We start from the raw sequence: 288,358 nt of genomic DNA on the forward strand, positions 1-288,358 counted from the left end.
TGCTTTTGTAGTAAAGATTGCGGATGGGAAACAGTCTGAGCAGTTTCCATTTCTCGACCTTCTAGTTTGGCTTAACCAATAGACTGCATGGCTTTTAATTATTTACCACAACTACAAACCTCCCAACGTAAGAAAGATGGATGACTTCCAATTTGTATGATCGTTCAATCTATCATTCAGTTTTGGTTGGTAGAATCTTCTCAGATATCTCCTAATTTTCTGTCCAATATTTTCCACTTTATATGGCAGCCTGGAATGATAAAAAGGAAGAAGGCAAACTGATGTAATTAGGAAAGCAATGAAGTCTCCTAGGAGGAACCAAGGTTGGGGGGCCCCCCCGCTTAGGACACGTAACTATTCCTTTGATGCACACCAAGTTTCCACCCTTCCTTATTCCTGTTGTTTTTGTATTTCAGAGAACGTTAGGTCAATATTTGTCATATTCTTCAGGGGAATGGTGTAATATGCCACCTCTTGCATTAGGCAAGAATTACATTAGGACATCCAACTGAAGCAGCTCCAAGTCACTGTGATGTGCTTAGGTTGTCCTTAGCTGTACTGGCATTAAAGTAGGATTTCCCCTCTATTCCAACATAGCCCAAGAACACCCTTAAGGTATGTCAAATCTGTTAGGTTTTGTTATCGTGTCTCCTGAGGGAAAGGATTGGCAGTGCCTCTCAGTGGCAGTGCCTTTCTGCAAACTCAGGGGTAGATAAGACAGCACTACAGCTCAACGAAGCCTTGAATGCAGCTTTAAAGCAATCATATGAACTCATGCACAATCTAGCTCAGGGGGGCGGAATGATGGCCCTTTTATGTCTTGTGGACTTCTGCTCCCAGAGCTGGCTCAGAAATTATGGGACTTGAAGTCCAAAGTCATAAAAGGGCCATTGCCCCACTCTGATATAACTAAATATTAAAATGGTTGCCTTTGCAACAAACATTTGCTTTGTTTGCTCTCATCCTAACCATGACTTCCTTTAATAAAAAAATATGAATGTTGAATTGGCACAACTGGGTTTATGTAACCTTGGGCTACCACAATTTTTCCATGAAACTGGGAATCAAATTTTATAACCAATCCGTTAAAACCTGCAACGTTGAGGTGTGATGGGTGACAAATCAATCAATCCAACAACTAAACAAACAAATAATACTTGCATCCCCAAATGGTACTAAGAAAGAAGTATCAAGCAGATTTTTCCAGGTCAAACTAGACGTGATGGGTTCTTATCTTTGTCATACAGGAAAAGCCCCTGTTTCCAAAGGCTTAAGCATACCTATTAGAGACAAAGAGCCACATTTTGCTGCTTTTTTGAATTTATTCACAAAGTCAAACATAACTAGGGCACTTTGCCCCACAAGTCCCATTAAGGATTAAACTAATAATAATGCCTTTTCTTCTTGCCATCTGTCATTCCAAGCACTTCTCCTACAGAACTTCCTCCTCATATCTGAACTGAATGGACAAATGGAATAGGAAAGTCCTAAAGCTTAGGCATTTTCTTTCATTTGTGCAATAGCAATAGCAATAGCACTTAGACTTATATACCACTTTATAGTGCTTTACAGCCCTCTCAAAGCGGTTTACAGAGTCAGCCTATTGCCCCCAACAATCTGGGTCCTCATTTTACCAAACTCGGAAGGATGGAAGGCTGAGTCAACCCGGAGCCTGGTGGGATTCGATCTGCCAAACTGCAGTGGGAGTAGAGTAGCTTGCAGTACTGCACTCTAACCACTGCACTACCGAGGCTCCATACTGCAATACTGTACATTAGCCATTTCCATACAATATACTTAGGGCTAATTATAGTTTACAGAATCAAACCACATTTTGGGTCCCAATACAGTGGTTTCTTGATACTCCACTGCTTTGACACTCATCGACTTTGGTACTCAATGCATTTTGATACAAAGATTTTGTCCGGGTACTCGTCATTTGTTTGGTATGCGACACACAAGCTAAAACTTGTCGGTGTCAGCTGCCTTGTGACTACTACATTATTCCTTATGGGGGAAAATTTGTTTGGTACTCATTGTTTTTGGTACTCATCATGCCTCCTAGAATCAATTAACAATGAATATCGAAGTACCACTATAATACAAAAAACTATCAAAGTTTAGAAAACACTCTGGATTGCTACATCCAACAGATTAACCCACACCTTTTCAGCTCAGTATGTTGTATAAACCCAGATGTATATAATATACATGTGCATAACCAACCTGTCTTCCCCTCCCTTCTTTCACCATCTCATCCTATTTTAATTCTACATCAAGTTGGGCATTCCATACATTATGAAAGCTTGTGTCTTTTATAAAAATTTGATAGTTAGAAAAGATAACAGTCTCCTGAATTTTTGCCACCGTAGAATAACCTGGTTCTCCTCCTACAAACCCAACATGTGACTGAGTTAGTACATTACACTGACCATAGTTGTTTTAACTATAGTTTGTCAAATAAGCCAGATTAGCATTTAGCAATGGATGTTAAACCTTAGTTTAGAAACCACAATAGTTGAATTTACACAATATAAATCAAAATAAAATACCTAAAGCCTTACAATGAGTTCCTTTATCTTCAGCACAAGGGCTGCATCTGGTTCTACAGTGTGGTATCTTCCAAAGGTTGTCACCAATTTGCAACAGAAGGGGGAAACTATTAATTTGTGGAAGTAGTCATATTAATTGTAATTAGGTTTAATTTATATCTAAATGAATTATCGATTGCTATTGATTGAACCTGTATGTGGACTACCATCCTCAGGAAATTATTCTAACCCAAAAGAGGCCGTTAGCCCAAAGGCTTTGTATGAAGGACTCAACAATATGATATTCAACTGTCTCCGTGTAATGGCTGTCCTTGTAAACCCTCTAAGTCAGGTGTACCAAACTCAAGGCCTGGGGGCCAGATCCGGCCCATGGGGTGCTTAGATCTGGCCCATGGGGATGCTCTGGTAACAACAAAGGATTGGCCCATGGTGCCTCTGCCAGTAAAAACGGAACTCGGGAGGACTGTATGCATCCCTCCTGAGGGTTCCTTTGGCCGAGGGTTGCAGGATGCCATCCCGGCCAAAAACAGAGCTCAGGAGCCCCACAGGTCAGGTGGTGCCACCACAGGTACCCCTGACACAAGTGATGTCAAGTTGGCCACCCGCCCTGGCCACTCCACCCCCCCAGGTCAAACAAAACCCTGATGCGGCCCTCAATGATAATGAGTTTGACACCCCTGCTTTAAGCCCTAATAGGATTAGTTTGGTTTTGGCTTAATGTGTTATGGGGACTTAACCATTACAGTTTGTAAACTCTAGCTTTGTATGTTGTGGAAACCCAGCCAACTATGATTGATTCAGACACCATAATTATACTCACCATGGTTCAGCACAATATGTCATTCCAAGCTAAACATGAAGTTTGACATTAGGCCTACTTCCTTTGCCTTGCAGAACAAGTATTGACTGCTCCATGAATTTTTATCAGGAATATAGGGGAAAGATTTTTACACATACACATGCATCCTAGTTAGATCTTAACTGGATGGTAGTGATCATAACTTTTAATGCAGTGTTACTCAACTTTGGTCACTTGAAGATGTGTAAACTGGAAAATTCTGGGAGTTGAAGTCCACACATCTTAAAATTGCTGAGGTTGGGAAACACTGCTTTAAGAAATCCTTTACCTCAGTGTTTCTTAAACTTTTTACTTCACGTTTTTAAAAATTGTGCAGAAAGAACTTTTTTTTTTTTGCATGAGTTACATTTATTAAACATTTACTGTATTAAACATTTAAAAATTGTAAAATAATGAATTATGTAAATATAACAATAAGCCTATTTGATATGAACACAAATGTATTTTTATTTAAAAAAACCTAAAAAAAATTAAGAAATAAAAATAATAATGAGAAACATGACATTGCTTTAAATTTTTGCAAACAACTTCAATGTCTGGCAAATAATTCTGATTTTGTGGACCCGTGAGAGGCTCTTGGGGGATCTCCACAGGTCCTGAGACCGCACTTTAAGAAACTCTGCCTTTCATCATATCCAGTTACTGACTTTTAAACAATTCCAGCCTTGGCTTCCGATTCTTCTGGTGACTCCAAAACTCAAAGCTCAGAATCAGCTGCCTGAGGGAGCCTGCTTTTCCCCCTCTTCCCCTATTTCCTAATTGCTGGCTTTCCTAAGTATGTGTGTAGAGCAAAGTTTGAGTCTGGGAGGGAAAGGAACAAATCTTTGGAGGAGGTGATCACACAGCTGCCAAAAGTTTGCAACGTGCTGCTTAAAAGGCTTCTTACTCATCCTCTGCCACAGAAGTTGGACTCTATGCCAGGGTTAAGATGGGCCTGGTGCTAGGAAGGTACAAATCACTGAAGATTAGTAGGCACGGCACAATAAAACCATGACGCTGCAAAAAGAAAGAATTATAATATACACATCACAAAGCAATCTTCCAACCCTACCCCCACAATTATATGGAGAACTTTTTTTGGGGGGGGGGGAACAGGCTTATAGTACATGCGTGTGTTCCTTAGTCCAGCCTTCAGAAGACACAGTACTGAAATATTAGGATTAGTTCAACACATATGTTATTTTTCCACAGAATGCAAGAAGATTGTGCAATGCATCGTTGGACTGAAAATTTACAGGATTTGGGCTTTTACATTTCAGAAAAAGAGAGAGAATGCAAGTTTTAAGTTCCCTGCAGTTGAGTTTCAAAAATTGTACTGAGCCATAATATAATCTGAGTTAGAAATTCTGGGTTACAGTTTAGTTTGATGAGTGAATCTAGCCAACTGTGATTTATATTTTGAAAAAAAGTTAAAAATATAGTGTGATGTGTGAACTAAGGCAGTACCTGCTGATCTTAGAAACTTGCTAAGATCCTCTTCGGTCAGGGTAGATTTTGGTACCTCCAATGATCCTTGTTAGCCTTGTATACTAGAAAAAAGTCAATTTATGTTGAGATTAGTAAATTTATCTATTACATTCTGCAAAGTAGCATAAACTGTGGCATTAGCTTAATCTGTATAATTTATCTAGTCACAAAAACTACCTATTTTTGGAAATAATTTGCCTTGCCTAATAGCAAAAATAACATCCCTTTTTAAAGTTTACATTGAACTGTGTAGCTCAGTTGTATGTATCTTTATTTTGAAGTGAGTTTTTTAAAAGCAGGATTTAAAATTTTTTTTTTTATTCTGAGCCAATCTCATGATTTCAGCAATGCTCAACTTCTTTGAGCTGACATATTTGCCAAAACATAATAAGGCTTGCTTGCTTGCTTATGATTTAGTATGTTCTGTGAATCCACTTGTGTGGTTCAGCAAATAGTAGCTTATCACTGCATAATTATTGTGTTCTTAATCAGCTTAATATTCTAGGCTATTAATTAGCAAACTACTCAACAGGAGTATTATTAGGAACATGACAATCCATAACTGTTCTTAACTGTGAATTTAGTTGGCTGCATACCTAACTAGAAGCAAAATGGCTAACTTGTACAATAGGTTTATGATCAAATGACATGATAGCAGTGTTCCAATATCTCAGCGGCTGCCACAAAGAAGAGGGAGTCAAGCTATTCTCCAAAGCACCTGAGGAAAGAACAAGAAGCAATGGGTGGAAACTAATCAAGGAGAGAAGCAACTTAGAACTAAGGAGAAACTTCCTGACAGTTAGAACAATTAATCAGTGGAACAACTTGCCTCCAGAAGTCGTGAATGCTCCAACACTGGAAGTTTTTTAAAAGATGTTGGATAACCATTTGCCTGAAGTGGTGTAGGGTTTCCTGCCTAAGCAGGGGGTTGGACTAGAAGACCTCCCAAGGTCCCTTCCAACTCTGTTATTCTATTCTATTCTATTCTATTCTATTCTATTCTATTCTATTCTATTCTATTCTATTCTACTCTACTCTACTACTTTACTCTATTCTAAATGCATGTAACAGTAAAATGGATAAGATAGAAGTTTATTTATCTGTACTACAGTCTGGTGCTTTCTAGAAAACTTGGATTACCTCTGTCAATGGCCATATGAGCTGGGAAAAATGGGAGTTGAATCTAGATGATGCAAGGTTGGATAGAAATCAGATTTCAACATAAGATAGACATCGTATGAATTTAGCCCACTTTGGGGCTAAATTGCCCATATTTTGTAAAACCATTGCTTATGATTTAGCATGTTGTGTGAACCCAGTCTCTTTCTCTTCTGCATCTATTGAAATATTCATCTGCAAATGCCTTTCCTTCAGCTTCTTACATTGTACTGGGAATACAAAAATATGCAAGGACATTTGCATTTATTTCTGCATGCAACTTTCCCTAACATATAATATAAGATGTACTTTTTAATATATGATTGGAATAAATGAGTTCACAAAATACAGAGAGAGATTCAATTCAATTGACAGCCATGTTCCATTTTATATAATAAGCATAAATTAGACCAGTTCTCTTATTAGGGCAGGCCAACTTTGAGCTCTGTAGCCTGGGGGAGAAGCCTTTGTAAGTTTTCTCCTAGGTTTTCTGAAGGACAGTCCTGCCTGCTGAACCCATGGCTCTTGCCAACAGCAACTAGTCCTTGGAGGAATATTTGTTTCAAAGACAGTACACAGATCTTAAGTACGATGAGAAGGTGAATTAATAATGAGCTAAACTTTATTATCATTCTTTGTTCCAGAAGACTTTAGGGCCAATTCCCACCCCTTTCCTGTTTTTCATTGAACCTGACCCTGTTCTTCTGATAGAAACCATCTTTCCTACAGCTCTGGCAGCTGGTTTCCATTACAACGCCTCTTGAAAGAGCTGTTTTAAAATGCTTCAATGTAATTTTTGTCCAAATAAATTCATGGCATTAGGCATTGCCCCAGGGCTCAGGCTAGGACATTCTGGACTCTTCAGCTTTATTGTTTTTTTCAAGGTTGCATTGTGAGATAAGGCATCAGGAGACAAATGCAATCTCTTTTCCATCAAAGACAGAACAAAAGCTAGCATTCTGGGTTTGGGGTGAGTCAGCCAAATTGTAAACAAAGGCAGCAAACATGGGGGTCAGTGGTGGGATTCAAATTTATTTACTACTGGTTCTTTGGGCATGGCTTGATGGGCGTGGCAAGGGAAGGATACTATAAAATCTCCAGTCGGAGGTGGTATTTGCCGGTTCTCCGAACTACTCAAATTTTCCGCTATCGGTTCTCCAGAACTGGTCAGAACCTGCTGAATACCACCTCTTGTGTCAGTCCTTTGAGACCGGATGAACTGAAAGTGATTTTTTTTTCCCAAGTACAAATTCACTGAATTATCTTTAGCAAGATTTATTGAAATGGAAGAACGGTCATTCAAGAGTTCCAACACATGAACTAACTTTCAATTTAGAACCAGCATATCTCCGTATAAATGCCTGCCTGTTAACTGAGCAAAATTCGGGGAGATCCGAGCTACACAACAGGATCTTCTGCTTTAACCATCCCCCCCCCACTTGAAACTCCAAACCCCGAGGTCTGAATCCCCAATATCATGTAGAAAACCAGCCAAAATGACAATGTTGCATTGACATTTTAACCCAAAAAAGATAAATAAAACATTAGGGTGAAAGCTTTTTGTCTTTTTCTCATAGCAGTGCACCGAAGTGGGGCCAGTTCACCAATAACAAGGAATTTTTTTAAATGTAAGGGTCCTAACTTGAGTAGAAATTGGATTAAAAGAACTCCAAGATCCCTCCCAGCCCTATAATAATATGTTCTATGCAGCTGGTATTTTAACCTAACTGTTGTTTCATCTTATCAGCCTGAGAACCAACTCTTTATGTTGGCCCAAGGATAAATAGAGAAATATACAAGTGCATTGGGAATCTCTATCCTAGGTTCTCTTAAGAAAGGCAGCACCTCAAGCAACATCCTTCCTCTTGGTACCTTCAGACATGCTAGACCAGCACCTTACATGACTTGTAGTGCAATACTTGTAAATTGCATCACGTCAGGCAAGGTTAACTTAAATCCTATGGACATATATAGAAAACACTTCATAAAGTTATTGTGGGCCTATATAAAGATTAAAACCTATCTGTCTCTTCTAAGTGTACCTATATAATGCTACTCCTGTATAATTAGGGAGCCGTATATGACAGTGTACAATTGCATGGTTGAGGCAGAACAGGAAGAAAGTGGGAGAAACTTAGAACACTCCTCTGCTCTTTCCTTTGCATAGGGTCATATGCTGGCATCATATTCCACTCAGTACGAGCTGGATATCTAGATTAGTGCCATTGCAGAAGTCCAGCTCATATTGCCATCCATGGCAGTGCTGTTTGTCCACATTTTCTCATAATATGCTATATTTTCTCCTCTACTCTTTGCCGACTATACATACCAATCAATCAACAATTGTCCTTCTGGCTGCTCAATACATGTTTCATCTGAGAATGTGTCAGTTCTGAGATTAATCCTCACCATTCTCTTTCTCACCTTGTAAATAAAGAGAATGCAAAAGTATGCAAACTGTTTGCCTCCTCCCCTTTCTCTGGGATCATCTGTCTACGGTAAATATAACACCCTTGAATAGACTCTAAAGGTGGGGAAAAATACTGTACTGTAGAATAAGAATGCATTGGACACTCTGTCAACAGAACGATCAAGGAAAGAAGATACATTCGGAAATATCTGGACATCTGAACAATACTGCAAATATGTTCTTAAAGATGTCAGACATTTTACAACAATACAACATAGAAAGAAATGGCACTGGCTACTGGCTACTACATAGCACTGGCATCATTTTTATGTCCACATTTTTGTAAAAGGGACATTGTGGTGTCATGATCAAATAAGATCCAGAAAGTTTCTTATGCAATTGTTTCACTGAGGGAAGCCTAAATATTTACTCCTTGGCCTGTTTTTGAGCAGAGAGAACAACTGGCTTGTTTGCTGCAATGCCCCCTCCCTCTATAATGCCAAAAACAGAAATATCAGTTCCAAAACTCATCCAGGCAAGTGACTGGAGAATTCAAGAATCTAGAATGACCCCCTCCCCGCTGGAAGTATGGCTCCCAGAAGCTCCCAGCAGCATAGCCAATGGAGTTAAACAGCAGCCAATGAAGCCACAGATTCCCCAACATTCCCATAAAAAAAATTTCATCGTTGAGTTTGACTGCTGGTGGTTTCACAATTTTCTTGACAACAATACAAATATTTGCCATTTCACTTACTGGCAAGATTTCTGGCAATCACTGGTCCTCTATTTATTGTCGTGACTGAGCATTTGTTAGTATATGACTCTGGGTCTGTCTGTTTGATGAAACGTATGTTCTAGGTTGGTTTAAGATTCTGTTTCTAAATGAATCCACTTTGATCTTTCTGGCCAATGATTCTAACAAATGGATCTATAGAAAGAGAGCATGATCCTTTTAACTCTCATGGATTATCTAGCATCGATGGATAATAATCACCCTGGTATCCTTCTGGACCATCAGACTAGACAGAAAATTGGAAATGTTGCTTTACAGTGGCTTTACTAGTATGTATTAGTGAGATTCATATGGTACCACTGAGCATTGTTAAGAAATTCCAGAGGCTGTCTGTGACCCAATTGCAAAACACTTTGGGGATAAAATCTCATGCATCCTATTTTTAGGATATATGTGCCTAGAATATATCTGGCCATATTTCTTCAAAGGGTTCCAACCATTGTTGCTTACATTTATAGCCAAGGTGTTCTTTGGAACATATCCTACCATTTGTGTGCTCAGTTCTTAGTCTTCTGAGTCAGAGATCATCAGCTGATGGCAAATGTATGTTCCACTTTAGGAATAAATACTTAAAAATTGACCAATTTCAGTCTGGTTTTGACTGCACTTCTTGTAGTAAAATCTTCTACTGTGAAATGTGCATCATTCATTACATAAATTTCACTGGGCATCAAGATGACATTGCTATTTTTTAATTATAACTTCTACATTTTACTTCTAGCTCCTAATTTAATTGGGGTATTCTATTTGGACAAAAGTCCTGGACCAGAACTACACATTCTTCAAGGAATAGAGTAGAGTAGAGTAGAGTAGAGTAGAGTAGAGTAGAATAGAATAGAATAGAATAGAATAGAATAGAATAGAATAGAATAGAATAGAATTCTTTATTGGCTCAAAGTGATAGGAGAAAGAAGGAATTTTTCTCCAGTGCGTAAGCTCTCAGTGTACATACAAACAACATGCGATACATTACGATCATAATCATAAAATACAATCATCATAAATCATAAGATACAATGCTCAGTGATAGTCATAGGATACTAAATAAGCAATCAACGTAAATCATAATAAGATATTAATAAAAGCAACAACATAAATCATAAGATACAAACAACAAAGTTATAGTCATAAGAACCTAAGGAAATAGGTAATAGGAAAGTTGAGAAGGATAATAGTAATACAGCCCTACTAGGTGGTTTGACATCCCAGGGCATAAGACAGTGTTGTTGGAATTAGTTGTTTAGCAGAGTGATGGCATAGAAGAAAAAGCTGTTCTTGTGTCTAGTTGTTTTGGCGTGCAATGCCCTATAACATTATCTTGAGGGAAGAAGTTGAACTAGTTTATATCCAGGGATGTGAGGAGTCTGTAGATATTTTTCAGCCCTCTTTCTGGTTGGTGTATACAGTATACAGGTCCTCAAAGGAAGGAAGGCTGGTTGCAATTATTTTTTTCTGCAGTCCTAACTATCCATTGAAGAGTGTGTCTTGTTTAGTTGCTCTACCAAACCAGACAGTTATTAGAGGTGCAAATGACAGACTCAAAAATTCCTTTGTAGAACTGTATCAGCAGCTCCTTGGACAGTTTGAGCTTTCTGATTTGGCGCATGAAGAACATCCTTTGCTATGCTTTTTTAATGATGTTTTTTGATGTTAGGTATCCATTTTAAGTCCTGAGATATTATAGAATCTAAAAACTTGAAAGTCTCTACTGTTGATACTGTGTTATCTAGCATTGTAAGAGGTGGTAGAATAGGAGGGATTATCCTAAAATATACTATCATCTCCACAGTTTTGAGTGTGTTCAGTTCAAAATTGTTCTGGCTGCATCACAAGGCCAGTTGTGATGATATCACCACAGGGCCAAGTGATGATATTCCACAACAGTGCTATAAGCTTGGAGTGGTAGATAACATTACTAATAATATTCATTACACCTCTTCCCCCCGCCCCAATGCTACCTCAGTTTTGAGGATAGACATAATATTTCTTAAGGATATGGACACACTTAAAAAGATTAACTTATCCTGAATATATCAAATTTGTAGCTTGGCAGTCAGCCCTGCTTTGGGATCATTATTTATTTATTTATTTATTTATTTGATTTGCCAATTGTTTACAAGATAATAAGTATAAATGTATACATAGTTGTGAATACATGAAATGGGTACATATAAGAAAAATAAAAGAATAACAAAAACAATAGGACAGGGACGGTAGGCACGTTGGTGCGCTTATGCACGCCCCCTACAGGCCTCTTAGGAAATTAGTAGCATGCAGCATTTGTTCTCTGATTGTGGACAGAAATAGCCTGACTACTAGAATAGAATAGAATAGAATAGAATAGAATAGAATAGAATAGAATAGAATAGAATAGAATAGAATTCTTTATTGGCTAAGTGTGGTTGGACACACAAGGAATTTGTCTTGGTGTAAATACTCTCAGTATACATAAAAGAAAAGATACATTTGTCAAGAATCATAAGGTACAACACTTAATGATAGTCATAGGATACAATAAGCAATCAAATCATACTAGGAAACAGTCAATATAAATCGTAAGGATACAAGCGACAAAGTTACAGTCACAAGTGGCAGGGGATGGGCGATAAAGAGTGATGAGAAGATTAACAGTAATAGTAGTGCAGTCTTTGTAATAGTTGAACAGTGTTGAGGGAATTATTTGTTTAGCAGAGTGATGGCTTTCGGGAAAAAACTGTTCTTGTGTCTAGTTCTGGTGTGCAGTGCTCTATAGCATTGTTTTGAGAGAAGGAGTTGAAACAGTTTGTGTCCGGGATGTGAGGGGGTCTGTAAATATTTTCACAGCCCTCTTTTTGACTCGTGCTATTCTTTACACCAGTTTTTTGCATACAGTAAATGCTCTATTGAGACTGCAATTCCCAGAGTTCCTATTCAACAATGCCATATTGATTAGGCCAGGGGTGTCAAACTCAAGGCCCATGGGCCGAATCTGGCCCACAGGGTGCTTAGATCTGGCCCTACGGGGCCAATCTGGAAATAGTGAAGGACTGGTCCATAGGGCATCTGCCAGTGAAAATGGAGCTCAGGAGGGCCGTTCCAGCCGAAAATGGAGGCCAGGAGACCATTTTCACTGGCAGAGCACTTGGGCCACTACAGACATCCCTGACACAAGTGACATTGAGCTGCCCACATACACACACCCAGCCCCTCCCCCAAGGTCAAACACAACCCTGATGTAGCCCTCAATGAAATCGAGCTTGACACCCCTGGACTAGGAGTTCTGGGAACTGCAGTCCCAATGGAACTGGAAGATCCATGTGGGAAGAAAGGCTGCGCTATGTACAGTATTTCTCAACTTTAGGCTTAGGAATTCTGGAAGTCGGCCCACACATCTTAAAATTGCCAAGGTTGAGAAACGCTGCTTTGGTATATAATCCAAAATACAATACTGTAATTACTATGTATGAGATTATCTTTGAAAACATCACAACTATTTATAGACAGTCTTTGATTTACAAGCACAATTGGGATCAGAATTTCAGTGTTAAGCAAGGCAGTTAGTTGTTAAGTGAGTTGTGCCTTATTTTACAATCTTTTCTGCCATGGGTCTTTAAGTGAATCACTGCAGTTCTTAAGTAAATCATATGGTCATCGTGGAAAATCCAACTTCCCTCATTAACTTTGCTTGTTAGAAGCCAGCTGGGAAGGTCACCGTTTATATCAGTTTGTCCTGAATCCAGCCAGTATGACTTATTCAACAAACCAGAATTAAAACAAGCCATGATTGACTTCAGTATATGAACCCAGCCTGTGATATTTTGCCTGTCAAGGAGATACAATGTCACCTTGGCTGGCCTGGATTGGCTGTTTCTGGAAACTATGTGGCTTCATCTATAGTGTGCTAGAATTAAAAAGCAATTGCAACCACCTTAGGGACAAAGTTGCTTTTTTAAAGCATTTTTAATTTTCCTTTCTATCGTGTTTTCCACTCCTGTCCTGGAAAGAAAGTATATTGATCTAAGCCAGTTTTTTTAACCATGATCTATTGATTAAATCATGGTTGCATTCATACTACATGCTAAAGCCAGAATTTAGGAGAATAAAAAAAATATGGTCATACATCAGGGGTCCCCAAACTTGGCAATTTTAAAACTTGTGGACTTCAACTCTTGAAACTGTGGCTTCATCTGCTGTGTGCAATTGCAAACTATGGACAAGGTTGCTTTTTTAAAGCATTTTCCTTTTCCTTTCTATCATGTTTTCCACTCCTGTCTTAAAGTTTAAAACAGAAGTCTTAAAGTTGCCAGGTTTGGGGACCTCTGTCATACATATTCCAGAGCAGGGGTCTTCAACAGAGGTGGTATTCAGCAGGTTCTGACCAGTTTTGGAGAACCGGTAGCGGAAATTTTAAGTAGTTCGGAGATCCGGCAAATGCCACCTCTGACTGGAGATTTTACAGTATCCTTCCCCTGCCACACCCACCAAGCCACACCCACAGAACCGGTCGTAAAAAAAAATTGAATCCCACCACTGGTCTTCAACCTTAGCAACTTTAAGCAAAGCTGAGGAATTTTGGGAGTTGAAGTCCACCAGTCTTAAAGTTGCTAAGGTTGGAGACCCCTGCTCCAGAGGGTGGTCTAATGAAACCCCTAACTCCTATTCTAGAGTGCAATCAAGTGTTACCATGTCAAAGGCTAGTCAAACTCTTCACCACTACCATAAACCATGACTCACAAACTTTAGGGGCTGGATTGATGCAACACAATAAACCGAACCTAAGTAACCACATTATAGCCAAGTGTAATATTTATTTATTTGATTTGTCAATCGCTTACAAGATAATAGGTATAAGTATAAACATAATTATGAATACATGAAATGGATACATATAAGAAAAATAAAAAAGAAACAATAGGACAGGGACGGTAGGCACGTTTGTGCGCTTATGCACAGTGATTTAATCACTGAATTCCACGACTGCCCAGCATCGATGCATGAAAGGCTATTTTGCCAGTAAATCTTATGCAATTCTCCCATGAAACATGATAGGCCTCTCTAGTTACATTTCTCAGGAAGTTAGTCAAGACTGCCTTATTCCAGCAACCCAAGGAATCTGGTTTTTATCCCTTCAGAATGAATTGTGGTAATGGTGGGAAATGCTATGACTGCTACGGCTTTATTATACTGACTCCATTTGTGCTTTCAGAAAAGGCAATTATGGGGGGGTGAAGCACTTCTTCCTTAACAGAAATAGGGTGGAGGGTGAAGAGGAGAGCGACCCAATCCCAGACTATGTCATACCCTGTAATCTTTCCATGCTTTCCTACCACTTCCTCCCTCCTTCTCCGTTTCCATCAAAAAGCCATGCATAAATAATTGTTACAAAGAAAAGAGTACACAACGTCTTTTGACCAGTCACTCTAGGAGGTACTATTTGGGAAGCATCCACAAGATTCTCAGTTACCCTAAACCAGTGATCCCCAACCTTTTTGACGCCGCGGCCCGGTACCGGCATCAGCTGGGCGCCGCGGCCCGGTACCGGCATCAGCTGGCGCCGCCATCTTTTTGATGAAAAAGTGCTTCCGGTGACTTCACGGAAGCACGCTTTCATCAAAAAATAGCGGCGCAGTAGCTCGGTGAGCTTTTCCAGGTAGAAATGGCTTTCTACCCGGAAAAGCTCACCGAGCACTGCGCCGCCATCTTTTTTGATGAAAACGTGCTTCCGTGAGCTTTCTACCCGGAAAAGCTCACCGGAAGCACTTTTTCATGAAAAAAAGATGGCGGCGCCCAGCAAGCCGCGGCCCGGTAGGAGTTGTTCCGCAGACCGGGACCGGTCCGCGGACCGGTGGTTGGGGACCCCTGCCCTAAACTACTTGTTAAACAGCTGCATGACAAGTTATACACAATAGATTTTTTTAAAAAGAAAGAAATACCAAGCAGTTCTAATCACATATAAGTCAACTTTGTGGGATTATTCTGTAAATGTGCATAAGGTGTAACATCTCTCAGCCTAAACTTGCTTGCTTATGTGGAAGTAAATTCCATTGAAAGCAATAAGTCAAGGGCCAGTTTACATGTTTTTTTCAGCTGACCTGGCTTTTAGCTTGTCATGTCATTGGAAGAGCAAAGAAAAAAAAAGGGACCTTTTGACATTTAATTAGGAAATGTTTATTCTCACAAATGGGAAAAACCAGGAGAAAAATCAATAATGAAATACAAATTAGAGCCTGGTTTTTGAGCACAGAACTTTCTGTCTCTCAATGTTGCCCTAGGAACAGTTGTTACCTAAAAGGAGTGCACGATTACTAAAACAAAGTAATGCAAAGCTGTTGTAAAGTTGCTTGTCTAGTCACATGCAATAACAGTACCATTGCTATTGTAAAATATAAAACAGCCATTAGTGCTCCATTGGCTTCTCCGGTTTTAGGGAAATCATAACAAACCATCCTGATGATGTAACTCCATAAGTAACGGAACGGACTAAATGAAAATTAAGTTTTCTCTGCCAACAAGAATAGTGATAATCTGTTCTGATATTCCTCTATGCTTTAGATTGGGTCTTTAGAGAGATCAAGCTAGATCCATGATGGCAAACCTATGGCACGCATGCCAGAAGTGGCACGCAGCCATTTTTGCCAGAGGGCGCCCTGAAGAGCCCCACTGCGCATGCGCGTTCACCCCCTGCCAGCCAGCCAATTGTCGGGTATCTGTTGCACATGCACGGGGGGAGACACGTGCGGGGGAGACGCACATGCATGAGCAGGGGGTGGGGCATGTGCAGGGGGGGGGGTCGTGCACGCATTGCATCATGGGTGCAGGCACGCGAGCGAGCACACACGCATACTTTCGGCACACGACATGGAAAAGATTAGCCATCACTGATCTAGATAGAAAATCTGCATGTTCAAGACAGGAAAATGGATTATTAATTTATGAAAAATACACAAAGGAGAAATCGACATGATTAGCTAATTTAGATTATCTCTGAACTTCTTAGGAAAAGAAGAAGAGTTATTTTGCTTTGCCAGATCTAAAGCAGCTTTAGTTACTGTGGGACAATTTTGCTCAAACTAACCAAAAGAAAAACTTGAAGAGTAAAAATGATCCAGAACAGAATTTGTCCCATAAAAAAGTTTTTTTTTTCTTCTGTCCAAGTTCCTATCAATAGCAGGTTTTGCTTTGTGGATTAGAGCACGTGGCCATAGTTGTATTCTGGTATATATGGATTACAGAGGGATACAATCAAGATCAAGTGAGATACTAATACCACCAGGGGTGGGATTCAAATTTTTTAACAACCAGTTCTGTGGGCATGGCTTAGTTGGTGGGCATGGCTTGGTGGTCATGTTATTGGCTGGGTGTGGCCAACTCAACAGCACTCACATCAAGGCAAGCATCTTCTCGCCTGGCTTCTCTTGACTGTGGGGATGCTGCAACAGTTGTAAGTGTAAAAAATGGTCATAAGTCACTTTTTTCAGTGCCATTGTAACTTTGAATGGTCACTCCACATAAGCAAAGTACCAGCAAAGGAGGAAAAAAAAAACTCCAGAGAAGTTCCTGAGACAGGAAGTCTAGTCCTGCCAAGAATGTAAATAAGGGTTAACGGAGAAGCAGTTTCTGTAAGCAACACCAGAATGTTTCCTTGCTGCCTTCCTTACAGGATTAGGCAAGTAATTTCTTCTAACAACTGGTTCTCCAAATTGCTTAGAATGTTAACAGCCGGTTCTAGCAAATAGGTGCGAACCTGTAGAATCCAACCCCTGAATACCACTCTATAAAGCCTTAGTAAGACCACACCTAGAGTACTGCATCCAGTTTTGGTCACCACATTATAAAAAAGATGTTGAGACTCTAGAAAAGGTGCAGAGAAGAGCAACCAGGATGATTAGGGGACTGGAGACTAAAACATATGAAGAACTTTTGCAGGAACTGGGCTTGGCTGGTCTAGTGAAGAGAAGGACCAGGGAAGACATGATAGCAGTCTTCCAATATTTGAGGGGCTGCCACAGACAGGTCAATCTATTTTCTAAAGCACCCAAGGGTCAGACAAGGAATAATGGATGGAAACTGAACAAGGAGAGATTTAACGTGGAAATAAGGAGAAACTTTCTGACAGTGAGAACAATCAACCAGTGGAACAGCTTGCCCTCAGAAGTTGTGTGAGCGCCATCACTTGAGACTTTCAAGAAGAGATTGGACTGCCATTTGTCAGAAATGGTGTAGGGTCTCCCGCTTGGGTGGAGGGTTGGACTAAATGACCTATAAGGTCCCTTCCAACTCTGATTATTTCTTATCTGTTATCTGATTAAATCATACCCTAATCCCGCTGTGGTCAAGTCATTCAACCAGTTAGCATAGCAGCAACTCACTGGTGTAACACTACTGATTGTCTGCTGTTGGGCCCATTCACATGGGCTCCAAGGTATGCCCGCCCAGCACAGGAGGCTCTCCATATCAAGCATAGAGCACACAAAGAACCAAGCATGAATGGAAATAGAGAAGCCACACTTGGAATACTGCACAGTTTGGGTCACCATGAAACAAAAAAGATGCCAAGGCCCTAGAAAGTGTGCCAAGAGCAACAAAGATGATAAAGGGTCTGGAGGCTTATGATGAATGGTTGAGGGAGCTAGGTGTGTTTAGCCTATCAAAGAGAAGGATTAGGGGGGACATGATAACTGTCTTCTGGTACTTGAGGGGCAAAGAAGAGGGGGTTGATTTATTCCCTCAAAGCACCAAAAGGTAGGACAAGAAGTAATAGGTGGAAGCTTGTTAAAGATCCAACTCAGAAGTAAGGAGAAATTTTCTGCCAGTGAGAACAGTTAAGCAGCAGAATAGCTTGCCTCACAGAGTTGTGGACGGTCCATTACTGGAGGTTTTCAAAAACAGACCGGACAATCATTTTACCAAGATGGTATAAGGTCTCTTGCCTTGAGTAAAGGGTTGGATTAGAAGACCTCTGAGGTTCCCTTCCAGCCCACTGATTCTACGTTCTAATCCCAGCTTGCTCTGCTAGCTCCGTATTAGCAGGGGAGGAGGTAGGAAAAGCCGCCTGCAGAGCAGAGAGCAAGGGGAAATCTCAGTGGAGCCAAACTTATTTCCCTGGGACTAGAACGTTTCTAAGCTGCAGATGTCTTTTGGCAAGGCTGCCTCTCTCCCAGTGTTGTTTTTGGGGACAAAAGCAGAAGTGTTGGACAGTGTTCCAACACTTGAAGGGCCATTCCTCTCCCCTTACACTTAACCATGAGGCAAACGTGCTCTGGGCATGTCTTTAGTCTTTAATTTATGTAGCTTGTCCCCAGCCAAGGGGTGAGACAGCCTTAAACGGTCTTTAGCAGAGCTAATATAACTACTCTACACTAATAATTATACTACAACATCAGTTAATGATACTTGAGGCCACCAGAAGAACAGGAGCCGTGACTTTGTGTCTCCCTCAACATCCAAAGAGGTAAAAGAGGAAGTAAAGAAGAAGAGAGGAAGAGCTAATATTAAGGTAGTTTCCTCCCCTATTCCAGCACTGTCCAAAGACAGCCTTAAGGTGTCTAAATCAGCCAACAGGGAACACAGGCATGATGGATATTGGTTGTGGGGACAGAAAACCCCATACTAATATAGCTTTTTGCTAACTTAAAAATATTGCAGGACAATAACACCTGCACAATATGCTAGACTGCAGAAAGCAGAACAACAGAATAACAAGAGTAGGAAGGGACCTTGAAGGTCTTCTAGTCCAACCCCCTCCTCAAGCCCTAGACCATTTCAGACAAATGGTTGTCCAATCTCTTCTTAAAAACTTCTAGTGTTGGAGCATCAACAACTTTTGGAGGTAAGTCATTCCACTGATTAATTGTTCTGTCAGGAAATTTCTCCTTAGTTCTAAGTCGCTTCTCTCCTTGATTAGTTTCCACCCATTGCTTCTTGTCCTTTCCTCAGGTGCTTTGGAGAATAGCTTGACTCCCTCTTCTTTGTGGCAGCCCCTGAGATATTGGAACATGTGGATTTTGCTACAGGCATGTCCTCTTCCTAGTTAATAATGCACACATTGCAGGTTTACTTTCAAAGGTATTGTTTTATGATTCTAATGTATTTACTGGGTTGTTTTGAATATTTTGTATTCTACAAGGTATCCACTGGGAAATCCAGACATTTTTACAAATCAAAAATTTTAAATGCCCCATAGTTGAACATGTCCAGGAAAAACTAGAGGGTTAACTAGCCCTCTCTTTTTTTGCTAGGGCAAGAATATAGTCTTTATCTACAATCCATAAACTAGGCATTTCTATTTCTGTTTTTCCAAACCACCAACTAGGTCAATTTTTAGCAGGACTCCAGTTGTGCGTTCTTTAAAACAACCAAAGGAAGGCATTTGTTACAATAGTGAAAAAAGCTGTCAAAATGCAATACAAGGAAACATTTTTAGACAACCACTGCAACCTAAGTAAGGTAAAGATACAGTTTGACCCAGATCATGTAGGACTTGGCTCAACCAAGTGTCTAAATTCATCAGTGTCTAAATTCAGCAACGGAACATATGAAGTGGCGATTAAAAATTAAGTAATATTCTTCATTACTCTCATCATATCATAGGCAAAAGCCTATTTATTAGCCTAAATGAACTTTATGTTGGAATTTCCTCTCTGTACCTTCCTCTCTCTCTCTTTTTTTTAAGCACACACACAGTTTTGCTATTTGTTCACTTTCTCTCTAAACCAAGCCCTTGCAGGCCAGGATTCAGAAGATAGTGAGACTGAATGCAGCTTACAGGAGAGGTATATAGGAGAGAATATTGCTTGTGAAAGGAATCCTTCTTTGGTCAAACTGGGCCCTTGCTAGCTGACATTTTCCTTGTAGTGACCCTTCTTCGCCTGTCAATTCCATAGGATCTTGCTCCTCATGGAATTCCTGACTGGAATGCTCCCTTTCTCCCCACCCCCAGCCCCTTTCCATTAATATTCTCTGCCATTCCTTATTTCTCCAGGCTCTTTTGAGTCACAGGTGATCCTGCCAAGCACTCTGTCTAGACTGAGAGTCATTCCCAAGTTATTTGACTTTTCATTTCCTCTCTACTGCAACTGGGGGGGGGGGGATTCTCCCCTCCCTTCCAGCTCAGTTAGCCCATTATACTACTACCATCACTCCATAAGCACAGGATGGGCCCCACATTTCACAGGCTGCCCAGCAACAACAGCTTAGCCTGGGATATGTGAGATGAAAGCGGTTAAATTAAAAAAAAAGTTTAATTTAAGGGAGTGAAGATGGAAAGGCCCAAGACAAATGGTATATAGGTGAAAGAATCACAAAAATCAGCATGTCAAATGTTTACCAGCTGTTCATTAGCTGATGTTCTTTTAATAGGAGTCTGATCTCCATTCAGTCTATATTGCAAGTATTAGTAGTATCTCTTGCCAATCACCCTGGGAAGTGTTCTCTGGTGATTTTTGCAGTTACAGATTTTAGAAAAAGAACTCAGAGGAAATATAAAAATTCAGCTTTGTTCGGGTATTTTCCCACGTCATTATAGTTGTGCGTTTAAATCACTATAATGACGTGGGAAAATACCCAAACAAAGCTGAATACCAAAGCTGAATTTATATTTCAGAAAACATATATATATATATATATACACACACATACATACATACACACACACACACACACACACACAATACAGAAGCCTGATGATGGCAGATGAGATTCTGCCGAAACGTTGCTACAACTTTAAAAGCACAACTATAATGATGTGGGAAAATACCCGAACAAAGCTGAATACCATACATGTAAGTACCCGCAAAACTTAAGAAAACACACACACACACACACACACACACACACACACATATATATATATATCCCCACATCCCCACAGAAACCATCATATGCGGAGTTGAAACCAGCCTGACCAAAACCAACCCTGATGAGGCTAATAGAATCAGACTCGAAATCACCAACATCCTCTGCACTAGCAAACCACCCAAAAGCAACTTATCCAAAGAAGAACAAACTGCACTACGTAACCTGAAAGAAGACACCAGCATAATAATCCTACCAGCAGACAAGGGCAACGCAACAGTGGTTATGAACACATCTGACTACCAAACCAAGTTAACCCACCTACTCCTAGACCCCACATACAAACCCCTAAAGACAGACCCCACCACCTACCTAGAAAAAACCACCAGATCCAAAATAAAAGCCTCCCCATCAGTGAAGAAATCCAGCAAAGAATCATACCCAGAGAGAAATCATCCAGATGCCCTAAGCTTTATGGTCTCCCCAAGATACACAAAGAAGGAACTCCACTTAGACCAATAGTCAGCTCCATAGGCTCACCTCTACAAAACCTAGCCAAATTTCTCGCCAAACAACTACAGCCCTATGCAGAATCCATCAACTCACATGTAAGAAACTCATTCCAGTTCATCGAGATCATAAAGAAACAAAACTTACAACCCAGCGACCTACTAGTTAGCTTCGATGTCATATCCCTCTTCACCCAAGTGCCAATAAAAGAAGCCTTGACAGCCATCCAAAACAAATACAACCCCCAAGCACATCCTAGATCTGACCAACCACTGTCTATCCAATACATACTTCACCTACAATGGACAAAAATACAAACAAATAGAAGGAGCACCCATGGGATCACCCCTCTCACCTGTCATCGCAAACCTCTACATGGAACACTTTGAAACACAAGCTCTAGAAAAATATGATCACAAACCCAAACTCTGGCTCAGATACGTAGATGACACCTTCATAATCTGGCCACACGGGAAAGAAAAACTGAACAACTTCCTCACACACCTCAACAGCCTACACCCCAAAATACAATTCACCATGGAAACAGAAGCTAACAATCAACTTCCCTTCCTAGATGTCTTGGTATACAAAAACCCAATGGCTCCCTAGGACACACCATCTACCAAAAGAAAACACATACAAACCGCTATCTACACGCACTCTCACACCACCACCCAGCACAGATCAATTCCGTAGCTGAGACACTCATCTCCAGAACAAAATGCTTAGTTGATGAACAACACCTAAAAACCGAACTAAACACTCTCACCAACGTACTAACAGCCAATGGATTTCAAAGAAAGAAGATCACCCACCTAATCCAAAAAGAAACCCCAACCAAAATCCAAGACAGAGAACAAGAGAACGGCAAAGCCCTCCTCCCATATATAAAAGGCACTACAGACAAAATCAGCAAGATCCTCCAAAAACACAACATTAAAACAGCATTCTGCACAAACAGAAAATATCCACCATCCTAAGAAACCCTAAAGACAAAATCGAGTTAGAAAACCAAGGAGTATATGAAATCCCCTGCACTGCCTGCCTCACCACATACATTGGACAAACTAACAGAAGAATAAGTGCACGCGTTGAAGAACATAAGAACTCAATCAAAAAAGAAGAACCAACCTCTTCCCTGGTCCAACACCTCAAAGCCACAGGACATGAGATTGACCTTAAAAATACCAGAACTATCGCCAAAACTGAACACCACAGCAGCAGAATAATCAGAGAAGCCATAGAGATAGAAAAACGCCCACACAGCATGAATAAAAGAGATGACACCTCCCGCTTACCAGCCATTTGGAAACCCGCCCTCATGAACAGACGAGTACCCAACATGATAAATGACACCAGACCCACACCCATGAAGCCCACACAAGATGCCACCACCACACTTCCACGTAAAATCAGACTCACACCCACACAGAAGATGAGACACGACCACAGACCAGAAGCCGCACTGCAGCTGCATCACTACCCACTTCAAACTCCTCTGAACCATACATGAAGCGAACTGACCCCACCCATGAAGATGTGGCACGACCACGAACTCAAGCCAAACGAACACAGACCCAAACCCCAAACTCAAAGCCATATTAAAAACCCAAAATGCTACATCACAGCCACCCGCTCAGGACATCACATCAGAAAACTCAAGAAATTACACCTCAAGAACTCAAGAAGTCACAACACAGCAAATGACCCAGGATATCACAGCACAAGACCAAGGATACCACAGCAATAAATCTCACAAGGTCATCACACAACCCATTACCCAAGCTGTTACTACACAGGAGGCTAATCAAAAAGAGATCAAAACACAAACGACCCAGGAGATTACAACGCAAGACCCAGGATACCACAACAAAAGAACTCACAAGCCCATCACACAACCCATTACCCAAGCCGTTAAAACACAAGAGGCTAACGACCCAGGAGATGACAGCACAAGATCCAGGATATCTCTACAACAAAAGGCCATTACACAGCCCATTATACCAACATCAACTCCATCAACCAATCAAGAGGCTGCAGCACAGCCAACCAGCCCAGCACACCATCCCCACCACTTGTATATATAGAGAGATGGCAGCTCCGGTCACACACTGCTTGCACTGGCACTAAGCCGAAAGCACCAGCCTGAAGATGGCGAGTGGGACCTCGCCGAAACGTTGCCTAGATACTTTGAATCTTACGCGGGAGAAAACCCGAATAACCAAAGATCCACATACAAATACCCGAGAACCTCAGAAAACAAATATTGCACCTCTACGGGAGGAAACCCACCATCTGACCAGGACTTATGAAAAACTTGAAGTCCAAAGAGCTTCCATTTTATGTGACCTCGCATTCCTATGCAACTGCCGAGATCAAAATTTAATTCCCACAAGCTTCCAATTGAAATTCCACACCAACACAGCAGCCACCAAACGCATCCTAAAAAGAACAGAATTGGCCCTAATTAGAAATGAACTTCACACAAAAAGATTTCTCCTAGACCAAATCAACAAAGATCTTCTTACACTTCACCTCAGACTCAGCAACAAGATTCACCCCTTACTTTGGGACAAATCCAAACAACTCGCTGTCTGGAGAGCCGAAACACAGACCACCCTCAAGACAGACACACACACCAACAAACTCAGAAAACTACAACAATGCCAGAAACCAACTCCCCCTCACAGCCACACATGAAACAAACAGTGCACAACATCTCAGACAAGATCCTCACCAAGCCGAAACCAAGGTCCTTTCAAAAGGATTCAACTTTGCTGTTGCTCCCAAACACATCCCCACAGAAACCATCATATGCGGAGTTGAAACCAGCCTGACCAAAACCAACCCTGATGAGGCTAATAGAATCAGACTCGAAATCACCAACATCCTCTGCACTAGCAAACCACCCAAAAGCAACTTATCCAAAGAAGAACAAACTGCACTACGTAACCTGAAAGAAGACACCAGCATAATAATCCTACCAGCAGACAAGGGCAACGCAACAGTGGTTATGAACACATCTGACTACCAAACCAAGTTAACCCACCTACTCCTAGACCCCACATACAAACCCCTAAAGACAGACCCCACCACCTACCTAGAAAAAAACCACCAGATCCAAAATAAAAGCCTCCCCCATCAGTGAAGAAATCCAGCAAAGAATCATACCCAGAGAGAAATCATCCAGATGCCCTAAGCTTTATGGTCTCCCCAAGATACACAAAGAAGGAACTCCACTTAGACCAATAGTCAGCTCCATAGGCTCACCTCTACAAAACCTAGCCAAATTTCTCGCCAAACAACTACAGCCCTATGCAGAATCCATCAACTCACATGTAAGAAACTCATTCCAGTTCATCGAGATCATAAAGAAACAAAACTTACAACCCAGCGACCTACTAGTTAGCTTCATGTCATATCCTCTTCACCCAAGTGCCAATAAAAGAAGCCTTGACAGCCATCCAAAACAAATACAACCCCCAAGCACATCCTAGATCTGACCAACCACTGTCTATCCAATACATACTTCACCTACAATGGACAAAAATACAAACAAATAGAAGGAGCACCCATGGGATCACCCCTCTCACCTGTCATCGCAAACCTCTACATGGAACACTTTGAAACACAAGCTCTAGAAAAATATGATCACAAACCCAAACTCTGGCTCAGATACGTAGATGACACCTTCATAATCTGGCCACACGGGAAAGAAAAACTGAACAACTTCCTCACACACCTCAACAGCCTACACCCCAAAATACAATTCACCATGGAAACAGAAGCTAACAATCAACTTCCCTTCCTAGATGTCTTGGTATACAAAAAACCCAATGGCTCCCTAGGACACACCATCTACCAAAAGAAAACACATACAAACCGCTATCTACACGCACTCTCACACCACCACCCAGCACAGATCAATTCCGTAGCTGAGACACTCATCTCCAGAACAAAATGCTTAGTTGATGAACAACACCTAAAAACCGAACTAAACACTCTCACCAACGTACTAACAGCCAATGGATTTCAAAGAAAGAAGATCACCCACCTAATCCAAAAAGAAACCCCAACCAAAATCCAAGACAGAGAACAAGAGAACGGCAAAGCCCTCCTCCCATATATAAAAGGCACTACAGACAAAATCAGCAAGATCCTCCAAAAACACAACATTAAAACAGCATTCTGCACAAACAGAAAAATATCCACCATCCTAAGAAACCCTAAAGACAAAATCGAGTTAGAAAACCAAGGAGTATATGAAATCCCCTGCACTGCCTGCCTCACCACATACATTGGACAAACTAACAGAAGAATAAGTGCACGCGTTGAAGAACATAAGAACTCAATCAAAAAGAAGAACCAACCTCTTCCCTGGTCCAACACCTCAAAGCCACAGGACATGAGATTGACCTTAAAAATACCAGAACTATCGCCAAAACTGAACACCACAGCAGCAGAATAATCAGAGAAGCCATAGAGATAGAAAAACGCCCACACAGCATGAATAAAAGAGATGACACCTCCCGCTTACCAGCCATTTGGAAACCCGCCCTCATGAACAGACGAGTACCCAACATGATAAATGACACCAGACCCACACCCATGAAGCCCACACAAGATGCCACCACCACACTTCCACGTAAAAATCAGACTCACACCCACACAGAAGATGAGACACGACCACAGACCAGAAGCCGCACTGCAGCTGCATCACTACCCACTTCAAACTCCTCTGAACCATACATGAAGCGAACTGACCCCCACCATGAAGATGTGGCACGACCACGAACTCAAGCCAAACGAACACAGACCCAAACCCCAAACTCAAAGCCATATTAAAAACCCAAAATGCTACATCACAGCCACCCGCTCAGGACATCACATCAGAAAACTCAAGAAATTACACCTCAAGAACTCAAGAAGTCACAACACAGCAAATGACCCAGGATATCACAGCACAAGACCAAGGATACCACAGCAATAAATCTCACAAGGTCATCACACAACCCATTACCCAAGCTGTTACTACACAGGAGGCTAATCAAAAGAGATCAAAACACAAACGACCCAGGAGATTACAACGCAAGACCCAGGATACCACAACAAAAGAACTCACAAGCCCATCACACAACCCATTACCCAAGCCGTTAAAACACAAGAGGCTAACGACCCAGGAGATGACAGCACAAGATCCAGGATATCTCTACAACAAAAGGCCATTACACAGCCCATTATACCAACATCAACTCCATCAACCAATCAAGAGGCTGCAGCACAGCCAACCAGCCCAGCACACCATCCCCCACCACTTGTATATATAGAGATGGCAGCTCCGGTCACACACTGCTTGCACTGGCACTAAGCCGAAAGCACCAGCCTGAAGATGGCGAGTGGGACCTCGCCAAACGCGTTGCCTAGATACTTTGAATCTTACGCGGGAGAAAACCCGAATAACCAAAGATCCATATATATATATATATATATATATATATATATATATATATATATGTATGTATGTACATATGTACATATGTACATACATACATACATACATACATACATACATACATACATACATACACATACATACATACATACATACATATATATATATATATATATATATATATATATATATATATATATATATATATGATGACCAGCTACAAAAGGGGAAAGAGCTGCCTGATCTAACAATATTGCTATGCTCTTTAAAAGTTTCCTTCCAGTCAAAGAAGCTCCTAAAGGCTTTGTGGACATCTCCATGTAATTTTCTTGGCAAATTGTACGATTTTCTTGTCATTAACTTCTTCCATAAACCACTTGGGCTTCCCAGATTGAAAGTTTGGGATTTCCTGGTTTCCCCCCCACCCACCCACCCATCCCAGTACAAATTAAGCATACTGCATACACTTCTGATATAAACCAAGATCACAGTAGGGGTTGTTATCTAGCTAGATCTTTTATTTACTATTTATATATAATTGAAAATAGCATGCTTTGATGTTCATGATTAATTCAAACATTACATTAGTCCTGCCTCTATTCCAGGAGTTTTAAAGTTCAATTACATTTAGATGTAGTAATTATTATTTTTAGATTATATTCTGTTTTGGCATTATTTTATATATGTTACATGCAGATAAATTATGTAGTTCTTTTAAGCCTGTTTCTTTATTGCATTTATAGTCCACCATAATCAATCTATTGTTGGAATTATATCAATATCCTACTAAAAAATAGCACTAGTTTTTGAGAAAATAGTTTCTCAAAATATGCCCCGGCATCTACTTACTTTAGGAGCATTTGGAAAGTGAATTTTTGTTTTCCTTTTCATTTCATTGCTGTTATTAAACCTTCACTTACAATACTTCCATCCTTCTGGATTTACATGAGGCAGCATATGTACAAATAATCATATTAAATGAATTTCCCCTATCCCAAGGGTTACTTCACATAATTTTTCAAGCCTGGATGACAACACAGTCATTTGTTAGGAGAGGAGTATCTGAAAGAACAAAATTGTTCTCCCCATTTAGACAGATAAGCAATATTTTGGCTGGGTTAAAGAAGCTTACTAAATTAAACTATTTTCTAGTTTGCGGTTCAGTTGGGTGACTTCAACAAGACATGGTTCAGCTGTACAAACACAGTTCACTCTCACCATCTGATAACACCTGTCTTTGTCTTCTATTTATTTATTTAAAATATTTCTACAGCAGCCCCCTTATAACCAACTCTTGGCAACTCACATGCAAAAGGGACTAGCAGAATCCTTATCCTAACTGATCTGACTTCTAAGTGCTACTTTTCATTTTTAGGACAAATTCTTACATCAACTTCCTGGTGAACTTAGTTGTTGCTGAATAAATGCCAAAGCCTGTTTAGGCTTTGCACACCACTACATTACTGCATCTTAAATCGCCATTTAGGAAAGAGGTTGAAATTGGATATTATGCTGCAGCCGTGTGCTTGATACGCCCCCTGCTGGCCATTAATGAATTCTATTTCAAGTAAGCAACATTAGGCCTTCAAAAGGAAAATTTTATAATTAAACTTTAAATTTAAATTTAAATTTCAGGAAAACCTAATCTTTGTCTGTGAAGGTATGTAGAGCATGATACAGAAATCTGGATTTTTTTTTTCTGAGGTTGCATAATTACAATTTCAAGCAACATTAGCCAGCATGGTCCTGGTAAGGAATGGTCCTGGTAATTCAGTACAGCTAGTCCTCGACTTACAACAATCCACTTTGTGACCGTTCAAAGTTACAATGGCACTGAAAAAAGGTGACATGACCATTTTTCACATATATGACCATTGTAGCATCCCTGTGGTCACATGATTTTCATTCAGATGCTTGGTAACTGGTTCATATTTATGACGGTTGCAGCATCCCGGGCTCACATTTTCTTTTGCGATCTTCTAACAAGCAAAGTCAATGGGGAAACCAGATTCACTGTTACTAATTTATCAACTGTAGTGTTTTGCTTAACAAATGTGGCAAGAAAAGCTGTAAAATGGGACACGCCTCACTTAACACATGTCTCACTTAGCAACATAACTTTTGGGCTCAGTTGTGGTCGTGAGTTGAGAACCACCTGTAATAGGGGAGGGAGAATTGTAGTGGGTCTACTTCTGTTGTAGGTTTTAGTCCGTTCAGAATACACACAAATTGTGCGCTTATGAATCTAACTGAACCAATTGTTCACTGCTGTGTGTCCCATTTTCTGCGCGCATGTTTTGTGTGCCACTATCACCGGGGAACTAGTTTCTCTTGCACGTCTGAATGCATTCTAACAGAAACTAGATTGGACAAAATGAGCCCGCAGTCAGGAAGGATTCAGCCTCGCCTCCTAATACCTAGATCTGCTATCTCGCTCTTTTCCTATCCTTAGGAGCTTCCTACTCTTCTCCATAACCTAAGATTCCATAATCAAAACAAGAACCCCTCAACAAAAGGAGATACTTCCCTTCCAGCAGACCTCTGAACCTATTCTCATGCGCCTCCACTTCAGGGGCGGGCGACATAAATGTATCGTTTTGCAATAGCGGCGAATATCTAATTCGGTCTTTCCTATCAGCTTCGAGGCTGCCAACTCGACCGACCAATAAGAGGGGAGTGTGGGCGGGGTCTAGTCCCCGCGCGGGAAGATGGCGGTCGGTGGCGTTATTGAGATCTATGGGCGGCTGAAGGTGGTTTGTTTTTTGGAGCTCGGAGGGGGTGGGCGAGAGCTAACAAGGAATTTGGGGAAGGGGGGAAGGGAGCGGGCGGGAAGGAATATTGCTCCGTGTCGTCTCGGTGGGGAGTAAGGGTAGCTGCTTTTGGAGATGGGTACCGGGCAGAGTCGCCATCTGTGCAGCGCGTAAAAATTATGATTATGTCGAATTACAGGAAAAAGCAAAATGGTACAAATGCAGTAAATGTATCTAGGACCTGCCTGTGCATTGGTGGTTTATATGGTGCAGTGACAGTGTCTTTTTGAATACCGGTCGTTTAGGCGCTAACAAGGAAGGCTGCTGTTTTCATGTTTAGATTTCAAGTTCAAACAAATCGGTGGACTAGACGAGTTTTCAAAATGCTCATTTAATGCTCCTTGGCTTTTTAAAGATCCTCTGGAAAATGTACGTCTCTAATTTGCTTCCTGAAAATTGCTTTAAAAGAAAGGTCAGATTTATTCACAAGTGTTTAAGGACCTCCAAGTTCGGAGGCAGTATACCACGAAATACTGCTTGTGTGGAGCAGTAGTAGATGCCGTTATTTTCAGTTGTAGGCATCTTGATCATGAAAACCGGGTGCTAGTTTAGGTATCATTCTTTTCTGAGTTATACATTATTAATCCATGTTGGATAAAAGAGCTAATTTCTTTGCCTAAGATACTTATATTACCATCTTTGGTAAATTTATTCTGCAGTAGCTCTTACATTCCACTGAATGTGATGAGATTTGCTCCATAAAAACAGCCTGATCCTCTTCATGTTTAGAAGTAAAATGCTGAGTCTTATTGTACATAGAATCCTAACAGAGTGTTTCTTCTGAATAAATATGCATAGAAAGCATTGTAGTTTGGCTGTGAAAACTCAGTGTGGCTGCTTATACTTATGGGGGAAAAAGAATAGATGTTGTATGGAGGGCATCATGACCTTTCCTAGAATTCTTGAACTTTTATTTAATATAGACTTCTTGCACTTCATTAACATTTAAGATTTCTTTAGAAATCTCTTGAACTTTATATGCATTTGTAGTACCTTTCCAAATTCTTTGTTTACCCAAAATGGATTCCCTATTATGAGGTTGTGCTTCAGAAAAAAAATAGCTTGCTTCTTTGTATGCATCTGTAGAATACAACAAACTACTTCAATTCAGTATAAACAGAATAAAATAAGTTGACCTCACATTTCAGAACAGTATATATTTGTTTTCTCAGTTCTTGGACTACTAATATTGCTACCTTTACAGCCTGACTGTATGCATTGAAAGATAGTGGTTGTAATACAAATTGAACCCTAGAGAGCAATTCCTCTGTCCTTTCAAAATACAGAGGAAGCAAAAATCGGTATGAGGTTAAAAAATCTGGAATACAGATGTGGGGTGAATGTAATATTGTACGAGTAAACTCATTCCAGAAAAAGTTAATGGCATTGGAGTAGTGCTGGCAGATTTTAGGCTGAATGACTTCCACATTTACCCATCATGAGTTAACATCAATAAATTTGATAGTGACATGGAAGATTCCAACTATACCATAGACTTTTTAAAAAGAATTACCACACAAATATACATGAGAAACTGTATCAGTATCACCAAGCTCATAGGTTGGAAAGATTGAAGCCTTAAACCTCTCCTAGAAGCCACCTAGGTCTTCATACCTTGGCCCTGTCTTCTGTTCTTTATCACAGTAATTTGGTGGGTGCTGTTTCTGTAACATATCTTCTGTGAGTGCCCCACCTGCTGTCCTTCCCTTACGTCAAGGGAGGTATGAAAGACATAGGACTCCTGTAGCCTTTACTCTTAAAAGTTTTTTTAAAAAATAAATTTTATAGTGCCACTTTCTGGTAGGATAGAGTGGAGGCCAAAAGCCCACCTTTTTCTACTCCTTTGGCAGATAGACTAATCTCCCTGGAGATAAATTTTTAAAGAGAAAAGGTATATAAAAATCATTTTTAAAATATACATTTAATAGTCACATGCCAAACCCTTCAATGGCTAAGAGTTACAATATAGTGCTATTTAAATCATGTCATAAAGGATTTTTCACAGTAAAATGCTAAAAGATGACAAGGCTTTAGGCAGATCTCAAGATGCTGCTGCTCTGATCCTTGTCTTACAAGTAAGTCTGCTAAGAAGAGGTTCCTAGTTGCATAAAGCACGTAGTTATAAATATTGACTAGAGAAAGTAACAGACAGAATATTAGGCTTAAGTACACAAGTCAAAATAAAAATAAATCCTTTACAATCTTTCTAACTAAACATTTTTACCTACAGTATTAACTATTCATTTTATACGGCTATACATTTAACATGTGGCTCTGGGAAGTAAACTGAAAGTTTTAAACAATAAAAAACATGAACAATCAGATTTGCCTCTGTCAATTTCCCTGAACTTCCCCTGCAGATCCCAGTTAGTTAATTTTGAAGCTGCTGAGGAGATGGAAAGAGCCCTGTCTCTCTTCTCAGCCTTTGTTCCCAATTTTTGTTTTCATTAAAAAAAATTGTCTAGCAAAAAGAGAGGGATTTGGGGAGAGGGAATGACTGCCCTGCTGGCGTGATTAAAAGTCATGCCTCGGTCAACTTGAATCTTAATTGAAGCTGAGACATGGCAAACGGCCAGTGTATGCAGAATTGGAGGCTTGCCTATCCGTTTACTATTTATGTAAGCATTTAACATGATTCTGCATATTTTACATAGTAGAAAATGCAAAGAATTTTCTTAAGATTGGTCTGTGGGAAAGGAGGGTGAGAAGACTAAGTATTTTTGATGGTTGGAGATCCTAGGAGAATTCAAGAAGTACAGAGGGAGGCATAGAATGAAACAAAATATTCCTGATTTTATTTTTCATTATCCTCAGGAACTGGGCTGCCCTGCACTAGAGGGGGTATACCTGTCAGATGCTGAAGACATACAGAAATTGCTATTCAGCCCTTCATCCCATCGCTTGGACATACTGGAATGGATCTGTGTCAGGTAATGGGTATTACAATTGGAGCCTTATTCCCTGATGTGATCATTCTACCTGTACTGTCAGAATGTCTTGTGCAGACTCAGTGAAATCTACAGATCTGACAGTATGAGCTGGGGGGGGGTGGTTTGATTTTTTCCCCCTCCTTCACAGAGAAAAATCTTTATAGCTGCCTTGTTTAATATCTCCACAAAACCCCTGTATAAGGTCACCCAGTTCAGAGTCCAGTATCATTAATATATAGACAATATTCAGCTGTATATACAATTTGACCCTAGGCCATCCAAGTGATGTTTTTAAGGTCCTGTCTCAATATCTGTGCCTGTTCAGGTCTGAATCGTGAGGAACAGGCTCCCGATTCAGGCTCAAGAATGGGTGGCTGTAATTGTGCAGGCTCCCTGGATTGAGATTTTTCATATGTGATCTATTGAATCTCAGACTTTTTTTTTGGTATGTTGGTGTATTTTCTTTATAGAGAATGCTTCTCTTTTTTTTTTCCTCTTCATTTTATTATTCCATGCTTTTAAAATATAATATGTTCAGAATCTGGGAGTTTGTCAGCCTCTAAATGCAAATACCGTAATACATTATTCCTTTTGGAGAAATATGGCTGTAGAATTGAGGAGGCATTGCAACCAGCCCCTTCTTTGCCATGCCTGTTTTAAGCTTTTCAAGTGCTAGGAGGTAAAGGAGAAAGTTTCTGATCGCCAATTTCTTTGCTGATAAAAAGAATTATCTCTGTAGTCTTGGGAGTAGGAGACTGAAAAATCCTGTGGCTCTTAGGATGCTCTGCTGGAGATCATAAGATTGGAATTTTAGGATTTTCTTTTCCTAACAAGCAAGATTTATTTCTTATTAGTATGAAAAGAAACAGCTCTTGAAACCATAACTACTTCTTTCTTTGTGATTCTAAAATTTAATTATATGACTTGACCTACTTTTAAGGGTGGTGTTAGTTTCAGTTCATCTGTGTGTCCCATTTCCACTTCTGATCAAATGAGAGGTGTGCCCTTTGAAACTTACTTTCCTTTGATTATACATGTTAGCAAGGAAGTTAGGAAATTGTAACAAGTGTAGAGATTAACTGTAGCATAAAATCACAAGTTGCAGAAAACAGTTTGCAAAAATTAAGAGTAGCTAATCAAAATTAATTTACAGTAATTTTCACTTCATTGGGTCCAGCTAGGTGACAGCATCTAGCTAACCCTGATTGACCTTGAAAAGCTATGTGGGTCAGATTTGATTGTTATTTGGATGGGAGATTAGAGTAAAAAATGGAAAACTTCTGGGAAGAAGGCAATGCCAACCATTTCCATAATATTGTCAAGAAACCTATACAGGTAGTCCTCAGGTTATAACCATTTGTTCAGCAAGCTTTCAAAGTTATGATTGTGCTGAACAAATGGTCCTTATGACCGGTCCTTGGAGTTCCATTTGTCACAGTATGCCTATAGTCATGTAATCACAATTTGGGATCTTGGAATCCGACTCACAGTTCCAACATTGCAGTAAGCTATGATCATGTTATCATGATTTCCTGCCGGCTTCCCACAAGCAGAATCAAAGGGGGGGATCAGGAAGCTGGAAATTGCAATCACATGAGTTATTTGCTTAATAGAGTCCCTTCAAACCATAAGATTGATGGCAAATACATTTGATAATAAATTAATAATAGCAACCAGACCTGCTGGAATGGCTTTCGCTAAGTGATTTGGTCATGTGAAATTGTGCTTTACATTGTGCATTGTTTAGTGATGAAAATTCTGATCCGATTTGTCATCTTAACCTGAGAACTACTTACATATCAATGTCCATCAGTTGAGCCTGATTTGAACAAAATTTTAGCACTGCCATATTTGGACAGTGAGGTGCCAAAACCTGGCTTCCTAAACTGGCCAATGGGCTTGATAATCCCAGAAAGATAGGAACATTTTCCTCCAACTCACATGATGGAATTGGGAGTGGAAACCTACATAGTCCATGAGAAGACCATTTTTTACATAAGCAACCATGTTGGACTGGGCCCTTTGATTTAGAAACTGCTGACAAATATTAGTTTGCTCCTGTGTCCTAAACCCAGTATCACCCAATTTTTGTAAATGAAATAAAGAAGAACTAAAGTTTTTTACTTTGGTTACCTCTTAGCCCATTTATGTGTTTTGTTTTTTTAGATAGTTGGCATTTAAAATCTCTTTTAATAAAAATGACAGGAAGAAAATATGATAGAGAAGTTTAAATGGTACTGAAGTATTTAAATTATTAAAGAGGCAGGATGGTCTTTTTGCCTTGTCGAAATATATGGAATTAAGGCAGATTCTGCCTGTGTAAATTCTCCCTAGATACTATATGGGATTATAATAGTTTGATGGGATCCAAATGTAAAAAAGTGAATATTCAGAGTTTCGCTTGAAGGAGTGTTTATAACAAGAGTAATTGCCTGTGTCCCTTTATCCAGGCCAATCTCACAATCATGGTTGCTTCCCCTGATTATTCTCTTCCTTCTATGCTAAGGGTTTTCCCCCTTGCTAGATTGAAAAACCATGAGTAGAACTAGATTTTACAGTAGCTTGTTTTAAAATAGTTATAGGAAATAATCATAATCGCTATTCCACAACAGATGTCTAAATGGTTTGGTATTGCTCTTTGGAAAGGAAAACATATTTTTTATCCTTTCATCTTTTTTATCTCTGAATAATTTGAATTACTTGCATTTATGAAGGGGTGCGAATTATTTATAATATTCTGACAAGGCTCTGAAAGTTTTTTTCTTTTTTTTCTATTAGTTTATCATAAAGAATACAAATATACAAAAGAAAATAGTGGGGAGGGAAGGGAAAAGTGTAGGGCAAAAGGAAAAAAGAAAGAAAAGGCATTGACTTCCAACTCCCTTTGATGCAGTAGAATAAAATAATACCGTAGCATCAAACCTCAACATTTTACTTTTACATAGTAATGTAAGAGCCATTTCTATAACAACAAATCTATCTACTAGGTAAAATCCAAAATCAACGTTTTTTTCCACCTAAAGCACAAAGTCCAGAAGCAGTTTCCAAGTAGAAACTAAAGTAATTGTGTTTTTTTCTTTAATCAAAACAGTCAATTTGGCCATCTCTGCTAACTCCATCAGATTTTGTAAGCATTCATTCATTGTGGGGATTAAAGCGTCCTTCCATTTTTGTGCATACAGTAATCTTGCTGCTGTCAACATATATTAACATCAAAGTTCCATTTTTTTTTCAAAATCTTTATCCATTAAAGCCCAAAAGAAAAGTTTCTGGTTTTATCTTTATATTCACTTTGAAAATCTTCTGTATTAAGATGTGAATCATACTCCAATATTGCTTTGCTTTGAAAGTTTATTTTGCATTCCCTTGCAGTGTGTACCCACCTCTTCGAGAGCAGTTTTCATCTTTCAATAAGGAATCACAATCAGGTTTAAAGATAAAAGGTATACTGTATATCTAGTGGTCATATTAAGTGGATTAATAAATAATTGCTATCATTCTATCAGTTGGGAAAGTTGTTGATGTGTGTGTGTGTGTGTTCCTGGGTTGTGGGTGGAAAGGTGGGTAGAATAGGACTATATAGAGATTCAAATTCAAACTATGCAGGATCAAAGCCTTTTGTCAAAAAAGACTAAAAGACACTGTGACAATGCAATTCCTTTTGTATTGCATACAGAGTCACAATGTGTATAGAAAAAGGAATGAAGCTAAATGGGAAATTACAAAGTGGGAGAATCATTTGGGTCTAGTGAATAAAGCAGGAGGCTACAAACCGGGATTCTACGAGTTCTAGTTCCACCTCAGACCCGAAAACTGGTTGGGCGATCTTGGACTAGTTTGTCTCTCTCTCAGCTCAACCCCACCATACAAGGTTGTTGTGGAGGAAATAAATAAAACATCAATTGATATCTGCTCCCCCAGACATCTGTTGTATATTCTTGCCATATGCCTATAAACAGCCTGGACATTAAGTCTAATGTGCTGGGCAGAATAGAATACATGAGTAGTTCTTGAAGTTATGTTTTATTGACAGGACAAAAATCGGACATTTATTCTATAAATGGCTGTCCAATGTCAGTTTTTTGTCCTGTCTTTAAACCATGATTTCAAGGACTGCTCATGTTACTTGTTTCTGTGGAAATTAATAGAGATGCATTTCACTTGTGGGAAGAATCTAAAGTTCCCTCTGAGCACAAATGGGGAAACTGTTAATTATATCCTAGACTGCATTCTGTTAGTTTATCCCATAAAATTCCATTAGAATAATTGAAAACCAAGCTCGCATTTGTTTTTTTTAAATCTTTCTCCATCTAACCATTTCCTGGTTTCTGTTTTAGTGTTACTATGATAGTATGATTGACTATAGAACTAGGCATATATATGTGTAGTTAGATTCACATCTTCTAGTTAAACAATCACATTTGGAGGCTGGATGATAATGGAATAATGAGAATAGTGAGATCTTGAAGAGTAAATGTCTCCAAAAGAAACAAATTAAATGATCTTAATTAATGCATTTGTTTATTTATTTCATTTTGTTAACTTTGAGTTTTACTTTAACTTGTATATTTTAACTTTGTTCTTAATTTTGTTTTTAACTGTGCTTTTAGTCATGTGTTTATATAGTTTTATTATACTATTGTAAACTACCACTTAGGTGAGATGGTCGGAATAGAAATTTAATAAGTAAATAAATGCAGCAAGCCCTTATAAGTGATAAGAAGTCATTGCTTGTAAATAAGTTATGGGGTTGTTCAAAGTAATGAAAAATAATGCTATTTAAGAAACATGTTAACAAAAAAAGAGATGCATATTAAGAACCAAAGAAGGCTGCTTTTTGCCCTTTAAAATCATCAAGTTAATTTATGGGGATACTGGCAACTTCACTGTGAAAAGAAAAAAGAAAAAGCAACTTTTGTACTGCGAGTTAATATTTTTGGTGTTCTGTTGGCATAAAGATGCACAGCAAAGCAATTGCTCAGTTTCCAGGAAATGAGTCACATCTTAGTTGACATTCCATCAGTCCATGTTTCAGTTCATCAAGCTTCCAATATTCCAAGCAAAGTCTGAACTTTTGGACCAGAATTCTGATTGTTCTGAAGTCCTGTCCTCAGTGTTGTCAGAACTAAGCCAACGGACATAAACACTTCTGTAGGAATTACTTTTTAAATATAAAACTGCAGGGTTTTTGCCAAGGAACATGGTTTAGGTTTTCAGTCTGTAGCATGTGACTTGGATTAATCCATAATCTTCATAATTTGAGAAGCTGCATAAAAGTAGATCAACTCATAATTTATTATGTTGCCATATTTTCCTTTGTCTAATGCTTGCAAGCTAGAAATCATATTTTAATCCATGCCTGTCTTCGGCAATTGAAAACAGCCCTTTCTTTCCCCCAGCAGATGTTATGTGTAGAGATTGGTTGATGGATTGCTTTTATGTTTATGAAACTCTTTTTTTAAAAAAGGCTTGCCTTTCCTGGTTCCTCAAAATTTTTCTATAATTGAACAAGTTGAGTTCAGTGTATCTTCACAAGACTCAATTACTAAAATGCCTCATTCTCTCCTGACCGTTTTTTTTTTCATCTGTACTGAGCAAGCTACCTACTGGAGCCATTCAAGAGGGATAATAAAGATGTGAGCAAATACGGTGCAGTCTACAGTCGTGAGGGACACAAAGCTTGAAATCTGCATCTGAGACTTGTTTTCTACATGACTCAAGAAAGGGACTTCTAGCTCACTACTCTTTAATATTATTGGCTCTCTTTTGGCCTATCAGATCATGCCCTTTTGAATCAGAGGAGCACACCCTGAGGGTCCACGTGGGCCCTGGAATTCTCAGAGATCCTTTAAAAGTTTGTGACCAAATTGTAATATTCCATATGTTTAATATGAAAGAAAAGGAAAGTGAAGAGAGCTGCCTTATTAATAGCCCAATGCAATACTAAGTGTTTTTTGCTCTGGGGCCATCGACTTTTGTGTCTGTACATATAATTCTTGGCCCAAAACTGGTAACATGAGTTCAGTCTAAGACATAATAGTCTTTTTTCCCAGTGGGCCCCAACACACAGGCAGTGCTTTTGTTCACAGTCATTTGTTGCTGTCTTGTCTCTTGAATAGGAGACACTGGAAAATGAACTGAGACTCTTGGTGGGCAAAACAAATGCCCTGTCACTGAATCAAGCCCCTCTTCAATACCTGACTATGAGTTTTAGCGTACAAAGAATTGTACAAGGAGTACCAGATGGGGATTTTTTTTTTTTTGGTAGAATCACCTCTGAGCGGGCACTGAAAGAATCAGGCATCTTGTTCTGGTGTCCAACTTCTCTGTGTCTTTGTAAAAAAAAAAAAATGGATACCTAGATCAAAGACAAAATTACTTGTGGAAGCCAAGTCTTGCCCTAATCTGCTGTAAAAAAAAATAATGTTGCTTTCCAGGAATAGTTTCCCTCCACTCTGGGCCAACATTTCATTTTTGGCTATGCAGTGGTCGTTAGGAATTAGGGGAAAGTAAACAAAATAGAATACAGTACCTTTGTTTTTTGTAGGTTTGGTTCAGCTTCCAAAGCCTTCCTCAGCCCTGGCCTCCTGCCTGACTTCTGCCATCTCCTGGCATCTAATGGAGCCAGCCACGCCAATATCATTCTACAGATGTAGATGTGTAAAAACACTATCAAAGTACTGGTGTGTGTGTGTGTGTTTTTTAAGCTTTCTTAAGACCTGAAGCCTTGGAATGTATAAGTGTATGTTGTATAAGAATCTCAAGCTCTTCCCCTTTACTCTTTGTTGCTAAAGCAGAATGGGTAAATCTGGGCTGGAAAGTTGTCAAATACATGGGAAATTAAAAATAAAAAACACCCAAAGCAGAGCCGTAGAAAGTTGAAATGCCAAATGTTTCATAGGTATCCCTTTGGACATCTTCCATTTGCAAGCAGGGAAAACCAGGAACAATTACTGCATTGCTCATGAGAACTGGAAACTTGTTCCAGAGCAAATAATAACTCTGTGGGAAACCCTGGCACCTCTGTGGTTAAACCTCCTCCTATCCTGACAGGAATGGCGAAGCTGGGGTCTGAGCTGATGCTTTGTCAAGCTGATGATTTGGATCTCATCAAGGTAAGCACCAGGAAAACATCTGCAAAAGCAGCCTGCTGTCTCTTCCGTGCCTGTTTTATGCCTTTTCCTTGCCCTTCTTCATTCAACGAAGATGTCGGCTCCTTGCTGCCTGCTGTGACTGGATATTCTTCTACTCTTCTCTTTCCTGCAGCTTGACTGACTTGCAATAGATATGACAAGCTGTTTCCTCTCTCCCCCCCCCCCCCCCAGTAACATTTTAACTAATTAAAAGTCTAGGTTATGTAATGCGAAAAGGAATGAAATGAAGCATATGTCATTTCTCTTTGTGGAATTTCCTTTCTAGGCCTTGGATATTTTTCTTCTATTCCCTTTTAACATGGGGCCTGCTCAGACACTGTATCCTGAATATCGACAGCTGAGCATATCCGAGAGAGAGGCCTGTTTACATCATCAGACTGGAAGGGAAGATGCTAAGAGTTTGTATGCTTTTTTGTGTTTGTGTCCCCACAGGGAAAGGCCTCTGTTAAGAAGCAGCTCCACTTCCTGCAACAGCTGGTGGCTGTCATTCCAGCTCAAACTAACTTTATGCTATTAGACTCTATATCAGACTCCGGTAGTTATTCCAGGTGAGAGGGAGGGAGAGGTATCCTTCCCCACAATTATCATTCCCTAAGTTTTGCAGCTGTTGTGTGCTTAAATAGATAGATTTAGTTAATGTGGTGTTGAATACAGTTGCTGTTGCTGAGTAGGGCTGAATTGTTACTGTTGGCAGAAGGTGTGGAATTCTGCCATCACAATGGCATGCTGATTCAGATTTTGGGATGAAATCGGCATGCCATCCTAGATAATTTGTCCTGGAAAATGTCCAAAATTGGTGCATTCTTTTTTTTTAGTGTGGATTTTGGAGTACATATTTGGGATGGATTGCAAAGGGGGAAGTACACAGGAATTAGACAATAATGATGGAATCTTAAAACACATCATTTTATATTACTGCCATCCAGCCACAGCTAAAACATATGAAACTGTGTGCCCCTTTTTCTGCAATCAGAGCAGTAGTTCAGATGGCTGGTCTTAAACCAGTGCTCTGGGGCCATGTTTTATTACCATCAAACTGATTTGTCTTTTAATGGGAACAGATCATGTCCTCTTTGATTTTTAGACCCCTCCTTCTCTTCGTACCAATCCCAATTTTACTCCCTAGGTTAAGACTGCCCTGCGGCCTACATTTTATAATTCCCCGGCCTTCTCTTGCAGCACAGAGGAATCTTTCCAAGAAATAGCTAGGAAGAACGAAGAATTCATAAAGCAGGTTTTCTCTAGCCCTGACCTGCAGGCAGTGCTGAATCCAGAGTGTCACCCCTGGAACTCAGATATAAAGGCACTCCTTTTGGGTGGAGAAGGACAACAGAAAAGGTAAGGTTCCTGTGCCTGCTGTTAAGTTATGGAGAGAGTGAAGAAGCCCCTCACCTCAGCTTATTGTAGAACCATGGGGAGGCTGGAGGTGTCAAATAGAGGAAAGGATTCGTGTAAAAATGAGATCCAGTTTCCATTGATGTGCCGTGTCCACTTGTTTTCCCCACGTCTGTCGTGATGAAACCATGAACTCCTGCTACCCACTTTCTTGTCTGTGTATATAAAAGGGCCCTGCGGTCAATGACTTCTCATGAGCAAACTCTCTTGGAGGCATCAGAGGAGCTGGAGAAGACAGCAGCAGCCTTGGAAAATCTAAGAGCCCAGGTAAGCAAGTTACAGACCTGCTATATCAAACAGGTGGCATATGTTTTACATTGGGGGAAGGGTGGCTTTCACCTCCAGTTCATTTGCCCCGTTGCTTGCAGTTACAAGCAGTCTGTGATGTTTCATTTTACCAATTGTGTAGGCTCATCATGGAATATTTACAGAAAGGAATATCTGATTTTATGAGACTGATGATCTGTGTCAGCTCTATAACACAGTAATTATTTTAATTGTGTTAGGTAAATGTCTATTAGTAAGTTTTCATATCAAAAAAACTCAAGAAAATAATGTTGAAGAGTTGCTAACCCTAAGTAGCCTTTTCCACGGAAGTGCTAGGGCATTGCCCTTAATTCTTCTCTCTTCTCTCTTCTGCCTTGCCTTCCACCTTTATTGACCTTCTCTGGTCCTATTATTAAAAACAATACCGCTTACTTCTCCTTTTTTTTTTTTTTGCTATACAGCTATTGTATCCATTTGCATATACTTGCTTGCATGTCTGTATTTTAATTGCAACAGAGGTATCCTGGCTAGATTGCAGTTAAGAGCTATTTCATTCAATTTCTCATAGGGAGTCAGGGAGGTAGGTGATGCTTGAAATGTCAAGGCAAGCAGAACAGGAAGCCAGAAAAATTCTGTAGGTGTAGCAACAACAGTCGCATTTACTGCATATTACAGTGCTTTATAGCCCTCTCTAAGCAGTTTACAGAGTCAGCCTATTTACCACAACAACCTAGGTCCTCATTTTACCGACCTCGGAAGGATGGAAGGCTGAGTCAACCTTGAGCCTGGTGACATTTGAACTGCCAGATTGCATTCAGCAGAAGTAGCCTGCAGTACCGCATTCTAACCACTGTTGCTCTATAGTGTGGTGAAGGTGATGGTCTCGAAATCAGGAGACTATGAGTTCTAGTCACATTTTAGGCCTAAAAGCCAACTGGGTGACTTTGGGCAGTCACTTTCTTCTCAGCTCATCCAACTTCATAGGGTTGTTGTTGTGAGGAAAATAGGAGAAGGGAGTATTAGGTATGCTTGCCACCATCAGTTATTTATAAAAATAATAAAGGTAGGATATAAATAAAACAAAATAAAATAGAAATGATCCTTGGCATTAATTACCTGTTCATTACCACTGCTGCATGAATGGTTGGCTTTTAAGGGATCTATCCTACCCTCAAACAGCTGATTCCCTGTTTTCTTCAATTCAGGTGTTTTCACTATATTTTGGTGGGGTGGGGGGGAAAATAGTGTTCCTTCCTCCAGGGGAATCCCGCTGGTGCCGATCCATCCAACAACACTGCCACGGCTCTTCAGTCCCTCAAGCTGATAGTTTCTGACTACAGCCAGCTGCTCACAGCCTTTGAACAAGTATATGAGAATGAGCTGCAGAAGCATTGTGAACGTCCTGCTCCTAAACTGAGTCCTTGTGACCTCCTCTTCCAAGCTGTGCACCACAGTCTGCTGCTGTGTATGCAGGTGAGCTTGGGGCATGTGAATGGACAGACAGAGAATTTGGGAGCCTATACCCATGATGGCGAACCTATGGCACGCATGCCAGAAGTGGCACACAGAGCCCCCTCTCTGGGCACGCAAGCCGTTGCCCCAGCACAGCTTGCTGCGCATGCGTGAGCATGCCTCCTGCCAGCCAGCTGGTCTTCGGGTCGCTGCCGTGCCTGCGTGGGGGGGTCCGCACACACAGGAGTTGCAGGGGCGGGGCGCATGTGCTGGAGTCACACCCAGGTGTGCGCACCTGTGGGGGGGCGCAAGCGCAGGAGTCGCACATGCATGAATGGGGGCAGGTGTGGGAGTCACACATGCATGCGTAGGGGCGGGGCACTCACGGGTCGCCTGCATAGGGCGGGCACATTCGCAGGGGTCACGCATGCAAGGGCGGGGAGGTATGCCGCTGCCCTGACGACGTGAGTTTGACACCCCTGCTTTACATGAACCTTCAGAAGAAGATACATTATGGAAAGGCAAGCATATTGTTTTCATCCTTCCTGATGTTAGGTAAACGCACCTACCTTTTAAGTTTAATATGTTTAAATGCACAAATGACTACCTTTCTCTTAGTTCTATCCACTTGGCCATTTGCATGGAGTAGTTCCCTTTCCTAAATCTTCCTATCAGCCCTACTCATAGTTTTTTGTTGAAGTGTTAAAACAACAATAATTTCAAAATTTGTTTTTAAGATTGTATTTCATACAAAGCTAGGTTGTGATTAATGCCAAGTTCAGGATAATATAATATTCAGTTTAGAGCAAATTGTAAATTGATACCAGGTTGCATGTAATCTGACTGAAAATACAGCTATTGCACACAGTTGCAGTTGGGGCTATAGACATACTGGTAGTTAAAATACATATATGTACAAGATGGAGAAAGAGAAGATTCCATCAGAGGAAAACAATACAAGCTCAAAAAGAAGAGGCTTAGTTATTACATTAGAATAAAATTGATCTAATTGAACCATGTGAAACTAGTCATAGCAACACTGAAATAAAATGAGACGTTGGAATGCCTGAATCTGTATTATAAAGTATTATAAAGTATACATTAAAAAATAAAGTTGCATCCGCTGTTTGTGATTTGCAAATATCAACAAGGAATAGAAGTACTGCAATGATAGAAACAGCATCTTTTAACTGTATAGATTGACAATTGCAGTCAGTATGAATATTTCACTGATAATGCACTAACGTAATTTTTAAGTTCAAACTTTTTCATTGCCTATTTTGACTGTGATGGAACTAATTATCATAGTTCCCATAGAAATATCACTTTGAACATTGCTAATTGAAATAATGTGTCTGTTGCTCATTATAATTCATTATCCACACTAATCAAGACCTAATTGTATCCATAGCTCCAGTTTCAAGTCTATTAGAAAATAATTGCGTATTGACTTTGTGCTTGAGGTGGAACAAAAATGAAAATTTGATTTGGGGTTTTACCAATTAGATTTGTTATTATAGAAATGGCTAATTTATACTATTATGTAAATGTAAAAAAGTTGAGTTTTGATCCTATTATTTATTCTACTGCATCAAAAGGAGTCAGAAGTAAATGCCTTTTCTTTCTTTTGCCCCCTTTTCCCTTCTCTATTTTCCCTACTATTTTCTTTTGTATTTTTGTATTTTATATTATAAAGGAAATCAATTGCTTATTCTCTGAGCATATTTCACAAGGACAGGGCAATTCATCAATCTTCCTTTAGTCTGGATCACTGGTGTCAAACTCGATCGTGTCATGTGATGTATTGTGACATATCATGACGTTTTTTGCCTTTTGCGGAGCCGGTCGGGCTTGGCCTGCACGTCATGCATCTGACCCACGAGCCGCCAGTTTGACAGGCAGGGTCTAGATACAGGTTCCTTGTGTTCACTGATCAAAGAAATTTATCTTGCTAGTTTCCGTACCGATCCTTGGTGTAGCTGCCATTATTAGAGATATCAAACTGGTCAATTTAGTTCGGTTTTTAAATTCTGTCATCTCCCTTTTCCTCAAAGATGATACGACAAGAAGGATATTATAATTTCTGGAAGGGCTGAAATGGGTACCAGACAATTCGTGGTTCCCTACTTTATGAACGGCATTCCGTGAGTCTCTGTGTATAGTCATGCTGGCCACATGACCCCAGAGGCGTCTTTGGCTTCCTCGGCTAAGAAACGGAGACAAGTATTGCCCTCTGGAGTCGGACACAACTTGGCAGAGGAAACCTTTACCTTTACCTTATGAACAAATAGGGGCTCAGTTTCATGTGAAGTAGCAGCGTTCATATTTCTAAATGTTCACGTTCAGATGGAATTGTAATAATGGTAGCTGGCTGTGCCTGTGTGTTTCACCATCTAGAGTAGCTTTCTTTAAACATGGCATTTATAATATATTTGACTTTTGGGACAAAAGTGCTTGAGACTTAGAATCCATCTTTAATTAAAGAAAGAGGGCAAGTGTGTGTTCACACAAAGGTGAAATGATGTGTGCAGTGAACCAAAAAGTCTGCAGAATACAAGAGGCAGCAGTCAGGTTGCTAAACTCGGGAATTTATTTCTTCCTATGTAAACCTGCCTTCTGTACATAATGGCATACTGAGGGGCCATCAAATAGAAATGTCTTTTAACCCGTGAAGCCTGTGCTACAATATATTTGTTAGCTTTCCGGTGCTTCATGGTTTTGTTTTTATTACACAATTCCCTCCCATTTTTTTTATTTTTTATTTTAAAAATATCCTCCAGAATAGGCTTTTCACTTCCCTCTTTCCTGTCCCACCTCTTTACAACTATTAAAATCTGGAGTACAAAATATTGAACAGTTGGAGATGATAAGATGCCACTAAAGGAGCTTCCTGCTTTTGTTTTATCAACATTCTCATTTGCAGGAGCTGCAAGGCCTGGCCCAGGTTACAGAAACCTCAGAACGCATTATGGCGACGGTGCAACGGCGGCATGAAGAGAAAGTGTTCTGGAATGGAAGCACTATAGCCACATTACGTAAGTCTTGTGGCCTTTCCTATAAATGTCAGTTCCTCTTCCTACACTGCTCTTTGTGAAACTCCCTTTCTGAAGTTTTATGGCAACTGGACCAAACCTCATTAATCTGAGGCGTTTCGTTGCTCATCCAAGCAACTTCATCGATCAGCAAAATTAGTCAGAGAATCATTGGAATGTACCAACTCTTGCCACACCACCTTCAGGGGTTTCTCCCCAAAACGTGTTGCAATATGTCAATGAAGACTCAATCATCCAGGCCAAAGGTATCTAAAGGTTGAATCATGGCAATTGGACCAAACTTTGTTAATCTCAGACGTCTCGTTGCTCATCCAAGCAACTTCATCAGTCAGAGAACAAATAGTGAGGCAGACATTCAGGGAACATCTGGTTTTTCATCCCTTTCTGATGCCTTTTAGTGTGTGGGGAGGTGTGAATTATGAGTTGGGTGCTTTCTTAACTGAACTATTTAATCCCGGGGATGGGGGAAGTCTTTTCTTCAGGGAGTGAAATTTAAGGAAGGTACGATGGGCATCTAGGAGAGAAGAACATGTAATGGGTAGAGAGAATTTGATTTAGCCTGAGCATGTTGAAGAAGAGATAGAGCAGGAGTCCCCAAACTTGGCAACTTTAAGACTTGTAGACTTCAACTCCCAGAATTCTGGGAAATTCTGGGAGTTGAAGTCCACAAGTCTTAAAGTTGCCAAGTTTGGAGACCTCTGAGATAGAGCCATCACTTTCAAAGCCTGAAAGGTTCTCAAGCCTCCCAGGCCCCTTCACCTTTCACTCTATCAAGCTGATCTTTTACTTTTTCAGCCTCAAAGCTTGAAGAACTGCAGCAGAAATACAAAACCATCCATGCCACCCTCAAAGATCCTCAGAGTTCCTAAAAATGAAAGGACTGCAAATTGTAGGTTATTTTTGGATGAAGGGAAAATGTGTCTTCCTGGGATGTAAATGAGAAGCTGGTATTTTTTTCCCCTTCAAATGTTAATATATTTTCTAAAGTCTTCTTTGAAAATTAAAAAAAATAAAGCCTGTCTCCTTTAAGATGAATATTCTCACTCACATTTCTTGGTTGTTGTGGTTTTCTCTTAAAGTCTGCTTTAATTCCCAGTTACCAAATAGCACTAGTTGGATCAGAAAGACTGTTCTCCCTTTTTTGTACATTTGCATCCCTATATCTAGCATCTTGTGGAATTAGCTTCTACCTCTCTCCCTTTAAAACTACACGCCAGGTATTTCTGTTTGGCTGAAGACCCTTTTTTTTGCCAAATCCCTTGAAGGACAATTTTTAGAATTCCCAATCTGCTCTAAAGAGATCATTACCTCCTAATGTTTTGATTTGTTGAGAACTTTGCAGGATTAAAACGGTGCAGTTAATGGATTGAAAAGCATTTCAAATGCTCTGGAGAATTTTCCTGCTTCTGAAATATAATTCTGTTGAAACTCCAACTGAACTGTGGAATAGCGAGATTACTTGGACAATTGACATAATTGCTCCTAATTGCCTTCTCTTGGATGTATAAGAGTTCCCTTGGTTTTCTGTGATCTTAGAGCAATGAAGCATTTGGGTAAATGACTTGAAGGATGGGGAATATCATGGGGCCAATGTGATCAAAGAGCCCATTTGAGTGTGAGAAGACAATAAATTGTTGCTCTATTGTTTTTCCTTCCTATCAGGCTAGTCGTATTGCTCTAGGTGATTAAAAGGCTATAGTTAACTGCAGAAAGCCTCTGAAATTCTGATTAATTTGCCATACTGTATGTTCATAAAGTTGCTTATATTTTCACCAGTTTGGACTCCATGTTGAACATGAATTCTAATGAAGCAGTGATCCAGTCCCTCTAGTTTCTAATGAATCTTTTAGCTTGCTCAGTCAAAGAATACAGCATGTTTGGAGTTAATTTTTCTAAGCTATTTGTTTTAAGTTGTATCCATCTTGGCTTGTTAGAATTGTAAACATGGTTTATAAATCTTGGTTTAAATGCAGCTGGAAGGGGGCTGACAGATTGGTGGTGTAAGTTAGAAATACTTTATGCAAGAGGAACATTATCTGACATTTCCTGGTCTTTAGGAAACCTTCAGTGGTATGATACTGTTTATATTTTCATAATATATAAATAAAATAGAATACCCATAAAGAGATACAGTGAAAATGTATCATGGCTTCCATACTGTCCTCCCTAAATGCAGGTTGCTGCTTTTTTATATCATCTCATGGCAACTGTCAGCCTGTAGGATTTTTTTTTCCATTAAAGGAATCATTGCTTTTAAATACAGTTTCTGCAGTTAATAGGCTACACAAGGGAGTATGCAGATGCCGCACAATCTCCTGCTTCAAAATATTCTTCCTGCTAAGGAAAATGGCCGTGTAATACTTCACATAAAAATATTGCCAACGTATCCTTTCTCTTGTTTGCCATTAATGGTCATCAGCTTACTGATATAATCTGAGTCATGCATACGTGACTTTTAGATTTTAAATGTTCTCCATACTACAGAGTGTTCCTCAAAACAGGGTGGTTAATTAATTAATTAATTAATTAATTAATTAATTAATACAGATACCATTTTGTACAATGACTTACTGGATCTTGCGGGGGTGAGGTGAGGTTGGGATTTGCTAGGTGGTTATAATTCATCTTTAAACTTTCCAGAATTAATTCAACATTATAATATACTGGGTTTTTTTTTCACCTAGCAGGGTAATTTGTTCTAGCTAGCAGGACATTTAGAAGCAAGTTTTTTGTTTGGATACAGGACGATTGATATTTGTACTGCTGTAACTTTGTAGTTTAACGAAGTAGAAAACTATCCGGAAAAGTCTTATGAATGGCAGTGCAACATATGTATTAAATTGATCTTAAATATGCCTCCTTCCATACAATAACTTCAAAGTAGGGCAGATAGGTCATCCTTACAACCCCACTTTTTATTAGCAACATTATTATATTCTTGTACTCAAGTACCTACGCTTTGTGTAAGAGTCTCTGCCGTCCTCGATCCCACACTTCAATTATACAACTTTCAACTATACTGACTTTATTCGGGGGGGATTTCTTAAATACGCACAAATAACAAAAATTCAGTGTATTCCCATTTTCCTTTTTGGATTCCTTTCTGTATGATTGTATCAAAATGACTTGCTCATCAGCCAAAAAAATACTTCAGTGTGCCTAATCTTAAATTACATGTCTTTCAACAAATATCCAGCTAGCAAGAGCTAGAAAATAAGACAAATACATATATTCTGAGTGTGATGTGTGAATTAACAGAATCTTCAAAGTCTTTACAACCCCAACATTGCAGAGTGAGTGGAGGATGGCAGCAAACTGAAGAAGAAGAAGAGCATAATGTGTGCAACTTTGTTGTGAAGATGTCTCTCTCCTGACCATAAACCAAAATCTGGAGAAAAATATATAATTGATTAGATATAGGAAAGTGGATAATAGTGATGCACTTTAGGTTACAACTAAGCTACTGCCTAGGTTGATCACGTAGGTTCTTCAGGTAGGTGGAATCTACATAAAGAAATAAAAGCTCTAGACTGAGCTGGCTATAATCGGAACTGTATTTCATTCCCCACTGATTTTGAGGAGGGCAAATGCAATATACTCCAGTACATACTTGACACTCCAGTAGAAATTATGACAGAAAAATGCAGTAACTTTTTCTACAGGAAACAGCAAAAAGGGTCCCAAATTAGCTTATGATGGCCTTCAGTGGTGGACATCTAAAAACAGATGTATATGACTCTTTCACAGGTTTCCCAGGAATACTGCATAGCACAACCTCTGATGGATAGCCCAGACGTCTAGATTTCGATTTCTAAAGGAGTCACAAATAGATATGGATGCTCAGGATTCAAGGATACTGTAATGCTGTTTCATGGAGCTTAACAAATTATGATACGGTTTTTAGCCCAAGAGTAAAACTAAAAATAAGACGTTGGTAATAGTCCTCAAGTAGAGTCCCCAAATTCTCTTCTTAAATGGCTGGGTTAGGGTTGGCACAGTTTCCCCCTCCCTCCCCAGCCGGGCAACCAAGCCGCAAAGATTGTAGACTGCTGGTTTAAGACATAGAACATTCTAAGGATGACGTTTATAATCAAAACATGCTAGATGTAAATGTATTCATTATTAGTGGCTAAAATTCCAGCATAGGAAGGAAGTCACGGGAATGAAGAATGGGGTGTGGAGGAATGTGGATAAGCACTCCTGGGTGTGGGGAAAATATTTAGGGTCAGGGTTTATAAGGATCCTCTACTTACAAGCAATATATGCTGTATACCCTAATACTTCAACACATCTATATACATTTATGTAGACAGTACCCACACAAACTGTTCAGACTTAATACCTACTTCCTTTTTTAGTCTAGTTACATTTACTAGATTTCTCATTTGGCACAGCATTTTCCAAGAGAAAACAAGATACAATTCCACCAATTCCAGAAAGGAAGGAATGGACCTAATTTGGTCTAAATTTGAAATATGGGGTATGGTACAATTTTGTTGTATGTACTTTTACCTACTGAATGGTCTCATTGAGGAAGAACGGATTGGCAGTTGTCACACTATCTTGGTGTATTATGAATGAACAATAGGATTCAAATGGTGGATTATTTCACACTTTCTCCAGTGGATTTTTTTTTTTAACCTTTGCAGTTATTATTTGTTATAAGCAAATGTCCTATGTTGTTTTGGATAGAGCAAAATACAATTTATAGCCTCAAAATTGGAGTTATTAAAAATGAGTGAAATAATACAAACATAAAGCATAATCAGTGCAGTGCAATTGGATTTAGTGAAACAATAGACAGGGCACTGTCTTTCAGAAAATCTGAAAATGACACATCAGATAAAAATGTACCTATCATTCAAATAACAGCAAGGAAAGCCACTTCTCAGATTGAGCCAGCAGAGGGCGCTGAGATACCGAGAATTTGTTTTGTATTGCAACTTTAACAGTATAACTATCCCTTGTACCCTAAACCCTTTTCTAGGTCATCAAGTTATAACATATCTCTCCATTCTTTGTCTCCCCTAAAAAATAATAATAATGGTGGTTGACTGTTTTTGGAAGCCCACTCCTCTGATTCCCTTTCAAGCTTTTCAACTCAAGACTTGCCCATCTCATCCACCCCATTTCAGAGTTCAGGAATGCAGGCCTGGAGCTGAGTCACCTAGGCTGAGTGTAAACACAGCCCTCAAGTGGAGTGGCTGCCTTATAGGGAGAGATTCCAGTGCCCTCCTCCCTGCTTCCTGTCAGCCAGGAACAGGCCTGAATAGATCTGGTGCTTTGCCTACCCCACCCCCATTCTGGCTTCACACTCCTGCTCATATCTAAGAGCTGAGGGGGAAAAATGTACCTCCCTTTTCTGTAAAACTAGGAATTAGGCAATGATTGCTCCTTCCATACATAACTAAGGGCTTTTAACTTCCCTTGGTTGTAAAGTAGGGCAGATAGGTCATCCTTACAACCCCACTTTTTATTAGCAACATTATTATATTCTTGTACTCTGCCCCACCCTACCTACGCTTGTGTAAGAGTCTCTGCCGGCAACAACTCGATCCCACACTTCAATTGCATACAACTTTCAACTATACTGACTTTATTCAGGAGGGGGGGGGGGGATTTCTTAAAAATGCACAAATAACAAAAATTCAGTGTATTTTCCTTTTTGGATTCCTTTCTGTATGATTGTATCAAAATGACTTGCTCATCAGCCAAAAAAATACTTCAGTGTGCCTAATCTTAAATTACATGTCTTTCAACAAATATCCAGCTAGCAAGAGCTAGAAAATAAGACAAATACATATATTCTGAGTGTGATGTGTGAATTAACAGAATCTTCAAAGTCTTTACAACCCCAACATTGCAGAGTGAGTGGAGGATGGCAGCAAACTGAAGAAGAAGAAGAGCATAATGTGTGCAACTTTGTTGTGAAGATGTCTCTCTCCTGACCATAAACCAAAATCTGGAGAAAAATATATAATTGATTAGATATAGGAAAGTGGATAATAGTGATGCACTTTAGGTTACAACTAAGCTACTGCCTAGGTTGATCACGTAGGTTCTTCAGGTAGGTGGAATCTACATAAAGAAATAAAAGCTATAGACTGAGCTGGCTATACTCGGAACTGTATTTCATACCCCACTGATTTTGAGGAGAGCAAATGCAATATACTCCAGTACATACTTGACACTCCAGTAGAAATTATGACAGAAAAATGCAGTAACTTTTTCTACAGGAAACGGCAAAAAGGGTCCCAAATTAGCTTATGATGGCCTTCAGTGGTGGACATCTAAAAACAGATGTATATGACTCTTTCACAGGTTTCCCAGGAATACTGCATAGCACAACCTCTGATGGATAGTCCAGACGTCTAGATTTCAATTTCTAAAGGAGTCACAAATAGATATGGATGCTCAGGATTCAAGGACACTGTAATGCTGTTTCATGGAGCTTAACAAATTATGATATGGTTTTTAGCCCAAGAGTAAAACTAAAAATAAGACGTTGGTAATAGTCCTCAAGTAGAGTCCCCAAATTCTCTTCTTAAATGGCTGGCTTAGGGTTGGCCCGGTTTCCCCCTCCCTCCCCAGCCGGGCAACCAAGCCGCAAAGATTGTAGACTGCTGGTTTAAGACATAGAACATTCTAAGGATGACGTTTATAATCAAAACATGCTAGATGTAAATGTATTCATTATTAGTGGCTAAAATTCCAGCATAGGAAGGAAGTCACGGGAATGAAGAATGGGGTGTGGAGGAATGTGGATAAGCACTCCTGGGTGTGGGGAAAATATTTAGGGTCAGGGTTTATAAGGATCCTCTACTTACAAGCAATATATGCTGTATACCCTAATACTTCAACACATCTATATACATTTATGTAGACAGTACCCACACAAACTGTTCAGACTTAATACCTACTTCCTTTTTTAGTCTAGTTACATTTACTAGATTTCTCATTTGGCACAGCATTTTCCAAGAGAAAACAAGATACAATTCCACCAATTCCAGAAAGGAAGGAATGGACCTAATTTGGTCTAAATTTGAAATATGGGGTATGGTACAATTTTGTTGTATGTACTTTTACCTACTGAATGGTCTCATTGAGGAAGAACGGATTGGCAGTTGTCACACTATCTTGGTGTATTATGAATGAACAATAGGATTCAAATGGTGGGTTATTTCACACTTTCTCCAGTGGATTTTTTTTTTTAACCTTTGCAGTTATTATTTGTTATAAGCAAATGTCCTATGTTGTTTTGGATAGAGCAAAATACAATTTATAGCCTCAAAATTGGAGTTATTAAAAATGAGTGAAATAATACAAGCATAAAGCATAATCAGTGCAGTGCAATTGGATTTAGTGAAACAATAGACAGGGCACTGTCTTTCAGAAAATCTGAAAATGACACATCAGATAAAAATGTACCTATCATTCAAAAAAAACAGCAAGGAAAGCAACTTCTCAGATTGAGCCAGCAGAGGGCGCTGAGATACCGAGAATTTGTTTTGTATTGCAACTTTAGCAGTATAACTATCCCTTGTACCCTAAACCCTTTTCTAGGTCATCAAGTTATAACATATCTCTCCTTGGCTCTTCATTCTTTGTCTCCCCCTAAAAAATAATAATAATGGTGGTTGACTGTTTTTGGAAGCCCACTCCTCTGATTCCCTTTCAAGCTTTTCAACTCAAGACTTGCCCATCTCATCCACCCCATTTCAGAGTTCAGGAATGCAGGCCTGGAGCTGAGTCACCTAGGCTGAGTGTAAACACAGCCCTCAAGTGGAGTGGCTGCCTTATAGGGGAGAGATTCCAGTGCCCTCCCTCCCTGCTTCCGTCAGCCAGGAACAGGCCTGAATAGATCTGGTGCTTTGCCTACCCCACCCCCATTCTGGCTTCACACTCCTGCTCATATCTAAGAGCTGAGGGGGAAAAATGTACCTCCCTTTTCTGTAAAACTAGGAATTAGGCAATGATGCTCTTGTGAAAGAGGCAGGTCTATCTGTAACTGATAACTCAAGGGCTTTTAACTCCCTTGGTTGTATATGATTTATGAATATTTATTTCTTCCTAGTTTTGCTGCATTTTTGAATGCCAGCTAAGTCTTGGATCTCTAACCACATCATGCAAGCAAGCAAGAGCACAAGCACAGCTGACTGACTGCCCCACCCTTGCCTTCCAAGTGCCCATTGCTCAACCACCCTTCTTGACCCCCAGGCAACAACCCATCCCATTAATAGGAAGTCTCTTCTATTGATGCTGCAATCTTCCGAGCAAGAAAGAAAGCCATTCAGGGACAGGAGGAGTTGGCAGGCATTCTTACACTACATCTGTCCCTGAAGTCATGCTTGCCTTTCTTTTCAGAGCCAGAAGTGCTGCTTCTGTTGGCTTTGATGTAATGCTCTTTCTGCAATAAGGGAAAAGAAATCTTGAAGTCTAGCCAGCCCCCCCCCCAACTTTACTTCAACAAGATCACCCCGCTGTATGCTCCCTCACCCACAGCAGCCCTAGAGAATGGACCCAGAAGTTCGCAAGCCTCCCGTTCTAAGGAGGAGACGCCCATCTCCTACCCAGCTGGGAATTCTCAACAACTCTTGGGTCTATCTCCATCCCTCTCTCTCCCAATCTCTCATTCCCCCCCCCCACTGCCTCCCGCCCCCAGCTTTCATCCTTGCAAGGCCAGATTCCTGAGGGGCTGAGGTAATGGTTCTGGGTGGGAGGCGGGGGAGTGGGAGGGCCTGGCTGCCCTGCTCACCCCGTTGTTGCTATCATCATCCGGCAATAAGCCAAGCCTGGTCTTCAGCATCCGGCTCTCAGTTCCTCTGGGCCAAAGCCAACACCCAAGGCCTGCAGGAGACCCAACAACTTTTCAAGCTGCTCAGCAGGCTCTGCGTTAGCAGTGAAGCAGAGCTGGGGGGGAAACGGAGCCTGTTGATGCTCTCCGGCCCATTCCTTTCACCCTTTCGCTCAGAGGAATCCACTTCCCTTTCTACCATTCCACTTAAGGGCTGTTGTCAAACTTGCTTTGGTCAGCTTGTTGGAGGCCTGTCTGGAGCACCTCCTCTCCTTCACAGTTTTAAGAACCGAAGGGAGAGCAGGCCAATGATAAGCCTCATGGACAGCAGACGGTTCCTTTGCTTCTCTGCTCAGATTACTCGTGCGAGCTAACCAAGCTGTACCACTCGCTAGACCAGCATTTATTAATTAGCAGCATTCTGCCTGCTACGCAAGGGCCATCGTTCTCCATAATCACTGCTTTGTCTAGCTGCTACTTACATTTTTCAGTGGGCCTCCTTGCTCAAGGGCCCTAATTATCCAATTTCCCCAAGGCCAGCACTACCATTTGTAGAAAAAGCAGCTACATCTGGCAGGGCATATCCTGCACCGGTAAAGAAAGGGCATGGGCCGATCTCTCAGGGTTGCTGTGAAATTAAAATAGGGATGAGAAAAGAGGAAGACCATGAATGATGGGTTAACCTGGAGAAATGGTGAACTACAAGTGTAACCAGGGTGTAAATATAATAAGACCATGGCCAGTTTGATGCAAGGAAGAGGTGGGGCGAAGGAGAGAGTGATTCCTATTGTCTAAGGCAGAGGTCTCCAAACTTGGCAACTTTAAGACTTGTGGACTTCAACACCCAGAATTCCTCAGCCAGCATAGCTGGCTGAGGAATTCTGGGAGTTGAAGTCCACAAGTCTTAAAGTTGCCAAGTTTGGGGACCCCTGGTCTAAGGCAGCAAAATGGCTGGTAAAAGATGGCTCCTCCCACCTTTCAAGTTTGAGGTGAGTCCATTTCCAGCTTTTCTGAGAGGAGCTGGCCTTGTTTAGCTCCCAGTTGTTACCAAAGGCTGATGACAAAAAAGGAAAGCGTGGCTGTCTGCTCAAATTGAGAACTCAGCTACTGCAGCGTCACTGCAGCCGTAAGTAGAGCTGGAGTCAGCCCCTTTTCCAGTCACCTTCAACCCTGATGAACTTTGCATGACAGTGCAGCCATCTGTAGGTCAAGTGGGGAGCTCCCAGCTCATGTGGCTGCTTCGTACAGGCCCAGGCACAAGGCCTGTATGGAAAGCTGGAACCAAACCTCCAATAACAGAGAAAGAAGGCCCTTCAGCCATTTGTAGTAGCAGGGGCTGCGGGGTGAAGAGTGGGGGACAGGGAGCAATAGAGGGGCACAAACACACACACAAAATGCCTGTTTCCCTCAGTCAGATACAGCAGGGTGTGCCCCAGACTACTTCTCCTTCCCCACTTTGCCCTCCCACCCCTTGCAATCTGCTTCCTCCAGGGCAAGGGATATTTTTTTTTTTTAGCCTTTCAATCTAGCCTTTCAACCGCAGGCCAGCCTTTGTGTGACACGTCTCTTAACAAGAAGCCCTGACATCCTGTCCGGACATGGGGCACAAATGGACTGCTCTTTCCCTTCCTCCCTGGCCCTGCAGTTAACAATATTCTCCAGAGTCAGAGAGGGGAAAGTATGCAGGGCCTTCACGGATTGAGACAAACCCAAAGGATCACTATATGGCTAGGCTCATAGGGAGATTATTTAACAGCCACGGGAGTTTTGACCTTCTCCTGGAAATGGCTGGGTTGGTTTTTTTCCCCCCCAGAATCTTCTAAACCATGTGTGGACTTCCTGTCCCAGAATTCCATAACCATCATGGCCATAGATGAGAATTCTGGGAGTTGAAGTTATACACCTAGAAGTCGCCAAAGTCATATAACATTGATCTAATGCACCAACCATATAGCTCGTATTTTGTGGCAGGGAATTTAAAACAGTTAAACTCATTGACGCAAGCTACTGTTTTCTTTCTGTGGATTGCTGAGTAGATTACAAAGGGCTGGGTTCACACAATGGGATACATTGTGTTATCTGAGGGACTGTCTCTTGCCGGTCACATCCAACTGACCCACTAGAGTGGGGAGGCAAGGAATGTTGCAGGTCCCATCCCCTAAGGAGATACATTTGGTGGGACCCACAAGAAGGGCCTTCTCGGTGGTGGCTCCCTCCCTCTGGAACATCATCCCTCCGGAAATTAGGCTGGCCCCCCACTCTGACACTCTTTTAAAAGGCCCTAAACACATGGTTTTACCAGCGGGATGGAGCCCATTAAATGGCTGGTCTGAGTATGTGTTTTGGCCAAGTTGGGCAGTTTATTATTATTTTTATTGTTTTTATTTATTTTATATTGTTTTTATTTCCTATAGTCGCTGTGAGCGAGTAGGTGGCAATATACATTTTCCAGATAAAGAATAGAATAGAATAGAATTCTTTATTGGCCAAGTGTGATTGGACACACAAGGAATTTGTCTTGGTGCATATAATAAATAAATATAATTAATAAATATAATTAATAAATAAATACAGCAGGGTGGGATATTAACTAGTTTTATAGATCCCATTCTTCCAGACTGCATTTCCTTAATTCTGTAGCAGAACTATAGATTACTGGCCAAGCAATTTGGTTTTTTGGGGAGTCAAAAATAAGAAGCAAAATTATTCTAACCTTGATATTGAATCCCAGACCAAACTGGCTAAAAATATTAAATCTGTTCCTGGTGATACGCCACATTTGGTCATGAATCCACACCTCTGAAAGTTGAGATTTTTTTAAAAAAGTTCCAACAAATCTGAATGTGGTCTTGAACCCTACACCAGGGTTAAAAATCTCAATAGCAGTGTCCACATGCAAAATCAAACCCAGACATATAGCATATAACATGAGTGAACCCAACCATTTGCTAATAGCTTCTGATTATTTCCTACTGCACAGATCCAGCAACAATTACACAACATTGATTGTTCTCATTTTTTAAAAAAAAAAACCTAAGAAAGAATGGAGTTAATCAATGGGAGACCATGGGATCCCCATTAGTCATAGATTAAGCAGTACAATTAAGAAAAAAATATCAGAAGAAAGCAAAGGCAAGTCACTTCAACCTCATGGATGGCTTTATGAGTAACGAGTAATCAGGAGCTGAACTCAGCTAAGAGACATCACATTACACAGTTTAACTGAATGACCTTAGGTTTCTACATATCTAAAAAGGTACCTAATAATGGGGGGGGGGGGATTGACAGCCCTTAATCATTCCACAGTGTTCAGTTAGTATCATGCAGTGTGATTATGCAAAGCTTACATCACAGACTGCTAGCTGTGTTAAGCTCTTTTAGCATTAGCTGATTGCCCACTGCTTTGCTGTGTTAGCAGTATTAAAGGATCACCACCACTTTACTGAAAACAATAGTAAAACCAATGTTTTAAGTTACAAAAAAAAAAAAAAAGAACACATGCAATGGTTGGATCTCTACTATGTCCAAAAATGAAAAGCATTTAAAAGCGTTTTAAGTTTTCATCGTTGTGAAGATCAACTTAGTTGAAACATAGCTAATATAGTGAATAAGTATTAAATTATAAACAAAGGGGAACTAAGGAATAACATTCGGAATGTAATACAGGTAGTCTTCATCGTACAACAGTTTGCTTAGGGACCATTCAAAGTGACAACGGCACTGAAAAAAATGACTTATGACCATTTTTCACACTTATGACCATTGCAATATCCCCATGACCATATGATTTACATTCAGATGCTTGATAACTGACTCACATTTATGACGCTTGCCGTCTCCCTGGGTCATGTGACCACCTTTTGCAACCTGACAAGCGAAGTCAATGGGGAAGCCAGATTCACTTAATGACCGTGTTACTAACTCAACAACTGCAGTGACTCACTTAACAAACGTGGCAAGAAAAGTCGTAAAATGGAGCAAAACTCACTTAACAAATTTCTCACTTAGGAACATAAGTTTTGGGCTCCATTGTGGTTGTAAGTTGAGGACTACCTGTAGAGAATTCTGACAAATTCAATGACAGAAGAAATCTATGTCTGTGTTGAAATTGATTTTTTTTTTCCTGCTGGATGCCAAAAAGACCATTTTGATCACTACTGACCATCTTGTGAGTGGCCATATGGGTGCAATTATAATACTGCAGACAAGTCAGGTAGTTGTAATTCTGCATTTGCAGCCCCCCAAAGGAAAATATTCATCTTTTCCTTCCATCTAGAGTTCCCACTGAAGCCTCAAAACATCTGTTAGAACTCTTATAGAAAAGGACCTTATTTCTTAGATGAAAGTTGAGACATAAATCTAATTTACTGTACATCTGGAGCCGCATGAAGAAATCTGTTTGGTCTGGTGGTTAAGGCACCAGGTTAGAAACTGGGAGATGGTGAGTTCTAGTTCTGCCTTAGGTATGAAAGCCAGACAGGCAACTTTGAGCCAGTCACTTTCTCCCAGCCCAAGTCATCTCACAGGATTATTGTTGTGAGGAAAATAGGAGGGGAAAGGTGTATTAGTTATGTTAGCCACTTTGAGGTATTTATCCCAATAATAAAATGAAAAATAAATACATAAAGATAAACATTGAGAAAAGTTTCTAAAAGCTTCTGCCAACTGACAAGGGGAGCAACATTCTTTTACTGGCAGCTAACATTCAACCCTACAGCAAAAAGAAGAAACAAAGTAGATGGAATTATTTTGACTTTTTTACAGAAGTAGCTGGAACCCATCAGTTCTGGGTTGGTGGAAAGCAGAAATTCACACAAGAAGGCAGCAGGAAGGAATAGGAAATTAAAAGTGAAAAGCAGTAACTGCAGCATCTTTGATTTGGCATAAGGTAAGAACTGCAATTGCCTCATGGGGGAAAAAACCTAACAAAAAAGTTTTTTTGGCTTACATATTTCATTAAGTCATGTGTTTTTTTAATAAACCCCAGTTGATTAGCTTCTACTTTTCTCTGATCTACTGACTTTTCTTCCAGGTCCTGCCCCAGAGAGCAGTTCCTGACATGAAGCACTAATGAACAAGTCCCTTGACCTCAAAATAGTCATTTGCTGTTGTGTTACATATTGGCAATCCAGAAAAAAATACTGCACATTGATATCAGCAAACCAGGCTAGCAGGTCAGTAAACGACAAAAGTGTGCGTGTTTGTTTGTGGCTATTCTTTTGCATTGTTCACATGCTTTCCACTTTATTAATTTTGATTACTTTGCGATTAAGAAAGATGAGATCCAGATCCACAGCAGAATATCAAGTTAAATCTCACCCCCCCTCCAACCACACCCTTTGCTTTGTGCAAATTGAGGCCTTGAAAGCTTGGCCACAATTCTGTGCACTTGGTTGGTTAGTTAATTTTAGGTCATTCTCTTTCTATGGAGATTCTTCTCTAATTTCTTCACACACCTTAAAAGGCTGTAGGTTTGGGGCGAAAACTACTGGCAGTGTTCCCTCTGCTGGGGCGAACACCCTTGGCAGTTCCCCAGGAAGTTAAGGCCACCCCTGCAGAGCCTTGAGAGGTGATTGGTTCCCCCCTCCCTCCCCAAGCATTTTAGGTTAGAGATCTGGCTCTGTGTGCATGGGAAGAAAGTTGACTTATGCACAAGTGATACAGTCTGAATGTGTTCCATCAGCCCTTACTTGCTCTCCTCTCCTCTCAGTGTCCTAATCTATGGAGCTGTCAAGTACATAAACGATGCCTGGCCCAGCCCAGGGAAATAAAGTCCCTGTTAGCAGGCCATAATGTGAAATAATGACAGGCTGACACATTTGCACTAAGGTTATATAAACTCGATGAAGCAGAGAAGTGGATGTATTAGATCTTTCTCCACACTGTGAATTTCTGCCTCTTTTTCATTCAGATCACAATATACTACCTCCAGTCCCCACCCCAGATTATTAGAAGGGGTGTGGAAGGCTGGGATGTTTCCCTTCATAGTTCTGAAAGTTAACCTAAAATTCTTCATTGAACATTCCTTGTTGTTCCTCTCACTGCCAAAATGGAGCCCTTCCTCATTTTAGTAAAAGATAACAAGAATGAAACTGGGAGGAGCCCTATTCGTGTATTTTTTTTCAGGCTCTGATGTATAGAGGTGATGCAGAACAGCCTGATTGGCATCCTCAGCAAGATGGAAACTGTTCTCAGGCAGGTGCTATGGTGTCTCCAAGTCCTCATTTAGAAATATCAATCTGGCAGCCTTGCTCTAATGACTTTACCCTAGGTCTGATGTCTTTACTGTCATTGCTATCTATACTAGAAGAATGTATGAGCGTATCTCAGGACAAGAATGGTCAAGGCACAGTTTAGCAATAGCATTTACATATCTATTTTATTTATTTATTTGATTTGTCAATTGCTTACAAGATAATAGGTATAAGTATATACATAGTTATGAATACATGAAATGGGTACATATAAGAAAAATAAAAGAAACAATAGGACAGGGACAGGAGGCACATTGGTGCGCTTATGCACGCCCCCTACAGACCTCTTAGGAAAGGGGTGAGGTCAATAGTAGACAGTCTAAGGTTAAAGTTTTGGGGGTTTGGGGAAGAAACCACAGACTCAGGTAGAGTATTCCAGACATTGACTACTCTGTTGCTGAAGTCGTATTTCCTGCAATCAAGTTTGGTGCGGTTAACCTTGAGTTTGTATCTATTGTGTGCTCTTGTGTTGTTATGGTTGAAGCTGAAGTATTCATTGACAGGTAGGACATTGCAATGTATGATTTTATATACCATACTTAGATCAGACCGAAGACGGCATAATTCAAGGTTTTCTAGGTCTAGAATTTCAAGTCTGGTGCCATAAGGTATTCTACAACGAGTAGATGAGTGGAGAACTCTTCTTGTGAAATATTTCTGGACTTTCTCAACTGTGCTAATATCAGATACGTAATGTGGGTTCCAGACTGATGAGCTGTATTCGAGTATTGTTCTAGCAAATGTTTTGTATGCTCTAGTTAGTAGTGTGATATTACCAGAGAAAAAGCTATGTAGGATTAGGTTAACAACTCTTAATGCCTTTTTGGCTATGTAGTTACAGTGGGCTCTAGCACTTAGATCATTAGAGATGAGTATTCCAAGGTCCTTTACAGAGCTTGGATCATCAACAAGATCTTGACTATTCAGCTTGTATTTTATTTTCTGATTTTTTTTGCCAATATGTAGGACAGAGCATTTATTTGTTGAGATTTGAAGTTGCCATTTGTTTGACCATTCTGATACATAGTCAAGATCTTTTTGTAGGGTAGCAGTATTGTCTGTGGTATTGAACAGCTTTACATCATCAGCGAAAAGAACGCAGTTGCTCTTAATATGATCACAGAGGTCATTTATGTAGAGTATGAAGAGAGTTGGTCCTAGAACATTGCCTTGGGAGACACCACTATTGACAGGTACAGAATTTGATAGGACACTCCCAATTTTGACCATTTGTTGTCTGTTTGACAGGAATGCTTCTATCCAGTTATGCAGTTGTCCAGAGATACCATAAGATTTTAGTTTTAGGAGTAGTTTGTCGTGTACCACTGAATCAAAGGCTTTACAGAAGTCTATGTAGATTGCGTCTATTGCTTTGCCCTGATCGAGTTGTGTAGTCCATATGTTTCTGCAGTGTAAGAGTTGCAGATTACAGAATAGTTTTTTCCTGAAACCAAATTGTTTATTGGAAAGTAGGTTGTTTGTCTCTAAGTGGAGGATAATGGATTGGTTAATAATTGATTCCATGACTTTACAGGTAACGTAGCATAAGGAGATTGGTCTGTAATTTTCAACTAGGCTGGAGTCTCCCTTTTTGAAGATGGGGATGACCATGGCTTGTGACCATAGGTTAGGCAAGGAGCTGGTCCTGAAAGATTTTTCAAAGATTATGCTTAGAGGTTCGGCTATGGCAGTTGATAGCTTTTTTAAGAAGTAGGCACATATTCCATCTGGTCCAATAGATAGGTTTTAGATTGTGTAGTGCTTTTTCAACATTGTCTTCTGTAAAATCGATATGTATTAGATCATTGTAGTTGTCTGTGGCTCGGCTAGGAAATACTGGGCATGATCCATTGCTGTTTACAAATACTGAGCCTAAGAATGTGTTAAAGATGTTGGCTTTAATGGTGTTGTCGTTGCAGTCTTTACCATTAGGTCCTATCAGGGGTGGGATGGACCTTGAGTCTCTTAGTTTGTTGTTTACAAAATTGTAAAAAGCGTGGGTGGAATTGGTGCATAGAAGGTTTTCCTCTTGTTTAATGTGATAATTGGTGCATTCAGTCTTTATCTGGTGGCATACATTTTTGTATCGGCTTTTGAAATTGGCAACGTGACGAGATTTGTTTTTCCACCAGAGTGATCTCTTTTTGGATTGAAGTTTCCTTATTGTTATGGGTAATCTGTTTTTTTTTTGTTTGGGGAGTTGTTGTTGGTACATATAGTTTGATCTTCAAGTAAAAATATGTTGTAATGGTCTTCAACAGTATTGCATCCAGTGAATAGAGATTGCCAATCAAGGGATGAGAGATCGTTGTCTGTAAGATCATAGTTGCCTTTTTTGAAGTTATAATTGGGGATTACGTCATTGTGATGATTTTTCTGTGGGCGTATGTTGAGACAAAAGTCAATCATATTGTGGTCACTGCTGGAAAAGGGTTCTTTAGTTTGTATTCCGTAAATTAAATTCAAACTATTGCAGAAGATGAGATCGAGGCAGTTGTTTAGTCTAGTGTTGTTGGTTACTAGTTGTTCCAGTCCCAGATTTGTAACAACATTGTAGAAGGTTGCGTGTATGGGTTCAGTTTTACATTCATTTAGGGTCCAGTCAATATGAGGTAGATTGAAGTCACCAAGAAAGATAAAAGCATGTGGGCAGGATGCTGCCCATTTTAGTAGTGTATTTAGCTTGTTTACATGTTCAATGTTATAATCAGGTGCTCTGTAACATAGTAAGAATCGAAATGTGATATTTAAGAATAGTTCACAGATGATGGTCTCAGGAAGAGCAAGCTCCTGGGTAACTTGGATGTTTTTTAGATGTAAGGACTTTTTATAGAAGATAGCAACACCACCTCCTCTACGAATTTCACGATCTGATCGGTAAACATGATAGTCTCTTACTGTGGTAATGGAGTCAGGGAGAGATGCGTTGAGTCATGTTTCACAGACAAATATGATGTCGAATTTAGCCATATTTAGTAAGAGGAAAAATTCAGGTATTTTATTTGCAAGGCTTCTTGCATTGAGTAGCTTGCATTTAAGGCCAGCAGTAGTTGGAATTGAGGTAGTTAGGGGTGTGCATGCCTAGTCTTGGGTGATGGTGGATTGGTTGAGGTCGGGTTGTGGTTGAAGGTTAAAGCTGAGTTGCGGGTTATGTGACTTACTTTTGATACAGTCAGCATCTACATGTACAGGTCCTTCTCTCCATTGTCTAGACGTTTTTTGAGTTCAGTGCGGAGTACACGGGAGCGGGCACGTTGCTGTGTGGTTAGGTCAGGGCAACAATGGAGGTTCTTATGGTTGGTGTTGGTTTTGGCGAGTGAATTTATAGTGTAAATGAATTTACGTTTGCTTGATTCATTTTTGCAAATGACCCTGCAGAAGCGTGGGGCCACAGAGCCATCTCTGTTTTTGAGCTCTCGGCCAATGTGGGAAATGTCAAGTATTTCATCAGATGGTGATGGTTGATGCTTGATAATCACTTTGCTTCCTAGTGCTTTATAGCCCTCTCAGAGTCAGCATATTGCCCCCAACAATCTGGGTCCTCATTTTACTGACCTTGGAAGAATGGAGTCACTTTGAGCCAGGGAGAATCAATGTTTGATGTTTATGCTCACTACTGTGAAAAACAGAAGTTTTTCAGTCACTGCAGCTCCATTAAATTCTTTGCTGCTTTTACCCAAAAATTAAAGATGCGATTATCTTTAAATTATTTCTCCAAATAATTTTAAAGAGAAAGCAGTTTGGGGGTAGAACATCACTTGGGCAGTGGCCCCCAACCTTTTTTGAACCAGGGACCAGTTTCACGATTATTTATTCTTCCACGGACCGGTACCTGAGTAATGCGAGACTCCACCGCCATCGGGAGGGCTCTTCGTTCAAAGCCGCCCCCCCCTTCGACGAAACTAAGGTGCAAGCACCCAAACACCGCTTTCCAACTGAAAACCCAGAAGCACTTTCCAACCGAAAACCCGGAAGCAACCAAAAACCCGGAAGCGCCGTCGAAACAAGATGGCGGCGCCGAAGCTTTGCGACCCGGTAAAAAATGATCCACGGACCAGTACCGGTCCGGGGACCGGTGGTTGGGGACCCCTGACTTAGGGGGCAGAAATACTGAACTGGATGTCCATCTCCCAAATGCAGCCTCTTCTCTCTCCCTTCCTCCTTTATGGCCATCTTTTCCATTCTCAAATTGGCTGCGACATAGAGAAAAGCTTAAAGCTAAAGGACTCAAGCAAGGCATCCCAAAGTGATTTATGTAGGCAATAACATGGGACTACAGTAAAGCATGCCAGTGTGACCCTAAAATATTCTTCAAGCCATTCCAAGCATGCAAATATAGTCATGCTGGTAGTGGCAAAGAATATTACCAATCACACTTTATACCATTTATGCTCTTGCATGCCTACATTCCTTTAAACTGACTGGTGAGCTATTAAGCCTTCAGTTGGATTTGCAGCTTATAGCCTGAGATTCAGAACTCCATTTAACTACGCAATTCTTGACAGCCTTGGGGGAAGTAACTTTGGCTCAGCAACTTTGTCTGTGATATCCATATTAACATATTGCCACTACAACAGAGGTGGTATTCAGCAGGTTCTCACCAGTTCTGGAGAACCGGTAGTGGAAATTTTGAGTAGTTTGGAGAACCGGCAAAAACCACCTCTGACTGGAGATTTTACAGTATCCTTCCCCTGCTACGCCCATCAAGCCACGCCCACATAACCGGTAATAAAAAAAGTTTGAATCCCACCACTGCACTACAAGTACTGTAGTCTTCAACTTGCAACCTCTGTTCGGACCGGAACATCCCTTGATAGCTAGTTGGTCATTAAATGAGTCATGCCTGATTTTCATTTGCTGCTATTGTTAAGCAAATGGTGTGGCATTTATTAAGCGAATCACACAGTCACTGAGCAAATCCAGCTTTCTTCATTGACTGTGCTTGCTGGAAGCTGGCTGGGGAAGTCACAAACGATGATCACGTGACTCCAGGACGTTGCAACCATCGCAAATCCACGCTGGTTGACGAATTTTGATTACGTGACCGCAAGGACACTACAACGGTCATAAGTGCAAGGACTAGTAGTAAGTTACTTTTTTCAGGGCTGTCATAACCTCAAACTGTCACTAAAGGAATGGCTCTATAAGTTAAGGACTGCCTTTAATGACTTGTCCGCTTTCTCCATTCTGTTTCATGGTCAGAGATTAGACATGGATCAGATGCAGAGGGTTATAAGGGGGTTATCCCAGAAACCCTAGAATGCCCCAACCAGCCGGTGCAATGCAGGGAGTACTAGCTTAGATGGACTAATGGTTTCATTTTGTATTAAATGTTCTATATCCGTGATGTTGAACCTATGGCACGTGTGCCACAGGTGACATGCAGAGCCATTTGTGTGGGCACGCGAGCCCAGCCACACTTACCTGCACTATGCATGCGCGCGCCTCCCAGCTGATTTTTGGCCCATTTGAGGCCATTTTCGCCCTCCCGGGGGCTTGAGAGAAGCCTCTGCAGCCTTTGAAGGCCAAAAAATGGGCCTTCTGGAAATACCGGAAGTACTGAAACCGGAAGTGCCGAAACAGGCCCATTTTTCAGCCTCCAAAGGTTGCAGAGGCTTCCCTTGAGCTCCCGGGAGGGCGAAAACGGCCTCAAACGGGCCGAAAATCAGCTGGGAGGCACATGCCTGCACAGTGCTGGTAAGGGGGTGGAGGGGTTGTGCGCGCATGCGCAGGGGGGGTAGGGCGCATTGAATTGCGGGTGCTAGCACATGCACACTTTCGGCACACCACAACAAAAAGGTTTGCCATCAATGTTCTATATTGTGATCCAACATAGAACATTTCACCTATGACCTTAGATAGTTATCAATTAATTATCAATTAGTTAAAGCTTTTCCCAACAGGATTTTCTTCAGGTCCCCTTCCAAACTTTTGCCTATGTTGCTTGAGAATCATGACAGTTGACTCCCGAATTCCAGGACCGGAAGTCAGCCTATATCCTGTATACCTTGCTGTTTTAGCCAAACATACTAGATTCCGGTATGTCAAGACTCCAGAACTTTCCTTGCTCAGTTTACCTACTTTTCAAGAAATCTAGCACAATAAGTCATGGCAGAAATAATTCTACTAATAAAGCCACAGGTCTCACTCAGCAAGTGACTTCTCGGGGCTTTGTAGGATGGCCATAGTGATGACAACTGCTTCACCAACAGCAGGGTTGGGATGCTACCGGTTCTGCCCGGTTCCATAGAACCGGTAGCTCTGAAGAGCAGCAGACACAGTACCGGTCCTGTGTCTGCTGCTGTTTGGCTTGCCTGCCTGCCCAGGCTCTTACCTGTCCTTTATTTCCTGCTTTTTCAACCTCCGCTGCATTGCGTGGCACAGCTGAGGTTGAAACAGCAGGAAAAAAAAGGTGTTTTTCAAACGCTGTGCACCCGTGCGCAGTGCTTATCAGCTGTCCGGGAGGCACAGCTTTCCGTGAATTACATGCACGTGCAGTAGTAACACCGGTTGAGTCCCACCATGACCAACAGGTTAGTCAATTCTGCCCAGCAGGGAAAGCAGTTACCAAAACCTGTCTTTAATATTGATGGAAAAAGGCATGCACAACTGCTGTGTAGTTGGATGGAGGCTTTACAGACACCTTTCAAATCGCTTGAACGGGTCCTTGAATTGCTGTTGCTTGTTCTGAAGAATGCTAATTCCACGTGAATGAAATAGCTGTCCTAGGAATCATTCAAGATTTCCTAAGGGCGAGTGGAAGAACTTCCTCTTGCTTCCGCCTTTGGCCCTTGCTGTGCATGTGTGATTAGTCATTCAGGTGTGGAGTCAGGCGGGGAAGGGAACACTGGTAAGTGCCGCAAGGGAGTGGCAACACTGACTGCAAGGGATCATGGCCAGTTTGTCTGTGCTTCCATGCTCTGCTTGTGACCTTTCACCTAGGCCCAAAAGAGTTTCAACCTTCTTCCCATGTCTCTCAAATCAATACAGGCAGTCCTCGCTTAGTGACCACAGTTGGCAACTCCATAACTAAGTTCCCCAGTCACTTAACAGAAGTTCACATGACCGTGACAGCCCTTATGCCACTTCCCGTTCGGTCATTAAGCGAGAGATCGTGTGACTGCGACTTGCGATTTTACTTTCGCATTCTCCATGAATTCTGCTTGCGGGAAGCTGGTGGCAAAGGAAATGGTGACTCCGTGACCATGGGATATTGTGACGTTTGTAAATGCAAAGATTGGTTGCAAAGGTGTGTTCTTTTACATTATTATAACTCTGAATTAAATGAGTTCAATGAGAGAATTGGTAAGCTAGGACTACCTGTAAGAACGGCAAGGAAATGGCAATCTGCCAGCAAATTGCTGGAATAAGCAGCTCCAAGATTGGCCCGTGTAACACCCCAAATGGCATGGGAATTTTAAAAAAATGACATCAATCACTGGTAATCAATAGATAATACAAGGAGAAAGAAGCAGTGGAAGATTGGCAGTATATTCATTAAGAAGTATCAATAAACACTTAGCAGAATCTATGGCAGTAGTGGCTAACCTTTTTGGGCTCCTGTACCAAAAATTGTGCGTGCGCTTGCACGCTCGCACTCGTGTGCCAGCACCCAGAAGGCCCCTACGCATGCACACGTAATCCCCACCTACCCATTGGCCCCCGCCACCCCCTTACCTGCACTGTGCCTCACAGCTGATTTTCGGCCGGTTTGAGGCCTTTTTCGGCCTCCCAAAGGCTTGAGGAAGGCTTCTGCAGGCTTTGCAGGCCGAAAACTAGCCCCGTTTCATCACTTCTGGTATTTTCAGAAAAACAGGAAGTGACAAAACGGGGCTCGTTTTCGGTCTGCAAAGCCTGCAGAAGTTTGCAGAAGCCTTCCTCAAGCCTTTGGGAAGTCAAAAAAGGCCTCAAACCGGCCGAAAATCAGCTGTGAGGCGCATGCATGCCCAGTGCGGTAAGTTTGCCTGCAGCTCGTGTGCCAACACAAATGGCTCTACATGCCATAGGTTCGCCATCACAGATCTATGGTATGATATGTCAGAAGATGAGGGGGAACACTACTTTTAAGACAGGAGCAAGTAAATATGGATTTAAACTGATTCTGTAGTAGCTGAGGACTAGGGATATATATCTTGTAAAAAAAGGTTAAACAAGCTCTTTTTGCCATAGTTAATGGGATGTCAGGATGAGCCACAGATAACTAGATAACTTAATGGGATGGTCTTATCCTGCCACTAATATTGAAATAAGATTCAGATATCAGTCAGTCACCTTCCATGTTGGATGCTTCTTTTTATGTATAAGAAAGCTTCATTTTATTGTTCACCTCCAGTGGCAAAATCGATGGAATTTCAGATGGGAATGGCAGATTGGAAACCTGACATGTGGGATGGGCACAGTCCATTGGAATTGAGTGGATTTATTACATACTCAGTTAGGAAGCTGCCTCATTCAGAACCAGACCATGGGTTTCTCTAGTCTAGTCCCTTGTTTCTCAACCTTGGTCACTTGAAGATGGGTGAACTTCAACTCCCAGAATTCCTCAAATAGCTTGGCTGGCTGGGGAATTCTGGGAGTTGAAGTCTACCCATCTTCAAGGTTGAGAAGCGCTGTTCTAGTCTAATAGGGGTACCGTAGGAGGTTTTTTTTACAGATGCCCAGAGTGCTATATTGTGGGAAGATGGAATGTAAATTTAATGAATAAACAAAAGTAATGCACCTAAGTTGTAATCTGAAAACACCCAGTCTGCATACATACATTAATACACTCTGGCAATGGCATAAACTCAAACATGTTGACTTCAGGATATGCATGCTCAACTGTGTATGTATGGTAAGGCTAGTTTCACCCTTTTAACATGCAATGGCTGTTTTTCTGATATCAATATTGTTGCCTTATTTGGTACAAACAGTATTAAAACCAACAGAAGTTCTGTGCCAAGCCTTTATCAACCAAGACAGCACTCAACAGCTCCGGTTATGGTTGCCTCAGTGGCAACTTATCACCTATCACGCAACCCCATTTCCTATGACTTATTTCTGGTCTCCCAATTTCTACTCTGGGTTCCACATTTCTTGTCTGTTGGTCTTCTCACCCCGTTTCTTCCTGTGTAAGTGAGTCATCCCAAGGCAAGAATGTTGGGGACATCATGGTTGTGAAAGACGGTCAAAGAATCCTTGAGTTCATACTGGCCAAGTGGGGCAATCAAGCTGTAGGGTCAATGGGTCATGCTGGGTCAATGGGTCATGCATAAACTTTCCCAATATTTAGATCAAGGAAGAAGGTCTATAGATTGGAGTCTTCTTATCTAAGGTATCTGGGTGTTTGTTGTAGAAAACTTCATCCTATTCATGAACATGGGATGGGTCCACCCGGCAGTTATCCAATGGTTGAAATGAAGGGAGCTGGTCTACTCAAGACCTGACCAGTTCCTTGAAGTTCCTGCTCCAGGATCTGAATTTTTCTGCTCTTCTGGCCCTTCAAGAGCATTCAGAAAACCATAAGCCACCTTACCTGGTTTCATCTTTGCTATCCCCCCCCCCCATCACTTGTATTCCCCCGGTTCCTATGAAGTCCGTCTGTCTTGGGTGGAGCTGTGGTTAATTTACTGACCTCTCCAGCTTCTCATTGGAGTAGGCGCCCCCTGGAAGGATTATCGCAACTCCCCGCCCCTCGTTACTTCGGATCAGGAGCCGCACCTCTACGGGAGGGAGGTTTTCTACCCCGGATTTGTCTTGCTCTGAGCTCATCCCGGGGGCGGCGTCTCTCTCCCTCCTCCCTGCGACTCCCTCCATTTCTTGCCGTCGCCCCCTCCCTGCTCTCTCTTTCCTCCCGCCGACTCTGCTCTTTACCAATTAAGGCTTGCTGAGCCGCCCGGCCGGCCGGTGTCCTCCCGCCACCCCCCATCGCTCGGCCATTCCGTGCCGAACTCCGGCCCGAGACGTACCGTCCGTCCGCTCCTCCATCCGTCCGTGGCGGCGGGGCAGGCGGCTACGCCACACTCCCGGAGGAGCCGTCGATCCGAAGAGGTGAGGAGGGACCACGGGACGGAGGAACTGGGGAAGCCGGAGGGACGAGGGGACTGGGGAATCGCCCGCAAGGTTGGGGATGTTAGCCAGGCAGACGGCGCGGGAAGAGGAAGCGGGAGCAGGGATGGACGGAGAAGGGCGAGAAGCAGAATGGGAAGGGAAGCGCCGGGGCGAGAAGAGGCAGGGACTCTGGATGGCGGACTGAAGGGAAAGGATGGGGCGAACGCGGGCCGGACAGAAAAGAGACGGGAATCCAAACGGAGCAAAATAGGAGAAGGAAGGGAGGAAGGAAGGAAGGAAGGAAGGAAGGAAGGAAGGAAGAAAGAAAGAAAGAAAGAAAGAAAGAAAGAAAGAAAGAAAGAAAGAAAGAAAGAAAGGAAAGAAAGAAAGAAAGAAAGAAAGAAAGAAAGAAAGAAAGAAAGAAAGAAGAAAGATATTGAAGGGACAGTGGAATAAGTAGCATCTCTAGGCAGAGAGGATGCGTGAGCTCTGGGAAGAGTCAATGTGGAAAGAGGGGGATAAGAAGCGATTCCAGCTTCTAACTCAAAGCTGAGAGATTGGAGCTATATTGCCTCTCTCCCTTGACACTCTGGAGAGAGCAGGATCCCAGAACTTTATATGTATGCACATTGGCAGATGTCTTTCCCATCTTTATGGGCATTGGAAAGTGTTCATTCAAGACCATGGCAATGTAAAAGTTCTTGGACATGCTGTTCCATCTTTATCGTTTTTGCCAAGGGGCTAGAAAAATCACATCACCCGTAAATCAGGACTTGTGGTCAAACCCACATATTGAATCTCCTGCTGATTGTGGTAGCATGTCGCAATTGCTATAGCCACTTGACAGGAAGATATGGTTAATTTGGTAATTAAGCACAAATTCCCTGATAAATCAAAGATTCTCTTCTCATCATAGATAGCCAGCCTGGAACTATATGTCTATCTGTTTAGAAAAACAAGCCGGGAAGACTAGCTGGGAGTTTGGGAGCCTGTAATTGTTGTAATGTGGTTGCAAGATTGCTCTCTGAATTAGTAGCTGAGACTATTGCTCAACAAAGTTAGCAATCGGTAGAGGAGGCTACAATTTCTACTCCACTGGATAAGCATGGCTTTGAAATCAGACAAAGCTAAGAGATGTGGATGCTGAACAAGTAAAATGAAAATAGCTGCCCTACCACTATCACCATAGCTTTAGGTTGGATGCCATCTGCCAAGAAACTCTTCTCCCAAAATTCAGTTGAAATTGTATTCCTGTCCATCTGAGCTTGCAAAGAATTCCCTAAAGAATTGTGTCTTCCAGATAGGAGAAATGAATACTTGGAACAGTTTTTAATCATTCTAGACTATAAAAGGAGTGTTAAATATGTATCAGACTAAACTTATTTGTCAAAAGTGATTTCTAAAATATGTGTCCATCATGCTTGATTGCATGACGTAAAGCCCAAATTTCTGGCTGCTTTTTCTTATAATGGCCATACATAGGCAATCATATATTCATTCTCTTGAGAAAATTTCTGAGACTAAAAAAATGTCACCCACAACATCACAGTATTAGTCACAAAGTGCCACTTATCAAGTGTTAGCTACATATGTGTGGAGATGGTGAAGACAAGGGTGAGGAATGTATTTCAAAGCAAATTCGCTCTGTGAACCTCCCGCTATTCCATTTGAGAAATTTTTCATCTTTCTTACCCTCATAACAACCTCTAACCAAAGGGTAGTCTGAGAGACAAACATTCATAAACAGCCAATAAACATTGCTCAGAATCCAAGAAGCCATAATTCCAGCAAACTTGAAAAGTGCTTTCTTTTGAACAGCCGAGTGAAAATTCTAGTGCACGTTAACAAATTGTACCAAAAGCACGCGGGGTTACAAAAGAAAAAAACAACAAGTGTTTTTATGTGTGGCATGAGATATGAATGCCTATCACTTAGAGCCTGTACTTATGGACAAGTTGGTTCTTATTTTTTCCAGGTCTCCAAATGCCATATTCAAGTTACCATACAAGGAAAATCAGTGGCTCTGATGCATATGTATTCAAAAACAAATCCTACTGCAACTGAAACATGATTACCTCAGACTAAGTTGCGTTAAAGTGAATGATGGCTGAGAATTGTGGAAACAGTAGTACCTGGAGGGTGGCACATTTTAAAAGGGTGCATCGAGCCTTTTGAACACCATTACCCCTAGGTGACATAGCCAGATACTGTAGAATAGAGAAGCAGGAAGATGATAGAGATTCTCTCCACTCCCCTTCACACGCACCCCAATTAGAAAAAAATGAGTTTCATAGATAGCTGGGTTGAGACCTTAAAACTCAAGAAATCTAATCAGTCCAGCTGCTTACATTATTTAAAGGAACTCCGCCCCTCCCAAACCTTGCATGCACTGAATGACAATTCTCACTGATCCCAAAGAACATGATATCTCTAGTCCAGTCTGAATTATATTATCCAGGACATCCTAATTTTCTGTTGAAGGTCTTCAGAAATAGGATGGGTCCCCCCTCAGTTTTGGCTGTTTGTGGTGAGGTAAAGCTTTACTGGCCACATTAATAGGCCTGAGAAGTGTAACTCGGTGATTAAAAACTTGATCACCTGCACAAGAGTATGTGGAGTTGCCTTCCGGTGAACATCCTGGCTAGTTTGGATGCATTCTTATCTTTTATTCTCCCCCTCTCTCTCTTCCGCCCTCCCTTCCCCTCTCCCGCCCTTCCAAAGAGAGAAGAGAAAGTGCCATTGTGAGGTAAGGTAGTTTCCCCTATTTGGTGCCTTCCAGAACTATCGGAATGACAGCTTCCAGAATCCCCAGCCAACATTTGGGAGAAGCAGGCTTAAGAAGTCTTTGCTTAGATCACTGAAGCCAAAATTCAAATCCACATTTAGACAGGAAGCTGGATAGGTGTCCCTGATCAGTTGCTACTTCTCAGGTCCACTGTAAAAACCAAAGGGTAAGGCAGACCCTACGTGCTGCTCTGAATTGGCTGAAGGTAAAGTCAGATTAAAGTGTAATAAGAAAGGTGAGCCTGACTTTCTATACCATTATGCTTTGGGGAACTGAAGAAGATGAAAGGGGTGCCCTATGGCTTCTTTTGTGCCTAAAATAAGGCCCCGCTTCATGCTAGGTAACCCATGAATATGGGCAGAATTCTATTGCAAAACCTGAACAGAGATGATCCAAGACTTATGGAAGCATGTATGTGCTCACTAATGGATGCTCCCTGACATCCTAACTTTGTCCTTTGAGGCACTTTCCTGAAATAACTTTAGGGCTCATCATTCCTGCAATTTTAACCACTGTTCCACCATTCTACTGTAGGTAAAGATAAGCCATACCTTGTTTTGGCTTTGGGAAATACCGCCACAGTGGCTCAAGGAACTGAACCAAGCCAACCCACCTAAAATGGATAAGGCAGCAGTCAGTTTTTAAAATACCAAGCCACCTCATTGTAGTGTGAGAGAAAGTGGCTTTGGGAAACATAAAAGCATGGCTATCAGGGGTTCAGAATGCTTGTGTAAATAATCCTTTGGCTTTATCAGGAAAAAAATGTAGAATTCTTAATCATTTCTCTCTAGAGAATGTTATTTTTCAAGGCTATCTGTTGCCCTTTAATACCCACAAGCTACATTATTATATCCACATGCCTGGAAATTCAAAGTAAAGCAATGCATTTCCAGCACAGCCATTTCCCCTCACCCTTTTATTTTATGCTTATAAGGGAAATGGAGATTCCTAACATGGAATTAAATACAGAATCAGAAGCTGTGGATTATTCCATGTTAAATTAACTAGAAACGTGGAAATTGTTTTTCCTATCTTTAAATTTGAGGACTAGCTCACTATCTTTGACCCACCCTTCATTTATTAGGGTCGCCTCTGATGCACACCACCTCCTCCCCAGCATAGCTGTTAAAAATCTCCTTAGCTGTAACCACACGTATATTTTGTATGTACACACACAATTTGATTGTGCCTCCTTCCTCTGTGGACGCCCTTCAGTTCTGCCTTCTTGCCCACTGCTACATCTCCAACCCCCAGGCCCCTGGGGAGGGTCTGTCTAGTTAAAAACCCAAAGAAATGAAACTCTCCAAATAAGGGGAAAATATGAAGACAGGTCCCTAAACTTGGAGCTCTAGAAAGGGGGGGTGGGGGGGACATTGGGAAAGGAGGCAAGCCTACCACCTATTGATGAAACCTTGGAATTGCAGGCATTTCTTTTATAACACACCCCATCCTTCCCAATCACACACAGACACACCTTTTTTTTTTTTTAGAGAATCCAATTGCTGGGCTGCTACTGCCTCCAAACACCCAGGAGGATGGAAAAATGAAAACGCCCTCTGTTTATTTTCTGTAGCACAAAAATCCGTATTTTTTTTTCCTCATTCATCATGAATGAGATACGCTCTCAATTGCTGAGGGGGGCTGCCTGGCAATCAGACAGAAGGAAATAATTGCAATTTCATATGTTATTACTGAATCCCCACTCCAATGCAGGGAATGGTCCGTGTGTCTTTCTGATATACTAAAATGAAGAAATTTGGCTCCCGGGAACAGAGCAAGAATTGACAGCCCACTCCTCCACAAGTTACCGCAGCCAAGGCCTGCAAAAAAAAAAAAAAAATGCTGCAACCTGAGGCAGGAAATCTAGTGAAAAAGAAAAAGCAGCACTAATTAATTAAATGTGCTGCCTTTCCTTAATTGAACTTAAACCTGATGTTGGGGAAAACTCTGCTCTGCTTCCACCTCTATCCTGAGCTGAGAATATCCTGCTCACAGTATCTACTCATCTGTCAATGCCCCAGCTGCCAAGAGCAACTTCTGCTGTTTTCTGAGTTAGCAGACTTCTTAAGAGTTGCAAAGGGTCTCTCTCTATCTGAGAGGGAAGCTCATGTTCTTTTGGAATAATGGAAATGAGGTTAGATTCCAAATCTCAATATTGCAGAAGCTTCAGCCAGCCTAAATGTGGACACACACCCCCAGTGGCCTCTGCATTTCTTAACAATTCTGCAATTATTGGAGGCAGCAAAATGTCTCTGGCTGCTCTTAAAGATACATACATGTTTTAGATAGTTGCCTGGAACTCACTTCTCCCGAACAGAGTTTCACAATGTCAGTAGCTTTAAGATGTGTGGATTTCAACCCTGGCCTGCATGCCAGAATTTCCCAGCCAGCAGAATTCTGGGAATTGGAAGTCCACGCATCTCAAAAGTTGCTATGGGTGAGAAACACTATCCTAGACCTTTATGAGAACTTCAATGAGACCTCAGTGTATAACTATTCTAATACAAGTAAGTAGCAGGAAAAGCCTCCAAAAGCAAAGAAAAAGAAGCTTTTTAAATGATGGCATAATTTTAAAGGCATGTTTTAAGGGGAAGGAAGCTGTCAGATGGCATATTTTTGGCTTGATAGACAAGATACTACAAATGTCAGAGAGCAGAATCTATCAGAAAGTTCTCCAATTACAGTTACTAATTTCAATGAGATTGATACAAAAAAATTTACGGGAAAATTATTCTTATGATCTTGAATGGAACCAAAAACCAAAGTGCCCTTTTCTCACAAAGCTCCCAAAAGCTTGCCTTAGTTTAATGATTGGCGTGTAGCAGATTGGTCTAAAAGTAAGTGACAATAAGAGCAAGGTGCTGCTATGTTCTGGATGCATTCTCCTTAATGAACAGAAATAAATAGATGAGCTGTTTTAAAATATATCGGTGTAATAATTGTTTGCCACAGTCTGCTGCTTGGAATGATCATTCAAAGGTACTAGTTTCATAAAGGTTAAAGACTACTGCATGGTATTTTTTGCTTCTTGAGAAAAAGAGATTTTCAGGACATCCAGGTTATTTCCTTCATTAAAAAGAGTGAACTGGATGGGGATATGCACGTGAAAGGGTAGAATTATGCTTGATAAGAAGTGCTTGATTCCTGAAGGCTTCCATTTAGTTATTTGGAGAAAATAAAGACTTGAGAAAGAAAGTGGATTGCAGCTGAGAATATGTGTTGTTCTGTTAAATCTACTTCAGATTCTGTAGATTTACCTTCTATTCCATTGGCAGAGTTTTTTGCACCATCTGTTAAAATGGCAGTTGTACCATTGATGCCCAAGCAATGCTATTTTCCATACATTTCGGTCTTTCTATTCAAATATTCACAGAAATGACAATGTGTTATTTAGGTAAATATCACACACAGCTCTACAAGCAGTACGGATACTCTAAATCCAGACATTATGCATGTGAAATTGCATAATCCAATTTATTTGAGTAGTAGAATATTTGGTCCCACAATAATACACCCAGTCTCTCATCAACAGAAAAACAGTTGAATCTGTATTGTGGGAGACAGGAAAACAAACTTGCTCTTCTTTTCGTGTGATTCATTCCACTTCCCTCATTATAACCCAGATGCTATAATAATCAATGTTTTTGCAGCTGCTTACAATCTGTTAAAAGGGACCTGCCAAATCTAAGGCTCCACCTCCCCAGTACTGTAATCTCTGTTACTTTGCTAAACTAGTGGTTTTAAATAGCGACTGTGACAGTGGTGGGATGAAATTTTTTTTTACTACCAGTTCTGTGGGTGTCCTTAGTGGGCGTGGCAGGAAAAGGATACTGAAAAATCTCCAGTCAGAGGTGGTATTTGCTAGTTCTCCAAACTACTCAAAATTTCCGCTACTGCTTCTCCAGAACTGGTCAGAACCTGCTGAATACCACCTCTGCTATGACCTATCCCAAGTATATTGTGACAGTTTGTGTAGTATGATTAACTGATTGAAAAGAGGTAGGCATTCAGTTATTTAGTTATACTGAATTGTGTCTTATCAATAATCTTACTAAGAAAATTACTTTATAATCTTTGATTTACAACCAGCATTTCTTATTGGGCAATAGTATATTGTGAGAAGCTGTGTCACTTCCTTTTCTGGAGCCATCTTGACTCCAATACAGGTGGTCCTCAACTTACAACAGTTCATTTAGTGACGTTCAAAGTTTTAATGGCACTGAAAAAAGTGACTTATGACTGTTTTTCACTGTTACAACCATTGCAGCATCCCCCATGGTCAAGTGATCAAAATTCAAACATTTGACAACTGACTCATACTTATGACAGTTGCAGTGCCCTGGGGTCATGTGATCCCCTTTTGCAAACTTCTGACAAGCAAAGTCAATGGGGAAGACAGATTCACTTAACAACCGTGTTACTAATTTAACTCCTGCAGGGATTTCACTTAACAAAAGTGGCAAGCAAGGTCGTATAAATGGTTTGTATAATGTCTCGCTTTAACAACAGAAATTTTGGCTCAGTTGTGGACGTAAGTCAAGGACTACCTGTAGCTGTAGTAAAGAGGCATTATCACATAGAAAAGCAAGATGCTCAGCCTCTATGCCTCCAGTTGGGGTGTCAAAACAGCTTGCTTCATGTTTTTCAATTGTTTAGTGTCAAGAGGAATATCTTCTGAGCATGCAGTCAGTAAATTAGTTGCTTTAGTGCAGGAGAATGACTCCAGTATGGTGTCTAAAAGCAGAAGCCGCAATAAAGGGGCACTTCTAAAAAGGTTTGGCTAACCCAGGGTTTCTCAACCATAGCAACTTTAAGACAGGTGGACTTCAACTCCCAGAATTCCCCAGCTAGCCAATTCTGGGAGTTGAAATCCACTTGTCTTAAAGTTGTAAAGCAGTTTGAGGTTTCATGCAAAGCTAACAAGCAGATCTCTAATACTGTACCTTAGTGTCACTTCCATTCCATGCATGCACATATATATCCATACATAGTTGCAGGCTAGGAATAATAGTATATTACAGGACAGCAATCCTATGAAAACGTTAACATTTGATTATTTAAAATATGGTCTGTAAGCACTAAGTAGTAATGAAAGACCAGAGTGGAGTTTGGAGTCATTGTCTGCAAAGACATAGCTGTGTGTGGATTTTATGTTTCAGGCCTTTTGGGGGGGAAAGGCATGCATAGAGGTTCTAAAATATTCAGAGAGATTGAGAATAAAAGGCAAAGGTGAACAAACTACTGTATAGTAATTGCCTGACATACCAAAAGGGAGTGTTTTCAGATAAATTTGTGATTTGTGATAAATTTTGTCCTCTGCTGTTGGGAAACAATAAGGTGCAAGTACATAGAGGAGCCTTTAGGCTGCTACTGTATTGCAAATGCCACCTGCTCTGTATTGTTTCAATATACAGTAATTGATAATCTTGTATAATGGACTAATGTTAGGCTTTTCTGCAGTATAGAAAAAATGAACTATTTGCCTGAAGCTTACTTTATTCTGAGCTCAAACAAAGAAAGCTCATTTATTCATCTTGATTACTATTTTGACAGGAAATGTAAGGGAATCAAAAATGAATGTTTTCTTTTTCTGCAAAACTCCAGCAGATGCTTCTATTCCTTGTTTGGTACTGCTTTATTATTCATTAATTTGGTCTAATGGTTAAGGCACCAGTTCAGAAACTGAGAGACTGAGTTGTAGTCTGGCCTTAGGCAAGAGTGGAATTTGGCCAGGTGACTTTGAGCCAGTCACTTTCTCTCAGCCCAACCTATTTCACAGGGTTGCTGTTGTGAGGAAAGTAGGAGGAGGAAAGACTATTAGGTATGTTTGCTGCCTTGAGTTACTGTGTGGGTAATCTACAATTATATTGACAGCCTAATACTGATGAAAACCTAATTCAAGACAAGGACCTAATAGTTAATTGCTAATACAGCGTCTAAGAATATAGGCAGATCTGATCAGGATGAATTTTTTTGTAAAATTAGGATGTTCAGTTCTGATAAATTCAATATTTCCTGATTTCGAGAGGGTCATTTAGATATTGCTCTGAGGTTTCTGATCACGATTGGTGTAATAACTGATTTATTTTTCCATAAACATTCAGCTTTATCTGCAGTTCCCAGTATTTTTAAAATTTTCCCTCAATCCTAGCATTGCTTCATATAGCAAGCAGGGGTGGGATTCTACTGGTTCTGTCCACTTCTGTAGAACCGGTTGCTTTGAAAAGCAGCAAACAGAGAGCATACATAGAACCGGTTCTAAGTCTGCTGCTGCTTTGGACTGCCGGCCCGCCCAGGCTCTTACCTGACCTTTATTTCCTGCGTTTTCAACCGCAGCTGCTTTGCGCAGCACAGCTGCAGTTGAAAAAGCAGGAAAAAAGGGCTTTTCCAACCGCTGCGTACTTGCACGCAGCGCTGCTCAGCTGTCCAGGCAGCTCAGCAGGTCGTAAATTGCACTCGCATGACTCTTGCGACTCTTGCGCGTGCAAAGTGCACATGCGTGCGTGACGCAGACCGACAGAATCGGTAGCTATACCGGTCGGATCCTATCCCTGATAGCAAGTGATTATTCTATACATGTAGACCTGATGGTGATGGTGGTGGTTGTTATTATTTAGTCTAGGATTGAAGGGAGAGCAAAGTTTGCAGGGTCGATTTGTTTCATCAGCAGTATACTGATGTTAGTTTATTTCCCTAGTAGTCAGACATCTGAAAATTATAATAAAAATGCACTGATTTCTGTGTCTCTGTTTCCACTGAGTAACATCTCTAACAGGAGGAGGGGGGAAAAACCCAAAATTTAGAGCAGAGATGGGGACTTTGTGGCCTTCCAGATGTCTTAGATTAAAACAAACCTATCTTGTCAATTCCAGCTAATATATCCAGTATCTGGAAGAATTGGAAAACTACGAGGCCTCACTCCTACTTTAGAAGGACTCACTTTTGAGTCTGATTATATTTAGTCAAGATCTAGCTTCCAATCCATATATTGATTTGTCTACTTTGCTTTGCTACCCCCGCCCCCTTCCCGCTTAAAGGAAGTGCCAGGATGAAATGACGAAAAGCAAGCTGCAACACAAAATGAGACATTTCAAAACTGATCTCAGAGAGTTGGGTGTGGTCTCTATCAACCCACTTTGCTGAATCATGACTATATAAAGAATAAGTAGAAGAACCAAATATATTGCCAGTAGAGGGCATTCCTGGGCAGCACTTTATTCTTTCTTCAAAAATCTTGCTGATTCAACAATCACTTCTTGTACTTTCTTGCCAGCTAACAATTTGTTGCCTGTCAAAATCCTGCCAAAGTCCTGGAAATATTCTATCAGCGTAACATGTTGCTGGTATCTCCTAGGCATTTCTTTGTCCTCCAAACAACATTATTCAATTCTGGTGGGCACAGGTTCAGACATGTTTTGGTGAAAAATGCTAATCCCTCCATATGTTCAAAAAAAATTAACATGGACACAATCTACCAGAAAAGCTTTCATCTTTGGCGGCATAGCAATAATAAGGGACAGGCCTCGCCCTCAGGCACCAACCATTAGCAACAGAGGTGCAGGATTTTTGCAAGCAATAGTGACTGAACATGCATATCAAGACACTGTTACAGCTTGAATGTTCCAATCCAGTCTCCCCCCACCTCCCAAAAGTTGGTACCTTCCATTGTGTTAAAACTACAAATATCAGAATTCATTGGCCCTGATTTTTGAGAATGCAGAAGATTATCATTCAGCACACCTGGAGGGGATCAGCATGTGCAGACTGTCCTAATCCGTGCGTATGTGGGTGTGCTTGAAAGGACTACACACATTCATAGGTAGCCTGTTGCACAATTAGAGCTTTGAAAAAAAGCAGATACTTCTTCCAAGAGGTTCCTTAGTCATTGCCCTTAGCTATGCTAGTCTGCCTGCCTGCCTGCCGATTAATTGCATGTATTTGTGCGTCTAAGTGCGAGAAAGCCGCGAGAAGGGTGGTGAGGACAAGACGAGACTGGCCCTGTTGCAGTCTTGTGGAAAGAGTGAGGAGGGCAAGGCAGAAAGGAAGGCAGCTACTTCTTACTCAGGTATATTCGACTCAGCTGAAGGAGACACACAAGCCAGACTGAGACAGGTAGATTCTGCGGCTCACACCTGAATTGGGCTTTCATTGCTGGGGGGGATGGGGCAGGTGAGGACAGGGATCAGGTTTTGTAAGGGGAAAAAAAAATGTAGCTCCTATTTGGTCAGTTAGTATAGGAATTAGGGAGAGGCACTAGCACAAAAGGGTTCCTCTAAGAACCTTTCCTGGTTTGGGGGTAGGAAATGGTCTGCTCCAAACCCACCTAACTGCTTAATCTCTTGGCTTCAAGCCTGTTTCCCTAGCTGGCAAGTTTGGGCGTCTGTGTACTATAGTCACCGACTGCAGGGCAGTAGATGCTGTGTTTCATCTCTTGTTTCGTAGCTGAAGAGTAGAGCGAGCTTTTCTGGCAGGCTGTTCTGCCATATTCCTTGGAATTTGACCCCCTCTTCTCTCTCTCCCCCCTTCAAAAATCCCCAGATCATTTGAGGAGGATGACTAAATTTGCCTCCCTTCCCCAAACCGCCCCTCTCCCACCCTCTTTCCCCCCTCGCCCTTTCATTTGTTTCCCAGAGTGGAAGAAAAAGTGAAGGTGGAGTGGCTCAGTGTCTGGCGGGTGAGTCACCTTGTCTGGCTCAGGCTGGAATTCCTACCCGCCCCCCCTTTTCGCCTCCCCTACTTCCTACTCCAGCATACTCCCACTACCCCACAATCCCTAGTGTTACAGAAGGGGCTTGTTCGGCTTCTCCCCAAACTTTACAGCATTGTCTTCCTAATCTATCCTATAGCGGGACTGTCCCGCCCACTCCTGTTTCCAGAACACCTTAAGTGGGGGGTGTTTTCCTCCAAATTTGGCAACTTTTAAGACTTGTGGACTTCAACTCCCAGAATTCCCCAGACAGCATGGCTGGCTGAGGAATTCTGGAAGTTGAAGTCCCCAAGTCCTAAAGTTCTTGCTGGGAGGCCAGCTTTCATAGGCTCTCAAAAGAGATGACCATGGTGCCTTGTTTGCCGGAGTTTCTTCTGTTCAGAGGTACATTGCCTTGGAAGTCCAGTTCAAGATTGCCGGCCAGCCGACAATTTAGCGGCAACTCTGTCCTCTTACTGTATATTCCCCTTTTCAGCCCACTTGGTGAGGGAATGGAAACGTATAGCCCTCCCCAATCGGGCGCCTTCCAAAATCCCCATCCAGAGCGATCTGTGGTCATCCGTGCTAGAAATTAAAGGCGCAAAGGGGAATATAACAACATGGAAAAAGCTGATATGTTTAACCAAAAGTACCCGCTCGATTTGCATAGAATTTACTTCCAAGGGAGGCCGTGCAGGATTGGGGGAAAAAAATATATATCTTTGCTTTGCTTTCGACTTTCTCTGCATCCTAAGACGGTCGCTTGCAGTGTTTTCTTACGCTGCTGGGCGATCCGATATCGAGATAACAATCATTTTTTTTCTCCCTTTGCAGTTGTAGGTTTACGAGCTTTCCAGCCTGTTCCTCTTTGTCTTTGCCTGCCTCGGGGCAGTTACTCGTTCGAGGAGAGGGCTGTACTTTTGCAGCACACGCCCCCCCCCCTCTTATAAATCTCGCCTGACCCCGCCCGGTTGAATTATCTCCCGCTCCTCTTGTGTTTCCATCTGCAGGATCCTGCGCCTTTAAACCCGGACCCAACCCACCCAAGCGCCGGGGTCCCACCCACCCTCAAGCCCAGTTAAAATGAGCGGGTCTCAAGCGCGACTCCATCAGGCCGCAGGAGCGGGTGCAGTCAGTGGCGGCGGCGGCGGCGGCGGAGGTGCCGGCGGTGCCCAGGGGGAGGTCGCTGCCGAGATGCCGGCCACCGAGAAGGACCTGGCCGAGGATGCGCCCTGGAAGAAAATCCAGCAGAACACCTTCACGCGCTGGTGCAACGAGCACCTGAAATGCGTCAACAAGCGCATCGCCAACTTGCAGGCGGATCTGGGCGACGGGCTGCGCCTCATTGCCCTGCTCGAAGTGCTGAGCCAGAAGAAGATGGGACGCAAGTACAACACGCGTCCCACCTTCCGGCAGATGCAGCTGGAGAACGTGTCGGTGGCGCTGGAGTTTCTGGAGAGAGAGAACATCAAGCTGGTCTCTATCGGTAAGTCCGGAGGTTGGGCGGGATGGAAGACTTTTTGCCCCGGCCAAGATCGTTAAGTATTCGGGGACGATCACGGGCTGGGAGTATCGAGTGAATAAGTGCGGCTACAGGGCACTGGAAACATACGGAAAAGTTTCCCCAGAAGTAGTGCGGTGAAGACTGGAAAGTGGCTGGCTGGGGGTTGGGGAGGCGTGGGGGGGGGAAGGCATCGCGTTGTTCTCAATTGGCGAGGCCCAGGTGCAGAGGGGAGGAGGAGGTGCGCGCTTTAGAGCCCCTCCCGCTTAAAGGGGGTGTGAGCCTCAGCCTGGCGGGATGCTGCCGGCGAGAGGCACCCCAAAGGGGCACCCGGGGGCGTGGGCTTGCTTGAAACCGGGGGTGGGGGGGACGACACACCGTGTTTGCAAACGGGGTACTGCTGCTTTCTGGAGCAATGGCTCGGTCGGCCGGGGCCTGTTGGAGGGGTGGGGTTGGCGGTACGACGGCGCATCTGGGCGTGGTGAGAGTGCAGTGGCCGACTCCGTTTGTGTGTGTGTGTGTGTGTGTTTGTTTTTAAAGGCGGCCTTCCTTCCCACCCTCGAGGCCTCGTTAGGAGTCTCTTCCCGGAACGGCCACCGTTTGCTGTGGACACTCTTTAATCATTCATCCTTGTGCTTCCAGCCATTTTCTGGCCTGGCACACCTCGGCTCGGGAAAGGCCCGTTAACTTCTTGGAGGCGGGCGGAGGGCAGTTTGGGAGGGAGGGAGGGTTCCACGCTTCATCTGCTTTTGATTCCAGAACCGTGGTCGATTTCCCCTTGAGCTGCCCCCTCCTTTCTTTTCCAGCCCCCACCCCCACCCCTTTCCCTTTGATCTTCCCTCCTGCCAGACATGGGGGTGGGAAACAAAGTTAGAAACTTGCAGCCGCAGAGAAAAGGGCGGGTCGGGGAGAAAAGATGTGCATGAGCCACTAGGTTTGGAGGTTGCACTTGGGAGCCTCTGGAAAGCCTTTAGTGGACTCTCTGGACCTGCAGTGCCTTTGTCTTTCTAACCAGGTCGGTACTCCAGTTTGGCACGATGATGCAGCCCTCCATGAGGCCTGGTTGCTGCTCTCTTTCAGCCACAATAGACTCTCAGCCTGTAATATTGGCATGGCTTTGTTCCAGGGAAGGAACCAGTTGGCGTGAAGCATGTTTTTTCTTTCTTTCTTTCTTTCTTTGCCATTGGACCTTACTGCAGGGTGGGAGCCTGTGGTCCTTCCTATACTGCTGGGCCTCAATGCCATTGAGTCTTAGCTGGTGTGGGAAAGAATGACGATTCTTCTGCCCACTAATATTTGGCAAGCCACTGATTTCCTATCTTGTCATATCAAAGAGGCTGGAAGCTGTAGCTTAAAATAGATCCCCAACTACTCTGGGCCACTGGGAGAGACTTAAAACTACTGGCAGCTTCCTATAAGCCTTATATGGAGAAGGAAATGGGGCTAAACTGCACTCAAGAGTGCCTGTTTGTCCTGCACTTCTAGATTACATGGGGTGGCCAAACTAGTTTATGGTGACTTGTATGTAAAAGTTGATATAAAAGGGGATTTGCTGCTTTTCTCTGCCACCTGCAGGTGGCTACATCTCCTCTACCTCCTGCTGGACTTGGTTTCTGGATGATGCTGAATTTTGCCAAGCAATTAAAGGAGGCAATGTTTAGCTCCATGGTCATTTAGTGTTTGGTCTGGGCCCATGATCAGTGGTGTGGAGGAGGTGTGTCATGAGCAGCTTTGCTTTGGCCTAGGCTGTAGAACAGAGGTCCCCAAACTTGGCAACTTTAAGACTTGTGGACTTCAACTCCCAGAATTCTCCAGTCTGGAGAATTGTGGGAGTTGAAGTCCACAAATCTTAAAGTTGCCAAGTTTGGAGACCTAGAAGAAGTACAGGGGATTCTGAACTTAGTTGGACAAAAGAGCTAATGAATAGCTTATTAGCACAGGTGCCCTCAGGTAGTCTGTTTCTCCAAAAGAAACAAGGTTTGTTATCTATATGTTGTGCTTTCTTCTATGCAGCCAGCATTGTTTAAGTTAAGATGGTCAGCCAGGTCTGTACTGATGGTCAATATTCTCCCTGGGTACATCTGAGAAAAGGAATGTGGAAGATTGCTGAAACTGCCCTTGACACATCACACTTTCTTATCAAACATTACCCTTGTCTAGAGTTAATGCTGAGCAAGGACTATAGAGCCTCCTCTTCGCCATGACGCAGAGGAAGGGGCTTAATGTGGCTTTGCAGGGGCTCTTGGGCCACATTTCCAACCGGTGACTATGACGGTTAGGAAGCCTGGAAATTCAATAACATTTGGAATATCATTGTTTTCCATTTCTAGTCTAGAACAGCCAATGTGATGGGACTATATACCACCCATATCTTCAAAGAACATAGTAGTTAGGATGTACAGTTGAACATAGCTGGAGGCAATTAAGTCAATGGTGGGTATAGTGTCTAGATGAGTATAGGAAAAAGGCTCTACAATGTATCTAGGGAACTTTGAGCTTCCCATAAATTGCATGCATAGCATCCTGGGAGGTTCAGGCTTACATAAAAAGAGCTTGATTTTATAGGGCTTCTCTTGTCTTTACATGGCATAGCTGTACTGCTGCAATCTTACTTCTACACTGCACCCTATCCCAGCAAATGGGCGTGGGGAGCATAACCTATCCAATTATTTTCTCTCTACAACCTTAATTCTGTAGGAGACAGAACCTGTGCCATAGTTTGCGACTCTCTAAAGCGCTCTTAACAGATTTTTGAAGTTTATGGTGAATTTGGCTGTGTGGATATAGCATAAGTGATAAAAAGTTTCGAGTTGTCAAATGCCTTTTTGGTAATACCGGAAGTTCAAGCCTGGGATCATTCCTGTGTTGGTTTGCTTTCTTTCTTTCTTTTTCTTTCTTTCATTCCTTTTCCTATTTTTCTAACTTTTCTTCTATATTTTATCTTATAATGTAACTTTATGTTTTTAAAAAGAATGGGGTAATTCCCTATTTGATTAAGAGCCTGACTTTGCAAATATATCAAATTGAGTAATAGAGGGTTAGCTCTGAAAGGCACTGATTTGTAAGTCTTGAGACTGAAGAAAGAACACAAAGAGGAACAAAACCAGGCCATTCTTAGGCCTGCATGGATTTCTGGCTGAACTACTGGCTGCTGGTGGCAGAGGGTGAAACTTGCAATTTGAAGGCAGGCTTATGATAAATATATAAAGCATTCTTGAAAGAACACCCTTGGTAGACCACTCTGGCATGGTTTGAATCTGCACTTGAGCTTGCCCAACATCACAATCCTAGAGAGCTGTTGTAGTGAATTTGCTACATACTGCATAACAGTTGGGGGCAGCAGCTCTAAAGTAGTCTTCGATTCGAATAGGGAGGGGGAAGGAAAACTCCTTCCATCTTTTTTCCCCCATATTAGGAGTGGGGATACTCAATGGGAAACATTTCTGTTACTAACTGGCCCTGGTCCTGCTGAAAGTTCTAGCCTGGGAATTAAGGGAAGTTGAGCATTGCAAGTTTGATGTACTGAATCACTGGACTGCAGACGCTGACTCAACCTCACAGTGGCTCAGAAGTGAAGCAAAAAGTGTGTCTCCAGGCTGTAAAAAGTGAAGCTTAGGTCTGGTATACATGTGGGTGCACGTATGCATGTCTGTCTGCTGATGGGTAGGGTGGATAAGGAAGGAAGGAAGCAGTGAATGGGCATGCGGGTTTGGCCTCCATCCTTCCCTATTAATGTTTGTAGGCTGGTTATGCCATTTGCTCCAGTTCTTCCTCCTTGGATTTGGGCACACAGATGGGTGGGCTAGGAAGCCCTTTCCTCCTCTTTGGGAGGCAGGAAGCTTGGAGGGGGGAGGGGGGGAGCAAGCCAGAAGGGAGGGGCTGAATCTAGCCTGCAGAAGGGTTATTCTTTCCCCTCCCCCTGGAAGGAGGATCCTGTTGGGATGGAGAAGCTGCTGCCTGCTGGCCATTCCATATAAGGCTAAAAAATGCTGGAGCAGCCTGCGCAGAGTGTGTGTGTGTGTGTGTGGCTGGGTGGGCGGTGCAGGGCTGGGTGGGGAGACAGTTTCTTCTTCTTCTGCCTTCTTCCTATCTGGTCCCCCTCCCCCAAATTAGTGAAGAAGGCAGGGGTTGCTTAGCCCTGACCAGTGTGCGAATGTGCAGCAGAACTCAAAACTAAAGCTTAAAACTCTGGCTCGTGCATCTCCTGGGGACCTCTTAAAAGGGGGTTCCCATCCCAGCCTTTTTCTTTCTTTTATTTTATTTTGTCAAGTGATTATTAGATAACAGGTATAAGTATAAACATGGTTATGAATACATGAAATGGATACGAATAAGGAAAAAAAAAGAAACAATAGGACAGGGACGGTAGGCATGTCTTCTTTGAGCAGGGCAGAATGAGATGCTTGGGACTTTACACCTGTGGAGGATTTATACTTAGGAAAGTGAAGTTGGGCTTGCAAATCTCACTGTCTCCCTTTGGATTCTGACTTCTGAATCCCGAGTCTTCTGTCTTCCTGCTCTTTTGTTAAATGTTTACTCAACTTAGTAGTGCTGGGTGTTCTCCGAATGCACTCAAACTCTTGACTCCTGACCTGTTGAACAGCACATAAGGTTGCATGGGTAGGAGTGGCTGGGATGAAAAGCTCAGTTTGCCCAGGGGCTTATTCCCATACCCTCCTGAATGATACGAGAGGGCTATGTATGTAATTCTCACGTAGTTTCTGACAGTCCAGAATAGGTCTAAAGTACCAGGTGGTCTATATGTGAATTGTAGAAACAAACACAAGTATTTTGCACTAGTTAGCTGGATTTTAGTTCAAGGCACTGTGTGATAACACAGGTGAGGAAAGGTAGAATCCATTAAATCTTTATTGTGCCACAAGACTCCTTCAATACAATAACTGTGCTGCTATAAATGTTCCTTATAAGGATGGCATGACGTTCTGCTTTTAATTGGAGACCTCTACATGGACCTTGGCCATGCTTCCTCAATGAGCACCCTCAAGATATGTCAGACTGCAAATTCCCACCCACCCTCATCAATGACTGGGCTGTTACTGATTTATTCAATTTGTACAGTTGCCCCAACTTGTTGACTGCTCAGCTCACATTCATAAAAAAAACTATTGGGTGAAGATGATGGAAAAAGTATTCTGAGTGGTTATGGAAGGTTGGGCATGCTGAAGTATAATATTCAGGTTGGGCCCAAATACTATAGCTACACCATATATGTGGATACTATGTAAGATTTATGTCGCATGAACAAAGAATATATATATATATGTTTGATCTAAGCCCAAGCCCCTTGTACTACATGGAATGCGTGTGGAATGTGATACCTGTGACTGCCTCAAAAACCATAAAACAAAACTGGGGAGTTGGCTAAAAGAAAATCAAGCCCTCTCAACAAATGATTAATTCAGAAGCTTAATGAAAGTAGGGAAGGTCTCCCCTTTATGCATCTTATTAAGCCAAAATAAACGGACTGATTTATGGCTTAATTCTTCAGATTTGGGGGCATTTAATCTTCTTTCTCTTAAGATCTGCCAGTAGCAGCAGCCTCAAGCTTGTGTTGCATTGCCAGATCAGGGCTGTGTGAGTGATAGCAATCAAGAAAAATGGTGTGCTGAGGTAACTCTTTACTCTTTCCATGCCGTGCTTAAAAAGCAGCTATGGTGCCTTTCTGAGTCCAGAATGAAAATTGTGCAAGCCTTCCAAATGAATTTAGCAGTTCCATTTCTTTTGCTTTGTCTCTTAAGGCACTATTTCCTTCATGGTGCACATAGGATGTAGCTGTTGTTCTGCACTCCAGAATCAGGATATGAGACATGCTCCCTCTAAGTAGCTCTTTATGCATAAAGAAACATGTGGCAGAAAATTAATATGTCATCATTTAGTGACCACAAAACTGGAACTGTCAATTCAATCGATAAACTAAATGGTCGCTAAGTGAAATCAGGATTGTGCTTATGATCTTACTTCAGTTCTCCTTTGCTTTACAGTTCTGTGAAGGTTGTAAATGTGAGGATTGGTCACACACTTAAACTTTTATCCTTGTCATAACTGCAAATGGTAGTTAAACATGGATTACTGATGGACCTACCAAGGAGTACTTATGACCTAGATTGAAAGTTTTGACAGTCAGCTCCCCTCCATGATCACATGATCCACACTTCAGGCCCTGGGCAACTGGGCCACACTTACAGCCATTTGTAGCGTCCCATGGTCCCATGATCACATTTTATGGCAGTTTTGCACAAACCCAGCATTTACTTCCAGTTTTCAGTAAAACCATATCCACAATAAACCATTGGTTTGCTTAAATGACTGATGATTTGCTTAATGACTGTGATGATTCATTTAATGATTGTTGCATGGAAGGTCATAAAATGTGATTGACTCTTTTTATGACTATCATGGGTTAGCAACCATGATGAGCGATTGTAACTCAATTACTCTAAATGCATTATGTCATTTAATTAAATTTGGAAGAACCAAATGCAGAGTTACAAAGAACAAAGAGAAAAGAATATAGGTAGTTCTCAACTTACAACAATTCATTTAGTGACTGTTGAAAGTTACAGTGGCACTGAAAAAAGTGACCTATGGCCATTTGTCACACAACCATTGCAACATCCCCGTGCTCACATGATCAAAATTCAGATGCGTGGCAACTGGTTCATATTTCTGACGGTTGCAGGGTCCCAGAGTCAAGCCAAGTCAATGGGGAATCCAGATTCACTTAACAACACGTTACTAACTTAACAAATACAGTGAGTCACTTAACAACTGTGGCAAGAAAAGTCATAAAATGGGGCAAGCTCATTTAACAAATGTTTCGCTTAACATACATTTTGGGCTCAATTGTGGTGGTAACTCAAGGCTACCTGTATGCATCCCTATGGTACAGGGTGGTTCTCAACTTACAATCACAATTGAGCTCAAACTGTCCATTCCTAAGTGAGACAGTTGTTAAGAGAGTTTGAGAAAGTTACAAATGGTGATTGCCTGACCCAGGACAGGGCAACTTTCATAAATACATGCCAATTGCCAAGCATCCAAATTTTGATCGTGTGACTGTCCGGATGCTCCCAAGTGTGAAAACCGGTCATAAGTTACTATTTCCAGTACCATTTTAACTTTGAACAGTCACTATATGAAAGATTGTAAGTCAAAGTCTACCTATAGTATTATTTTGCATATAGACAGCCATGCAAATAAGCAGTACAATTCTGCTTCTAAAACACCTTTCCCTAAGAGGTCAGCAGAGCACCATATGGGGAAGGATGTTCATTTCTGGAAATTAAATTTAAAAAAAAAAAACATTGTCACTTGAAAGACAGGTAGCCCTTCAGTCATAAAGACCTGGCCCATCACTTATTATTTGACCAGGTTCTACAGCTAGGGTCTTCAAACTTGGCAAGTGTAAGACTTGTGGACTTTAACTCCCAGAATTCCTGAGCGAGCATGACTGGAGGAGGAATTTTGGGAGTTGAAGTCCACAAGTCTTTAAAACTGTCAAGTTTGGAGACCTCTGTTCTATAGCCTGGGAACTGCATGCAGAGGAATACAATTCTATGCATACTATGCAATCTCACTTTGGAAGGTTCTCTTCCCAATATTCTATGCTATGGTGTTTTTCAGGAGTTTACTAAAATCCATCTCTTTACTGAAGCCAACTTAAAAAAAAAATCTTCCCTCCTTTTAAATATTCCTGTACTGAATGGTATATACACCAGTGTTTCTCAACCTTGGCAACATTAAGCATTTATTGGGAGTTGAAATCCATACATCTTAAAAGTTGCCAACATTGAGAAAAACTGGTATACATACATCAGAAGTACTGTATGTTTATAGTGTACTGTATATTTCTGCTTTGCATTTTAATCATCTGTTTTCAGACAGTCTGAAGTCTCAGAATTCCTAACCAGCATGATTAAGCTAACAGTAGCACATCTGAGGGACACTAGGTTGGTTTTTATCTCTTGGATCATTAGAGTGAAAAACCAAGGTCTTGAAATGAGTTAAACAATACATTCAAGACCTTGGCTTTTCACCACAATTAGAAACGGTATGTGTTTTGTCCAGTCCTATTGCTCACAGTCCTGCAGAGACTTCCTTCAGGGTTTCGTTTTGCTTTGCTGCATATTTAAATGGTTGCATCCTTTTGCATAGCTTTATTAAGCAACTCCTGGTAGCCATTTTAATCTATACTTTCCATTTTTGTCTGCTTAAATGTATAGAGCATCCCCTAAGCAAACTATAGCTCAACTATAGTATCAGTTCTGGTTAGAGGATCAGACATAATAATAAAGCCACAGATGATAATAAGATATTTGCTCTTGCTAGTTTGGTTGTTCTCACTTGCAAAAGCACACATATAGAAAAAGTTCCAAAGCATGCCAAACATTCTAGAAAATTACAGTCTGGAATCTTGTATGTATGTGGTCTATGTATATTTGTAACAGTGACTTTTATCTTGAGCAGATGAATTGTCTGGGCAACTCTGTTTGCCCAAGGCACTTGGATATTGCATATGGTGTTGTGAAAATTTAGCCATTGTGTTTTGTAAACATGACCTATGATTTAGAAGGTTGTGTGAATCTTCCAATGTACTTCATTAAACATCGCTTAGTTTAAACTATGGATCTGTTAATAGGCAACAGTTCAATGGTGGGAGGAACCAAGAGAAATTGTGAAGCCCACCACACCTGGGAGACTTGACTGGTCTTTCCCTTACTCTGATATTAAACAGGAATGAAAAAAAAATAGATTTCCTTGATACAGAGCAGGATAGTAGTGGGAGTGGGATTTTCTGTGGTTAACACTCTAGAGGTGGAAAGTTTGGTGAATCTCTTTTGATGTGAATGCTGATCTGTATTTCTCAATTTCTCAGACAGTAAAGCTATTGTGGATGGGAACCTGAAGCTGATTCTGGGCTTGATTTGGACATTGATCCTGCATTATTCCATCTCCATGCCCATGTGGGATGAGGAAGATGATGAAGAAGTCAAGAAACAAACTCCCAAGCAGAGATTGCTAGGCTGGATCCAAAACAAACTGCCCCAGCTGCCCATCACAAACTTCAGCAAGGATTGGCAGAGTGGCCGGGCTCTTGGAGCTCTGGTTGACAGCTGTGCCCCAGGTAGGTAGGGAAGGGTCTGTCGTCTTATTTTCATGCTTGGGGGATGCAAATGAATGATGTCTACATATATTTCACTCTGGCTATCATTTCTGTATTTATTGTACTACTGATATGTAAAACTATTAACAAGTTTAGCGTTTCCTATCTGGCACATTTGCTGGACTACAATTGCTGGTTTGGCAATGAATGTTGGAGATGATGGGAGATGCAGCAGTGCTCTTCTTGGAGAGTCCTAGGATGAGGAAGACTGAATTGGCCAATGTCATTCAAAATCTCATTTTCAAGGAGGGATGGGAATTAATCACCGGCAAGAGACATGTTAGCTCAGAATGTACTAATTCATGCCATTCTTGACTTCTCAGCAAGATGAATGCAGCATACTGTATTTTTCTCAGAATTCAGACATGGTTGTTTTTAAGAGTTGGTAAGACGTGTAGCTAGCTGGTTACTCTGCATAATTTGCAGCTCTTGTGAGATGGGCAGCCATTATAAATACGATAAATAAATGCGTTTTTTAAAATATAGTACATCATGTGGCTTGTGCTCTTATCTCTGGGAATTTTCTGACCTGGGAATGGCCTGTTTGCTAAAATAGTGGAGCGGATGAAATAATTCACCCTGCTAAAAGTCTGTAGGAAAATAATTTTACTGTCTGTGGTTAATGACGTCATTGGGCCTCTCTCGAAACAGGCTTGTGCCCTGACTGGGATTCATGGGATGCTAGCAAACCTGTCAACAATGCTCGGGAAGCTATGCAGCAAGCTGATGATTGGCTGGGCATCCCACAGGTAAGCAAAGAATACTTATTCTGTCCATTACAGAACTCGGCACTAAGCAGGCCTTGACAATGGATAATGTTGATAGCACAGTTGATGTGTATTTCTTGTATTAGTTCCAAAATAAACAACTGCACCTTGAGGTGCACATACTTGGGTTGGATCTCTGCAGCAATTCTGTATTCCCTGCAGGTGATCACTCCAGAAGAAATTGTAGATCCCAACGTGGATGAGCACTCGGTGATGACATACCTCTCTCAGTTCCCTAAAGCCAAGCTAAAGCCAGGAGCTCCTCTCAGACCAAAGCTCAATCCCAAGAAAGCCAGAGCTTATGGGCCAGGTGAGTCACAAATCAAAGATAAGGGCTTAGTGTGTTTGTCGCTTAATGTGTCTTGGTGACTGAATAGGTTGGCTGTTAAAGCAGGAATTTTGGATGACTAATTCGTTGAGTTTACATCACACTAAGACGTAAATCATTCCATTCCATTTGCTCTATATGGTGCAGTGATCCCCAACCTTTTTGACGCCGCGGCCTGGTACCGCATCAGCTGGGCGCGCGGCCCGGCACCGGGCATCAACTGGGCGCCGCCATCTTTTTGACGAAAAGTGCTTCCGGTGACCTCACCGGAAGCACTTTTTCGTCAAAGAAGATGGCGGGCGTTGAAGCGCTTCGGTGAGCTTTTGGTAGAAATGCCTTTCTACCGGAAAAAGCTCATCGAGCGCTGGCGCCGCCATCTTTTTGATGAAAAAGTGCTTCCGGTGAGCTTTCCCGGAAAAGCTCACCGGAAGCACTTTTACCAAAAGATGGCGGCGCCCAGCAACCCGCGCCCGGTAAGGCTTGTTCCGCGGGACGTGCTTGGTCCGCAGACCGCGGTTGGGGACCCCTGATATGGTGTATAAGGACTCAACCGCTGTCATCTGCGAGCAATGATTCATGACTTGGAGCCAACACAATGATCAGACTTCTCTAACATTGCCCTCTGGAAGTTTTGGGGTGGATAAGAAATGTAACTGTACATAGCTGGAAAGCAGCTAATTACAGACAGCTGACATAGATTACTTGAAAATGCACAGGAATACATTTTTCAGGGGCTCTTCCTGTCTTGGCCAATGCTACCCTGGCACCATTGACGGCAGGAATCCAGGACAGATCACACATTCTCTGTGTCCTTGTTAATTTTAGGTATTGAACCCACGGGTAACATGGTGAAGAAGAAGGCCGAGTTCACAGTAGAAACCATCAGTGCTGGTCATGGAGAGGTGCTGGTTTATGTAGAGGATCCAGCTGGCCATCGTGAAGAAGTAAGGATTTTCAGAAGCATACTGGGAAGAGTGGATGGGATTTGAGGTGGGAAGTTGAACGGTTTTGGTCTACGTAATCACTGCTCAACTCCTCCTATTTATCTCCTAGGCTAAGGTCATCGCTAACAATGACAAGAATCGGACATTTTCAGTGTGGTATGTGCCTAAAGTGACAGGTGTCCACAAGGTAAGAAGCATGAATATAGTGGCAGTGAAGGATGTTTAAAAATGTTCTAAATGCTCTCCCCCTCCTCTGACTTCCTTCCTTTTTTGTCCCAGGTAACAGTATTGTTTGCTGGGCAGCACATTGCCAAGAGCCCTTTTGAGGTGAATGTGGACAAATCCCATGGTGATGCCAGCAAAGTCACTGCTCAAGGCCCTGGCCTCGAACCCACTGGCAACATAGCCAACAAGACTACCTACTTTGAAATCTTTACCGCTGGTCAGTGAAAGAGGGTGGATCCTAGACAGATAGCAACCTAGATAGGAAATTGTACCAGTGAAAACGTATTTTGTACCTTTCTATGTCTCTGTGTGGCTTCAGGACTGCTCCCATTGATTACCAAAAGGAATAGCAAATGTTTCCTAGTTTCAAGCTAATTTCCAGGTTGTAATACTTGAAGCTGATGAAACAGAGGACTCTGCTCAAGAATTTGTGTGTCCTTTCATGGATTGCAGAGAATGCCAGCAAGTATATTATGAGTGAATAGCTTGTCTTGTAGATCTGAATGTGGGGCTTCCCCTTTTGAAGCATAGAATAGCTCACTAGCTTCAGGGTCAAGGGTGTGGTTAAAGGAATGGCTGCCTAGTCATTGATTTAGAATAACTGTCATTTTATTCTTGTATACTTTTGAGTGAGGTGTGTGTGTATGGGGGAGGGGGGGAGATACAGACTACTAATGGTAGGACTACACATTTTACATGTTCCTTTCAAGAATATGAATAATTATAGCATTTAAGCCACTGAGTATCTTAAACTGCTCAGCATGTACTTATTGAACTTGGCATGACGCAAAATCAAACAATGATGTAGGGTTTGGATGATGTCAGTTGTTCTGAAACCCTCAACTTAATCCAAAAATATCAGCTTCTTGGAAAGTTTTTTTTTCTTTCACTTGCCCATCCTGAAACACATTGTTCTTGTACAAAAAAATATTTCTTGTTGCTTTTTGTACATATAGTTAGGAAGAGTGTAGCTTTAAGTCTTCAGACATTAAAGATGATTAGATTTTAACAGCTGCTGGTAAGCAGTTTGCTTGTATTGCTTGCTGTATCTAGCGCTCATGAAATTCTTGCTAACTCCCAATTGAAGGCTGTTCTAGAGCATTTACATTCTAAATTTATCAGGACTCTTCCCATTTATTTTCCTTTGTGGTTTGAGCCCTGAGCAAAGTCTGAAGCAAAATATACGGAGACATAGAACAAAAAGTGTTCTGATAATTTTTCCAAAAGGTTTTACTAGATAACTTACATAAGAATGCCATAGTGTACGCAGAGGAAGCAATATAAGTACTATAAATTGAACTCCATTCTAAGAAATCTCCCACCTGCTTGAATAGGATTTCATAGTTTGTTCAATTGCTAGAATTCAAATTTAAACTATGTTTTTGGTCAAATAGCAGTTCAAGCTATCATCTTTCTCCAAATCAATGTCGTTTGTTGAGATTTTAAGATTGCCTTTGCCAACTAAGTGCCCTCCAAGTAAGGTGGAAATATAACTACCATTCTGCTTGAGAATTCTGGGCAATGCACTGTAGTCCCAATGGATCTAGGGCAGGGGTGTCAAACTTGTGGCCCATGGGCCGGATGCATCACGTGTTGGCCCCGCCCCCACCCAATTTAGTGAAGGGGGGCAAAGTGCCGATATGTCACGTGACACTGCCATGATGCCGCGAGTTTGACACCCCTGATCTAGGGGCACCAGTTAAGAAGGACTAACTTAAAAAGGCAAAATGGTTTCATAATGAGGCAATAGAATGCATTTAATGATGAAAATTCTTTTTGCCCTAAAGTAATAATTGCTAATGAAGAAAGCATTTACATAATTTTGATGCTTTAAAGAACCGCAGACTTGGAATGTTGGTGAAAAAGTTCAAGCAATATAATACTTGATGAAACATTGATCTGTAGTGAGTGGAAACCAGAGTTATTTCCCATTTCTGTGATTTCAAATGCGTGTGGAAGTCTACTTTTAGGAGCTGGGTTTTCCAGCAGCATATCTCCAGAGAAATCATTCGTGTGGAAAGAATGAAAGTGCCTTTAGAGCTGATCTATTCGCTCATATTTGTCCAGGCCAGTTTGCTTTGATAAATTGCCACAAATAAAACCTTTTTTCCCCCCACCATGCAATGCAGCATTGAAGGGTTAAACAAGATACGGTCCATGTGATTTTTTAAGTTGTCTTATTACTGTCCCAGGTGCTGGGGTTGGAGAACTTGAGGTAATCATCCAAGATCCCACTGGCAAGAAAGGAACAGTTGAACAGCAACTGGAAGACAAAGGCAATAGCACATATCGCTGCTCCTACAAGCCCACTTTGGAGGGCACTTACACCATCTACATTACCTTTGGTGGGATTCCCATCCCTCGCAGCCCATACACAGTCACTGTGGGACAAGGTGAGTCTTCTGGACCTGATGGTGGGCCTTATTGTCCTTATTATCACTCACTCTGCTTGGGTTCCTCTTTCTGGCCAGAAGAGGGTAAAGCTCTACTCTATGCTAACCTCTGTCCTCTCCTTTCTGCCTACCTCCTCCTGTGCTGGCCAGCTCTCCTCTCTTCTGTCCTCTCTTCTCTGAAGAGCCATCTCCTTGGATCTCTGCTGACCCTCATCTCCTCACAGCTGCTGCGCGCCTGGACCCAGGGCTAATGGTATTTCACACGGCAAGCGAGGGTGGAGGAAATGTGACCGAAGTGCATGCCAGTTGTGTCTTGTGGGGCAGCCTATATCTTTAAAATCCCATTCCCTTGTTTTCATGTGGGTACCCAGCATATTAATGATGGAAAGAATCTGTACATTTAAATAGTGGCATGTTGTTGTGATTCTAGAGAACTGCCCCCTACTGAAGTCTTGTTTCTCTCTGTTTCTTTTGCTGCTGCTGCTGCTGCTATTGCAGCATGCAACCCCAGTGCTTGCCGAGCGGTGGGTCGAGGCCTGCAACCCAAGGGGGTCCGAATAAAAGAGACTGCAGACTTCAAGGTGTACACCAAGGGCGCGGGCAGCGGTGAGCTGAAGGTCACAATCAAAGGCCCAAGTAAGTCCCACCGATGTATTCTTCCCTATTGTGGGTTTACAAGATTTTACAAGAGTGGGGGCTTTTTTGAGGGTTTGGGGGGGATGGAGTTAGATTTTATATAAACGAACCTGTTTGATGCCATTCTGTGTCTGGTGTTAGCTCCTCATTGCACTTGCCCAGTGTTCAAAGGTCATGCTGGAGCTGTTTTTGTACAAAGAGTTGTACTTTCTTGTCTCTTTGGTTGATGTTTGGTACTAATGTTTGGTACTTCATGGCTTGGGACCAGGTTATCTGAGGGGACCGTATCTTGCCGGTTGCATCTACCTTGACCCATCAGAGTGGGAAGGCAGGGAATACTGCAGGTCCCATCTCTGTGGGAGATAACACTTGGTAGTACCCAGAAGAAGGGCCTTCTCCATGATGGTTCCCTCTCTCTGACACATCATTCCCCCAGAGATTAGAACGGCCCCTTCTCTAATACTCTTCCAGAAAGCACTGAAGACCTGGTTCTGCCCGTGGGCCTGGGGAACCCAAACCGAGATGGAGCCCATTAAATGGCTCATGTAATCTGCTGTCGTCGGGGCGGGGGGGTGGGAGTTGGGGGCAGATTTTGTTATATTCTACTTTTATTAATTTATTTCTTTTTCTTTAGTTTGTATTGTTTTAAATGTGGTTTTGTATTTTGTAAGCCTCCTCGAGTCGCCATGGGCGAATAGGTGGCAATATAAATTCAATCAATCGATCAATCAATAGCTAGTAAGTGGCCACAGTGGAACTAAAGGTAGTCCTCGACTTACAACAGTTCATTTAGTGACTGTTCAAAGTTAAATCAGCACTGAAAAAAGTGACTTATGACCATTTTACCCACAATTGTTATAAGCATCCCCACGGTCACGTGATCAAAATTCAGATTCTTGGCAACTGACTCATGTTTATGACGGTTGCAGTGTCCTGGGGTCATGTCCTCACTTTTTGCGGCCTTCTGACAAGCAATGGAGGGGAAGCCAGATTCACGTAAACAATCGTGTTACTAATTTAACAAGTGCATTGATCCACTTAAACAACTGTGGCAAGAAAAGTCGTTAAATGGTGCAAAATTCACTTAAATGTTTCACTTAGCAACATAAATTTTGGGCTCGGTTGTTGACGTAAGTGGAGGACTACCTGTACTGCACAGAGTTGTTGCCCATGAAACGAATTAGATGAAACGAATTAGTTGTGTTTTGCTGTTTGCTAGGTATATAAAGTCTCTGGTTCTTATCTAGGCTTTCAATTTCTGCGTCTAGTGGTCTCTTTTTTTCTAACACGGCAGGCTAGTATAAATGAATATCCAAAATAGAGGAATAAACTTTATGTCCTCAAGGAATGGCTGACTGAAGCTTCATCCATTCATCTCTTGTCTGGTGCCCTCCTGACATTGGACATCAATTCTAGGGATTGTAGTTCTCTCCTTAAGATGTCTGGAAGGCCCAGGGGAGAGGAAACTAGACCTTTATCCTTTGTAAGTATAGCCTCCCTTTGAAACACACCTCCTGGCGTGATGCTTCTAATCCTGAAATGTCTCAAAATTAATGAGCCAGCTTGGATCCTGTAAACAAAAGAGAAAATGTCTAATGTCAACATACTCACACCTTAAGCAGGTCTCATCCTGGCCATTGCATGTTATGGAGTGGGTGCAAAGGGTAGATGTGGAGACAGGCTAACTTATTATGAAAGAATCCAGTGTGGGCAAAATTTAGCTTTTGGAGAATGAAGTAGATGTAGCTACTGGACATTAGTAGCATGCTTCTTGGTGTGTTTTCTTTCTTTTTGTCATTAATACCCAGTCTCAATAAATGCATACAACCCTTCTAAAACTACAGTGTCAGGGAGCCTCATTTTTTTTTTTTTGCCTATGGATATTTTAAATTCTTGCGCCTTCTAGAAAGCAAGTGGAATTGACCTATGTGTTGGAGATATGTGGGATTTGACAGCGGTAACCCTCAGTTCAAACCATAAGCGTTCAAAGCAGGGTTGGGCAACTCTGCCTAAGGCAACCTTAAAAAGCCTGAGCCAGGAAGATAAAAATCTTTGAGAGTGTGGCTGTTTCAGTTCATTACCCCTTGGGGGCTCCTACCTACAAAGATCCCAAAGATACATTGGGGAATGTTAATGACATCTGGAATTTTGCTGTTGCCACATAGTAGATTACACTGGAGCTCGAAGGTGAGCTGGGCCAGGCCTGTTTGATCTAGGCCATTTGTGAGGCTGGAGAAAGAGCTAAGATTTCAGTTTCTGTGGTAAGAAAATAAGGCTATTTAATGAAAACACATTGAAAGACAGGATGGGTTTTATGCTCAGCAGTCTCCCCTCTTCTATTAGGATGAGAGGACCCCCACCAAAAAGGTGCCAGAATAGGATTCGCACCTCACTTGGCGTCTGCTGGGACTGTATATAAATGGGGCATAGTAATCTCCCCTCAGTGTGACTACGGGGTTCCATATCAAACTGTGGATCACACCGAGAGTGGGACATATACCAATTATTAGGTGGCCTAGAGCAGTGATCCCCAACCTTTTTTATGCTCAGCAGTCTCCCTCAGCTGTTAGGCGAGAAGACCCCCGTACCATCAGCTGCCAGATCTTTTTGATGAATGGCTTTCTACCCAAAAGCTACTGGAGCGTCTGCTGGGACTGTATATAAATGGGGCATAGTATCCTGAGCTCAGTGTGAGCTCACCGGAAGTTCCATATCAAAATTAGATCACACAGCAAGAGCTGGGACTTGTTCCAATTACGTGGTTGGGCCTGGCCTAGAGCAGTATTGGTGAACCTTTTAGGCTCTGAGTGCTGAAATGGGAGCGCGTGCCTGAGGGAGGAAGCACCGGAAGAGCAAATCCCTGTCACGCCTGTGGGGTAGCGCTGGAAACCGGAAGAGCAGCTCCTCAGCACGCATGTGCACACTAGGAAGCTAAGCTTCTGGTTTCTGACGTGCGCATGTGTGCTGGCCACGTGGTCTTCTGGTTTCTGGCACGCATACACGCGCAAAGACCAGCTGGCTAGCCTGCGTGTGCACGCCAGAAACCAGAAGCTCAGCTTCGGGGGAGCTACTCTTTGGGTTTCCGGCGCTCCCAAGTGCACAAAGACTAACTGGCCGGAAGGGCAACAGGCGACGGCTGGCATGCCCAGAGAGATGGCTTTGCATGCCACTTCTGGCACATGTGCCATAGGTACACCATCACAGGCCTAGACATTGGTGTTTGAACATAGATTTTTTTGACATATTTTGTTGGGTTCTACTAATCTAATTGAAATGTTCGTTTTTATTGCTAGTCCCTGTATGTTATACCATATGCTAAGTAAATAAGAGTAAGATGATTGCATTGCTCAATGACAATTTGTAGCACAGATAGTCCTTGACTTGTGAACATAACTGAGTCTGGAATTATAGTTGTAGTGGTGGTCATTAAGCACTGAGCAATTACCTTTTTTGCAGCAATTGTTGAGCAAATGCTGCAGTTGTTAAGCAAACACTGTAGTCATTAAATGAGTCTGCTTTCCCCAATGGGCATTTTTTGCCAGAAATTGGAAGTAAACACTGGAAACTAGCAAAACATGCCAAAACTATGGGACACTAAACAGCTGTAAATGTGAACTGGTTGCCAAGAGTCTGAAATGTGATTGTGTGGCCATTGGGGGAGAGGGGATGGAGCACAGCCCAAAAACAGTATGTAGTTCAGCCCATTGTAATTTTGCATACTTGCTAAGTAACTGGACATGAAGTGATGAGTACCTGAATGCTTCCTCCTTTTACATTCCATGCTTTCTTTTCCAAGAAATGTGAAGGTTTAATTTCAGGATAGACTTGAGAAAGGCATGGTCAGTTGTCAAGGCAACTCAGTCAATTTCATGGGCATTCATATTCAAATCTCCAAGTGCTGTATTGAGCTTGTTCCTATGCAGTGTACAATAAGCTGCTGGGTTGTATTTCATGGCATGAGGTTCATATGAGTAGTTTGCAATTGTAAATATAATTGTTTCTTTTTTGACGTCACCCCCGCCCATACAATGGAGAGTTTAAGTTGCTGTGATCAGGGATCTGACCCAAGGCATTGTCAAATTCTCCCCCTCCTCCTCCAAAATCAAATTTATAAAACCTAGGATAGAGATATGCAGAAATACTTCTCACTTTCTACAAAAAAAAAACCACAACAATCCCTTGGGGATTTTTTTCCCAGCCATTACAAATTAGCTATCTGTGGAAGTTGCTTCATTATGGTTAATTATAGGGCTGGCTTGATTTGATCATTGCAGTACACTCTCTCTCTCTCTCTCTCTCTCTGCAGAAGGATTAGAAGAACGTATCAAGCAGAAGGACCTGGGTGATGGAGTATATGGTTTTGAATACTACCCAACTGTACCTGGCAATTATACTGTCACAATAACCTGGGGAGGGCAGCACATCCCCCGCAGGTGAGATGGAGGGTGACACTCAATAACCACTATTATTGAAGAGTGTCTGTTCAGGCACCTGAGACTATGGAGAGGAAAGGTTTAAAGTTCTGTGATACCTAACTGGGCCAAACAGGGCATAGAAGGTTGCTTATATAGAACCATAAGCATGATTTAGATGAAGATATTTTGGGCGTAAGTACTGTGTTCATTTTTGGAGTTTGCTGACCAAAATGAGGCAAATAGAAGAATTCAGCAATACTCTTGTTGTACATCTTGATGGAAGATTGTGGTGGATAAGTTTCCACTGAGAGTATCAGTAGAGCAAGTCTGAACAAACAGCATTCAGGTGCCTTGAGCTTCCTTCCTAGAAAAGGAGAAGTCTGCTTGGGAAAGACCATGACAGGGTCTCTTTACAGGATAACTATGACTGAAGCAGAACCTAAAACGTTACCTCTTAACTTGTAGCCCATTTGAGGTGAGAGTTGGGACAGAATGCACAAACCAGAAGGTGCGAGCCTGGGGGCCAGGTTTGGAAGGAGGCGTCGTGGGCAAGTCAGCGGATTTTGTAGTAGAAGCCATTGGGGATGATGTTGGCACATTAGGTAAGTGGGTCTTCTATTATCTTGCATTTCCATGTTCATGCAATTTATTTATATAATGTACATCCTCCCACTTCCCACAAGTGTCTGGGCAGTTATAAGGATTAAAAACCCTAAGACATCCCTAATCTGGGGGATCCATCTGAACGTCTGTTGAGAACTTTCCTCCCTTGTAGAGGGAAAGGAACTGCTTCGGCCTGTTTCTCTGTAGCAGAGTTCCTTTTTCTCATCCAGCCTGCACATTTTTGTTTTGTTTTGCCCCATTCAGTCTCTGCAACAGGCACATTTGGATAATTTGAATATTGGGGGCTGTAATCTTAAACTAATCTACATATGGAGGGACTACCTAGGTTTGTTCGGACAGAGGTGACACCATTTCTTAACTTATTTTGGGAATCGGTCGACACTTTAATACATCACTGCCAGTAGCCCAGAATAATATATTTGGAATTTTTATATTGATATGATCACTTCTTTAACTGGTGACTCCTTCACCATAGGGGAAAAGGGTTGTTATGTGTCTATAGCCTGTCTTCCCTTTATTTAGAGATTGTTTATGTTTATAAAATCATTTTATATGAACAGATCATATGGATAAAGGTTATTTCTGTTCAGAGGTTGAGAACTCTGTTCCATCTTTCTCTCTCTCTCTCTCTCCCTCCCCCCTCTTCCCTAGAGAATGATCCTTTACCTTTCTATTCCATCCCTTGCCTCTTTCTCCTCCTCCCACTCTCCTAACAGTCTCTCCTGCCTTATTTACATGGAAGTGTCCAATTACGGTAATCCTTTACTTTCTTTACTGCAGAGCATTTCATTTTACCACCTTCCCTTCTAAGCACAGGAGGCTTGTAGCATTTTTTTGTCAGTAGTTTACAGATGATTTTTGAGAATCTTGGTTTGTACGATCCAACTTTTCCCAATCTCATAGTTTCTAGGCATGTTGCATTTCGGTGCTGCTGTTAAATTAGAGAAATCTTGGCCTAAAACACCTGGAAAGCATAGCTGTAGCAGAACATCACATGAAATATGTTATCGTCAAAACATGGTTTCTCGTATGCCTTGCTTGCTGTTTAAAAGTGGTATATCTCCTAAATGATCTTCCTTCTCTGTTCTGTGTAAGCGCCTGATTCGTTCTCTCTCTCTGTTCCTTGAAGGCTTCTCGGTGGAGGGTCCCTCACAAGCAAAGATTGAGTGTGATGACAAGGGAGATGGTTCCTGCGATGTGCGCTACTGGCCCCAGGAGCCCGGGGAATATGCAGTCCATGTGCTCTGCAACAATGAAGACATCAAACTCAGTCCCTTCATGGCAGAAATCAAGGCTGCTCCTAAGGACTTCTACCCTGAGAAGGTAGCTGGAGAGCTGTGCTCACTAAGGGTTATGTTTGTTTTTGGGTTTTGTGCATCCTGGCTTTAGTTTTGTGTGCAGGTGCTTCTGTGGTAGGAGAAGAGTTAATAGCCAATCATTTGGGCCTCTATGGCTAGCTGGTGGGGGAGGGGGAGTTGTTGCAGATCATGTCTTTAAGGAATGTCTTTTTAAAGCTGTGTCTGCTTGTGAGGTTTAAAGCTATTGTTTCCTTGGGAAAATAATATAAGTCAAGGTTTCTTGCTATCTTGGGGAAATCTGCAAAGGGAATTTTGAGCAGGTCTCCCAAATGAAAACAACGAAACTGGAAAGTCTTTTGTGCCAGTTGTTCAGGACTTTATGCAATTTTAATTCTGGTTCTCTGGCTGATCCTACGTTCCAAAATCTCTTAGCAAAATGGATTGACGTTTGGGTGTGTGTGTGTGTTGTGATGGTCAGCAGAGGTTTTTCAGTTAACAATTATCTTCCAACTCCTTTCAAGGTAAAAGCACATGGCCCAGGGCTTGAAAAGACTGGTGTTGCAATCAACAAGCCTGCAGAGTTCACAGTTGATGCAAGGAGTGGTGGAAAAGCACCTCTCAAGGTGCAAGTACAGGTGAGATCAGCAACGGGCGCAGAATTCTCCATTGCTAAAAGATGCCTTCCCCAACCTGGTGTCTAACTAGTGTATCTTTCTAGATTGGGATTTTAACTCTTAGACATGAGTGGGGGAAGTATAAGGAATAAAAATTCTCTGCCAATGTCAGCCCCAGTGCCTCTGGAGGGCACCTGGTTAGAAAGTTGCTCTAAAGGAATTGGAGAAGTGCTTTCTCCATGAGATGGGGAGGGTGAAGAAATTGTGGCGAATGGCATTGACCTGCAGAAAGATGATTTTTGATTTCTCTATCTCAGGACGCTGAAGGATCGCCAGTAGATGTCTCAGTGAAGGATAACGGCAATGGCACCTACAACTGTTCCTACTTGCCCAAGAAGCCAATGAAGCACACAGCGATGGTGTCATGGGGAGGAGTCAATATTCCCAACAGTCCTTACAGGGTTAGTGTTCCTTGCAGTAGCAAGCAAAATTATTGGGGCAAAATGGGACTTCATTTACCTCGGTCCCAAGAAGCAAAGGGCTGCCCTAGAGTTTGTAGGCTGCCCCTACAAAAACCTCTGAAGCCCAGTGTGGCTTTTCACTAGTACGTTTCCTTCCCAAACAGCAACAACAGTAACAACTGTTTTGGTTATTATGATCAGTCAGTCACTCAGATGTTTAGTCTGGATTTGGCATTTTGTCCACCCATTGAGTCCTTCCCAAAGGCCTAGGATAGACAGATGTTGTTTAATGATATAAAAGGTATCATCTCAGGATGTAAGCTGTTTTAAGTAAAGCTGCCCTTTGCAATTGACTGGTGGTGATTTTGTCAATGGCGATGGTGTTCAAGTGGTACTACAGATGTTTTGGAATTGTACTCAATATTACTATTGGTAGTTCCTTTGCTTTCTTTTGCCAAAGTGGTTCTATTTGCCACTCTTTGTATGTTGTGATTTCATCCAGTTCTTCCTCTTCTGCTGCCTCCAAGTATTGCAAAGTCCACTATCCAGACTTTTTTTGTCTGTCTTCTCAACAGTTGTTAAGTCTGGGGTGTTGTATGGCAGATGCTTGCGTATTTGAATTCTAAAGTCCCAGAGCTTTAGCTTTTTTATTTTCTATTACTTTTGTCTATTTTGTGGTCTCACCATTTCTTGCCTGTAGCCAAATAGTATTTCTTACAGATCTTCCAACACACCCTTGTTACTACGGTACTTTGTCAATACTGTTGTTTGTAATGAGTCGGCATGATCTTGTATTGATTCTGCATGGCAGTACATCATTTCTTCATTTGCTATCTGTTGCTGTCTTTGTCATGCCCCTGTCAGAATCTGACTCAGAGGAGGAAGCCGAACAGCTGACAGGGAATGGAAGTTGGCTGTGGAAGAAACTGGAGAAAGGCAAAGTTCGGCTGGGCAGAGCAGGGAAAAGGTAGAACAAGGGAGAGGGGTAGAACAAGGGAGAGGGAATTCAGAGGAAGACCCAGGCCCACCCACTCTTCATCCTAGGGCACATAGGGAGGAACAGAGAAGGGAGCAACGTGGGTTGTGTGGCTTACAGGGGAGGAAAGGGCCCTGATTCCCTTTATTAGCTGCAGCTGGGAACACAATATATGAAAAAGGCAAGCTGCGTGCAGCAAACTGTTGAGAGCAAATGTGACTTGTATCGTTGTGGCTTATCTGTGTTCCTGGCGTCTTTCCAACTGTGTAATTTTTGCTGTGCTTTCAAGTCTGAAATTCTTTCTCCTGCCTGCCAAACTGATTACTTCAGTTTGGTTTGTTTGGATTTTAAGTTACAATTTGTATGTACCTTGTTTTGGACTGAATTTTCTACAGTCAAAGATTGTTCCTGGGAGAGTTTTTCTCCAGCCCGAAGGTAACCTGGACATTGAGGGCAAAGTTGGAGATAATAAAGGGACTCCTATTGCTTATCTGACTGTGTTGCCTTTGTGCCACGCCCCAGGTCATCACATCTTTTCAATTCTGGCTGTATATACATTATTATACACAGCAATATGAAATCACAGCTGCCGGTTCTTTAGCTAGTCTTGTCCTTCATATGCATTAAAGTTTTTCCCAAGAACCTAGGAGATCACATTGTATCACGATAATAGGATCCAAGTACTTGGCAGTATGCAGATTTTGTAAGTGTCGTCCAAGTTTCTTTGGTATGGCACCTAATGTCCTGATAACCACTGGGACCTCCACGGTTGGTTTTGCCATAATCTTTCAAAATCATTTTTCAGATATTGGTACTTTGAGATCTCCAATTCTTTGTCTTCTACTATCCCCTGGTATTATCCCATCAATTATCCACCCTTTCTTCATTTTAATGACAGTTAAGTCTGGTGTGTTATGCGCCAGGACTTGATCAGTTTGTATTCCAAAATCTCACAATATTTTAACCAGTACATTTTCAACTACCTTTTCTATATGCCCACCATTTTTTCATTAGGGGTGCACATTTTTAATGGATATTCCAGTGAATCGTTTTGGCAATATTGTTGGGTCATTGTTTATAATCACTTTGTGGATTTTCTTGCATGAGCTGATGTACTCTTTTTTTCTTTTTTTTTTTTGCTTTTTTGCAGAGTCTGTCCTTTGAACCATTTGGTGATATATATTTTTTCAGTTTTGGCCTGGGTTGCATTAGTTCAAATAGTCAAAATAATCCTTCCGTTTCTATTTTTTAAATGTTCCAGTTGTAAGCCATTGCAATTACTTAGATGTAATATAACCAACCAATGCAGTGGACTTTGGGCACGGAATAGAAAGCAGTTTTCCCTTGTGAACCAATCTGTTTTGGCTTCAGCATGGCTAGACTCCTGTTAGATCGCCTTCCTTCCTTCCTTTTTTTTTCCCCTATTGATGGCCTGCACATTCACCCTCTTCAGACGTTTAAGACAGATCCCCAAACACCAGCACTAAAGAAGTTACCTTCTTGTTGTGTTGACTCCGGGAACTTTTCTAAGATAACATTTTCCAGTTTTGGGCAGAGCACTTACCTTCTCCCATCTCTCCAGCCCCAAGTTCAAAGACAGAATTTTGCATCCTTATGTCTGTCTCTATAGGTCAATATTGGAGCTGGCAGCCATCCCAACAAAGTGAAAGTGTATGGTCCTGGAGTGGCGAAGACTGGCTTAAAGGCTCATGAACCGACCTATTTTACAGTGGATTGCACAGAAGCCGGGCAGGGTGAGTTGTTGAGCCCTTCCTATCCTTGGTGCCTTGGAATGTCTGGCATTGCTGGAATGGAGGAAGAGGAGGAGTGGGCCACCCCCGTCCCCAGCCCACTCCACCCCACCTTCCAGTCCATAGTAAGCGAGACCCAGAGTTCGCTCTGAGAAGCTAGTCTTCTGAAGTACACCAACCTTGGTCTGATTAAGGGTTGGGGGAGGAGGGGACATTTCAGGCTCATTCTTAATTAGGAAACCAAGAATAAATGCTTGTGTTGTAAATTGCTCTAAGAAGCACTTAATGCTGAAGGGCAGCACGTAAAAAATGACTTTTGTTTCCTGATCCCCCTCCCTTTCTCCTTCTGGCAGCCAAGGGGAACAAAAGACAAGGCTGTACAATCTTTCTAGCCTTTTCATTTAGACTGGCTTCTCCGCTTCTGAAGCCTTTTGTATCCTCACCGCTGCTGTCCATCGCCTTGTTTGTGTTGAGAAGGTTGCAGTCTTTGGAATCCCTTGAATTAGCTTTTCCCTCCCTCCCATGGTTAGGCATCTCCCAAAAGTGGTGATGAAAGTAAAGAGGGGGAGAGAGAAAGTTGTGCTGCTTCAGATGTTGCAAGATGTAGCTCCCATCAGCTCCAAGCCACCATGGCCAGACATGGGATTTATAATGGGATTTAATCCCATAGCACAATTTCCAAATAGACAAGCAACCCATGGCTGGAAAATGCTTGTCCTTTCTCCCTGCTAATTTGTAAGTGCAGTGGACTACAGAGATAGAGCAGGCCTGACTTGTATTCTGTGGCAGACGGTGACTAAACTTCCTCCCCAATAGCTTGGCATAATGCCATCATTGCACTGCTCTGTTGGTACTGTACTGTGTGTCCTTGAACAAGTTACAGAAAAGAATTAGCAACCAAGAGAAGCCATTCTGGCCTTGCTTTCCCATGCCCTAGATCTTAGATTAGAGGTAGATTATAAAAAGTATCCTGAATTTTATGGACACTTCATTGCATGGATCGATGCCCTGCATCTTTGCCTTTATTTTACCATTGTGGCTATACCAGAAAGATCAGAATTGCCCATTGGAGAAATGATCCTCCTCAACTAAACCTTTAGAACAGGGGTGCCAAACTCAATTTCATTGAGGACTGTGTTTGACCTTGGGGGAGCCGGGTGGGTGTGGCTGACTGGGTGGGTGTGGCAAGCTTGACGCCACTAAATGGGCATGGTTGAGTGGGTGGGCGTGGCCACTCCCCAAACTGATGGCATATTTCCTCTTCATATTGGGTAGACCAGGCCGAAGCCACGCTGGCCCAATGTTTGCATTGGGTTGACCAGGCCAAAATGAGGCGGGCCGGCTCTTTACATTTTCCAGGACAGCCCAATGGGCCGGATCTGACCACATTGCGGGTCAGATTCGGCCCACGGGCCTTGTGTTTGATACTCCTGCTGTAGAGTGAAAGATGGAAGCTGGAGGTCGATAGACTTCAGGGGCTGCACTATACGAGTACATCTTGGCCCACTTTCGGGATTTGGGATTTGAGTCACAATTGCAGGAGCAGGTTTTTAATCGTGCGTTTAGATGCCTCTCGCTGACTTGTCCCTTCTTAAAGGTGACGTGAGCATTGGCATCAAGTGTGCCCCTGGCGTGGTGGGTCCAGCTGAAGCGGACATCGATTTCGACATCATTCGGAATGATAATGACACCTTCACAGTCAAGTATACCCCCCGGGGTGCTGGAAGCTACACAATCATGGTGCTGTTTGCTGACCAGGTGAGGCCATTTCTTAGAGGGACCACTGCAAAATTGGGGGAGTGTGCGAGAGAGTCGCCTGGTGATTGCTCTCGTTTTCACCTGCTTCCTCTTGATTTCTAGGCCACCCCCACCAGCCCCATCAGAATCAAAGTGGAACCCTCCCATGATGCCAGCAAAGTCAAAGCTGAAGGTCCCGGCCTCAACAGGACTGGTGAGTTGGGGATATGCTTTGCAAGAGAGGTTATACATTACACATAGGAGCCGAGAGCTTAGAAGTTGTGTCTGGAACTCCTAATCCAGCAACTTGAAGAAGGAGCAGAACTCAAATCCTATTGAATGTGGATAAAAACAAAGGGCTTTGTAAATATTGGCATTAAGAGCCTCAGCGGCTCAGTGATTAAAGTGCAGTACTGCAAACTACTTCTGCTGACAGCCAGCGGCCTGCAATTTGGCAGATCAAATCCCACCAGGCTCAAGGTTGACTCAGCCTTCCATCCTTCCCAGGTGGGTAAAATGAGGACCCAGATTGTTGGGGGCAATAGGCTGACTCTGTAAACCACTTAGAGAGGGCTGGAAAGCACTATAAAGTGGTATATAAGTCGTAAGTGCTATTTCTATTACACAGCAATGTCCCGGACAAGCTTTTTAAGATGCATGCATACTTTCCTTGTCTGTGCTTGGGTGAGCTTCCTGAGGTTCTCATGCAGCCATTAGTGCAACCCAACTGCAATATTAAAATGGGTCAAAGTGGGCGGATGCCAGTTTTAGAACGAATTTTAATCTTGCGAGCTTAAAATCAACTTGCAATATAACACAACCGCCCAAAGGGCCTGGGAAAAATAAGCTGCATTCTACCCCATGGAAGTTCTTGGTGCCAAAATCAATAGAGCAGAGAGCACGCTTACCAGCCTGGAAAGTTTGCCTGCCCTTCTGAAAGTTTCTCCTGCTTCCTCAGGTGTGGAGATGGGGAAGCCAACTCACTTCACGGTTAACACCAAGCCCGCTGGCAAGGCCAAGCTGGATGTGCAATTCACGGGCCCAGCCAAGGGAGACGCCGTAAGAGACTCTGAAATAATTGATCACCACGATAACACCTATACTGTCAGATATACCCCTGTGCAGCAGGTGAGTTATGAGAAGGAGAGGGTGGTTTTTTTGAGATACCTCTGAAACGTGGTGTCTTGTTAAATAGCAAACTACTAGAGGCTTCGTACAGATTTACCATCTTAGAGAAAGCAAGGCTTTTGACTGAAATCTTGCTGGTCAGCCAGGAAGGGTGGGACTTGGCAGCCTTACCCCCTTGTTTCCTTAAAAAAGTGACTGTTGGGGAAGTGACTTTTGGGAAGAGTCTAGATGGGAAGTCGGTAGGAAGGATGCGGGTCCCATAGAAGGGGAAGAATGAATGTCTGGCTAGGGTGCCTATACACAACACTTGTGATAAATGTACCTCTTGTATTTCAGGGTAACCTTGGAGTAAATGTAACATATGGGGGAGACCACATCCCCAAAAGTCCTTTCAACGTGGGAGTAGCTCCCACCCTGGATCTCAGCAAGATCAAGATATCTGGGCTTGGAGACAGTATGTATCCCAGAAGCTTCGATTCTTTGCTTGCTTTTGCCTCCTGATCACAGGGAAAGGTGCTGAGTTAACACAAAGCACCAATCTGTGATTGCTGTGATGTATTTGTTTATTTATTGAGCATCTCTCAACTTCTGGAAATGTTATTCCTGCATTTGGCTAACGTATTTTTTTTAGCTGCTGTAGAAGCTGGATATTTGTTGTCTCTTTTTTTAAAAAAGGACAAACAAAATGACTTTTCAGACCGTCTAATTCTGTTGCCTATACAGCATGGATGAAAATTGCAGCTCATAACATCTGGAGGGATTTGGGTTCCACATCCATTTTTAGACCATGCCTGAATGGAGAGTGCAATGAAAAGCCAGTGTGCACAGCTGACTAGCATCTGCTAACAGTTGTCTTTTGGGACTGGACCCAGAAAGTCTGCCTGTTCCAGCTTTCTGTCAGGACCAGGTGGCCTCTGGGAAGTTTGCACAGGACATGCTTCAAATGACAAAATAGAACCTAGTGTATTTAGGGCTTAAATAAAAGGTGCAGTTCTGCCCAATCGTCCTTGGGGTTTTGCCATCAGTGAAAGCTTGAGATTCTCAAGGCCAAATTATATTACACAAAATTGTGGCCAACATGTTTAGCTCAACTATTTCTCTTGTACATACACCTCTCATCTGTCAGTTTCCATCAGATTTATCCTGAACCGTGATGGTGATTTTCATCCTAGCCATCCAACTCCTTGCTCCTGACCAATCCAGAGTTGGGAACCATCTCTTAAAACATATTTGATACAGTGTTGAATTGCATGGGTGAATTGATTACACAATTGTGATAATGGGCAGCATCAAGTTCCATTATTATCTCTTCACCTTCCACCTGTTACACTGTGTTTGTACATGCATGTACAGCAGGGGTCCCCAATCCCCTGTCCATGGTCCACTACCGGTTTTTGAGCTGTTCAAAACCAGGCCGTGGAAGTGGCAGGCGAACGTGTGCATGCACATCCCCATTTGCGCAAGCAGCATGCATGCATGCATGCATTTGCACAAGTGGCATGCATGCCAGCCGCTCGCACAAATGAAGCTGTGTGCTCGTGTCCTTGCTGCTCGCCCAGAACCATCCTCTTTCCTTCCTCCCCACCCCTGGGCCATAAATTCCGGAAAGGTTGGGGAACTCTATTGTGCAACATGACTGTATATCCAAACAGTTTGCCTCCTTCTTGGTTTGTTCACTATCAATGTAAGTTTGAATTGGGACAACTCCTAGCCCAAAGCAAAACTATATCCTCATATACATTGATTACAGTTTCCAGCCCATCCCCTCCCTGAGCTATAATTCCAGTGTTCCATGGGGTGATGGAAAACATACTTAAAAGAACAGGCGTGTCTTTAGAAACCTCCCTAGTGGTCCCTGAATAAAACTTTTCCCATCCTGGACATTTGCCAGGGTAAAATGGCTGGAAGCACTCCAAGGCTGCCTTGTTGGGTTTTTTTTCCAGGAAATATTAGTCATGCCAACAATATCATTCTCTCCCCTCAGCTTAACTCCAGCTGCAAAGTACAGTCACCTTCCCCATGCCTTGGTATAATAGTGGCATATCTAAATGACTACCCAGGGGAAAAATGGGTCACCTCAGATGTCTTGGCAAAGCATTTGAAATGATAGGAGATTTGTGGGTGGAATGCTCTCTTTTGTTGTGGGGGAAATGGGGCAAAAGATGTCCTGTCAGTTCCAGATTGGATCTTCATAGATGTGCACTTGGTTCTTGCAGAAGTGGAAGTAGGCAAAGACCAGGAGTTCACCGTTAAATCCAAAGGTGCCGGAGGCCAAGGCAAGGTGGCTGCCAAAATCACAGGCCCATCCAGTAAGCCTGTGCCCTGCAAGGTAGAGCCAGGCTTGAGCTCGGACAACAGTGTGGTGAAGTTCATTCCACGAGAAGAAGGACCCTATGAAGTGGATGTCACCTATGATGGAGTCCCTGTCCCGGGCAGTCCCTTCCCTGTGGAGGCAGTACCTCCCACCAATCCATCCAAGGTAAAAGAGTCCCATTTCTCCCATGGGTGCCTTGGAAAATGCTGTCCATTCTCTCCTTCTCCTTTTAAAGCACTCCTGTTCTGCTAAATTAGATTGTACGGTCTTGCCCTAATTCAGCCAAGAGAATTCTAGTTAAGGAATACGATCCTCAGTGTCGAGGGATCGCACCCTGTTTATTGCCAGGAGCCATTCCTAGGTAAGGCAAGGGGATTCAGACGAGTAAACGTGTGTCTAGTTCTGTGTGGGAGTAGCTCACATATTGGAGAGGCAGCTGTAATGTGATAAATGAGCCTTTGGAGGTTCAGCCAGTGCTTGAATCTCAACTGTGTGTGAGGGGAAATGCTGGGTCAATTGACAAACAGGTGTCATGGATTTCTACAGGCTTAATTTCTAGATAAGAAAATTTTGTCTTCAGAACCTCCCTTTGATATTTAGCTATTTAAGAAGTAGTGACTCAAAATGTAGTCTGGAGCAGGGGTCTCCAACCTTGGCAACTTTAAGACTTGTGGACTTCAACTCCCAGAATTCCTTAGCCAATAAACCTGGTCTGGAGAGTAGATGGAGACTTAGAGACTCGGTGCACTGTATTTTCCCCTACTCACTACTATGACCTCCTTCAGATGTGAGAAATGTGTGTCCCTTCATTACAGCTCATAGTAATCCCAGCCAGCACGGTGAGTGGGGAGAGATGCTGCCCAGAATTTGATACAAAATGGATGGTTATATAAATGTTTTAAATAAATAAATTACTGCAGCTAGTGGGCCAACAACCTACAAAATGTCACGGCTCGGGTTTATGTATACAAATTAATTATAAATAATAAAACATTTATCTCTCTCTGGTTGTAGTACCACAACAAAGGATTGTCTTTGGAAGGGGGATACAGCACAATACGTTTTGTGGGGGCTTTTGAAGAAGATTTTGCTTATGAATTTAGTCAATTACCTTCTCTTTCCCATCCTACCCCCCCCCCCAGGTGAAGGCCTATGGACCAGGCTTGAAGGGTGGCTTGGCTGGCATTCCTGCTCCTTTTACCATTGATACCAAGGGAGCTGGGAACGGAGGCCTTGGCCTAACCGTGGAAGGCCCCTGCGAGGCCAAAATAGAATGCCTGGACAATGGAGATGGCACTTGTTCCGTCTCCTACTTGCCCACGGAACCAGGGGAGTACAACATCAACATCCTCTTTGCGGACACCCATGTGCCAGGCTCTCCTTTCAAAGCCCAAGTGGTGCCTGGCTTCGATCCATCCAAAGTGAAGTGCTCTGGACCAGGCCTGGAGCATGCCACTGTGGGGCAGGCAGGAGAGTTCAGCGTGGACTGCTCCAGTGCTGGGAGCGCCGAGCTCACTATCGAGATCATCTCTGAAAGTGGCACGCAGGCCGAAGTCCACGTGCGGGACAATGGCGATGGCACTTACACCATCACTTACATCCCACTCTGCCCTGGTATCTACACCATCACCATTAAATACGGGGGGCAGCCTGTGCCCAACTTCCCCAGCAAGCTCAACGTGGAACCAGCGGTGGATACCTCTGGCGTTAAAGTCTATGGTCCTGGAGTGGAAGGCAAAGGTAAGGATGGCAGGGGGGGATAATCCAAAGCACTGGGACTCGGATACTGAGTTGTTGTCCATAGGTTGAGACCAGAAATAGAGAATCTCATGAATGTGCTCCTGACTTTCTGTGGCTGCAGAATACAGGTTAACGGCAACAATTGGGGCTGGAATTTCCATCGCTAAGGTGTGTGATCCCAAAGGGCAACATTCATGACCATGTTACTTAGTGATGGTCACTGTTTACTATTTCCTATCGGCTTCCCCACTGACTGTTATGAGATGCTGGCAGTGAAGGTCACAAATGGTGACCACATGACCATGGGATGTTGCAATGTCCTAATGGCAAGCCAGTTGCTGAGCACCTGGACCACAATTACATGACTCTGGGAATAGTGCCACGGGCAGAACTTAGAGGACCAGTTGTAAATACTGCTTGTTCCCATGTCATTGTAAGTTTGGATTGTTGCTGAGTGTTTAGTTAATTAAGGACTACCTACAACAGCAAATGCTTGAGCCCCACCTACATTTTCTGCCTCTGTTTATTGGGGGACTAATTCTGTTTCTTGCATGCATAGAGAAGGGTATCGGGGAACTTTAGCTGTTTTCCTAAAATCTATTCACATCCATATAGAGGAGGAACGAAAATGCATAATGTATCTGTGCTTGTTGCTAGTTACCCAGGGTGTTGGCAAGTGCTGTTAAATAAGCCTTGGGCTTTATTATAAGAGGACTTGAGAATGTACTGAAAAGTTGGCATATGAGGATGAAAGCTGTCTGTGTGTGGGAACCCTCTATCCTTGGATGTTTCCTGGCTGCAGGATTATTTTTCATTATTATTACTATTATTATCTTTTATTCATTAAACATGAAACTCAGTCAACTGAACATTTAAAATGTATCACAAATACTAGTGACTGGTGCAAATGATTGATACGGGTTGCTGCCAGCATTATATTATTATTGTTGTTGTTGTTGTTATTCCTTCCAAGTAGGTCTTGACTGCTGGAAACTGCCTAGACTAGTCCCTGCAGTTTTCAAGGAAAGATTTTTGGAAGTGGTCTGCCCTTGCCTGATTCCTAGGGCTGAGAGAGAGGGATTGGCCCAAGGTCACCCAGTTCACTGCATGCCTAATACGGGACAACAATTTAGAGTCTCCCAGTTTTTAACCTGGTCCCTTTAACTACTATACCAAACTGACTCTCAGCTGCAGGGCAATGATGATTAATAATGGTTTTGTTTAATGATAAATAGAACAGGCTGAGGATGACCTTCTCAGTTTCAGTTTGGATCCACCAGTACTAACTTCAAATAGCTTACCTAGCGGTACTGATGTCACAGGGGATCCACAATGTTCATAAATCAGATGCAACTGAGGTGGAAGTTTGGGCAGGCAGACTGGAAAGTCTAAAGCAGGGATGTCAAACTCAAGTTGTCACACCGGAGTCATGTGACGAATCGGGACTTTCCCCCCTTCGCTAAACCGGGTGTGGGCGTGGCCAGTGTGTGATGCATCCGGCCTGCAGGCCGGGTGTTTGACAGCCCTGGTCTAAGGCCTGCCTTATTGATGCTGCTGATGTTCTCGCCAGGTGTATTCCGTGAAGCCACAACAGAGTTCAATGTGGATGCCCGAGCCTTGACTAAGTCCGGAGGCCCTCACATCAAAACCAGAGTATCCAACCCTTCAGGAAACCTTACAGAGAGCTACGTGCGTGACAACGGCAATGGTACCTACAACGTGGAGTACACACCCTATGAAGATGGTGAGTTAAGGGAAAGAGATATATAAGAGTATTGGAGAGGTCCTGGTTGACATGGGTTGGGGCAGAAGGAACTACAGTGGAGCTTCGGGTCACGACCGTAATCCATTCTCGGACTCCAGTCGCGACCCGATTTGGTCTTGTCCAGAAGCAAGACCGGCTGTGCATGCCTGCAGTAAAAAAAAAATGGTGCCAAAGGGGAAATTGGTGCGGAAAGAGAATCTTTCATGACCCGATTCAAAAATTGGGTGGAATTTTTGTTCGCCACCCGATTTGGTCCCAAACAGGAACGTTTGCAACCCAAGGTTCCACTGTAGTTCTTCTGAGATTTTTGGTCCACTGGCCCTGCAAACCTGATTCTTTTTTTTTTTTTTTTTTTTTTAAGAAGATAAGAGGATGCAAAAGTATGTAGGAAAATTTTGGGAGACAGGAGGAAGAATCACAGCCCAGACAAGAGGCTTATAAATAGAATCTTGAGTCTGAAGTGGAGGCAGAGAGAATATTTCAAAAGGGAAAAATCCCGCCCCCCCCTAGTTTTCGGGAATAAAAGAGGAAAAAGGTACTTTCAGACTTGCAAGATACTGTTATTGAAATCCTAGAATAAAGGTAGTATTAATCCTTACAGCCTCCTTGCTTGGACTACCTCAAAGAGCCAACATAGGGTGTGTTTGCGTTAGATGAAGAAGTGCATCCAGTTGTTTCACCTTCCAAAGTGCTTAGGAGCATTACCTTCCATGTGACATTTCTTGTCTCCCTTTAGGTGTCCACTCAGTTGATGTGACCTATGATGGCAGCCCTGTACCAAGTAGCCCTTTCCGTGTACCGGTAACTGAAGGATGTAACCCTGCAAGGGTTAGAGTGCATGGGCCTGGCATCCAAAGTGGGACTACTAACAAGCCCAATAAGTTCACAGTGGAGACGAGGTAAAAATTAGAAAGAGAGAATGCAGCCGTATTTGAAAAGGAGGAATGAACAGGAATAGCTTTTAGTATTGGCTGGCTACTTTTACCCGCCTTTCAAAAAGGCATATATTAAAAGTTGATCAAGAATATATATTTTTCGTTGCATCTAGCCTTTCATGTTGGAATGTTGCTGGGGTGGGGGGGTGGAGGGAGGAAAGGCAGGCACTGAGGGGGTCAAATTAGTCAAGTACAGAGATAGCACCATCGCTTCCCTCCTGTATTTTGCGATTTGCAAAACTTCCCCCTGTAATCACACTAAAAAAATTAGTTTGGCATCAGTTTTTGCATTTGCTCCGGGAACCATACCAAAAGCTTTGGGGCATTCCATATGGTGCTGGAATTCAGATTGTACACTCTTCAACCACTTACTCTGATGCTTCTCCCTGAGATTATTGCAAAGCGTTTTAGGCTAAAATGCAAACTTGTGGTGGGTTTGGGAAGGCCCTGGAGTGCATACCGTTGCTGAGAAGACAAGTAATAAAGCCATTACGGGTAGCCCTAAGTAGATGTTAGAGCTTTAAACAGAAGTGCAGGGCTATATAGATGAAATCCAAGTAAGATACAATTACATCCTACATGTGTCCATGATTTCTGATTCTGTAAACTTTACAAATACGTTGGCTTCAAATCGGAACATAGAAAGTTGGGGCTGCCCGTCCCTCCAGACTGATGTAGTCTTACTGAATTGTTGAAACTTTTATATTCTTTTTCCCTCTCTTTCTCTCATAGCAGCTGTAATTCCCCATAGTAGAAGGCTTGGTTCAAAGCTCAGGGGCCTCTTTGGAATGCACGACCCAATTGTTCCTTCTTTCTGCTACAGGGGTGCTGGTACTGGTGGCCTGGGCCTAGCAGTTGAAGGTCCCTCTGAAGCAAAAATGTCCTGCACCGACAACAAAGACGGCAGCTGTTCTGTGGAGTACATCCCCTATGAGCCTGGCACCTACAACCTTAACGTCACGTACGGTGGCCACCAAGTGCCGGGTATGAATTGAGCTGGATATAGTGATAATAAGCTGGTGATGGCAGTGCTTATTAGAAGTTAGAATTTGGTAATTGAACTGGCTTGGTGGCGGTAATCCCTCAAGACTTCCAACAGGGATTCTATCTGGGACATGAGTGCAACACAGCTTAAATGCTATTAACAACTCGGCATAGTCACTAACTTGGCAGGTTTTTAGGCTATGATCGGCCTAGGTTGGGGAAATGATTCCAAAATAGAAGAGTGGGTTGTGTTTTTATAGGATGATACGCTAACAGTATTTGAGTACCGTATTTGCCGGCGTATAAGACGACTTTTTGCCCTGAAAACATGCCTCCAAGTGGGGGGTCGCCTTATACGCCGGAGGACTCCGACTCCCACTTCGAGCTTGAGTTGCAGCCGGGAGGGAGGCTGGGGGAGCGGTGTGTGTGTGTGTGTGTGTGTGTGTGGTGGGTGTCACTCGCCACGCGCTGCACAACCTTTCCCCTCTTCCTTCCTTAGCGGTGTGGGGGAGGAGAGGATTCAAGATCCTCACGTGCGGCGTACTTTTCTTTTTCTTTTTTTCTTTTTGCACGCAGGTTTTGCATGTGCGGGCGGCTGTAGGTTAAGGATGGGGAGCCCCGGGTGGGTTATCAGGTTTTACGGTGCTTCCAACATGTGCGAACGGTGGGAGAGCGGAGAAGAGAGCGAGCGAGCGCCCGCTGTGTGAAATCCTGCCGCCAAAGCAACACTGGGGGAGGCAGGGTATAAATTTACCAGGTTAATGTAGCAATGGTGATTAATGCCCAGAACATTGTTTGCGGGTATTGGGGTGTGTGTGTGTGTGTGGTGGTGGTGAGGAGAGGTTGTCCTTTGAATGCGGAAAAGTAGGTGTGACCTTGTGTAGGAAAATAAAGAGATCCTTTTAGCGTGTTTGGCTTCTTTGCCTCCCCTCGTTCGTTTTGACGTGGAGATAATGGCCTTCGGGCGGGAGGGGAAGAAAACGGTAGCTGGATCATTTCAAATTTCACTTACTCTCCTGCCTCACTTCAATATGTCTGAGCGACTCCAGATACTGGAAGACTTTTTGAATGAAAGTGTTACCTCCATTTTTTTTTTTTTAAAGAGGGCCACTTGGGGAAAAAAAAAAGATTCTAAGGAATTCCTTGTTTCTTGATTAAAGAGAAGGCATTGAATATACTGTTCCTTGGCAGCCTTTTCAGTGTCCGGGTTTTGGTGTGTGTGTGTGTGTGTGTGTGTGAGAGAGAGAGAGAGAGAGAGAGAGAGAGAGATCAGCTGTATTGAGAAGAGAACGTTTCCTGTGTTCTCATTTTATTTACAACATATTTTACGCTTAATGGTAAGCAATGAAAAATATTTTTAAAACTCATTTCTAAACTCCATAGCTATTTGCATATTCTTGGTTCAAAATTGGATTAGCTCATTTCAAAATTGTCCAAAGCAGAAAAGTGCGTCAAAAAAAAAAAAAGTGCAAAAGTGGAAGGTGTGTGGAAGAGGGGTAGTCTTATACGGCGAGTATATAACAAACTCTATATTTTGAGTGGAAATGTTGGGGGTCGTCTTATACGCCCAGTCGTCTTATACGCCGGCAAATACGGTAAATAGGATCCCCTCTTGAAGCCTTATCCACCTACAGAGTAGTAGTCTCTCTATGGATGAGGAGACTCCTTGAGTATAGTTGGATGATTCTGATACACAGAAAGAGGAAGTCACTTTCCTTGCAATATGGGCAGAAAAGTAGCGATGAGCTTAACGATGGAAGAAGCAGACAGGCCTCCTCGTTCTCCATTCTGGGCATGTAGTTTTCACTGGACAAAGAAGCCTTGTAGGCCCTTATCCAGTCTTTGGACCAAAGATTATTGCCTCTTTATTTATTGCATTTATATCCACCTGCTTCTCTGGGAGATGAAAAGACAACTTGTGTGGAATCTCCCTAATTTATTTGTACAACAACAAACCCATGAGTTGCATTGGGTTGAAAAACACTGGTTTGGTCCAGCGTTTGTGACTCAACAGGGATTGGGTTCCAGACTCCCCAATTCAGAACCTGCATCTTAATCTCTGCACTGCATCACTGGTTTCCCATCATTTCTATATGTATAAGCCATTACTGCGGAATGGTTAATCTTGACCAAAAGATTAATGACATGGATGTCTTCAGCTTGGTTCCTTCTGAAAACAATAACCCATAAGTTGTGTTTAGGTTTTGGAGCACTTCACCTGCTCCTATCTAAGCAATAATTATCAAACCAGGAAGGGTAGAGCAGGAAATTCTAACTCCTGGCATAGGATTGGGTGGGTATAGTAGGGTATCCTGGGCTGAATACAAGGCACCTGTCCAAGCTATTGTAACATCTTGGTGCTGGTCGCTAGTAGCAGGTATTGTCATCCTATGGCTGGAACATGTTCAGAATCATCAAACTGGTTAGTCACTCACTAAAGCTCACATTTCCCAAGCTTCCTTAAAGGCCAGAGAGATAAACAGAAAGGATAGTAGAGAGGTTGTGAAAATAAGGATTACAAATGTGTCTCTTTCACAGTAAGCAATGGACGGTGAGAAATCAAATAATCTTTAAAAAAAAAAAACTGTAGGAAGCTTACTCCAAATTGTAGTTCCCTGACTTAGGTTTTGTTTCTTTCTTCTCTGTAGGAAGCCCATTCAAAGTCCCTGTGCATGATGTGGTGGATTCATCCAAGGTAAAATGCTCAGGCCCTGGCCTGACTCCTGGTGTCGTCAGAGCCAATGTTCCCCAGTCCTTTACAGTGGACACCAGCAAGGCAGGTGTTGCACCCCTCGAGGTTAAAGTTCAAGGTCCAAAGGGTAAGTAAATCTGTACCTGACTGGACAAATAGTATCTTCTTTGAGCTTTGGTTCATCCCTCACCTCTTGCCCTTCTCCTACAGGAGTAGTTGAACCTGTAGATGTAGTAGATAACGCTGATGGTACTCAGACTGCAAGTTACGTCCCAAGTCGTGAAGGACCGTATAACATTGCTGTGCGCTATGGAGATGATGAGGTGCCTCACAGGTAGGAATGGATTGATGGGAGGCCAAAGAACAGAAGCCTCTGTGGCAGAAATGCAGAAACACAACGTTCATTGACAAACTTCTGATCCTTACAATTAACAGGCCTCTCTTCTCCCAAAAAAGAATATTTGAAAAATGGAAGCTCAGATGGCCTGACAAGAGCTTCTGTAGCATTTGGGATACTGTACATGGTGGTTTCCTCCCATTACACTTACTCCAGGGTGACATAGTGAATGGTCATTTTTTAGGCCTTGAAGAACCATGAAGAAAAGGAAGACCTCTGGTGGTAATAAAATGTCAACTGGGTTTTATTCCACAGTAACAGAACTTGCAGAAAATAGAAATTGCCTAGTTAGCAACTCTTAAAGAGTCACTAGGATGCTTGCTTAAGCTAACGCTCAATATTCCTCATTACCTTGGTTTGTAACGTGAGAAAAAAGCCGAAAGAAAGCTTGCACCATCCATCTTTTTAAGGACAGAAGATACACGGGGGAATGCTTCCCTTGTTTATGTATAGTTGCTCCTGCTGAAGCTCCACCAACAGCTCTTGGATTTCTGCCTGAAAAAGGAATGGGAATAAATTCAGCAGTAGCATTATGAGAGGCTCTACGGACCCTTAGTCCCAGTTCCAGCTTTTTTTTTTAATGTGATACATTTCTCAATATATTCAGAGTGAACTTCTCAAAACTCAATTCAATATGGCTGAAAGGAATTCTGAGGGTACCATTCTGATTTTTTGGTTAGGTGTCGGTTTGGGAAGACTGTGTTGTAAAAATAGGACAATTACAATGATTTCTGATGCCGAGGAGCATTTGTGCACCTTAGAAACACAGAGGTCCTTAAGACTTTTCGATAAACTAATATATTTACTTATCCCTCACATTTCTTCTTTCTTGTATTTCTCCAGCCCATTCAAAGTTAAGGTTCTACCTACTCATGATGCTAGCAAGGTCAAAGCCAGTGGTCCCGGACTAAACACTACAGGTGTTCCAGCCAGTTTGCCAGTTGAGTTTACAATTGACGCTAAGGATGCTGGAGAAGGCTTGTTGGCTGTACAGATCACGGTAAGAAAAAAATAGGCCCACCATTAGACAGATATCTGCATTTTTCACTGTGAGGTTTCCAGAAAGTGGTGAAATGCTACCGGTTCGGCCCGGTTCAGCCAAACCGGTAGCAAAAAAAAAAGAAAAAAGTTCTGACGATCAGCTGAGAGGAGAAGAGAACAGCACAGGATCAGCCCTCTTACCTGCCCCTGCGCTTTTCTCTTCTTTCTCCTCGTCAGTGGGTACCATACCAAAAGATCTTGGATAGCACTACAAATCTGCACATTGACAAAATGTCTGCCAGTTACAAAAGACCCCACTTCTTAGATCTGCACATGTGCTATGCCAATAGATTCTAGGTTCTTGGCAAGAATTCGATGCACATAAAGGCCAGCATCAGCTAAAGAATGGGCAGCTGAGATTTCACACTGTTCTGTAGTAACATTGACCTCTTCGGTAGTCTCGTGCTTACAAGCCAATACTGACCACTTTGGGAAACCCTGACCTATAGGCTTGGGTGCCTTCCACTGGCTCTACACCAACCCACTTGCCTTGCTCTTTGCTCAGGATCCTGAAGGCAAACCCAAAAAGGCCACCATCCGGGACAACCAAGATGGCACCTACACAGTGTCTTACGTTCCCGATATGACTGGCCGCTACACCATTCTCATCAAGTATGGCGGGGACGAGATTCCCTACTCGCCCTACCGTATCCGTGCTTTACCAACTGGTGATGCCAGCAAGTGTACGGTGACAGGTGAGAGCTCTTCCAGGCTAAGGGTCTCAGGGAGGGGGAAGATGCTGGAGGGTGGGCAAGCCACGCTGAATCAATGCCACGCCCCACACAAGACTGCTTTTTGCCGGGCACCTCCGGCCCCACTTGCGCACCACTGTGGGGAAAGGGATTTATGTTTCCTGTGTGTGTGTTGTGTTTTTTTTAATTGTGCACTGTTTTGTGTGATTTTTGTCTCACTCTGATTACCCTTGCTCTTTGCCCTTTCACCTCAGTGTCGATTGGAGGTCATGGGCTAGGTAAGCAGCTTGCTGATGGCTCCCCCTTCCCCTCCGTCTGCTTGCTCCCTCTGCAGTTTTCCCCTTGCATGGTTCCCCTCCCCTGCATTAGACTCCACCTGTGCTTGAGGTTGGGTGGCAGGACACCCTCTGAACTGGAAGAGGCTGTGTGCGTAGACTAGAACTAGGCTCGTCCGATCGGTCTGTTAATGTCGGCGTGCCATTTGCCAGAAATAATACAGAGCTGCCATGTATTGTTCCACTTGCCATGTAAAGGAACCTCTGAAGTAAAACATTAGGGTGGAATGACTTGGAAATTTAAAAAGCAGGGCCTTCAATTGCAGCCCTGCTGATCAGTCAGTTGACGGTTCAGATTGTCATTTTAAAAACCAATTATGGGAGTATTTTTTTTCCCCCTATAGATAAAGCGCTGTTAGATGAATGGGAAAATGAGTGGTTTTACTCTACTATAAAAATGCCAGTTTGTAAGAAGGCCCCCTAATCAGCTCTCAAGCCTTGAGAAAAGCAGATAATCTTCATGTCCTGACGCAGGGTTCATTTCTCTCTTCACTGAGCCAGGGATCTTGGCCCTCGTGAACATCTGGGCTATCAGTCCTACCTCTGATTACATCATATTTTTCACATAGTCCAGATGTGTCGTGAATATTGAGCTGAGATGACTGGTGTTTTCCTCCAATCGCTCAACTAAGGGTTACTTGTAACATTGGCAAGCAGCTCTGCCTGATTGGCAAACCGCCCGTACCTTTCCTTGTGAGGTGGAAAAAAAAACAACACCTTGGACTGTGCCCAACTCAGTGAACTGCTGAGAAACAACCAGGTGGATCTAAATGTCAGGGTAAGGTTGCAGCATGGTGGGGGCCTGGAAATCCCCTCTCCCATTCCCCAGGTAGCCCCCTCCTCTCCCTTCCCTTTGCTCTTGAAGTCACCCTCTTGCTTGCAGCATGAAGGGTGGGTCTTTATAATCAGAAATAAATGGATTGGCACCATGCATGTTTCCTAACCTTTGGGGGGGGGGGGGAGATTCCCTCTGTATCGACAGGGGTGTTGCGAGCTTGGGGGGGGGGGAGGTTGGAGGGAACCACCTTGTCCTGGAAGATGCACACTGCCAAGGTGCAGAAGTCTTGAAGCAGGGAACAGACTGCATTTATAGAAGTAGCCAGCAAAATCTCCCATGTTAATCAAAGAACTGCTGGAGATTTATTTTCAGACCAGGGAAGGGGTTTTTTTCCTCTCTTTCTGCAAATAAAAAGAATCTAAACTCCTAAAATGAAGCTGGGTAAAGGGAAGGCTCGAGATAGTTAAAAGGAACCACAGCAGCCCTTCACACAGCACACATTTCAAAGTTATAGGAGGAGTCTGCATAATATGCAATGACAACTTCCAACTTTGGTGGCTCAGAAAAAAGAAGTATTATGGTAATTCCTGAAAGATAAGACTGTCCCAATTGCTAATAATGACAGCTATATGTAGGTGGTCCTCGACATACGACTTGTAATGCAGCCTGCCCATTGCAGTCAGTATGTTGTGACTAGCCCAATTTTATGACCGCTTTTGCAGCAGTCATTAAGCGGCTCACTGCAGTTAAGGAAATAAGGGCTGGTTTTCTGCAGAAACGTTGTAGTATACAGTTACATAACCACTGGATGCTGCAAGTGAACAAGTTGCTGAGTGCCCAAAGTTTGGTCAGGTGACTGCGGAGGGTACCCAATTGTTAGAACTTTGAATCTGGGTTGTAAGTCCCCCCCCCCCTTGAGTCAATTGTGGTCACTAAGAGACCGATTGTAAGTCAAGGACTCCCTGGAGTAGTCATTACTGGATAACATGAAGCAGAAGTTGCTTCTTCTTGTCTTGTCCATTCTGTGGCGTTCCAGAGGTTGAACCCTGTGGGAGAACCATGTTAAAAGTATATGTTCTTTCACTTGATCAAGCATAGGAACACAGATCTCCAAGGTCAGGGAAACTGTGGTGTTCCAGATGCTTCTGAACTACAATTTCTACCAGGTTTGGCCAGTGGATACTGGGAATTGTACTTCAGTGACGTGTGGAAGCCTAAGAGACTAAACAGGTAAAGTATTGGATTCTCTCAATATGAGAGAAAAAGTTGTGGATCTCCGACATCCAAATAAGAGCTGTAAATTGCAAGGGACGAACAGGTCTTTAGCCTGGACCTAGCTTGCCAGATAGTTAGAGGCATCTTTTTGGCAAGGAATTCACCAAGTAATCTGAGCAGGGAAAGCACTCGCCCAAAGCTTTTGCTCGCGTGTGCCAAACTGGCAAAACATGAATTCAGGCATTTCCCTCGTCAACGTACCTTGCCAATACTGAAAAAAATATTCACCCTGCCAAAATAATGCTAATTCTGGATTCCCCAAAAAGGAGCATAGTCCCCTGTGGAAGTCTTGATGGCTTTGCTTAACCTGTGAATTCAATGTCCTGGCAGAAAGCAACAGATTCAGAAGAAGATAGCTGAAAATTGAAGCAATGTATCTAATAGCCACCTATTCCATGTGCAAATGACTCTGGGCACCAATTTAAAACAGTAAATATCTAAAAAGCATTACAGGGTCATGAACAAATACTAAAAAAAATTATATATATCTCTCTATCTCTCTCTCTATTTTTCTATCTATCTATCTATCTATTTTTCTATCTATATCTCTCTATCTCTATTTTTCTATCATCTATCTATCTATTTTTCTATCTATATCTCTCTCTATTTTTCTATCTATATCTCTCTCTATTTTTCTATCTATATCTATCTCTATTTTTCTATCTATATCTCTCTATCTCTATCTATCTTATCTATCTATCTATCTATCTATCATCTATCTATCTATCTATCTATCTATCTATCTATCTATCTATCTATCTATCTATCTATCTATTTATCTATCTATCTATCAAAACAGCTAAAACAATAGACCAAGGGATGTAAGTACTACTGCAACTGCTTCATCTCATTCACCTCACTTCCACCTTGAGAATTATAGAGAGTGGGCTGCCAACTGGAATTTCAGCTAAGATTTTCTCTTACTAAAAACAAAGCTAATCACCATATAAAAGTTATTATACATCATTAAGAAAAGCACCTTTATCTATGGCACTTCCCATACTTCCCCTGTTAAGTTGGGGCTTATTTTCCAGGGGAAATGAGCTCTCCCAGAAACCTTTGGCATTGATAGATCCGGTCATTGGAAACTGTTCCCTTGCTTCAAGAATCTGCTCCTGATAGTGACTGACCATAGCTTTGATTACTATAACAACGCTAACTATTTGCTCTATTTCTCAATGTGAAATTGTCTGATTTAGTCCTAGGGACTGACATGAAGTATCAAGTATGTTTCTGATCTAGCTCTCAGCCTCTTGTGTGAGTTTGGTAGGGTTTATAACTTACATTTTTCGTCCACCCCTATGCAAATAGCAATTGACGCCCTACAGTAGCTCTTCTTTGACACCTCAACAGCTTCCTCCTTGCATGAAGTGCATGGACAACTGGGAGCAAGCTACTGAGATGCATAAAGAGAGGCCTGGGCTAAAGATTCTGGCAATAAGGAATGGGAAGCGTTTTCCATTTATATGGAACTGAGTTGAGGTGGGGCCTAGTTTCAGCTGTTTGGTTCTTGTTCCCTTTTAAACATAGTGATTTTCTAAAAGAGTTTACTGAGACACGGCTAGAAGTGTTTGCTGAAGTGGCCATGATTGTTAACAGCCAAGAGGTGAAGGAATTTGCTCTAGTTCTGCTTATTCTGAAGGCATTCTGTGGTGAATGTTAAGGAGCCCTCTGTTGAAGGTGTTCTCACCTGACTTGCATTGAGCTATCCCAATCTGATAATTCATTATTCTTTTATCTATTTGTGAATCAGCCTTTTTGATTCCACCTTCCGCTGACTAAATATGTAGGGGAAATTGGTAATACAGGTTGATCCAACCTTCCTCAGTCAGATATCTTTCAGAGGGAGGCTCCCGTTTACAGAAGCCTGGATTGCTGAAGAGGCTTAAGAGTTTAGCCGATTCAGAGTGGACAAGGGGAGGAAAGGTTGGGTGTGGGTTAGGATCAAGTTCTCCTTTCCCATGATTCTTTCTTTTGCTAGGAGCCGGAATTGGTCCCACCATCCAGATTGGTGAAGAGACTGTCATCACCGTGGATGCCAAGGCTGCTGGAAAAGGCAAGGTGACCTGCACAGTGTGCACACCAGATGGCACAGAGGTAGATGTTGACGTGGTAGAAAATGAGGATGGGACCTTTGACATCTTCTACACGGCACCCCAGCCGGGCAAATACGTCATCTGTGTTCGCTTTGGAGGAGAGCATATTCCCAACAGCCCATTCCAGGTTACGGTGAGTATTACCCTGAGGCGGGAGAAATCTTTGTATCGGTGGCCTCCATAGAGTCTGCTGTGGTAGCTTTTTGTGGGGAATACACAGTCTACACTGTGCAGACAAAGTGCAATCATCTTGCAGGTGCTTCCAACAGACTAGTGTCTCTGGAAGCCAAAGATTCACCTGAAATATGCTGTACAGGTAGAAGCAAGTTGCGTGCAAATCTGTCCAAAGGTTTTGATGAAATGGCTGCTTCAATTTCCTCCTTCCCTTTCCTTTTCACCCCTCCCTCCCATAAATAAAAGGAGGAAGCTGCTGGTGCTTGGATTTAAAAACTCAAATTTTGAGTGGGAGGTGGAGGGGGGGGTGTAAAGCGAATTGGTTAACAAGTAAAACTGGTACAAATCAACTCTTTCTTTCTGGACAGTATAAACATGGAGTAAATCAATCGATCAAATTATTGGATCACGGTTAGAAAAGAGGGCTGTAGTGACAAGAGACAAAGCTACTTGTTCACACTGAGAAGATGAAGCATTTCTCCTTTAAATCTGACACCTTAGACAAATGATTCCTGCTCCCCACTTCCCAGCGCTCAGCTCAGAACCGAATTCTGGGGTGCCCTTCAGCAGGATGAGCATCTGGCTGCTAAACCTGTTTTCTGGTTGTTGGCTGAGCGGGGGGGAGAGGTCAGAGGGAAGGTGTTTTCCCTTCCACAAAGACTGTCCCTCAGCAGCAGTGCAGCCACTGAACCTCCTGGCTCCCCTTGGGTCTCTTATATTCACAAGATCCAAAGAGAATATATTTTCTGTGCATAGGAAAGCAGGATGTCTGCTGGAATGATTACCCAGCTGCCTACTTTCCAAAGCAGCAACCACAGTGCTTCCTCCAGTTTTGAGATATGATTCTACTTAATCTTTTTTTTTTTAAAGGAGGAGCTATAAATTAGGCAGTCTCTTGTATTCTTTGCAGCTGGTTTCTGAAAAGGTTACTTAAACTCATCCAATTTTGCCACACCATATATCTGAGGGCTAGAAACTTGTTTTTTTTTTAATATCAAGATGGCAGACCCATGTTTGCAAGTACGTTGCTTCCGTTTCTAGGTTTAGGGATTGCATTTCGGAATGCTTTCTCGTGGAAATGGCCTGTGTGGAATCAAGCAGCTCAGAAGTAATGAAGGGGTGTGTATGAGGAAGAGAGTTTTCCCCTCCCACTTGACTGTGGCCTCTGACTGTTAAAAGCAAGTTAGCAACTCAAAACTGTGATGTGCAATTTATCTGTCTTTAACAAGTGACTCATTGTTTGGCTTTTGGACACCAAGTCTTCCTGTTCAAATATTTGTCACAATAGTCACACTTTCCAGGTTCCAACACAAAAGGAGCCTCCTGGCTCACCTCAATGAAAGGAGGGGAAAGGGAGGGGTATGGAAGCAGGCAGGGCCTTTCCTTCTCCTCCTCCTCCTCTCTTGTGGTTTTAGAAACAAACAGGCAAGATTCCCTGAATCAAGGAAGTTTGGATTTGGTGGAAAGCAATAAACTGTTTCCCTTTTCCATCCCCACCTTGCAATTCCGCAGTTGCAGAAACTTGGGGACTTAATTCTTAATTTTTTTCCCCCTTGGTGTTGGCTTTGCAAGCTTCCTCCAGCACAAACTTACGTGCCGATTGATAGCTCTCAACCACTTCCTGCTGGCCATGATCTGCATCTTAACTGCCAACTTATGGTGCCAGAATGAGACAAGTTGACCCGAGATAGCCTTCTCCCAAGCTGATGCTGGCAGATGTGCTGGCCAAACAACTCCGCTCCTTCCCAGCCAGCATGGCACACGGTAGGGGTGATGTTGTTGAAAGCATCTGGCAGGCGTGGGAGAAGGCTTACCTAAGGACACACAGAGACCTCTCCAGGTTTTCTGCTTGGTCATTTGACTTCCAGTTGCCAAGGAAGCACATTCCTTTGATGACAATCAGCAGTTCATTACAACCAACTTGGTTATCCCAACAATAGGGTGATTTGGTTGATCCTCTATTGCCCCGCCGCCGTCCCTCCCCCAACCCAACCTCTTTTCATGTCTGTCTACAGCAGGGGTGTCCAACCTTGGCCACTTTAAGACTTGTGGACTTCAACTCCCAGAATTCCTCAGCCAGCTTTGCTTAAAGTGGCCAAGGTTGGACACCCCTGGTCTACAGCTATGCATTTTGGATTTACACAAGGATGCGATCCGGGGGAAGGGGGGGGGATCCATATATATTAAACCCACCTGCACAGAAAAGGTGCACACACATTTCTTGTCAACCCCCACAGTTCAGGCGCAGTATTGAAAACCTTTAAAAAGAAAAAAAAAGTATACTTTTTTCTATTTTAATACTTCCCAGTCAGGGCATGAGCAAATGGAGAAACTCCTCTGCTGAGTTTCAACTATGTAATTTCAGGCAGCCTCTTCTCCAAATGTAAATTGGTACTGTGTTATATAACACATGTTGCTGTGAGATCATTATTTGGAGTTGGCAATCAATGAAGTTGTGTGTGTGTGTGTGTGATCTAGGTCTTAGAAAAATAAAGCCTCCCTTAAATTAAACTGAATTCCTGGACATGTCCCCGTAGACTTTTTTTCTTCTTCTTTTGGCAACAATACCAAATTAGCTTGCCATTATTTTCTCCCAATTTTTCCAGTTTCCAATCTAACATATAGCATTGGAATTTCCTAGTGGTCCCCCATACAAGCTTGGCTCTACTTATGATTCAAGAGATTTTCCAAGGTTAGCCAGGTGCTGCCATCAACTTTAGACATTTTTGGTTGTATTGGTTTTTAAATAAAAAAGAATTGAAGCATCCAGTGGCTTCAGTGGGGTGGGCAGAGCTCCTCTCTCATGTTCTCCCTCATATGGGTTGTCCTCAAACTCTGTGTTCCGTGTGTATGCCATTGCTATTGCAGATAGTGGGGTAGTTTTGTTTTTGTTTTGTTTTTGAAAAAAAAAAACAAGTTTCAAGCTCTCACTTTGGTTGTGGCAAGATCCAGATCAAATATGAGTTATTTGTGATGAGTTCTTGTTTCTTTTTTTCTTTTCTTTCTTTTTCTTTTTCTTTCTCTCTCTCTCTTTTTCTTTCTCTCTCTTTTCTCTCTTTTTCTTTCTATTTTTCTTTCTATTTTTCTATCTTTTTTTTTTGAAGAGTAGAATTATATTTCGGCTTTGGGGTAGAATGGAATCACAAAGATTAGCATCCACTGGGAAAAGCCCCAAACCCTGTGGTCCAACAGCAAGTGCTGAATCGTTTTATCCTTGGCAAACAAGCCCTTCTAAGCAGCGGTTGGTTAAGATATCTCCATTGGGGATGGTTCTCCAGCTCCAAAGGGGGGAAAACAAACAACGGTTGTCCTTTTTCTGTGTCTGAGCTCTGAAACGCCGTAATGACGTCATTGGCTTGGAGCCGGCCTTTCCGTCGATCCTATTCTAACCATCTTGCCCCGTTCCTGCCACAGGCCCTGGATGGTGAGCGCACGACCCCCCAGCAGATGGCCCAGCCGATGCGTGCCCCACCCTACGCATACGCACCTGGTGCACAGCAGCCCTGGGGACCGGCAGGAACAGTTCAGTTTCATAGAGGAAAAGCTAGCCCAGCGCATTCTGGGGGGGTGGAGGGAAGTGCCCCATGGAATTCATATGGCTGCTTCGCTTGCCTTGGCACTGCTTGGGGGCTGATGTGGCTGCTTGAAATGATATGGTGTCAGGACCCGACTTTTCCCCCAAGACAGGCACCAATGAATGACTTCGGATAATAGCAATAGCACTTAGACTTATATACCGCTTCACAGTGCTTTCCAGCCCTCTCTAAGCGGTTTACAGAGTCAGCCTATTGCCCCCAACAATCTGGGTCCTCATTTTACCAACCTCGGAAGGATGGGAGGCTGAGTCAACCTTGAGCCTGGTGATGGTCCTGTTATGGGGAACGTGGGCAGGGGTGGGATTCTACAGGTTCACACCTATTCTCTAGAACCGGTTGTTAACATTCTAAGCAGTTTGGAGAACCGGTTGTTAGAAGAAATTACTGGCCTAATCCTGTAAGGAAGGAAGGAAGGAAACATTCTGGTGTTGCTTACAGAAACTGCCTCTCCATTAACCCTTATTACATTCTTGGCAAGACTAGACCATCTCTCTGGAACGTCTCTGGAGTTTTTTTTCCGCTCTTTTGCTGGTACTTTGCTTGTGTGGAGTGACCATTCAAAGTTACAATGACACTAAAAAAAGTGACTTATGACCATTTTTCACACTTACGATTATTGCAGCATCCCCACAGTCACGAGAGGCCGGGCGAGGAGATGCGTGTCTCGATGTGAGTGCTGTTGAGTTGGCCACGCCCAGCCAATAACATGAGCACTAAGCCACGTCCACCCAGTCACATGACCACCAAGCCACGGCTACCACCTAAGCCACGCCCAGAGAACCAGTTGTTAAAAAATTTGAATCCCACCCCTGAATGTGGGCAAATCCTATGTGGAGCACCATTGGTTACTGTCCCTTGAAACCACCACCAAGCTGCAGAAGCTGTGGGATAGAATTCAGTACAGGGAGTCCTCGGCTTACAACAGTTCATTGAGTGACCCTTCAAAGAGCACTGGAAAAAGTGACTTATGGCCATTTTTTTCACAGTTTTACAACCTTCGTAGCGTCCCCAGGATCATGGGGTCAGATTTCAGATGCTTGGCAACTGGTTTATACTCATGACCATTGCCGTCTCCCAAGGTGATCCCCTTTTGCAACCTTCGGACCAGCAAAGCCAACGGGGAAGCCAGATTCACTGAACAACCGGGTTACTAGCTTATCAACTGCAAGTGGTTCACTTAACAACTGCAGGAAAGAAAGGTCCTAAAATGGGGCGAAACTCCCTTAACCAATGTCCCACTGAGCAATCGAAATGTTAGGCTTAATGGTGATCGTACGTCGAGGATCACCTGTCTCTCCCTCTTACAATATAGGGATGATACAGCCATGAAGGGCAGATGAATTTGGGTTTTTTGGAAATTCATTTTTTTCCACTGAGAAGCCAGAAACAGGTCGTCTGAAATTTAGAAGTGCAGGAAGTATTTTTTTTTTTCAGCACGTTACTTAAAAAAAAGAAGAAGAAGAATGAAATTGTCCACTTGCAATCTTGTTTGAGATCTTGGAGAGCCACTGTTGGTTTGGCTTTTCTATATCTCTACCTGGGACTGAATCAAACCGGATACGGTTATAATGCCAATTACAGTACAGCCAGTGAGCTTTCTTTTAAATACAACTAGAAAAAAGCAGGGACTCTTTATGCACAGGATTACACCGACCATCAAACCAATGAACTGCTGAGAGTTCATTCTTTTCCCCCCTCTGCCAAGCTTCATCAAGAAATGGGGCTGTTTTTAGAGAAGCCTAAACTTTTCAAACTAACTGTCCTAAAAGGTGCTTTTTTCAAGAGGCAACTGGACTTTCTTGTTTTTCTTTGAAAACATTTCGCTTCTCATCCAAGCAGCTTCTTTAGCTCTAACTGGATGAGGGTGGGGGGGAAGCACCTTTGGGACAACCATGACCTGTATGACCGAGAATCTCCATAGACATTTTCAACTAACTGTTGAATTTAGGGTCGCTTCCCCTTAGGTAGCTGATGCTTCTTTGCTGGCTTGGCTATAATCTCTCTTGGCATTCTCTGCAAACACGAAACATTCTTCCAGCACCCTGTCTCCTCCACAGACATTGCCAGCTAGCAGTTAATGAATGAATTCTGCAAAGTATGGTATGAAATGGAGATGCTTGGCTATCATAAAACTCCTTGACGAGCTTATGCAGAGGGCAGTGCTGCAGGCGTGATACTCTCACAGTGGGGCTTTCTCATAGGGCTTGCGAGGAACTCAAAACATAGGCTTTGTTGCTTTTGAGGACACTTTTCTTTGCACCCCATAAACATAACTCCACTGTGCCTGCTCTGCTTGAATTCCAGAGTGGGTAGGGGACTCTCCAGAATGTGGCAGGTTTGGTGCTTTTCCCAGGGTGTCTTTGTCTGAGGTCACATCCCTCCATCTCTAGATGCCATCTACGCTTTGTGTGTCGTCCTTGTCAAGGCCTGTGCTGGGCAGGGTTTCCAGGTCCTCCTCAATCTGGCTTAGGTATCCTCCTTATTCCAGGTTATGAAGGAATGTGGTTCACCTCTTTGTTCAGGGTGTTCTGCTGGGGGCCTGGCTAGCGAAAAGTAGAGTCCTCCTTGGCTTGATGCTGGCCTGGTGTTTTGGGGGGAAGCTTGCTGACGGGCGATGTCTGTCTGGTTGTCCATTTGTTGGATCCCAGTACTTAGCATTCCAACTGAATGATATAAGCCAGGCATAGGCAAGCATGCCAGCCAACAAGATAGCAGAAAGGGACAAGTATATAGCATAAGTAAGCAGTAGCTAAGCTAAACCCTTCTGAGGAATATCTACCCTGGCAGCTAAAAGCACAGGGGGGTTTGATCTTACTCTTTTGGAAAATATGAGGTCTGTAACTCCTTTAAGAAGAGGAGAAGTAGAACCTGGGGATACAGAAAGAAACCTGGGCAGGAATAGCGATGCTCCTGGGGGACAAATCTATTGCCAGGTGCTTCTTGAAACAACTTAATGGACAAGTCAGCTGAACTAGTTTCTCTTTGCTCCACTGCTTTTTAAAACAAAAGGGGAAAGAAAGGATACAGTTGCCCCAAATTCTGATTTTGGAGACAAATCCTAAATCCAATTCTGACTTTAGAGTCCTAGGGAAGTTCTTGAATATTGCAGTTTCATTAGCTATTGGCATAAAAAGCTACGGAGAGAGAACATTCAGCTTCAGAGCAAAACCTAGTCATGTCCTGGGTTCGAAGCCTGCATCCAAAAGCGAAGAGAGGGTCCTGTTCTTGCAAAATCCAGACTTTGCAACCCTGGACTTTAAAGCAAAGAGAAATTGTCCAGCTCGCTTGTATTCAGCGGCAGTGCACCTGGTTGGCTAGCCATCCTGCCTGTTCATATTCTAGCATTTAGGATATTTTGGGAGAAACTAGGGGCTTTTCAGAGTCTGTCTTTGTCGGCTGTGTTCCATTGCTTTTTTATGGATTCTTGTCATTTCTTCTCATCCCTTCTTGTCATCTTTAAGTGCCCTTTCTCTTTCAACGTGCATTCCATGTTTCTCACTCCTCTTGTTGGGATGGTGGGTCACCTCTATTTTCCAGGCCACAGATCGTCCTGTCAACGGGCTGGATGCTGGACTGCGGCCTTTCGACTTGGTTATTCCTTTCACTATCAAAAAAGGGGAGATTACAGGTAATTTGGAAATGTAGCTTAAAGACAGCTATGTGCATCAATAGCCTGGGGAATGAAATATGTAACCTTCAGCTTCCTTGATCCCTATTTTTATTTTAAATCGCTATTTTTTTGCAGCTAAGGTGTTAATGAGCAAGGTCTGTTGAAATTTGTGAGGAAGTTTTATGGAGATTGGCAGGTTGAGGGTTTTAAATCTTTCCTTTTCCCATGGTTCATAGCTAAGAGATGCAGAAAATAATCGTTAGCTTTTATTTTGTGGGAATTACAGGTGTTCTTGGGGCAAAATGTGAATTACCTAAATGCAATTCATGTGACTTTTCTTCTAGTACTTTGCAGAAAGTGATCTGCTGTCATCTCTTACCTAGATTTGACACAAAACTAAATCCTTATCTTTAGCCAGAACTTTCACTTCATTGGTATCTACCAAATAAGTTGAGTAATTAACCATCTATTGGAAGCTGCAGGGGAGATGCTAAGGATAGTACAGCTTTTCCTGTCTCTTCCAAATATATTGGCATGCAATCGACATCATTCCCAACTGATACGACAGAAATTGCAATCCAGAGTATCTTGAAATCCCCAGGCTATGGAAGGGGGATTTCAATGGTTAGCTTTAGACCTCTAAAACCATCACTGTCCAAAAATGTCCTTGCAAAATTCTTAGAGGATTCTAGCCTAGTGCAGATAAATGCCCTAGCTCGTATCCTGTGAGTTGCTGCATTGGACAATAGAAGTCAGGTTTTGTTCAAATGTCCTACTGATCCCATATTAACAGAATAGTATTACAATATTAATATTAATAGAACAGTAATAGTATATGGCTTCCTGCTCAGACTAACCGAAGCCACTGAATTGTTTTTGTTTTTCTTCCCATCCCCTTTCCAAAGGAGAGGTACGTATGCCCTCTGGTAAGGTGGCCAAGCCAGATATTACTGACAATAAGGATGGCACAGTGACGGTGCGTTATGCCCCCACCGAGGCTGGCTTGCATGAGATGGACATCCGTTACGACAACATGCATATCCCAGGTAACATTGCAGACTCTGGAGTTTCCCGGTTATCCTGGTTGGCGAGTGCTGAGTAATATCTAAATGACATCGTGACCCCTTTCTGATTCAATAGGTAGCCCCCTTCAGTTCTATGTGGATTATGTTAACAGTGGCCATGTGACAGCTTATGGTCCTGGACTCACCCATGGTGTGGTCAACAAGCCAGCTGTCTTCACAGTCAATACAAAAGATGCTGGAGAAGGTAAGCTGTGGCATATGTTCCTCCTACCAGAACTGTTCCTACTTCTGTTTGGGTCTTTTCCCTTTGGAGGACTTCATACAGCAAATACATACATAAATTGTACAAAACAGTTACTGGGATTCCTTCAAACAAATTGGGTCTCAAGCTTGTCAGGGCCAACCTGTCTTCAGTATTTGACCTTCTGGTGTTTGCAGGTGGACTCTCTTTGGCCATTGAAGGACCCTCTAAGGCAGAAATTGGATGCACGGATAACCAGGATGGCACCTGCACAGTATCCTATCTCCCAGTTTTGCCCGGAGACTACAACATCCTGGTGAAATACAATGACAAGCACATCCCAGGGAGTCCTTTCACTGCCAAGATTACCGGTGAGATGTGAGATTGCTCTGATGTGAGGTGGGCTAGGCAAGCCAGCTGGCTGATGCTGAAGCCCTCCTGTCTGCCTCTGCTTCAACAGGTGATGATACAATGCGCATGTCCCATCTCAAAGTGGGCTCATCGGCTGATATTCCCTTGAACATCACTGAGACAGACTTGAGCCAGCTGACAGCCACAGTGATCCCACCTTCCGGTCGTGAGGAGCCTTGTCTGCTCAAACGCCTACGCAACGGGCATGTGGGTGAGTGCCCCTTTTTAGCCTACCTCTGAGAATTCATGGGTAGAACAAAACCGTTGGGAGAGGCTTAACGAATTATCTCCTCTTTCCTTCCATCTCTTGCAAATGTCTCTGTAGGAATTTCATTTGTTCCCAAAGAGATTGGAGAGCACATTGTGAACATCAAGAAAAATGGGCTGCACATCCCCAATAGCCCTATAACGGTGATGATCAGCCAGTCAGAAATTGGAGATGCCAGCCGCGTCAGGGTTTCCGGCCCAGGACTCAGTGAGGGCCGGACCTTTGAACCTTCAGAGTTCATCATTGACACCAGGGATGCAGGTACACAACTGAAGTTTTAATACAGCCTTTGAAATGTCTTTAAGTTACATTGTTAGATTTTTTTTTTTAAATTTAATGTTCACTACTCTTATTGTCCCTATGCTGGCTGGAAATGACGGCAGGTGGTAATCCAGCACATCTGAAGGGTGCCTAGTTGGGGAAGGCCAGTCTAAAATGCAGCCTACCCCAAGAGGTAAAGTGAATATGATGAAGTTCCTGAGGTACATGAGGCAGATTTCATTTACAGGGCTTCTGAGATAAGACAGAAGGTTCTGGAAAGCTACTGTGCCATTTTCCCGCCTTTAGCTCTATGAGGATACCGGCCAGCTTGGAATGGTTAAGAAGCAGGGGTGGGATCTGACCGGATAACCACCGGTTTGGGGAGCGCATGCATGCAAGTCAAATGTGCGCTGCACACGTGTGTGCGCTAACGGCTTCAGCAAGCATTTACCTTCTCCAGCTGACAAGCGGCACTCAGCTGTGCCGCGAAAAGCAGCTGAGGAGGAAAACGCAGCCACTAAAGGACAGCCTAGCAGGCCTTTTAGGACTCTCTCCAGAATTCGGGGGGGGCGGCCGGGCCAGAGTGGGGGGGCCCGGGGGGGGGGGGGGGTTCCCCCCCGGGCGGGGGGGGGGGGGGGGGGGCCAAACAGCAGACCAAAACCTCATCCCAGCGAACCGGTTCGGGATCAGCTGCTCTTCGGAGCTACCGGTTCTATAAAACCGGACCAAACCGGTAGGATCCCACCCCCTGTTAAGAAGGTCTTATACAGGTAATCCACGACTTATGGCCACAATTGAGTTCAAAATTTCTGTTCCTAAGCGAAACATTTGTTAAGTAAATTTTGCCCCATTTTATGACTTTTCTTGCCACAGTTGTTAAGTAAATCACTACAGTTGTTATGCTAGTTACACAGTTGTGAACCGAATCTGGCTTCCTCACTGACTTCGTTTGTCCTACGGTCACAAAAGGCGACCTTGGGTCACTGCAGCCGTCGTAAGTATGAGCCAGTTTGCCAAGCATCTGAATTTTGATCATGGGAAGCTGCAACAGTCATAAGTGTGAAAAAAAACATCATAAGTCAGTGCCATCGTAATGTTGAACTGCCACTAAATGAACTGTTGCGGACTACCTGTATGGCATTCCAACTAAAAAGAAGGCTTAGACTGAACTAAGACCCACCCTAGCTTCGTGTTCTGTTGCTAGAATTAAGTGCTCATGTCTGAAAGGTAGAAAAGTAGATTATCTCAGTGAAGGGTCTCCAGGAAAGGAAAATTTTCATGCAGACAAGGATCAAGTGACCTGCACATTTTTCTTTGATGAGTAATTGAAGAGAAATTATGTAGCATTAGCATTAAATTGTACATATAAGTTGCTGTATTATTCTTAAAGGTGCCTATTTTTACCACGATGATGAGTTGCTCAAATGTATCCAAAAGCTTTTGATAATAAATGTATCTTTCTTTAGGCTATGGTGGACTGAGCTTGTCCATTGAAGGCCCCAGTAAAGTTGATATCAACACAGAAGACCTGGAAGACGGTACTTGCAAAGTCACCTATTGTCCCACTGAGCCGGGCAACTACATCATCAACATTAAGTTTGCAGATCAGCATGTGCCTGGTGAGTGCATTCGCCCTTGTTGTATCACCTGGGACCAAAGGTGGATCCAAAAAGTTGTTCAGGGTCCCTCCAAAATATGGTTCCAATAAGGGTCAGGCAGATAACGTCTTTAAAATCTGGATTGCTGAACAAGCTGTTGTAAGACTTGGTTCCAGGGGTGGGCCTCAAACATTTTAGCAAAAGGTGCTCTGACTGGTTGCTGGGTGGGTATGGCCATGGTGGGCGTGGCCTAGTTGGCCTCCTGCATCATGGTGTGGGGGGGGCATTTTTGCCCTCCCTGGGCTCCGGAGGCTTTTTGGAAACTGGAAATGGGTCCATTTCTGGCTTTCCAGAACTTCCGGGAGGCCCATTTTTCACCCTCCCCAAGCCTTTGTATGCGCCTTGCATCCAAAACGGGCCACATGGAGACTCCTGGGAGGGGTGGGGTGAGGCAGGGTGGGGCAGGAGCGGGATTTGGGGGTTCTCCAAACTGCACAGAATCTTAGCTAGGGGCTCTCCCGAACCCCTGGGAACCCCCAGCGGCCCACCCCTGCTTGGTTCCCAGATAGATAAAACTATGATATGAAAGGCAATAGCGAGGTTTGCCATTGTCAGGCGAGCACATAAATATTACTTGGAAAATCATCACTTAGTTTATGTCAGCAGTCCCCAACTTTCCCAGCTTTGCGGACCAGCAGCGAGAGTGGCGGGTGGGAGAGGATGGTTCTGTACAAGCTGTGGGTGAGCGTGCTCGGGCCGATGGAGATACTCCCTCATTCTTGCATGCCACTTGCACCCCTCGGTATTGGGCCAGGGCCCAGGAGTTGGGGATCCCTGGTTTATGAAGCTGCCGAAGAGCCTCACACCTGCCAATATCATTCTTCCTCTTGTCTGCCAGACACTTTCCTTCAATCAGTATTTCCCAAACTGAGTGAATTATGGGGGTTGTGGTCTAGTTCATTTAGGCAGCGCAAATCCATTCCAGGATTTCTGCTATACTGTAAAGCAGGGGTCGCCAACCTTTTGGACCTCAGGGACCACCAAACTCATAATTTTAAATCACTAGTATGAATTTTGACTGACAGTGGCTTGCTGACGTTGGTGGGAGAGAGAGAGGGAGGGAGGGAGGGAGAGGGAGAGAGAGAGAGATCTAATCTAACCTCGGAGGCCTGGCAGTCATGCTCTCTCTCTCTCTCGCTCTCTCTCTCTCTCTCTCTCTCTCTCTCACACACACACACACACACACACACACACACACACACAAGGTCCCTCACACACACCCATCCCCTCCAAGGCAACCACATTCCTTCACTAACCTACTTTTCAGCTCCGTTTTTGGGGGAGGGAGGGAGGGAGGGTATCCTGCGATCCCAAATAAAGAATGATTGTTCGGTAGGAAAACGGGGTGGGGGATTTTCTTGCAGACTTTTTTGGGGATTTTCCCAGGGACCACCGAAATTTTCTCACGGACCACCAGTGGGCCTTGGCCCACCGGTTGGCGACCACTTCTGTAAAGCGCGGTTGTCAAACTCGATGATGTCATGTGGTGTATTGCAACGTTTTTGTTTTTTTACCTTTGCGGAGCTGGGGTGGCCATGGCCTGTGCGTGATGCATCCTGCCGAAGGGCCACCAGTTTGACAGTCCTTGCTGTAAAGGGTAGTAACAGTAGCTGAAAGTTTAAAGTGGACATTATTTTTTAGTGCTTGCTTTGGGATTAAGTAGAGAAATATGAATCCAAAATGATGGGGGGAAGGACATCCTTACCTACAAAACAGCTGGTTTTGAACATGCGCACCCCAAAGTTGCGTGAGCAAGTAGGACTGAGTATCTCAGGCTTTTATCAGTTTTTATGACACCAATAAAAGAGATGATTGTAGCTTAGGGTTGACCTGGGGAATCCTCGGTGTTCTCTGAGCGTGATAGTTTTCTTGCAGAGATTTCATTATCAAACTAGGCTTGGTAATGAAACATCTGCAAGAAAACCACCAAACACAGAGAGCACCAAGGACACCACAATTTGTATAATTCTGGTCCTTTTTCCCAGTCTGCTGCCTTTTAGATTTAGGCCAGATTAACTCCCATCTTCCCTGACTTCCCTTCCCTTTGGAAGGCGACCAGACTGGAGAAAGTGGCTTTAGGTGCAGCTAGGCACATAGTTGAGATGCCACATTGTGAAAAGTAAGCATAGCTAGCATCCTTAAGGACATTCTTTCTACTGCAAGTTTTTTTTTTTTTTGTGGAGTTTGTTGAAATATTTAATTCTCCACTTACAGGACTGATAACCTAATGAATATGACAATTTGCGCAGGATCATTCAACTTAGCAAGGTTGAGTGCTGAAAGAAAAGCTGTTGCTACCGTAGAGAGCCAGACATTCACCAACATTTCCAAAGTTGTTGTAGGGCAGCTAATGCTTCTGGGGCTGGATAGCCTTGATACCATTCTGCTTCTGCACAAATCTTATTTATCAATTTCTCCCGTGAAAGGATAAATAAGATCTGACTGGACTGTGGAGAATTTGGGGCTGTTTAAAAACTACCATTAACAGGTAGGTTTTGCTTCCCTTCCTGATCTGGTTTTTCTGACCCAGGGAGCCCATTCTCGGTGAAGGTGACAGGAGAGGGGAGAATGAAACAGATGATTACGCGCTGCCGCAAAGCCCCATCTGTCTCCCATATTGGCAGCCAGTGTGACCTGAGTCTGAAAATCCCAGGTAAGCGGAGTCCAGGGGGAGAAGTGAGCTAAGTAGGGGGTTGAGCAACTGTTTGTGGGTGAGACTAATCCAATGATAATGGAGAGCTATTGCGAGATCACCATGCCTTCTCTGAGGACAAAGGAAGCATTGTAAGAGTTCACGTACTCCTGCTTGCTTGAGCAAATGCTAAATTTGGTATGGAACTAAGTGTTCAGTCCTGGACCGTTTCAGGCAGGCGTCCAGGTCTTAGCGGCAAGGGTCTGACCATGTTGAATAGATTCAACTCTTCTGGTTTCCAAATCCTGGTTTATGCTAAGTATTATCTAGCCAATGGTTTGATTTAACGTGGTTGATTTAATGAACGGTGGCTTAATGTATATCCAGCATGTGTTCCATGTTCTATGGTGAGAAGTAGCCCCACCAGCTAAAAACCAGTATTTCATGTAGCAAAAATGTATCCATGTAATCCTTGTGCTGTGGTCCCCAGAAATCAACGTCAGGGACATGACTGCCCAAGTGACCAGCCCGTCGGGCAAATCCCACGATGCAGAGATCTTGGAGGCCGAAAACAACACCTACTGCATCCGCTTTGTGCCCACTGAGACTGGCATCCACTCAGTCAGTGTCAAGTATAAAGGACAGCACGTGCCCGGAAGCCCCTTCCAGTTCACAGTGGGTCCTCTCGGGGAAGGGGGTGCACACAAAGTCCGGGCAGGTGGCCCAGGCTTGGAGAGAGCTGAAGCTGGTGTGCCAGGTATGGTTATCAGTTGGGGGAAGACCCTTAAATTGTGAGTACCTTGGAGGCGGGAAAGAAGGTCAATGTAATGCTCAACCTTACGTCGTATTTAATGCATCAAGGGTAAAATGGCAGGTGGTGATGGATGGTGGGTTAAGGATCTAGTGGAGGATCTCTGTGTGGTCTCTAGATTAGCATAAAGTGCTGTCTTCTGCTTGTCCTGATTTTGCAGTCAGAAGCACTGAGGCGCTTCCAGATTGAAAGGATTAGCCGGTGACCTCACCATTGCCCCGAGGACACCCAGTTGGGGGCTTCTTTCATGTCCCTGGCAAGAGCTGGAGTGAAGGACGAGAGCTCAACCCTGCCCCAGGCAGCTCTCGGGTCTCAAAACGCAGGCTTGCTAAGCTGCCCAGCGTGCCAACCACTTGAGCATTGTGGTCCTTTTGCTTGTCCTGATGGTACTAATATTTAAAGCCTAGGTACATTGTATAAAAGTCAATGGCGCTTTAATCATGCTGTTATTGAAACAGCTGGAAAGCAATTTTCCAAGAACTGGTTTACATCTAGCCTGATTCCTTTGATTTTATCCCTCAGTCTCACAGATAAATAAGTCAGGCTTCAAATAGATGCAAAGTTATGTAGGATATACAACACTTACCAGAACTAATTTTCCACTCCAGTGAGGAAGTGTCAGCTCTTTGAGATAGACCAGAGAAGGAAGCCAAAGTTATAAACACTAACATCGTTTTTATTATAGGGTTACAGCAGCGGCATCTTGTCAGCCTAAATGTGCCTCTCCCCTGCCTGCCTTTGTTCTAACGAGAACTAGGAAGGCTGGAGTCTGAAATGTTTTGTCAAAACTACATTTTTGTTTTGGATTGGGGTTTTTTTATTTGTCTTGACTGCGGCTCTTCCTCCTGTTCCTCGAGGGTTATGCCCTCCTCCCATTATAGGAAGTGTGGGGGAAACTGCCAGATGGTAGGATTTGCCATGTAGGAACTTCAGATCTGATGAAGAGATTCCGGACAACTCTTGTTTGTTTGTTTGTTTGTTTGTTTTTACACTTCGGTTACCCTTTGCAAAGACTACGTGCTGTATTTTAAATGTTATCTACTGCATGGGTTTACACATCCATCATGGTTTTGTAATAAGAACCGTTTGCCTTGTTTCCCAGCTGACTTTAGCATCTGGACAAGGGAGGCAGGAGCCGGCGGTCTCTCCATTGCTGTGGAGGGCCCCAGTAAGGCAGAGATTGCTTTTGAGGACCGGAAAGATGGTTCATGTGGAGTTTCATATATTGTGCAAGAGCCTGGTAAGCAATTGTGGGGGAAGTGAACGGTCACAGTAGTGGGATTCAATTTTTTTTTACTACTGGTTCTGTGGGCGTGGCTTGGTGGGCGTGGCAGGGGAAGGAGACTGTAAAATCTCCAGTCAGAGGTGGGATTTGCCGGTTCTCGGAACTACTCAAAACTTCCGCTACCGGTTCTCCAGAACTTGCTAAATACCACCTCTGGAGTAGCGGAGGCCGGGCGGTGCGAGCGGAGGGCAAGCGGAGGCCGGGCGGTGCGAGCGGAGGGCAAGCGGAGGCCGGGCGGTGCGGCGGAGGCCGGGCGGTGCGGCGGAGGGCAAGCGGAGGCCGGGCGGTGCGAGCGGAGGGCAAGCGGAGGCCGGGCGGTGCGGCGGAGGCCGGGCGGTGCGGCGGAGGCCGGGCGGTGCGAAGCGGAGGGCAGCGGAGGCCGGGCGGTGCGGCGGAGGGCAAGCGGAGGCCGGGCGGTGCGGCGGAGGCCGGGCGGTGCGAGCAGAGGGCAGCGGAGGCCGGGCGGTGCGAGCGGAGGCCGGGCGGTGCGAGCGGAGGGCAAGCGGAGGCCGGGCGGTGCAAGCGGAGGCCGGGCGGTGCGAGCGGAGGGCAAGCGGAGGCCGGGCGGTGCGGCGGAGGCCGGGCAGTGCGGCGGAGGGCAAGCGGAGGCCGGGCGGTGCGGCGGAGGCCGGGCGGTGCGGCGGAGGGCAAGCGGAGGCCGGGCGGTGCTTCAAAGTTTTTATTTAGAAATTTAAATTTTTTCCTGAAATTTCCCTCTTAAAATGAAGATGCGTGTTATACGCCTGTGCGTGTTATACGCCGATAAATACGGTAGTTGCTTCTGAACTAGAGACAATTGCAATAGAGCTAAATATTTCACTATGGGTTAAAGAGAAAGTCAGTTACAGCTTCAGCAGGGCAGAGGTTTGATTTGGACATTTATGAGAGGAGGTGAATAGTTAAGGATCTTCCTGGAGATTATAATTATGATTTCTGGCAGCTTTATTGTAAAAGTGTTGACCTCTTCTCTTCAAATCCTGGCCAAGCAGATTTAAAAAAAAAAAGAATTGTGAAACTGTAGAAGCAGGATAGGAAAAACACGGCCTTCAAGTATTGCTGGACTGTTCATTGTGAACACTGATTGGGCTCTTTATAAAAAAATTCATTTGGAGTCCAGTGCTTGGATTCCAACATTTGAAGATACATAGACATGTCTGCTTTACAGTAATCAAGTATTATTCTGAATAAGATAACCTTTATTGTCACTTTTTTCTGTGAACTCACTGGCACATATTAAAAATAAATATATACTGTATAATGTATTTTCAAAAGAGTAGCATGTGTGTATCCCATACTTTTACACACACACACACACACACACACACACACACACACTGAATACAAAGCGGAAAAAAGAATCTTAAGAATGAACAAGGTTGATACTATATGGTACAAAGCTATTATAGAATGTAGCTGTTCTGTTTCAGATACCACGAAGCCTCTTCCCGGAAGGTCACCCAAAGAATTGTGACAGAATATTTATATGAGCCAGCTAGGGGGTGGGACCCTATGCCAAGTCAAGGAGTGAAAAAGGATAGGAATTGAGGAAGAGGGCCACAGGTCTGGAAGTAGGGAGAGCGAGGACTTAAGAATGGGATGCAGTTGGAATGGAATGGCTTTTCAGGTGGTAGAAAAATAAACCTGAATAAAGAGAGAAGTTTGTTGGAGCAGGGATCTCCCAAAGAAAATCAGTATTAATTCTCACGAGAGTACGAGGTGGCTGCCTTTAATATTTTTTTAAGGTAGTAGTGTCATAGCACACTACTCAGAGAGGCTCTGACTGTCTTTAAGTTTTTTTAAATTTTATTTTAACATTTACACAAAACTTTTTCAAATGCCTCTAATTTAAATTGCAGAAGGCTGGGTTCCAAAATAATGTCTAGACGGTCCTGAAAACTGAAAAGAGGAGGCCCATCCAACCCTGAGGCCACAGATTGTCACCCTTGCCATAGCATGATCTCTCACTTTTGTAGGACATCGAAACTGGGGTGTTCTAGAGCAGGAGTCCCCAACCTGTGGGTTATGGCCCACTACTGGGCCACGGTTTATTTGTCACCAATGTGAGTGGTTGGCTAGTGCACGGGCATGCATGCCCCACTTGTGCAAGCGATGGGGGTGCTCATGGCCCCACTCGCACAAGTAACAGGTGCTTTTGCACACACGCACCTGCCCCACCCACAAAACCATCCCCTCTTTACCCCCTTCCCCCCTTCCAGCCACCAACCCAGAAAGGTTCACGGGAGAAAGTGGTGTCTAGCTTGACTATATCTTATGATGCAGCATATTCCCAAGTTGGGGTTGGAGAAAGCAGGACGCGGGAGCTCCTTTCTAGCACCTTCTCTTGGAATAGGCTCTGGCAAATCCCTCCGTGAACTGCAGAGCAGCCAGATTCTGCACTCCCAACTGGGCAATATTTCATCCAAAGTTGAACAGAACTTTCTGTTTGGTAGGGAGGCTGGCAGCTGTTCAGCGCAGCGACCATCTGGAACACAAGCTGGCTGACTTGCTAAGGGGAAGAAACCCAGATATATGACACCCCCCTTCCCCCCGAAGAGCTTGCCTTAAATCAAAATATTGTATCTGAAAGCAGCATTGTTCTAATCCCACCGTAAATCTTGTCAAGGTAGCATTGAAGAACATACTATGGGTGTGATCTGCCCTATGCTAGCTCGAGTGACAAAAATGCCTTTTAAATAGAGAGATCTAACTGGTTGGAGATCTTGTGTTGAAATTTTTTTGGCCGTGGTCAAAATGCATCATCTCAACCAAACCATTAAATGCCAAATGCTGCTGCAAGTTGTGCACCCAGAGCTGCCAAATAATACATATGTGACAGCTTCTCCATATGGACCCATGGAGCAAATCTGGGAAGAAATTTCAATTCCAGGCCCCAAAAACTCAAGCACTCTTCCCTCTGAAGCATGTACTGTGTTCTGTTTCATTCTGTGTTATTGCTGTTGATTTAAAAAGGATGACGAGTTAGAGTTAAAATGCAACATCTTTAAAGTGTTACAATTAATTTTTTTTCCAAAACATTTCTTCATGCAGCAGCTAGCTTTCTTTTTCTTCCTGCTGGCTAAACCCATCATGTTTAATTCATCTTCTGGAGCTTGTACCCTTTTGAATCTGAATTAGTGCCTGACAGTTGTTTTTTCTTCCTGTGTTCCCCTTTCCTGACAGGTGACTATGAGGTTTCGGTGAAGTTCAATGACGAGCACATCCCAGACAGTCCCTTTATAGTACCTGCCACTTCCACCTCTGATGATGCCCGCCGACTCACTGTTTCTAGTCTTCAGGTGAGGCACTGGGAGAAACCGCCCACTTGCTCCCCCTGCTGGTTGGGTGGAGTTGGCACTGTTGCTCTCCTGAGTTGGCTTTCCTTCACCACAAAGAAAGAAGAGAGGAGATCCAGGCTAAGGAGAAAGTGTCCAGGGATCTGTCCTGCAGACGTGAAGTAGCAGGGGTGGGTTGCCTGAATGCCTGGTCGGTTGCAGCGGGAAGGAGATCAAGTCAGTCTCACTCAGAATAGTCACGGTGCCAACTTCCTGGCCAGGCAGGGATCTGCTCTGGGGTTTTTCTCGTGTCTCGTTTAAAGGCTGCTAACAGTCCTGCACTCCGTGCCAAGGTTTAAAGATGGAGAACTCCCCTGGGCACGCTGCATCTGCTGATCTGCTGCCAAGCTGAAAGGGCTACCCAGCCTTCCTCTTCTCTAAGCTTGTACCCCTTTGCTTGCCCTCCTGCCGCTTGTGCTGTGCCCAGCTTCCAGGGGAGCTCTCCCTCTCTAAGCCACCTGGCTCAGGTAAGTGGAAGCCTGTCTTGTATATATATGTCAGGGGAGCGGGGTGGGGGACACAGGGCTCTGGAACTGGATGCTGCGGCCCGCTTGGCCCTTTCTGCTGTCTCATGTGCTCTGTGCTTCCAGGAGTCAGGGTTAAAAGTGAACCAGCCAGCCTCATTCGCTGTCAGCTTGAACGGGGCCAAGGGTGTGATTGATGCCAAGGTGCACAGCCCCTCAGGGGCTTTGGAAGAGTGCCATGTCACCGAAATCGATGAAGGTAGGTGCTTTGACATCCTTCTTCTTCTTTTTTTGGCAAAGTGCCCTGTTAGGCTTACTGCATCAAAGGGCTGGTTGACCCACCTATCTCGCCTCCAGGTGTAGAGCAAAGGCTACCAAAGTCTCTTTCTTCAACTCCAAAAAGTGGAGTCTAGAAATGCCAGTTTGTGTCAAAAGTAGAATCGGACTATTCTGTGTCCAGATCCCCAGGCCTTTGTTCTTTGTATAAATAGCCGATGAGGTTCCTGAGAGACTGCTTTAACAATGATCTGTGTCATGCCCCTGTCAGAGTCTGACTCTGAGGAGGAAGCCGAACAGCTGACAGGGAGTGGGAATGGCTGTGGAGGAAACTGGGGAAGGGCAAAGTCCGGCTGGGCAGAGCAGGGAAGAGGGAGAACAAGGGAGAGGGAATTCAGAGGAAGAGCCAGGCCCACCTCCTCTTCATCCTAGGGCACGCAGGGAGGAATGGAGAAGGGAGCAACATTGCGTGGCTTACAGGGGAGGAAAGGGCCCTGATTCCCTTCATTAGCTGCAGCTGGGAACACAGTGTATAAAAAAAGGCAAGCTGCGTGCAGCAATCTGTTGGGAGCAAACGTGACTTTATCTTATATCATTGTGGCTTATCTGTGTTCCTGGCATCTTCCCAACTGTGTGAGTTTTGCTGTGCTTTCAAGTCTGAAGTTCTTGCTCCTGCCCTGCCAAACTAATTACTTCAGTTTGGCTTGTTTGGACTTTAAGTTACAGTTTGTGTTTACCCTGTTTTGGACTGAATTTTCTGCAGTCAAAGGCTGCTCCTGGGAGAGTTTTTCTGCAGCCAGAAGGTAACCTAGACATTGGGGGCAAAGTTGGAGATAATAAAGGGATATTGATTATCTGACAGTGTTGTCTTTGTGCCACGCCCCGGGTCATCACAGTCTGTGGAGATTCTCAATCATCCAAGTTATGACTGTCCCAAAGGTGCTTTTCCCAAAAGGCAACTGGACTTTCTTTTTATGCACTGAAGAGGTTTCTTGGATGAAAAACAAAACATTTTCAAAGGAAAGAGAAAAAAAACAACCAAGGAAAATCCAGTTGCCTTTTGGAACAATATTACAATATTAATGTAGAAGCATTTTTAAACCTAAATTGCTTTCTTGGTCAACATTGGAAGTACTTTTTTCCATGTACTTGAAAAAAAAGTAAACTGTCTCCTGGTGAAAACCATCGTGTAGCAGCACCACAGAGTAATTGTGCTCAGTTGTAGCTCGGCCCACGCCATACCAGACTTTCTGTTGAAACGGCTTGCATTGAATATGGCTCAGAAGCAGATGGAGAGCTCTGTAAATGAATGATAGTTGCTGTAATGTAATTCTTCATCCAGCTAAGTTACACTGGAGTCACCAGCCTTTATTGTTAATTCTGTCAAAAACACATTGCTCTAATCCAGGGGTGTCAAACTTGCGGCGTCACAGCAGTGTCACGTGGTGTATTGTGACTTTTCCCCCCTTCGCTAAACAGGGCGTGGGCGTGGCCAGTGCATGACGCACCTGGCCCGTGGCCTGTGAGTTTGACAGCCCTGCTCTAATCAGATGTTGTCACATTGTAGATATTAGAAAACAGCTCTACCTTTTTAAAACTTGTTCCGATAAAAGGACTCTTGCCCACTGGGCTGACCCAGCCTTCACAGAGAGGCAGACAAAACTACTGGCAATACTTGTATCTTCAAGCTGCTTTACCAAGGTCTCCTGATGGGGCATAGCCACAAAATGTCTCCCACGCTGATAGTTCTCCAGTTCACATTTGCTGCTTCAGGAGGCAAGAACAGAAACAGGCCCAGAAGCCAAAGCAAAAGCAGATTCTTGGCTACCTGCCACTTCCTGCTTACTTAAGGACTTTAACAGACAGATCTCCATCCTGGAGCCTGAACTGTCCAGGATAAGAAACAATGCTTCTGCCCCAATTCTAATTATGGGGTAGCCCACACTGTCAGACTCCATCTGTCACAATTCCCATCTGGTCAGCATTCCCCAAGTATGCTAACTGAGGCTTAATTATTTTAAGCAGCAAGCACATCTGTTCACCACCACCTACAAGTTGTAAGTCAGCATAGGTCAGCTTACTCCTGGCAGTGTAAAATGCTCTCAACACAAATAGCTAACACCTGATAATTCCCCACATTTAAAAGCAAATGGCTGAAATTTTGTAAGCACTTATAAAAGGATATGGAGATATTTTGTAAGATTGTAGCCATTGCTTTATTTGGGTGTGTGAGCGCATACACACACAAGCGTGTCTGTGTGATTGCTAAAAGTTAATCCCAACTGTATATCATTGATTTCTGTTCTTGCTGTAACTGATGGCCACAATATGAAAAATCATGCCATATTGTTAGCTGTCCAAGCCCTGATTTAGCCAATGCTGAACTGTTGCTTTTGCAACCGAAAACAACCTCCAAAGCCAAGCTTTGTTCTTAGATTCCTTGCTGTATAGATAATGAACTGTTTTTTGTTGTTAGTTGCGAACGCCGACTGCTTCAGTGACTCCCTCCAGCCACCTCATTCTCTGTGGTCCCTTTCTTCTGTTGCCCTCAATCTTTCCCAGCATTAGGCTCTTCTCCAGTGAGTCCTTCCTTCTTCTTTTTTAAACAATTTTGTTTCGGTTTTCACAAAACACAGAAAAATAAAACATCTTTTTTTTAGTGAACAGCTTGGTTCCAGGTTTTCAAATCTCCATACAGATATAATCTCAGTTACATATTCATCTTTCATATTCAATTTCATATCTCAGCACTACTTTGAATGTTCTTTATTATTTTTTCCCCCTCAAATACTTCCCTCGGGCTTATTTTATAACTCTCTCATTCATTTCTAAATCTATTACATATCCCTTTCAAGGTTTTCATATTTTCAAAATAATTATACTTTGATCTGTCCTGTGTACAATTTCAATCCATATCCACATTTCAAACATTACAAAACAAGGTTTCCCCTATAGTTGCCAATTAAAGTGTGTCACCTTCATATCTTATAGTTGATTCCCTTTCACATCTCATTAAATATTCTACTTCTAAATTATCCCATTAAACAATTATAGTCCTTCCTTCTCATTAGGTGGCCAAAGTATTTGAGATTCATCTTCAGGATCTGGCCTTCTAAAGAGCAGTCAGGGTTGATCTCTTCTAGGACTGACAGGTTTGATCCCCTTGCAGTCCAAGGGACTTGCAGGAGTCTTCTCCAGCACCATAGTTCAAAGGCCTCAATTCTTTGGCGCTCAGCCTTTCTTATGGTCCAACTTTCACAACCATACATTGCAACTGGGAAAACCATAGCCTTGATTATACACATTTTTGTTGGCAGGGTGATGTCTCTGCTTTTTAGTATGCTGTCTAGATTTCCCAAAGCTTTCCTCCCCAGAAGCAAGCGCCTTTTAATTTCTTGGCTGCAGTTCCCATCTGCGGTGATCTTGGAGCCCAGGAAAATAGAATATGTCACTACCTCCATTTCTTCCCCATCTATTTGCCAGGAATCGGATGCCATAATCTTAGTTTTCTTAATGTTGAGTTTCAAGCCAACTTTTGCACTCTCCTTCCTCACCCGCATTAAGAGGCTCTTTAGTTCCTTTTCACTTTCTGCCAAAAGAGTGGTATCATCTGTTTATCTGAGGTAGTTGATATTTCTCCTGGCAATCTTCATTCCAATTTTTGATTCATCTAGCCCTGCCTTTCTCATGATGTGCTCTGCGTATAACTTAAATAGGCAGGGTGACAGTATACAGCCTTGCCGGACTCCTTTCCCAATTTTGAACCAATCAGTGGTTCCGTGTCCGGTTCTCACTGTTGTTTCTTGACCCGCATATGTTTCTCAAGAGACAAATAAGATGGTCTGGTACTCCCATCTCTTTAAGAACTTGCCACAATTTGTTGTGATCCACATAATCAAAGGCTTTAGCATAGTCAATGAAGCAGAAGTAGATGTTTTTCTGGAACTCCCAACTTTCTCCATGATCCGGCGTATGTTGGCAATTTGATCTCTAGTTCCTCTGCCTCTTCGAAATCCTGCCTGTACTTCGGGTAGTTCTCGATCTACATACTGCTGGAGCCCAGCTTGTAGGATTTCGAGCATAATTTTACTAGCATGTGAAATGAGTGGAATGGTGCGATAGTTTGAACATTCTTTGGCATTGCTTTTCTTTGGAATTGGAATATAAAACTGACCTTTTCCAATCCTGTGGCCACTGTTGAGTTTTCCAAATTTGCTGGCAAATTGAGTGTAGCACTTTTACTGCATTGTCTTAAGATTTTGAATAGCTCAGATGGAATACTGTCACCTCCACGAGCTTTGTTGTTGTTCAGAATTCCTAAGGCCCATTTCCACTTTACATTCTAGGATGTCTGGCTAGAAGTCAGTGACCAACCCATTGCGGTTATCAGGGACGTTAAGCTTGTTCTTGTATAGTTCTTCTGTGTAATTTTGCCACCTCTTCTTGATCTCTTCTGCCTCTGTTAGATCCCTGCCATTTTGGTCCTTTATCATGCCCAACTTTGCATGAAACATTCCCTTTGTATCTCCAATTTTCTTGAGGAGATCTCTGGTCCTCCCTATTCTATTGTTTTCTTCTATTTCTTATCTTTCTCTTTCTCCCTTGCCTTTCGCTTCTCTTCTTTCCTGAGCTATACATTCATCATACTCAACCTTCAAGAAAACAACATCTGTAGTCACCCGTAAGCGAACTCCACTCCATGGAGTCATTACTTTTTAAAAAAATAAATTTTATTAAGTTTCCATATTTTAAAAAACATAAAACAAAACTTTATACATTATTATCAACATCAAGACATCTTTTGCATTTCCTCACATTTTTCAGTATATGTATTTACTTATTCCTTTACCATTGCATCTTGCTCTTACTATAAATCAATAGCTTTTATCCTTACATCTCAATCTTCTCCATGGTACATTTGCATATTTACATATTTCCTCATTCTTTTCCTAATTGCCATTTTCTTTTCTTTTTATTTCTAAACCACTCATACCAGGCATCCCAGGCCCTATAATAAATTGAATCTTCTCTGTCTTTTATTTTGATCGTTAGCCTGTCCATCTCTATACAATCTATTATTTTTTTAATAACCATGCCTTCTGGTGGAACCCTTTTTTCCTTCCAGAGCTGTGCGTATGAAATCCTTGGAGCTGTTAATATATGTAACATAATATATCTATCTGTTTTATTGCATTTTTGTGTTATTATACCTAATAAAAAAGTTTCCGGATTAAATTCAATTTTCTGATTCGTGATTTCTTCTATCCATTGTCTAATTGTATTCCAATATTTTTTCACTTCCTGGCATGTCCACCAGGTATGAAAATAAGTGCCTTTTTCTTTTCCAAATTTCCAACAATTTGGATCTGAGTTAAACATTTTTGCCAATCTAGCGGGAGGAAGGTGCCATCTGTAGAACATTTTGTATTGATGTTCCTTGTATGCTGTGGATGTAATTAGTTTGTAATTTGATCCCCACATTCTCCCAATTTTCCAGGTCTATATTATGGCCAACATTTTTCGCCCCTACCACCATCGTCTCTTTGACCACCTCCTCTTCCATTTTAAAATCTAGTAGAAAGTCATATATTCTTGAAATCATTTTCTTTTCCATTTCTTGTAGAATTTTATCTAATTGATGCTTTTCCATGCAGAAACCAAATTGTTCTTTGTCCTTCTGATATCTTGCCTGGATTTGCATGTATGGCCACCAATCTATCTTTATATTTTGTTGCTGTAATTCTTGTCTCGTTTTTAATCTTCCTTGTGTGTCTAATAGGTCATTGTAACTCCTCTTTTCTCCCAGATCCATTGCATTTGGGTATATTTGTGCTTCCATAGTTGTCAACCAGTTCGGTATTTTAGTATAATGGTTCTTTTTAATCTTGTTCCATGTCCATGGAGTCATTACTTTTACTGAGAAGATTGTGTGAACTGTACATGGCTGTACATGGCTTTCTTTTTTTTTTTTTGCCATGGGAACTAAGGAGGGACTGATTATCACCTACTAACACTCCTTTGAAGTTATGGTCCCCAGAGATCCCAGCTCACTTCCAGTTTTATAGATTCTTATGTCAAATGATGTTGAATCTATCCATCTTTTAGAGCAGGGAGACATAGGACTTGCTACTTCTCCTGCACAGAAATTCCTGCCATGTAACTTGCAAACTGCACCATGGTTAAGAATCTATTGTTGACTATTATGTTTGCATATGGAGACACAACTACAATTGCAGAGCAATACTAAAATGAGACGAGTGTGACTTTTGTGTAAAGTAGAACCTTCACCTCTGACCCAACCTCCACTCCCAATAAGTGGCAGCTCCAAAGAAGCAGCTGATGAGAACAAATTGGATCAGCTGGCACCCTTCATAAATGTTAGAACTATAGTTCTTACACTTCTGTGGTCAGGAAGACATCAGTTTAAACTTGTCAGTTCTATTTGCATATTAAGCAAGTAGCCTTTTTGCAAAGGTGGAGGACTTGGAAAGACATAGAGAATGGGGAAAGCTTAATTGCCTGTAAACCCCTTTTACTTCTAATCAGTAACACACACTTAGGTTGTTAATATATTTGTGTAAGCCTGAACCTGTAACAAACATGTTTGTTGTGTCTTGCTCTTAAATTAGATTTTTTTTTAATTGTTTAAAACTGTAAGTATCAAGCACAGTGCAACCGTTTTGGCATTACTTTGCCTTACATACAAAAATATAATCAAACCATAACATTCCTATTATTGGTACAATATTTACATTTTGATTCTAATCCTCCTAGCTATTTTTGTTCCCACCTTCCCCTCTTTTTTGCAACCACAGGTAAAACTTATTCCAGGTATCATAATATTCTGATTCCCCCTTATTTTGCAGTATTAAAGTTAATCTATCAGATTCTGCACAGGCCATTATTTTCCTTATTATCTCTCTTTTTAGTGGTATACTTTCATTTTTCCAATATTGTGCATAAACCATTCTTGCTGCTGTCAATACATGTATTATTAAATATGTTATACCTTTCTTGTAACCTTCTGTCATTATTCCTAAGAGAAATATTTCTGGCTTAAATTGAATGTGTCCCCACACCATTTGCTCCACTCAATGTCTGTATCAATCTCCAATACTGTCTTGCGTGATTACATGTCCACCACATGTGGTAGAATGTGCCTGGTAGGTCCTTACACTTCCAGCATTTTGGTGACAAATTTTTGTACATTTTGGCGAGCCTTGCTGGGGGAAGTTGCCACCTGTAGAACATCTTGTATAGATTTTCCTTATGTGCTGTAGCCATTGTTAGTTTCCTATTATTTTTCCAAAGATTTTGCCATTTTGCCAATTCGATGGTATATCCGAAATTTTTAGCCCACGCCACTGTTGTCTCTTTGACATGCTGTTCCTCTAGTTTATATTCTAATAGATAGCTATACTTAATCAGTTTATCATCAGACCCTGTCAACAGTTTGTCTAGTGTTGTTGGTTCTGTATTAATGCCCCATGTTTTCCTATCCTGAATATAACTTGACTGTATTTGTAAGTAGGACCACCACTCCAGATTTATCCCTTGCGCAATCAGTTCTGAACTTGTTTTCAGTTCTCCTTTCTCATTCAATGTGTCTGTATGTAACAATTTTTTCCGTGTTTTTAAAGGATTTTTACACAAACAGTACCTATGCACATCTTCCTTTATAGTGTCTTAGGTATTGCTTACGTTTGATATAATATACTTGTTCCATATTCAGGTAGTCCTCAATTTAATAACAGTTCAGTTAGAGACCGTTCAAAATTATAAGTCACTTTTTGAAGTGCCATTGTGACTGTTTTTTACCATCTAAATAAAAAGGCTGAAAGTCACATGTTTGTTTCCAGCGATCCAACATATCAAAAGTGGTCCCAATTTGATAACATTCATTAATTCAAAATTAAAGCCTTTGTGCCTTGACTGTTTTTCACTTACGATCATTGCAGCATCCCCATGGTCACATGATCAAAATTCAGGTGCTTGGCAACTGGTTCATATTTATGAAGTTTGCAGTGTCCAGGGTCATGTGATCAGTTTTTGCAACAAAGTCAATGAGATATCCAGATTCACTTAACAACCATGTTACTATGCAATGATTCATTTCACTGTGACAAGAAAAGTTGTAAAATGGGGCAAAACTCACTTAACAAATGTTTCACTTAGCCATATAAACTTTGGGCTCAATTATGGTTGTAATTCGAAGACTACCTGTGTATTGTACGATTTTCACACGGAGGGTAGCATAACATCAGATACAGAAGGCAAAAAATTAGATAGCTGTCCTTTCCTTTTCCTGTGTATGGTACTCATTTTAAGATTCCTTTCTCTTAAAGACTCCCATTTCTCCACCTCTGTGTTGCTGCAGACAAATACGCAGTGCGGTTCATTCCCCGTGAGAATGGTATCTACTCAGTTGATGTCAAATTCAATGGAAGTCACATACCTGGCAGTCCCTTCAAGATTCGTGTTGGGGAAATAGGCCAAGCTGGAGACCCAGGGATGGTATCCGCCTATGGCCCTGGCTTGGAAGGTGGTGTGACAGGTAAAAAGGAACCTGGACTAAAGCCAAAGATTCCTGTGAGATTTTGGCAAAAGCTAACTATCTGGCTTCATGTGTTCTTTTCTTCCCTCCCTTCTCCTCTGTAGGAAACCCTGCTGAATTCATAGTCAACACTACAAACGCTGGGTCTGGAGCGCTATCTGTCACTATTGACGGTCCCTCAAAGGTGAAGATGGACTGCCAAGAGTGCTCGGAGGGCTACAAAGTCATCTACACACCCATGGCACCTGGCAGCTACCTCATCTCCATCAAATTTGGTGGTCCTTATCACATTGCTGGCAGTCCTTTCAAAGCTAAAATCACAGGTAGGCACACAATGGGCGAAAAAAAGTTGCCTATGATTTGTTGAGAGATTCTTCTTTACGCTATGTCTGTATTTTTCCACTTTTTCCCTCTTCCCTGCTGAATTCCCATTATCTCTAGAGGAAGCCCTCAACCATTTGAAGGGACATGGGCTGGGGAAGCTATGGACGTTTTGTAAAAATACAACGAACGTCACCTCCTTGCATTCTGCTAAAGCCTGGAGTGATGATGGAGAACAAATGGCATGTGGCACTGACAGGACTGGATAGGCTGTCAACCCAAGGTTAACGTCCTCTCTTCTTCCTGGCAGGGGCCCGCCTGGTTCCCAGCCACAGCCTCCACGAGACTTCCTCGGTCTTCATGGATGGAGTACCCAAGCCTGATGGAGCAGCACCCAAATTTGCTTCAGATGCCAGCAAAGTGGTTGCCAAGGGGTTGGGCCTCAACAAGGGTTTTCTAGGCCAAAAGAACTCTTTCACAGTCGATTGCAGCAAAGCAGGTGGGTGTAAGTGACACTCTGCAGGGTGTGCAGAGCCTACCGTATCTCCAGTCAGATATACTGATATTTTTTGGCTTCTTAGAAAGCCACACCCCAATTTTTTGTATGGTTAGCTTTTGGGGGCTCAAAATTGAGCAGTGACTAGGGACCTGGTGACTATTGTGGTTTGATCTGTTCAAGGCTGTCTTATTAATCTGAAATGTCTAAATACATGTCTGGCAACATCCTCCCTCAGACCTTCAAAGTAACAATGGATGAAAATCTAGATCATGCTCCACCTTATTCCACCTTAGATTATATAGCAGGGAAGGGAAGGGAAGGGAAGGGAAGGGAAGGGAGGAAGGAAGGAAGGAAGGAAGGAAGATTATTGTACTAGGCTATTATGTGATTGGGTTGATCTTGGCTTAATGGTTTGTGTGAACCTAATTACAGTGATTTGTGGACCATATTTATGTGGGACACAGTTTATTCATAGCGTGTGAATCCAGGGAGTGCCAGGGAGATGCACCAAGCCAATTGTTTTAAACGTTCTACTTAAGGGGGTGATCCACTCGACACAACCCCGTCGCCAATGACCTTTGTAAAGACTACTTGTTCTCTCCTTCTTTCTCTCCAGGGAACAACATGTTGCTGGTGGGTGTACATGGCCCCAAGACCCCATGTGAGGAGATTGTGGTGAAGCACTTGGGCAACCGGTTGTATAACGTCACCTACCTGTTGAAGGACAGAGGCGACTACATCCTGGTGGTGAAATGGGGAGATGAGCACATCCCCGGCAGCCCCTTCCGTATCTCTGTACCTTAAAGCTCTTCCCTCTGCCTGAGCGTAACACTGCCCCTCCTGAACTCACTTTGTAATGCTTCTGCCTCTTACTTACTAATTGGCAGGGGTGATGCCAAAGAGGGTGGCTTATGGGGTGGGAGGGATGAGTGTGGGTGGGTTGCCCTCAGAAGGAAGAGATTCCTGTGGATCTGTTTACATGCAGCAGTAATTATTTCCAACCATTTTGTTTTTCCTCCCGTGTCTTTCTTTCCTTGGCGGGAGGCTCCATTGATTTTTCTCACCAGCATGCCAGCTTCATGCCCATGAACTGAACTTGTGCTCTCCCCCAGAAAGGCCGCCTTCCCCATCAACAAAATATGGCACATGGATACTGCCGGTGCATATCGTTGCCATCCACTGCTGGAGAAAAACGCTGCTTCTCCTGGAGTGCAGACGGGCCTGTCTCTTTCGTCTCTTTGTCCTTTCCCCTTTAATGGCTTGAGATGGAAGCTTTGTGGGTAATCAATAACCAGTGGCAGGAGCTGCTCCTTGCTTTGCCAGTTTATAGCCAAACCCTTGTTTAGTCCTTCCAAGATTTAAATTGTGGTTGTGCACAACTGCCAGTACCTTTTCTTCGACAAGGGAAGGGAATAAAAGTTCTGCTTCAAATGCCCGTTGGTGGTCTCTTGACTGTTTTTTCCCCTTTTAATATTGTATGCTCTGTTCTGCCGTTGTCGGTTGAGATTCTGGGTTATGTCCAGTGATCTCCTACTTAGTTCATTGAAATTGCTAATCCTCCTTGTTTAGATCATCTGACTTTTGTAACCATCGCCTTTCAGTAGCTCCACGGTTACAAGGGAAAGCTGATAAAGACAATCTGTATCAGAGAAATCTCCTTGAACTTTACCAATCTTCTGAGGAGGCTCAGAGATTACCAGGAATCATAACTGCTACACTCTGAAGCAAATAGTATTATATAAGCTGGAAATTGTTTTGAGATTTGTTTATATTTTTTTTTGAGCAAACAGTAGATACTGACTCAAGTCTCGAGTTCCTAGGATTGTTCTCTGTCAGGCTGAATTGAATTCTTGCAATCACATTTGCCCGTTAAAACAAAAACCAGGGACAGGCCTCTAACTGATCTAACAGAAAGTGTCATAATAGACATCTATCAAGTATGGAAGCTTCAACTTGTCTTGGACTTTGTTCTGGGAAGATGGCTAGAATATATTAAGTCTAAAGAGCTGGCTATTAAGGTAAGAAAATCCAAGTTGGACCAGAGAAGGAATCTAACTAGGACAGGATTCACTTCCCTGAGCAATTAACCAGGTGCCAGCGGAGAGTCCATATTCAGGAAGAAATACACAGCAGTCGCCTGCTTCTGTTTCCTAGCAACTGGCATTCATAGGCAATGAATCTGTGATACTGGAGGCAACAAGCAACCATTATAAGTAGCCACTGATAGTCTTACTCTTCATAAACAATGAGTTGAGAGCTAGCATATTATAATGATTAAGGTGCTGGATTCGCATTGGGGAGACCAAGATTCTAGCCCCTGCTCAGAAACAAGCTCACTGGATCAGGGGTCTCCAACCTTGGCAACTTTAAGACTTGTGGACTTCAACTCTCAGCTTTGCTGGCTGAGGAATTCTGGGAGTTGAAGTCCACAAGTCTTAAAGTTGCCAAGGTTAGAGACCCCTGCACTGGATGATTTTGAACCAGCCCAACTCACCTCACAGGGTGATTGGATACAAAGAAAATGGGAGTAGGAATGGTTATGTATGTCGCATGTATGAGCTTTAGAGCAAAAAAAAAAAAAAAGGATATAAATTCAGCAAACTCTGCCTAGTAGACGAGAAGACAATACCGATTATGTTGGCTTGGTTTTTGCCACACTCATTTGGACATACAAAATAGCAAAAGGGACTATAGAATATTTCACCTTAGATGAAGAAGTTATAATGGTTAAATGCAGAATTGTGCAAACCCTACCCTTCCAAGAAGAAATGCCTTTAATTTTGTTGTCAAGGCAACACATGGAGTGATGTCCAACTGTATTTGTTTCCTTTATACAGTAAAAAACGGGAGTCCTCTCCTAGTTCTTGGCAAGCAATGACTATTATCTCCTATTTTATTCTTTGCCTAATAGGCCTGAAAACTAATGTTTAAAGAGACCAATTGAGAGTTTCCTAAACAAAACAGTATGAATGGACAAGGGCACTTTGCTTGGGCCAACTTTACTAATTGTCCATTGTTTCTCTTTCCACTGAAAAATATATTTGGCGTTCCTTGGAGCCTTAGAAAGTTTTCAAGCGCTAGGGTTATGACTAGATCCTCTTTTAAGTGCTCCTTGCTTTAAAAAAACAGATAGAGCTTCAGCAATTAACTGGCTGCAGGAACCTTCATAAGGTTATGTGGGTAGACTACAGTTCTGTGGAAGAGACTAAAACAGGTGTGAAACTTGTGTCATATCTGGACTTTTCCCCCTTCGCTAAACTGGGCATGGACAGCCCTGGTCTAAAACATCAGGAATGTAGTAGTTGGCAGAGAATGGAGTTTCATAAAACCACGTCCATCTTAAGAAAAGCACTTAGAGCACTTACTGCTGCAAAGTGTAGTGCTAGAAAGGGTGTGGCCAAACTCCCAGAACTATCAGACTTGGGGCTAAATTTCATTTTTTTCAAAATAAGAGGATGGGGCTCAATGCTTACCCAGGTATTTCTAATGAGCATTGTCCCACGAGATAAAATGTTGACATATTTGAATAAGCTACTTGGAAGTTGTGACTATCTAAATAGCAACATCACTTATCCACCCCATTACCCACTTAAAATTCTGAAGTAACTATCTTTACAAAAAACTTGTTAAATTGCTATATCTACAAATGAGCAGACGGTAGAGTGGAAGGACTTTTGGAATGAAGCTCTAATCCTCAAGCACTCCAGCCATATCCAAAGACAAGCTATGTTTTGGGATGTTGCCTAAGTACTTGTCCAGTGGAACTTCCTCCCATTAACTTGGCTAATTGGGCAGGCACAAGATCCTGAATTGTGGCTACCCAGGGTTCTTTGAGGCTAGCACTTCACTTGACAGAAACATCAGAATGCTTAAGTGTTACTAGCTGGTTTCCATTCTTCACACACGGACAACTTTTATGTTTAGGCAAGCCAATTCAAATTACAAGACTCATGGAGAGTATTTACTACAAATACAGATAGTCCTCTACTTACAAACATAATTGGTAGTAGAACTTCCACCTGTAAGTGAGGTAGTCATTAAGTAAATCACAGTCATTATATTGATGTTGCTGGTTGGAAGCCAGCTGAAAGTTGGTGAATGGCAACTGTGACCCCAGGACATTGCAACCCTCATAAATACATGTTGGACTTGGTTACCAAACCCCAAAATTTTAATCCAATGAGATACTTTAACCATCATATGTGTGAAGCCTTGATAAGTAGCTTTTTTCAGTGCCATCTTAACTAAATTGCTAAACATATGATTGTAAGTCAAACTATCTGTATATTTATAGATCTGGTGCATGATGTTGCTGATGTAGAAATTAAAACTTCTCCCAGTTGTTCTAACTCGCAGTTGGAGAATGACCAGAACAAAAAGAATAAAGAGAAAATCCAGAAAGCTTTCCTGTCATTCCAACCAGCACATTCTATTGGATATTAATTTGGCTGGTTCCTTCCACAAACAATTGGCTTAAGTAATCACATTTGGTTCCTATAATTCCAAAGTGGCACCAATTTTGCACTCCTTTCCCCATTCTTGGTCACATGCAGAATATTAACTAGGCTTTTCCATTTTGTCAAAACTCCACATGGAAGCCACACGGCTAGTTAACTGAAAAAGCATTCTGTCAACATGGGGTCTTTATAAATGAGAGTGTAAATTAGATGTGATCATTTTTATATTAAAGTGCAGTCCCCCAAATGCCAGGCACTACTTTGATGAGAAGAGAGGCCAGAATATCATTTAAAACATTCAAAACTATAATAACCACCTGAGTAAAATTGCTCATTTTTTTCTCATAGATTCTTTGCCCAAGGCAATAATAAGAACTGCAGAGAATTAGGAGGAAGATCTTGATGAAGATAGGCAGACTGGTGTCAGATTCACTGAAATATAATGAGGAAGAAGGACAGCACCAGATTCTGCATACCGAGTCTCGATAAATTAATTACAAAAGTGTTAGCTGTTAGTCTTCTTGTGAGATGGATTGATTTCCTAGTCTGGTATATAGGACTTCAGCTTTGAAATCTAAAGTAAAACACCGGTTTACATTTGGAAGAGGCAAAAAGTAAATGGCCACCTCACACGCCGAAGGCAGAGTTGCTAGTTGGATGGTAGGGTGGTAATTCAGTGTGACTTCTAGCCCGATGTGAGCATTGCCACCTTTCGTTTGTGAATATTACATGTTTAGCCACTGTGATGCACAACAGGGAAGTTGTTAAGAACAAGCACGTTAACCCACGTCACCCAAACTCTCAAGCAATGTGAAATTGACCAGGATGCTTGTGGAAAACAAGTCCCACCCAGTTGGCAGGGAACAAACCGTCAAGGCTCTCCAATATATAGAGGAAGTAAAAAGTAAATTGCAGAGCTGACAAAAGGGAGAGGGAAGAGAATCTGTTCCTGGCACTGGAAAAAAAAAATGGCGCGGGAAGAATTGGCTGGAGATTGTTCCTTCTACGCCCTCTGATGTCCCCTACTCAGAATGTGCCAATAGGCCCTGGCTGGCCGGACCTATGCTGGCAGTGTTATTTATTTATTTGGTTGGTTGTTTTCATTTATTTATTTTCCACCTATCTCACCAGCGGGGCTACTCTTGGCAGCATTAATTAGACTTAGAAGAGCCTTTGGGTGTGGTTCCTGTTTTAATATACTGCTACTCTTCTTTGAATCACAACATAGTCAGAGGTGGTATTCAGCAGGTTCTGACCAGTTCTAGAGAACCGGTAGAAGAAATTTTGAGAAGTTCGGAATACCACTTCTGATTGGCCCTGCCCCCATCTATTCTCTGCCTCCTGATTGGTTGGGTCTTCTTTTGTTGCCCTGCACAGGAGAATGGAGCTGGAAAGCAGGTTAGTGGGGAGGGGAGAGAATGGGGATTTTATCCTTTCCCTGCCATGCCCACCAAGCCACACCATGCCCACCAAGCCACGCCCACAGAACCGGGAGTAAAAAAATTTGAATCCCACCACTGAACATAGTGTATTTAACCAGAATGTTCCCCGAACTTTCTTGACAGCCTTTTAAAAAGAAAAAAGAAAAGAGAGACAATGAACTACATCATTGTATTCCTTTCCCACATCATTGGGCAATTCTACCATGCCCTAATGCAGGGGTGTCAAACTCAAGGCCCACAGGCCGAATCCAGACCAGAGTACTTAGATCTGGCCCACGGGGCTGCCCTTGAAACAATGAAGGACCGACCCGCTGTGCCTCTGCCAGGCAAAACAGGCTCCCAAGCTCTGTTTTCAGCTGCGACAGCCTCCCACAACCCCCTGCCAGCAAAAATGGAGCTCGGGAGGGCTGTGTGTGGCCGTCCCAAGCTCCGTTTTTGCTGGCAGAGGATTGCAGCTGAAAACAGAGCTTGGGAGCCTGTTTTGCCTGGCAGGGCACTCAGGCCACCACAGGCTCCCCCAACACGAGTGATGTTGATCTGGCCACACACACATCCCACGTGCGCCCCCCCCCCGGCCGGCTTCCCCAAGGTCAAACAACCCTGATGCGGCCCTCAATGAAATCGAGTTTGACACCCCTGCCCTAATGTGATGGAGAATCATTACAGGAAAGATATCAGGATCCTGAGAAACCTTGACTGGTGGTTAGATATACTGTAAGTTGAAATAGAAAAGACCTTTGATAGATTTCCAAGATTCTTTTTACAATCCCTTAACCACATGCAGTACATTCCAAGACTCCTAACAACAGCCGTGTCTTGACTTTGCCTATCTCAAAAAGCTGACACTTGAAGAGGAAATGGGATTTTGCCTTGGGAAACTCCTTCTATGCGTATTTATTTAAAATATTTATATGGCTGCCCATTTGTGAGATATAACTCTGGGTAGCTAACAGCAATAACAAAAACACAGCAACAAACCAAATACACGACATAAACCTGGTGCCCAATCAATAACATTTATCCAACTTCTAAGTCCTCAGGTTTCTAGTGTCTGGAGAAAAGTCAGCCCTAAACAACTTTCCAGAAAGCTAAGAGATTGGGGGCAGTGGTGGGATTCAATTTTTTTTTTACTATCGGGCGTGGCTTGGTGGGTGTGGCAAGGGAAGGATACTGTAAAATCCCCTCCCCACCTTATTAACCTGCTTTCCAGCTCCGTTCTCCTGTGCAGGATGACAAAAGAAGACCCAGCCGATCAGCTGGGACTCAGGAGACAGAGAACAGATGGGGGCGGGGCCATCCGAGGTGGTATTTGCTGATTCTCCGAACTACTCAAAATTTCTGCTACTGATTCTCCAGAACTGGTCAGAACCTGCTGAATACCACCTCTGGATGGGGGTAGCTGGATCTCTGGGGGAGGGTGTTCTATAGGGCAGGAGTCACAACAGGAAAGACATACTTCCTGATCCACTAGATCAGCAGCCCCCAACCATTTGGGCACCAGGGACCGGTTTCGTGGAGAGCCACTGGAGGAGGTATGGTTTTGTGTGCTGCCTGCATCCCACGGATGGGCTGTGCTTGTTTGTGCGGCCCAGTTTCTGGCATGACATAGACCAGTGCCAGTCCCCAGACTGGGGATTGGGGGGGCCTTGCACTAGATGGCAACATTTGAGGGAAAGGAGCAGGCCCGGTCTATCTGGGATGGACAGATACTCCCCAGGAGAAGTGGGTCTCACCTGGCCTATTCAGTGACCATTTCAGGCAATCTAAGGGCTCTGTCCCCAAAAACAGATTCTAAAAAACTGGCTCACAGTAAGCACCACATATACGATCCCCATGTGATAAATAAGAGGGCATGTCAAAATAAACTCTCAAAAGAGACCTGAGTAAATAGGTGGAAAGTAATAAATGTTTTGTAAGGCATATCATCCAGCCCTAGTTAAGTAGGTAACCAAACTCTGTTGACAACAATGGGATTAAAGTATAATCTTGTTTAAAGCCCTTTTCCTCAACTTGGTAAATCCAGATATATTGGATTCCAATTCTCATTATCCCATCTTGCTGGCTGGCACTTTGGAAAATTGTAATTCTGCTTAATCAGAAAAGCGCTAAAGTTGCACAGGGTAATTTAAGATGTGAGCTGAAGCTGCTGGACTTCAAAAAGACGAGGTGAGTTTAAGGTTAATATATCCCGGGATTCCTAAGCGGGTTGCATACTTCTTTTAAGCAGGCATTTCATGGGTGCTGGTATGTAAGGCAGAATCTCAGGACTATCCCAGAGTAAAGATCTGTAGTCAAATCTTCCCTTCTTTGGGCATTGCTCCTTTTGGCAAGCGTAACAGTTGGCAGAGAAAGCAGCACTTCTTGCCTGGCTTCCCAGTTGCATTTCACACTGACAGGGATGTTTCCACTGTGTTAGGCCTGAGCTTTTATTCTTATAACCTGATGCCACCAGCTGGACAAGTCTGTTCTTGTATTGATTTTTTCCCCTCTCAGATGCATGGACACATACCACTGCTTGAACATCCCCGCCAACGCACTCTTGATTTTTTCCAAACAGCTGGAAAACTTCAACTAAATTTGAGGAAATGTAGGGATAAGATACTTCCTCTTGACAGTCTTTCGCAGACCATATTCATTATCTGCTCTGCTGGTTACCAATTTTAGTGCAGAAGATTGGATGTGATGGATTTTCTCTGTCCTCCCATCAGAAGGTGTAATTTGCTGAAATTCTTCTGTCAATACTACTGCTGAAGTCTAATTCAGGCATAAATTCCACAAACCAACCTTAACCTGGTATTTTCTAAGACTCCATTGTTGCTGAGAATTTAAATGACAATAAAGTAAACTAAACTAAATGTCTTGGGTCCTGAAATGCCCAGCTTTAGAATATTTGTGGCCAACCTGATGGCAGGGAGCTGGAGAAGCTGAAAGCCTGGTTTCAGCATTATGCTGATCTTACAGTATATTGTTGCCTGATGTTTCAGCACAGAATTGCATAGTTTCCTGCTCTTAAGTTTGGTATACTCAAAGCAAACTATTTTGAGATCCAGTATTTCCTACTCTGGCTGATACCACAACCCACCAATTCTCTCTGACTGTGGCCTGTTCTTTTTAAGATGGAGATTTGAACGCTGGGCCCTCACCATGCAAAACATATATTCTGCTATTGAATGATGCTCTTGCATCAACACTACCCTGCTGGTTCTTCCCAAAACAGCCCTGCCTTTTTACAGAATGTTCTATAGTATTCCATTTCTTTCCCCATGAGTCAAGATTCACAGCCCAGTAGGTATATGTCACTCCTTGCTGAATTGTTTGGTTTTCCTCTTGTAGAATATGTGGCTGGTTGGGTTTGATTGAAAGCCTCATCTTTTGCCAAGTGTGCTAGCCATTCCCTCAGATGCATAGAAACTGCTAGTTTGGGCTAAATCAGAGCCAGAAGCCTTTTATATATATATAAAAAAAAGATTCTGAAAGAAGATAATGGCAAGAAAATAAAACATACCGTAGATGTGTCCATACAATCCTCAGGCATCAAACTTAGCTGAAAGAAATCTTTACTTTTGCTTTTTACTGTGCCTATCAGCCTTTCCAAAATCTGGTGCCCTGAAGAGGTACTGAGTTGCAGCTACTATCATCACATTGCACTGTACACTGTGTTTTTAATTGTTTGTAAGCTGCCCAGAATACTATGGTATAAGGACGACTATGTACATGTGATAAACAAACATACAAACAAATCATAAGACTTTTAGTCTGTATTTGGAGGATTCCAAATTGGGGAACTCCAGTTTAAGGGGGAACAGAAGAATAAGGAAAGGGTCTGTCAGTACATATACACTGAAGAACAGGACTAGGTAGCTTTTTTGACAGTGAAGCAGTATGGGTGTGTGGATCACAGCAAACCTGACAATAAAATACATGACAATACATAGTCAAGGATGGCCAGGAGTTTGCATTTTTGCAGTTTCTTTTTTGGGGAGGGGGAGGAGGAAGGAGATTGGGTTTTTTTCTTTGTTTTTTCTTTAAAAAACATTTAAAATGTGCATAGATATATATATTTAGGGTTCACATTAGTTTTAATGTTTCCACACTAAAAAGGTAAGAATTTGTGTTTGGTGGTGATTGTGGGTTTTTTTGGGGTGTAATTATATCCTCAAAATCTAGCAGAAATTTTAAGTGTCACATAGACCTTTAGAAGATGGTTCTGCAAAAGAAACAAACCACAGTCCCAGGAGACTGAATATTAGGATATGCATTTTACAGCTGGAAGATTAAGGCCGAAATGCAAATTCCCAAGCACATGTGCAGGTTTATTACTATTGAGCGTAGACTGAGGTGCAATGGCTTAATCCTCCAAGCAGCCTCCAGCATCACAGTCAAGCCTCACTCCCACTTCTCTGCTATAATATATAAAAATGGCAGCATTGTCTCCAACACAGGAAGAAATGCATCGATGGAAATAATTTTTTCCAGGCAGTCATAATAGGCTATTGTAGTAAAAGTAGGAAAATAGTCCTGTGGCATCTTATATCTTCCTAAGCAACAGCTGCATGGAAGCAATGGATTTTTCATTCAATTCCTAAATACTCCAAGAAAGATAGAGGAGGAGGAATTAATATCTTAAGAAACATGAAACAAAATTAATCTGCAACGAAACCAAACTCAGACCACTTTAGGATCCAAAATCCAAAGAAAAGAAAACATAATTCGACAAGACTGACATTCCTTCGCATGCTGGGGGAGAATAATTCTGAGCTTGGCCCCTCTCTCAGTTCTCACCGTCTTTGGATTGCATAAACCCAACTCATCATAAGCCATAAAAGTCCATTTTCAGGAACAAAGCCTGTGATTTATTATTCTCCTCATAAATAAAAGTGCAGGATGGCTCAAAGGATTAAGGGAAAGGAGACCTATTCGAGGAATACTGGGTCTGAACAAAATACCAGACATAAAAAGGGACTGAAAACATACAGTTAGCAGATTAGTTACAACTTTTATTTATTTTAAACTAGCTTTAGTTGGGTGCACAGTTGGAGTGTGTTTTTAAGGGTCAGAACACTGTTTCCATTTTTACTGCATGTTTGGGAATATTCTATCCTCCATCAGAATATCCTTGGAAAGAGAACTTTCAACATAATTTCACACCCCACATATTTCGATTCACTCAAGATCACATTCCTAGCAACAAGCATTAGATCTCCTGATTAAACTTAGCAGATACAAGCAGGGGGAAAGGCTGAGAGCTACAGCTTGGGAGACTCAAGGGTTGGAGTTTGATGGAAAGTATGTGTTAATTATCACAAAGCAACACTTAACTCACCAATTAATTCAGTTCCCTCAACTCATTTTTTTAGTTCTTTGATGACCCCCAAATGTATATTCAACTAACATTTTTAATCAAACTAAGACCTGGCAACATCCATTCCTGGTAGAACATCTATTTAAATAAAAAGTTAAGCCCCAGACTACTGTGCGAAAAAGGCTGCAGTTCCAGCCGACTGCAATACGCCATGGCTCCAATATGACTGAGGGACAAAATGAAATGCTTGTTCCAGGCACTTGATTTTTGAATGCCACTGAAATTGGAGGGAACTGGCTCCTAAACATACACCCACAGCATCAACATAACAGTTTTCCTCAACAGTCCAATATGTCTCATCTATCCATTCTTTTTGATTTGACAGAGACATCTAGTGGTGATAATGAAAGTCTATCCTACTTGCTTTCTTCTAGTCCTTGCCAATATTTGCAACTGGGTTTTTCAAACTGCTTGAATGATAGGAGATATTAGGAAATAAATGCGAGCATAACAATTTATGCTCATGTTTATATGCCCCCATAAGCCACCCAGAGTTGCCTTGTGATGAGATAGGAAGCAAATAAATGTAATAAATATATAAAGAAATTTAGAGTTTAGGATATGGGCAAGTCTGCACACATAATACAAAGATGGAGAACTTGTTTTTAATGTTGGCTTTTAGAACCCACGGCCAACAGGTTAAAGGCAGGTTTCAAATGTCACAGGTCTAGTGGCCCAAGTCAGCAATATTCTTTAAAGTGAACAGGGGCAGTTTCACCCAAATTCTTCTTTTTAATTAGAGAACATGGGAGTCTCACAACACAGGATTTTGTATCATACCAAGGCACACTCTTCGGCAAAATTTGACTCAATAAATTTTAACTCAAATATATTTAATGTATTTTAACACTCAAATTTTAATATACCAAAGTGACTGCTTTTCTCTGCTTTGACTGTTATTTATCCACAGGAGAGGATTAATAAGTTTTTTGCAGCTCAAGAGGCAGAAATCCTCCCCCCCCCCAATATATATATATTCTTTCCTCATGCCCAGCAGGATTTTGCAGGAGAAAACAGAGTCAGGAACAGGAAGATTTAGTGGCTCTTTAGTGTTAAAGAATTAATGCAAGCCTGAAACAGCCATGAAGCATTTCAGACTAGAAACAATCTTAAATGAACAAAGCTGTGGTTAAAGAGTGTGGTGCTAATTAACTGTTTTACCTACTAGCAAAAAAACGTCCAGTATCCACCTAGAGTTTCTGTTTTGTTTGACTGCACAACATATTGCCTTTCTGGGAACAGGGCTGGACAAATGCCAGAAACAGCAGTATTCCCCATCTTTTCACTCAACAAATGCTGTACAGACTAAACCTCAGGGAATCTCTCCCTCCTCTTCCAACAAATGCTAGAAGAAAAATCAATTTCTCCCATTTTGGTTCATTAAGCAGCCATGAATGTGTCTCTTTCGCTACAATGGAGAAATGGAGCAAATATGTTTCCTGTTATGAAGCTGGTTACCAACTCTTTCATGTGCAGGACTAGTCGGTGATGAGTGCCTTGTAATTCTACATCTGCTTTGTGGTTAGTGACTCAATCACAATTATGTCCACAATTTCAATCAATGCCTTTTCTGGAAAAGTTATTCTTAAAATGAAACACTTTTTTCATTCATACTCCACAGATTCGGCAGCATCTACAAGAACTGCCAGTATTTTCAAGATATGCTCTGACTCTTTATTTTATACAGAAGCCTCTCCACTTCTTACACACTATACACACACAGTAACAATCTGCAACTCCTGATCAAGGGAAACCATCTCAACCCGGCCACAAAGTTCAGTGGGTTAGTCATCATTTCTCAATCTAACTCATTTCACAAGATTATTATGTATGCTAAAAGGAACACAACTGCCCTCAATTCCTTGGGATAAGAGAGATATGTGCTTGAAAAAAATACACATTTCCTTTATCCAATGTGATTCGTTGCAGAAAGCACCCTCAAAATCACTGCAGTCCATGAATAGCACTTCAGGACTTTTCACTTGCATTTAACACAAGCATGACCAACTAACCTCTTTTTTGAGCTAGGTCTTTATGAGAACACCTTCTTCTGGTTCCCAACCTATACCAGAGATAAATTTAACTCTTTCTAAATTATTCCCATTTTAAAGAAGCATTTTCTTATCAGATACAATGTGAATGTAAACTGCATGCTTCACCAACTCTTAGGTTGTTGGTATGATCAGAACACTCCTAGTAGTTGCATTTAGTCCATCTTCTAATGGCCACTAACCCAACAAGCATGCCTGTTTCTCCCCAGATCCACAGAAACTGTCCTCCAGTCCAGACCCATTCTGCTTCAGGCAGTGAGTTCTCCCCTTAAATCTGCAAGTGTGTGGCTTGAAGACCTCAACGCCCAGCCACTTCAGGGCGAGACGTGGCTACCCGTGGCCCCTCACCTTTAGGCAGTCTTTTTCAGGCGATGGAAGCTCCCCATTGATCGGCCGGTAGAAGTGGCCTCAGGGCGAGCGTACACACACACTCCCCTTGCCCCGAGGCCACTTCTACCGGCCGATCGAAGTGGCTGGTGACTGCACTTGGGGAGCTTCCATCTCCCGAAAGAGACTACCTAAAGGCTAGGGGACACAGGCAGCCACGCCACGCCCTGAAGCGGCTGGGGACTCTGCCTTCAAGGGAGCTTTCATCTGCCGATAGAAGCGGCCTCACGGCGAGGTACATGCGTATGGGCTGCTCTAGGTGGGGGAGGAAATTAAGTCACCCCTGAAAAGATGGCCTAGCCGTTTTTTCAGGGGTCAAAAAAAACTAAGGCCCGGCCTTATTTTGTGAGAAACACGGTAGTTGTAAATACATGCAGAGGACAAATTACTTGGTATTCTGGTAGGATGATCAATGAAAAAGAGAACGTACTTCCATCGGATTTGTGGAAAAATGAAACAGAAATTCTGAGTTCCAAAATATAGGAAAGTCCTCTTTTATTTTTAAGTATGATAATTTATTTATTCATTTAATTTATTAGATTTATATACTGCTCATCTTGTCTAGAGGCATCTGATTCAGTCATACTATCTTACTGAGAAAACCAATTATTTGGATATCAGAAGAAACTGAAGAGATGGAGATTTGAGTTTTGATTCTTGCCAAGATATATCCTGATTCTTATGAAGTAAGGATATTAGCAGAATAGCAAAGATATAACCCTCTTTTTCCATAACAAAATGCCATATGCTAAATAAATAGTCCCTAATGAAAGAAGAAAAAGAAGAAAAAGTTAAGAAAAGCTATGCTAAATCAGACTAAAGACTTATCTGGTTTAGCCTTATTTCCACAGTAGACAAGCAGACACCTTTGAGAAACCATCAGGCAAAACATAAAGCTTAAATAAAAGATAAGCTTTCTCCCATTTCTGCTGTCCACTAAAAATGCCAAATGAAGAAATTCCAGTTACCTTCCTCAAGCTTTTACCATCTGGCTTCATTGGGTCATCTCAGGTTGTAACTGTCTCCACATAATATTTAAGGTACCCTCCACATGGGAGTAGTACTTCTCTTCTTTCAGTTGCCCTTCTTCTTTACACATTTTCTAGCTAGTCCATATCTATTATACTGCCTGAACTATTATCTTTCAAGTGATCTGTGGCCTACCCAAGTTGCCTTTTGTGGTTCTACTTGTCACTTTATCCCTTTTCACCTTTCCTCCCAAGCCAGCATCTATTATCCTATTTATATTAATGACTGTAACCATTCACTTCACAGCCATATAAATCCTAAAATTATTTGATGGATAACCAGCCTGGGGTGCTAGCTAATCTAAAGAAATCCCAGAGTTCTTTGCAGAGGCCAGATATTTGGGCAATCCTCCATTTCTCATTGCTAGGTATTTGCAGGCTGATAAGAGAGCTGAGAATCAGTTCTTTAACATTCCTTACCGTGTACCTATCACCTTATTATTCCTCATCATTCTTAGTAACTAACATCTGTTTTAAATGGAAAGTATCCTCACTTGTGTTTCTCCTGTATGTCAATCCATCACCCCTTAGCCCAGGGCTGTCAAATTCCCAGCCCGTGGGCCAGATGCATCACATGCTGACCACGGCCACATTCGGTTTAGCGAAGGGAGGGAAATGTCCCAATATGTCACGTGACGCCATCATGATGATGCGAGTTTTACACCCCTGCCTTAGCTATCTTTGGCGGAACACAACAAACTTAAATTGCTGAAATGATATGAGTTAAGCTGCCTGTTAAATGGGATATAAGTACATATTTCTCACAAAAACAGGACAATTCCCAACATGGGAATCTGCCTTTTTCAAAACAGACACAATTGGTTCTGTATTGTTTGGGCTCACAAGACACAAAGAATCAGACGTGGTTAGTATAGACTGGAAGAGAACCAAAGAATGTTATGAATGTTATATTAGACAGAGTGTTAAAAATAAAAGCAAAGGAAAGAACTGTTGCAGAAGTAAAAAAGGTAGCAAGCCATTCCCATACCGTTCTGCAAATGAATGTATTTGGAACAGTGTTTTTCAAACTTGGCAATTTTAAGATGTATTTTGTATTTATTTATTTAAAACTTGAATATAGCCATCTTTCAATCAACTCTGGCCGGAAAATCTGGAAGCTGAAGTCCACATATTTTAAAGTTGCCAAATTTAATAAACAGTGATTTAGACACCAGAACTGAGCTTGATTCAAGGGAATTTTATCTTCATCATCATAACCCCACCATCCCTTTCCCAGTCAGTAACAACCAGCTAAGAATCTTTCTGTATATATAGAAAATTAGTATTGTTTGCCCTAATCTATGTCCCTTTACAGCTACTGTCAACATCAAAATTGGACACTGATTATTCTTATTTCCATACTATTTATGAACAATTTTTAAAATTCTCGTCTCAATCCAGATGCAGGGGGATTCTGTATGTTCTACAGTATTTCAAGAATGGACCATTTTTAAAAGAGAAGGTTAAAGAGCATCTTTTCTGTTCTGTTCTATTAAAAAAGTTACTCATCCGTGCATACCTGAAACTTTTAAAAGTTCAGGTAAATAATATCAAGTACATTAGCCTATTCATATACCTTTCTGACTTGTTTCAGACTATATACCTTACTTAGCAAAATTGTTAGATTCAGCATTGAGAAATAAGGGCTCCTCCACTACAAAGTCTTCTTTACCCATTCTGGAGTCAGCAGAAAATTATAGCAGGATGACATTTGCTGTATCCATTTGCCAATCACTATGCTGCCTCTATTCCCTTGGTTTTACCTCATGGCTCAATAGCACTGTCCTGATTTTGCTATGCAGGATGTGAGAAGCAAAGGAATTAGTAATCGATTCCTCTGCCTTTGCTGTCCATCCTCTTTGGTGTGTACCTAAAAAGGGAGAGGAACACCTGCCAGCAACACCATTGCACAAAAGACAGGAATGAAATAGGTCTGGCTAAAGTATCCTGTCTCATTTCTAGGCTTGTGCCTGTTTCCTTAACTACCCCCATTCTGCCATAGTCTAGGCTAAGCTGAATAAGACTAAAAAAAATATTTTGGAATCTCAAAAGGAGCCAAGTCTCAAGCAGCATTTTAATTTAAGATTTCTCTCCTCTTCTTCTCCTTATATAGGCAATAAATGCCAACTTCTGGATTCCTCTGTGTTCTGTTTGGGAAGTAACAGCCCCATCACTCAATTGTTTCATTATTTTAACCTTGTGCGCAACCTGTCAGGACCAGAAAGTTAAAGCACTTACAGTACTGCTGGCTGAGCAACCCAATCCTCTTGTGCTATTTTGACAAACTATTTTAATTTTAGTGGATACCATATGTATTCAGCTGGGGGAGGGCTCCCTTAGCATGCCAAAAGAACCCATATGCTAAAAAAGCTCTAGTGCGCTCAGCAAAGCTGAAAGACCAGCACAGCACAGCACTGTCTGCCACAATTGGCAAGGACTGGAAAAGAAATGAGTCCACATTTGGGTTCAAATGGTCAATAAGAGCTGTGGTGGTGCAGTGGTTAGTATTACAAGCTAATTTTGCCAACTGCCAGCAGTTCGATTCTCACCAGCTCAAGATTGACTCAGTCTTCCATCCTTCTGAGGTGGGTAAAAAAAAAAAAAAAAAAAAAAAAAAAAAAAAAAATGAAAGGGGGGGGGGGGGGGGGGGGGGGGGGGGGGGGGGGGGGGGGGGGAGGGGGGGTGAGGACCCAGATTGTTGGGGGCAATAGGCTGACTCTGTAAACCACTTAAGAGAGGGCTGTAAAGCACTGTAAAGTGGTATATAAGTCTAAGTGCTATTGCTATTGTTCTGATCCTGTCAATTCTTAAGCTCTGGACTCTGCTTTCAACATAATAGAGAAGATTTTGCACACTATAATGATGGATGCTTTTAAACAACATCAAATGAGGATGCAATTTTAACATTGATATAGCAAAGGATGACTTAAGCCTGGATCATTCATAGCCTCATCATGAGAACATGGCAAGAAAAAAAAAGCATGTTGCAACATGGTTAGATACATGGTTAGGGAAATTATAATATGGTTTGATTTTTGAGAGGTGTGGGAAAGCAGAAGAATCAACCACCCCAATCTTAATTCAAGGCCAAATTCCTTTGTCAGATGAAATGCTTATTAACCCAACTCTTCAGTGGCTAATTCTTGTGCTTCCCCTTCTGCCTGTAGAATTAGGTCTAACATATGAAAATGTAAAGAACAATTGCAGGAATTGGGTAGGTCTAATTTAAAGAAAAGGAGGATAGGGTGATGTGATAGCCGTCCAATATCTAAGGGGCTGCCACAAAGAAGAGGAGGTCAACCTAAGAGGAAGCCAACCCAAAGCACCCAAAGGCAGGACAAGAAGGAATGGATGGAAACTAATCAAGGAGAGAACCAACCTAGAACTAAGGAGTTTCCTGAGGGTTAGAACAATTAATCAGTGGAACAAGTTGCCTCCAGAAGTTGTGGGTGCTCCAACACTGGAAGTTTTTAAAAAGATGTTGGACTGACACGATTTGATTTTATTTGATTTGTCTGAAATAATTCCTGCTTGAGCAGAGGATTAGACTAGAAGACCACCAAGGTCCCTTCCAATTCTGTTATTCTTCTACAGTACATGCCTGTCCAGTTATCCAACCGCAACCTTGTCCACATTTAACTGGGGCGCCACCGAGATTTACTGTATGTTTCTGCCGCAGCAACATGTAGACGGTTAGAATATTACAATAATAATTCCGCGGAATTATTCTCCGTAACATTTAATGGGCCGCAAAAAAAAACCCTCTTCATGGTCCTCCGGGGAGGTTGCATCTCTTACATCTCTGTTCACGGCAAGCGATCTCTCTTACAATTGCTCCAAATACCTTTTCTCAAAAAGTGTTTTCTAATTGTATTATTAAATAACAGCAATGGGGCGATCATTGCAAATTAGTTACCACGGATAGTTTAGCGCCACCTAAGCAATCACTGCATAGCACAGGAATAAGCAACCCGCGCTCAGCACAGCGCATTACTCATCCCATGCTCGGATGAGAGCAAATTCCACGCGACGCCTGCGCAGTTGGAATCGCTTTGGGCTGATTCCGCCCTCTCGCCATTGGCTGGGCAACAAAAGTTCCGAGCGGCCATTTTAGAAACATTCCTTTCGCGGAAGGCCACGTTTCTTTCTGCTCGCCCCGCCGCTTGTCACGTGCCGCGTGGAGCAGCGTCGGCCGTGCTGATTGGCTGGCGGCCTTTCCCGCCGTCCCTCGCGACGGAGGCGGACGGCTGGGCTCGACGGCCGCAGGTTGGTCCCTGCTCGTTTTTTCCCTGCTTGGTGATGGCGGGGACCGGGTTGGGGCTCCCGTGGTTGGTATCCGCCTTGTTGGTGCTGAGTGGGGTACGAGGTAATGGAGACTTTCCGGGGATCTTCTTGTGGCCTCTTTTCCTTTCTCATCTTCGGGAGAAGTCCCTCGGCTCCTGGGGCTTCATCGAGTTTGTGGGCCCTTCCGAGGACCTTGCCTCGTGTGGCCCGCATTTCTTTCTTCTCTCCCGGCTAGTTCTCTCTTCAGCTAGTTTCAGGCAGTTTCCTCAGCCCAGTTCCACCACCACCCCACCGCCGTGAACATAATTCGCAGATAGTCCTAATAGTCATAATAATGAGGGGTTATTATGGAGCTCGTAGCCCTGATATATATGGTAGATATCTGGGGTGGAGAGTTTGTTAAGGTAGGAGACGCCTCGCTGAGGTACCTATTGTGCGCTAAAATTATTTCATTAGAAAAATTCTGAAGACTTTTTTTTACTGTCTCATGTCTAAGCAGGCAAGATAGGTTAAAATGAAGGCAGGAACTATGGAGAAGACAGAACAACTAGATTTTAAAAGGTTGGTTTTATTGTTAATGCACTGCTCAAAACATATTTGATCATTTAAAACTCTGCCCATGAATGCAGTATGAGATCATGAAGCTCAGTTAAGGACTTCAGTTCCTTAAGCATCTCATTAAATGGCCTACCTTTCCACTTCAAACTCAAAATATTTTGATAAAATCTTTTTTTTTTCCCCTGGCAGGTGAAACATGCACAGAACCAGTTATCTCCCCGTCCTATTATACTACCTCAGATGCTGTTATTTCTTCTGAAACCGTCTTCGTTGTTGAGATCTCCCTTACCTGTAAAAATGGAGCACAAGTAAGTGCCTGAATGGGGTTTTTTTTTTACACTTTAAAGGAAATACAATCTCAAAAATATGCCACAGATACAGTAAAGTGTGTTCTAAGTGATTTTGATAGGGCATTGAATCTGTCCCATCATTTGCATGGCTTTGGATTTATGGTAGGTCCCTTTCCATGGGCTTCCCATAGTGGACTCCATGCCAGAGAAACTTGTCTCCCCGAACCATTGGCTGGTCTGACTTACTGTAGTCCTAGCTACTGATGTGGGTGGTACATTTGAAAACAACAGAAAAGTAGCCATCTGAGTTATTTCATTGATAGAAAAACTTGAGTCCCTTCTCCACTGGATTTTCTATTAAAGGCAAGCTTTGAGGGCATGCTGGCATTTGATCTGATGGCAAGAAATGAGATCTGTCTTTCCTGTTATTTCAGGTTCCTCTTGCAGACAATTAAGATTTCAGGATGAAAGATTGTATGGATTCCTATTACTCTGATACCCATCATATTTTTTTCTGTAGAATGTGGCCCTCTATGCAGATGTCAATGGCAGGCAATTCCCTGTTACACGGGGTCAGGATGTTGGTCGCTATCAGGTAAGAATAAACATGATTCCTGCTAGTCAATAAATGCTAATTTTACCATTTGAACAGGTCTACTATATTGGATGTCTTATCATTTTGCAAAATACTTAAATTCATTTTTTATGGAATTAGTGAAGTTATTAAAATTCGGCCTTGGTTTGCAGCCTTGGTTTCATTATTAAAAATATAAAAAAAGAAATTGTCATATACAAAACCTGGTTCATAGTTTGGTTTTAAAATATGAAATGTCTTACAATCTAAAAATTGTGATAGGAAAATCGTGCAGCTTGTAGGCAAAATTGGGTTTTGTCTGTGTTGGAAGCAGCCTGCAAGTTTGATTAAATAAGTAATATAACAATGGTTAGTCTTTAATAGGATTAATGGCATTTGAGATTAGTGATAAAGAATAAGTTGCCAATCCTTAAATCAGATAACTTTGGATAAGGAAGGCACTGGTTTTGTGCCATAAATGCATGGCTCAAGTTTTGTGGTGGGTCTGATTCTGTGAGTCCCTCCTTCTCTCCATGCTAAAGGAAATTGCCATTCCGAACCATTGGCTAGTTTGGTTTTTTATAGCCCTGGCTACTGAAGTGAGTGGAACATCTCTGTTAATGTCTTTGGGTTTGTATTTATTTATATACCTGTACTATCAAAAGAAGACAGTTTCTCTCATGGCTGATCCTGTATCTTTTTTTGGGGGGGGAGGACAGGTTTCTTGGAGCATGGAACATAAGCTGGCTCGCTCGGGCACCTATGAGGTGAAGTTTTTTGATGAGGAGTCCTATAGTATCTTGCGCAAGGTGAGATTGCACTGATGGATGGAACGAAAAGATACAAGTAAATTTTGTAGACTATGCAGATTTGTGATCAGTATAGGAATAGGGGAAGCAAATGTTTACATTTTATTATTAAAGTTGGTACCTTGACTTTTTTTTCAGTAGCTGGCAGCGCCATAAATTACAGGTAGTCTTTGACGTATGACCACAACTTGATGTGATTAAGCAAGACATTTAAGTGAATTTTGCCCCATTTTATGACTTTTCTTGTCATGAGGCTTCTTTCTTGGCCCATGGAGATTAAAATTCAAGTACTACTTTACCTACTTTGACATTGAACTGAAAACACAGTCCTTGTATTCTGTTCGCTGCTAGATGTTTTGTCAACCTACCATGGTTTCCTCTGCTAATACTATTCATGTAAGTGTCTCTAGTGTAAGTAGATGATGTTGCTATCAGGAAATTATGTCATGGGCCTTTGGTTAATTAATTAAAGCCTTAACTCAGCTGTTAATTCTCTTCTCTCTATCTTAGGCTCAGCGCAACAATGAAGATGTCTCAGAGATCAAACCTCTTTTTACAGTCAGTGTGGATCATCGGGTGAGTGCAGCAGTTGAGGGTATGGGGCTGCTGTAATAGGTGGGCAATACAACCAAGTCAGATGGTTAATACTACCACATTTGGATAAACCAGGCTGTTTATAGCATATGATTGCAGTTTGTGTATTCTGTGATGGTATCTTTAGTTAGTTGAACCAATTATCTCTACTTACGACCAGTTGCTTAGCTTATTTATGATCCAATTACAAAGTTTCAACAGTTGCCCACCCCATGCCCATGGCCACATAACTACTTTTTGGGTGCTCAGCAACAAGCCTGCATTTACACTCATTTCTAGTGTCATATAGTCACATGATCATGATTGACCATGTTTTGCCAAAAGCTGGTGTTTACTTCTGGTTTGGGGCAAAAATGCCCCATTGCGAACAGTGGGTTGGCTTAATGACTGCTGCAGAAAAGGTCATAAGGTAGTCACCAGATGACTTGCTTTAGAACTGCTGTAGCTTATGACCAGTATGCTTGAATACGTGCTGCAAAGAGTTATAATGCTCCTAATTCTCAAGGAGAAGCACTTAGGATTTGGTCCAGAGATTGATGAGATAAAACCTATATACGCTATTAAAGTGGAGGGAATGTGATATAACAGATATAAAAGGCCAGTTCATAATGAAAACTTAACATATTTTAGTGGGATTGTAGGGATAACTATAGTTAATGGTGTAGGGAAAGGATGTGTGTATCGTTTGGTGCATGTTGCCAGAGGTCCAGCCTCAAATATTTCTAAACAGATTGCATTCAGAATTGAGATTTTGCTGTGTCATAGAAAAGACACAGAAACAATATAAAAATGCTTTCTATATTAGCAAGCACAAAATGGCTGCCAGAGATGATGGTATCTGTATATAAAATGGCTGCCATAATGGGCCACTCATGCATCAGACATTTCATAACAAACTAGTGAAGTTGAAAAGTTTCTCCCAGATAGATGTGGATACTGCAAGCATATATGCCAGACTTGCCCAGAAAGTTCACGTGATTTTCCCTAGGCTGCATTTGGGGCTTTATCTTTACTACTCTTTTAAACATCTTTACTATTTCAAAGTTTAGCCCTGCTCAGTATCGATAGGTTCCTTTGTTTTGCTAAGTAATGGAGAAAATGAAGAAAATAGAAAAATGGTACAATTGCAAGGTTGATCTGCTTAAATATTCCCCATAGTTAGGACTAGTATTACTACTTGATTGGGGTTTCTCACACTACAGACAGGCCATATCTAGGCATAGTTCCTTATGCTTAAATGACGTGTCCTGTTACAACTCACCCTTCTGCTGCTACAGTTTAGTCCCTTGTAGCTAAGACAAATTGAAAATCATGATACAATACCGAGAAAATTCAGTTCCATTTCTTATTCTTTCCTTTTAATCATGCTGTTCATGATTCAATATGTTTTTATTCTTTCCACCTTCCATTTGCAGGGTGCCTGGAGTGGACCATGGGTCTCCACTGAGGTATTGGCAGCATTAATTGGTATTCTGGTATATTATATGGCATTCACTGCTAAGAGCAACATCCAAGCATAAAGCACTTCAATAAACTCTCTATACCAACTTCACTGCTTTCTGCCTTTTCTTTAGAAAGTAAAGATTTTCCCCAGAATGTCTTCAAAAATACTCCTGTGTGGCTTGTCAGCATCATTAATTTCTATCTCATGTTTTGGTTTGAAGTAGGTCAGAATTATAACAGTTTTAGAGCTTCTTACGGTCTGATTACATTTTGTGATGATCTTGCCACCTTTCAAAGTAGGTTTTTTGGGACTCAAACTGCCTAAACAAAGAGCTGAAAATAAAGCAATAAAACATGCTTTCCATGGAACTGGAGTCCTGGAAAGAAGCAGAGGACACACACATACCCTCAAGGTGCATACTTTGCCAAGCTAACGTTCTGAATTGTGGCTGGCTTAATATTACGGATTGGCTGTGATGGCTGATGGGCTGACCTGCTCCTGAGTTAACTGCTCCTAAAGTCCATTTTCCTTTGCCTTACTCCCATTAAGCAATGCATCTCTGGGTGCAGTCAGTAATTATACTGCACTGTAATTATAAGCCACTGCAGCCAGGGTGGGATTATCTCATTTCTCTAAAGTTTTATTCATCCCAGATTATAAGGGGGAAATCAGTTACATAGAATGCATGGTTATCCTTATATTTGTAACATTTGCTATTTCTGCAATCCAGTCAGATTTTTAGTTGCTGCAGTCTGCATCTGAACCAGGGTTGAAGTCAAATTCAGGTTAGTTTTACAGACCATATTTATTTCTCTGTCTACTTGTCTCCTCTAATATAGGTATTCCTTGTTTAGCAACCACAGCCAGGATCAAGTACTAGGTGGTTAAGTGCTCACTAAATGAATAGTCATGTGATTGTGTTTTCAGCTTTCCTTTGTTTTTCAGAACTGCAAAGATTGTAAATATGGTCATTGGTTACAAAGTTACTTTTTCATCACGATTGTAACTGCGGACAGTTGCTGCCAAGGCAGTCACCAAGCAAGGACTTTCTTTAAATGGAACAGGCAATGGTGATGGGGCTACATGCAAAATGATTCCAGAGTTTATAGAAGAACAAAATACAATATGCAATATTGTATGATGCAATATAAAAGCTAATACTAATATAAAGATGCTGATGTGGAAATACTGGAGTATCTTCACTACTGTTCTCTTTTGGTCACTGTCCTGTATTTTAAAATTGTAAATTTTGCCATTATCTAAAATTATCCTAAATTAGATTCAATAGCCAAGCAAAGCCTTTGGTTCATCCAGCATACAGCTGGGTGGTACTTTTTCAAGGGTATAACAAGTGTCGGGGATATATCCCAATTCATTACTTGAGTCCTTTTTGAGATGTGATTGATCCAGACTAAGACTTCATGCATGTTTTTTATGATAATGGAGGATATTCAGAAAATATGAACATGTTTGATGACTAGGGTTTCAGAAATTCTACTAGTATGTCTCAGAAGTGACCCAATTCACACAGTACATATCCTAAGATATTTGGTTTATTTGATATTGGCTTAATTTGAACTCTGACCGTAACCACTTCTAGTCCATGAACTCTGGATCACACCAGTGTAATTTTACAAAAATGCTTGTAATTTTAAAAAAAGGTTGCTTGCCTCACATTAATTGTTCAATCCATTTTTATTTAATAAAGCATGAGATTCATAATCACAAAGTTTTATTAAAATGGCTTGAGCAATTATGTAATGTGAGGCAAATAATCCCTTGCTGGCTTGTGAATCAATGTGTTTTGGGTGGACATTGCTGGTAATGATATTAAGTAGGTGAGGTCAGGACACCTATGGAAAAGATTTTCCATATTTTCCCTGTTTTTGATGGGTAAGAGAGCTTGTAACTGGGAAAGTTCAGGTTGGTCAACCTGAAGGAGTGCAATCTGTAAACCGATTTTCTGGATTCACATTGTACCCTAATAATATAGACTCCCAATTGTTGGGATTACTTTATGACACTTCAGCATATGATGTAAACTTGGAAAATGGATTAATGTGCTTGTGTTAAGGTGCTTGAGTTTTAACTAAGCTTGTCATACAAGTTAGCTGCTGTGTACTGTGAACTAACATTTTCACCACTTTCCACTCCTGTTGCTGTTATGGTACCATCTGTCTTCCCACAAACGCCTATTGGCAATGCTGTCTTTCCACATACATGCTGACTATATTCTAGAGATGTCCTACAGCATGAACGGTTTTACTAATTTTAGGCAGCCAGCCCCAGATTCAAAAGTGTTTATGCTGATAATTTGTGTAACTTGGTTTCAATGGATAAAAACATTTTTTTTATTTTTATTTTATTGTAACAACGCAATTTCAGCCTCAGGTACAAGGTTTGCTACAAGCTTTCCTTTGCTAAACCTCCCTATGCTAAGCTACTGCCTCTTCCTGAGCTGGGAGGGAAGGGCAGTGACATGGTAGAAAATGCAGGAAGGGAGCACTTGGACACTTGTGGATTGAGCCTCCAGGGCTCGGACCTCCATCCTGGGAGAAATTTAAAAAATGTAAAATCACAATCACAAAAGAGGAAAGAGAGAAAGAAGAAAAATGTCACAACATCCCAATTTGGGAAGACAGGAAGGGTTCATTGGTCCTGTTGATGGGGATGAGCCTCTTTTTCTTGTGCTCTGCACAGTGTCTATAGATGAGAATTGGTTCTTTGTGCTTCAGGATGGGATTGGCATGGACCAAGTTTAGCAAAAGCTTTCCCATAAGTGAAAGGGGACAACAGACTTGTACAATTGCCTTCAATACAGATGGTGCACACATCAGGAAAACAGACTTTACTCCCTAGCAGGCTCCTTATGGTAGAGGCTTGGTGGCCTATTTTGCCCCCTGGTCCTTAAGGCAGGAAGGGATGCTGGGTTTGTCACACTCTAAATTTGGTTTAGAGAGGAAGGCTCTTTGAGCCCACGGAGTACAAATAGTAAAAGGTCCCAAGTATGTTCAAATAGCAGTCGTTCTATTAATCAAGGAGAAAACAGCTGTGTTTATTCTACTTTCTCCAGTCTGGCCAGGAGACAATGGTGCAGCTTCCCTCCAGTTGTCTTTCCTATACACTCAAACAGTAGTGACTGAAAGCAGTGGGTTGTAAACTCTGCGGCCATCTGCTGAGCGAGTGCCATGAGCCAACATTTCTTGGATGGTAATCCAGTTGTCCAAGATACGTCGGCTCCGTTTCTTCATGGTTTTACGATGGCTCAGTGCCAAGATGTTGACTTCGCCAGAAACCCCTCGAGCTTCACTTCCTTCCCTTTCTCTCAGGCACTCCAGCCGACTCTGCATCATAAACTCGCGGCGTTTCCGTTGCTCACGAGCTCGAATCAAGTGCTGCTTCCGTTCCTCTTTGCTCCAGTAACGTCCCATCTTCATCTCACTGACCGCATCATCATCTGTCGTCATGCCGCTGCGTTCCTCGCGGATCTTCATGGCCCTGGCTTTAAGGAGCCGGTCCCTCACCGGTCTCTTGGCCACGTAGCGAGTGCCATCACTACGGACCTTCACTTTCCACTCCATGCGGGGTTCTGCTTTGCTCCCAAGCGAGTCCTTGCAAATGCTGGCTAAGCTCATGGGGCTGATAGGAGCAGGTAGCTCTTCCCGCTGACGTCGACTCAAATAAGGGCTGCTTTCCCCAGTTGCCTTGGGGCTGCGCCGCACCCGTTCTTCCCGGCGGAACTTAGGGTGTGGAGGGGAAGGAGGAGCTGTGCGGTTGAGATTGGGGCTCTCAGCCAAGCGACGCAAGGGGCTTTCCAGTAAGGGGGTGCTTCGACAACTTTCTCCAGTGTTGTAAGCACTTGTGCTGTCCTTATCTGAGCGTTCTGGCAGTTCAGTGATGTCTGACAGTTCGTGCTTCTTAGGTTCCCCTTCCAAAGTATACAGCCCTTCCTCCTCGAGCAGCCAGGCCTTCATGCAACGTTCGCGGAGCTGTTGCATCTTTTGTGCTCGCAAGATGTTGCGGCACTTAAACTCCAGGTGGCGAAGCTCCTCTTCTAGCAGAGCCACCTCATTGCGGTTGACATCCAGGGCAGCGCTCACTAACCCTGGTTCATTGCCATTCTCTAGATGACACTTGAGCTCCAGCAGCTCACGGTAACGTTCATACTCTTCATCGGTAAGTCCTGGCATCAGGTCTGTGCCCACAGCACTAGGAAGCTCCCCTGCCAGGAGGGAGTCCATGCTATAATGGAAGTCCCGAGGCTGGAGGCTAGGTCCAAATTTGCGCAGGCTGCCTGGCGTGTTGGCAGCGCTAGGCGCTTCATCTCCTAGCAGGTCATGTTCAGAGCTCTCCTCGTTGCGGGTACTTTCATCTGTCCGGCCAACTCCACTGTCCAGTTCCTGGCTGTTAGTCAGAGGTGTGGCTGCATCCCCAGAAGGTTTTTCTTGCAGTGGTTCCTCCTAAGATAAAGAGGGATAGAGCACCATTCAGGGAGATCATCTCTAGATTTTGGCCCAGAATTTCCTATCTGACACTTTTATGCCAGCCTTTGACCCTCGCAGTGAAACTCTTAGATTTGAATTTGGCAAAGACTGAGGGGGTCTTTGTGTAACAAGAAAATGGATGAAAGATTTCACTCCCTTTACCAAGATAGGGACAACCACAAAAGCACTGCCAGGGCTTTCTTCCTATTCATCTCGTCTTTTTTAACTACAAAGGCTTCTCTGGCCCCTTTCATCTCACAACAAAAAGAGATGAATGACAAAAACAGTCCATTAGGCAAGTCCCGGGCTGAAATTAATGCAGCTCAGGGCCCAGTTTAGGCTTCCACAATCTATTTTGCATTTAGTTAAGTCAGATGAGAAATTGTGCTTTGGGAGATAATCAATTCCCCACTGCATCCTACGATCTATACACTGAGGTGACCTTATACACACAACATTCCATATACATCTGAGTTACTTTCCTTCACGCACCCTAACTAAATATTACTGTATACAAGTGGGTGTACAGGGGGCAGTTATGATTGTCATGGCAATTGAATGTATTTTCAAACAACCAGATTTTTTTGTAGGCTTGCTACAAATCATCCAATAGTCTGCCAGAAGATCTCAACCTCCTTTTTTGGTGTACCAGTCAAAGAGCAAACAAGTGGAAGTGAGCAGAATTGATAACGCTGCTGGCCCTTTTCATACATTGAAAAAAAAGGGACGATCACATTCCTACGGAGAAGTCATGCAGGCAAGGCAAGGGAGCAGAACCTTACTGTGGACTAGTTAACTTCCACTTCTAAGCCACATACCTGCTGGCCTGCGGGAGAAAGCAGCCGTTGTGGTTTTATTCCAGCTTCATGGTCAGAACCAAAGTCATCTAAGAAATCCTCACGGTCACTGTCCTTCCAACGTTTGGACAGCTGGAATGGTGAACACAGTCAGAATGAAAAAGGCCAGGAATTCCAGTTTCTATTTTCCATCCCAGGTTCTTTCAAGGTGCCCAATCTTCATCAGCTTGATTATTTGCTACTAGCCTGTACTCTAGTAGCTACTAAGAACAACCAATACAGAAACATATTTTACCCAGATTGTATGATGCATTTAATTTCTAATCTCATTTCATTTCAAGTACTTGTGAAATTCCCTTGTTAAAGGTTTTTCTTCCCTCTTCAAATCAGGCAAGTACTACAATTCACACTAAGAATAAAAACAGAGGTTCCCTTGCCAAATGCACTTTCCAAAAATAGCATCAGGACAATTGACAATTGAAATCTAAATTCAAATCCTTTTCTTATTTGCATTTAGGCCCCATGAACCAACATTTGTGTAGACAATATCATACTTGGGCTTTGAGCGGTGTGCTATGGATTGTTCTTCAAACATGTAAAAAAATAAATGAAGCTGGTCTCTGTCAAAGGATAAATCTAAATTAATTTAAATGCAATTGATTATTTGCAATTAATCTTCCAGCTCCAAAACTATTCAATAATTTCCCCATGGTTTGTCATCATTTTCATAAATAAATTTTGAAGAATTTGCATGTAACAAGTTATCTCGCCAAATTAGCTTTTTTTTCCGCTTTGTGATTAGCTACCGGTAACTTGTTTAGCAGGCTGTTGAAACAGGGATAAGTAATATGTCTTACTTTCAGCAAAACATTTGATGAACTGTCCAATGGGATTCTGATGACCAAATCAATAAAATGTGCGCTGGGTGGCATGACAGGTAAATGGGCAGGTTGCTACCGTAGTTTTAGAATTGTGCTCATCAAGGGTTTCTCATCAAAATGGATTTGGAGATTACCCATATGTTTCCTAGTATGATTTGATTGTTTATTGTACCCTGTGACCATTAAGTGTTGTACCTGATGATCCTTGACTCTTGACAAATGTATCTTTTCTTTTATGTACACTGAAAGCATTTGCACCAAGACAAATTCTTTGTGTGTCCAATCACACTTGGCCAATAAAGAATTCTATCTATCTATCTATGTACTCCGAACAACTGTTTTCAGAGAGTGGATGGCAGAAACCAATGGTCTCAGCTGGGAGTCACAGTTTTCATCATGCTCTGAGCTATAAATGCAGCCTTTCGTGGACTCAAGACTCAACTAAATCTAATTTTTAAAATCACTTTGGAGCTTTTTTCCTCCTTTATTGTTTATTTAATTAATTATTATTCAACCAGAGATTGAAAAACCTTTGGTACTGCAAGTTTGCCAATCACTGGGTAATTTCCCTTCAATCCTTTAAAAAAAATGTGTTTCCAGTTTTATACGATCTTTATTTTTTGTTGTTTTTTGCAATACACAGGAAAGGGATGATTAGCAAGTTGGTTTTGGCAGGATTTTAAATGCTAAGACTTTGGAAGAAATTGATTTAAATAAAGACTTTGAAGTTAATTGGAAAAATCCTCTGGCATCGGAAAAAATTGTCTTGTTGATGAATACGGAATTGAAGGTTGATTAATAGAGAGCAGAAGATGGCTACTTTAAAGGAAATGTTTGTTCTGTGGACTCAAGACGTACTTGAGCTTTTTAACTCTATACCAGAACCAAAAGTTATAGAAAGACAAACAAGTTCCTTTGAAAATAACCAAATTGGATCTTAAGATGGTCTTAAAATCATAGCTTATAAAAACAAAAAAGAGATTGAAATATTAGATTTACAAATGAAATTGGACGATCATGTAAAAAAATTTAAAAGATATACAAATAATATATCAAAAGAGCAATTTGTTTAAATTAAAAGATACGAGACCTGCTGGAAATTATAAATGGACTTGGATAAAGATGACAAGAATTTTAAAATAACAGATAAAGATAATAGAAGAAAACATAATTTTATTTATGGGACTTAAGGAGGGGCAGGACGGAAAAAAATATGAACAATTGGTTTATTTGAATATGGATAAATGAGTTGCCATCTGTGGTGATAATGATTAACTTTGATTGGATTGGGTTTTGGGGGAGGGATGCTTACCTGGGTGTAATGGATGAGTTGCAATATCTACATTATTATTTTGATAGGTAAATAAGGGGGTTACCATTTCTGTAATGTTCAATAATGTTTAATTTTTTGCAGTTTTTTTGTTAGTTGAGATTAGATTTTGATTATTAAAGAGAAGGATGAAGGGGATTAAATTAAATGGAAAGGGGGACTATATAATGCTTTTGGTATTTCTGTTTTATTTTTATTGGACCATAATAACTGAAGATTTAATAATAATAACTGAAGATTTACAGATAAGTTTATAGAAAACAGGGTGAGGTATGAAATGAAGTTGCATTTGGCTTTATTATAAGAGTGGTAAGTTAATGTTGAATATATTTGCTGGAAATGAAGGCAGAAGTTATGTTTCTTACTACTTCCTTTTGGGGACTTTTTTTTCCTGTTTTTAATATTTTTTCTGTTTCTTTTCATAAATGTATTTTTGTATTAGGTTCTTAGATTTGACTAATATAATTCTTAATACAACTGAAAAAATTACAATCGTGTACATGCAATATTAAGGATAATGCAAACCTTGCTTCCTTGATGGAAGAAGCCCCTTCATAAGAATGCATGATAGTAATACTGTATAATGTATTACAAAAATATTTTTAAAATAAGTACAATTTGTAAAATGAATTGTTCATTATCTCATGTGCTAAATTGGTTTCCAGCAATTGGACAAAGGTGTGGGAAAATTCACTAAAATGACTGGGGACAGGGGAAAAAGTGAATTGCAGAAGCAAGTTTAGGATTGGGGTAACTAGGATTTCCCTTCTTCTCTTGTGCAGATCCCACCTGCCCCTCCTCCACTTATTACTGTAAAATAAGGACAGATCTGGGGATCTCTTCCACTCTGTTTTCAGTCCAAGTCAACAGGAAGTGAGAAGGCCTTTCCCTAGCGTTTCACAGAAGTGAACAAATGGGAAGGAACTCTTTTTCCCCCTTGCCATACTCCGAAGAGCTCTTTATCTCATATATGCCCCTCTGTATCACACAGCCAAAGCAGCTATCATGATTGTGTTACCGTGGGGACGGCCAAAACTATGAGGAACTGTCATAAGTACCCTTCATTCGGAGCATTGTTACTTCAAATAGTAGCGGAATGAATGGATGTTAAGGGGGGGGGACTATGTGTGTTCTAAGCTCTGGCTCCTCCGTGCATACACTACACGTGTTCTCCATCTGAGTTACAACCCAGTTCCCCTGCTTCCCCTTTTCTTTTACCCGTGAACTGCATCTAAGCGCTTCCCACCTCAGTCTCAGGCCTAGCCAGCAGCAGAGAAATGTTTGTTCGCTCCTCCTGCGTAAGGATTGCTACAGCCTCCTCTCGGTTTTGTACCTCCATGCCATTAATCTAAAAGTGAAGAAAATGTATAGAAAAACAAGTTGATGGCTGATGGCATACCAAATTAAATGAATAAATCAATACAATATAGCCAGCCTTCCCAAACTGAATCTTCTCCCGTTATCTTGGATTATGATCTGCAACAGTTCAAGCCAGCAAGCCAATGTTGTGCTGATTGGGTACAATGGGAGTTATAGTCTACTATGAGTTGGAGAGGGCTATATTAAGCTGTCCTTTTTAAAATCTACAGCATCCTCCCCTCCAAATTATTTCCCTTAATGTTCACCTGGACAATGCGATCACCTTCCCGAATTCGTCCATCCTTGGCTGCAATGCTATTGGGACTGACCTAGTAGAAGAGAAATCAGATTAGGAGAACTGTTAGGGCTTTTTACCAACTGTGGGTTGGTAACCATGAGAACTGACTAACCTTGAATCTGGGCTGGATAGCTAGTAACCATTCATGTGTTACTGAAATGTAATGTAAATATAATTTTTCATCATAGACCATGTCTAGCAACCCCTAGATACCCATCTAGACGCCTATAGCTAATCCCCATTTTAAGTACTGAGTAGAGAACCAAGGAACCCTAGCATCCCAACATGGTCAAGTGCCCTGTTTTACAAAAGTTAATAAACATCAGTCTTTTATCTGTAAGTTTTCCTTTCCAGAACAAGTCAAAAGGATAAGGAATCATAAATACAGAAAGAGGACATATGCATTCTTCCAGATGTATTGGCATTCTCCATTAGGCAATGTTTGATCTCCTCCTATCTGTGGCAGCCCCTCAAATATTGGAAGACTGCTATCATGTCTCCCCTGGTCCTTCTCTTCACTAGACTAGCCAAGCCCAGTTCCTGCAATCGTTCATTTATGTTTTAGCCCCCGCTCCCCTAATCATTTTGGTTGCTCTTCTCTGCATTCTTTCACTCAACATCTTTTTTATAGTGTGATGACCAAGATTGGATGCAGTATTCTAGGTTGTGGTCTTACTTTAAGGCTTTATAGAGTGATATTAATACCTCACTTGATCTTGATTGTATCCCTCTGTTAATGCAACAGGATTGCATTGGCTTTTGTGGCTGCAGCTGCACACTGTTGGCTCATATTTAATTGGTTGTCCACTAAGACGGGGTCGCCAACCTTTTGGACCTCAGGGACCACCAAACTCATAATTTTAAATCCCAGGGACCACTAACCGGTTCTGTGGGCGTGGCCTAATTTGTGGGTGTGGCTTGGTCATGTGACTGGCTGGGCATGGCTTGTATGTAAATATTATAAATATTTATATAAATATTGATTTTTTTATAAAAAAAGCAACTTTTACCCAAAATCAGGAAAAGCAGGCAGGCAAATTGAGTTACTCACAGAATCACAGATTCATTCAGAGATCTATCTATCTATCTGCCATTGGCTAGGTCAGTCTATCACACAAAATTTGCTAGCAAGCAAACTCACAAAATTAACTCACAACACACCATGTATGTAAATATTGAATTTTTTATATATAAAAAAGCAACTTTTACCCCAAAGCAGGCAGGCAGATTGAGTTGCTCACAGAATCATTCAGTGATCTATCTATCTGCCATCAGCTAGCTCAGTCTGTCAAATTTGCTTGCCGTTGAGTCTGCACTGAATAATAGAACCTTCAGTCCTAAGGGAGGTTCGGCTGTGCTTAAAAGCAGAGCTGAATATCTAAAGACTAGCTAGAAAGTAAGAAATCCAACCATTTCCTACTTCCTAGCTCATCTAAATCTCCCAGCACAGCAGAACAGATGATGGTCGGAAAAAGGAAAAATAGCAATTTAGCAGGCAAGTGTGCCGGGTAAGGAGTGAGTAGGTGGGGAGGGTTCCCACGGGCCACGTGAGCTGCACAGCCTTGTGTTTCTACACAGCCTGGGTTTAATTGCTTTGGGGGGTTGCTCTGGGGGTGAGATTTCTCTGTGGCCCACCAAAATTTTCTCACGGCCCACCAGTGGGCTGCAACTCACTGGTTGGTGAATGCTGCACTAGGACTCTAAGATCCCTCTCATTGTCACTGCTATTAAGCCTGGTTTCACCCAGTCTATATGTGTACTTTTGGTTTTTCTTGCCTAAGCGTAGGACTTTACTTTTCTCTACATGAATTTTATTTTGTTAGATAAGGCCCAATGTTCAAGTCTGTCAAGATCCATCTGGATCTTTAGCCTATCATCTAGGGTGTTGGCTATTCCTACCAGCTTTGTATCATCCACAAATTTGGTAAGTTCTCCTTCTAGTCCGTCATCTAAGTCATTTATGAAGATATTGAAGAGTACTGAGCCCAAGATGGAACCTTGTGGTACCCCATTGCTTACTTCTCACAACATGAGGTTTGAAACAATAGGAGAAAATCCAGGTTCCAGAGAGATGGAGAAATGGCAGATTAACACACCTTCGTATTATTGGGACTATCTGAGGCAAAGATTGCCAACTAGATAGTGGGCCCAGACCTAGGGAGTTTTTGTGGACAAAAAAAGCTGTGAGAATGCCCACCTGTTTTCCAGATAAAGCCAGAATCTCAAATGGAGCCTGCTAAAGGACATTCTACCAACTCTACTTTCTAGAGAATATAAGGGTGGAGGGAAATATAAATGCTATAGAGATCTTGAAAGCAGCAGAATACATAAACTACCTGGTAAGTGTATCTCCAACCCAAAAGATTAAAATAAAAAGTAAAGAAATAATTATATGGAATTTAAAATAATTAATAGCAAAATGTTTGCCAAATGTGCTAAGAAAGTTTAAAATGAATTAAGGGAATAGCTGAATTTGGAATATTGTTTGTTAAAGTACTTTTGAACTAATTAAATAAATAATACATACCTCCATGGAAAAAAAGATTGTTTAAATTTGTTAAGAAGGAGAATAAGTTGGTTTTGTTAAATGACTGCAGAGTGATTTAATTTTCAATTATTTTCTTATGCACAATTGGGAAAAAGAATATAGAAAGGTAACTGGAACTGAACAACATAAGACAATATTTGAACTCAAACTGTACAAATAATGAACATGTGATTGTTAAAATGTATAAACTTTGTTGAGGTTTGACACAGAAGAAAAAGTTAAAGATTCATGATGATATGGCCTAAGAGTTTTGGTTATAGTTCACCGATGGATGAATGGGGGACAGAATATGGTTAAAAGAATTGAAATTCAGAGTGTGTTATAGCTTAAGAGAATTTCTATAAAATGATGTAGTACTGATATATGACTTCGTAGAAATTATCTAAAATATATAAAAGTACTTCTAGTCAATTCTGGAAATGTGAAAAACATGGACATTTTAACTTTCCATGCATAGTGAATGTGAAAAAGAAAAAGGATACTGGATTCAAATACATATGATGATACAAAGAATATTAAAGATCAATATTCAGATGAAACTAATTTTTTTAATTGGGAGTTATGGATAACCAATTACAAAAGACTCATAGAAGATTGGTTTTGCATATGGTAACTGCAGAAAGACTATTATATGCACAACATTGAAGAAGTATTAAAATACCCACAATAGAAGAATGAATTGTGAATATGGGAGAATTTGCAGAAATGGCAAAATTGACCTGTTTGATCAGGGATAAAACAATAAATCATGTTATAAAAGACAGAAACATTAATGGACTTTTTGCTGAAAATTAAACAGAAAAGAAATAGTGATTTTTGGATTTGCTGACTAAAATGGGTTGAATACGGGATAGAGAGGAACCATGTAATGTAACCTTCGAGAGAGGGAGGAGTGGTAATATGGTTGTTTGTAATTTCTGTAATGAAGATCAGACGTCGCTTCTGTAGTTATCAATTTCTTTTTTTCTTTATCTGTAGTGGCTTCCCATTTTATCTTTTTCTTAGCTTTCTTTTATGTTTCATGTTTATCTTTTATTCATATAAACATATTCAATAAAAATGACATATATATAAAAAGTTGACCTCAGATCAGAAGCTATTTACTACCATTGCAGATTGGGCCAACGGTACCTGGGCTCAATGCTTATTTGGCCAGGAAACTTACCTTGGGATGGTCGGCACCTCTGGCCCTAAACTATCCCTTCAAGCTGTGAGGAGGAAGGAGCAAAATATGCTCGGTATGGATTTGGTAGGACAGTGTCAATAAATAAGTGACTTGAAGACAAATGTCTTGCAAATCCAATCTCTATCTTAAATATATATTTATATCAAGTTCAATTGTTGGAAAAATTCCACAATGCACTGGAGATCTACTGTGGTACTTCAAAGAGTATTGATTTTTTTATTGATTTATGTCTATTTACAGAGACGGCTGGTATGGAATGCTACAAATTGAATAGCTGTTGGATTTTAATCAAAAAATGTTCCTGAAATGTTGATTTGTGGTAAAACTAGTGATGACATTGAAAACCATAACATTGTGATTTTTTAAAAAAAGATTGCAAATAACAACTGCAAGGGTCCCGAGAATAGAGAGAGCAAGCCATAATCCCAAAGAAAATCACCAAAATTGAATTAATCTGGGTTGCACTATTCAAAATGACCACTAGATGACAACAACAATGGACTGTGTCTCCTTTCTGCCATCTAGTGGTCACCTGGAGTTTTGCAGCTCTTTACGGTTTAGTAGTCTTAAACAGATGTAAAATTCCTATTTCATTAAGAAGGAAGCCTCTATAAAATTAACACATTCCTCCTTCCTCAATGAAAATAGTCTAGATTTCATCATAACTTCAACTTTGAGTCTAGGCTTCTGCTATCTCCAGTAGTAACCACCTTCATACACAGAACACACTCCTACACAAAATTAATATTTCTTGCTGTTGAAGCAAGAACAGAAAATCAGGAACTCTTATCAGTTCTTATATACATGGAATCCCCACACGTCTCTTTCCCCCATTTAGCCTAAACTACTGCACCCCTTTAAACACTGCCCCTGACCCCACCTCTCCAACGTAGATGCCTACATCGTCCTCATCATCAGTTCGATAACAAACCATCAGGCCCAACTTATCCCGGTGACTGGATTTGTACAGCTCCACCTCCTGTAAGACAGAGAGAAACGCCAGACAAAGATCACCCAGTGTTAGCAATCCATCTGCCTCTCCTAAGATGCCCTGGAACAAAAGATTCCTTCAGTAAGAACTTAGTCTGATTCTTAATACTTCATACAGTCAGTTGACTAGAAGTTCCAGATCTCATTGAATTGGCTCTGTTTGGCTGTCTTTCCGCCATATATACTCAAAAAACCAAAGTTAGGTCTTCTGCAGGCATTATTATTCTTTTTTAAAAAATTCACCCACTCATAAGATAGAAGTAGATGGGCAACTCATAACTTGTGAGCTGCCTGCAGCCCTGTAACTCCAGAGAATTCTTTAGTTTTTCTGCCAAAATTTGGTGATGTGCTTATCTGTTATCTCTGCAATAAACAGTGCAAAGTAGGCACATTCAAGCAACTAAAAGATTTCTTGCTTCTGCTTGGTAGCCTTTGACTTATGACCACAATTGGGACCAGAATTTTTATTCCTAAGAAGAGTGGTTATTGAGTGAGTCAAGCCTGACTATTTTGCCATGGTCGTTAGCAAATCATTATAGTTGTTAAGTGAATCGTGGTCATTAAGTGAATCCAGCTTCCTCCATTGATTTTGTTCATTGGAAGCTGGCTGGTGAAGGTCAAACATGGTGATCACATGGCCCCTGGGACATTGCAATCATCCTAAATAAATGTTGGTTGCCAAACATCCAAATTTTGGTCAAGTGACCATGGGGAAACTTCAAGGGTCATAAGTGCAAGGGCAGGTCATGAGTCACTTTTTTCAGTGCCATTGTTATCTTTGAACAGTCGCTAAATGAATGGTTACAAAACTACCTGTATTTTGCTTTTTCTAAAAAAAAAAAAATCCAAAATGCAAGGGTACCTCTATGTTTCTGGACCTACTCTTATAGCTCTTTGAACTCAAAATAATAATAAAAAAAATGTGGATTTCCCAGCCACTCCAAGTGACTTAGATATGGCTAAATAGGGCTCATTTCACACAAGCATACTCAGCACTCGATGGCTGTGATCTCAGCTGAGTGTTTATGAACGAATGTGTGAATAGCAAACCCACCACCTTTGTGTCACTTCAGATGTACTGTTTTTCAGCGGCATTCAGTGGGCCATCAACAGGGAAACTACTAAGCACCAGCGTTACATGCGGAAATTAGATTAAGACATTAAATGTTCTGTCATATTTCTTGTTAATCAAACATGGAGGCTGCTAAAAGAACCCAGTGATTATTAAGTGAACCCATTTTCACCAACGGGTGTTTTTTTGCCGGAAATTGGAAATTAACACCAAAACCTGCCAAAAATCGCAGTCATGTGACTCTGGAACATCGCAAATGGCCATAAATGTGAGCCAAGGGCACAACATGTGTTCACATGGCCATAGTGTGTGTACATGTGTTTGCACCTGCGGGATTCAAATATTTTTACTACTGGTTCTCTGGGCGTGGCTTGGTGGGCGTGGCAGGGGAAGGAGACTGTAAAATCTCCAGTCAGAGGTGGTATTGGTCGGTTCTCCGAACTACTCAAAATTTCCACTATAGGTTCTCCAGAACTGGTCGGAACCTGCTGAATGCCACCTCTGATGTGCATGTGTGTGTGTATGTGTATGTGGTGTGGGCATGTAGCCATTGGAACTTCAAAGACGGGTTTTAAGCAGCTCTGGGGAAGTCTATCATAAATCTGAATGGTTGCTAAGCAATCAATTGTTATGTGAGGAGTACCTGTAAGGAGGATCTGCCACAAAATGTTTCAGTACGTCTCCCTCCAAAAAGAGGAGCCGTGTTTAAAATTCCAGCCCACCCCTTGGTGTCCTGCTGCCTTCTGCCACAGCTCACCATTTCCTTTCTCATGATTCTAGGATACTAAGTGAACTCTGAGCATCTCAGTTCTAATCAGATTATTCTAGACAAATAGCAAGCTGCCTGTTCAGACCATGGCTTTCCCCTGAGCATGTTTCCTCCTTTATTGACCCTTTTGGCTCTAATTCTAAAGGCACTCATCTGTTGAGTTCACAACCAGAAGGAGAAAGCTACTCCCCTCGTTCAAAGTGAAGCAAGCCCTTCATCCTTCCTTCAAAGTTCACTCACAATGACAAGAAGGCACTACCCTATATTTGGCATTGGTAAACAATCTTTAAATATTTTCCAGGTGCAACCTTCACCCTTTTTAGAAAAAAAACATGACTGTAAACTTTTTGCACTAATGTCTCTTCTGGATTTGGGGACCTATTGAGCAAAGCATCAACCAAGCTGGTTGTTTTTAGCCGTTAGCTTTGATTTTAAACACCTGAATTTATTCTGATGTGAAAACACATCATGGCAATCCAAAATCCTGCCCTAGCCAGAAAGTTGAAACGGCGTTCCAGTTTCAACACATTCTCACCTCGTATTCTAGGTCTTCTGCTCTCTCAGCCTCTGGAGCAGCTCCTTCCATGAATTCCACAGGGTCATAATATTCATGAGCAATTGAGGGGCTTTGAAGAAGAAGGAACAAAGGATAGGAAGGTAAGTTTTCCGCTTTCCTACTTAGAACTTTCCCAGGCTCTTTCCAATCAAGTGTAATTTCATCAAACAGATACCAGAACTTAATGTGACAAACTTAAGGAGACAGGAAAAGGTAAGACAGAGCCAGGGTTTTCACAGGACAATATGAAAGGAAAAATTCTATTGCTTACTTTTTGTACTTCTGAAAAGATGCAATAACTAGTCTGATATTTTCATATATAGGTAGTCCTCAACTTACGACCACAATTGAGTCCAAAATTTATGTAAAACTTTTGTTAAGTGAGTTTTGCCCCATTTTACGATCTTTCTTCCCTTAGTGAATCACTGCAGCTGATGTTAGTAACCTGGCTGTTAGGTGAATCTGGCTTCCCCATTGACTTTGCTTGTCAGAAGGTCCCCAAAAGTGATCACATGACTCCAGGACATAAATACGAGTCAGTCCCCAAGCATCTGAATTTTGATCATATGATTATGGGAAAACTGCAAAGGTTGTAACTGTGAAAAAGGGTTGTAAGTCACTTTTTTCATTGCTGTTGTAACTTTGAATGGTCACCAAATGAATTGTTGTAAACTACCTGCATTTAATGCATGTTAGGTTTTTAATCTCCTAGATTGATATTATTGGCTACCCTGGACTGGCTTGTACCAGAAGTGTACAAGATATAAGTACAATCAATGGTAAATAAAGAAGACGAGACGACATTGTGTCTTCCTCAGGGTAATGCTTACAGATCAGGCAACCCATAGGGTTCCATCCTCACAGCCGGAGGGCTTGGTGGCCGCATCCTGCCTAGATCCATTAAGTGTTCAAAGGTGATGTCGGTCTGGGTTCCACTATCGACCAGGGTTGTGATTTCTCCTTGAGAGGTGGATCCCTCACCACCTCCACCTCGGCTACGAGGACTGCGCCGCAACACCTGGATGACCAGAGGTTCCTTAGAGCACCGGAGGGCCTCAAGCGTCTGCTCCTGTGAGAGACGGGACAGTTCCCGGCCATTCACCTGAAGCGGGAAGAAGAAAGAAAGCGGATGTCAAAACGTTCTAAATCAGGGTGTCCAACCTTGGCAACTTTAAGACTTGTGGACTTCAATTCCCAGAATTCCTCAGCCAGCTTTGCTGGCTGAGGAATTCTGGGAGTTGAAGTCCACAAGTCTTAAAGTTGCCAAGGTTGGACACCCTGTTCTAAATTCTTCTTCATGTGTCCACTGTGAAGTCATCCTCAGATATCTTTAGACTTGAGGTATTTATTCATACAGTACTGGTTTTGCAACTTCCCCAAAATGGCTTCCCCCCTTTTTTTAACGGAAATATTTTCTTCCGTATGAAGGAAACAGCAGACTGGCCTCCATTTTATTTGCCAAAAGGGGATTGCAGTTCGCCTTTTCCTCCATTCTCTGCTGCAAGAGCACATTGTAACAATGGACAAAGAGAGACTGCTGGGTTAACAGCAGGTTTCAAATGTCACAAAAGAGCAGCTGATCATTAAATTATTGAAGATATTATCATTGTATTTTCATGTCCACGGAGAGTGAAAAATTGTTACACTAGGAGCCAAAATAACTTGACATGATTTGTATATTATATATCTTGAATATATGTGTGTTGTGGGAGGGGGGTATCTTCACACATATTTCTAAATATGGTACCACAAAATCTTCACCTCTGGTTTACTCCTAGCTGCTGCTCTTCAGACATTCCCAGCCCCTCCAGAATACATCCATGTTATCCCAGTTATATTTGTTTACAGTAGGTGATTATGGAATTCCAGCATTCAGTCCACTTTAGCATTTGACAATGTCATATTCTCCAGAGATCCTGGATTATAATTTGCATCACCACCAAATTGATAGTCATACACTGTACTGTACAGATCCCTAGGGTGCCAAACTGGGAAAGATACAGAGCTACAGTTTTATGGGTTAACCCTAGACGACTAGGTGCCAAGATTCTAGAGACTAACATGATTCAATTTTCCCATTTTAGCAATAGAAACACAGATTTTTGAATCAGGCAGTTTGGTCATCATTCATTATTTCAAGAAAGCAAAGAAGTTGTAAACAGGATACAATAAAATTGGCATGATAACGGTTAAGTGCATTAATTAAAAATTAATGGTTTTTATAGTTCCTTCTTATCCTAGAATGCTATATGAGCTTTCATGAAAATTATTACAAATTGGTGTATGAGAGTTCTTTTAAAAGACAGGAAGCTCCTGCAGTTTAGGAATGTCACTTTTCTGGATTGTATCGGAAGAAATGTACTTGTCTGGCAATTCCTCTTTCTGGAATCATTCATAGTAATATAGAATGGAGCTGCGGCAATAACATGCACTAATTATTATTCATATAAATGTAGTAGTCCTTTGAGATCTTGTTTCAAATGCAAAAAGCACAAAGACAAACGTATGATCAGACTCCATTATTAGGAGAATCTATTTATTCAGTGCTCAGCTTCTGTAATAGAGAGAGTCCCTAAATATTATGGGCAATTCATAAACCAAGAAACTCAGTAAAACATATATAAGGATAGATCCAATTTTATCCTCAGAACTATCTGAAAAATAGGCTTAACTCTCATGGGTAATAAACCGGAGGCTGGGAAGGGAAGCTCATTAAGCTCAATACTCTTTAATTTAAAAAAGCTTGCATAGGGTTTTTTTGCATGTTAGAGAAAGAGCCATCTTCACAGTCTATTAATTCTATCACTGTATCTCATGATGCAAACCATGTATTGGAAATTCTATAGGTAACCCTACACATTAAAAAGCACATTTTGTTTTTGCCTTCCAAAAGTCTCCCTCTATCCTATAAACCAGTGTTTCTGGCATGCCAGCTGCGGATTTCTGGGTGTTAAAGTTATTACGGTTGAGAAACATTGTTCTAATCCACTTTGTAAAATGCCTCTGTTCAGTTTGTATTGTTGTACAACTACTAAAAACACAGGCAGTGTCAGAATAGTTACTCATGCTTAGTGCTAACAACAGTCCTCATAGAAAGGATCCCTGTCTTGTTTAAGAATGGACCTCAGAGCCTGTTCTCTCATTCATAGGTCTTTAATGCTGCTCCTCTGGTGCCAAATGAAAGCACAGCTCAAGTGGTGCTTACTGGGAGAATGAGACTTGGGGCTAATTGATCAAAACCTGTTTTGTAGAAAGATTGGGAATGCACCCAATAAAGATAGTCCTCAACTTACAACTCTTTGGTTAGTCACCGTTTGAAGTTACAATAGCACTGAAAAAAGTGACTTATGACCATTTCCCCCCCACTTATGACCATTGCAGCATCCTCACGTCACGTGATCAAAATTCAAATGCTTGGTAACTGGTTCATATTTATGATGGTTGAAATATCCCGAGGTCATGTGACCACCTCTTGCAACAGTGGTGGGATTCAACCGGTGTAACAACTGGTTTCGTGAATGTGTGATTTCCGTGCGCGCAACGTTTGAAAACCGCCTGTTTTCAGCTCTAAAACTCACTTCCGATTGCAGCCCCGGTAAGTACAACGGCTGATTCGCGCGGCAATCCGCTCTGCAAAACATGGAAATATAGGACAGACTAGGGCAGGTGTGGGTGGGCGGGGCCAACTGATCGCCGGAACTACCAGTTTGCCCAAACTGGGGAGAACTGGTAAGCAGCCCACCCATGTCTTTCAACCTTCTGACAGGCAAAGTCAATGGGGAAGCCAGATTCCTCCCAATTAAAAAGCTGGCTGAGGAACTCTGGGAGTTGAAACCCACAAGTCTTAAAGTTGCCAAGGTTGGAGACCCCTGGTATAGTAGAAATGGGTCTCATTACATTCTGAGTATTCAGAGAACCACCCCTGAAAGATCATTCAGCATATGATCATCTAACATACCTTTCCCATTTCTGTAAGACCAAAACCCAACACTATCTCCTTGCACTGGGGTTTGTTAGTATCCATTAGGATTGCCATCATCACCATCTTCGTCATCCTCTGAAATGGCCAAGAACCCTACTCTACCCTATCTAGCACAAGTGCTTATTGCTGCCAAATATAAACACACAAATGAGATAAAGGAAATCTGTCCAATTTTTCTTCCCAAATAACGGTTACACAAATCTATCACAAACAACACTTCTGTTTAGACAGACCTCTTGAGAAAACTCCAAATCAAATGCATCTCCCTAATCAGGCAGACGGTGTTCATCCGTGGCTGACAGTTATACTGATTTATTAGGTGGACCTGCCTGCGATAGTAGCTTGATTCATTCACTGTGAAGCCATGGTTGATTTTAATCAGTTTGTTGAAAAAGCTACAGTGGATAGTTTATATTCTGCTTATCCAGAAATTGTGGTTCACGGACTAAAGTGCCCCCAACTGAACAAAGCAACATATTCTGTAGCTTCCTCAGAGGGGCATGCCTTTTAAGGCTCAGGTGGCTCCTGAAAATCTTGGTGTAGCACTAAGAAGTTTCCAGAAATTGCCACCATACTGCAATTGTTATGATCTCAGAAGGGAAGAAATTATACAGTGCATGTCAGAGTGTTTGTGAGACAACCTATTGTGAGAAAATCCAGGTGCAAAACACAGCACACACAGAGGCTTTGTCTTTTAACAGTGGTTTATATACAAGACTGCTATAGACATATACATGGTAGGCAAATACCTGGCAATCAATCAATCTTCTTTACTCTGCACGGAGAACCAAAATGGAGACAGAACACAAGGAGAGAGAGGTATGCCCTCTCATGGCCTCATATATATATATGAGCTTCTTAAAGTGGTAAAACCCTGTGGGACCCATCCTCAGTCTTAAAGCAGCAATAACCATGCTGATTCATCCTCATTGCATCAGCCTTACAACGGTTGGTCATCTATTAAGTCTCAATACCTTGATAGTGCACATATTGGTCAAACTTAATGTTTAAAGGTTATAAATGAAATCAAAATATAGTTTATTTAATTTTTGACCTGGCTTCATGCCTTGCTTTTTGAAAGTTGATTGACTCCAACATGTTATTTAAAGGCCATAGTTCAAAAATATTATACATCATTGGACTGGTATATTTCAATACAACCATGGTGTGTTTCAGGTGATGGGTCTGTTAGAAGTACAAAACACTGCTGGTTGATTATAACTGGCTTGAGCTTAAGAAAAAGAGGAGTTGCAGTAAACTGAACCAAAATAATCCTATTTTTTAAGAATAAGTACCCTTAAACAACTAGTGGAGTTCATGTTCCATTTAGCCCAACACAGACTGCATTGTTTGGCAATGCTCTCCAAAATACTCTCCTACCAGTGTAGATGGACTCCAAGTCCCATTTTTTTTTTTTTAACCATTGGCCATATTATCTGGGATAGAAATCTGGGAATCGGCTGCACATTGTGAAAATAATAATGTTTGGGTTATAAAGGCCAGATAAGTTGAAACGAAAGGGCTATTTGAAATTAGCTTTTATGCCTGTCTTGGGATGAAAGGAAGATAACAACAGAGACCCATCTTGCAAGGTTTCCTAATGCTCACTTTCAGTTTTGTTCAGCTATATAAGCATGTTCAAAATTCTTCTGTCTTGGTAAGTTAAAAAGAGGACACAATAAAAAAAGAACCCTTAGATTAAAAATCAAAGAAACAAGAGAATGGCTGTATTAGAGGTAATCCTGGCTGGCTATGCCTCTCCCCAAAGCTCCAATGTCTCTGTACATAAAAAGCTGTTGTCACTAAAAAAGAGGCCAGTAGCTGATTCTTGAAGGAAGATAAAACCTTAATGCAAAACCTCTTGACTTAGGCAATTCTCAAGGATCTTCATACTCTTGAATTTCCAAGGACAATGCATTTCCCCTCATAAACCTCAAACTGATAAATAATGCCTATAGTTCCTCATTTTACAAACCCTGTGGTACACTCCCCCTTATTTGGGTTCCCAGAAGGCACACCCCCAGCACACCCATTTCCTACATTGTGTGTGTTCTGTCATGGTCAAACAAAATGCAAGACATGATGCAGTTACCGTGGGAACTTGCCCAGCCACTTCATTATGCGTCACAGGCTGACGCACCTGTGAGTTTGTCGTTGTGCGGTGCATCTGTATGCAGAAGGATTTCATGCATCACATTTCCTTTTGCTGAACAGACGTGTGTGTGTGTGTGTACGTGTGCATGCGCGTGCCTGCATGGGTGCATCTCTCTTTCTCCATCACTGCAGCTGCAGTTACCATGGCAACTGAAGTGATTGATACAGGCATCTGCAGCTGGGGAGAAAAAGGAAAATATGGGTAAAAGGGATCAAAAGCAAAGCACATCTCCTTCCTACTCGCTAGCCTCAAACTCTAGAAATGGTGGGTGGGTGGAGGAATATGAATTATCCTCCTTTCTTTTTCCTCTTCCATTTGGGGCTGTGGAAGTTCAAGGTGGGCAGGAGGAGAATCTGGGAAAACGGATAATTTGCTTGGCTTGCCTTGAGGACCACCAGGGGAACATTCTACGGAGGTGGGTTGGGAGAGTTAAGATATTAAGTAAAAAAATAATAGAAAAGATTGTGGATGCTGGGGTGGGGTGGGGGACAAATGATGAAGCATCAAAGAAACTACAGGGTAGATAAAAGAGGCTACCTTAGAAAAACTGTGAGGAAGACAAATGGATTGGGGAGGGGCTGTGGGTGGGAATGAGGAGGACATTCTTTGCCTAAGGAAGGCCCTGTAGGAATTTATAACAAATGCCAATTGCATTCCTGGAGTGTTATCCAGCCTCAGCCCTTCAGCTGATGGCTCCCCATAGCTTTCCTTTGTGTGTTTATTTTTTCTTCTTCTTTCTTTTCTCCAAATTGCTCTTCAAGTGATCATCATTTTCCCCGATCTCTACTCTACAAGGTCTTTTCCCCTTCTCCATTTTTCTACTGAGCCATGGCCACCCCCCTCTCCAATTTTATAAAAACCTTTGGCTGGAATCTAACATTAGAATGCAAGGTTCAATCCCACTAGAGCAGAGGAGGCCGTAAGCAAGTGTGTGCTCTAGAGAGATTTTTCTGTGTGTCTACTATAATCGTTTCAACTGGGAGAAGAAACTATGTATGCATAAGAAGCATCATTGTAAAATGATGGATGCCACAGCAATTGGACATATTTTTCTAGATACATATGGCATTATTTATAATGTATGTCTACAAGATGTTTATATTGTTTCTCACTGCACTGATAAATGCCATTCTATGTTGTATGTACTATATGTCTTTTGTATACAACAGAGCTTAACCAGGGTTTTGTGTGTGCGTCTGTATATGTGTGGGTATATCTGTATCTACTACAAGAAACAGCCACATTCCTGTCCTGTTAAGGATTTTGTGTATTTATGTGTGGATGCATATTGAACATGAGAGAAAGAAAGGAGTTATACTATATTTTCTCCATCTATTTTTTTTAATATTGATATGCCATATCAATAATAAGGATGCATATAATCCTTAATACTGATAGTGTTGCTATTTTTGTCTATATAGTGCCTAACCAGATTTGGTATGGCCTGACCAATGTGTCTTTTTACAAGTGTGTTGGCAAGTCACACTAAACCCAAATAAAACCAACCACACAATGCTTTAATTTGATGGACTTGGGCCATCAAACTTCTAAGTAATGTGTTCAAGTCAACCTAAGCCACAACTACAGGTAGTCCTTAGTTAATGACTGCAATTGGGACCTGAAATTCTGTCAGTAAGCAATTAAATTCATTACATGACTACACGATGTCACTTCTACTGCAGTCATTAAACTAATCACCTGTAGTCATTAAGGGAGACATCATGTGACCGGGACCTGTAACTAACTGCCAGCATCTCCATTGACTTTGGCAGAAGCTTGCACATGGTGATCTTGTGACTATGGGATGCTGCAACCATTGTAAGTTTGAGGACTGCTCAAAAACCTGTTTTGTCATAAATTCGAATGGTCATTAAACAGGGTAATCATTAAATGAGGACTAATTGCACACAAATATTTTCTTCCCTTGGGAAGTCAACCACTGATGCCAACCTTACTTTGCAAAGGACCATCTTAATTCCAGTCCAGCATTTTCTACCAACCTGCAGCCAGGTCTTAGGCAATTCACAAACCTGTAGACAGCATCCTATGTATTGTAGTATGTCATATTCAAAATTATCCTTTAGATTATTTAATTAGCAATTTGCTATGTCTAGGCATAATATTCCTCCAGGTGTAAAACCTGGGTGGTGAAGGTCCAGACCAGTATATCTTATATCTTTTTCCTCTCAGAGCTTCTTTCCACTAATTATGGAAGACCCCAAAAAACTTTTGTTTGTATGGGTTATATGTATTGATATTTACCATATTAAAAATTAAAATTGACACATTTGCTGCTGCTACTGCTTCTCATGATTGTCTGATGAGATTTTAATATTGTGTTATTATTTTTTAACAATAATTTTGTTCAGTTTTTTGTTCAAAAATCAAACATTTTGATTTTTCAGACTCTTGAGAGGGTGTTGGAGGGACTCCCAGAGATCCTAGGAATACATTTTAAGAATTACTCTGGGTTTTTTTATTTTATTTTAATGATCCTGTAATCTATTGCATCAGGGTGAAGTAAGGCAATTGAATGGAGATGACCATTTACTGGGCGATACTCCTCCTGGTGCCTATGCAGAGTTCACAGCAGATATCTTCTCTTTGCCCAGAGAGAGAAATATCTACCATTACCTAGGATCAAATTCAGGGCCTCCTGATTGTGAGGTGAGAGATCCACCTGTGGGCCACCATGATGCTCTTAAGAATTGCTCTGGATAAGATATTCTTTGATGCCTGAGGTATTGTAGGCCAGAGCTAGTAACCCCAATTTCTTCTTTTTTCAACTGTGTTGTGTTTTGTGATGGCAATTGGTCCATTAAACAGCTTATGAAGTTAAACCAGGGGAGAAGTTCATTTTGTTCCATGAAAGAAAAAGGCTATGGCTAAAAATTGTGTGACAGGCCCTATTACTTAATTTCTATAAATTGGCAACAAATTTTGATACACATTCATTAACAATCAAAACCACAGGTGCAGAATCTGCTGAAAAAACTCACATTGTCTTGAATGGGTCTGCTTAGAGAATACTGGAATTCTGTTTCATTATTGCTTTGAACCTATGTAAATATCAAGACCAGTATATATAGATGTCTGTATTCACTGATTTTTCATGACTTAATAACATGTAGTTGAACATGTGTCAATTTACTGATAGACACAAACGATGCTATTCTGAGCAATTACTGTCAGGCTTAAGTTATTCTACTTCAGATACATTATGCAAAGTTTGACTCTTGGGACCAGGCTGTAATGCTAGGAAAGTAGAAAGGAAGAGAAGAAGAAAGAGAAGAAGAGGACAACCAGCAGAGAGATGGATTGACTCAGTTGTCATGACAATGGGGTATCATTGAAAGAGCTGAAGGACCAGGACAGGCCATCATGGAGGAAAATCTCCCTATGTGGTTGCTAAGATTCAAACTAACATGACAGCATATAATCAATCAACCAATACATTCATCAATTAATAACTGGTGATCAAACAATAAAACTTGCAGGAGTCAGTCAACAGAAAGAGACATTTTACATGCCCCATCCAAACAACAAACTGCACGTTCTTGTTACGCTCTAAGATACAAAGAATTTTGGAGTTTACAGAAGTGGTTTCCTGTAAATTTCCCCTAAAGTTCAAAATAAGAGGTTCATAGCCTGTTGTTAGAATTCATTGTGCACTGAGAGTTTGGGAGATGGACCTGGAAGACCTGAATACAGATTGCAAGTCTTTGGATTGGATTGGAATTTTTGCAATACTATTTATTGTACTTAAGTGGCTGCTGGGCTGACAGTAAAATTCTAGATGCGATTCTAGCCACACGGATTGAGAAAAAGAAAGGAAGGAAAAGCTGGAAAATGCTATTTGAAATTATACTGTACGGATAGTCCTCGACTTATGATTGATTACTTAGTGACCATTCAAAGTTATGATTATTCCCCCCCTTCCCCAAACTACTTATAAAAATCTGATGTTCGGTGTCCCCCCTCTCGTAGTGACAGGACCACATTTACACACATTTGTAGAGCCCCACAGCCACAAAATTTATGAATTCACCCAATGGATGTTAAATCTGCTGACTATTGCTGATCTCTACCTTGCCTCAACTACAGTTGTGATACTGATGATATTACCTTGATTTTTCATGTGCTGTGCCTGATAAAATGATTGGCTGACTCCTCTAGGTTAGTTATTTTCTTTTTTGCAAGTCACCAGCCAGCTGAAAAAGCATCTGCCAATCACAGCCTGCAGCAGGAACGGAGGCTGGATCTAATTGTGGAATTCTGTCCATCATCTCTAGGCTCCACCCTGAGCCTTTTCTTCTACTCTGTTTTCTTACAGTCCAAGGTAAAGAAAGTTGCAAAGGGAGCTGCGTTACATGCAGCCCCTTTACTTAGTTATTCTCCTTTCTTCTTTTCCTTTCTCTGAGAGGCAAGCCAGATGCTATCTTCTGTACTCTTCTGCGCTTGTGTGTTCAGTCCTTTAGTGGCAGATAAGGCTGATGTGAAACCAGACCAGAAGATGTGTATGTGTGTATGTATGTAATGCCTTCATCAGCCTGAAATGGCCACTAAGCACTACTTCGATCACACCCACTATTTAGTCGTCTGATCTCACCTCTAACTCAAAAAGATGCAGCCTGGTGTGACTTTTGGGACAAGACTATTTTAATTCTCAATTGAAAGGTAATACTGTTTTCCAGATTGCTTTAAATCTTTGTGAAATTTGTTTCTTTTCTTTGGCCACTTACATATTTCAAATCCAAGAAGCAAAAGAGCAATATATCATTCCTTGCAATAACATTTGACTATATGGTATTTCTTGTGTCATGATTTTCTATACTCTGGTTACAAACAAATGCTAGTAATCTTTGGATTCAAATGAGTTTCAACTTTATTTGTTGACTTTTTATTATATACTCAATACTTTTCCTAATGTATTGTTTGACACGTTGAGAATATTTTTGTTCCAGACTTTGCGAAGCCTTATAATAAAAACGGCATTGTGAATTCTAAAATGTCTTATTTCAATGTTATTGAAAGTAAAAATGTTAAACTAGAATTTATGCTGAGAATTAAATGCAATGACTCCCAACTGGCGCTCCCCTATACAAGCTAGACCAATTTTCATTGTTCATGATCAAATGAAAGATATCACAAAGTTGGCAGGTTAGGGAAGACTGTTTTTCAAGCTATTAATAAACCCAAATAACCTATTCATTCAGTTTATAGCCCAGCTTTCCTTTCAAAAAATTATCAAGCTAAAAGCAACTGGAATATATAGTCAGGTTCAGACGGTCCCTCCAGTTGCTATGACTTAACTCCCATAAAAACTATCCATCTTGACCAACAGTCAGAAATGATGGGAGCTGTCTTTCAGATATCTGGAGAGACCAGGATCCCAGCTCCTTAATTTTGTTTCAGCAAGATATGGAGTGTACAACAGAAGAGGAAGAAGTGTCTCCTTTTGCTGTCACCTGTTGAACGCCTGAGCTATAAATCAGGGCTTCTGGACGCAAGGAAAATGCTGAGAGTACAGCTAGATCTCTTTGCTCAGCTCAAGGAATGCCATAAGCCACAAATTCCCTTTTCATCCCATTTATTTCCCACAGTGAGGGGCAATTTTATTACAAGAGATGAAAATAGGAATGATGTGCAGATCTGAGTCTAATAATTAGCTGATCAAATGGTTCCAATCTAATGCACAGATTATTTTGCCCTTTCTTTGTAGGAAAAAAAATATCATTCTGAGGACATCAATCAAATCCATTCTGTTTCATGACAATCTGATTCCAGCAACAGGAATAAAATTACAAAAGGACACCTCACCCCCACCCCCACCCCCACGGCTCTTGTCCAGTGTTGTGCTGATTGGGAATTATGGGGGCTGACATTCAACCTATGTGGAGTTGAGGAAGGCTGGTGAGAGAAGACCTTATCCCCAATTATCAATCACAAGGATATACAGACAGCAACACTGTATGTATTTGGATTTGCTTCTCGGTTTGTATAAATGAGCTTATTTGCTACTTTCATGCTGTAATGTAAATCTCTAAATTAACAGAATTTAAATCCTGATAGTATTTAAAGGATGGTAAGACAAAAGAATAGATGGTCCCTTATGGGGCAAGCAAGATTATCTACACAAACACAACCCCTATAATGTATACACTGATAATTGCACAAAAGACAGCTATGTAAGTGCCTACAAGAATATATAATACCATGTATTTCAGTTCTACACATAGGCAGGTACAAATTAACTGTGCAGCCCTGTGAGAGAATATTGGAAAACCCAGCCTGTTTGAAATATATAACCCTTTGTTTTTTTTGTTTTTTAAAAGCCTCTTGCTTTACCAATTACAATATAGCTTCCATCTCTGTAAGGCAGACTAGGAGGTTGTCTGGTTTTTGTACCTAGACCTGGGATGAGAGAGTGCGATGGAAAAAGACCTGGATAAATGGCACATACAAAGGAGAGAGAGAGAGAGAGAGGAAGCAAGACTGATGGGAGAGATAAAAAGACAAAAAGAGGAGGGAAGGGAGGAGTAAAGAAACAGATACCAGAATAAGCAAACCACTGAGGAAACCGAGGGACTGGAAGGAATGACTTGGAGGAAGAGATGGAAGCAAGTGAATGAATGAATGAATCAATGAATGAATACCTGTCACTCCCTTCTCAAACCATTGCTTCACCCTTCGCTGCTCAGTGCCATTCATCCCAATTTGTTCTCCCCCCTTTTTTTGCAGAAATCCTCTCCCCATTATTTCAGACACTGTACGCTATGGGAAAAGGGGGGAGACTAGTTGCTAAGCAACCTCCCCTCACTCAGTACCTGGTCCCTCCCCCATTGCAGCATTAACCCCCCCTCCTCTATTCTCCGAATGGTACTCCAAATCCCCACTCCACCCCAAAAGACAACCTGGGATTCCTATTTCGATGTCCTCCCCACCCCCGCCCCAAGAAACATCTTTAGATCACCTTGCTTTCTCTCAGACACCCCCACCTTCCAGCCCTCTACCTTGCCACCCCCCCACCCCCCATGACCGAAACTGCCCTTCCCGTGGGAACGATTGGAAATTCCCTTGACCCTTTCCAGTGCCTTCCTTCTCCCCAGACGACCCTATTCTGCCCTCTTTTCATCTTGCATGGGTGTACCATCCTTACCTACACCCCCCACCTCCGATTCCCTTAGTGCTTCGCTCACCTCGTCCCATCAGCCGCGTCCCATAGATCAATGCCGCCCCCATCCCTGACCTCCCTCCATCCCTCCCTCTCTTACCTGCAGCATCACCCGATATTGTTCTTCGGGTTTCTCTACCACACACATGTTACATCCCATGGCGATGCCGCTCGAGGGGGGCGGACCGAGGGGGCCACAATTTAGGAATGGGCGGGGAGAGATCAGCTCATGGGGATCCTACAGGTGGGGGGGCGAGTCGCTCGCCCTCCCGGCCCCCCACCCTGGCATAGCCCTGGGCAGGGAGGTGGAGGTGCTGTCCGGTGCTTGCCCCCCATTCACCCCCCTGGCGGCATAGCGGCGGGCTTAGACCGAGCAGAAAATGGGGGAGGACGGCAGGAGATGTTTCTCTCCCCGCCCCCTCCGCTGGAGGTCGACGCAGGATCCCCCGGAGGCGAGGGGGACGCCTGTCGCTGTTGCGAAAAAATGCACCCTCGTCCGCCGTCTGGTCTGCCTCGCTCCTTCGCTCCGTTTGCCAAAAGGAGGAGGGGAGAGGGCGGAGTGAATGGGGAGTGGGGGGGAACCGACGACGGACGCGGCGTTTATAAATATGGATGACTTCGGGGAGGGTTTGGGAGCCCGGCCGTTGTTGGCGCGACGAGCCTGCCAAGTCCCGCCGTCGGTGCCTCCACGAATTGGCCTTTCCGGATGCTGCTCTCGCTCCACGGTGCCAGCCTTGGTTTTTCCCTCAGTCCTTTGTCCGTCTCTGGCCGCGTACAACGGCCGGCCTGCAATCTCTATCCATCTAGTCTGCTCCAGGCTGGAGGGGCCGTCAGTCCCCGTCCCGTCTGGTCCCTCAGATGTCGGCGCTGCCTTTTAGCGTCCGGTCCTTCCGCCCCCTACTTTGCCCTCGTCGTCCGCCTTCAGACGTTAGGTCAATTCGTGCACCTGTTTGCCAGGGCCCGATGCTTTGCTCATCGTTTGGGGAACGAATAGAAATTATCCGCTCCATTTTTCACCCTATCCATGTACCCAATATCAAAATCGTTAGCTGCCAGGGGCGGAAGGTGAAAATGCCAAAGAGGGAGAGTTAGCCATACAAAGGCAGATAAAACAAAATTGCAGAAACTGATAGATGGGACTATTTTCTGGTTCCATTAGTTAATTATCCATTTATACCCATTCCCATTGATGCTTCCTGCTGGATAAGAGCTGTTCTAATGTCCTATTTTCTATAGCAATCAGTACAGATAGTACTTGAGTTACGTTCATTTAATGACCGTTCAAAGTTACAACAACACTGAAAAAAGTGAATTATGACCGTTTTTCACACAACTGTTATAACCTCCATGGTCATGTGATCAAAATTCAGATGCTTGGCAACTGACTCATATTTATGATGGCTGCTGTATCCTGGGATCATGTGATTACTTTTTGAGACCTGACAAGCAAAGTCAATGGGGAAGCCAGATTCACTTAACAATTATAGCAAGAAAGGTCTAACTAATAATTTAAATTAAATAATTAAATTTAATTAAATAACTGAACTGCAGTAATTCACTTAATAACTGTGGCAAGAAAGTCATTTGACAACTGTCTCACTGAGCAACAAAAATTTTGGGGCTCAATTGTGGTCATAAGTCGAGGACTATCTGTATTCTGTTGGACATGTCCTGCATTTAAGCTCAGGATTTCTAACACTAGGATTACAACAAAAAAACAAAAGAAAAGACAGAGCATTGTATGACAGCCAGCCAATCTAGTAGCAAGGCCTTGAATTTTTCTGTCCAACCTACCTCATAGGGCTATTGTTGGGCCAAAATGTGACAGACAAATGTGACGATTGGTGCAACTGCCAATCAAATCACGGAAATGAGGAGCACCAATTCCCAGTTTATATTTCAGGAGAATGGAGTAACCGCAAAGGAAGGAGCTATGCCTGGAAAATTGGGTCTGAGGGAGACTGAGAGCCCTAGAGTGCCTGCCAAAACCTCCATCTGTCAGGGCTAGAGGTTTTCAGAGCAGAAGCAGAAGGGGGAAGGTGTGTGAATTTGTTTAAAGCTCACTTTTTGGTTATTTAATTAAAAAGTCCGTTTGTTCCTTTGTTCCTATGTTTACCAGATCTCTGTGTTACCCTGTCTCTTCCCCACATTCTATCCAAGTACTTTTCTTTAGCGACTTAATTTCTAAACCAGAAAAAAGGGGCTATCAATGGCAACAGAACAAAAGATTCAAAAGACAATCCCCTACACACATATACATCAAGGGGAGGGATATGTGCTACCCTGCCTTGCTCTTCTGAACAAAACGTGAAATATAAATTTAACCAAGAAATATATAAACATCAACCAGGTAGTATGAAATACTAGTATCCTGACCCCTAGCCAAGAGTATTATGGACTGCAAGTGCAGGTTATAAGGTGGAAAGGACAGTCTTGTATCTAGTGAGAAAATAAGCAGCGGGAACCCAGCAGGGTCACTTTCTCCATGTCTGCCATTGTTCTCTCTGTTTAACCTTCCCTCCTCCCCCAAAGGGAAGACAGTTTCATAACAGATTAACAGCCCAGTCACCTGCAAGAACCTGCCTCCAAACCAAGTAATGTGAATACATCTGAGAAGAGTTTTATGGTTGCCTCATAAGCATGCTGTGGTTTGTCTGGAAGTTAGGCAAATTCACAGAGTATGACCTTCACGCACCATGTGAGTTCTCCAGACATGCTGGACCAGAATGCCCGTGTTTCTTATACTCCAAAAATATTGGATTTGACATTTCCTGAAGAACATTGGCTCAAAAGAGTCAGTGTATCTACTAAGAAGATTATCTTTCATAGCTGGAAAGAAACCAAACCTTTAGGTGTTAAAGAGCAAGTTCAATTATACATTCTATTCTCTGTTAATCTTGAAAATATCCATATATTGTAAAAGTGGCAAGACAAAACACTATCATTCCATATGACCTGGATTTAATAACATATAATAGGGCTGAGGTTGCTATATATTAATATTCTTTGTTGGGACTTTTTCCAGTTTATTGCTTTGATTGTTAGCACTGCTGTCTTCGCTTTCAATTTATTGGTTAATTTCATTTACCATATTTTTCACTTCAAAACAGAACCCTCAGACAAGGTTAGGGAAGGTGTATGTGAGCCGGGTTCATCCATCTCTCCATCAGCCCCAACTGATGCCAGCTCTGGGAATGGGTCTAAAATAAGGCAGGGATTAGAAGGGGGGTGGTAAGCAAAGAGAATGGGGAATCATGTGTTACTGCAATGCTTGCCCCGGGGTTCCCCCACAACATCTCATAAATGATTCCAGGCATGGAGTGAGTCGAGAGGTAAATTGATTCTTTGATTCATTGTGACAGGCCAGAGCTGATGAAGAGCAGAGAAAGAGCAGCCTGTGCAAAGAAATAATGGGGGTTATGAAATGTACAATGGCTTGTCATGGAATTCCTTTCCCAAGGTTCACTCGCTGGCTGAACATACGGCTCCCCAAAACTCACAGCTATTGTTGAGGCACCGCAAACTCTGAGGCAGGACGTGTTGATTCAAACAGCCTCCACCCCATTTCGTGGCACTTTCTCAAGGGAGCGTCACTGCATCGCGCATGGGGGGTGGCTGTGCCGGTCAGGAGAAATAGGGAGCCTCCTCTGCTCTCATCACAGAAAGGTGAAAGGGCCCCAAAGACCAGAAATTATAACCATTATAATCTTCCTGACATTTAATGTTTTCTCATTTAATCTTCCCCAATTACAACACGTGGTTATCTGACTAGGGACTGCCTCTGTGTGTGTGTGTGTGTGTGTGTGTGTGCACATCTGGGAAAAAAAGAATAAATACCGAGATCTTTATTTTAGGCTTTACATCATCCTTACCAACCTAGCATCTGCCTCCCAAGTGGACTGAAAAGCATCTGTTCTGAGCTCTGGATGGGAGGCACTCAAGTCCAATTAATCCAGAAGGTGTCAGTTTTGGCATGGCAGCATGATGCAGAAGGAAGCTAGGATAATATAATGGTTAACATGATGAACTGGTCCTGAAGAGACTCGGTTTCTAGTCCACTGTCAGGCACAAGAACTCTCTGGGTGAACAAGGTATAAAGATGAATTGGTTTTCATATGCGCAAATACATTCAAGGTATGACAAAGATTCTAAAACAGAAGGTTTCTATGATAAACTGACTGATTTAGATAAGATTTTGACAGATACTGATGAAAAGGTGATTAAAAAATTGTATGGATATTTATTAGAAATTAAACTAGAAGAAGAACAAGTTAAAGAAACTATGATTGCTTGGGGGAAGAATTTTGGATATGGGATTGATCTAGAGAAATGGCAAAAATTGTGGTCTCAAAAATATAAAATGACAATGTCAACAGCATATAAAGAAAATTTGTATAAGATGTTTTACAGGTGGCATTTTCCCCCAACAAGAATAGCAAGAATGTTCAAGAACAAATCTGAAAAATGTTGGAAATGTCATCAGATACCTGGCTCATATTACCATATGTGGTGGACTTGTGCGGATGCTAAAAAATATTGGACTAAAATCTACATGTGGTTGGAAAAAATGACAAAAAAACATATAGACTTGAAACCAGAGATATTTTTATTGGGAATTTTCCCTGAAACATATAGTAAAGAATTGAAATACCTGATTGTAAATGTATTAACAGCGGCTAGGATTGTATTTGCCAAAAACTGGAAAAATGAGAAAATACCATCACAGGAGGAAATTATTAAGAAAATATTGGAATGTGCTGAAATGAGTAGATTGACATTTGAAATCAGAGAACAAGATGATAAACGATTTTATAAAATTTGGGATCTATTCTATCAATGGTTAAACAATAAAACATGGTAATGAAATATGTAGATCTTTAAAAAATAATAAATATATAAAGATGTATTTTTTTTTCTTATATCTACAAAATGATTGTAGGATAGATTTGAGATGATTATATGAACTGTCATAAAACAAATTAAGTAAAATATGGATTCTTTCATAAAATATGAATAAATAATAGTATAGTCAAATGATTGATGTATTTAATATTTGATTGAAAATATGAGAATATATACAATGTAATTGTAATTGAAGACTACGAAATGGAAGCACAAAACAATTTGTAAACCAACCGACACACTGTATGTATATATATGGAAGATGGCTTGATGTTTTTATGTTTTGTTTGTCTATGTTTGTCTTAAAAAACAATATATATATATTTTTAAAAGAACTCCCTGGGTGATTTTGGGTCAGCCACTCTCTCAGCCCAAACCACCTCGCAGGGCTATAGAAAAAAAAATGAGGGGGAGTTGCACTGTTGGAAGAAATATCCTTCTGGGTTCGGTTCCAAGTGGGGAAAAAGACACTGGAAACATGGAGGCTGTTTGGAAGGTTTAATGGTGGGCAGGACCACATGGCCTGGAGCTCCAGAGTGAAAAGGAAGGATGATCACATGCTTCAGGATGAAGGAAAAGATCAAGAAGAGACTGAGGTGCTGAGAGTGCCTGGGTTTTATAACCTTTGTTGGGATTTGAATTGGAGCTTGTATTCTGATTGGTTGTCAGACTCCCATGGGGCCATGCAGGGGCAACTCTGCAGGCTGTCCTGAGTTCCAGGCTTGGTTGAGCCTTGCTGGATGATGATGCACTGAAAGGGCTTTTGAGCAATTCCTATAGTTTTACCTGGAGATCTTTGTTATGCACAGTATTATGGCCCTGGCCTTAATGGCCCACCCATTAACAAAGGTGGGGGTGAGCTTCTACTTCTGAGGTGAGTTTCTGCTTCTGAGTTTCTACTCTTTTTAGGGGAAATATTCTGCCTTTTTAATATTTCTAGGAGAGGTGTGGGTGCTAACTTCCTACAACACTATACCACCTTGAGCTTCTTACCAATCTAACCAACCATTCTGCAAATATATAAATAAATCTCTCAGCCTAACCTACTGTGTCGGATTGTTCTTGTAAGGATAACATTAGAAGTGACAAACCATTTATGCTATCTTGATTTCCCAGAGCAAAGGTAAAATACAGTATAAGTGTAATATAAATAGTAATTGCACTAGATCAGCAGCCTTAAATGCAGCCTTAATCAAGCAGTGATATATGGTATTTAAGAGAGAAGTCATGAGATGGGTTCTCCAGCATCCCCTCCTTTTCCTTGTCGCCCCCCTCCTCTCCAGGTTGCTGAGGTTATTTTTCTTGTTTCCCCTCCCCCGCCCCCAAGTTCCAGTAGTAGAAGTGAGTCCCGCAAGGATAAAAAACAGTTTGTAGACAAAAGGAGAAGGCTCACTGCAGGAGGGAAAACAGCCATTTGAGGTGGAGCTCTGTAACCTTCATCCTCTTGTGCTTAAAGTCAAATCCATTACTTGGGAGTTTTAAAGGAGATGAGAGTATGATTTCTTTTAAGGTGTTAAAATCTGCCTGTTCAATATCATTTGACCCTCACAAACTGCTTGCAAAATGTTCGCTGCAAATGCTGCAGTTTAATTTAAATCCGATACAGACTGGGCTCCAATCAAAGGAGTGTCTGTTTTTCACACTGATTCAAGGGTATGTAATACAGGCAAGGAATTTAGTATGGGGAACAGAGTTGAAGGACCTGAGAAAGTCAGCCTTTGGTTCTTTCATTCCTCCATCCTTTTCTGTTGGAAAGATCCTACCCTTTCAGCTTCTGAAGGTGGGTGTCAAATGTAACAATCAGTATTCATACAGCATCCTTTCTTGCCCCTTGACATGTCAGGCAGTTCGCAGATCTCTGAAGCATTACGAGGCAATAGCAAAAGGCTGGAGAATTGCAGGGTTCAAAGTGGGTGGGTGGGTGTGTGTCAAAAAATGACATCCTTCTCTGGTGCTGACTTAACAACAGAGCAGGCAGGCTTGTGAAAATGTAAAACCCAGCAATTCCGAAAGTTGAATTCCCTTTGTAACCCGCCATCCTTCTATTAAGTGTTGCTAAAACTTATATTTCTACAGAATATACCGACCCAGCTTTGTATTTCTAAGAGCGGCTAGCATACTCTGTACTTCTCCTTAGAAAATCCATACAATTTCTTTGGTCGAAGGATGGCAAATGAAGCTGTGGGGATGTGCCTTGATGTCTAAAATAATCTCATGTTTAAAAAAATAAATCTGACACAGAATTTAATTTAACATGGGCGCCATTTTTGGACTGTAATGCCACCCGTGACTTATATCACAGCCAAGCTTGCATTCCTCTTAATGTTAAGTCATGGATGATTAGGTAAACAAGGTTAGATTTCTGATAGATTGGATTGGATTTTAAGGCTGTCCAACTCCAGGAGAGTCTGAGTAGCTCACTACATTAAAAGGTAATGAAATAGTAAATCAGTACGAAACACAATCAACTTGCATCTGCCCCCCCACAAAAGACCCCAACAAATAAAATCCTATGGAGGTTTGGCACCCCTGTTAACCCAAGGTCTGAGGTAAGGGCCCTTGAATATGATCAGTGTAGGATCCATGGGGGAATACTGTTCCAGAGGCCAGGCACAGTGACAGAAAGGTCACACTTCCTGGTCCCAAGAGATGTCATTGTTTATTGACTAGTACAGATAGTAATTTTTCACTTTAAATTTCATAGTCTGCTGATTACTGTCATGGATACCTATACATTAATTTGATTTTAATGATGATTTGTAGTTTTAAAATGATACAAGATGTGGAACTAAATTAAACGTTACTTTGAGAATTTGTTCTTTATGCTTCTGGTGCCTGTACATCGCCTGTCTATTTACTTGCATTTGGCTCTTTCTTTTTCTTTTCTTTTTCTTTTTTTTAAACAAAAATTAAAACAAGAATAAAAATGCAGACAAGGCACTCCGAGAGAGAAATAATCCCAGAAAAGCTTTAGATCTGTCCACTGCAAGGCAGGAAATCCAGCAGCTTCTTCCGCTTCAAAGATCCATCCACAAGGCAAGTGAACAGTTCATAAAAAGGGATTTTTATAACCCTACAAACTATAAATCTCTGTATTGAAACTTTCTCATAAACTTCATCCAAATAAACGTAGTGTCTGGATTAAATCTTCGATGCATCTGGGCCGTGCATCCACATAATTTCTTGCTGGATTCTTTGCTCTGTGTTACTTAGATTTTATACCTAAGACATCCAGATACCTTCAGACATTTGGTTGTCAAGCAAAGTGGTCATTAAGTGAAACTGAAGCTGTGCTTACAATTTTATTTCAGCTGTCCTTTGCTTTACAGACCTGCGAAGACAGTAAGTGCTAGGATGGCTTACCAATTTACTTATTTTAATCACTGTCATAACAGTGAATGATTGCTGTCTGAAGCAGTCACTTAATGAGGACTACCTGATCTGTCCTTGCTTTACTATTTGTAAATGTTTGATTTTGCTAGGCTGTAATTATTATTTTTTAAATTTAATTTAAAATCCCTATGCAAATTACAATGAAAAAAAGCACATTCCCTAGGGTTCCTGATTTCAGTGGTTTGTGAACTCCCTGAGTGGGATGTTACTAAATCTACCCTGTCCGACTGCTAAAACAAGCAAGTCAAATCCTATTTTAGGGAATGCAACTACAAAGAGATGGGTGGGAAGTTTCCCTCTGGGCCAGATGAGTCTGTCTCCTCCTATTTGGGAACTTACTTTCTTCTTAAAGATTTACATCTTCTATATGTGGCTTTAAGGACATTACTGCTGGTTGCTGTTTATGGAGAATGAAATATCCAGGCAAAGGCCAAGGAGGCATAGTTTTAAAGTTACAGCTTGTATGAAACAAAGCAAGTGGGAAAATGCTTAGTTTTAGCCAGCAATTGAAAATTGTTATTTGAGGTCTGGTTTCAGTCTTCTGCATCTAGGAATGCATTTGGGTGCATTTGGATGGCTATAAACTTGCTGCTATTTTCTACTCTGGGCCAATTCAAATGTAATTGAAACAGGGGCCCAACTGAGCACTGTAGAAAAGATGGGCTGGTGTTTTTGCTTGGAACAATTGGACAGGTACAAAACTGCCTCCTACGAAAACACGTATTTGCAGCTCTGTAAGCACAATGTTAATTAAATTAATTGAGTTATGGTTGACTGCCAGGAAATCTCAGGCTTATATACTTCTAAAGGGAAGTTGGAAATTCCAGAGGAAACAATAGTGAACTAGTACTTCAGTATTGCTGTCAGACATCATTATTGTCAAAACCATGACAATCATGACCAGGAGTTGAGTTCTGCTGAAGGGAGATTTTATTTTTGGATGCCAAATAGACCACTGATCTCCAGAGTCAGTGAAACTGAGGTTCTCTCTCATAACTGTTGAAGGATGTGACATTCACCAGAGTTATATTTTTGCCCCAGAGATCTTAAAAGTTTCGTGATTGTAAGTGAATAGTTTTTATTCAGAATTCTCCGATTTTCTCAACAAGTACTAACGCACTTTAGAAGGTCCTTGATTTGAATTCCAGATGGAAAGCACAGAGATACAAAAGCCTTTAGTTTGAGGAACCAAACAAAAAAAATGTATACAATAGAAATAGAGCTATCCTTTATCCTTTATCCTTTTGATACAGAGCTGAATTTGATTTTCATGTTGTTTGTCTCCGTTGTATGCATTGTAATAACTATGAACAGGTGACAATTGTAAATAAACCAGATTTACTAATGTTTTTATAGCCATCCTATGTAGTTTGACTGTGCGCACCTCTGTATGTATTTCAATAAGAACGTTTCTTACCACTTCTTGAAATAAAAGTTTTCAAACAAAATACAGACAAAATGTATATTCAAGTATCATTTTCAATCATTTGCCTGAAATATTTATTATATCCTTTCTTTGGCTACAATTATTATTGACCCCATAAAGAGATAATGGCATCTTCATTGTAAAGATTCATCTCAGTGCTGGAGGAAAAAATAATTGATGTTGAATACTTGGCAGTGTGAGTATCATGTTCATTGTGGGTACAAGGAATTAGAAGCCAACAATCAGTGTACTACACATCAATAAAATGATACAGTGCCGCTGTTCCAAAAAGGAAAGTAATAGTGCAGTCACAGACAAGATAACACAAAAGTCAGATCAAATTCAGTGGAACAGTCAGCTAAGTGAATATAAAACAATGTGTGTAACGTCTATTCCTTTTCAGTTTTCCTTGGAATTAAGATTTATTTGATTTGACTGGAGTTTATTTCTCAGCAATAATGCATTTAATAGCAATTTTATTGTGCTGTTCTATACATATTGCTTCAAAAAGGCACTCTAGCTGAAGTTAGTGGAACATGTTAACAGGATTACCAAAGACTGCAGTTTCAGCTGAATAATGCAGATGTGTCAGTTGAACTCCCAGAAGTTGTCTCTTGATAGTGTCAGATGTTTCAAATATCTGCTTAGCGTTGATCTCAAATCTGAACCAAAGACAATCCTAATCAACTATTTGTGTAATACAATCATTTTCCTCTGAGGCAATAACAATAGGGTGGAAAGATGCAAAATCAGCCAATGCAAAGCTAAGGGGTTTTTCTCTTTCTTTTTTTTGCCATTGGCTTCTTCCACAATTGAGAATTGCTCCGCTCATCTTTTAATCTTCCTCACACAGAAATAAGCAATAATCACTAAGGATCAAAGGCACTTGGTATCAAAAAGCCATAGCTTCATTGATTTAATTTTAAAGCAGATGTGAGAATGGATCACTTTGTTGGGAGGAAAGGGTGCTTAATTTTTCTTCTGCCAAAGTCCAGATTTTACATCTTTATTGATCCCTCCCTCAAGCTACCCTTAGCCCTGCTGTGGAAAAAAATGCAAAATTGAAGACATGTCACAGATAAGGGAAGGTTAAATATCCTATAATTGGAAACTATGCTGAGATTATACAGTATTTTAATATGCAGCTATGTACCAAACCCCAGATTTGAGATTTTCTACATATGGATTCTATATTTCAAATTCATGAGAAATTGGATGCCTACTACTAATTGATTATGGCTTATAATCAATTAGTAGTATAATCAATTAACACCAATTTTAGCTGGTGATTTATATTGTGTTAACCACGTATTCTTAACACAAAGCTTAAGAGTGATTCTTAGTGTTCCCTTTTAATAAGTGGTTTAATACATTTTATAGTTGCTAAGATAATTAAGGATATATTGGGAATTTCTATTTCTTATGATACTTTAGATCCCTTTACTTATTCATCTCACTATTTGTACTTTACCCTTTTATTTTTTACATGTCTTTTATCCTTCCTTGTTTGTATTCTTTAAAATGTTTAATATAATAAACTAAAATAACCTTTACTTGAAGGGTTGTCTAGCTTCAATTCATTTTAATGGTATTTTAAAACACATGTATACAAAGAAGAACAAGACATGCTTTGAGATTGCCCATTGATAGTTTGTTCTCGGACAACGAATTGAGTGGACTCATGAATCATCTGGTCAGGTTTCACTTAGATGTTTTTTCCTATTTCTATATAAATTACAGCAATTATTCTACATTTATATCCATAAACAACAATCAGAAAATGTCCATTTGATGGAATTGTATGCCCCCTTGTGTTCTCTTGTAGCAAATATTGTTTACAGTGCTCTCATTTTTTTGGCAGGACACTTATGCTGAAAACTACATAAGGAGAAACTTGTAGATTAAAATCATGCCTGCTCAGCATTAAAGACATGATTGCTTTAAAACACTGATGAGTTAAACTTTTTTTTTAAAGCTGAGTTATGGATCTACCACTATACATATTGCATGTACTAGCCCTAAGGTAGAACCCCAACCACATAGTAATGTTATAGTGCTGCATACCCTTTTAAGATCAGGAGCCTTGAATTGAGCTTAATTCCTGATAACCTTTATATAGGTACATCCAGGGGTGGGTTTCTACCAGTTCGCACCTATTCTCTAGAACCGGTTGTTAACATTCTAAGCAGTTCGGAGAACCGGTTGTTAGAATAAATTACTGGCTTAATCCTGTAAGGAAGGCAGGAAGGAAACATTCTGGTGTTGCTTACAGAAACTGCCTCTCCATTAACCCTTATTACATTCTTGGCAGGACTAGACTTCATCTCTCTGGAACATCTCTGGAGTTTTTTCCCCCTCCTTTGCTGGTACTTTGCTTGTGTGGAGTGACCATTCAAAGTTACAATGGCACTGAAAAAAGTGACTTATGACCATTTTTCACAAGACTGTTGCAGCATCCCCACAGTCATGAGAGGCCAGGCAAGGAGATGCGTGCCTCGACGTGAGTGATATTGAGTTGGCCACACCCAGCCAATAACATGACCACCAAGCTATGTCCACCACCTAAGCCACACCCACAGAACCGGTTGTTTAAAAAATTGAATTCCACCCCTGGGTACATCTACACACCTTCTTTAGCCACAAGATATGAACCAATTGTCATTCTCTTCTTCTGATTGTTTTTCCACTTTCCATGTAGTGTACAGATCTTCATAGTCTTCCATCTACACAGTATTAAGTAAAACCCTTTCCCACAATCACTCTTTAGATATATTCAATGTGGAGTAAGAACCATTAAACACATATGGATTTTCTTCTGAATGAACATGCATATGGTTGTACACATTCATACTCTTCATTATCAGCATTAGGTAGTCCTCAACATATGACCAACATATGAGCCCACAATGTATGTTGCTATGTGAGAAATTTGTTAAGTGAGTTTTGCCCCATTTTGCAGGTTTTCTCACCACAGTTGCTAAGTGAATCCCTGCAGTTCTTAAATTAGTAACACAGTTGTTAAGTGAATCTAGCTTCCCCATTGACTGTTTGTCTGAAGGTTGCAAAAGGAGATCACATAACTCTGGGACACTACAACCATTGTGTGAGTCACTTGTCAAGCATCCAAATGTAAATTATATGATCATGGGGATGCTGCATAGGTCATACGTGTGAAAAATAGCCATAAATCATTTTTCAGTGCCATTGTAACTTTGAACGGTCACTAAATGAATTGTTGTAAGTCAAGGACTATCTGTAATGTGGCAATGCAGCACAAGAGTAGCTGATCATTGTGATTCCCTCCTGCTGTGTGTGACCACTCCTTAACTTTTCATCTTCACACTCTACACACATTCCCACAACAGCAGTGGGGCTTGAAGCAATTGAACCAAGAAAACACTGCTGGACTTCCTTCTTAGGCTTGGTTTTCTGTATCTTCTCTTATAATCACAGCTTGAAGGAGGATTTGGGAAATCACCAATTGGAGGCACACAGCAATACCTCCTAGTATTAGAGGAAAGGCCATTTCTTCACCAATAAGCAAGTGCAGCCTTGACTCTCCAATTTTTCTAGTGAAACAGCAGCATTTTCATCTCAGTGCTACTGTTATTAACAATGCTTGAGACTCTGCTTTCCTTTTTAAACACTGATAGCATTCCTATAAATGCCCATATGTATATTTATGCAGGAGTCTATGTATGTAGCTGTGAAATGTAAAGAAATGATGCCAGAAAACTCGTAGCAAGTTGTGGGAATGGAAGGACAAAGTACTTTAGAATGCATGCAGTGCTGCAGATGCGGGATTCCTCTGGAAGATATCATGAACAAGGCCTTGTCAGTCTTGGTGGGATCACGAAGTGTAACAGCTTCCTTTCTGCAGTGGACTGTCTCCATATCATTGCACTGCAGATTTGTGGAGAGAGCCACTGCAATGCTGTTAAAAGCTTTGTTTTACGAGTGTACTAATTTACAAAGTATGTTGAAATGTACTCACTTTCCTCACGTGCCCCAGTGACACAAATGTGCTCCAGAAATCTCTTGTTTCTGATGTTTCTTCAAGCGGCTTTATCCCATCATCCGCCCATCCTTGAGGCAGCCTTAGGTCATCCTCAGTTATGTGTTTTCCCCATTATCCCAAAAGATAACAGGATGGTCTGATGCACTTTCCCAATAATTCTTTGGCCGAAAGCGGGTGCTTAGGGTAGAGGGTAGGATCAGTACTATGAACCATCTTGGTGCAGGGATACTTCCTTCCTTAAGTATCCTGGGACTTGTCTTACGTCATTCTGATTTGGGCAGCTGATAGTCCAGGTGTTTTTTTTCCCAACCAGGCTCTCCACCTGCCCAAGCACTGAGCCATTCTTCAGCTCAGAAACTTGGATCACTTGAGCACAGGTGAGTAATAATGTTTTGGGGAGGCCGGGGAGAGACAATTTTATCCCTCATGGTGCTTCTCCACTCCCCAACACCAGTACTACGGACATACACGAGTGACAGCTTTTATTTGGTCTAAAGAGCATGGATTTATAGTGCTTTTCTGGATATCAATTGATAATAGGCTTTTCTGACATGAGGTTTAGTACTATTCCAGAACAACACCATTATTCTCCAGAAGAACTGATATTAGCTGTTAGCTGGGTTTTCTTTAAATCTGTGCCCTTGTACAAAATAAAAGTTTTGATCAATGGATGAACTTTCCAGTCTACTTTCCAGTAGAAATTCACTTTCTCCCCAGTGATTCCTAGATATTTTCCTAATGATGTTTGATGGGAGGAGAGGGGAGAGGAGGGAAGCAAAGCTGGGAAATCCAGTAATCCCTTTCCTTAGTATGATCTGTAGTATGATCTGGATAGAGATCTCCATTGGGGGGTAGAACATTTTAGATTAGTAACCGTTTTCAAGGATTGGTGACTGGTATTTTAACTGGGCTGTGGGGAAGAACCCTTTGGGAGACTGAAGGACAGAACCACAGCAAAATATCCAGCTTCCTCTACAGGCAATAGCCACAACTATTTAATTCAGTTTCTTGTTTCAACATCTTCTGCGTCACTTCTACAAAAGTTAAAACTGTAGGAGAATTCTAACCTTAAAACAAAGCTCTACCAAACACCATCATACCAAACGCTAGGGTTAGCACAGCATGTGCATGTCACAATGAGAAAGGAGTGTAATAGACTTGGTTGCTAGGGCAGCATAAACATTGAGTTATATATATATCCTTGTTTCAAACTGATAAACAAGATTCCTAGCGGCCACAAGAAGGACGGGATTTGCTCCAGAATTTTGAGATGAAACACGTAGGCTGTCTATTACCTTGCAAGATCTGAGAAAGTCTTTCGTAAGACTGCAAAAGACCTCTGGGTAGGCAAACTGGGTAGAACTGACAGGCAACCTGCAGGCCATAAACCTTTCTGTCTTAAATCTTTTTGAGCTCAGTGTAAAGTGCATTGGAGGCTTTATATCCGGGGTTCCCAAACTTGGCAACTTTAAGACTTGTGGACTTCAATTCCCAGAATTCCTCAACCAGCTATGTCTTAAAGTTACCAAGTTTGGAGACCTCTGCTCTGTATTAACATTTTATAAATTTGAAAACTATTCATAATTTTGTGGCATGACCTGCTGTTAATTATTCTTAACAAGTGAAGGTTGACTCCCCCATTAACTAAGCTTAAATTTCACGATCAGTTCTCTGTAACAATATTGATCATTTGTTCAGAGAGGGGTTAGCAATGCAGGAGGCTGCATACAAACCCAACTCCCTCACTGTCAGTCATTTCATATATCTATTTAAGTTCTGCAAGACCATTGCCAGCGTTGTTGCTAGTACATTTTTTAGTCTGTTGATATCTTTGCTTGCATTTTGAGGGTTGTAAGATCTCCTTTTGTAGCAACAAATAAGATTAGTTCACTGGCATTCAGGGTAACTGAAGCTTTGGCAAACTTACTTGGAAGCAAGCCCCACTGGGTATAGAGACAGTTTGAGCTAGTCATTGTATCTTGTTGAAGGAAAGATCTGGTGGGGTTTAAAAGTCATTTTTCATCCAGCTTCCTGCCTGGGAGATAGAAAGCCACCTATGGTTTCTTATTCAGAATGGTTTACATCCAAATAACTTAAGTACTGGTTTGCAAATCCTTGCTTTGTTCCAACATGGGTTTCTGTCACTGCCTTTGTTCTACAATTCTCATTAGCTCCAGCCAGCACGAGGAGGGAGTATAGATTATGGCAATTGCAATCTATAATATATAGATGAATCCACCTTGGGAAAGGTTGGCTTGTAACAAAATGGAATGCCATCCAGCTCACCTCTGTGGTTTTCTGTTGCAACTAATGAAGGTATTAAGATGGTAACCTAGGTAACCAGATGGGTCCTTTGAATCTATAACATTACCTTTATCTTTGCTAGCAGTTGTTCACTTTTTATTCCTTTTCCCATTAATATAGGTAATGTTTTTCGTGGCTCTGTTGTTATATCCTCAGAATTTTACTAGTCTGACCCAGGGGTGGGTGGTTTTTTTTTTTGGGCTGATTGTTACAATTGCAAGATGCAGAGCAAAGGGGAAAAGAAACCCAATCATGCTATTCTTGCTGCTAGTGCCTGCAATGTGTGAGTTATCACAGATAAATTAGCCGGTGCTTACTGATGTAAGGAGAACTTGGGAATACAAGCAATTGCATTACACAAAGATGAATTAAATACAGCTTTGGTATACATTGTGCTGTTTTTTTTTTTTTTTTGTCATTCTTTTTGCAAGAGGCATTCTGCAACGGTGGTAGCTTCCTAATAGCTACAAACAGTGAAGTCCACACTAAAGAATTTTGCACATAAAAATGTCATTTAATTAGTCATTATTCCTCAGTTTCACCTGAATTCTCTAGTAATGGTTTTTAAATTATTTATGAAATCTGGAATTTCTCATGGTGTAACATTAGTGATGAAAGACTTTCTTAGTTAGAAAAGCTGGAAATTGTTATGCTAACAGGCCAAATGGGCTGTTTGGAAATCTCATCCAGAAATGTTCAGAGTAGCCTTGAGTCACTTTTTCTACTACTAGTTGTTTTGAATATAAAATGATTATATTTGTTCATCTTTCCCTACCCTTACTTGAGAAACTATAGCTCATCAAGAAAAAGATTGGTATTTTCTTTGCTATAAATTTAGGAATCAGAGGATATAGAATATGCACATTACATTAAAATATCAGATCCACAATAGACTCTTGACTTTCCCAACAAAAATGTACATATCTCATTAGAATTATGAAATTTCTAGATTTGGGGAAATATAAAATATATATCTATTATTTTAAGTCAAATGTGACCAGACTTGCTTGCATGTTGCTTCTTCTAGCAATTATATTTGGAAAGACAAAATTATCTGCCATTATTGAATACAGCTATTATAAAAAGCTACCTTTTGGTTCTATATTAATCAAACTTGGCAGAAGAATGGAAAACGGTGACGTCTATCCTCTACACATCAGCGTGCCCTTCAGACTCAGAAATACTAGTTAATCAAGGGCAAACTTTAATCTGTGATTAAAGCTTTACTTGATTACTCTGCCAATTATATTGATTAAATTACATTGATTAAAGAGATGCTGCAAGAAGTATAAGGCCAACCTACTCTTGTTTTTACATGCGTATTTTTTTAAACCAGAAGGAGGAAACAGTATATAGCCTAGTACATTCTCTGCAGCAACAACTAGGGTATCAAACTGGGATTTATGACAAGCATGCAGGTATATCTACCATTAGGTTCGTCTTCTCCTTGCCCTACTTATTTTCTTTGCAGCTCACTATTCCTCCAAAGGGCATAAAGCCAAATGTTTTCAAAGGTCTAGCTCAAGAGATCTCAAGATAAGATAGAAGGAATGGTAGAAATGCATGGAGCATCAGTCCCAGCAAGACATACAACTGATCATTCTTCCTTCTGAGAGAGGTACAGGTGCTTCATGTCTATTGTAATACAAAAACACCTCCCTCTTCCTCCTCCTCCTAGGTGCAAAGAAACCATAGAAAGCCCTATAGAATCAGCAAGGCACCACTTCTCCTAAAAAAAACACTGTTAACAAATGCCGAGAGAAAACCAGGTTAGTTTCCTGAAATCTGATCAGACTCAATTTTTCCTAGTATTATCAGTTTTGATTGAGAGAAACTCTCTGTGGTATCAGACAAACTTTCCTATCCCCAAACCCCAAAAACTTTAACCTTAGACTGTCTAGTATTGACCTCACCCCTTTCCTAAGAGGTCTGTAGGGGGCGTGCATAAGCGCATCAACGTGCCTACCATCCCTGTCCTATTGTTTCTTTTTATTTTTCTTATATGTATCCGTTTCATGTATTCATAACTATGTTTATACTTATACCTATTATCTTGTAAGCGATCGACAAATCAAATAAATAAAAATAAATAAACATTCTCTGGTTTGTTTTTTTTAAACTGGAGATGCCAGATATTGAACCCGCAATCCTTCTACCCTGATTTACTTTTCCACTTTATATTGTACAATCCCAAAATTCCCAGAGGAATTGGCAAGAGGAAAATTTATTTTTTAGAGATGTTTCCTATCTTTCATGCAGGAATCCTATAACAACATACGTGAGATAAATCTTCCCAACCATGTCTTCCCCATCACCAGTCCAAGCAAGTTCCAATTTCATCATTTATTTATCATTTTATAATTCTGTTTATATATATACATATATATACATATATATATATAAAAAGCTATCAAGAGAGAAAGTTAGATCGCAACAGGCCTGACAAAAGAGAAGAATACATAGGGCAGGGAGGATGGGTGGATGGAAATGGCATCACATTTCAGGAGAAAGAGGACTGTTTAAAATACTTTTTTCATTTTTTTTCCTCTTTTTAATTCTAAACCACCTTAATAGACCCACTAAAAGACTTCAAAAACACCAGTCCTAAGACATCTAAAACAAACTCAAGCACAAGAGTTGGAAATATTTACAGAAAGGAAAAAGGCAGGAATGATTTTGTGTAGGGCTGCTCAAAACACCAGAGTACTTTTATTATTTTTTATTATTATTTTAAAAAACTTTGTATGCAAAAAAAGCAAGGATTCATTTCATCCCCGACAAGCAAGAGAAAAAAATAGTCATCATTACAATAGACAGAGGTGGAAATGGGGTAAGGGTTGATTCAGTGAACAAGAAGCCACTTTTGAAAGACAAGAGTGTGTCGCAAGGCAGCTGCGTGAGATGCATTCAAGAAGCAGGGAGGGTTTGGGGGTGTTTTTTCTTCTGCTGCTGCTGTTTGAGAGGAGAGTTGGAATCAAGACAGAGAGGGAAGAGGAAGAGGAGGTTGTCAAATGGAGGGATTTGGCCCAGTGGAAAGAACTGGATTTTGATCACCCCATGAAATAGGGAATGTCTGACAGAAAGGACAAAGGGATCCTTCTAAGTGGGATGTTCAGCACCAGGAGACCAGGTTTGGCAGCAGCTCTCAAACTGTCTTTCTGGGATACCTTGAGTTCTCTTGGCAATTGATCAGAGGCTCTTGTACAACTGTGGTAAACAAGTACCACTTTAATTGCAGGTACAGCGTCAATTCAGGTGAGGTAAAGAGGATGTTCAATAGGACCAACTGGCCAAAGGCTTTCATGTATGCAAAATAGGACAGAAAAATGGGAATATTCTAGCGGATGAACAGACATGGGAAGGCTTCCCCTCAAGGTAAAAAGTTTGAAAGCCACAATTTTGAGAGAACTGCTGCCTTGGCAAGGCCTGATTTAGAAAAATGAGCAACAAAGGGTAAAGAGAGTGACAGATCAGCAGAGAGGCAATCAGAAGATTTGGCTGGAGCACCCCTTCCCTTCTAAAAGAGGCATCAAAGGAGATCATCCTTAGCTGAATCCATGAGAAGGTGGTAAATGGCAAAACTGAAAGGCCCAGAGCCTTTCTGGCTTTCACCCATTAGTATCCCTTCCTTTTGCATAGCTACGACTTCTGGCTTCTAGTTCTTTTTAATCGCCCCTTTTCTCAGAGGCAGAGAAAGGATTCCCTGTTTTTCGGTTCCCATTCTTTCAGGCCACCTTCTGTCTTGTCTCCTGTCCTGATCTGGGTTGGGATTAGACATTGCAGCACCATTTAACATCTCCTTCTTGAACAAGAACAAAGAATGAACATTTGAGGATCTTGAGAAGGGCGGGGGGTGGGGTGGGGTGTCATCTGCTCTTTTGGCAATTTTGAACCTTGATTCCCTCCCCTCTTATGAAGCCCTTGGGCTTCACCAATAAGCTCATCCCTTGGATCATGTCATATGCCCCTCCCCTTCTCCCTCCCTTCCCCTTCCCTTCCCACCACACAAAACATGGACATAGTTTGGCTGAAGGATAACTGGTTTGGGGGGGAAGGTGTGGAAATGAGATACTTTTTAGGTGGATTATTTGAGGAATCCCCTGATTTTTCTAACCCTCCCTGATTAGTTATTTTGGGGTGAGGTTAGCCAGTAGACAAAGGGTAGACTCCACCAATTACTATTTCCATTCGAAGAACATTGATTCTTTGATTCTTTGCCTGGGTGAGGTGATTAACCCTGTGCTCACCTCCCCTGCCCCCAGCAATCCATAGGGAAATCCTCTTCTCCAGGACTGGGGGCAGGGGGAATCCTTTGGGAAAACGCCTCCACTTATTCCAGGGCAGCGACCACATTGGTAGGACTGGTAGCCCCAGAGCTGTCATTTCCACCTCCTTCTTTGCCTTTTTGGCCACTGTACTGGCCAATGAAGGAGCCATCCTCATTGAACTGGACGTCCACACTGCCCCCATAATCTGCCAAGCTATCGTCACTCCCCAGAGCCTTGATGTCACCATTCAAGGAGGGTTGGCTGCTGGTGAAGGGTTTCTCCTCATTGTCACTGTAAGGGGGGAAAAGGACAACAATGAGAAAGGATAATAAGAGCGGGAGGAATCACATCTTTATTTATAGCAATAGAAATTCAAAGTCAGATAAATGATCTGAAACTCTGCTGTTGTTTTGGACTAAACAGTTCCAAATCCACAGCAGAATTGGTTTGGAGGATCCATGTTGCTTGGGGCTTTTAGGGGTTGCAGTCCAAAAGATCTGGCAAGCGGTAGGCTGGCAACCCTGATAAAAGCCACAGCATGCTAAGAAAATAAATAATAATGTAGTAGTATAGAGGGAAGTATAGTAGCACTATATATGTGCACGTATAAGCAAGATGTGCATAGCTACAGGTGAACATGCATATAAACTCATGCCAGGGGACCAGTCCACGTTCCATAAAGGGGTTTCGCATAATCTTAGAATGACTGAAAGGGAAACTCCAGCTGCCTTTATGGAAGATCAAAGTTTGCAGCTCACACCAAAATGACTTTGTCACAGCATAAAATGAAATGCCCCATCTTTAGACAGCAGGCTATTGAGGTCTGGAAGGCAAATCCATCTGACTGATGGGGTTTAATATCACTCAGAAATTATCCCATCTAAACCTTCCATATTGGTTTCAACAGTCAACGTGCAAGAAAACTTCCCTGCATCTTTTCATAGCTGTTGAAACCATCAGTCCATCTGGATCATCCCTTTAGGAAGCCAGAACACAAGACCCTGGTTGCTTCTCCATTAAAATATATGCTAAGAATCTTTCAGTGGGCAGCATGCTGTCAGTTCCTTTGGAGTGCAAAAAAATGGCCTTCAAGACAGGGTTTCTCAGATCAAGGAACAAACCAAACTTTGTATGACATGTCACAGGCCACACTCTTAACGTAGGCAGAGCCAAGGCCCATTTTAGAAGAGGAACTCAAGAGTTTTAAAGGTACTCAAGAGTTAAAGAACCTTTTTTGTGCCACTTCCAGATGAAAAGTTCCATAGTTAGCTTCCTTCTCCCTAAAGAGAATTCCCAAAAAATCAGAAGGCCACATTCAGCCCTGGGTCACATTTTGTGCACACCTGCTTTAAGAGGATGGGATGCCAAAGCACAAGTGCTATATATATATACCAGAGTTGTCATTTGTTTTTTGTTTTGGAGCCCCAGTACTGGCCAATGAATGAGCTATCCTCATTAACAGGACAACCATGTTGTCCTAGTCTTGTAAACTGTCGTTCCCTCCTCAGGACTTTGATGTCACCAACAAGGGAGGGCTGGCTGCTTCTGAAAGATGCTGGAAAATGTGCTTGTGTATACAGATGTGTCCTCTAGAGGCAAAGTGAAATCATGCAAAACAGGAAATGCCACTTATGAAGGGCACAACTGAAAACAACCTCAAGCTGATATGAAAGGGATCTCATTAGTTGGATCTGGTCTTATCTTATTCCATTATAATCTGTTAATCATGGCTGGCTATAGTCAGACTGTGAACAGGTTGCCTTATTTGCCAAATTGTAACAAATTCATTCAAAAATGGGATGTAATTAAAATGAAACAAAATGCAAACATTCATCTTCCAGTGTTGCTCTATATCTCACACAGATGTTCCCAATATTTTTCTTAATTAGGCCCTTCTTTTCTCTTGGGGGAGGGGACAGTCATTACAGCATGACTTTCCCACATAATGTATCTAAGATCCCAATATTAAAGAAAAAATATTATTTTAAACAAATTACTGAAATTAGAGGAGATTGTGGCCATCTTACAAGATATTTGTATTCTTACCTATATTTTGTGATATTTTGAGATACAACATCAAATAAACATACAGACCACTTAAAGTGCCCTCATGGCATGAACCATGGCTAACAAGCTATTTGATTAAATTTGGAAACACATATGCTTAAAAATGCAATACTTTTTCACTTATCAGCAACTAACAGCTTTCTCCAAGTATGTGGTCCCTGTATCTGTTGGAATTCAGTTCAACCCAAAATCTATTGCTATCTATAGCTTCAGATTATGGGGGAGGAGCCCTCACACATCTGGAAAGCAGAAAAAGCCTGTTATAGTACAAAATAAAGCTCTGGTTTTTATGGACCTCAATCTGTGAGCTTGGGATGTAATGGATAACATCTGAAAGCACCCAGCGGATAACATTCAGTCTCTTGTAAATTACTCAGGAGAATGTTCCTACACTGTCACATCCATTATATTTATTTTACATACATTTTATGCATTTGTATGATCTCATTATCATATTAATAGACATAAGGCTAAAAGTCTCCCCCCCCCATACACACACGTTTGTCTATGAAGTTGAGGGTTATTTAAAGTTAAGCATATTGACTGATTTTGTTAACTAGCTGAAGTCTGGATTTTATAGACTATGTGTATTAAGGCAAATAATAATAAGGAAAATAAAATAGAGTGTAATTAGGAGGAAGTATACAACTGTTGTGGATTTATGGGCACATCTGGAATTTGGAAGCCATCTTATGGATGCTTTTTAAAAATGACTGCTGGGAGACTGGCCCTTTCAGAAAATGGCGGTCATTAAGCAATAAGAAAGCATAAATCTACCAGAATGGTATATGTTGTTATCTCTTCCCTCTCTATTCCTGATTGCAGTGCTTTCTAGCAGTTTTTTTTTTTCTTTTAGTCCTTTAGTCCTGAACAAATAGACACTTTCTCAAAGAAAACATATAGTGTTCTGTGACTGAAGTAGGTGAGGTTTTTTGTCAGAAGTGGCATTATAAAAAGCAAAATAATGACTACAGTACAATAAGGCAGCTTTGCCACTGTAGGCACTGGCCTGGAAAATGGGAAGCCATGAGTTCTAGTCCTCCCTTAGGACAGGAAAACTCACTGGGTGACCTGGGGTCAGTGTCTCCCTCTCCCTCTCCCTCTCTCTCTCTCTCTGTCCAAGCCACCATACAGAGTTGTTGGGGAAAATAGGAGGGAGCATTATTTACACCATTTTGAATTGCAAAGAAATAAAGATGAAATGTAAATCAAATATCCCAAAGGTGCTTTGGGACTTCCTGGTTTTTCTCTGAAGATGTTTCGCTTCTCATCCAAGAAGCTTCTTCATTTCTGAGAAATGAAATAAATACATTATTCTGTGGATAAAGAATTTTATTTTCATTTTAAATTTATTTTTATCCTACCTTCATTATTGTTATTATTATTTATTTATTAAATGTATACGCTACCCATCACACTATCAGGCAGCTCTGAGTGGCCATAAATAACTCAAGGACGCAATCATACTTAATATTCTATCTTCCACCTATTTTCTCCACAACAATGTGAGGTAGGTTGGACTGAGAGAGATTGACTGACCCAACACCACCCAGTCAGCTTTCATGCCTACAGCAGGACTAGAATTAACAAGTCTACCAATATTTAGCCTGGTGCCTTAAAACCACTACAACAAACTGGCTCTCATAATATATTTTACAGAATATACTTTAAAGTCTTGCTGTCATCTTCACCTCTCAGGGGATAAATTTAAACTTCTTATACTGATATCATCTCCTTTCTAACAATTTTTTCCAGATGCTTATATGTATGCGAAGGGAGGACTCTATGATCCTGTCTATTCTTTACTTACAAATTATGAATAATTACCAGTTTAACTAATATAATTGTATCAAAGAAGCACAGCACACGAGCTCTTCTTTTTAAAAGAGTGATATCCTCGGTCTTTAATTACATAATAATTTTCATAAGAATCACCATTGTTTTGCCTCTCTTTTGTGCATATAGAGAAGACTCCACTCATTTCCTTTTTCTACCTTCCCACTCTGTGAAAAGGTGACTCCTTTTCCTGTCCTGATATGTCTAGGCCATATCCCTGCTTGCATCTAATCACAATGCAAACATCTTCTAGCAACATCTCTCCTCCTTTGCATCTCCATGATATTACCTTCATCCTGTCCACATAGATCATTTGACAAGCCAAAAAAAATATATATGCAGGGATTGACAATGGGGATGGCAAATGCTATGCTGGTATATCTTTGTGATTATTTAAGAGCAGCTGGATAGCATTTGAAGCTGGCGGAAGGGGGTAGGGGGAATCCTCAGTTTTCTCTTTGAATTTCTTTTCAAGAAGTAGCTTGTTAAACCTTTGTTTGCATTCTATCAATGAAATAATTGTTGCTTGGTCACACATCTTTTTGAGGTCCAGGAACATTCTTGAAAACACAAGCAATGCTAGAGGCCATTACTCGGTCTGCAGCATGCCACTGTTTCCCTTTTTTAAATTAAATATATATATATTTTTAGATAAGAAGCCCACTGGACCACGAAGCCAAGGAAAATGTTCTGATGTACTGAACCCCCATAGGTATAAAGGAAGTTATTTATCTAGTTGCCTCAGATGAATGTTCAAAAGGACAGCATAAAAATGTAACAAACAAACAAACAAACAAAATCAAGGAAGCAAAACTCCTGTTTAATATCTTAAGCAACGCTTTGCCCTGCTCAGGTATTAAGCTGAGATGGAGGCCTCTTTTTTCACTCCAAGCAAGACTGAATGAGATGTGAGTCTTGAAAGCCTCACCCAGTTGGGGAACTTTAAATGGAAGCAGGCCAATCAGAGGGGAAAGGAGCAAATGCAGCAGTATGGAACAGTGGTCAACCTATGGGCCTGCTCCATTTCTGCTTTCTGGGCAAAGATAAACCTATTTTTAGTTTATTAAGGTCGTCACCTTTTCTCCAGGAACTCATATATAAAAAAGTTCTTCCGTCTGGGTACACAATTTAGCTCACCTGTGAGCTCTGAGATAACAACTGCCCTCACATTACTAACTGGCTGAGTAGGAATTTGAACCTGACTTTCCTAACCCTCTAGCCACGCAATCACACTGACCCCTTGTGCTTACGATACACATACGCTGTATGCCTAGACTGGCTTTTCATCCCTGGAAAAATCAGCACAATGTTTCCTAGTGCTGCTGTGCCGATCTGCAAGAACAGCAATGCATATCTAAAGGGATGGGTGTGCAACCATGAAATGAAGTACAAAAAAGGGATTAGAACATGAGTATCCCTATGTGAAGGAAAGCCTGTACTTCAAAGAAGATAGCTGTACACTAAGGGGCATCAAAGTTTATAATAGTTTCATCGAAAGAGAACACCCCTAGATATCAAATACTGGACATAACAGAGAGCTTGGATTTCCCCCATTCTAACATTAAAATGTCCAACTTTGCCTCATTGGGTGAGGAAGGCTCCAATACACAAAAGGGAAGCATGCAGAATTAGGTTTCTGAATTCCAAGTTCCACTGACCAACAAGCATGCACTGGATGCACATAAACTTAAATGGAAACCCTGTGAACATGTGTGGAGGAGAGCTGAAGCAGAACAAAAAAGGATCCGGCCAAATATATTTGATTTGCATTTAGAATCAACAGGCAGATATGGAAATTAGTAGAACCAAAGGAGTACCTAGGAAGCTCCTTTTAAACTCAGGAAGCTCATTTTAGATTGCAAATGAGTACTAAACCAAGTCAAAGGCTGTGTAGACTGACCCAGTACTAGAGAGAGGACTGTGTGAATTTAGCAGAGAGAATTTAGCAGACAGACCGCATAGCATCTGCCAGAGATTTTCAAAAGAGGGGCTGCCAGCCAGAATCCCTATATTTGAAATCCAACTGGGGTGGGCAGCTGGCTAGATACAATTTTGGTACCCAGGGGAGGTAAATTAGAGGAGAAGTAGCAAGATACAGCAGGCAGGCAGGCAGGGGAAAGGGAAGGTTGTTACCTAAATCTAAACATAGATGAACTTCATGAAAGGGAACAATGAGAAAGAGAGGGAGGACAAACCATGCAGTTAGCACTGATCACTTTTATCCCAAAAGCATTACAATGCCTATCCACACATACATTTGCACATACACCAAAGGTACCCAGCAAATATCATTGTACTGATAGAAAAGAATATTTGTAGCTCAGGGTTAAACTATGGGGTCCTTGGTGCTCTCTGAGCTTGGTGGCTTTCTTGCAGATTTTTCATTACCAAACTAGGCAGGGGTGGGATTCTACAGGTTCGCACCTATTCACTAGAACCGGCTGTTAACATTCTAAGCAGTTTGGAGAACCGGTTGTTAGAAGAAATTACTGGCCTAATCCTGTAAGGAAGGCAGGAAGGAAACATTCTGGTGTTGCTTACAGAAACTGCCTCTCCATTAACCCTTATTACATTCTTGGCAAGACTAGACTTCATCTCTCTGGAACGTCTCTGGAGTTTTCCCCCCCCCTCCTTTGCTGGTACTTTGCTTGTGTGGAGTGACCATTCAAAGTTACAATGGCACTGAAAAAGGTGACTTATGACCATTTTTCACACTTACAACTGTTGCAGCATCCCCACAGTCATGAGAGGCCAGGCAAGGAGATGCATGCCTCCATGTGAGTGATATTGAGTTGGCCACGCCCAGCCAATAACATGACCACCAAGCCACACCCACCAACTAAGCCATGCCCACAGAACTGGTTGTTAAAAAAATTGAATCCCACCCCTGGAACTAGGTATCATCTGCAGATGATGTTACCTAGTTTGAAATGTCTGCAATAAAACTACCAAGCTCAGAGAGCACCAAGGACCCCATTGAGGTTTCTTATTGCTGTGGCTGCAATATAACCTGGTAGAAGATTTGGGATTGTTCAAAGAGCGGGACAGTTTTTTTTCTGAATTTCCATTCTTAAAAATACCTGCTTCCTAGAGAATGGAAATCAGAATTCTGATTTAAGATAGAAAGAGAACATTCATATTATCAAAGACAGCTCTGTTGTCCTTAGGCACATACAGTATATCCACATGCATAAACACAAAAGAGACAACTTTTTAAACAAGGAAACCCTCAAGTATGAAATCTCAGTATTTTCTTTTAACAATTTGATTATATTTTATGTTCCCTCTGGAGGGAAAGGAGATGATTCTTTGAAAAAGATGTCAGGGATCAAATGCATTTACTTCAGGGACAGCAAGCTAAATTTAAGTCTACCTGCAATTAAGGTGGACACTCTTGACAAATGACAGTTTAGGGAAAATGTATTCTGAAATTTTAAAAGCCATTTTCATATGTAATCCCTAGCCAATATTCCTTCTAATGTGAAATATCCCTTTTGCGACTGCTATTTACTAGAGAGTAGAAACAGAAAAGGATTGTTTTAACATTTACCATTTTTAGAATTATTTTTCTCCCATTAATTAAGGAAAAAGAAGCAAGACTTCGTTTTATGGAAATGGCTTTTCTTTCTCCCGGATATGATAAGGCCAGTGAAATCCAGAAGCATGCCAATGGGTAATGTTATCCTGGCCCTTCTAACACCACTTTCCATCAGCAACATGCAGTGCAAAATTCAATGTTTATCCCTTGCATTCTTACCTCTCCAGGGACCTGGGTTAGTCAAGTAAAAGGCAGAAAAAAGAAAAAAGAGAAAAAGTAGAATCACATTTCAAAGAAGGTAAGTTGAGGTCAAAGGAGAGATACGGAAGGCACCAATAGATCCTGGCACAAATCAGATGGCTGTATTCATATACACAAAGATATATACATACATATACAGGGGAAATACTATGAACTTCCCTTCCTTTGGTTCATTGCCAGTCCTTGTCCTTTTTGTTATCTTTTTATACTCATGAGCATAATTTAGCACTCTTGATAGCCCCAGCCTTCTATTGATGCACTGTGAATGACAGCAGTTAGATCTTTTTGCTGCTCTAGTATACCAAGCCACCAAAAACTTGCTGACAGGGTCTCATACGTGTATTAAATCATTCTATCTCCTCCTGCCCCCTCCCAACATTAACCATCTGTTGGCAAGTTAATGTGCTTTTCATTAGAATCTGTTAGAATCTGTGGAAAATGTCTCATTCCCACTCTGTTGTTTTTGCATTCTTGTTGTGCTGTCATACTTTCCTCACACCCTAAATCTATGGCTGATAACCCCAAAGACTTAAATAAACAAGGCTAAATTTGTACCCAAACCATACAAATTTGTATCAAGAGAATCCCAACCCATCATGACAATGGTATATATTATAAAACAAAGGAGCTATGTATGTCATTTGTTTGGTGCAATTTACTGTTTTCTAGCCATGAAAGGGAACATTGTACCTGTATTCTCCAAAGGTCTCGTCCTTCATGGGCCTGGCCTCAGAATCCACCTGCGTATCTTCTTTGTCTTTCACTAGGGTAAAAGAGAGAGTATGTTACACAAGGCAAAAGGGTTGGTGGGCAGGGACCATCCAAAGTGGGACCTTGGGAAGGTGGGTGGGCAGGGGGATCTCCCAAGAAGTAATGGGGGGAAATTTTAAAAATATGGAAAAGAAGAATGGGCGGGGGTGTGTGTGTCTCTCAGTGGGGCTAGATTTCTCTTTAGCTCCTTGAAATAAGGGCATAACCAGCAAGATGTGAATGCAAGATTGAAGGGGGTGTGGGTTGAGAGCAACCCTATAGTACTAGGAGGTTGGAGTTAAAGGGACCATTGTGAAGAAGCACATGTCCACCCATATTGTACCACAGCCTTCCCCAACCCCAGGTCCTCCAGGTGCATTAGAACTACAACTCCCAACACTCAGAGACAGAATATTCAGGAACAGCACTGGCTAGAAAACAAGAGTGATTTATGTCCCACACCTCTGAAAGGTGCAGAATTGGAGAAGATTGAAGTACACTAATCCGTCGTCATCTCTGGACAGTTTTTAAGACACTTGTGAAGCATAAAAGAAGCAATAGTGCTGTTCTTTTGTGATACTGCTACCACTATTACTGTCATCATTATCTTGATTTACTGTTTTGTCTTTCTGCTCAAGGGTACCTTTTTATTCTTGAACTGAAAAGAACAAACATATTTTCTCGTCTTCTTTGGCAAGCAGTGATGGGAGTTGAAGTTTTAGAAATGCAGAGAATCTGCTAGAAGAGCACTCGCCTGCTATGTTTCCCACCCTGCTTCACTAGGTTTACAAATCACTAAACCGATAGCATAGCTTTGTCTATAATATCTTCAATATTTCCCCACCATGTTTTTAGCTCACTATCCTAAGCCTGATGTGCTATCTTGATTGCTGGACTAAAAACTCATTGTTTTCTGCCAATCTGGCAGGCAGTTATGAATGTGGTAGCATATTCTTCAGCTCAGGAAGTCTGGCTTATACGCATCTAGCCCAGACCAGCAGCTCAAGCGTTGATGTGAGCTTTGGACACCAGAGTCAAACTCTGAGCTCAGTTGTAAACTTCAGCTTCTTTTCTGTAAAATGGGAACAATAAGAACCTACCTCACAGGACTGTTGTGAGGACCAACGGCACCAGGCACACTAAGCGCGCTATATAACTGATAACTGAGGGGGGAGGCCCATGGGGGTCTGCCGCGAGGTGCTAGGGTGGGGCTGGGGGCACCTCACCCGAGTACTTGCCGCCCTTGCTGCGCTTGATGAAGCAGAGGAGCACCAGAACCAGGATGAGGAGGACAATGGCGCTGATAAATCCGATGAACCAACCTTCCGCAGCAAAGCTTTTTTGTCTCTCTTGAACTGTGGGAAATAATTAGTGCTGAGCATTAACACCATCTCACCAAAAGCTGCCTGTTCCCTAACAAGCAATGTTCTTGTCCAAAACAAGGGACAGAAAGATGTCAACAGACAATCCACCTCATAAGGACAACAAGCTACAGAGATGGAGAACCCAGTGCTGCTGTTCTCCTTGGAAAAAAAACAAAAACCATATTGGCCGGTGGAAGAATATTGGGGACTAACTCAAAGGGCTGCTTTTCGCCTTTCTAGAGCTTGAAAGGACCTGAGAAGCTGCTCTACTAATTTTGTAATTGGAAAAAAAATTAGAATTTTGTTATTATACAGTATATGTTGACCGCAGCAAGACTATTGTATGCACAAAAATGAAAGGACGCTTGGATTCCTACTGTGGACTAATGGTTGCAGAAGTTAATGGAGTTGGCTGAAATAATAAAATTGACTACTTGGATTAAAGAAAAGAACGTAAGTACTTTTGCTTCCACATGGAGACTGCTTCCGAACTTCGTGCTTGATGTGGAAAAGAATGAAAATCTGACTTTGGGTTTTACCGATTAGACTGATAGATCTTTATAGAAATAGCTTGTTCGTATTATTATGAAAAACAAAACGTTGTGATTTGATGTTAACGCCTTATTTAATGTAACAGAGAGTCAATGCTTCTTTTTCTTTCTTTCTTTTCTTATCTTACATCATTTCTCTTTTTTTCCTCCCCCCCCCACTGCTTTTCTATTTACTTTGTATTTTGTATTTTATAATCCCATATAATTCAATAAAAATGTTGACAGAGAAGCTGCTCTACTAGTCCTCCTCCTCCTCTTCCTCCTCCCTGATTGAGGGATAAAACCCATCTTCTTTCTGCTCTCTTAAGGGAGATGATTGCACACACTCCTGTCTACAGCACGTTGGTCCTTATAAAAAAAGAGCTTGCTTATTTCTAAAATGGAAATGGAATATTAAGAATATATATATGTTGCCAATATTGATTACTTCCCTGATATAATCCTTGGGGGCAGGGAGCAGAAAACATCTGCAGCTCATTTTAACTGAGTCATTAGTTTCCCTTTAAAGAGAGCAGTTTTTATTGACTTTTCTCAGGAGCATACATGATATGATCCTGCTGCCTGTGAAACAGTATAATTCAGGATCTCCCCACAAGCCCCGGCTGCCAGGGCCCATCCCCTCCACTACCTGACCATTTCTTCCTGCTCACAATCTTGTTTCCAAACCTCTGCCTGCTCAGTTCAGTAGTCTGAGGAGAGCCCACAAAGAGCTGTAGGGGAACCCCTGCAATGCCGTGTCCTGCCCTTTATAGGGAAGAGAACCCGAAACAGCTGAGTTGTGAGAAAAAGGTGTTGTGGATGCTTTGCAGCCCTCTTCCCTCAAAATTGTTCATGTTTCAAGCTGGGAGCTAAACTGGAGAACAATAGGATGTCCCCTATTCCTGCCTTTTAATGGTTCACAAAAGGTAGCTGTCAATCCACACTCAGCAGGACTTTTGCTGGTGACTTGGTCAAACCAGATTTTTCCTTTCAGCAATTCCTAGAAATATTGCCGGATCAGAGGACCCCCTGAGAAATCAAACATTCTAATGGTTATAGCACTGTGGCGGGAATTAATTGGAAGGATTTTCCCCTCTGTTCCCTTAGAATTGTTCTTTTCCAAACACATTTTTCCTGAGGAGAAATGTTCTAAGAAAGGTTCTTTGTTGGCCCTTCCCCCAAACTGCTAATTAAGTTCCCCTTTCTCCCACATGCTGAATGTAGCATTTGGAAATATCATTTCATCTCAGTGGATCCTTCCACATTGCCATAATTATAGAATGAGGTCACTTCCATTCCTCAATCCCCCAAAGCATTTGAAGCCTTCAGGCTCTCTGGAGTGATTATTTTCACTTATGCTGAAGCTGCAAAGTGAGAAAATAACGAACCAATCAGCGTCCCCCGCCAGCTGATCATTAGGAAAATTGCCACGTTTTCACCATCATCTTGCCCAGGTCCCCAAACTCTTCAGCTCATTGATCCCTTCATGAAGTTTCAGATTGTCCATCAACTCCCAAACATTGCATCACGTGCAAGCCGGTTGCATCACGTGCAAGCCATGCCCACCCCAGCTCCACGAAGGGGAAAACATAGTGATACGTCATGTGTGGCAATTATTTAATAAATACCGGTAATATTTTAACTAATAATACTACAAAGAATAATCAGGATAATAACAGGAGCATCTTGGATAATCCATTTGAACTTAATATTGACCACTCTGGTAACCCTAATCTAGCTAGTGCCTGGATGGCCTGTGAATTATGACACCTCCTGAAGTTTACAGAACAATAAACTTCCCGTTCTCTATAAAAGGAAAAAAAACCTGAATTACTAGTCCATTTGCCCAGCAACTATTTCCCCCAAACTCTGACCAATGGATAAAAGCTTGCCTGCCTATCAAGATGTACATTCCACATGTATATGAGTGCCTATTGAAACCTACGGTAAATGCCATGATAGAGTAGTCCTGCTGGCAGACGCTTTTCTCAAATACTATGACCCTGTGAAATTCATTAAGTTCCTCTAGATAGGAGGTCACTCTGCAGATAGATTTGCTTGGGAGAAATCTGTACTAGAGGTGAATTCAGGGAGGAGGAGGAGTAAAAGGAGAAAAAAAAAATTCCCCATACAGACAGCTTACCCACCGGGCACTGAGCTTCACAAGGTCAAGTGCTGAGCTAGGTTTGCTGTGCCCAGCCAAGCTGGTAGAAAACTGGCTGGGCTGCAGGATGTTTTTGTTGTTGTTTATTTATTTTGCGAATGCCAGAACAGCACTGATGTCATGTATGGAGGGACTCTGGAGTTACAAAAACAATCTGATAATTATGAAATGAAATCTCTTAGTAAAGCCGAAAAGTCCTGTAAAAAGCCCTATTCGCTTATTGCTAATTTCCTAGGCAGTATATAAATACACTAGCTCTATACCTGTGCTTTGCTAGGAAACTATGTGATCGGCCTTAGTTTTGGGGGGAGGAAAATAGTGTGTGTGGGGGGGAGAATTGTGTCTCTGCCTACCAGCATCCATCGGTATTCATCTGGCTAGCATCTTGTCAGTGTGTGAGAGTTGAGGCTGTTTGGAAACTGAAACATGGAAACTGAGATAGTATTTACTGTGTGAGCAAGAAGGAGACAGCAAGGAGCCTGGGCGTGGCTTAGCTCAACTGTTCTGTACTAAAGCTGGTTGCTGCTATGAAACTAAAACTGAAACTCCTCTCCTCTGCTTGTGTTTTGCATTTGGAACAGATTTCTTTTCAGGTGGAGAGGGGGAGTGGAACTCCTTAGCATCAGAGCATGTTAATAATATATGAAATACTATTGCTCTGATGGTCATTTTGAAAAATCCTTTCTTAGTGAGCACCTAGAAGCCAAGAGGAACATACGTGCCAAATTACAAGTTTGTAGGCTTTACAGTTCTGGAGATTTTGTGATGATGCGTGTGTGGTATTTCGCTTTTATATATATAGATGTTCAATTATAAGACTTTAAAGTAAATTAAAACGACACAACACAGAATAGAAGCCAAGTCAAACTAACAGAAAAGATTAAGCAGGGTAAACTTTTGGAAAAAAAATCTGTCCATCTACTTATTTATTTAACAAATGTATCTCTCTCCATTCACGTACATGGTGACCAAGCGGCTTACAACAAAATCAAAATATAATCACCTACTCCCCACCCTGAAGGTATGCCTCAAAACCCATGAAAATAAGTAAAAATCCAAGAGCAACTACTTAACATAGCAGCTCAAAAGCAACTAAAGACTCGAGAACATAAAATAATTTTATCTAGTGCCTAAAAAGTAGTTAAACAGCCTGCAAAAAAAAATCTATCAATTTATCCCTTTCCCATAGCTTGGATCATAGAGTAAGCAAATGAAATGTCAATAATACATGAATACTTTCCGAAAATTTCTCCCCATCACAAACAACAACAAAACACCATTTTCATGTTTTAAGCCACAACAAACAAATTATGATCTACTGTTATCATACTCAGATTTTCCTAAAATTCATTTACCAGTTATATTCTATGAAACATAAGGAAAGAAGCATCTTTCTTGTCTTTGTTGCTATGACATTTAAAATATTGCAAGAGTCACTAACTCCCTGCTTTCTTCATCTTTTCCAAAGCCTAATGCATTTCAAGGGTCTCCTTTAATCTCTCGCTTTCCAACAGTATGAAAATGGAACATGTTTTTTCAAACGCTGGAGTGGTTTTCCTTTCTTTAAAATGTCACATTAAATAAAACAACTATAAATAATAAATTACAAAATGTATTAAAATGCCTGAGACATCAGGAAGGAGGCAATCTTTAAAACTAAATATAAGATATATTTTAATACATATTTAATACATATTTTGCAAAAAAAAAAAAACCCACCCTGATATATTGAAAACTACTAGCTATGAATAGAATAAAAAAAAAAACCTAAAACCTTTCACAAATAATTTACCTTTAAAATGGAAATGTTTTCTTAAGATTTCCTTAAATAAATACAACAATAGAGAAACTAGGGTCTTTTTAATCCAATTTCACTTTTCAAAGAAGGGATTTTATTCTCTGAGCCAGGAGATACAGCTATGAACTTTCCTAACAATAGAGCTCCTAACATAAAGAGTACAATAATAGCCCTTCCAAACGAAAGCTACTAAAGATACAAATCAAAAGGCATTGTGCTTCTTTCCAATTTTTTTCATCTTAATACATTTTTGAAGGAAGAAACGGAAGATCCAGGGGGAAGATCCAGGTTCCACGCTTGGCTATGGAAGCTCAAGTGGTGATTTGGAGTCAATTACTCTCTCTTTCACTCAGCCTAACCAATTGTGTAGGGTTTTTGTGAGGAAAAATGGGACTATGTTCACCAAAGGCTCAACTATGTGAGCCTTTGAGTGAAAGACAGGGTATAAATCCAGTAAATAACTATTTCTCAGACAAGTATTTCATTACCAAGTCAAAGATAGCACTGGCACTTAACAACCAACAAGTAGGTAATATTTTTACTTCTTCTTCCAGTTCAATAAGGATTTTCCGCTTAGAGTCATTCAAATTCAAAGCTATCTTCAAAATGTAGTATACTTCAAAATCAATCAAAAGTTCCTGTCGAGTCTCTGAGTCTGAATGTATGGACTCATTCTTCAGCAAGAGGGAATTCAGCAAATTACTGACCAGTTAGCTGGGATTAATACCTCAGAAAAATCTAGAGCAGCTCATTTAGATATGGATTGCAAAGCACTTTAGAAACAATAAACTAAGAAGTTAGCATGGATTTGTCATGAACAACTCTTGTCAGGCTAGCCTTATCTATTTCTTTTTTTAAATTGGATCGTTTTTAATTGATTGTAGGAATGCAGTAGTCACACTTGTAACTTGATATCAGCAAAGCATTTGACAAAATATCCCAATGTCATGAGTAAAATAAAACATGTAAAATGTGGGCTGGATAGCACAATAATTAAGTGGATCCAAAACTGGCTCAAAAAGCATATTCAGAGTATTCATCTAGAACTACTTTCCAATAGATGTATAATTTAATATAAGCTTAAAAGATATACTGAATAATTTAATTCACAAATCACAGGAATTTCAACTACTTTGGCTAGGCTCCTTAAGCAGTGTGTTCATTCCTGGGTACTACATTCAGAGAAATTGGAACAGGCTCAGAGAAAGGCAATAAAGATGATCAGAGGATTACAATCTAACTCCCACGAGGAAAGATGGTTCAAATACCTGCAGGGATGACACTTAGAAGAAGAACTCTTTGGTTGTAGAGCACAGATGGATTTAAGTTATAGGAAGCCCCGTTATCATCATCATCTTTTAACATAATCCACCCCATAATCCCTTGCGGGGTGAAGCCCAGGCAACTGAATAGAGCTAGCAGAGCTTTTAATGGCCGGATGCCCTTCCTGTCGCCAATGCGGAGTTTTGTTCAGCAGATATATTCTCATTATGCCCAGAGAGAGAAATATCTGCCTCTACCTAGGATCGAATTCACAGCCTCCTGATTGTGCGGCGAGAGCTCCACCTCTAGGCCACCGCACCAGGAAGCCCCATTTGGACTGAATAATTTTTTTTAAATCCTAAGAATTTCCAAAGAAGGGGCTGAAATCTGGATTTCTTAAACTGGTTTCATTCCTATCTGGTATATATGGTGTACACGGTGGAAAAGCCCTAAAATTAGACCACATGGCAAGTTCCCAACATTGGCCATGTAATTGAAACTGCGTCTCCATGCCATTTTCATTTTTCCTAACTTGATAGCTAAATCAATTAGGTATTGCCTTGGGAACATTCAGTCATGAAGCAACAAAGCAGCAACCCTCTCAATGGCTAGTAGTGGATAGTCAGTTTCATTTATTGCTAGCTTAGGAAATAATGCTACACTTTAAAATAGCACAGTATCAACTCACTAGACAGCATAGCACTGGCAGATGTGCAGGCAGAGAAAGATGCTTTGCGATGGGTGGACAAACTGCAGTAAGGAGAAAGTGACAGTGACACGCCTGGGAGGGATTAGTGGATTAATTTGGTTAATCTAATAGACAGTTGTGAACAAAAAGGGTGTCCCTTTACAATCAGCCCCTCAGGGTCTGTCTTTGAAATTTGCCATGCACATTCCTAACAAGGCAAACCTTCATTTTCAATGTAATCATATTCCATCTCAAAACAAAAAAGTGAGAAAGTCATTTGAACTTGAACGAGAGAGAGAGAGATTTCTTTAAAAACTCTAGGCTTGATAATTGGAAGGAAGAATTTTGAGCTTTCCCTACTTGCCACTAAACTGGGAAAGTAGTAGAAATTAATCATTTCCAGAGCAACTTAGATCAGATAGGGTTGTTTTTTTTTCAAAATTCTGGCTCCATCCTTGGAAAAGCATTAGCAGGTTTTGCAGAACCCTACTCTAAACTATATGTATGTTATCAAAAAAATATGCAAAGAGAATATGGAGTGCTAACTGTTATTGTTCATTTACTTTAAAATTATACTGCAATAGATCCAATACATTCTTTTGTTGCTTGAAACCCCTTCCTTCCTTCCTTCCTTCCTTCCTTCTAATAGTTATTTTGCAAGTGTGACAAAGAAAGATCAAATTTTACCAAATACGACATTTATGTGATGTTTATCACCAAAATACCTTACTTTTTGATTGAGTGAGGGATTTGTAGGAATAGTTTTTAATCGAGATCCACATTAAACTATGGATAAAATTGTTATTCCAGTATAAAGGAACTCATGCCCTGACTAGAGTTAGCTTGTCTTCCAACTTCTGATCCTATTCTAGCCAAATAAGTTAGTTAAGCAAACAACAAAGTAATTTTTAAAACAGATTTTGACCATTTCTAGATTAATAATTAATTAATAATGATGTCTTGGATGATTCTTGGTTCTCCAATATAACTTACCCACACCACTGGTCTCCACATCTGACTCCCAAATGACTTGAACATCCCCAGTTCGGTGTACTTTCACCAGTCGAACGCGATACTGCTTGCCTGGCTGCAAATCTGGAATGCTGTATGACCCCTGGCCAGAACTGGCCTTCCCTACATCATGCCATTGTCCTTTGTCTATTTGAAATAAAGGAAGAGATAGAAAAGTTGTGTTTGAGTTCCCCAATCTGCTGAACCAGTATGCATTGCCTTTGATTTTAATCTAGTAGAAATCCAGCCAGTTGTAATTTATTGCTGTCATAGATTAATACCCTGTTCTTCATTACTCTTCAGCTGCTAGCTGATGGAAAGTAGACTTTACTATGGATCCCTGGTGATTGAAAATCACTTATTTCCTCATAAGGAAACTAGGCATTTACAAAAAGAAACCTTCAAAAGGAAGAAACTTCTCCCCTTCCAGCTGGCAACCACTTGCAAAACACTGATTTCCCAACATATACTGTAAAATTAGCAATTTCAATAAATCTGCCGGGAAAGCAGGGGGAATTCCTTATCCCTCCCAAAGATATTTCTACAAATGACTGGAAAGAGGGAAGAAAAGAACAATAAGAAGAGATCCACGACTTCCGGTTTGTCGGCTTCGCGAGCGGCAGGGATTTGCGAAGCTGCGCGATCCCTGCCGCTAGCCGTTTTTGGGGCTCCGACCCACACGGGTGCGGAGCTAGGCTGCCCTGCAGGGGCAGCTGAAGGTAGGGGATCCGGAGAAGGGACTGGGGTGTTGCAGACCCCCTCCCTGGCCGGCAAAACCCCTTTTCCCAGGACAGTGCAGCGGCGGTCCGTAATGGCCGCCACAAAGAAGCTGGCAGCCGGGTAAGAATGCGCAGGAGGAAGTGGAGAAAGTGATTGAGAGGAGAAAGTTTTTCTTGGCTCCTAGGACTCTAAGACATATTTAATAAAATTCCTGAAAAGTATGACTTTCTGAATAATACCTGCCAGAAGAGGAAAAAAGCGGCTGTTTGAAGGTGCTGAAAGGATAGCTTTCCCTCTTTTCCTACGGAATAAATAACTGGATATTAAGAAACCTATTTTTTAGGTGGAAATTGGTTTTAAGCGATGAGTGGGAAGAGAGAGGATTAAAAAGAAAATATTTGTATGCTAAGACTTTGTTGGAGCAGATGCCTTAAGGATTTGAAGACTAGAATATATTGTAATAAGATTTTAAACAGATTTGGACTTTCTTTCTCTTTGATTGATATTACCCCAGAAGGAGAAAGTGAGAACTCTGCCTTGGTTTGGACTGATTGATAACTTTGGGACTGTTTTATCTTTTTTATTTTCTTTTGAATATTCTGGTTGTTGTAAGAAGAAAGAAGGAGAAAAGAAAAGAAAAGATTTATAATGGCTCTTTCTGTTGAGGAACTAAGAAAAGAATATGAACAAGCAAAAAAAAATGGTAAAGATGGTGTGGAAGAAGCTTTCCTTTTCTTAGAAATGGCGCTTATTAATTATCAACAAACATTACAACAGATGAAGACAGCAGAGGAACAAGAAAGAAAGGAAGGAGCCATCTTTAATGAATCTCAGAATTTGATCCAGAAAGAAGGAAGAGAGAAAGAAAAGAAAAGAAGAGAAAAGAAGAAAACTAAAGGACTTAAGGACTTAAGATCTAAAAAACATTTAAGAAAGGGAAAAATAAAGTGCAAAACCAATATGATGATAGTAAACAAAGGGAAAAGGAATACGACAGAGAAGGGAAGCCGGTAAGGCAGAGGCTAGAAGGAGGGGGGTAGAAAGGTTTGTTGGGAGAAGAAAGAAAGGAAAAGGTGGAGAAAAGCTACAATGTTTTGAAATTAAATGAAAAAAGGAATTTTTATGGATAATGGATAAAGTATAATTTTTTTTAAAAAAAGATTTTGCAAGGTACATAAGATGAGATGGTAGTATTGCAATGGTTTAAGAGTTGATAAGAGATTAAAATGTTAAAATGTTTAAAAATGATTGGCTTTAAAACTTAATAATAGGAGAGGTTTAGAATATTGTTTTAATTAAAGAGTTTAATAAAATTATGGTATTGATGTTATTATAAAATTTTATTATAGTTTTTTTTTTAATATTTGGATTTATTGTCTAATTATGCACTTAATTGTATTGGATGTATTAGTTAGATAGAATGTACCAAGCAAAATCTGATTGGGTATTAGATATTATTTTAAAGATTAATTTGATTAACTTAGGGGAGATAGAAAGGCATCATACTCTGATTAATGATTTCAGGAGAAACTGATTTTCTTTTTTTCATAAGGAATGAGACAAAGGGATGATAAAAAATGGACAAAAGATACAAATATAATGATTCAAACTAAGATGATTAATTAAGGTAGAATTAAGAAGTGTGAAATATGTGGAGAAGTTAATATAGAAGGCTTAGAATGGTAAATAAAATAAGTAATGATATGTAAGATGAGCATGAATATAATTGAAGTCCATGAAGAGAGAGACACCTGGGTCCAAGTTACTTTCCAAAAGATTTTTTTATGTTTTGTGTGTTGTGTGTATATGTTTTTGGGGGAGAATTAGTAAAAAACTTGTAGAAATATAGAATGAGAATAATGGTAACTAAGTCAGAAAGAAACAGATGAAATAATAATAATGATATTGAATAAGAGTAAAGAGAAGTAAAAGAGAAATTGAATAAGAGGTTTTGGTATGTTATATGGAAATGGTTTAAAACAGAATCATAATTTATCTGACTTGTTAAATTTACAATGGAAAAAGGTTTAAACATGTAATGAATAATGATAATTTGTGTGTTTTAAAAATTAATAAAACTTGTTTTTTTAAAAAAAAAGAAGAGATCCACCTAGTCCGGCATTCAATGCTGAAATTGAATGGAAGATTTGGAAAGCTCACATTTAAAGACCTGAATAGGATGAAAAATCTGTTTGTGTGCATGTGGTGTGTGTGTGTGTGCTTGTGCAACAGTGTAGGCAAGGTGAAATGGGTCAAGATGGGTGCCCAGATGTAGGAAAAGAGTGGTAGAATGTATATGGTATGAGATATTAGGGAAAGAGGATTTTGTAGGGAGCATGTATATATGAACAAGTATACCTCCTAAGCCAACAGTGAGTGATCTACAGAACTTTTCACCCCAAAAGATGCTGACCTATGACCATGAAGACCATACAAGAAAGAGGACATCCCCCTCCCCCTTCTTTTTTTACATTTACATTTTATTTGATTTGTCAATCGCTTACAAGATAGAGGTATAAGAATAAATATAGTTTTGAATACATGAGATAGATACTTATAAGAAAAATAAAAAGAAACAATAGGACAGGGATGGTAGGCACGATTGGTGCGCTTATGCATGCCCCCTAGAGGCCTCTTAGGAAAGGGGCGAGGTCAATAGTAGACAGTCTAAGGTTAAAGTTTTTGGGGTTTGGGGAAGAAACCACAGAGTCAGGTAGAGTATTCCAAACATTGACCACTCTGTTGCTGAAGTCGTATTTTCTGCAGTCAAGTTTGGTGCGGTTAACCTTGAGTTTGTATCTATTGTGTGCTCTTGTATTGTTATGATTGAAGCTGAAGTAGGTAGGTAGGACATTTGCAGGTAGGACATTGCAATGTATGATTTTATATACTATATTTAGATCGGACCGGAGGCGGCGTAGTTCTAGGTTTTCTAGGTCTAGAGTTTCAAGTCTGGTGGCATAAGGTATTCTGCAATGAGTAGAGGAGCGGAGAACTCTTCTTGTGAAATATTCCTGGACTTTTTCAATTGTGTTAATATCAGATACATGATATTCTTACCTGTTTTGCTCATCAGATGGACTGCAAACTCCACATCTCGCTGGTTCTGACGTGGGATCCAGATGATGGTGGTGAAGTTTTCTCCTGTCTCACCCACACTGATGTTTACAAAAGACAAGTTCACTGGGCATAGAGGCAGGGAGAAAATGAGAGAAAAAAGTATTAAAATCGCAATCTCCGGAGAATCTACATAAATCCCACCCCTGTAGGATTAACCAAATGTCCACTGTAGGAACTGGGACATACTCATCCCATTTCTGTGGCAACAATATAAAACTGGACCATGGAGTCCATGGCTTAGCAGGTTCTGTGGTAGTTCCTAATTCATGCCTGCCTTTGCTTAGTTTCCCAGCCCAGACAAAATCATGCACTTTGGGAGAAATCCCTGAAAAGGAGCTTTTAAAAAGTAAAGGGAGCAAAAAAGTAAAGAAGCTGAGATTAAAGAAAGGACTCCCACCCTGAAGGAGCTGCTGTAATGTAGCTGCAACTGCACAAAAAAATGGTCTTCGTGAATATAAATGTTTTTAGCTAAAAATCATGGTTTTTACATTGTGTGTATCTAATGGTTACTCTCTCCATAAATTCTGATTATGTTGCCAACACAACCTGATACACGGCTGCTGTAGTTTCTTGTTTTCAAATTGCTTTACACATGCTGGACCATCCACTATGACATCTGATACTTCAGTATCGCTGAGTAGATACATACATACATATGTACATATCATGTTATTTCCTTTTGGGTGAGCAGATTTAGGTAGAGCTCAGTAAAGGAATAAGAAATAATTAGATAAAGAAATTAGAAGGCAAGATAAGGGGAAAAATATTAGTAAACACACCTAGAATACCCAAACCATTCAACACATTTCTCCATATTTTTATATCAAGGTAAACCAATCATTCCTTCTACATCGTCTATACAGTCCTTTATACATTGCCTGTTCTGTAATGTCCCTCTCTCTTTTTCAAAACCTCAATAACTTCATACAACCATTATTTTTTTGGTCTTCTTCACCACTTCACTCTTCCTAGATGTTGTACAATTCAACTCTCATCCCCTCTACATGACCAAACCTCTTGAAAGTCTGTACTGTCATTTTATTTTGAATCATTCAATCCACATTCATTCAGCACTCATTCATTCTTGGCCCTATCTCTTTTTATTTGACCACACACTAAGTAACTAATTCTACTGTATTCAATTTCACTTTCATGCTTCTTTTGAATATCCCCAACTCTCACCTCTATATAACAAAGTAGGCAGAACACACTCACAAAGCTTTTCACAGCTGAAAGTAGGGCAAAATGAAAGGAATTGTGACAGAGAAAGACACAGGCTAACAGTGGAAACAATTCGAGTAAACCCTAGTAGAGATATAATCTATGGAAATATCATAAAACCAATTATGGTCTACAGGGATTCCTTGACTTACGACCACAATTGGGATCAGAATCTCCATCATCAAAGCAGTCATAAAGTGAATCATTACATGACTGGCCTCAATTTTATGACCCGTCTTAACATGGTTGTTAAATGAATCACCATGATTGTTAAATGAATCCTGCAGTCATTAAGCATATCCAACTTCCCCAATGGGCCACGGGTCACAATTACAAAATGGCAGGATGCTGCAACTGGTTGTAAATGTGAGTTGGCTGCCAAGTGCCCAAATTGCAATCATGTGACTGCCGGAATAGTGTGATGGTTGAAAGTGTGAATACAGGACATAAAGCCATGGATGCTCAGGAGACTTTGGGTCAATCATAGTCTCTCATTGCAATCTACTTCACAGAGTTATTATAGGTGAAAATTGAAAGAGGGAGCACTATCTTTTCAACACAAGCTTCTGAACAAAAGGCAAGGAGCAAACCAAACAGTAGATAATAATAATAATAAAAAATACGAAGCATACTTAAGCTCAGCACACTAACTACAGCTTCTAGGAGAATGTTGTAGGAAATATACCTTCTCTTTCTCTGAGATTAGAAGGAAATATTTTTAAGGCTTCACATACCTGACTCATGCATTTTATGTTCCTCAAGTAAGGATATTTCTCCTTGACCCTCTTTGGTTTCTGCCCACAAGGAGAATTTGTAGGGAGTGTGGGGATCAAGGTCACTGAGGTTGAGGCTTAACTGGGTGGCTGGGATGTGGATGTCGCCAATGTCCATCTCTGTCTGATTGGCTAGGCACAGGATGGCAGAAGAGTAACAGGTCAATTATCAGAAAAGTATGCCTTTGTCATCCAACCTGCTGACCATATCTGATGGATTTTATTTCGCAGAACCTGTCAGCTTGGAGAAGGCGGGTATCATGCCAGAAAATGCAAATTCTGTTGCTGAGTTGGCAGTGTTCAACAGGCATAAAACAGATAAGAAGGAACTATGCATTAAGGGAAGGAAGTTGGGAGAGATATTAAAAATGGAATCTGATTTCTAATATATTGTGGCAAAAATCACTGAATGCTAGCTAGCGATTCTTGCCACAATATGCTAAAAATTAGATTCCATTTTTAATATGTCTCCTCAGTCTCTTTAAGTCCCTTCAGAAACATGATTATCTACTTCCAAGGAATGGAAGAAAGACGTAATTATTTTGCTTTCAAAAAGCTACGGCCCATTCTGGTGCCACATATTTTACTAAGACGTTAGTACATGGAAACCAGCATGGTAAAGATCCTGTGAAATCAGTCTCCACCTTGAAAAAATATCGAAACAAGTGGTAAATTCAACTTATAGCAAACAAGACTAGGGGGGAAATGTTAGGATTCTTGAAGTAACTGAAAGACTGAGGGTAGGATTATTCTGTATTGCAGCAGGTGGTAGGATTACAACATCAGGTGGAAACAACAGGAAAGCAAATTTCAGCAAAACATCAGGGAAGTATTTGATCTGAGAAGCAATTCTTCTTTGCTGGGGATTTTTAAGTACAGGCTAGACAGTCATCTCACAGAGATTCTCTAATGGCATCCTGATCCTTGATCATCTTCAAAGATCCTTTGACTCTACAGTTCTGAGTAACAGCACTGATGCAGCAGTAATAATCACTCCAAGAGCAACATAACTAAATATAAAATGTGTGTGAGGATTTTCCTCTCCAGATTCCTAGGATGCTGTGCTACAGACCCCTGAAAAACCCAGAGCTGCTACAGACTCACCTTGTTGGTATCCCAATACGTATCTCAGTAATCTCCCATTAGGGTATCTTGGAGGCATCCACTCTAGCAATACTGCTGTGTCCGAGAGATAGTTCAACCGAAAGAATTCAGGAATGCTAGGTACTGTGTAAGGAGGCAAAGAGAAATGGAGAGTGAAGGGCACAAGGAATGTAAATGGGAAGGAGAGGTTTATAAATGGTGAGAAGTGGGAAGAAATCTGTAGTAGACACGGCATGCTCCAGCTTTTTGGATTCTCCAAATACTTGGAGCAAATTCCCATTATCAAGAACAGGCCCATCAAAACAAAAGATCTATCTGCCATTAACAAGCACTCATCACATAATTCTTAATTTATCTACTCTATCTGTCACTTTAGTATTGCATTTGCAACCAAAGCCGCAATAGTGGTCCTGATAGAATTAAATCACTGTTGTTATGAAGAGGAAATTAAATTATCCTACAGTAGAATGGATGGGAAACTTCAAGTCCCAAAGGCAGGCATGTCTTGAGTCCTCTTTGACCACAATGCTGTATTGCAATTTTTCTGCCACTATGAGGGTAAGAAATAGAGAGTTTGATGTCTTTTCTACATGACATAAGACTACACACTACAAGAACCTATCATAAGCACACAAATTGGGAGATGTGCTGAGGATTACCAGACCACAAAAAGTGAGAGGCCCTGAGTTTCAGAAATGGATTTCTATGACAGCTTAAACCAATGAAACATCTTATCCTCAAGACCAAGATAGTACCTTTTCTATAACCTTTTAAGATTAAAAAATAAATAAACTTTTTCCCCATAGAGCAGTGTTTCTCAACCTTGGCAGCTTTAAGTGCGTGAAATTCTGGGAGTTAAAGTCCACAAATCTTCAATTTGCCAAGGTTGAGAAACACTGACACAGAACTTTTGAGGAAGAGGTTGTCAACCCAAGAGTCTTGTCTTCTCTCTAGCTTTTGTTTTTACTGGTTTGCATTTTTATTGTTATGTTTTTAGAATTTGTGAATTTAGTATGAATTTTAGATGTAAGTCACCAAGAATCTATGATTAAGGCAGCATATAAATGATGCTAATGAGCCCTTCACTAAGTTTCAATAACATAAAGAAAAACCTAATTTCCTCCAATCCATAAAAATCCAGCTCTACCCACATACTCAGATATACAGTAATATACTTTGCCCACTTTCTACTATTACTCTTCCTATTGTACTACTAAGCCTCTTTATATTGTTTTACAACCCCTAAAAGATTGTCCATACCTACCATATCATTATTTTTGTATAACTGTGGTAGTAGCAATAACAGCAATAGTTTCCCCGCTCAATATCTGCTTCATGCAAACTTTCACTTTTAAGACAATAGTTTCTACAAACTCATTAATTGAGTGGGCAGGGGAAGCTGTAGTTAATAGAGGCTCATTTTAATTTATTTGATTTAGGATCACCTTCCTCCAATCCAGATTTATGCCTTATACACTATTTCCCTGGTTGCATTACCATATTTTCTCGTAAAGTTAAAATATCATAAATGGGGTTGCCAGATAGGAAAACAGTTAGACAGCCTGGGATTGGTTTTGCTTCAGCACATTCCATGCCTTTCAAACCTGGACCTGGTTTGTGAGCAAAGTATTTCTGTGCTCACAACTCACATTTCAACTCTTTCATACATTCTGTCCGATATTCTGCACATAATGCGAGGTCTAAATAAAGCAATATGGATAGAGAGAGCTTCTAGAAGTAGGAGCAGAAGTTGGAAAGAAGTTCAGCAGGTGCACAGAGGGAAGCAAAGATTGAAAGTTCTGAGAGCGAAAGGCCGCGGGTCCTTACCTCCCTCAGGTGTAACAAACTCCATGGCCTCGCTGCGGGGCCCCTCCCCCCGCCCATTCAACACTGCCAGCTGAACCTGGTACCGGCTCCAGGGCCTGAGGCCCCCCAGTATGACTTCAGACACATTCCCCAAAATCAGCAGTTCCCCGTGGGGATGGAAGTGAAAACGGGCCTGTCGACGGCTACGTTGTGTCAGGGTTCCCAGCCTGGAGTAATACACCTGGTGAAGGCGGAAAGAAAGAGAAAGAGGAAGAAATTATTTGCTCAGACTTCAAGATACCCACATCCGCCAGCTCACTCAATATTGGCAAGTTTTTTTTTTTTTTTTGAAAAATGCCTGTTGTCGTAAGTGGAATCGCTCACTCCTCCCCTCCAAAATGTTTTGGAAGAGTGCCTCTGAGCATGTCAAGAATTATGTCTCCTTCTTAATTTGTATGAATAGAAGGCATAACAAGGCCAAAATGCTTTTCAGCATGTATCAAATATTCCCTTCCCTGAAGGGCACCTTTAACAAGGAATCTCTCACAAAAAGCAGGGAAATGATACAAACAAAACATACAATTTCTGGGTTTACATTCAGTTGTAATTCTAGCCTGGTCAGTAAACTTCTGGCCGAATGGCAGTTCTATTCAGAGTCTTGCTGAAGTCCCACAGGCCAGTGTTTACCCTGAGTTTAAAAAACAAAAAAATTAAAAAGCAATTCTGCAGCAAATCAATCTCAGTTCTGTACCATAAACATCTGCATCTTGTAACCTGTGGGGATATATTATACCCGAGGACTTTCCACAGTTCCTCTTATGTGGTGAAATTTATTCCGCATCAGTTGACTCTTTTTACATTGTTTACTCTGGTTTTACTACTTGGAGATGCAATATTACAATAGCTTGGGAATTTATATGAAGGATAAAGTTTACAGTATGAAGGCAGTTAACAGGATCTATACAAGGGATAATGTTTACAGTAATTGTGACAGAACAGATTTCTGTCTACCCACCCACTCTGGATCGGGAGCTTTCCAAATATTTTGAATTTTAACCCATAATACTCCAGGTAGTCTGCCCTTTGAGGATACTAGGAGTAGTACTATTGCACTTGGGCTACAGAAATCTAGCCAGCCACTAGATATGTCTAATTCTAACATATCTTGAGGGCACCAAGTATTTTAAAAAGTGCTTCAAATGTGGTCCTCCAGGATACAACTAGAAGTTCTTATGCCATACCTTAAATCCCTTGAGATGTCCCCAAATTTTCTCTTTGTCGGGAAGGATCCAAGAAAGCTTGATGGTGGTGCTGTTTATCATCTCAATCAGCAGATCTTCAGGGACAGCCTCAGGCACTGGGGAAAAGAGAAATCCTTTACACTTACAATTTCAGCAAGAAAGGAAGGGAAGATGAAAGAGTTCAGTTCTACCACAAGACATGGCATTAGGAATTCTGCAAGTGCCAAGATTCCAAATCCCCCAAGAAAGCTCTATTGGGGAATCCCTCTATCAAGATAGCCCCAAATGTCACAAAGTAGTACAATAACAAGCTTTTTAGGTATACAATATACTTTATCAAGTTGGAAGCAAAGTTAGCAAAGAGAAAAGAAAAATCAGAAATGGTGTTCCCCATCCTTCTGAGCGATACAGTAAACCTCCTCCCTGCCAGCACGAGAGGGAAATAAGTTGGAGTATCACAGGAGGCACAAATAAATTAAAAGGAAGTGATAGAAGAAATCTCTAACGTACTGTGCAATCTTAGAAATGATTACTAAGGAATCTCCCAGTGAGGTTAGCTAAGTAGGTTCAATGCTGGAATACTAATTGGGTCAAGGTCTTCCAGTACTACACAAATTTCAGTTTGAACTTTGGGGAAAGTTTTAGTTGAAACTGCTGGCTGAACAAGCATGCAAATGGCCCACACTTAATTTAGAAAATAAAATAAAATCCAGAAATTTCAAGGACCTGTCTCCAGTATTTTTTTTATTTACATATGACCAAGATGACTATGATGGTAATAGCAATAACTGAATTCTGTCATTAAAGGCTTCTGTATGTTTAAAACATCCAATTTTACAGGACTGTTGATGTAAACTGTTGCTTATCTTTTGGCAGTTTCTGCTGGGTATGGATGAGAAGTAAATCCTGCTCCATTTGTTTTACTGAGTAGTAAAACCACTCCCCATCCAACAGAGCTATCTGTCCTTGAAGGCAGCCAGACATTATAGGAGAAAAGCCACAATAGCCACAATAGCCACAATCTCAACCTGGGCAGCTTTAAGATGCCTGGATTTCAAACCCCAGAATTCTGGAAGTTAAAGTCCATGCATCTTAAAACCGTCCCAGTTAGCAAACATTTTCTCGCAGCAGTTTTCAAATTAAGAAGCCTGCAAGGATGCTATAGATCAGGGGTGTCCAACCTTGGCAACTTTAAGACTTGTGGACTTCAACTCCCAGAATTCCTCAGCCAGCAAGTCCACAAGTCTTAAAGTTGCCAAGGTTGGACACCCCTGCTATAGATGCTTCTCATTGGAGGAAGCAAAAGTAACACATTTAAATCCTATTTAGAAAATAACTGTTACATAAACATGGGAGGTGGGGGAAATAGCCTTACATCTAAAAGATGATAAAGAAGATAATTACAACTTTTTTCTTTTTCAAAAACAAACATTTTCAGAAATAAGGATGTAAAAACTAGCTCAGAAATGTGAGAGAAATGGAAATCTTAGGTGCAGGGTGGAGAGCAATGATAGCATAGCAATATTCTACTGAATTGTTTGAAAAAGATCGGTGCTCAGCATCTAATTTGGTTTCCTGCCGCGATTGGTACTGAAATAATCTACATTAGCTCCACCCTCCTCAGATAACAGATAACCAGAATTGGAAGGGACCTAGTAGGTCATCTAGTCCAACCCCATGCCCAAGCAGGAGACCCTACACCATTTCTGATATTTGATACCTCCTCCATTTGATACCTCCAGATGTGCTGGGATTAAAACTCCCTCAATTTGTAACATAGCTGAGTTTTGTTGAATCTATGGGCATAATGCGAATGGATCCCACATTACTCACCATCCTCCCCTGAGTAACCTTTTTTAGATTCAGGTTCAGGCCCTTTGCCAAAATCATTCAGTGCTTGTACTTTGATCTCATAAGGTGAGAAGACAGGGGTATCTGTCACCAGTACAGGAGGGTCTTCAATTTCCACCTCATCCCATTGGCCTTCATTCTCAAGCCGCCACTGGACATGATACTTTATCATTGGGGCATTCCACTCCTTGTGAGGCAAGGGCTGAAAAATAAGCAGGAGGAAGATAAAAACTTACAACCAACAGCAACCTTGGGTGAGAGACAAGCTTCACTGAATGGGAACACTTTGGCAGAGCTCTTCCCAATAATCTTTTCCAGCTGTTTTGAAGTCTGCCCACGAGATCACTTTCACTCCTGCATAACAATAGCAAATCAAAGCTGTACGTTGGCTTCAAACAGAGGAAGGTACTGTAATTTGGTGACCTGCTAATTAATTTGGATTTTTACTCTTAGCAGCTCCAGCCAGCACAGCAAAAGAATGGTGAGAAAACACCATACAAAGAGAAAACAGAAGCTTTGCATCATCTCTTACAATTCTAGAACTCTAGGTCCCCAGAAGAAGACCAAAGGTGAAAGATTCATGACAGAAGAAATAACAGGCATTTTGCACCACAGAGTGCATGGATTCTGCTGTCTTAAAAAGCTGCAGTGGCTATCAACTCTGCTTTTATTACCCTTTAAAAGATATTAGAAACTATCAATGCCTATTAGTCACAATATTTTCAGGATCAGAGGGAATAGGCCTCTTGACCCTAATTGCTCAGGAACACAAAGAAAAGGTTTCTATCCTGCTCTTGTTAATCCTAGTATAAGATGTGAATGATTAGCAGGTGATTATTTGTTTGGGCAGCTTTTTTTTTAAAGTAGTCATGGAAGGGATAAATTAATTGTGTTGACACATAATGTCAAGGGTTTTAAATTATAATGATCTTGCATATACCTAAGAAAGCTATAATATACAGACTCACACCTCTTGCATAGCTTAAGTGAACCTCATTATAGCTTAGGATGAAAGGTGAGCCCACCCATCCTCCTGACATTAGCTTTCAATTAAAAGGAAAAATGGGCCATGACTTCACGGAAAGCAAGGTGTTAGATTGTGGGAAAGGAGACTCGAGACCAGTGTGACTTTTCAGCCCTTTATTCAATGTATAGATCTGTTCAGAACCTCGGAGCCGCAGCAGCCCTTCATATAGGGATTGCTCGCGTCTCGCAGCCAATGACGGCTCTTTGAATATCCCGCGATCAGCCCGGCCAATCGCGGTTGATTCATAGTGAGCCAATCACAGTAGTTTATTGAACCAATCATATTGCAGTATGTGTGGACCAATCAGACAAGGGTATTTCGAGTATGCTAATATAGAACACAAGGTAAGAAATATCTGCTCAGAAAGGTATGGAGTTCTCATGACCGATGTACTCATGCCATTGCATTCAGAATTTGCAATCTTTGCGGGTCAACTGGTGCATACCAATAGATGCTGCAGTTTTGCACAACTGTGGTTAGAAGACTGAGAAACATAAACCCACTCCATCTTGGAACTGGATTCAAGGAGACAGTCTGCCATCACAGGCAGAATAGAGGATATAAGTTCAACAGATCTTTGAAACATTTAACTGTGCCAAGAAGGTAGGATAACCTGTTACAGGAACATATTCAGCTGAAACAGATGACAAAGTTAGACCTTTTGACTTTTAAGCAAAAAAGAAACCCTTGAAAAATCACTGAAATGTCACATTTTTTCCCCTAGCAAACTTAGAAATAAAAGTCCATCTTAAGGGCACAGGTTTTTCTAAGAATTAGCATGGTGCCCTTCTTGTAAATTGAATGTCTGCACAGGAGAATTGATGCTGTCAAATGGAGGCCTTGGAGATTGGTGAAATAGATCCTTCTGTCTCCTTGAAAAAACAAGTTTTCTCAAATAAACAGAATATCCCAGTGAGAGTATCAACCTTCAGTTGCCTCTGTCACTGTGGGTTTATTAAAATGCATAGTGATACCAGTAGTAGCTGGAGGAGGCAAGAATAAATCTTAGTAATGTGAAAGATTAGAGCAAACACCTATAAAATGATTTAATCCAGTCATGAACCATCTGCCAATTTCTGATCATGAACAGAACTTCAGACACTGCTGGTTAGTAGATGCCAACACATGTGGGCTGAGCAGAAGAAGAGAAGATGCAAGGCTTCAGATTAGGGCATCCATTTGTGGAATGATTATATCCAACTTAACATGGCTGGCTGGTTTTCTATATTACCAGTGCAATGTCTCCCTGAATGCATCCATTTCAGAGATTAGAAGTTAAGCAAAAGCAAATCTGCTAAGGAACCACAGATGTATCTGAATAAATGGAAGATGTTTTGAAAAGTAATTTTGGGAATCTAGTAATTTGAACATGGAAGTTTAGGGACATTTGGCATTTGAATGAAATGAAATTAAAATAACATTTATATTGTCATTTATATTATATAGGTTTTCCATTAGAAAGATATGGGTTGAATGAAGGATTTGTACCCATTACCTAAAGTGTAATGTAGGCAGTACCTGGAGTATAGGTAGGGCATTGATTGGAAGCTAAAAATGATAACTGTTTCACAAAAGGAATGTTTTTATCTTCTAGAGAGAATGTGGAATGTAAGTCTGACTTCTGGGCCAGAGATTATAATGAAAGGCTACCAGATTGTGATGAGCATGCATCAAAGTTGAAGGGATTAGAAGTTTGAGGCAAATGTTGGGTTAACTCAATCTCAAAATTCAGGAGTAGATCCATGGAATGTAGAAGTAGAGTAATAAAAGGAGTAATTTTTTTTTAATATATGAATCAGCTGTGAGTCATGAAATCAAAGAAATGACGTTTAGACTTTTTTCCTTTCATTTCCTTTAGGCAAAAGAAAAACTGAAGAATATTACACTTTTAATAGCAAAGTTGGAAATAAAAGTCCATCGTAATATTACCAGAATATTACACAAAGAAATGTGGGTGTAGACAAATCTGTAGCCTTTGGGTATTGTTCCTGATTGAAAATACCTTCTCCAAGCAAGATTTTTATTCACAGTGCCTTCATTAACAAGCCATTGTTGAGATGAGGGTTTACAGGAATTTTAGTAACTGAATTTATACAGAACTAATTTATTACCTGACCTAAAATAGCTTACGAAGGGGATTTACCCCATTTCTTCTTAATTGTTTTCCTCACATATTGAGAAGACAAGCAGATAATCAAAATTCAGCCGAGTTACCAAATCTTACAGCTGAGTTTACCAAATCTGAATTTAAATCAAGCTGTGACCTAATCATCACAAAAAATACATGGGTATTTCAATTATGCAGGAAGCAGAGGCTTGGTTAGCAGGTGCTATTTATTTCATATTTCCTCTGGCTTGGGGATAGGAAAGTCAGCTTCCAATATTCATAGTAAAAGAGGTAGGTATCACTCACAGTGGGCTAGATAACTGAGCCCATCCCCTCCAAATTCCCAGGAAAGAGAATAGTATTTTAAAAAGACATTCTTTGTAGCTCAAATTAAGAGATCTGAACATCCCAAAGTAGTGTCCATCTTAGTAATATGTTCTTTGATGGGAGTAAATAAAAAAAACACCATGAGTCTGAAGAATCCAGTTGCAGCAAGAAGTTCCTGTCCCTCAGCAACAGATTAGTCTGTTGTGTTTATTCTTTGATTTTCCATCTTGTTATGACCTCTTCCTATGCCTACTGCAGACAGTCCACTCTTGACTGCAGACTGCAGACAGTCCACTCTTGATTTTTGTTGTAACATTCAAATCATGGCACCAGAAAGCAGTCAAATTGGAATATGCTGCTTTTTCTGCCCCTGGGCTCATGGCTACCACAACAGATAGCAGCAGCAGAGCAACAGATGAAAGAATGGAACACGGGGCAGAAGGGAATGAGCCTGCCAAAGATTTTCATGCTTGTTTTTAAACCGTACTTTCATTGTCTGCACATTAAATCCATCAACTAGGGATGTATATCTGGATTCTGGTGAGAACACGAAAAAAGGCTTTCTTGGTGGTGGGCCCTTCTTTATGGAACATCACTCCCCAAGAGGTACAGTTGACCCTCATCTTGTTATTTTTCCAAAAGGCCCTAGAACAAAGTTTTGTCACTGGGCCTGGGGACCATGAATGGAGATGGAGCCAATCAAGAGGCTGATTTGATTGTGTTATAGGTGTCATGGGGAGTAGAATGTGTGTTTTTTTCATGGGTTTTTATTATATGGTGGATTCTTTTAAATTTTGTAAGCCACTCGGAGTCCCCTATGTGTAAGATGGGCCACTACATAAATTTGTTTAATAAATGAATAAACTTCCTTTTTGAATGTCAGCCTGAGTAGTTATGTCATGACCAATTGCTTGCCATGGGTAACTACCCAAGTAGTCATTCAAACAAGAAATGCATTACTTTTCCATCTCTTGATACAACATGAGGTAAGCAGCAATGACCAAATCTGGAAGGAAGATGCTGCTTAAGAAAAGGTTGAGGAAACCATGCATTGGAAGCACCACATGTCTCCAAAACATCAGCAGGCGGAGGCACAAAGACAGAAGAGATGGGGGCAAGAAAAAAAAAGGCAAACATCTTATAATAAGGTATGTTGCAAATTTTCTTCAGTAGCCATCTTTTTGTGCTTTCAGCTAATGCCTAAAGCAAAGTTAAAGTTTGCCTGTTAACAGTTCTCAAATATCAATATCACTTAAAAGCAAGGCTTACTTTTTGTCTTCTCCTTTAGGAACAATCAAGTAAAAACAAAACCTTTTTTAAAGTGATAAATCAGTTATCTATCAGTTATCTATTAATTCTACTGGGAAATGCTAAAAAATCTTAGGATTTTTTCCCCATTAAATTCTTCTATTCATTTCACCTTCTCCAAATAAGAGCATGATATGCCTAAGACTCCTTGATTACAAAGCTAGTTTTATTATCCCAATTTTATTCTGAGTCAAAGTGCTTCTAGGAATTCTGTTGGCATCAAAAAGGAAAGGGATTTCTGTTAGATCGCGGGAATGAGACTCAGGACAGCAGCATAGTAACCAGTCATCTTTACTTTTCTGTAGAACTGAGCACCGAAGAAACCGCGGCAGCCCTTTTACAGTCGGGCTGCTCGTGGCTGTAGCCAGTGACGGCTCTTCAAATTTCCCACCGCCATGGACCGACCAATTACAGGTAAGTATGTTAATACATGACACCCCTCCCCACCTGGTCCGGCATAATCTGGGCCTCGCCTACCGTACATAATCATGTAGGTAGGTGGGGCTTTTATGGTTTCGACTGGACCTGCGCAGGTCAGTCACGGTTTGGCTTCTGGACTGTTCAGACAGATCTGTTGTTCCTCCCGTCCTTCTTCTTGGAACCTCCTGGAAGGTTGAGTCGGCCATACCACTCCCGCCAGGAATCTCCTGGCTGGTTGAGTTGGCCTGGTCGCTGTTTGTAGTTGTCAGGATTTGTTCTGTTGTTTTTCTTGCTCGTGGAGGGTCTCCCCCTCCCTCTCTACTTGTGCTTTGTCTGTTTGAGGGGTCTCCCCCCTCCCCTATGGTTATATTTGAGGGGTCTCCCCCCTCTTCCCTGGTTGTGTTATGTTTGTGTGAGGGGTCTCCCCCCTTTTCCATGGGTCGGTCTGTGTCACCCCTTGTACTTCTAGATCTGAGCTGGTCTATGTGTCTCTTCCAGCTCCTACCGTCCGCGGTGTCTACCCTGTAAGAACGGGGACCGGTTATTTGGGTCACTTTCGCCAGTATCCATAATGGTTCCCCCATAAGGTTTTTTGCGTATACTGGGTCCCCTGTTTGAAATGTGCGGCAGTTACTAGAGGAGTCTGCTGGTTTCTCTGGGTTATATGTGGGGTGCAGTCTGTCTAGGTATCATCTTAGTTTCCTCCCCATTAGTAATTCTGCTGGGCTTTTATTTGTTGTGGCATTGGGTGTGATGTGCTGTATGCTTAGTAGTTTATCTTTTCTTGTGTGTCCCTGGGCCCTAGCTTTTGTAATGTTTCCTTCGTGTAACGTATCATGTGTTCCGCCCGTCTGTTAGTCGACGGGTGTCCCAGTGCTGTCAGTGCATGCCTTATCCCATGCTGTGCTAAAAATCCCTCGAATGGTGTTGCTGTGAATTGTGGCCCATTGTCGGATACAATTAAATCCGGCAACCCTTGGCTTGCAATAAGTTTCCTGAGCTGTCTAATGATGGCTTCTGTCGTGCTGGAGTGCATGATGCTTACCTCTAGCCATTTGGAGTAAGCGTCTACGACTATTAAAAATGTGTGTCCTTTGGTTTGGCCCACAAAATCAATGTGTAATCTTGACCCTGGTCCCCTTGGTGTTTCCCATTCATGTTTTGGTGCTGTGGGGGGTGTTGGCCTAGCTTCCTGGCAGCGTTTACACATTGCTACCCAGTCCTCTATTTCCTTATCCATCCCTGGCCGCCATACATAACTCCTTGCCAGGGATTTCATTTTTACAATACCCGGGTGTCCCTCATGTAGCATTTTTAGTACGCTTTCCCTTAAAATGTCCGGTATGACCACCTGATCCCCCTATAGTATGCACCCCTTCAGCATTGAGAATTCTGATTGTCTATTCTGGAATGGTTTGGCGCTCTCGTCGATCTCTGTCTCTGGCCATCCTTTTCCTACCCAATTTAAAATTCGCACCAGGGTTTTGTCTCTAGTCGTTTCCCTAGTGGTGTCTGCTGCTGTTATGGGTAGGTTTTCTAATGTCTCTATTTGGAGGGTCAATGTGGTTGGTGCTGGGTCTTCTTCTATGTCAGGTAGAGGGCAACGGCTAAGCGCGTCAGCATGATTTATGTCCTTTCCAGGCCGGTATGTTAATTTGTAGTTGTAGGCAGCCAAGAATTCCGACCACATGGTAATTCAGGGTGACAGTATGTTAGGTGTAGCTTTGTTTCCTGTGATGATGCCCAGGAGGAGTGGCTTGTGATCTGTGACTAGGGTGAAAGTCCTCCCATAGATATATTCGTCGAAACACTTGATTCTGGAGACAGCGGCCAGTGCCTCTTTGTCTAGTTGGCTGTAGTTCTGCTCTGGCTTTGACAGAGTTTTTGAATAGAATGCAATGGGTGCTTCTTTCCCATCTGGTAATACATGGCTGAGGATAGCGCCGACGCCGAAAGGTGATGCATTGCAGGTTAGGGTTATTGGGAGTGTTTCGCTGTATTGTATTAGTATGCGGTCTGATGTGATCAAGTTTTTTATTTCCTGGAATGCCGTTTCTTCCTGTTGCCCCCAGGCCCAGGTTGCTTTTTTGTCAAGCAACCTTTGTAGGGGTTCCGCAATGGTTGCTTTCTGTGGTAAGAATATATTATAAAAGTTAATGAATCCTAAGAAAGCTTGCAGATCAGTTTTATTCGTGGATCTGGGGGCTTCCTTGATTGCTCCAACTTTATTTTCTGTGGGGTGGATTCCTTCGCTGTCTATAAGGTATCCTAGGAATTCAACTTTGCTGGTGGCTAATTGGCACTTCTCCTTTTTCACTTTTAGTACTGCCTCCTTGAATTTACTTAGGACTTCCTTTAGGCGGTCCCGCAATTGTCCTATGTCCTTGGCTGATATGAGGACATCGTCAAAGTATGGCACCACCCCTTTTATCCCTTGCAATAGGCATTCCATTAAGCTCTGGAACATCCCTGTGGCGAGGCTGATGCCAAATTGTAATCTGTTGCATTTAAATGCCCCCCGGTGTGTTACGATTGTCTGGGCTTCTGCTGTTTCAGGGTCAATGAGTAATTGTTGGTAGGCCTGTGCGAGGTCTAGTTTCAAGAAGATTTCCCCCCCACCAAAGGAATGTAATAGATGCTGTACCACTGGGGACAGGGTATGCACTTTGTTGGAGCGCGTGGTTAAGGGTTGCTTTGTAGTCTCCGCAGATGCACACAGACCCGTCTAGTTTAATTGGCGTAACAATCGAGGTTTCCCACTTTGCGTGGTCAATTGGCTCTAGAACCCCTTATGCGATGAGTTTATCCAATTGCTCATCAATCTTTGGTTTAAGCACGAAAGGAACCCGCCTTGCCTTTAACCTTATAGGGGTTATGGTTGGGTTTAGGTTAAAGGAAATTGGGGACCCCTGGTACTTGCCCAGTTCTCTGTCGAACACATCTTGGAATTCTTCCATTAGGTCCTCTTCCCACTCTGTCTCAGTGGTGCTATTTATTCCTGTGACTTCGATTCCCAATGGTGCAAACCATTCGAGCCCCAGTAGATTTGGTCGATTTCGGTCGACTATGGTTAGTGGGAGGACTCTGTATTTTTTGAATGTTACCTTGAATTGCCCGGTGCCCACTACAGGGATTTTGTTCCCCTGGTAGTCTTTCAGCATCAATGTTTGTATTTTAAGTCCTTCCCGGTTGATGTTTGGTATCAGTCTTTTTATAGTGTCTGATGTATATAATGTATATTTTATAATGTACGATACCATTGATAAATATGAGCCTGAATCCACTTCCATGCAGCAATGTTGGCCTTCTATGGTGACCTGGACATATACTTTCCTGGCATTTGTCGTGTTTGAGTGTCCGATGGTCACTGTCTGGTGTGTTTCATCTCTTCCATTGCTTGCCTCTTTCCCTTGCCTGTTTCGGTTGTCTTGGTTCCAACAGCCCCATTTGTTTCTCCCTCTCTTGGGGTGTTTGTGTTCCATATTTGTCTAGGGCCATAGTTTTTCCTTGCTTGGCATGCCCTAGCAATATGTCCCCACCGTTCACAATGTTTGCAGATTGCATCTAGGAAATGGCACTCAGAACAAGGATGGTTCCCCTCGCAGCCGGCACAATGAAATTCCTTCCTTTTTCCATTCCGGTCCCTTCTGCTATGTTCTGAACAGACTTGATTTACCCCTTCGTCTTCCTCTTCGTCTTCTGATGTGGACTCAATGTCCTCGTGGTGGGTTGTGGTGGTGTTTTTTGCGGTTTCCGGTGGCGCTTTATTCATTTTTCGCATGGCGGCTGCCGATTTCTGCACTGCTTCTGCTGTGGTAGCCTGTTCTATTGCTTCTTTGAGTGTTATTTTGGGTTTTGTTAATAATCGCCTCATCCATGTTTAGGAATTTGCACGCTCTGGCAATGTCCCTCAGAGTTGCAATGAAATCGCTGATGCTCTCACCTTCTTTTTGGTCACGCCGATAAAATTCGTGTCGTTTGATGAGTCAGGAAACAGTTGGTGTGCCCTCAGTATTTGCTCCATGTCCGGCCAGGCCATCGTTTTCACATCAGTGGGTGCTGCTAACGCTTTGGCCATTTTGAATACGGCGGACCTGCAATGTGTGAGGAAGACGTCTCTCTTCCTGTGTTCGGAGATGTAATTGAGGTTGCTCCCTTCGAGGAACATGAGAAATCGGTCAATGTACAATTCCCAGTCTTCGGTTGCTGGATCGAGCGGTGTGGGTGGTGTGTTGTTTCCGGCCATTTCATCTCGATGAGTTGCTGGTGTTCATTGGTTGCCATGTGCTCGCTGGTTCCCTTTGTCTCAAGATCCCACCTTCGTTGCCAGTGTTAGGTCGTGGGAATAAGACTCAGGACACCAGCATGGTAACCAGTCATCTTTACTTTTCTCTAGAACTGAGTGCCGAAGAAACCGCGGCAGCCCTTTTACAGTCAGGCTGCTTGCGGCTGTAGCCAGTGACGGCTCTTCAAATTTCCCACCGCCACGGACCGACCAATTGTAGGTAAGTATGTTAATACATGACAATTTCCATAACCAACTTCCCCTTTTTCATGAAGAGAAAGACATTTCTAATTCAGGAGACAAAAAGCAACTGGCATCTTTGAAATGTGTGGGATTTTACATGGCATCTTCCTCTAGGCGCTACAAATGAACCATGTGGAGCAACCAGTGCCAGGCCAGCTGTAGCAGGAATAGCAGCTGAATTTGGTAGAAACCTCCCTGAAATGAAGCATCTGGCATCAGTTCCCTCTGGGAATTCAGCCAAAATAACCTATCACTATGACAAGCGTGACAATTCAGGGACAATTCTGGAAGAGAAACACACTGGTGTGCTGCCACCTATTTTCGCTGAAACGCAAACAACACAGCAAGCCCAAACAGAGTTAAGTGACTAAAATAGACAATTGGGGTGTGGGGGCATACACTGCTTCAACACAAACATAACTTGCAGACCTTGCAATACACACATTTTCTGTCACTCCCACACACATAGCAAATTGACCACTGGCACACATGACAAGCTAAAGAAAGGAAGATTCACCATGAAGTAGCCCATATGATTTTGAACGGCACAGGAAGCCAGCAAAGTAATAGCAATTTAACATATTTACACAAAAGCAACTCTTTATTGCTGTAAACTTCCTTAAGTGCTTACAGATGCCTAAAGGCAAAGTACATGTTTAATAATAAATAAATAAACCACAAAAGGGAATGTGGGTGTAATAAACATATAGCATCAAGAGCTTGATGATACAGAATGATCTTTGGTTCCCATTTAAATTATTAAATGAATTAGGTAGAAACAAATCACACTTTCTCAGGAGGAAATGCCACGATCAAGAAGATGTCATTAAAAATCCCTTGCGTACTCATCCACTTGATCTCTGGGGGTGGGATATAAACAAAGACAGCTGGAGTTTCTCATAAAATGTGGCCATGTTTAGATAACTGTGTGAACTGAAAAGATTCAAGAATGGAGATAAACTTCCATTCCAAAGACCCATCAGGGCACAATTGTTTTCATAGCATTGCAAAATTTGGGTAAAATTTGAACTGGATGTGTGCAGCTGGATTTGGAAAATGCTAATTGCTTTGAAGGCAGCAGTGATACCCCTCCTCCTGAAGAGACCATCCTTCAGTCCCACCATATGGGACAGTTTCAGGCCAATCTGCTCCAAGGATAAAGAGGCTTGCAAAATCCAAATGTAGATCTCTAATCATGTATGACGTATAACTACAATTGGGACCAATTCCTAAGTGAGTCACAGCCAATTTTAAAGCCTTTTTTTTTTTTTTTGGCCACAGTTGTTGAGTGAATAACTGCAGTTCTTAAGTAAATCATGTGGTTGTTAAAAGAATCCATTTTGTCCCATTGATTCTGTTCTTGGAAGCTAAACTGGGAAGGTTGCAAATGGCAGTCACATCATCCCGAGATACTGCAACCATCATAAATATATGTTGGTTGCCAAACAGCCAAATTATGATGACCTGGTCGTGAGGATGCTATGATCATCGTAAGTACAAGGACCAGTCATAAGTCACTTTTTTCAGTGCCATTGTAATTGTGATTAGTCATTAAATGAAAGGTTTTAATTTGTGAACTACCCATATGTTACTTCCTTTGGGGGTCTGTTTAAGTCTCCTATGTGCCTGACAATGTTAAACCCATGGATTGTGTTCTGGATTGAACTGTATTTGTACAGACATGCTCAAGGACCTTATACATTAGAAGAAATTTTTCCATGAAAAATAAATCCATCCACCTTGAAAAATTACCCCATCAGAATTTCTTTTCAGTAAAAATTCAACAACTCTAACAATCACTTCTTGCACTACAACATAGTCCTACAAATGATGCTAGTGGCATTGAATCTGTGGGTGATGAGCACAAGAGATTGAGACCAATATCACTGAGATGAAAGAATCAATATTTTACCGTCCAGGTGATGATCATATTAGTGGTTTCATTTCCTTCTCCTCTGACATCAGTTGGGTTTCGCTCAGGTGCTGGAAAACAAAGAGACTAGAATTATACTGGGATGTCTGTATGTTTTGAATCAACCAAGACCAAATATCCACTGGGTCTTCCAGACTGAAAATGCCTGTCCCAGAGGCATTAGGAGCCAATATTTGTGGGGCAATACTATTTGGTGCATGGCATGGTTGTGTTAACTTTTACAAGGACCATTGCCCATAACAAGGATCCATCCCTATAGCCTTCTTCTACCATCTTGAACTTTCTTACCTGCGGGATCTGTGGCATGACTGGCAGACCGGCTGCTTAATTCACTTTTCCCCTGGTCATTGCTGGCCTGCACATAGAAGTTATAACTTCTGAATGGAGCGAGGTGAAGAATAGCCCATGGCTGGTTTCCTGGGACGGTGGCTAACCATTCCATTTGTTCTGGCCCAAATTTGGTTTCTTCACAAAACACGTTATATTCTGTGAGGGAGAAGTTCAAATGACTAAAAAAAAAAGCGCTTATTAAAATTGCTATCACCTTTCAACTAGGCCCCTGCGGCTTTCCTAGGTTCATGCTACAAGCTGAGCTAAAATGCACCTGTACATAGATGAAGCTAATTTTTGGTTTGGCGTGATGTGCAAATCCAGGCATTTGGATTAATTCAGTACCTTGATTGACTGAATAGTTTCTGCATTTCTACACATATACAGAAACGGAGAAATGTAAAGATGGCGTTTTCACCAATGTGTGCTTTATATCTAGCTTCAAAATTCAGGGATATCTCCAAGGAAGCACTGAGTAGTCATTTTACGCATCACAGACAACTGCATCCTTTCAATCCGTCTTTTTCATTGGATTGCTTTAAATTGTGCAAAGTCACAAGTGACAGTGGCAATCTAAACAAAGGAATATAAAGTGGCTGTCTATGGTGCTTTCTAGCCACAAATATTTTCTAAGTGCTGCTGTAAGGGAACAATAGAAGCCAGCCAGGAATGACTATGATCGACCTCTTGCTTTCCTCGACCCAAATGGCTCCCAAGCAGAGACAGCCATGGGAGGGTTCAAAGGATGAAAGCAGTGCTGTAATGTCAGCTCTGCCCCTTCTGTACCTGTGTCATGACCCCGCATGCGGCTACAAAAGGGGCCAAGGTTGTGGTGCAACAGTGCTACTTTTGTCATTTTGATGAAAGCAGCAGGCCCTTTTCGAAGGGGAAAATCCACAAGTTCTGATTAATCAGAGGTCATTTCTCCCTAATGGCGAGACACTTGGCACAATTCCTTACCTTTTATTTCTCTATTGTGATCATCTCCAGGTGTCCATGTCAGCTTTACCTCATGATTCTGCTGCCTCTGCAGCTCCAGATTTGACACAGGGCCAGGTTTGCCTGATAAAAAAGACAGTAATGAAACAGCTGCTCACCTGCCTGTCCTCACTACAGAAGAAAAATCCAAGATTTTTTCCCCAAACAGATTTTCCAAGCCTGCCCACCATGTGAAAATTTGAATTATTTTATTTTACCTTCAGGGACAGAATTACAACATTAATTATTACAAATTATATGCTGACAGCGTAATCCGCCATCTAAAGTTGATTAAATTTGTAGCCTTTAAGTTTAAAGTTATTGATTGATTAAATATAATTAAAACTAGCTTGTTTAAACAGAGCCTTATTTCTGAAAATTATGAACTTATCTGTCAGTTTTCTGTACATTTGTGGTTCAAAGCCATTATTCATCGGATTTCAGTCTGTATTTTTATAACACACTAGAAACAAATTAACCTCATAAAAAATCAGCCAATGTCTGCTTTGTCTTATACACTATGATTTTATATGTAAATGAAACATAAATTATATTCCATATGTATGTAAATTATAGCATTTACATTTATAGATTTTATTTTACAAGTCACTTGAACTGCCAAGATGGGCAGCAAATGAATTTGATAAATAAATAAATCTTGTTATCAATATTTAGAATTCTCCACATTTCAGTGAATCATCCAGCTTTAAGAGTTAATCTCCTCCCAAATAATATCCCACTAAAATTAATTAATATCCCACTAAAATAATTATGTTTTTATTGTTGTAAAAGTGCTGTTCTACAGATGGCTTTGCTAGAAATATACCTGGGCCAAATTGCAAAAATAGATACACAGCAAAAAACTAGTGCTTTTTTAAAAAAAATACCAATTTGTTATCCATGCAGCAGGAATATCACTGCATCTCTTTGAGATCTCCCTGGTCTGAAGTTTAACCTCAAGAGAGAAACAATCCAGATCTAATCTTTCCTTTTTTTGATACTTGCCATACACCAAAAGATTGGCACTTTTTTCTACAGAGTCAAGGTTGGTCCAGGCCAGGCAGCTGTATGTTCCTTGATCAGAGAAGTCCACATTGGTGACTTTCAGGGACATGTCACCAATGATGTATCTAGGGAAAGACCAACATTCAGAGTAAAGTTAATGCAAATGTCCTTTGAACCCTAAGTTTTTATTCAACATGATTGTTGATCTTTGAACTTACTTGTTATTGTCATCTGATTCTTCAATATCTTCTCCATCTAGGCGCCATTGGATACCACGTTTTGGAATACTCTCATCAAACAGTACCTTGCAGTAGAAGGTCACACTCTCACCTTGCTTCTTTTCCATGTTGATAGGTCCCTCTTCAATCTGTGTTGCTCCTGGAATAGAAATGGAATATTGTATTGTACCCTCTCCATCCATGAACTCTTACTGTGGGTATCTATTGTCCTCTCATACATTTATCCCATGTGTTTTTTCATTATTCTTCAGCATGGCTTGAATGCATCCTAATACAACTGTGACTGGCCCAAGACATTTTCCAGCTTGAAAATCACAGTAGCAGTCCCTCGTTTTCTCTTTAAGGAAGTAAAACATGATTCCTTCCACTGAAAATTTGTCCTACACTTTTCACAGAGACTGTCTTCTTAACACAGACTGAACCACAAACAAGATAACATTTGAGGCTAGCACATGCCTTGAAAGGATCCAGAAAAAAACATTTTCAACCAATCTGTTAGTGCTACTCTTTTATTAAGTTCACATACAGCTTAATCATGCTTTACTCAATTGAGCTAATTTTGGGTTTGCACAATGCATTGAACCATAAAGGGTCCATGTGGGCTGAATTCACAATTTGGTAAGCTAAAATGTTGTTAGTTGCTGATCTATGGTTCGGTGTATTGTGAAAACATTCACATCTGATAGCATTACGGTTCTCTAAAGCATCCAATACATTTGCTCCCAAGTAAAACTGCCATCTACTTAATTTTAAATAAAAGTCTTCAGGTCATTTTCCACATTAAGAGATTATCTTTAAGCCATTCTCCACACTGCAGAAAAGACAATACATCTTTAGGTGCAAAGAATTTATTAGCAAGCATAAATAAACACCAACTTCTCTCATCCTCATCCCAGGAGGGATATGAACTCTTGGAAAGGCTTGCCAGATTAAAAGCTTAGTTTGAGGCCACAGGCAGATGGCCTGGCAGAACCTCACCCCATGGGCATTGGTAGGGGGGCAAGGAGGAGGCAGATGATGAAATGAGCACCACAACATTGTATGTCGTGTGCTTGTGTGTAAGGAATAGAACATCATGACACAATGCTCATTTCATGGGATTTTACAGATGCCTCCGATGTTATAGTACGACCAACAGTAAAAACCCTGGCATAACCTGCCACATCTACTCATGAATGTTGCGGAAGAAAACAGTTTTAGAGAATTTAGCTGAAAGCCACAGTACTTTGTTCCAGGTTACTTCCTTCCTATCACATCTCTTGTGGTCAACCATTTTCTGTCATTATTTCTCTTTGATTTAATGCACGGTTGGAAAACCTGATCTCACTTTTGACAACTAGGCGGGCAATGATGGAGACATTGTTTTGATCATTCTCAGCCAAGCATGTGAAGTTTCCTGCATCTTCCCGTCGGACTTCCTGAAGTTTCAGGGATCCATTTGTAAATATAAAGATTCGTTCGTCTTTTAGGGCAGGGTTCATATCTTCCATAAACCTGGGAAAGGAAAACGAGAAATGGGTACGACAAACAGAGATCTCTCTACTACATCTCAGTGCACTTAGAGTTGCTCCCTTTTGTTTTGCAGCACAACCCAGCTCTTAGTAATTTTTTCATATATAACACCTTTAATTGCCTTTCTTTTGCTTAAAGTGCTATTTCTTAGGGCTTTACGATATTTTACCTAATATTGCTTATCCCAAAAGAGAATAGAACAATGGAATATGTATGTTTGATTTTTCTCTCCCTCATATAACTTCTGCAATTTCTCAATATACTAATAGTATAATTGTGTTTTTCACTGGCCCAATTCTCTTCCTCCATTGGCATTGGCATTTGGCCCATTGGTTTGCTATATGACAGAACTAGGCTAATAAAATCCAAAGAGGCATTTGATCTTCCAAGTAAAAAAGACTATCGCTGAGTGATACTAAGAGAATTTTGATATATAAATGGAGCTATGTAAACAATGTCAAAGCAGCTGTGGACAAATCAGAACACATCGTGCTTTCTGAAAATGACCCAAAACAGAAAGCGTACCACTGCACTTTAGGTCTGGGCGCCCCAAAAGTCTTGCAATGTAGGATCACTATTTGATTCTCCACCACAGCATACTCTATGCCATCAGGGGTCAGGATCTCCGCTGGCAACCCTGGAGTAAAATAAAAAGGTCAATAAGTGTAAGGCAAGATACTTATCTCCTCAAGAAATCCTACCTAGCCCTAAGTCTTGTCAACACATGTAGCACCCCAGAAGAAGGGCATTGTAAGTCAATGGAAAACAACCAGAAAAAAAGTATCTGTACTCAGCATATTCAGGTTTGGTTTTTTTTAAATGCCATGATGGTAGACACATGGGCCAGAAAGCAGGTAGGAATATGTCTTCTTCTCATGAGACTGATAAGTTAAACAAACCTTCACTTTTTAATATATTTCCTTCCTTCCTGTCCTTAAGTTAAAGGCTTCTGGGAAGAGCCATTGCTAAACCCACTGCACACTTCCTCAGTGGGGTGCAATTTCCAATGCCACATTATGCCATTAATTTGGAGGCAAAAAGGGTCTTTGTCACTGTAAGGCCTTTGTCATCAGGACTGAGCAAAAAGAGAAGCAGACTCTGTACATAATTTATGAATACTGAATGCCATTCCCTGCAAAGGTGACTGAAGTGCAGACTTCATTCATAGTCCTATCTTGTTGCAGGAGAAGGAGCTAATGGAAGAATTTTAAAGTGAGAACAATGGAATAGCCCTTGCTAGTTTTTTGCCTGTCCTCTGAGCTGTGAGCAGCCCCGTTTTCATTCAAAGTGGAGAGATGAACTTACAGACAACAAGGATGTATGCATTGGCCAGGATACTGCCGTGCTTATTGTGAGCCTGGCACTGGATAACAGCGGTGTCATTGGGCTGCACCTCACTGAAGATTAAAGCTCCTGATTGAATCTTCCTTCTTGGATCTGGCATCACATCTGAAAAGTGGACAAGAGTTTAGGCCCGGGAAGCTAAGGTGGTATTGTAGCCTTCTGCTTTTTTCTCTGCCTTTCTTCTCACCCATTCACTTACCTTTTAGAGGAGTCCCGTTTATGCTCCATGACACTTTTGGCTTAGGTTTTCCGTCAACTTCGCAATCCAGGCGGACATTCTCCCCTGGTCCATAAATCTGGCTCACGGGCATTTTTATCCACTGTGGAGCAGCTGAGAAAAGAAAATAGCATTCATTAAGACAAAATTAGCTCATTACAGTGAGTAAAGTCAGCTTCCCAGATCTCTTTTCATATAGACCAGGGGTGTCCAACCTTGGCAACTTTAAGACTTGTGGACTTCAACTCCCAGAATTCCTCAGCCAGCAAAGTCCACAAGTCTTAAAGTTGCCAAGGTTGGACACCCCTGATATAGACCAAGGGTGTCAAAGTGGCGGTCCGTGGATTGGATGTATGATTCGCAGGCTATGCCCACCCCAGCTCCACAAAGGGGAAAAAAACGTCGCAAAACATCACGTGACAGTAATGTGAGGCCGCAGGTTTGACACTCTGATACAGACTAACACAATGCTCACTTTATAATGAGTTGTCCTCAAACTCCCTATTACCTCTCATATTTCAATCAGGTATAGGCAAGTTGATGCTTTATTTGTTTTGAATCACCATAATAATTAGAGAGTCTGGAGGAGGGGGTCATGATATAAAATACCTGGAGGACAAAAGTGGCATAGCACTTCTTTTATAAACTCTTCAAGGCAGGGAAGAACCTGCCTTTCTCTTCAACTAGGAAATTTCATCTATTTCAAATAAGTGTCATTTTAACATTTGGACGGAGTACGAAATGACTGAATTCAAAGGATTGAGTATTATATATGTTTGCATGGCAACATCACTTTGCAAAGTCTGGAAAGGTGGAGTAGACCCAGAGTTATAGGCTGCTGTTGGGGAAATTGTGTGCTGCAATAAAATATTGTGTAAAGATTTCCTAAGCTGCGGTGTGCGTAATCCTTCGAATGCAAAAAAAGTGTTTCTTGCTGGCAATCACTGGGCTTAAGCTTAAGACCTAAAAGCATGAAATATCAGGATAATAAGTTAATAGTAAGAATTGTTGTCTTTATTTAATCAGGAGAACAACCCAAGTGAAATTTGGAAATTTTAATTGTAATGGGGTTAAAAGAAAATACAATGTGTCTGCTTAAATTTGCTCCAATGAATGCAATGGAGTACTAACTTGGGGCTGGGTTATAGCTAGCATGCCTGGTTAAGCTTAAAATCTAGGTTTTTATTCACAGTCAATTTTTCAGTTATATTTTTCAGTTTTTTTTCAGTTATATATAATTGAATTTTTCAGTTTCAATTTTTCAATTTTTCAGTTATATATATTTTACACCATGACATATATAGAGCACTGAGCTGCTAAGATTGTTGGATTCCTCAGCTCTTATCTTGCTTTGCCACTAAAATTAAAATATATATAATTGGAAAACTACATATTTTTTTTTGGAAACTTCCATCTTTCAAAGTAAGCTGCCTTATTCAATATTTTCCCATTAATGCAATTCCTTTCCCTTCACTCCCTCTTCCCCAAAGTATTAAAAAATGGCTGTTGCCTCCCTGTTTGTTTGTTTTTTTTCACTCTTCTTGCTAACATCCTAAATCATAGTATACAACATAATTACGCTGTGCCTCCATTCCACTTGAAATTCTGCACACAACTGAATGTCATCTGGTGAGAGAAACACAACCTAATAATGTCACATCAAATGGTAGGCTATAGGAGAAAGGAATTTGAAATGACATTATGTTGTAACATCTACTAATCTCACCATAATCTTTTCTCAAAAGAGAAATCTTGATACTTGTCAGTCTGACTACTCCAAATCTTTCCCATTTTTATCCTATCGGCCCTACTGGATTAAAATTGTGGATAGAAATACCCTCAACATTAACGGTATAGGTGTGGTAGATGCTGCCATGCTCATTACGAGCGATACACTGATAATCTCCATCATCATCCTCCGTCACACTTGGGATGCAAAGGGTTTTATTGTAGTTCTCAAAAGTCACCCCAGGTGAAGGGTTCAGTCTGTTCAGGTGGATCCATTCCACCGTTGGTGTAGGGCTGCAGAGAAAGGGAAGAAGACAAAAAATGTGTATAAAGTTGGTTGCTAACTCAGTGGAATGTTACTGATCTAGGTCACTGCTTAAAATTATGTTGATCAGTTAAAAAGAACTTTATTTGAAATTATGTTTTAAACAAGATCATATAAAAAACATTTCTATGTTTTCTAGAATTGCCAAATTCATCCTATTAGAAGAGACATCTTTCTCCTGTATGTAAAGCAGAGAGGGTTACTTGCATTTTGTGAGGTTTGTGAATATTTTTTTCCTTTTTTAAAAGAACGTATTTATATGTGTATTTATTTATTTGTAAAGGAATTTCCTTTATTACCTTTGAAATATTTTTTTCTTTAGAACTCACCAGATGCATCTGGATCAAGAGAGTAATACTAGTGATATCAGTCAAATCAGTTAAGTCCTTTTCCTCCCAACTTAGCACTCTTTTGGATTTCTTGGATTCCAAAGTTCATTATCTAGATCCCTATAGGTTCACTGTCTGGGGATGACAAGAGTTGTGATCCAGTACATCTGGAAAGTGCTAGATGAGTGAAAGCTGACTTGGCCATATATTAAATTATCTCATTGATTTAAATGCATTTGGTGTCATGATGGAGAAGTAGATGATTCTCAGATGATCAGCTTACCAGACACAGAGCTCCTACCATATTCATTGTATGTTCATAAGAAACCTGTGAAGTAGTTTGGCCTAGAGAAATGTGAGCTTCATAGCAGAGCAGGGATTGGCTTGCCAACTGCCTCAGCAAGACACCAGGCTGTTTTGCTTCCTCAGTCCATTCGTTATTGTTTGTTTGTTGCTACCTAACAGCATAGTTAATTAAACCATTACTAAGCATGTAATCAAAGGGCATCATTCCACTTCTCTGCTGATGTTTTCCTTCTCATCATCAAACCAGCAGCTGAATGGCAGGAGGAGCTGAGTGTCTCTAGAGTAGCAGATGAACAAAATGTTTTTCTAATTACTGCTGATATACTTTGGTTTTTAAATCTCTGCTTCTATCCTACTTGATTGGGAGCCACCCAGAGTTGGCATTAAGACAGGCAGCTATAGAAATGTTTTAAATAAATACTTCCAAGGCCACTCAAATGATGGGGTAATTTCTATGCAGTGAAAAAAAAAAAGGGGGGGGGGGAATGACTGTGGATTAGAGATTTCCACTGCCTCTCCAAATCAGAAAGGAGCAAGAATGAAATCCCAAGCTGTATTTCTCCCAACAATTGGAAATCAGAAGTCACAACCACTTAAAACATATCCACCCCCTTTCAAACACACATACAGATATAAGCCTCTCCAATCTACCAGCCTGTCCACAAGAGAATGAGGATAACATTAGGGACAGCATTAGAAACAGCTACCAAAATCAAGATGTACTCTTATCTCATTGGCCATTTTTGTTATCATACCTAAGAGGTATACCCAGCCCTCCCATTCTTACACCAATTCCCCATTCAGTCAATGGGAAAGCCAGATTCACTTTACCAGGTTACTAACTTAACTGCAGTGATTCACTTAACAATTGTGGCAAGAAAGATCATAGAACGGGGCAAAATTCAGTTAACAAATTTTGGGCTCAGTTGTGTTTGCAAATTGAGGACTACCTATATTTCATCAGTTTATGGGTTTAGCAAAGTATCTTTCAAATCTGTGCTAGCAGTTCTTTGGCTAATGTTCATGTTTGTCCATTTGCACACTTAAGCTCCCTGTGCAAGGTAGTTTCTCTGGGCTCGTGGCATTAGAAAGATATAGGATCGCATTGCCATATCTATATTATTTTTGCTGGCAGATATCTCCAAATACTTACAGTCCTGCAGCAATGCATTCTAATATCAAAGGCTTTCCTAACAAGGCTACATAGGTCTTGCGTGTGGTCTCGGGCACAATTAGAATTGGTTTCTGGTATGAGAAAGTGTTGGCTGTGGAAGAGAGAGAAGAAAAGAATTACTGGATATCAGAGGACCATAAAGCAGCAGAAACCAGTAAAGATGGCCTAGGCCAACAGAGTTGCAGAACGTTTGGCGTTTGACTGACTTTATATTCATATTCTGAGGGTAAAGAGTGTGTCATTGGCTCCACTAATTTACAGGCAGTTTGACACACACACTCCTTCATAAAGCCTTCCTCAACTTTCTAAGCTTCTAAATAAGGTTATGCCCTAGCCTACTTGCCTGCCTGCCTTCATTTATTCATCCATCACATTTATATGCTGCCTCTTTCACTCTGAAAAGCAACCCTGGCAATTCCCTTGGATATTTCTTCCTCTTTAACTTTCACAACAGCTTGATGTGATATACTAGACAGAGAGATAAGAGACCAGCTGAAACTTCCTTCAATGAGATCTGTGATCAGGAAGACTTGAATTTAGTGTCCCCAGTTTTATTCATCAGCTTCTTGTCTTGGTTAATTGCTAGGAACATTTACACATCGCTTCTCTAAGTCTCTATCTTTGGTGTAGTTTCTTGCTATCTCTGGTAAATCATTGGTAAATCACTGAGCTCCTGAGCATTATGTAATGATAATAAATAATATATAATATTCTTCTATAATTCACTGCTACAAAGCTCTTCTTAGAGTTTTAAACTTTGCATGAACTTACCTCTCAATTTTCATAATTTCATCACTGGTTATGTCACAAACCCTGCCTCCACTTCTTTGATTCACTTATCTCTAAGCTCCCTAAGGGAGCAATAGATTTTTGCTGCCAAATATTAAAGGCAGTTTCCCAAGTTGAAAAAAGAAAAAAGAAACATTCTACCTTATTCTACATTGATTGGATGCATTTTGAACAATGTGTCCTTGAGGAAGGTAATGCAGGACACAGAATACAGAATAGAATTGAAAGGCAGAATAACAGTCTTTCAGTTACAGGAAGTCAGATTTGGGTTCCATGTTATATAAACATTCCTAATGATAAGAACTATGAGGTAATGAAATTATTTCTCAGAAGAATTTTCCTTTGTGGATGTGTTCACTCAGAAGTTGGGCAACTCTGGCAAAATGGGGTATTTTCATTTGGGTGCCAGCATTGATCAGTGAATCAACAGCCTAGATCAGCGCTTCCAGTTTTATGATTCAACGGACAGCAACACTATGCAGTACTGGCAGGAGTGGGATCCGACAGGGTTAACTACCGGTTATTTATGATGTGTTTCCTTGAAGCTGTGTGCGCGCCTGTAAATCGTCATCAGCTTGCTACCTGGACAGCTGAGCAATGCTGCGTGCAGAGAAGCAGCGTTTGAAAAAGCACTTTTTTTTCCTGCTTTTTCAACCACAGTTGTGCCTCGCATGGCAGCTGAAGTTGAAAAATCAGGAAATAAAGATCAGGTAAGAGCCCGGGTGGGCAGGTGGGCAAAAACATCAGCAGACATAGAACCGGTTCTATGTCTGCTGCTCTTCAGAGCTACCGGTTCTACAGAGCCGGACAGAACCAGTAGAATCCCACCCCTGAATACTGGTCATAAGATACCAAGTGAGAAACATCAAAGAACAGTATTGGGAACCAAGTGCTGCAGCATTGCTCAATGTGTTGTCCATTAAACTCCCATGGAAATTTAACACATGTGGAGGGCAACAGGTTGGGGAAAACTGAAGTACTAAATTTGAAGCAAATGACTGATAACTGACAACAAAATCCATGGATAGAGTCTAATAAAGATTTCAGGCAATAATTCATCTCATAATTTTGGAGATTTCTACAAGAACTTCACAACTCAAATGTTAGGATCATAAATTAAGCTGGGTGGGCAGAAGATGAGGATTAAAAAATGTGGTTGATATCTTCCTGCAATAGCCAGTTACTTCCTCACTTCACGACATGGAGCACCTCAGCATAGGGTTTCTGAAGACTTACTTGGGATGACTTTTAGTTCAATGGGTTCTTTCTGGATAATGAGTCGGGGACCTTGGAAATGGGCATTGCAGATATAGTCAGGTTGACTATCCGTCATCTGTACATTGGCAAAGTAGAGGTTTCCATCCTGGCCTACAGTGACTCGTTCATCTTGGGTAATGTGCTCAATCTCTGTAGAAAGAGAGATGGGAAGAAGAAGCAAATGAGACACAGCAAAGCAGAAAGAATTATCATAAGACAACCAAATGCCAAACCACTTTGCTTCTTGGCCCAAGCATCCATGAGAGGAAAGAAAGCAAAGTTATTCTATTCCTTCTAAGTCATAATGATCATCTTCATGTGGAGATTTTGGAGGAGGTGGTCACAGCAGAGGAAGTCCATTCTTTCCTGTGTTTCAAAAGTGGATGTTGACTTCCAGAACAAGTTCCAAAGACTTAGGAGTAACCAGAGTGTAAATTAATCCCTGAGAGTGGAGGATTGGACCCACATCCTTTCCAGTCAAACCTTCACTTTCCAATAAGAACATGTCTCCTAAAAGTTTATAGAAAGCCTTGCCTCTCTCTTGCTTCCCCATACTGTATGTTCTGGGACTATTACGCAGGTTGGCATGTAATATATTCTGAAATGATCCAGCAGCCAGTGCAAAGCAAAACACCATACACAGTGCATTTATCTGATTCTGTATCTTTAATCAGATTATCTTTAATCAGATTTAATCTTTAATCATATTATCTATAAGAGTTCAACATCTTCCTTGAATGACATGATTAAAGAATTACCTGGGGCCACGTATTTGCAAAACATGTGTGCCAATATTGCCATTCTTCCATCTTCACCTACCCTCCACCTACCCATTTACCATCCCCATCCATCAAACACTTCCAGATCGCTTCACTTTTGTTGGGAACCTCTTGCCGTTTGTCCAAAGCACATGGCTTACTGCCAGCTCTTCTAGTTCTTTGAGAAAAGTAATCAGTCCACAGATGTTCCACAGTCAAATTGACAGTCTTTGGAAAAGACAGCTTCTAATACTCACTGCTGTTGAGCCAGTAGATTTTAGGTGGATCGGCACTGGTGGGTGGGTTACAGGGTAAGACTGTGTGGGTCCCTTCTTCTGCTGTGATGGGTGCCACTTCCTCCTTTGGCCACTGTGGGGCATCTGGAAGGCAATGAAGCAGGAATAGAAGCAATTAGTGAATGGGGGTGGGTTTAAGGGGAATTACAGTACTTGGAGAGGAATTGGCTACATAGTCCTCTGAGCTAGGCTTATAATGTATCCAGTTATTCACTGTGCCTAGGGAAAATGTATTTTAACAGGTTTTTGATCATTACTCAGTGAGCAGAGATGCTTTGCCATACTCAGCCAACTAAAGCCGAGGCAGTTTACCAATCCATCTGTTGTCTCAGAGAAGTAGTAGTCATTTATACGCTCTTGATGAGGTGTGACTTGAACCAAGGACTTCTTGACTCGTGTTTGATTTCTGAAATTTTTATTAATACGTCACCCTCAATAGCAACAGCAATCGCATTGTTATTATTAATAGCAGGCAGATTTATTTTGAGAATTTCAGCCAAGATGAAGAATAAAGGATCACTGCAATTTTGGAACAAAGAGACAATGTTCTTAAATCATCCCTATTAGTACTGAAAAATACATCCTTTCTGGTATCAGTGAACGTCTCCTTTCCTGTATCCCTCCAGCTTTTAAATCTTCCCTTCTTCCTTGACAGACGTGCAGAAAGCAAGGCTGAGCAGGAGAGAAAAAAGGCAGGAGAAGGAGGGGCTGGCAATTACATCACATGACATGATGCTACCATGACAACTGTATCCATGGGAACAAGAGCAACCGGCTGCACTCCGGGGAGTCCAGGCAGGTAAAAGGGGGGAAAGACCCAGGCATAGACGTTTATGGCAAGAGGGAGGGAGGGAGAAATTTATTTCTCAAAAAATTGGAAGGGGTGGTGGTGGTATATTTTTGTGTAGACCCATTAAGCTGCATCATTGTGGGTCCTAAAATAAGCTTCATCAGCAAAGCCAGATTGAGAAACCTTTGTGTGAGAGTGTGTGTGTGCAAATGGGTGTGTACGAATAACGCAGAGCTGGAGGAAGGCAGAGAATTGGTGGGCACACTTAAAAAAGAGGGAGGGGGAAGCAGGAAGGACACCTTGGGGGAGGCAGAGAGGTACTACTCACTCTCAACAATGATGCGGCTCTCAGAACTCACGGCTGTGCCCAATATGTTGCTGGCATAACACCGGTACAGCCCATTGAACCTAGTTGGCACGTTCCCATTGTTTGCATGGATGATCAGAGTCCCTGAATTTTCCAACTGTTTTATCCCTCGCACCTCTTCTGGATCAAACTGTTCCCCATCCTTGGTCCAGCGGTACCTGCCAAAGGGAAAACACATGACAAAGGAAAAAGGGAAGGAGAAGGAAAGGGGGATGCCCCATCTTCCTACGGAGTTCCTGTGCCATTTTTTTTAATAACCTCTGACTGGCAGGTTGCTCTATATCTATAAATAACCTTGGTTTTCAGTCTGCACTGATTAAGGTGGGTGTGACTGGAGAAGTGGCGGTGGAAATGTACGGTTGGGGGATTTAAAAACAGGCAAAACCATCATTCTTCTGATGCGCACAAGAACTGAGGTAAGGAGAGAGAAATCAATTAGAAGAGAAGCAGAGGTCCAAGTAAGGTCAGGGACATTTCCAGCATAGGAGGGAATAATGGAGATATTAAAAACAGAGCAGAATTTAGGAGCATTGTGCACTGTGAAAAGTCCAATATCAATACTGGAAATCCATTCCTAAAATCAGCAGTCTCAGGGCTGTATATATAGGAGATAAATACTATTTTTAGATTGCTTTGTTCTAAATCAAAATTGGGACTTAGACTTACAACAGAGGAAGACTATAGCTGGAAAAAGTGGTATTCATACAGATTTGCTCCTAGTAGAATTATCATGTCTGGTATTATTATTATTACTGTATAGTTTCTTTAAGAACCCAGTTTGGTCTAGTGGTTAAGGCAGCAGGCTAGAAACCATGAAACCATGAGTTCTAGTCATGCCTTAGGTCAGCTGGGTGGCCTCAGACTAGTCAGTTTCTCTCAGCCCTTGAAAGGGGTGCAAGGGAAAACCACTCCTGAAGAAAACCTTGCCAAGAAAACTGCCGGGCCTATTCCAGGCAGTGGTGAGAAGAACTCAATATTGAGGTGAAGGTAGAAAAAAAGGTGCACCAGGTAATTAGATGCCTTTTTTGTTGTTGTTCTCAATGTTCTTTCTATATATATTATCTCTATAACGACTTTCCAAGGAAGTCAGTATTCTTAGCCCAATTCTATAGGAGTTGGATGAGTGAGGTTGGCACTACACATCCACATACTCTTAAACAAGGAGAAAATTATAAAGAATCTGCGATTACCTAGTCCATCTCAGTCACAGAAAGTCACTGGAGAATTTTAGGTCAATCACTCTCTCTCAAGCAAACTACCTCAATTGATTGATTGATTAAGAGTCAGTGCTGACTCTTAGTGACCACATAGATTTCCCCCCACAAGACAATCTGTCCCTAACTTGGTTCTTCAGGTCATCCAACAGTGACCAGTCATTGCCACTGTAGCTGAGTTCATCCACCTTGCTACTGGTCATCCTCTTCTCTTTTCTTCCACCTTTCCTAGCATCATCAAACACCAAGTTGGGGGTGTTTCTCTAACAATAACATTTCCCAGTATCAGCATGCAGAGGGCCTCCATTAATAAAAAAAGAGTGTCTCCAGGCCAAACTACATTGACTAGGGAAATAAATGATTAGATTTTCTGGTGCCTTTTTCTTCGTGGTTGAAAGGGGGGAGAGAAGGGAAGACGATGTTAAATTAAATTATGGCCATAGCACTAGGGAATTGTAGTTAACTGTTTTTATTCAAACTGTGGCCCCAACCCAACTTCCCCTCCCCCCCATCCAAAATAAAGCTGCTGATATTATACTCCAATACCTGCCTTGGGGAAAAAAGAACAATTTTAACCAGAGAAATCAGAGAGCCAGAGAAACCGCTTAAGAAAAAATAGTTAAATCTATTTCCTCAGATCAATTCTTCCTTGCCTTTCCACAACACAGACATTTTTCTATTTTTCAACAAATAAAAGCAAGGAAAGATATGATTTGGTGTTTAGCTCTCAGAGATATGGACAGAACTATCCTAGGATCATAAGGAGAACATTCCCACTAAATGATTTCCATTTGGAATGGAACTGAGATAAGGGAAACAATTATGAAGTTTGTCCACACTCACGTCACCGAAGGATTTCCGGTAGCCTCCCATTTCAGGATAATCTCATCAGTGGGATATAAAACAATCTCCTTATCTGGTTGTATTGTGAATTCAGGTGGTTGTTGTACTAAGAAACAGAAAAGTGGGACGGAAAATGAGCAATCCAAAAATCCAGCACATAAGGGACCACTGGTCCCATACTTTGAAGACCTCACCCTGCCCAAGAATAATGTGATAGCTTCACGCTGCAGACAGAGTATAAAAGTATAGCAATGCGCTATTCAGATCAGCAAAGCAATCACTGTCTGGCTTCTTCTCTTTCATCCCAGCCCAATCATCATTATCATCACCATCACCCATTTCGTGGAAGACTCACAGTTTGTCCGGTCAACTGGGTCAGCAAGAAAGCAACAAAAGAAAAAAAGAGAAGTGCTTATTAGTGATCATTCCACCATTCCTGTGTCTCAAGAAAAATATAAGCATGTAGTTTGTAAGAGCAAGACCGAAAGGAAGAAAAATGCATAAACCATACGATCAGCCAAATGAGCACACTTTAAGTAAAAAGCACAAGACAGAACCCATATGTGAGATGATCAGGTACAAGTGATGGGGAAAGCCAGATGG

The 288,358-nt window shown here is 41.5% G+C and overlaps 6 protein-coding genes, 1 long non-coding RNA gene and 1 other non-coding gene across 21 annotated transcripts in view; 5 read left to right on the forward strand and 3 right to left on the reverse strand.

Annotated features, from left to right (window-relative positions):
* The window catches only part of LOC148132338 (uncharacterized), a gene marked incomplete at its 5' end in the record, with an annotated part of 19,946 nt that extends 19,800 nt beyond the window's left edge, over positions 1–146 (reverse strand). The window contains one exon of the mRNA XM_087956857.1: positions 120–146. Within this exon, the coding sequence (XP_087812983.1) occupies positions 120–146 (27 nt within the window). The remainder of the gene's footprint in view (positions 1–119) is intronic.
* Positions 147–29,603: 29,457 nt separating this feature from the next.
* Positions 29,604–47,063, forward strand: HAUS7 (HAUS augmin like complex subunit 7). 2 transcript variants are annotated; one of them, XM_026676211.2, is made up of 10 exons: positions 29,604–29,723; positions 32,598–32,713; positions 36,086–36,156; positions 39,767–39,828; positions 40,300–40,415; positions 41,047–41,205; positions 41,433–41,529; positions 42,775–43,002; positions 45,905–46,016; positions 46,830–47,063. In XM_026676211.2, exons 1-10 carry the CDS (start codon positions 29,682–29,684, stop codon positions 46,901–46,903), a joined length of 1,077 nt encoding a protein of 358 aa, XP_026531996.1. In that variant the 5' UTR covers positions 29,604–29,681; the 3' UTR covers positions 46,904–47,063. The 2 variants fall into 2 exon arrangements, with proteins under 2 accessions (XP_026531996.1, XP_087812984.1); XM_087956858.1 differs by lacking the exon at positions 29,604–29,723 and adding an exon at positions 29,877–29,936.
* A 23,908-nt stretch (positions 47,064–70,971) lies between these two features.
* On the forward strand, positions 70,972–159,461 carry FLNA (filamin A). 5 transcript variants are annotated; one of them, XM_026676207.2, is made up of 48 exons: positions 70,972–71,111; positions 83,593–84,068; positions 92,980–93,228; positions 93,919–94,016; positions 94,197–94,344; positions 95,188–95,306; positions 95,416–95,493; positions 95,586–95,748; positions 97,724–97,924; positions 98,423–98,560; positions 102,867–102,993; positions 103,441–103,577; positions 104,729–104,922; positions 105,419–105,532; positions 105,829–105,972; positions 108,579–108,702; positions 110,297–110,457; positions 110,560–110,650; positions 111,395–111,564; positions 111,901–112,018; positions 113,781–114,043; positions 115,021–115,618; positions 117,189–117,362; positions 118,120–118,282; positions 119,142–119,302; positions 121,951–122,121; positions 122,205–122,328; positions 123,235–123,391; positions 123,938–124,127; positions 124,379–124,402; positions 128,494–128,741; positions 132,197–132,304; positions 135,916–136,006; positions 136,894–137,034; positions 137,129–137,257; positions 137,452–137,625; positions 137,715–137,876; positions 137,991–138,194; positions 139,661–139,813; positions 142,383–142,505; positions 142,975–143,241; positions 144,398–144,535; positions 147,761–147,876; positions 148,503–148,635; positions 157,030–157,206; positions 157,311–157,529; positions 157,838–158,026; positions 158,643–159,461. In XM_026676207.2, the coding sequence occupies exons 2-48, from the start codon at positions 83,666–83,668 to the stop codon at positions 158,828–158,830; spliced, it is 7,962 nt and encodes a 2,653-aa protein (XP_026531992.2). In that variant the 5' UTR covers positions 70,972–71,111; positions 83,593–83,665; the 3' UTR covers positions 158,831–159,461. The 5 variants fall into 5 exon arrangements, with proteins under 5 accessions (XP_026531992.2, XP_026531994.2, XP_026531993.2 ...); XM_026676209.2 differs by lacking the exon at positions 132,197–132,304; XM_026676208.2 differs by lacking the exon at positions 124,379–124,402.
* Positions 159,462–176,976: 17,515 nt separating this feature from the next.
* SSR4 (signal sequence receptor subunit 4) lies at positions 176,977–181,410 on the forward strand. Its single transcript, XM_026676206.2, has 6 exons — positions 176,977–177,119; positions 177,785–177,903; positions 178,406–178,480; positions 179,179–179,268; positions 179,779–179,844; positions 181,278–181,410. Exons 1-6 carry the CDS (start codon positions 177,053–177,055, stop codon positions 181,380–181,382), a joined length of 522 nt encoding a protein of 173 aa, XP_026531991.1. The 5' UTR covers positions 176,977–177,052; the 3' UTR covers positions 181,383–181,410.
* On the forward strand, positions 178,029–178,165 carry LOC113417835 (small nucleolar RNA SNORA42/SNORA80 family). The gene has a single exon (XR_003371678.1). It is a non-coding gene; the product is annotated as a small nucleolar RNA SNORA42/SNORA80 family (small nucleolar RNA).
* A 464-nt stretch (positions 181,411–181,874) lies between the features above and the next one.
* PDZD4 (PDZ domain containing 4) lies at positions 181,875–211,404 on the reverse strand. The gene is made up of 8 exons (XM_087956861.1): positions 210,988–211,404; positions 198,407–198,678; positions 197,556–197,646; positions 195,070–195,168; positions 190,424–190,486; positions 190,045–190,146; positions 186,609–186,719; positions 181,875–185,766 (listed from the first exon to the last, which is right to left on the reverse strand). Exons 1-8 carry the CDS (start codon positions 211,045–211,047, stop codon positions 184,432–184,434), a joined length of 2,133 nt encoding a protein of 710 aa, XP_087812987.1. The 5' UTR covers positions 211,048–211,404; the 3' UTR covers positions 181,875–184,431.
* LOC148132339 (uncharacterized) lies at positions 209,440–216,114 on the forward strand. The gene is made up of 2 exons (XR_015747856.1): positions 209,440–209,683; positions 214,742–216,114. It is a non-coding gene; the product is annotated as an uncharacterized LOC148132339 (long non-coding RNA).
* A 13,506-nt stretch (positions 216,115–229,620) lies between these two features.
* The window catches only part of L1CAM (L1 cell adhesion molecule), a 99,044-nt gene continuing 40,306 nt past the window's right edge, over positions 229,621–288,358 (reverse strand). The window contains exons 3-30 of one of the 9 annotated variants that reach the window (XM_087956863.1): positions 288,111–288,125; positions 287,756–287,861; positions 285,660–285,856; positions 284,503–284,625; positions 283,467–283,637; positions 281,421–281,532; positions 279,417–279,601; positions 277,562–277,693; positions 277,324–277,467; positions 276,544–276,655; positions 275,834–276,000; positions 274,486–274,645; positions 274,268–274,392; positions 273,245–273,346; positions 272,243–272,440; positions 271,934–272,004; positions 260,287–260,506; positions 258,454–258,569; positions 257,234–257,453; positions 255,407–255,529; positions 254,264–254,434; positions 252,249–252,371; positions 248,451–248,615; positions 240,889–241,005; positions 239,591–239,663; positions 238,859–238,870; positions 237,235–237,255; positions 229,621–231,489 (exon numbers count right to left, since the gene is read on the reverse strand). In XM_087956863.1, the coding sequence (XP_087812989.1) occupies positions 231,261–231,489; positions 237,235–237,255; positions 238,859–238,870; positions 239,591–239,663; positions 240,889–241,005; positions 248,451–248,615; positions 252,249–252,371; positions 254,264–254,434; positions 255,407–255,529; positions 257,234–257,453; positions 258,454–258,569; positions 260,287–260,506; positions 271,934–272,004; positions 272,243–272,440; positions 273,245–273,346; positions 274,268–274,392; positions 274,486–274,645; positions 275,834–276,000; positions 276,544–276,655; positions 277,324–277,467; positions 277,562–277,693; positions 279,417–279,601; positions 281,421–281,532; positions 283,467–283,637; positions 284,503–284,625; positions 285,660–285,856; positions 287,756–287,861; positions 288,111–288,125 (3,710 nt within the window). In that variant the 3' untranslated portion in view covers positions 229,621–231,260. Of the gene's footprint in view, positions 231,490–237,234; positions 237,256–238,858; positions 238,871–239,590; positions 239,664–240,876; positions 241,006–248,450; positions 248,616–252,248; positions 252,372–254,263; positions 254,435–255,406; positions 255,530–257,233; positions 257,454–258,453; positions 258,570–260,286; positions 260,507–271,933; positions 272,005–272,242; positions 272,441–273,244; positions 273,347–274,267; positions 274,393–274,485; positions 274,646–275,833; positions 276,001–276,543; positions 276,656–277,323; positions 277,468–277,561; positions 277,694–279,416; positions 279,602–281,420; positions 281,533–283,466; positions 283,638–284,502; positions 284,626–285,659; positions 285,857–287,755; positions 287,862–288,110; positions 288,126–288,358 lie in introns of all 9 variants that reach the window. The other 8 variants (XM_087956862.1, XM_087956864.1, XM_087956867.1 and 5 more) reach the window with 8 other exon arrangements.

This window comes from Notechis scutatus, chromosome 2 (genome assembly GCF_049901735.1).
Source record: "Notechis scutatus isolate UNSWTSFEM ecotype Mainland chromosome 2, rNotScu1.2, whole genome shotgun sequence".
NCBI lineage: Eukaryota > Metazoa > Chordata > Lepidosauria > Squamata > Elapidae > Notechis > Notechis scutatus.

Bases quoted from the DNA above. Each gene is read 5' to 3' on its own strand.
- HAUS7 (XM_026676211.2), top strand. From the start codon at position 29,682: ATGGCGGTCGGTGGCGTTATTGAGATCTATGGGCGGCTGAAG. The intron at 29,724-32,597 runs GTGGTTTGTTTT...CATTATCCTCAG, and splicing joins AGATCTATGGGCGGCTGAAG to GAACTGGGCTGCCCTGCACT. The intron at 46,017-46,829 runs GTAAGTCTTGTG...TTACTTTTTCAG, and splicing joins AAGCACTATAGCCACATTAC to CCTCAAAGCTTGAAGAACTG.
- FLNA (XM_026676207.2), top strand. From the start codon at position 83,666: ATGAGCGGGTCTCAAGCGCGACTCCATCAGGCCGCAGGAGCGGGTGCA. The intron at 108,703-110,296 runs GTGAGTTGTTGA...CCCTTCTTAAAG, and splicing joins TTGCACAGAAGCCGGGCAGG to GTGACGTGAGCATTGGCATC. The intron at 147,877-148,502 runs GTGAGGCACTGG...CTGTGCTTCCAG, and splicing joins TCACTGTTTCTAGTCTTCAG to GAGTCAGGGTTAAAAGTGAA.
- SSR4 (XM_026676206.2), top strand. From the start codon at position 177,053: ATGGCGGGGACCGGGTTGGGGCTCCCGTGGTTGGTATCCGCCTTGTTG. The intron at 177,904-178,405 runs GTAAGTGCCTGA...TTTTTTCTGTAG, and splicing joins CCTGTAAAAATGGAGCACAA to AATGTGGCCCTCTATGCAGA. The intron at 179,269-179,778 runs GTGAGATTGCAC...TCTCTATCTTAG, and splicing joins CCTATAGTATCTTGCGCAAG to GCTCAGCGCAACAATGAAGA.
- PDZD4 (XM_087956861.1), bottom strand. From the start codon at position 211,047: ATGGGATGTAACATGTGTGTGGTAGAGAAACCCGAAGAACAATATCGG. The intron at 190,147-190,423 runs GTGAACATTAAG...CTTCACTTTTAG, and splicing joins AAGGTGATCGCATTGTCCAG to ATTAATGGCATGGAGGTACA. The intron at 185,767-186,608 runs GTATGTGGCTTA...TCTTTATCTTAG, and splicing joins TTTCTCCCGCAGGCCAGCAG to GAGGAACCACTGCAAGAAAA.